Here is a 212,782-nt window from a genome sequence, read left to right as displayed (position 1 = left end):
AATTGTGTATCTCAAGGAAATTCATGATTATGTATATGCCATGCCATGAGAGCATGTCAAAAGGGGAGTTAGATTATCACAATTAAAAAAATTACGTCTATATCTTTAAAACTATAGGCATAAGAGTCATGTTGGAGTAACCTCAAGCTAGAAACTCATATCTCACTTCTTGATGTAAAAGTGGATGGGAACATAGATGTTTTTCATTGTATCAGGTTTCAAGTATGGGTCAATTCAGCGACAATCCTAGAAATACATCACAATGCCGTTGAAAATTTTAGGTTGGTTTAAAGAGGTGACAAGTACAAAGGGTATTTTCGGTACATCAAAATTTCTGGTAAGCCGACTAGCCGAGACGTTGTATTTAGAGAGCAAAAGTTTTCTAACTTGATGGTTAAGTTACCGTCCGAAAGTAAGGGGTATTTAGAAAGAAATCCCTAAATCAGGGCCCGTTAAGCAATTTCACCTAAATAAAACTTAACCAGCGAACCCTCCCTCCCGTCTTATCTTCAATTATTTTCATTTTCGTTTCATCTCGCTTAAGAACCAAAGACAGAAGGAAAGGCTTTTTAGCAGAAATCCCCAAAACCTGTCCGCCATTAAAGGAAAATCTGTAGGTTTTTTCAATCTCAACTGTGTTTGATTTATTCTGTATTATTTCGATTGTTCTTGATTAATGTTCTTACAATACCAGCTGCGACGACCAAAATCGATCGGTTTCTTACTAAGGTTTCAAGGAATTAGGATTTTTAGATTGCTGAAATAAAGGGAGCATCTCTGATTTAGGTTATTATTTCGAGGGTTTTTGGAATCTAAGCTGTTAGGGTTAAATTAAGGACGTGTTCTTGGATTGCAATCCGGAGAAGAAAGAGGATTAGGGTTTTGAGGAAATTTTGAGAGTCCATTGGGTTTATTTCATCTAGGGTTTCGTTCGTTTGGTGGGAATATTGGTGCGCATTAGAGGATAATGTGTATACTGTGTGTCGTTCAGAAGTGGTCTCGTCGGGTTGCTACGATGCTTCCCTGGTTAGTGATTCCACTTATAGGACTTTGGGCGTTCTCGCAGCTGTTTCCACCCGGGTTTCGGTTCGAGGTGACGTCCCCTCGTCTGGCTTGTGTTTTGGTTCTATTGGTTACCCTCTTTTGGTATGAGATTTTGATGCCTCAGCTATCATCGTGGAGGGCTCGTAGGAGTGCCCGTCTTATAGAGAGAAAGCGGTTTGAAGCTATAGAGATGCAGAAGCTTAGGAAGATGGCAACCCGACGGTGTCGGAACTGTTTGACTCCCTACCGGGAACAGAACCCGGGTAGTGGAAGGTTTATGTGTTCGTACTGTGGTCACATATCTAAACGACCGGTTCTAGACATTCCCGGATCGGCTGGATTGGGAATTTCTAATTCTGGGATAATCGGGGATTTGGTTGGCAAGGGCGGGAAGATATGGAATGGGAAGGCATGGTCAGAGAATGGTTGGATTAGTGGTCATGATTGGTTAGAGAATGGGAGTTTTTCTACTGGGAATTTTACAGGGAAGTCAAATTTTTGGGGGAAGAATGGACGTGGGTTTTTTAGCGGTGATGATCGTTGTTTGGCAGAGAAATCGTATTCTGGTGTTGTTGTTTTCGTGTGGAGGCTTTTGACATCTCTTTTCTTGAGCATAAGGTGGCTTTGGAGAAAGATTTTTAGGGTAACCTCAAAGGATGGTGCGTCATCGGATGCAGAGAAAAAGGGGATGTTGTCTAAGAAGGGTGAAAATGGGGTTGATTTCCATGAGAGCAAAGTAGAGAAAGCTCGTAGGAAAGCCGAAGAGAGGAAACAAGCTAGGTTAGAGAGGGAGCTTTTAGAGGAAGAAGAGAGAAAACAGCGGGAAGAGGTGGCGAGGTTGGTGGAAGAGCGAAGGAGACTTAGGGATGAAAAGATGGAGGCAGAGAAAGATCGTGTCAAAGGCTCAGCTCTTGATAAAGATAAAGATAGAAAGAGAGACGGTGAAAGGAAGCGTCAGGAAAGAAAGAAGGAGAAAGACAAGGGTTCTAGTAAAAGTAATTCTGATTGTGAGGAGCTGGAAAGGAGGATTAGCAAGGACAAGAGGAGTGAGATTGAAAGACGGGACCTTCAGAAAACCGCAATGGCCCATAACTCTGACAATGGGCATGTTATAAAAGCTGCAACTGCAAACAATTTTAGCCGGGGAACTGGTACTCGATACCTGGACCGCATGAAGGGTTCTTTCCTATCTACCTCGAAAGCTTTAAATGGAGCTAGTTTCTTTGGAAGGGCTGCTCACACTTCTGCCAGTGCTGTTTCTAAAGCAAACAAACCTATTGGTTCTGTAGATCATATCCAAGTTTCTACCAATTGGAGAGATGTACATTCCACCGAACATGTACCTGGAAAACTAAATTCAAATGGAGATGATAAGACCAGTGAGACCAGTTTCCACCGACCTGTAAGTTATATTCCCCTATATTCTAATTTACATCTTTATTCAGCTGTATTATATTAGTTTAGTAAATTTGGTTGGATCATAAAATGTGGACTACAGGACAACTAAGATTTAACTAATTGAGCATATGTCGTTTATGATATGAAAAGGACATGAGGTTCATCATCCTTACTACCATCCTATTCAATAAGACCAGCTCATTGATCTGAATTGTTCAAGAAATGACCGTCTCCTGGAGACCTAAATTCAATGCGAGTCACTGAAAACTTCTAAAAGGAATTCATATGGATCCAATGAACTAAGTCGATAAGGACCATGCAGGTTCATATGTGTGTGTGTGTGTATATATTACACTTATCTGATAGTCCAGATTGATGAGCTAGGCTGCCACATTGAATCAGGCTGGTAGGATCATATAGGATGAGGGGCTCAGCTCTATCATATGCGTTCTCCATCCTCAGTAACATTAAGGCATGCTTTACTTTCTTATTGGCTAGTTTACCGTTGGCTGATATATCCCAGGTTGGATCTGAAATGCAAGCACGGGCAACCCCCAAAAAATCATGGCAGCAATTATTTACTCGTTCGCCAGTATCTCCTCCTCCATTCTCCAATGCAAATGGCATAAGTAGTTCAAATCAGAAGCCCCAAGAAAAAGCTCGAAGCTTGCATTCACCTAGTCAAGCATCACCAACACATCCTTTACAAGACCCGATCCATTTTAGGCAATCATTGCGGTCTCCTTATTCAAGTGGTTTAACAAGTAATAGTTTGGTTTCTTCTTCATCGGTTGGACCAATATGTCCTCCTGTTGGAAAACCACCACATGAATATATACCTGAAGAACTAGAAATTTTTGAAGATCCGTGTTACGTTCCTGATCCAGTGTCCTTACTTGGGCCAGTTTCTGAATCACTTGACAATTTTCCTTTGGACTTGGGGAATGGGTTTGTTAAAGATATGGAACTGGAAAGGCCTTATGTTCTGAAGAATGTATCTGCTTCTGCAGAAGTTAATAAGCCATTGCCAATTGAGTCCCCTATGTCACGATTACGGGTCGTTGAAGAAAGGAATGCTAATCCTAGCCCATTTCGTAATACGTCACCGTCAAATGAATCAAGTGATACACATGAATTGGGAACGTGGCAGATGTGGGGTACGACTCCACTCGGTCAGGATGGACTTGGTTTTGTAGGTGATCCTGCCAGCTGGCTGTTACCCCTAGGGCAGAACATATCAAACAACAAGGAAGATATTGCTCATTTTTCTTCCCGTAAGCCCATTACTTCTCAATTTGCAACAGAGAACGTCCTTCTTGGAGCTCCTTCCCCACAAAGAGTTCATCTTGGTAATAGTCAAAATGGTGGGACGTTTGGTCATCTTGGTCCTGGTGCAAAGGATAATGATCCATGGTTACAGAGGAATGCATTTCCGCTATTATCAGGTGATGGAGAAAACCATTTCCCTCTACTTATCCCGTTGGAGGAAAATTCTCAGAATGAGTTGACTTATGGTAATTCAAGCAGACCAGCAATCAGCCATCCCTTTGAACAGTCTCCAGCCAATTGTTGGTCCAAGTGAGTAAAGAGTACCCTGAAATCTTTCTGTTTTAAACATTCTGACAATGTATGGTGCTGTTTAATTATGGAACATAATAATGTGGCTTTCTAATCATGGTGGATCTTTTAGAGGCATTGCATTCTATTAACATACTTTTAGTTGCATATATTCTGCTAGATCATATTTATGGTTTATTTGGTTAAATTTTTTTCTGTAGGAGGTTCCTTTGACAGGTTTTCTTCCAATGTTCTGTGGATTTAGGGTAGACCTTCCATACACTTTTCTTTTAGATATTTAGCAGGACATTCTCTTAAGAAGATTATAGTGTTATAATTTTACTAGAAAATTTGCAATCTCATTTATTTCAATAATGCAAATGTTAAGAGTAATTCTATCTGTTGTAAAACCATATTGCTGTATTATAAATATTAATACAGAAAAAAAGGAAAGACACTTCGCAGTACTATCTCAATGCTAATGTAAAACTACAACCTGAACTCTCGCAGACTGTTTTTTTCATTCGAAGGACCCGCCCTCTCCTCATGGCAAATTGTTTACACTGACTGGAGGGGGCAGTGAGACTGGTAGAAACATGGAGCTGTTACCTGATCCTGCTTTTAAGTTTTTCTATGAGATGGTATTCTGCTTACATGTGTTCCTTCTATTCATCGAAATTCCTTTGATGCTAATCTAGTGGTACCTAGATTGTGTGCATGTGTGAAGTAAAGAAAGTAGTTTGAATTTTGAGATACTACTTTAGAGATGTTGGAAACCCCATCTTTCTCCATGAGTGGGAGGCATTCACTGTTCTGAAACCTCTTCTCTTACCACTTATCCAGAAGTAGGTAATTCTCGACTGGCTGACTGATTGCACAGTTTTGGGAACACGGAAGATCTTTAAAGCTTTGAGTACAATTCATTTGACAAGAAGTTGTTGAATTGGCTCAATTATCGGATTTAATATTGGTTGTTGATTTGTAGTATCTAGTTATAAATGATTCAGATGTACGACCTTACTTGAACATGATCTGTTCTATAGGCTTGTACCTCTGTATCCTTGAGTTCTAAGGAGACAAGACTCCGATGTATTTGAGATCCTTTGAGACTCCAATGCAGTCAACATTATAATAAGTTGATGTTGTTGTTCAGATGATACAATAATGAGCTGATGTTGTTTGGGTCAGTGTTCGGTTTGGAAATTAATCTTTCTACAAGTAAGGTTTTTGGAGTTTGGAACCTTAATTTGTCGGAGATAGCATCGATTTCGGTTATGAAGTGTGATCTTTTCTGGCCACATTTTGGTTTACCTTTAGGAGTAGGGTATACAGTAAAATCGGCATAAGACCTTGTGATTAAGAGGATGTCGTTGAAGCTAGGAGGGTGGAAATCAAGATACTTGTCAAAGGGAGGTACATTAATTTTATGTCTCTTATCTCCTATTCCTAGGAGTCTCTCGATAACAGAAGACTTGGCTTGGACAGAGTGAAATGGAGGAAGATGAGTCGTTTAGCCAACCCAAAAAGGGTGGCGGGATGGGACTTTGTAACATCAGGAATATGTATTGTTTAGAAAAATGATTATGGAGGTTCAGAGTTGAGTAAGATAGCTTGTGAAGGTGTGTGATTGAGTTTAAATATTGAGTGGAATGTTTTGGATGGAAGAGTGACATGGTCACTTCAACTTTTGGCTTTAGTGTGTGGAGAGGTGTTTAGAATGTTATGCCTGAGTTTGGAAAGTGGGTTGCTTTTAGAGTTGGAAAAGGAGACAAGGTATGTTTTTAGGAAAAATGCTATTTTGGTGGACTTAATTTAGTGAACTATTTGCTTTCTATCAAGAACAATTTAACGATCTAGAACTTTGGGGAGTGGGTCAAAGGAGATCCGTATTTGGTTTTTTGTTTTAGGGGGAACGTGAATGATTAGGTCTATTTGATTGCTAGTCTTATTAGATCATATCTGAACCCCCAATCTTACCATTGATCTGTCAAATCTTTTTCTCTTACTTTGTCAAATTATACTTGTGTGTCTTTTCCTAGTGCAGCACATTGATTTGGAGGTCAAAAGGTTCCATTTAAGGTCTCTTTCTTCCTGTGGCCAATTCAATTAGACTAAATTTTTCATCTTATTTTTAGAGGTTTTTTTTTTTTGTGTCAATTGTTTTAGTTTTTTTTGGTATGGGTAAAACCTGTTCTGAATGAGATCAGTAACTTTTTCAATTGTTGCTCCTTATATAAAGTTACTGGTGAGTTTGTAGATCACTTTTTTATTCATTGTAGGCTGACTAGGGCTATTTGTTCCAATTATTTCCCATCTTATGAAGATTGAGTGGGTGGTTCCCAAATCAGTTCTTTTTCTTCTTCAAAGTTGGAGTCCCATATTTCCAAATTGTGAAAGAGAGATTTTTGTCGTGTCTTATTCTGTTTGCAATATGCTGGCGCATATGGAGAGGAATATGAGGGTGTTTGATGGCAAGGATCACGGGGAGGGAGATGCTAGTATATTTGTGTTGTTAGTCTATTGGGGTAAGCTATTTCAACAATTTAGGGGTTTATTTTGGAAGATTTCATCTTTAGGTGGGAGTTGGTGATCACCAATGAAACATAGCAGTGATTTGCTTTTCCTGCTTTCCCATGTTGGCGTCTTTTTAGTCTTTCTTGGATGGTCTTATTGGCCGATAGTGCAATTTATCCCTTCTTTTTAATGAAATTGTATACTCATAAAAAGTAAAGAATGTCTAGCTGTTGATGTTTGATGAACATAGTCATCATCAGTACCTCAGTTCACATTGTAGAGCCATATCTTCTTATCTTCAGATATTTTCTCACTACCTCAGTTCACATACTTTTAAGCCCTGTCATCTTCTTTGAGCCTTCACCCACACCACACCAAACCTCATCTTCTCAATGTTGCTGTCATTTGTCATACCCTCCCAAACCATCTTAATAGACTTCCCTTTATTTTATGCCCCTATTGGGCTTTTCCTAGATTCCCTTCGTTCTCTAATTTGATTTTTTGTCGCTGATCTTTCTGCATGAAATATGATCGATTGTTTGATGTGCAATGTCCAATTAAAGAGTGTTGTTTGTAAGGGTCACTGGCTTACCTCTTGGGATAGAATGTGCCTCTATGGTGGTTGTTACCCATACGTCCTACCTTGAAGTGAGGGTAGAGTTTCAGATTGAAGTCCAATGCCATTTTGAGGGTCTGGGCATTGTTTTATTCATGTAGGTAAGAATACTACGTATATACATACTAGAGTTTGCCCGTGCCTACGGCACAGTCACCTTTTTTGGGGTTAGGGGTAAAAGAGGAAAGACGATAAAGTTGTAGGGGGTATTATTGGAAAAGGGTAAAGACAATAAAGTTGGAGGGGTATTATATGAAAGGAGCATAGGAGAAAAGACAATAAAGTTGAAGTTGTAAAGGAAATAAAGTTGAAATTATTCCTTGAGATGCATGCGAGATTGAATTTGGGCCGCTTTATGGGGGATAAACATTAGGAGGAGACAACCGTTGGGTTTTATTATGTAGATATATAATAAAATAGAACAAGACGGTTATCCCTCCTTTGTGTCAATCTTCCCCCCTCCTTATAAGGAGGGGTTAGGAACTTAGGATTTGATCTCACCATGAATCTCGAGGACAACCGTCGACTTTTTTGTCTTTTCTCTTCTCCCTCTTTCCAAGAATACCTCTCTAACTTTATTGCCTTTCTTCTTCTACGTCCCTTTTCCAAGAATATCCTTTATCTTTATATATTGCCTTTCGTCTTCTCCCCCTTTCCAATAATACCCCTCAAAATTTATTGTTTTTCTCTTCTACCCCTTAACGGGCATCGTGCCAGTAGGCATGGGCAAACTCTACCGCGTGTGTGTGGGATTTGATTGTGGATGAATAATACCTCTTGTACAGGTCTAAATTAAGGAATTGAAATTCATCAACTTATCGATCAAAAAAAAAAAATTCATCAACTTTGATCCATGTGCAATCTGATGATGGATGATTCCTCTACTTGACAACATTATGATAACCACCACTACTAGTGGTAATAATTTGATAATCAAGGACATCTTCAATGTCTGTAATATTAGGACTTGGTGGTGGGTGAACAACTTGCTTTACGACTTGAGAATCATCACGATGACCACATTATATGGTCAAATTTTCTACATCAAAGATAGGACTAGTATCATGTTTTCAGGCAACTCTTGAGCATAACCATTAATGTTGGTTTCTTTAGGATCTTACTGGAAACTACACTTCTAGATTGCAATTTTTTAAAAGTGCCTTTGTGAAATCCTTCTTGCCTTATATGTACCATCACCATGCCCTATTCTTGAAATTTAATAAACCTGCAATGCAAATCAACCATTGCTTTTATTGATTCATTATGGATTGCAATCTTTCTTCATACCCCATCATGAAACTGATGGATGTTTTAGCAAAATCCTTCAGCTTGACAGGGGAAAACTTCAGAAAATTTGGTAAAAAGTCGGCAAAATATCAAAATAAATACATAATACTAATCGTGAAAAATATAAAAATGTATATTTCTTATATAAGGTATAATATTAAACAAAATTAAAAATTTCTTATTATAAAAAATAATAAAATGCATGTGCATTGCACGTGAAATATTATACGGTTATGTTTTAGAAAAATATTTTTAAAACTTCATCTATAATTTTAATATTTGATTGAAATATTTAAAAGAAAATTTAAAATAATTTAATTATTTGAGCATACATACTGTCTTTGTACTTTAGTGACATACATGTTAAAGAGGGAAATCGTGCATTTTTTATTATGAGAAAATGAAGTTGGAAAGCTGTGTGAAGTGTTGTACCCACGTCTTAGGTTCACTAACCACTAACCCTTTGCTTATCATTTTTTTTTTTTTTTTAATTTCCTTTACAAAGAAACACATATTTAGGAGACTTTCTTGAGGGAAAACAAGTAATTTTTATAACTTGAAGTCTTCAATTACAATGTCGTGTATATACTAAATAAATCATATTGAATGGTAATTTCATATACATACCAAGGCTACTAAAATAAGTAGAAACCCTAGCTTTTTATTGAAAAAGTTTAGGGCCTTTACAGGCTCTATCTTTGATAAATTCTTTTTTTTTGGGGGGGTTCTAGAATGACAACGTACTTTCAATTTGCTTTATCTTTTCAATTTCAAATTGTTCTAGTATATGGAAAAATATTAATTGTTAGAGACTATTAAATGATTGGTCAATAAATGTAATTAGAATTACATTGATGATTTCACTATTCCACTCACATCGTAGAGTATCAATTAATCCTTTTCTTGGATGGGGAAAGTCAAACCATTCCAAAAAAAATGCTTTCAATAAAAAAATAAAAAAAAAGAAACAAAGTCACTTATGTGAAAGACAATAACATTTCCTTTTCAATCACACGCCGATTTATTTTTCAGATATTTGATTGTAGAAAATTGAAAAAGGTGGAAGAAAAAGAATTATTGTTTAATTAATGGAATAGGAATCCCCTTGATGGTTTCACTATTCCACTGACATCGTAGGGTATCTAATTAACATTTTCTTGGATTGGGAAAGTCAAACCATTCCCCAAAAAATAATGCTTACAATAAAAAATTAGAAACAAAGTCACATATGTAAAAAATAATAACCTTTCCTTTTAATCAAACAATGAATTATATTTCAGATATAGTTTTTTTGAATGATATTATTTTTCAGATATCTGATTGTAAAAAATCGAAAGATGTGGAAGATTTTTTATTTATTTATTTTAAATTATAACAATTTATGTTAATCTGCACATAATAAGTTTTAATAATCCTTTTGCGAATTCCTTAGACATTGACAAAGCTCTAATTAGGGAAAAAAAGAGACATGACAAAGCATTTATTATTAATTACAATATTAGTTGGAAAAACAAAATTTAAGTGATGGGTGGAAATTGTCACATGAGAAACATATCTAAGATGCATGCGCTTGTATTTATCTTTGTCAATTAATTAATAAATATAATTTATGAAAATAAATATACTTGGCGTGGCATCAGTCGCTTGATTAATGATTTATGTTAATCTTTTTTTTTTGCTATTTAAGCTTGCGCTTGTGATTGGTATGACTTGATGACATGGCAAACGATGCCTTATAAAAATAATTAAATAATAAAAAATGATTTGTGTTTGTGATTGCATGACTTGGTGATATGGTCGAGACATGACAAATCAATTAAGAAATGTGACATAATTCCCTTGATTATGATCTTATTAATTTTGTTTTCAATTTTTGTTATTTTACCTTGTGTTTGTGATTGTATGACTAGATGAGATGACAATTCATGATTTGTATAAAAAAAGTAAATGTATTTGTTATTCAACCTAGGATTTATAAAAATAAATAAATTAGCCTTGCATTTATGATTGTATGATTTGATGACATGACATTCCACTATCTAAAAAGAATTCTATTGGTTATTTATTAGGCTTTTGTTTGTTATTGTACGACTTGATGACATGGCAGTCCATGATTTATCAATAATTTAAATAATTGTGCAAAATAGACCATGGAAGAGGCATTGCATAAAAAACAAATGCTTTCGGGAAATGTAAATGTGGTTCCAATGGTGATAAACTAAGATAAAGTCGGCTGAGATGGTTTGAGCATGTTCAACGAATGTCAATTGTGAGGAACTATTCAAGTTGAAGGTCCTAAAAAAGCCAAAGGAAGACCCAAAAGATGGTGGATGAAGATAGTGAAAGGAGATGTCAACCTCTTAACAAAAATCTTGGCTTTGGATGGAGTAAAATGGATGAAGAAGATTTGATTAACTGGCCCCAAATCTTTTTAATAAGGCTTTGTTCTTGTATTTCGCTAAACCATGAATATTAACCAAAATAATCAAATTTTAAGTATCAATAGGCATGATTTTGGTGAAAATGTTTCGGTAAATAATATAAAGTAGACCAAAATATACTTTCTTTTTACAACTTATTCTAAAAATGTGGATAACATTCATGACTATTGTAAGATTATAAATTGTTGTGCAAAGAATTTGTAAATTTCATATAATTTTCATTCATTATGTCGCATAGAATTATAAAAACAGATGATGTGATGTCATTTCTGCAAACAATAGAAGCAACATAATCAAATTGCAAGCATAGTATTAGAAGTTGGTCAAGATGGAAGACTTCAGTTGGAGACAAAAAAATTGAGAATGGATGGTTCAAAGAAGGGAATATGAGATATTTCTTCCAAGTGGCTAGTGCCATAAAAAGGGTAGTGGGATTTCTAGATTGGAGATTGGAGGATCACTTTTGCAAGGGGAAACGGAGACCGAAGGAGTAGTAAGATTAACGAGAATAAAAGAATCAATCTCCTATAGACCCATTTTGGATGGTCTAGAACTTGGAAATATTAGTTCATGCTGAGTGGTTGGTAGGGAAGTCCCTTTGATGAGACATAACTCCACTTGTTGGTGAAGGGTTAGACAATGATAGATAATTGAGTATTCAAATCCTGTTGGAAGATTATTAGAATGAACTTAATAAAAATTGGGGTTATTCTTGTTGAAAGAGTGTATAAAATCATTGCAAAAGCTCTAGTCTCAAGAATTCGTGTAGCCATTCGTGATCTCTCTCGAACGAGCATTTTGTGAGAAAGAAAAAAAAAAAGAACATGCAAATTTTGGATGGGGTTAGTGGCCAATGGATGCTCGAGTTTGAGGAACAATAGAAAAAAAAAATCTTAGGTTATTTATAAGGTTGATATGGATAGACTTATCATTTCCATTGGGGGTTTTTGGACAACCTCTTGGGTAGAATTGGCTTCGGTTGGAAATGAAATTATGGATCCAAATGTGTCTCTTTGGTGTTCTTTTAAGTATTGGTTAATGGTTCACCAACAATTTATTTTTTCTTTCCAATTTCCTTAGATAGAGTCCCCCTTTCCTCGTTCATGTTTATCTTAGTGGCTGAGGCTTTTGGTAGGAAGAACTCTAGAGACGTGGAAATAAGTGCTGTAGAGGTTTTTAAGGTAGGCAATGATGACAACTACATATCCTACTTACAATTTGAGGACATCCTCTTGTTTATTGCCGTGTTGCACAATAGCTAGGGTTCATAAAGGGCTTGTTGTGTTGTTTTGAAGCAGTGGCTAGCTTGAGCATCAAAATGGATAAATGTAAGATATTTAGCGCGGGTAGTTGCTTGAGCTTAGAAAGGTTTGTTGATTCCTTAGGTTGTGTTGTTGTGTCTTTCCCCTCATCTTACCTTGTTTTTCTTTTGTTAGTAAAATACTATTCCATGTAAATCTAATATTTGGTTGTGGCAGGGATAGAAAAAAGTGGGTTCTTTAGAAGGTTACCTCCCAACTGGGTGGCCTCCCTGTTGCACATTGGGAGACTTCCGTGGGATCGAGGCGTGCAACATTATCAAAAAATATGAAAAAGGTTACCTCCCAAAAATAGGTAAAATAATCTCATCACGAGTACTTCGTCCAGTCCACCTATCTAATTTTTGTCACTGGCGATTAGTGTGAGCAATACACTAAAGGATGAGGGTGTCTTGTGGTGTGGCAAAGATAGCACTTTCAAATATCACTTGATAAACTAGAAATCTAAATGAACTCCAAACAAGAGAGGTACAAGGCACTTTCTATAAAGTAGGAAATGGTAGTAAGGTCAAGTTTGGTAGGATGGATGGTGCAGTAACACTTCTCTGAAAGAGGGTATCCTAGTTTCTTTGCTCTCTCTTCTAGGAAAGGATGCTCAGTCACTTTACATGATTTGGAATGTTAAGGGTTTAACATGAAATTTCATTTTGAGTAACCTGAATTGACTGGGAGATAGACTTGATTTCAATGTCTTGGTAGAGATTGCAACATTACTTTCTTGTTTGAATGATTCTCTCATAACAGGAGGATAATAGATTATTGTTCTAGAATAAGGTTTATGCTCCCTTTTAGGGTTCGTCATGGTTGGTATAACATGGCCTCCTCGTCTATAGGGTGCTTCTTATGAAGATTGCTCCTTTTCATGATGTTCTAGGGTATTAAGGGGCTTGTGTTCTAGTGGGACTAGGATGCACATAGAATTTAAGGGGGGTATTTTTTGAAGATTTTTTTCGTTGGGTGTTTCTTTTTCATGATGCAGACTAGATTGTCCCTTTACTTTTGCATTCCTTGTGTTTTTATCTTCTTTTTTTTGTTTTTGTTTCATAAGTTATTAGGTAAGTGAAAATTGTTCATATTTTTCGTTTGACATCTTTAATTTTGATTCATGGTTTCCAATGCCTATCAAAAAAATCTTTTTGCGTGATTGCATTTTGATCATCCTGTATCGGTTTTGAGGTAGTCAATATGAATGTATCGACTCTTACATAGTGACTGTTGAATACTCGAATACTACTATCATATTTTGTCAGTCCATTGATCCTAGATTTCTGGGTCTGGATCTTTTCCTTAATAGAGGTCCAAGTGGATAAGTTGGACTCAGATGTGCTAAAGTCTAATGTTAATGTTCGATTCATGATTCACATTTTCTTGATGGCTGAGATGATTGAGTTTGGTTTTGGAGTTTACTAAATGTTTGCTCATTCCATGATTTTACAAACCCACTAAAGGTCCTTGTTTTCTGATGGAGCTGGTAGGCATGGGATCCACAATAAAGAGTTCAAGAGTTCTCCAATACATTATGAAGGCTTGGTGTGGGTAACAAAAACAATTTGTATCTGAATGGTCAAAAAGCATAAATGTTTAGTTTGTGCATCAAGAAATTATATGCAACATGCATTGTTGGATCGGGAACAGTCAAGCTGTTTCTTTATCAGAACCACACCTACCGGTCGACCAAGTGAATGGGCCATCAACTCCATAAGATGGCCTGAGGATGCACTCAACAAAGGCTTGCATATGGTTTGCTCTAGGGCATCGACAGCCCATTTTCTCACAAAGGGAACATGATAGCTTTGCTAAACAAAGCAAGTTGTTAGATTAGTCCTATCCTTTTTATAAGTTGCTGAGCTAAAAACAAAAAAAGAATTATTGGTACGACAGCTTTCACAAATGGTGCTTAATTTAACCCTACAAAATTGACACTCCATTTCAGCTCATCTTTGGTTCGTACATACTAAATTGACCAGTCCCAAGATCCCAACCCTCAGATTTTTCTAGGTTCTCAAACCTAGCAAACTCAATTTCAACAAATCTGATTCATGTCTAAAAATGTTGATATTCATAATTTTTATGTCTACGACTCCACTTCAAGCTATAAATGAGCACTAACCTTTTTGCTTGCCAAGGTCACCATATATGATGCAATAGGATGTTGCCATTGCGATGGTGAAAGGGGGTGGACTTTAATATATTGGGAAAAAGTGTTAGACTTATAGATTTAAAAACGATTTGTTTTGGTCATTTGTGCATTAGAGTTGCTTCTTGTTCAGCAGTGAAGGTTGGGGATTTTTAGTTTACATGTGAACTTAACTGATTAAGTTTGTGTTGTTTCCTGTAGTTGGGATTACATGATTTATAATGTTTCTAACTTGGACCATGTTGTGTTATCTTGCAGAAAGGATTGGGCTGTGCATGGTTCAGGGGATAGTGATGGAAACTCGGTCCCAGCAAGGCCGCCTATGTGGGGTCAATTTTCTACCCCAGATGTACAGTCGGTATGGTCATTTAATTGAAAAATGAAAAAAGAAAAAGAAAGAACAAAAAAAAAAAAAACTTCAAACCCCCCACGTATTCCCACCAAAGGTAAGCAACCTCTTTTGAGGGAGAGTACACTGGTTGCTTTGTATCTTCTTCTTTAAATGAAAATGATCATCAACCTAGATTTGCATTAGTACATAGATAGTTTGCACACCTCACAGTAGATCGAAGGTTGGGTGACACACCTCACTTTCTTTTTTAGGTAAGTTATCAAAATCTAAACTTGTCTGCTTGCTTGAATCAGTCATGCAGAGCATTAGCTGCACTAATCATCAAGTTGTTGTTGTGATGGAATCATCTGATCCTTTCAAACTATGTAGCTCACAAGGTTTTACAGTTCCTCTATGCTCTTAATTCTTCCACGCTTCTTCAGATTGCTTGATTTTTTTCTATTACATTTTAGAGTTTTTTAGCTTCCTTTGTAAATTGCCCACTTGGTTGCATGTTATGCGTCCTTGAGTCTGTCACGCTCTTCATTTACTTCGTTTAGTTCAGTCCCTGAGTTCTCTTTCTCTGAAGTGCAGGCTAGATGCCAACTTCCTTTGAAGCTTGACTATCAACTTCGCATGAAACTAGCTTTCTTGTAAACCAAATCTATTATCCTTTTAAAATGGGGCCATGTGTCAACTGGCCCTCGAGTTAGCCTTCCTCCAAATTAGATTTGCCTGAAAACCAGGCTTGATGGCAAATGCCCCCTAGACTTGGCGTCAATGGTGCCTTAATATCAACTGCATATCAAACGTCCTTATTTAAATCTAACAAGATTTGTATATTATGGAGTGCAATATCGACGCCTACTATATCTAAATCTTTGCTACCAATTTTCCCTAAAATTGATTTTCTTTTGAGCCAATTTCACATCATTTAATATGCCCTGATGTCAATTCCCCAGAGTTGGCCGTCCTCTAACTTAGGCTCAGGGCCGGCTCGATACAGGTTAAGGCCTAAGGCGAAACACCTCGGAATGAGGCCTTTTTCATATTTAATATATTACAGTAAATAATAACAATTATCTATTTAAATAATAAAAAAGGTTCAAATATGACTACTCATGTAAAAATATGTGATCAAATCGTGTAAATACAAAATCCAATAAATGAGATTTATCCTTGAAATTAGTATCATCAAGGATTGAAGATATGTGTGCTATTTGGATACATATAAATCCTGACCATTGGATTACATGTTTGCACAGTTGAGATCAAGAGTTTTCTCATGACTCATTCTTACCCAATTCAATAAAATGTTATTTTTATAGCTTTCCATTATACAATACTAATTATTTTTTTACTTTAAAAAATTTAACGTACAAGGGTTTCAAGAGTTTTTGAAGTCTGGATATAGGGCCGTTTTGAAATTTTTGGTAAGTTAGCATTTTCTTTGGGTAGTAAAAAATTCTCAAAATTTTCATGTTTTTGCACAATTCTTCCTTCGAATAAGGACTAGGCATGATCAGTAATCTATCACAAAATTCACATAAAAAAAAAATCCTTACTTTTGTAAAATTATCTGAATTAAGGACTAAATGACATTTTAATAGTTTATTGGTAAAGTTTGGAATATAATAAAAAAATTTGTCCTTCCCTCAAAAATTTAATTTCTTGATAAGAAACTTAAAACACATGATTAATATATTTTCTAATTTTTTATTTTTATTTTTATGAAACATTTCAGAATTTATACAATAAATTTTGAATAACAATTCTATTACTATTAAGTGATTGGATTTTAAGTTTTTATTTTTTCCCCTTTAATTAGAAGAGGTTACACGTGTAAGAGAGAAATATTTAAAGAATTTAATATTTTTTTTGAAAATTAGGAATTTATGGGAATCTAACAGAATTAGAAGATCTTATCCATTATTATTATTTTTTTTGGAAATACCCTAATTGATTAATTTCAACGTGTAAAGCAATAATGGGTTAAACAAATTTGCTCAATTAATTTTTTTAAATTTTTTTAAAGAATAATCACCTCAACGGCATCATCCATTGGCATTATATATCAGTAACGAATTTTAAAGCCCCACGAAACAACCGTTTATCTAACTTTTTCGGGAAGCAAAGCTGAAAAGGGACTCTTTTAAGGAAAATTATTGTCCTCGAAGTTGTTGAAAATTAAACCTAATTTTAAGGATATATATGAGCCCCGTTCACCACCTTACGCTTTACCCACGTGTTTTGTCCTATATCGATTAGAAGTTTTAGAATGGACTGATTTTTTATTTATAAAAAATGGATTGTCTACGATTTTTTAACTTGTAAACATAGGGCAAGAAATTTCGGAATGGGTTGATTTTTTGTGAAGATGATTTTCTAATCATAGAATTCATCATCACCAAAAATCAGCTCATTCTAAAACTTCTAACCCATGTAGGACAAAACACGTTTGGTAAAGCGCAGGGTAAAGTGTAGGGTGTTATATATATATATATATATATAGGGTCACGTTCAAAGGCCAATTTTTTGGCAAAACATTTTCAAAACATGAGTTAGAAGTTTTGGAATGGATTGATTTTTGGTGAGGATGATCTCTACGGTGAGGAGATTATCATCATCAAAAATCAGCCCATTCCAAAACTTCTAACCCCATCAAAAATAGTTTACAAAAAATAGACGGTCCATGATTTTTCAATTTGTAAACATGGGTTAGAAGTTTTGGAATGAGCTGATTTTTGGTGAGGATGCGCTCTTCACCGTAGAGATCATCCTCACAAAAAATCAGCCCATTCTAAAACTTCTAACTCATGTTTTGAAAAATGTTTTGCTAAAAATTTGGCCCTTGAACGTGACCCATATATATATAGGGTCTCGTTCCCTACCCTAAGCTTTACCCTACACTTTAACAAACGTGTTTTGTCTTACATGGGTTAGAAGTTTTGGAATGGCTGATTTTTGGTGAGGATGATTTCTATGATTAGAAGATCATCCTCACCAAAAATCAGTCCATTCCGAAATTTTTAGCCCCATGTCTACAAGTTGAAAAATCGTGGACCGTCCATTTTTTGTAAACCATTTTTGATGGGGTTAGAAGTTTTGGAATGAGCTGATTTTTGGTGAGAATGATCTCCTCACCATAGAGATCATCATCTCCAAAAATCAGCCCATTCTAAAACTTCTAACCCATGTGGGACAAAACACGTTTGTTAAAGTGTAGGGTAAAGCTTAGGGTGGGGGACGGGACCCATATATATATGGGAAGGGTAGCGTTCAATGGCAAACTTTTTGGCAAAACGTTTTTCAAAACATGAGTTAGAGGTTTTGGAATGGGCTGATTTTTGGTGAGGATGATCTCTACGGTGAGGAGATCATCCTCACAAAAAATCAGCCCATTCCAAAACTTCTAACCCATGTTTACAAGTTGAAAACTCGTGGACCGTCCATTTTTTGTAAACTGTTTTGTAAACTCGTGGTCTCGTGGACCCATGTTTATATGGGAAATGTTCAGCACCAAACATGTTGGCAAAACATTTTTCAAAACATGGGTTAGAGGTTTTGGAATGGGCTGATTTTTGGTGAGGATGATCTCTACGGTGAGGAGATCATCATCACCAAAAATCAGCCCATTCCAAAACTTCTAACCCCATCAAAAATGATTCACAAAAAATGGACGGTCCACGATTTTTCAACTTGTAAACTGGGGTTAGAAGTTTTGGAATGGGCTGATTTTTGGTGAGGATGATCTCCTCACCATAGAGATCATCTTCACTAAAAATCAGCCCATTCCAAAACCTCTAACCCATGTTTTGAAAAATGTTTTGCCAAAATGTTTGTTGCTGAACGGTACCCTATATATATATATATATATATATATATATATATATATGTTTTTTTTTCTAGAATTTTTAAAAATGAGTTCATCCAAGATTTCATCCCAAAGTCTTTTATGGTTTCTAGATTCTCTTGAAAGGATCATGCAATCCCCACATTTGTTCCTCCCGACCTGTATTGATCAATTTTTTTCTTTTCAACTTGTAAGGATCATTTGCGCACGTAGAAGTAAAAAAATATATAAAAAAGATTATGATTTTAATGTGTTCTTCAAGCTCCCCTACCACTTTTTTTTTTCTTCTTATCAATGTGCTTCTGAAGTGGAATCATTCAACGATAATTGTCCCTTGTTCGAGTTTTTTTTTTTTTTTAATTTATAATTAAATTTGTCTACTTTATGAAAATCAGGCTGAGTCGATTGGTTTGAATCATGTTCAAGGAATGACAAGTGATTTTTGTTTTTGCTTTTGTGTAGATCTTATTTCAATGTTTTATCGAAGTTACTCCACATATTGCTTGACAAGAATTAGATTGTGGATTTATTTGTCTTTTGTTAATTTTTTTTTTTTTTTTAAATTTTTTGTATAGGTTTAGAGTTTCGTTTTTATATGTATAGGTTGAGATGAAGTGGACTCAAGAAAAGTGATATCATATGTTCACACACAATCCTGACCGTGAATGTGTGATATGCAACGATTGGGATAAAAGTGTATCCCGAGAATATATTATGGATCTTTAAGATAAATCTCAACCATTGGATATAACATATATATTGTTGAGATTGTGTGTGAACATGAGTTCACTTTCATGAGTCCATGGATAGCATTCGACAACCAACAAACGCTTAGGGAGCCAACATTTTGTCTTATATGGGTTAAAAGTTTCGAATTGAGTTGGTTTTTTGTGAGGATGATCTCTATGGTGAGGAGATCACCCTCACAAAAAATCAGCACAATCTGAAACTTCTAAGCCCATCAAAAGTGGTTAACAAGTTGAAGAATTGTAGATCGCTGATTTTTATGGTTAATTTGTAAACCACTTTTGATGAAGTTACAGGCTTCAGATTATACCAATTTTTTGTGAGGATGATCTATTCACCATATAAATCATTCTCACAAAAAATCATTTCATTCTGAAACTTCTAACCCATATAAGACAAAGTGTTGGCTATCGAACGAGACCCATATATTAGCCAAAGTGTTTTGTCCTATATGGGCTAAAAGCTTCGAAATGGGTTGATTTTTTGCAAGGATAGTCTCTATGGTGAGGAGATCATCCTCACGAAAAATCATCCCATTTTGAAACTTTTAACTCCACTTTACAAGTTGAAGAATTGTGAATTGTCAACTTTTACCATTAATTTGTAAAAATCACTTTTGATAGAATTAAAAGTTTCAAAATGGATTGGTTTTTTGTGAGTACGATCTCTTACCATAGAGATCATTCTCACAAAAGTCAATTCCCAAACTTTTGGTTATATATCATAAAACTCTAGTCGCCGAATACTACTCAATATATATATATATATATATATATATATATATATATATATATATATATAATATATATATGGGTCCCGTTCAGCACCCTAAGCTTTACCACACATTTTAACAAACATGTTTTGTCTTACATGGGTTAGAAGTTTTGGAATGGGCTGATTTTTGGTGAGGATGATCTCTATGGTGAGGAGATCATCCTTACCAAAAATCAGCTCATTCCAAAACTTATAACCCCATCAAAAATGGTTTTAAAAATGGATGGTCCACGATTTTTCAACGTGTAAACATGGGGCTAAACATTTCAGAATGGGCTGATTTTTGGGGAGGATGATCTTCTAATCATAGAGATCATCCTCACCAAAAATCAGCCCATTCCAAAACTTCTAACCCATGTAAGACAAAAAAAACATGTTAAAGTGTGTGGTAAAACTTAGGGTGTTGTGAACATTTCCCTATATATATATATATATGGGAAATGTTCAGCAACAAAACTTTTGGCAAAACATTTTTCAAAACATGGGTTAGAGGTTTTGGAATGGGCTGATTTTTTGTGAGGATGATCTCTACGGTGAGGAGATCATCATCACCAAAAATCAGCCCATTCCAAAACTTCTAACCCCATCAAAAATGGTTTACAAAGAATGGACGGTCCACGATTTTTCAACTTGTAAACTGGGGCTAGAAGTTTTGAAATGGGCTGATTTTTGGTGAGGAAAATCAGCCCATTCCAAAACTTCTAACCCCATCAAAAATGGTTTACAAAGAATGGACGGTCCACGATTTTTCAACTTGTAAACTGGGGCTAGAAGTTTTGAAATGGGCTGATTTTTGGTGAGGATGATCTCCATCCTCACCAAAAATCAGCCCTTTCCAAAACCTCTAACCCATGTTTTGAAAAATGTTTGTTGCTGAACGGGACCTTATATATATATATATATATATATATATATATATATATAAGGAAGTGTTTGGAGGCTCTAAAGAGAGTCAAACATTTTTCAAAATAGGGGTGAGAAGTTTCGGAATAGGCTGATTTTTTATAAAGATACTCTTGTGTTGAAAAGATCATCCTCACTAAAAATCAGCTCATTCCAAAAATTTTAACCCTAATTTATAAGTTGAAAGAACCGTGGATCGTCCACTTTTTGTAAACCACTTTAGATGGGGTTAGAAGTTTCAGAATGGGTTGATTTTTTGTGAGGATGATTTTGAAATCATCCTCACAAAAAATCAACCCATTCTGAAACTTCTAACCCAAAAAATGTTTGACACAATGTTTGACTCTCTTTAAGGGCCTTCCAATGCTACCCATATATATATAGTAATGGGCTGAATTTTTGTAAGGATGGTCTATATGATGAGATTATTCTCACAAAAAATCAGCCCATTCCAAAACTTCTTACCCATCAAAAGTGGTTTGTAAAAATCGGATGATCCACAATTCTTTAACTTGTAAACTAGGGTTAAAAGTTTCAAAATGAGCCGATTTTTTATGAGGATGATTTTTTTCACTATAAATATTATCATCACAACAAATCAACCCATTTTGAAAATTTTAACATCATCAAAAGTGGTTTACAAAAATTGGACGGTCCACGATTATTCAACTTGTAAACTAGGGTTATATCATTCTCACCAAAAATTAACTCATTTTGAAACTTCTAACCCTTATATTGAAAATTTTTTGGCTCTCTTTAGGGCCTTCAAATGCTTTCCATATATATATGAGTAGCGTTCTTTTGAAAAAAATCCTAGACAACATTCTAGACAAAGCATTTTGTCTTATATGGGCTAAAAGTTTTGGAATGGGCTGGTTTTTTTGTGAAGACGATCTCAATGGTGAAAAAATCATTTTCTCAAAAAATCAGCAGATTCTAAAATTTCTAACCTTAGTTTATAAGTTGAAGAATCATGAATCGTCAATTATTTTACCGTTAGCTTGCAACCACTTTTCATGGGGTTAGAAATTTCAAAATTGACTGATTTTTTATGAGAATGATCTACTCACTATCCCATTCCAAAGCTTTTTAGCCATATAAGACCAAAAAAAATTTAGAAAGTAGTCTAGGATTTTATCAAAATAACCCAACCCTCTCTGTGTGTATATATATATGGGAAATGTTCAACACCAAACATTTTGGCAAAGAATTTTTCAAAACATGGGTTAGAAGTTTTGGAATGGGCTGATTTTTGGTAAGGATGATCTCTACGGTGAGGAGATCATCATTACCAAAAATCAACCCATTCCAAAAATTCTAACCCCATCAAAAATTGTTTACAAAAAATGGACGGTCCACGATTTTTCAACTTGTAAACATGGGACTAGAAGTTTTGGAATGGACTGATTTTTGGTGAGGATGATCTCCTCACCGTAGAGATCATCTTCACCAAAAATCAGCCTATTCCAAAACTTCTAACCCATGTAGGAAAAAAATGACTAGCTAAAATGTTGGCCAAAATGTTTGGTGCTGAACGGGATCCTATATATATATGAGAAGTGTTCGGAAGCCCTAAAGAAAGCCAAACATTTTTCAAAATTTGAGTTAGAAGTTTTAAAATATGCTGAATTTTTGTGAGGATGATCTCTATGGTGAGAAGATCATCTTAAAAAAAACATCCCATTCTAAAATTTCTAACCTTATTAAAAGTGGTTTCAAATCATCGACGATCTACTATTCTTCAACTTGTAAATTGGGTTTAGAAGTTTTAGAATGGATTGATTTTTTTAAAAGATGATCTCATTGTTTAGAACATCCTCACAAAAAAAAAAAAAACTCATTCTGAAACTTTTAACTCATATATTGAAAAATATTTGGCTCTCTTTAGGGCCTCTAAACCTTTCCTATGTATATTGTGCTTGAAGTGATTATCCTCATCAAAAATCAGTTTATTCTGAAATTTCTTACATTAGTTTACAAGTTGAAGAATTGTGGGCTGTCCGATTTTTGTAAACCACTTTCGATGGGTTTAGAAGTTTCGGAATGGGATGATTTTTTGTGCGGATGATCTCCTCATTGTAGAGATCATCTTCACTAAAAATCAACTCATTGTGAAACTTCTAACCCATATATTGAAAAAATGCTGGGCTCTCTTTAGAGCCTCATAACACCACCCTATATACATAATTTCTAAAATTTTGATATTTTTTTATTATTGTTAATATAAAATGGAATTTTGTCATTGTATCAAGTATTAATCAAATATTTTATGATATAAACTATTGTTTTTGATTTATGTCAAAATCAGTTTTGAAAAGATTTGATTTATAAGACTCAGACAGAATTGGTCAAGTCAATCAAGACTCAGTGGGTGATGATTCAATCTGGATTGTTGAAAATGCTTTACTTAATCTTTAAATCATCTCTTGAACTTGGCAGTGATGGTGGTTGGAGTGCTTTTGACATTTCCATATATTAAAAAAAGTATATCCTTGTGCATTTCATTTATGGTTGATGGATTTTAGTATTACTTTAATCTTTATATTTTATTTTATTTGATTGTTTTGTTAATTAATTTTTTATATTTTATTTTGTAATATATTTAATTTACTATTGCCACACAAACTTTTGTTAATGCCACCCCAACTATGTGCAATTCTTTGGTGATTCATATAAGAATTTGTGTGGCATTAGTAAAGATGAATATGGCAATAGTAGCTCTCATTTAATTATTACAAAAGCAATCCCTGCCCTTTTTTTAATAATCTCTTCGTGTGTCGGTCCAATAGAGTGCCTCCATAATTATTTCTGTTTTATATGTAATTGCTCTATCAAAATTCCCTTCAAGCTCATAATCTCCTCCAACTCAGTAGTTTTCAAAGTTTGATTAAACGAGTTTTAAAACACAAGTTGGGAGTAAATTAAGGATTCATTCATCATATATTGAAGAGTCATGTTGGAGTGATCTTATTAGGACACCCAGGGATAACTTGGCGTGGTGGTGAGCATATATCCGTAGATGTTTTTTTTTTGAGATTCGAAAAATACATCTACGGACATGCCCGGGCCACGACGTCAAGATGTCCCCGCGTATCCCCCCACTGAGGTCACTCCAGCATTAATCAACATTATTGAATAATGAAATAATATGAAACAAATTAGCTAAAAAATATATATACAATTTATTTTATATTCATAAAATACAACAAACCATGTACCAATGGATCTGTGATCCAAGAACGTTGAATATTTTCATTTGATGGGTAAACTTGGACTTGAACCCATGACCTCAAAGTCGATCTGCAATATGTCAAACCAATTGAGGTATGGGTCTAAGCCCTATTATTTCTATATATTGTTATCACAAATTGTATTCTTATATATTTTAATTAGGATCAGGATCTCGACTCCTAAGAATGACTCATGAAAATACAAAATCTAATGATCGAGATTTATCATCGGGATAAGTATCTTCGAGATTTGAATTATTGAGATATGCATAAATCCTAACTATTGGATTTTGTACGATTGGGATTGTGTGTTTTCTCATGAGTCATTCTTCGTGAGTCAACCAATCCCAACCCAATTAATTTAATATAACTTAGATTTTTTTTTAACAATATTATTGCTTTCATGATTAGTTTACAGGTTTGAATTATTTCTTCCCTGGCATCAATAATAAAATAAGAGATTTACCATGGAGACCTAATTGTTGCACTTTTATTACAAAAACTCCTTTGGAGTTCTAATAACTCCAAGGGAACCTTGTTTTATGAAGTCTATTACCGTATAAACCTCACTTTATCAAATGAATTTTGATAATATGACCCAATTTTTGGCTAACGCCCCCGACGTCATTTTCTCTCTTGCTCGTAGTGAATAAAAGAAAACCTTTTGATCTGATCACCTTGTGACATTAAAAAATATGAGCTCATGCAATGGAGTTGTAGAGGACAAAATTATACGAATTTTAAAAAAAGAAATTAAAAAAATAGTTATTTTTCATCGATGAATTATATTTTAAATTTGGGTATTTGCTGGCCGTTTATTTTCAATACCTTGGATCAAGCTTGAAAAATAACATTTTTTTAATATACATATATATATTTTTTTGTGTATGGATATTTTCATGAAATCTAAAATGTTGTGTTGTTGGTTTGTAAACGTGATAATCAATGTGGACCCAACGGCCCTTTGTAACATTTCAAATCTAAAAAAATAAATATGTGGGCAACGAGCAAGAGAGAAAATATCTTTATTGTTGATGTCATACGCACTAAATGTCAAACATTTGTTGGCCTGTGAGCAAATGCGTCAAGGGCATGTATTAAAAAGTCTTATCAAATTCGTTACCAAGCAAACCCTAGAGCAGGATCCACGTTATAAATTTCTAATTTTTTGAGGTTAATTTGTTACTTATCATACCTTGGATCGGATTCAAACCACATCAATTTGTGGCATCCAAAAACATGATTTGACGTACAAGATTATAAATGACAAATTCTAAAAAGTTTAAAAAAGAATTTGAAAAAAAAAATAAAAAATTTCACTGTTGAATTTTATTTTAAATTTGGGAGTTTGATATGCATCCATTTTCAGCATTTACTATCAAGCTCAAAGAATATATATATTAAATTTTTTTTGTTGAATTTGAGTTTTTCCATGAAATCTAGAAGGCTATGTTGTTGAATTGCTAATTTGATTATCCATGTGGGTCTATGATCCTTAGTAAGATTTGAAATCTTATTAAGTTAGTCGTGGTAACGTGATTCATAAAGTAAGGTTTATGAAGGTAACAAAGTTGATATGGTAAGGTAGATTTTGTAATAAAATTACAACAGATAGGTCTACCCAATAATCTCTCAAATAAAATTAGAGAGATTGTATTGCCACTCCAACTTTTACCAAGAGCACCCCATTTTTCATTGGTTGAATCCCCATTTCGTGCACTAAATATGATTAAATTTCGAGTTTGATACAATGTTCATTTTATTTCCCAAAACATACATTCGTCACTTTTATGACTTACGGACTCGTGAGTTCATCACTTTTAATATCTACGAATTCGTAGATATATCAATGAATTCATTGATTATAAAATTGATGAATTCAGTCAAAATACATATGTTTGGGAATTAAATGAACAGAATACTAAAACCAAAATTTAGACATAAGTTGCCCATGTTGGGGAAAAATCCCTTCTTCAGTGATGTTCTTCCTAAAGTTGGTGTAGCAATAGAAGCTCTCAAGATATATTATTTTTAATATTTTCAATGTGATATACCATTTTGTCTTTGGTTAAGTAAAATAAAATTATACCAAAAGGGGAAGGGGAACATTGTTCTTTGATCACCACTAGATGGGTGGCTGAGTGGTAGCACTTTAGGGTCAAAGGGGTGTGCTCTCCCTGTGGTCTTAAGTTCGATTCCCACCGACTATTAATATCAGTGGCCACAGATCGCAGGATTAAAATCTTGTTTCGCAAGTCTTGTTCGGGAAGGAGGGAATAGTTGGTTTGCGCAAGCTGCCCAGATACCCTTCTAATAAAGTAAAAAAAACATTGTTCTTTGATGCTCCTCTCTCTCGTCCCAAAATCTAACTCCATCCATTCAATGTTAGAAATTAAATTCTTTTTATTTTAAAATCAACTAGGAAAAATTATTGGTGTGCTATAAGAAAAGAGTCGATGTTCTATAAGAAAAAATTGGCGTGCTATAGAAATTCTGTTATTAAAAACCATCATCAATAATAAATGCAACTTGGGATCGTCAACTGGTCCGGCTGCACTTTGTGTACTGCCACATATGTACTCCTCAAAGAAACTGATTTCGTCCATCTCAGCTGGACCACAGCTGTCCTCAAAAGTCAAACCTAAGACCAATCATCTGCATCTCTAAATCTGAAACCAATCTAACAAAACCTCAACCACCACTTCTCCCACCATTTTTTGGCCTCTCTTTCTCTCTCTCTCTCTGTCTGCAAATTCCTTGAAAATGTGCCCCTGAGGCTGATCTTACTTTTCATTTCTGCTACTCTTGCTGGATTCTTCCTTTTAAAGAACCTTAAATCTCAACCCGAGACTCAAGACGATTCGATCAACTCTCTTGACGAATCAGAACCATCGGTCCCTCGATCCACAAAGGTACCGAAATCTATCTAGGGTTTCGTTTCTTTACGAGTTTTTTGAAAATTTTGTTCGATTTTAAAGCTTAGATCTCCTCTGCATTTTTCTTTTAAGGTTTGCTCTGCAATTGGTTCGGGATTCTGGACTTGCGTTGACATGGCGAGCGGAAGGTACTTGTGGAGGCATTTTACGTCTTCGAAGCAGTCATGATCTCTGCTTTAGGTTTGTTTCTGGTTTTGTTCGTGATGATTATATATGTTTGTTGTAATTGTTAATAAACAGAAATACTTATTTGGGTGACGAAGTTGTATGTTAGACATTAGGGTTGTGGAATCAACTCACATGGATTTGGATTCTGTAATGGTGTTTGTATGTAGTTCATCACGTTTTGTTCTTCAACATTTACTGGAAAATTTGTGAATTGTTGGATTTCCTTGTCTTTTTTCCTTACATTTTTCAACCGCAGGTTTGTGTTTTAGATAAAAAAAAAAGAAGTAAAATTTCCTCCTCAAAATGAATCTTTTTTTAGGGAGAAGTATCGGAATAAACTAAATTATAAGTTTTTTTGTGCTTATTTGAATCGTCCATTAACTCGTCCATAGAAGCATTCGAGACAAGAGTAGAAACACCATTGCCCTATATTTGAGCCATTTTTAATGCTTTATATATATATTTTATAATTTGAAATTCATGTAAATAAAATAGTTTCCAACATGAGAACCCACTAGGGCTTACAACGGGTCAGGTTCAGGCCGGATATGTGTCTACCCATATCCATATCCGATTTTTTAATTCGTGTCCAAATCTGGATCTGACTCTGATCCTACTAACTCTAACCATATCTGATTTTTTTTTTTATAACTTTAATTAAACCCATATCTGGATTCGATCCGACCGAATTAATTGATTCGGGTCTGTCGGGTCGGATAATTTCAAATCATTACAAAGTAATTTATTAAAAAATGTGGCTTAAATTTTTTTGAACTCAAGATCTCTCTCCTTTTGAAAAGAAGCTTTGACCACTACACCTAATACTTATTTGTTGATGAATCATAGATTAAAAAATATAAAAATATAACATACAAAATAATATATCATTCGGATATGGGCGGATATAAGGATGGGACTATACCGTATCTGACTCGAGTCAAGGGACATCAACCCATATCCGACCCATAATTTAATTTGGATATACTTGAAAAAGCCAAAATCGGATAAAATCCGATCCATTTTAAGCCCTAGAACCCACATTTGTCTTGGCTTAGGATTAGCAATGGAGTTAAAAAGCACTACTCAAGTGGATATAATGACTTCGGTAAGAACATGCATGGGTATCTGTGACTAGTATCATAATAATAGGTGATGAGATGAATGAGTTGGTTTAAACTAAGAATTGACCAGGAGTCTGTTAACCAATCAACTACTTCAAAAGACCAATCTATTGGAGAAGGGGACAACTATGAATATATGAGGGTCACAGGGCTTAACTGGGGTATGACTCACTCGAGACTGGTGGAAAATATACACTCAACGCTCCCCCTCACCCATAAGGCTGGAAAGATTCAAACTTGTGACCTATACGAACCAGTGCTCTAATACCATGTTAGCCAACCAACTACCCCAAAAGACCAATATGTTGGAGAAGGGGAGAACTATGAATATAAGAGGGTCACGGGGATTAACTGGGGTATGACTCACCCGAGAGTGGAGGAAAATGTACATTCAACACTCTCCCTCACTCATAAGGTTGGAAAGATTCAAACTCGTGACCTATACCAACAAGCGCTCTAATACCATGTTAGTCAACCAACTACTCCAAAAGACTGATCTGTTGGAGAAGGGGAGAACTATGAATATAAGAAGGTCACGGGGCTTAACTGGGGTATGGCTCACTCGAGACTGGAGGAAAATGTACACACAACCCTCCTCCTCACCCGTAAGGGTGGAAAGATTCAAACCTGTGACCAATATGAACTAGCGCTCTAATACCATGTTAGTTGACCAAATACTCCAAAAGATCGATCTGTTGGAGAAGGGAAGAACTATGAATATAAGAGGGTCATGGGGCTTAACTGGGCCCAAGAGTGGAGGAAAATGTACACTCAACCCTCCCCCTCACCCATAAGGGTGGAAAGATTCAAACCCGTGACTTATACGAACCTGCACTCTAATACCATATTAGCCAACCAACTACTCCAAAAGATCAATCTATTGGAAAAGGGGAGAACTATGAATATAAGAGGGTCGTAGGGCTTAACTAGGGTATGACTCACCCGAGACTGGAGGAAAATATACACTCAACGCTCCCCCTCACCCATAAAGGTGGAAAGATTCAAACCCGTGACTTATACAAACTAGCACTCTAATACCATGTTAGCCAACCAACTACTCCAAAAAACCGATCTGTTGGAGAAAGGGGGAACTATGAATATAAGAGTCACGGGGCTTAATTGCGGTATGACTCACCCGAGAGTGGAGGAAAATGTACACTCAATGCTCCCCCTCACCTATAAGGGTGGAAAGATTCAAACCCGTGACTTATATGAACCAGCACTCTAATACCATGTTAGCCAACCAACTACTCCAAAAGACCGATCTATTGGAGAAGGGGAGAATTATGAATATAAGAGGATCGTGGGGCTTAACTGGGGCATGACTCACCCGAGATTGGAGGAAAATGTACACTCAACGCTCCCCCTTACCCACAAGGGTGGAAAGATTCAAACTCGTGACTTATACGAACCAGCGCTCTAATACCATGTTAGCCAACCAACTACTCCAAAAGATCGATCTGTTGGAGAAGGGGAGAACTATGAATACAAGAGGGTCACGACGCTTAACTGGGGTATGACTCACCCGAGACTGGAGGAAAATGTACACTCAACGCTCCTCACCCATAAGGTTAGAATGATTCAAACCTGTGACTTGTATGGACTAGTGCTCTAATACCATGTTAGCCAACCAACTACTCCAAAAGACCGATCTGTTGGAGAAGGGGAGAACTATGAATATAAGAGGGTCACGGGTCTTCACTGGGGTATGACTCACCCGAGAGTGGAGGAAAATGTACACTTAATGCTCCCCCTCACCCATAAGGGTGGATAGATTCAAACCCGTGACCTATATGAACCAGCGCTCAAATACCATGTTAGCCAACCAACTACTCCGAAAGACTGATCTGTTGGAGAAGGGGAGAACTATGAATTTAAGATGGTCACGGGGCTTAACTGGGGTATGACTCACCTGAGACTGGAGGAAAATTTACACTCAACAGAGTCTATATCCCTTTGCTCTATTTGTAGATAAGTAACTACTTATTTCAAGAGAGGGTCCCTTTGTATATGTTATTTGCAGATGATGTGGTGTTAGTTGATGAGATTTGAGAGGGGGTAAATGAAAATTTCAAAATGTGGAGAGTTTCTTCAATTCCAAGGTCTTTAAACTAAATCAAATTAAGACACAGCCAATGAAGTTGGTTTTATTGTCCATAAAGATGTAGAAATTGAAGATGCTTAGGGGTGTCAATGGGTGTCAAGGTCGCAGCAAGTCAAGATCTACTTGGGACAAATCCAAAACAGAGTACCTTGGTCAAAACCCTTGAGGGGCTTAGAACTTCAAGCCCACGCCCTGTCCAAAAATATTGGGCAATCAAGTAATAAAATATTCTGAAGTTACATGTATCAGATATTAAGGTGTTGAGATACTTATGTACGGTTAAAAAACAAAGGGATCTTGAATTCATGATAGCATGTATAACAATACTTCAATTAACAAAAGTCATGGCTTTAGATAAAATTGATCATAGGTATATAATTCATTCAACTAATCCCTGATTACTGAGATAAGGTTTTGATTTGTTTTATTCTATTTGGTGCGATACGTAAATAAGATCTTCAAAGCTTTGGAGAAGGTGATGGTGTTTTGCTTCTCCACTCTAAAGCTTTCTTAGGGGGTGTAGTGTTCTTTCCTCCAACTCATCTCTTTGGTATTTTTTTGGTTTTTCCTAAGACTGTTGGATATTTTCAAAAGCTTGAGATTCACTACATTTTCTTTCTTTGGTTGGAACATTTTTTTTTTTTTGCTGTTATTTTGTATTTGTTGGGGCTTTTTGTAAGAAAGAATTTTGACGGGATGAAGGAAGTTGTTGAGAAGATTATCTTGAAGATCAAGATGTTTTTTTTTTGTTTTTTTTTTTTTTCATTTTCATCAATTTTAATTTTCTTTTTCTTTTTTCCTTTTTGAATATTTTGCTTTTTTGGGGTGGGATTAACTTATTTGTGGAATCCCCTAGAATATGTTATGCTAATTTACAAGTGTAACTTTGTCAAGGGAGCAAAACATAGCAGTCTTTAGGTAAGACACTAGGTTGGGAAAACTTGAAGAATTAGATAGGAATGTGATTAGTTTTTCTTGGTATCATGGGTTGCCACCTCTCTTTGATATTTGAATGAATTGGATTATCCTCACAGTTCCTATAAGAATCAAACAATTTTGGATTAAAATTGGTTGATTTTTTTTCCAACTCTGTATAGCAGGATGCTACCAAAGATGAAACAGAAGTTGGGAAAGGGATCCAGGGTTCTTCTTTAAGTGAACAGAGGGTGATTAAAAATCTGACTAAATTCGTCTAGTCCGACTAGAAATCCTTGGGGATTTGATGATGTTTGAAAAGGGAATAGTGTGAAAGGATACGAATCCAGTGAGGATGACCCAAGAGAGATAAGTTGGCGTGTGAGTGCCTGAGGAATTTGTGGGATATACTTATAGAGAATTTCAATACATCAAAACACGAAAAATAAACTCATTTAGTTAGCGTTTCATCCCCAAAATATAAGATCATGATTTAGAAACGATCATAAAAATGACTTCTATATATGTGATATCTTGATGGAACCATGGAATTGATCGTTGGGTGAAGGATCAAGGTGATATTGAGGAAGCAAGACGGGAATGGAAACAAGATTTTGAAGCATGAGCATCACCTTGATAGGAAATTTGAGGACTGATCTCCGCTTATTAACGATGACCAGTGACGAGGGGAAATTAATCTGAAGTTCCATAGATCTCCCTCTTCCGATTGCTTAAAGTAGTTGTATCAATTTCTATTTGTGTCACTGTGAATCTTAGAGAGTTGATTAATCTTTGAAGAACAACTAAATCACTCATCTAATACTATTCTCACTGGAGACCATGTGTGGTAAGGACTTTATTTCTATGCATTATTCAGTTGAGATGTATGTGACTTAGTGGATGTGTAATTTGTAAGGTTTCTTTGGATTGTCAATACTAGTTCTTCAAGGATTATCAATGAAGGAAAATTTATTGAGAGAGATACTAAACCCTAATACCTTCCATCTTATCTAGCTCCATTAAGAGGGAGGGCAGTGGGGATGCCCTAATTTGTGTTGCTTGAATGTGTTCTTATCCAACCTTACCCGTCTCCAGTAACAGAGTATGCCCGATAGATCTTTTATAGTTTTTGGCAGATGAAATTAAAGAAAAACATCCTTCTGTCGGTTCAAGTTTCACTTTTACTCTCCATTCCCAAGTTGTGATGAAAGAGTGGTTTGCATCCAACAGGTGGTGTAAAATTATGTCAAAACATACTCTGCACGCTCGAGCTCTGCTTGCATTCCCATTCCCAAGCCCAGATAAAGGAATGTGACGTACTAAGCTTGCAACCAAGTTAAAATCATTTCAAAATGGATTGGTCCTTATTCTGTGAATTGACAAGAAATTAATTTTTAAGATTTTTCATTAGCTTTTCAATGATAAATTATAGTAGCAATTCCAATAAATGATCACTAAATTATGTTTGTTTGGAAGCGATGTCTCAGACAAAAAGAGAAAGAAAAAAAGAAATTTCTTTCGCCTTTGTATTTGTCATAACATCCTCATACACCCAAGATTGTCGTAGAAACACATACATACTCATACATCATCGGAGATTACAAGATCTAGGGGATGACGTTTTTTTGGTTACGCCAGTGCAAAATAGGGTGTCTACAGTACTTTCTTGGGCAGAGTTTTTTAGATACAATACCAATACCAACAACAATATATATATATATATATGGGGACGGTTCAGCAGCCCTAAAGTTTGCCAAGTTTGGTGCCAAACATTTTTCAAAATATGGGTCAGAAGCTTTGGAATGAGCTGATTTTTTGTGAGGAAGATCTCTATGATGAGGAAATCATCCTCACCAAGAATCAGCCTATTCCAAAACTTCTAACCCCATCAAAAGTGATTTACAAAAATTGGACCACGATTCTTCAACTTGTAAACTAGGGTTAGAAGTTTCAAAATGAGCTGATTTTTTGTGAGGATGATCTCTTCAAGAGATCATTCTCACAAAAAATCAGCCTATTCCAAAACTTCTAGTCCCATCAAAAGTGATTTACAAAAAATGTTTGGCACCAAACTTGGCAAACTTTAGGGCTGCCGAACCGCTTATATATATATATATATATTTTTTTTTTTTCTAAATGCGATTTACAGTATCGTGTGCAATATCACGGGACAATTGTTTATTGGGAAACTGATTTTGCCTTCTTGGCAAAAAAAATGCTCCCAGTCAATGTTGAAAAAAGAAATTCTTGGCAGAAAGATCTCAATGTTAGTCTCTCATGAGTAACTCCACACCCCAAAACTAAGAACCGACATTCTTTTTGAAAAAGATTAGGTGCAATCAAACAATTTCACCGTGTTGGTGAAAAATTATTCTGACTCGATGTTTAAAAACATAAATTTTTTGGCAAAAAGATCGCAATGTTATCGCTTACGATCAACTCCACCCCATAAAATTAAAGCCAACTTTCTCTTGACTTTTGTTAGGTGCAATCAGGGTTGGAGCCTGGATTTTTGGGCGGTGGGGGGCTAAATCATCATTTTTTTAATAAAGATTTAATGGGCAGATCTCACAATTACATATTTTTTTTTACAAAGTTTGTTATCCAACAAATCTTTGAGTATGACCCACATCATTTTAAAATATTAATAATACCTCATTTCATTATTCAAATACCTATTATATTCCAAACCCCCCGGCCCCCCCTTCCTCTCTCTCTCTCCTCAACATCAATTCTGTTCTAAAACCACAATCAAACTTAAAAATATTTTTTTTATTTATTTAAATATTATCATGAAATTCATTTGGTTATGGCGTTGGATTGCCAATATATCTATATAGGCACAATAATTATTTTGAGAGAGAAAATTGATGTTGAGAGAATATATAATATAATTAGTATTTGATTTAAAAAATGAAGGTATTTAGTCTTTTAAAAAGAATGTGGGTCCATTCTAAAGTTTGTTAGGTAACAAACCTGATAAAATAATGTTCCCTTGGAGTTGTCATTACTTCAAGAGAGTTTTGTAATAAAAATGCAACAATAAAAGTTGACTATCGAAATTGAATCGATGACCATTGCATTACAAATATGATGCTCTAACGTTTGAGCTACGTGGGCTCACATAACAGAAATTGTGTTGTGCAAAGAAATTTAGTAATAAAATGCAACAATAAAAACTGGCTATCGAGATTGAATCGATGGCCATTGCATTACAAATGTGATGCTCTGACGTCTGAGTTAAGCGGGCTAACATAATAGAAATTGTGTTGTGCAGAGGAATTTAGTGAACTATCGGGATCTTAGCTATTCATAATGAATATATAACAATATAACAATTAAGATACCGATACACTATATGATATATAATATCATTTTCGATTTAAATAAATTGAATTTTTCTATTTCTATAATTTCTATATTGAATATTTATTTTCATTTTACATGATTCTAAATCATTAATATATTATTCAATACAATATTATTATATAATAATAATATAATTATTATATAATTATTATAAGGATTAGTTATAGCACTTATTTATATTATAGTCTATTTATATTAGAGTCGAACTTCTAAATTTCTAATTTATAGTAGAATAATTATATTCTAATTATAGCGGGTTAAAAAAAAGAAGAAGATTGGACTGTTCAAGTATTTCAAATCTCGCGTAAAAATAAGAAGAGGAATTGCACGAAAAAATAGAGGAAGAGAGGCATAAATATGTGGTATAGATCCATCCATATTGAATTGCAAATACCTTAATAATCCCTAATTCAATCAAATACAAGTACTCCAATAGAGAGTAGATAGACAAGAAATCAAATAGGAGGAGACAAAGACACTTTTTCGATATAGGAATTCATATCTACTATCTACTGAATTCAATGGTTCTAACATAAATGGAAGAAAGAAGGGGATGGCATCCCGATGGGATCCTAGTCTCAAAACCAAAAAGAAAGAGGATATGGCAAAATTGGTAGACGCTACAGACGTGATTAGATTGAGTCTTGGCATGGAAACCTCCTAAGTGATAACTTTCAAATTCAGAGAAACCCTGGAATGAATATGAGCAATCTTGAGCCAAATCCTATTTTCATACCACAGCCTTCGCCCTCTAGATTTCATGGAAAAACTGATGATAATAAAAAAAAATCAATTTTTTTTTTTTTGGGTTTGATCCATATTTTGAAAATGTATGGCTACAAAACTTTCATGAAATTCTCAATTTAAAATTAAAATTTAACAGTGAAAAATAATATTTTTTTTTCATTTTTTTCTTTTCAAAATTCATAGAATTTTATCCTCTACAATCCTGTGGCATTGGATGTTTTCTGGATGCCACTAGGTGAGCTTAATGTCCCTTCTTAGTAAGAGTTGAAATCTTACGTTAAAACTAGTTGGAGTTTGTTTTATTTTATTTATTATTTTTTTTTTTCAGTGTAGCCTGCATGTGTTTTAAAAAAGAAAAAACCTTTTCCTTACTAATATAGTTAGATTTTAAGCTTTACTAAGGGTTATTTTATTCGAAGGGATTAATCACATTAGCAATCCACTTAGATCCAAAAAATAAAAATAAAAATCTTTTAGACTTGATCCAAGGTTTTGAAAATGGACAACTAATGAACTTCTACCTAATTCCCACAAAATACATTCAACATTAAATTATTATTATTATTTTCAAAATTCATAGAATTTTGTCCTCTTGTAGCGTGAGATCATTTTGTAGATGGCACCACAAGGTAAACCCAATTTAGTAACGCTAGTGGGACTAAAGAAAAACAGTGGTAAATAGGTCTATTAACCATCAAGGTGTAGGGGGCTAAGAGTCTTAGGGGTCACATGTTTTTGTCCAAATTAACCTTAAAAAATGATCATTATAAAGATGAATGATCATAATTGATTAGGTTGTCAAGACAAACGGGTCTCTATCTAAGGACCCAAAGAGAAGAGAAGAGATAAAGAGCAGTTGGTCATGATTCTGAGTTACTATTATTGCCCCTAAAGTAACCCCACTTTTTTAAAATAATATAATTTCCCATGTTGACCTTTTTTCTCTTTCTTAAAAAAAAATTTATTTTGATATAAGAAATTCATTTGTTTAGTTTTTTGGAAAGTTTGGATAATATGAAACCCCCGCCCTCACCACGCAGATTATTTGCCTCAGGGTACATTATGCGTATCGCAAGGCAAATGATCTATTATTCTGTGATAAGGGTGTAGTGAGAGAAAGGGGGGTGTTTTTAGAAAATCATTACATTATAGGAAATATGTGAATTTGTGAAAATTTTCCTTATGACAAAAGTACCCCTGAAATTTGGGGGAAAAAATGATTTTTCAAGATAGTTATCAACACACCCCCCACCACCAGCACCATCATGAGGCCATTACCACCACCAATTACATTGTGGCCGTTATTATCACCATCACAATTATTGGCGCTAGGACCATATTCATCATCATTGCACGATCACATAATTGCTACCTAGTGATCACTATTATGCCAAATACAATGTGAGCTTTTATAGATTGTGATAGTTAGGCCCACAAAAATCTTCTAACACGATTTGTTTATGATTCAAACTCAAAGTGGTTTATGCTCTACTACCACTTAACTCATCCAACAAAAAACTAAAAAATAAAGTAGAAAAGAACCTTTTGTGAGAATTGGTGGTGAAAGAGAACTTAATAGTCCCTATTATGGGAGCTCTCCTTCTCCTTTTATGGAGGGCACTATGTCATGTGGCTGTGAGGATACTCTCTTTCTACTTCAAGGGGCAAAACATCATTCTAAAAAGTTGATGGTGAACTTTTAGAGGATTTATCAACAAAATTATGATATTCTAATAAAAATGTCTTCACTCTGTCAATACTGCACTGATGTGTTATGGATAAGGAATCATTGATTTATTTCCTTAGGATACACAAATGCAAATCCCCCTAAAAGATGTGTATTTGTGTATCTCGAGGAAATAGATCTATGATCCATGTCCATAACACATCAACCAAGTGAAGACCTCTTAGTTAGAATATCAGCACTCTTTATTAATAGTAAGAGAGATTTACCCAACAGACCTAGTTGTTGCATTTTTATTACAAAAATTCCCTTGCAGGTCTGACAACTCCAAGGAAACCTTACTTAATTAACTTTGTTACTTATCAAACCTTACTTTATTAAGTTTATTACCCAGCAAACCTTGCATGGGGATTCACCTTAGAAATTTTAAATTAATTTGTTAGTAAACATACCTTGGATTGGATCCTAGTCACATAAATTTTTGGCATAAAAAAACTTGATCTAATGGCATAGGATTGTAAAGAGAAAAATTATAAGAGTTTTGGTGAGGATGTCCTCTATGATGAAGATATTATCCTCACAAAAAATCAATCCATTCCAAAACTTCTAACCCCATCAAAATTGGTTTATAAAAAAATGAACGATTTACGATTCTTAAACCTGTTTTGATAGGATTAGAAGTTTCGTAATGGGCTGATTTTTGTGAGAATGATCTCATCATAGAGATCATCCTCACCAAAAATCAGTTCCTTCTGAATTTTTTAAGTCATATAAGACAAAAAAATTTAGCTATGGTGTGGATTGCCCTTATTAATTCATGGGGTGCTTCTATAATTATTTGTTAAAGTAAACTATTAAAATATTGATCAATCATTCCAAGGGCATTTTCATTTTTGGTAAAGTAATGAATTTTAACTCATTAAAATGTTGGAGAGTCCAATGAGTTACTAAAACGTTGGACATTCCAGCGACTTAATTTGTTTTTGGTAAATTTTGAAAAATATATATATTTTTTCAAATATTAAAATATTAACCCTATTTTAATAATTTTTTCAAATATATATATATATATATATATATATATATATATGGAAAATGTTCTGCACCAAACATTTTGGCAAAACATTTTTCAAAACATGGGTTAGAAGTTTTGGAATGGACTAATTTTTGGTGAGGATGATCTCTACGGTGAGGGGATCATCATCACCAAAAACCAGCCCATTCCAAAACTTCTAACCCATGTTGGACAAAAATGGTTGGCCAAAATGTTTAGTGCTGAACGGGACCTATATACCTATATATATATAGGGTCCCGTTCAGCACCCTAAGCTTTACCACACACATTTAACAAACGTGTTTTGTCTTACATGGGTTAGAAGTTTTGGAATGGGCTGATTTTTGGTGAGGATGATCTCTATGATGAGGAGATCATCCTCACCAAAAATCAGCTCATTCCAAAACTTCTAACCCATGTAGGAAAAAAAACGTTTGTTAAAGTGTGTGGTAAAACTTAGGGTGCTGAACATTTCCCATATATATATATAGGGTCCCTATCCGTGGCCAACAGTTTGGCAAAACATTTTGGCAAACACTTTTTCAAAACATGGGTTAGAGGTCTTGGAATGGGCTGATTTTTGGTGAGGATGATCTCTACGGTGAGGAGATCATCCTCACCAAAAATCAGCTCATTCCAAAACTTCTAGCCCCATTTTACAAGTTGAAAAATCGTGAACCGTCCATTTTTTGTAAACTATTTTTGATGAGGTTAGAAGTTTTGGAATGGGCTGATTTTTGGTGATGATGATCTCCTCACCATAGAGATCATCCTCACCAAAAATCAGCCCATTCCAAGACCTCTAACCCATGTTTTGAAAAATGTGTTTGCCAAAATGTTTGCCAAACTGTTGGCCATTGAACGCTACTCATAGATATATATATATATATATAATATATATATATATATTTATAGGAAATGTTCAGCAACAAACATTTTGGCAAAATATTTTTCAAAACATGGGTTAGAGGTTTTGGAATGGGCTGATTTTTGATGAGGATGATCTCTATGATGAGGAGATCATCATCACCAAAAATCAGCTTATTCCAAAACTTATAACCTCATCAAAAATGGTTTACAAAAAATGGACGGTCCACAATTTTTCAACTTGTAAACTAGGGCTAGAAGTTTTGGAATGGGCTGATTTTTGGTGAGGATGATCTCCTACGGTGAGGAGATCATCCTCACCAAAAATCAGCCCATTCCAAACCCTCTAACCCATGTTTTTTGAAAAATGTTTTGCCAAAATGTTTGTTGCTGAACGGACCTATATGTATATATAAAGTTGAATGGTCTGGAATGAAGTGATTCAATCAGGTCGGATCCGGATCAAATGGAACCCGACCCACTTTAGACTTATCTCGTCATTTGGCGTTGATAGCAGAAAAAAAAGAAAAAAAGAAAATTGAAACAAGAAGGATCTTCTACTCCGGTTAATAGAATAAGTAATTAACTACCGAGTTATCAATATCCTATTTGTGCCATCTGTCTAATTATTTTGGATTCCAATATCTCCTAAATAACTTGATTCATTTATTCATATTGATTTTTAACCTTTCGATGGACTTGGAATCCACACCTCATGCTTGATCATAAAGTCCATGATTAAAATGGTGGTGTCCAAGGAACCAAAAGTGTTGTTATGTGGTGTTCAAAGGAGAAGGGTATGGGATAGCTATCCAACTCCCGATAGTACAAAATCTATACTCAATTTAAAATGCAGACAGCTCTGTAAAGGATCTTCAACGGTCGAATTGTGCCCTCAATTAAAGAGGAAAAACTGTTTCAGGAGTCGCTCAAGTGAGAGAGATGAGAAAGAGAAAACAAAATTCAGAAACCCTAGTTTCGAATCATGGAGAAGGAGATGAAGAAATCAATAGAGAAGAAGAAGAAGAAGAAGCAGAAGGAAAGAAAGGATTCTTCGCCTGTTATCTCCTCTGCTCTTTGAACCCTAGGTTCAAAGGTCACAACTACATCGGGTACCCTCTTTAGTAATTTTACTACTTTTAGGGTTTTGATTTTAGGGCTTCTTACTGATTCAGATCTCTTAATTGAAAGAGAAAAAATAAAAATAAAAAGAAGCAAAAATAGAGAGACCCAATTCATTTTTGAGAATTCCTTGAACTAGTGTTTAGAATGGGTATGATTATCTGATCAATTTGATATCTGGGTTCCACCTCTATCGATGGATTATTTTATCTTCAACTTCATTTGATTACAACTTATAAGAGATTGATTATCTCTCTCATACTCATACATTGATGATGCATAGAGAAAAATGAATAATTTAAAAGATTTTAATTAATTAAAAAAAAATATTGGTTTTGGCAATTTCTTATTCTATAGGTTTACGATCAATCCTCGTCGTCGGATTAGACAACATAATGGTGAAATAATGTGTGGAGCATGGAAGACTAAGACGAAACGCCCTTGGGAAATGATAATATGCATATACGGCTTCCCGACAAATGTTTCTGCACTCCAGGTTATATATATCTTAATCCATTTATATTTTTTTTGTGGATGCAAAAAATCTTCAATTTGCCTCAAGATTGGCAATGATATATAGCTTCATTCTTGATTTCACCTCAATCAAAGATCTCCAAGTGCCATGGGGGGTATAATTACAAAAGCACTCCAATGCCGAAGTCACTCAATTGTGTAGTTATTTGGGATGATTGGAAAACTCGGATCGAGGGGAGATCGATACTGAAGCTAATTCAGATCTTGAGGCACTAATGCTTTGATTTTTACCTCTACCTTAGTTGTTTATTTATATTTGGAAAGTTTTGATGTTGCCAAGTTGGTATAAAAGAACTGGGTTCTCAGCCTGTCTTCAGTGATCACCATCTTTGGATCCTCACATTCAATGTGTGGATATTTAGTTAGTGGTGTCTCATGTTGGATGGGTCATATTTACAAACTTATTTTGATATAACAATCTAACATTCCAATGGATGGAATTTTTTTTGCTGATGGTTGTCTATATCTATTCTAAGTCCTGCTTGAGTGGCTGAGATTGTCGAATTAGTATTATACCTTGGATATGAACTTGCAGTAAGTTGTCAGCTTTGAAAAATGAACTTCTAGTGCAATGTCCCATGAAAAGAATGCCTCATGGTGATCTAAGCAGCCATCAACTTGTAAGCTCCTATTGCTTGTGAGGATTTGTGCCCCAAGAAAATTCTCGTAAAATGGGTCTGAATAAGTTTTTCTTCATGATCTAATACTCATATGCTGAAGTACTCAATTTAATCGGAATTTGCAGTTTGAATGGGCGTGGCAGCATCCAACAGAGTCCTTAGCTGTGAGAAAGGCAGCTGTAAATTTTAAGTCCCTCTCTGGGATTGCCAATAAGATCAAGCTTGCCTACACGATGCTCACACTTCCGCCCTGGCAGAGGTAAAATATCTCTGCTATAAGCTTTTCATACTGCTCTTCTCTCAATCTCGTTTATTTGCTTATGTAAAGGACTTGATTTATTTATAAATGGGTCCTTCTTTCATCAGCTTGAAGCTCACAGTGAATTTCTTCTCTACAAAATACACTACGCACTCTGCTGGCTGCCCAAGCTTGCCAAAACAAATGAAAGTTCAAGTTTTTCCCATGGATGAACTTCCCTGCTACACGGGTTTTGACCCGTATTGGGAAGATGAACACGATGAAAACAGAAATGGTGATAGGGATCTAAATGGGCCGACTGACATATCAGAGCATCACTGTAGCATTGTCGGGACTGCTCATGATCAATCGAGATGGATTGATGATGATGGTTTGAGACAACCAGTGGTGTATCCATTAGCTCCACAAGAAGATCATAGACTACCATTTCATCTTGTTGATTCCCCTCCAAGGACATCATCTTCTAGTATCACTGGCTTTGTTAATACAGTAAAAAGAGCCAAAGATAGAGATCCCTTTGGATTGATTGAGGAGAGTAATGGAGAATTCGACCAATCAACCAAGCGAAAACAAACAACTCCAACGAGACATCATAGACTGCCATTTCGTCTTGTTGATTCCCCTCCGAGGACATCATCTTCTAGTATCATTGGCTTGGTTAATACAGAAAAAACTGTCGAAGATAGAGATCCTGTTGGGTTGATTGAGGAGAGTAGAGGAGAATTCGACCAATCAACCAAGCAAAGACAAACAACTCCTAAGATACCTAATAATGATGAGCCGACAACTTCCTTTGAGTTGATTGAAGAGGATAAATTGCGCCAAGGAGCCAAGCAACCACCACCGGTTACTTCTATAGTTGCTAATAAGGATCCACCATTATTGTTCTCAAAAACTCTTCATTTCCCCCCTGATGTTGAGGTAATAAATGTGTTGACACCCTCTTCTGAGTCTGTAATTCGCTTCCGCAAGAAGAAAAGAGCTTCTTCCATCCATCCTAAGATCATTGACTTGACTGAGTCACCTATATTCATACAATTATAGAACTGGATGTTGTGTAGCTTGCACAACAATACCAGCACAGATGGTTTGAGAGAGAGAGAAGAAAAAAAAACACCGCCGACTGCCAAGGACTCGCACAAATTTCACTGCATCACAAATGGTGCAAAATGCAAATGCTGGGGAATGTCACAAATTTTCTTGATGCAGCAATAAACCCGGTTGTTCATTTTTCTCTGATAGGGAAGTAAGTCTTCTCTATCGGACTATTTGTGGTATATATTTAATTGTTGATCATGACTATTAGTTCTGAATATTATTTGCAATACAAATGTGACAAGATCTTCATCACACGTTTAGTGTCCTCCTTGAAGCTTAGTTTCTGAATCAAATTAGGTTATGTTTGATGTCAAATTCTTGTTTGTGGACCTCCAAAGGGCATGTTCAGACTCCAGAGGGCACATCGACTCCCCCAAACATGGGATGAACTAAAGGGAGTCCGCAGCGGGGGGCAGGTGCCACTCCACAAGGATTTTTAAAGCATTAGATTTATATGGTTATTGCAACAGATTACAGTAACGGATAACAAAATCAGCTACTAGTGCCCCCCCTCCCAAACAATTTTCTCTTCTTGAAGGGAAAATTTACACAAAGTAACTTTCTATTTTTTACATTTATGGGGATGTGCAATTGTGTATCCCAAGGGGAAAATTCCACAGTTCTTGCACATGCCACATCAGTGAATTTTTGAGTTATTTTGTCAAAATTGAGTAATACATTATCAAAAAATTATTCATAGCACGTATATATTTTCTAATCGTATATAATTAGTTAAAAATTTGACAAAAACTTTTATCAGATAAGTACAACACCCTTTAAAATATGCTTCACAAAAGCAAGATTCGAACCCAGCTTTAGAGTGCGTGTGAGATTAAAAAGTGTGGATACCACAGAGTTACCAACCAAGGTTTAAGAAATTCATACCAAAGCCTGGCTTGAGTCTAATAAGGTACAACTCAAACTCTGAAACCAAACAATCGTAAAGTTATCATCTTCTACCAGAACCGACCTTTGTCGGCGAGTCTAAATATATTTTATTAAAAAATTAAATATTTTATATTGAATAATATTCAGATGGACTGTACATCTATTATTGTAATTTATAATAAAAATAATAATTGTGATTTAAATAAAGAATATATTTTAAATCGATGCGTCGTCCGTGTCATGAGTGGGTGCCAAGACAGGACAAGAAATCGGGTTGGAAACGATGGATGGAATGCGTAAGCGTGTATCGATTGCGTGGACGCCACGTTAAAAAATTATTTCCATCCCCTTCCCCATAAAAGTAATTTAGACAAACCCCTCCAAGTTTTGGTGAATATCTGAGATACCCTCCAATTTGCTTCCCTTGAACTCTACCTAATGTACTAGAACAAACAAAAACGATTAAAATGCTCTCATCCAATCATCCACGTGTTGTGATTAAAATTCTTATTTTTCTTAGGGTAATTATAAAAACACCCCTACGAATTAATAAGGGCAACTCACACATTAGCCAATTTTTTTTGTCTTATATGAATTAAAAATTTCAGAATGAACTGATTTTTTTGTTAATCCCATCAAAATTGATTAACAAAGAAAATGAATGACTTACGATTCTTGAACTTGTTTTAATGAGGTTAGAAGTTTTAGAATGGGTGGGTTGATTTTTTGGAGAGGATAATCTCCTCTTCATAGAATTTATTTGCACAAAAAATCAATTAATTCGGAAACATTTAACTCATATAAAACAAAACAATTTTGCTATGGTGTGGGTTGTCCTTATTAAGTCATGGGGTGTTTTTATAATTATCCTTTTTCTTAACAAATCAAACATCTTTGACTCTTTGAGAAAAATATTTATTCTTTATCTTCAATCTTAAGATTCTCTCTATTTCAACCTCTAAACCTAAAAAGTAAAATAGAATTTTTGGAGTAAAAGATCATTGAATTTTAAGTATATATAAAATAATAATAATAAAAAATAAAAAAAGAGTAATGCTGGGGTGACATTAGGATTTGTTGTGATTCTCACATTTTTTATGTGGAGGTGCGCACATAATCATAGATGTTTTTTACTTGTATATTGAGGAAACACATCTATAACTATCACATAATGAAACGTATAGCCCTCCTATAATTTTCCTAAAAAAAACAAGGATTTTCAACTAGCTATTAAGGAGGTTCAAAAAAAAAAAAAAAATAGATCGAAGATGATTTTAAATATGTTAAAAATAACTTACAAAAATATTGAAATGGTTGAATATGACAGACTTTTGGGAATAAAAAATTAATGTTTTTTTTTTTATATATTATAATAAAGATTGAAGATGAGAGTATTTAATCATTTTTCTCACTAGTTTATAAGAGAAGACCAAGGTCAAGGTGTATATCATTGATTTGAATACATAAAGGGATATCTCAACCATTCTCCAAGACATGAGCATGTATCTCCCCCAATTCTGGTGAGTGGGCGCTTTGGACCACATGGTTAGTTGGCACGTTGCGTGCTGGGAAAATCATTAGTCCACCGATTTCCAACGCAATCATGTATTATTTTGATGATTGAGTTTCTTTTATTTTATGAATTTTTAGGTACACAAGTTAAAGTGCAATTAATACACTTTTCATAATTGGAATGTGAGGGTATTTTGATGTAAATAATAAAAAAAAAACCTTAAGGGCATGTTAGGTACAAAATTTGATTTCCAAAGTGTATAACGTACTTTAACTTGTGCCCTAAACAAGACCCTTATTTTATATAAGTAAAAAAGTAATCAACAAATAAGATGATGCCTAAGACAACTTCACAAATCCTAAAAGCTTTGACACAATGACTCAACTTTAGCCGTTATGATTCTTTAAGTGTAACTTTTTCTATAAAGAACACCAAAAAAAGAGATAAGGGTTTCTTTCTTAAGTATCACAATAATTTATTAGCATTTCTTTGTAGAAAATTCTTGAAAATATTTCCATATGTATCGACAATTTAAAATTCGTTCGAGACCAAGAAAATTCATTGGTCATGAGTGATACAAATCATCAAAATTCAGGTTTTTTTTTTTCCATCAACTTTTATGTTGAGATATTTATTTATATTTATATTTTGTTGTTCACGCATTTGAATTGAACTTATGTCAAGATGAAATTCATAAACACAAAATTGGACTCGCACAAAATCCAAAAATAGATATTTATCGAATGTGATCAACTTTTGTTAAAATTATGATTCTAATGAAAACAATATCAAAGATTTTAAAGTGACAATTTCACTAGTATCAAGTGATTGTCTTGCAAGTTTCGCTACTTTTAACGAATCTATCACTTGGAACATGTGATCTCATCACTTGAAAAACTTGCCTTTGTCACTTTAAATATGCAATCTCATCACTTGAAAAATCTATAATTTCACACATTCACATTTTTAGAATTAAAATAAATAATAAGTCGACACATAATTTCATCAAATTTGACTCATAAAATGGTAATTTATCCATCAAGAAAACAATTCATGATGGTGGTTATGTTTCAAATGGGGACATGTTAGACCATAAATCTATTTTGCATTGTGGTTCTTAATGGATAATCTTATCAAATTGATTGTAACCTATCACAAGCGTGGATAGTTTTGGCTAAAACCACGATAGATGTCTTGGCCTTATTGGACAAGCCAAGACAAGACATGAGATTGAAATTCCAAATCATCGATTTGACACTATATCGGAACATCATTGGAAACTTGAATTTGAAATTTACATGTAACATACATAAATGGTAGATTGACCATTTTACCCTTACAGGTTCTCTTGAATTCTAGCATAATTGTTCAAATCATTACAGTAGAAACATGATACATCACTTTTGATGAATAAAATATTTAATAAATTTCACCAAAATCCGGGCAAAAAATATAATAATTTACAGGAAAACCCGGTAATTGTGTCTGATTTTTTTTTTTTTCAGGATTTCGTCATATTTCCACATACACACAATAAACATAATATCACATAGGAGACTCCTCAGCTAAATTACCTTCAACCGGATGTTCCGGTTGATAAATCAAGCTATGTAGCACCGGACTTAGATTCTTTTTCCAAATCCCCTCGTAAGATCGTACCTCCACCAAGAACAAATTCTCGGTTAACCGGTAAATATCTATTTCTAATAGTAAATTACCGTTTTGCCCCACCAACACTACCCTCCAATCCTTTCTCTTCATTATTACATTCTCACGCTTGGCTAGATCCTCCATTTTCTCAATTATTTCCTCCGGTGACTCGGCCGAGATGAATCGTTCGTCCTCAACAGAGTTTTCAGGATCGTTAAACAGACCTGATAAATCGAAACCAGATGAGAACGAAATGATATTGAACGCGTTCAAGTACGAATCGTTTCGGTCTTCTTTGTCAGCTTTAAAGACGAAATCATCATCGTAGAATTTAATCTCTTTGTACCCCTTTTTGAACCAAGGATCACGGATGATCTCATCAACTGTAATTCTTGTCTTGGGATTCGTGTCGAGTAGACGAGATATAAACCGACGCATATCGGTAGACATCCATTTCGGGCATCGAAACTCTCCTTTATAAATTTTCCGATACATCACCATGAGATTCGGATCATTAAAGGGGAGAAAACCAGCATTTAAAACGTAAAGAATGACACCGCACGACCAAATATCCACCTTCGCACCATCGTAACCTTTCTTAGCTAGAATTTCGGGCGCTACATACGCAGGCGTACCGCAAAGCGTGTGTAACAGTCCATCGGTCCGTATCTGATCCGTTACAGCACTCAGTCCAAAATCCGAAACTTTCAGAGATCCGTTCTCATCAACAAGGAGATTCTCTGGTTTAAGATCTCTATGAAACACGCCATGAGAGTGACAATATCCGACGGCTGAGATCAACTGCTGGAAGTAGCTACGGCTCAGATCTTCGCTGAAACGACCTTTGGCCACCTTAGTGAAGAGTTCACCCCCCTTAATGAACTCCATAACGAAGTAAATCTTCGTTTTCGTTGCGAGAACTTCGAAGAGTTTAACGATGTGCGGATGGCGCAAGCGGCGCATGATAGAGATCTCTCGTTTGATGTGAGATGTCAAACCTCCTTTAAGGATTTTTTGCTTACTAATGGATTTAATGGCGACGCTCTGCCCCGATTGAAGGTTTCTCGCATGGTAGACCTTCGCGAAAGCACCGCAACCGAGTAATTTACCGATTTCGTATTTACCAAATAAGGTATTTTCTGGAGAATTCTCCCCAGATCTTGCCGTGACATTGATGGATTCTTCCTCTTCGATCTCTGGCATTTTTGAACCAGAGATCGAAATCCTTGTTTGGTTTCTCAGAGATTTCTAGGGCTTTTGATTGATGGTGTTTAAAATTTTCAGTTACGAGAAGAAAAAAGGAGATAAATTAGGTCGAAAAAACAGATTTCTTGCTGGATTCGATATCTTTCCCGTGTTTATCGGTTATAAAAAGGTCATTTTGAACCTAAAGAGGGGTTCGTTAGTTTCTCACCCTTTATATTTCAAATTACAACGCAACGCGTAAGGACGAACTGTGCTCACATGTTTTTATTTTATTTATAAAATAATGTTATAACGCGATTATTGAAAGCATCTTGGCCATACATCTGTAAACATTAATTTAAGTTGGATTAAATATCAATTTTATTAAATTCAACGCGACTTTCGAAATAATCTTAGCCACACAAGTGTCCAATATCGATAAGGTGATTTTGACATGGCCTTTACTTGTCAATATTAGAGAGATACCCCTATATTTTCACACTGATGAAATGCCTCCCTTGACCGAGGTCTTCTACGTGAAAAGTAAGAAAAATGACCTAACTGCCCTCATTTCTAGCAATCAATCATGAATTAGTCATCCTTTTAAGTTTAACCACCAAGGTTTTTAGGTTTTTTTTAACACTTACGGTATTATCTCCTTTAATGTTCAAGCCCCAATAACAAGATAAGATTTTTGAAGAAGAACAAAGATGAATTTTTTTTTTCTTCTTTAATTTATCATCTTCAACATCTTAAATAAAATCTTTTACCCTAAAACCTTAAAATTCTATTTATTTCAACTTACAAATCTCAATTACGAAATAGCATTCTTGATAAAGAAAAATCAAGGATTTTCTACATAAGATTTAAGGTAAGGTTGAATAATTAAAAATAATTTCATAAGATTGAAACTGATATGATTTTTAAAAGATGATACATTTTCTTTGGAAAAAAAAATGGTGTTTTTGACTAGTAATTGAAGATAAGGATATTTAGGTCATTTACATTAGTTTCAGTGAAGAAGAAATAGTTCAAGGGGCTACTTCTTTACTTTCAAATACATGGAGTAAACAGAGAGGCATCTTTAAATCACCCTTAATTTTTAATGAAACCGGCGGTGCCTCGTGCGCTTTCGTTCCTTCTGGACCTTTACGCGCTTTTAATAAAACTAGCGATATTTTCACTTCTCGCGATAAGTTGAATTCTACATGTGAACACAATCATGGTTGTAAAGCTGGAAGATGTCAATGTGGAGTGGGTCACCAAACGATTCGGTCAACTTTTTGAAACACTCAATCGAATCAAAGTTTTTGGAATCGGTTTGAATATTTTTATTTTCACCTTAAATATATAAATAAATTTTAATATTTTAACTCCTCGTGGATGTCTACTGGGTCGGGTCAAGTCAATGACTCATAAGTAATTAAGTGAATTAATATAATAAAGTAAAATTATTTAAATATAAAGATGGGTCGAATTTTATTTTTGAATTTTCCCTCACCATCCTTCAGTTGTCCCTATGAAAAAAACACTCAAAAATCAAATCAATGACAAATTAGATAGAGTTTTGGCCATGAAAGACTAAGATTGTGTACCTCTTTCTCAATGGTATCATCTATTTATAGATTGAAGATCTCATCGTTCGATTCTCTGACTATAAATATGACTTGACGTCATGTCTTGGAATTATCTTTTTTTCATATCTTGATGTATCAACAATTGATTAACCGCTGATTATGAAGGTGGATTTCTCTAGGCACTTGTATTCAATTTTGACTAAGTGACGATTCTATTGGTTTGCACATCATGTTGTTTCCACCCCTTGGAGCCTTGTCATGAATTTTGACATCATGATTTAAGATAGTTTATATTGTATTGCAACATTTGCCGAGTGATGCTAATTTATCAAAAAATGTGCCCCCCAAAACATATAACATCCTTTCCTTGGCTAACCATGCCGAGTGACATTACCATGTACTTGAGACGGTCCCTAAAATCTTCTACGTCTTCAATGTAAAATTGATTGATTTGGTCTTCTTTTTCAATCTTCATTGAGGGCTATTAGGTTTTGATTTGCGTCGGTGGTGTTCCAAACCATGAAATGTTTTTCCATCTATAGTTTACGTCTAACCTTTTGTGTGAAGGGTAATACATTTCACATTCTTTCCTAGTTGAAATGGGTATTTGAGCTATAAGTGTCTTCTTTCCCAAAGAAGGTGAAACATATTCCCCTTCATCTTTGTTATCCAAAAGAGTTACATGAATTATGAATGTTTATAAGGAAAATTTCAACATCACTTGAGTCATGTTTGCATCATTGATTCGATCGAATTGCAAAGTTAATTGGATGAGTTGATAACTAGGGAATTTGAGTACCAAGTCAACTCGAAATTTAGTTAAATCTAGTTAACTCGACCGAATTTCAAGTCAATTGAATGAATTTTAGAATTAAGGACGTGCTACATACATACATATCACAAATTGTCATTTGTACCCCAACGGAAGAGTCTTTGTGATCTTCTTCAACCTCTCCTCTTTCATCTTTCTCTACTTCTAATCTCTCCATATGCGTTATTTTCCTCTTCTTTTTGGGGTGAAAAAAAAAACACAAGTATTGAAACCAATTCCCTCCTTTGACGGCCGATTGAGAAATGATGATAAATAAAGTATAATTTTATGTGTTTATTTATTTGTTGAGTTGTGCTAGAGTGACTTTGGAATTGATATCAATTCACACATTGTTGATGTGGAGGTGCGCACATAACCATAGATGTTTTTCACTCGTATCTCAGCAAAAGCATCTATGGCTCTGTACACACATCCACATCAGCAATGTGTGAATTAATGTCAATTTCAATGTTATTTAAGCATTTTCCTTATTTATTTGGAATGCAACCATGTGTGTGGAATGGGGATACAAAAATATGCAGTGCTTCATGAGATTTGCACTTTCTTTGTATCCGAATTCTCTAGACCAAATGAAATTCCCTCGACTATGACAACTAGAAGAAGCTCCTGAGCCAACCATTGGTATGTTACACCCTAAAAGAGGACATTAGATGATGATTTTTTTTAAGGTCGTGCTAGAGTGACCTCAGCAAGGGACATATGAAGGACACTTTGACGTGGTGGCACACACATGTCCGTAGATGCGTTTTACTTATGTCTTGGAGAAAACGTATCTACGGCATGCATTCCCCCTTACGTCAAGATGTCCCCTGTGTGCCCCCCACTGAAAACACTCCAACATTAATCCTTTTTTTTTTAATCATAATTTATTTCTTTGTTGCAAGTGTCATTAAATGTCATTTTTGTAGTAATACATAAATTAATCCACATTTTTTAGGCTTAGTTCTTAATGTGGTATATATCATGCCCTTACCATATAAAAAAATTATCTCCAACGTTACGTATGCAATGAAAGGAATATATATCTTTTTAATTGATGAGGTGCAACTGGTATTAGGTGATGACCTACAACTAGTCATTCCTAAAATTATATTCCACTATTTATTAAGAAACTGTTATTGGCACACCAACTTTCACTTATTACACTTCAATTTCTTAAATCATTTACCACGCTCCAATTAAAGATTAAAACACACTCTTTAAACTTTTGGCTCAAATTATAATCTGTGCATTACAAAACATTACAATACTCGCTCAAACGATTTCAGTAGTTGTTTACTATTATGATTAGGCTCATATAAGATCCTTAACCGAAAAAAAATAAAAATTGAGAGGACTTCTATTGGCACCTCAACTTTTACTTATTCTCAGTCATTCACTTATTTTCTTTATTTTTTAATTGGAGTGTAATAAGTAAAAGATGGGGTGCCAATAGCAGCTCTCTTTATTAATCAAGATTATAATATAAAAAATATTTTAAAATATATAGATATTTTAAATTAATATTGAAATTCATTTGATCTAATTTGAAATACTTTAACTCATTCAGATTGATCCGACTTGGTGGGACCGATCCAATCCTACTTCTTGATCAAATCAAGACCACAGGACTAGATGATCGTCTATGATGATCCTTTGATTGGATAGCATGCATACATGTGGATCCTACAACTTATGAATATGATTATGAGTGAGCTGTCCGTCCCATGCTTTCTTTTGGTTCGACGTACCACAATTATAACACACATTGTTGCAGAGTTCTAAGTTCTAATTAAACATGGACCAAAACATTGAGTTTATTATTGATACTGTCCATTCTCTTCCACACTGGTTTTTTAATTGAACTGAGTTCACTCAGACAACGAATAACATCTAGATTTTCACTATGAAATGCTCACCACAATTATTCGTTCCAGGTTTTGTTTGGTAATGCAATCGAGTTGTGCTTATAGCGCACGCCCACCATTTTTTACACTGTAAAGTGCGTATGATCTGTTGAGTGATGGTTTTTAATGTGTTTGGTCGTCGACATAAAGTTCAGAAAGTTTCAAGTGTGATGGGAAATGGAAAGAAAATGAGATATTTTAGCTAAGAACCGTGTTAATCTGATTTATCCACGTGGCATACTCAATTGGCACCCCAGACATGACATGATCAGGAATTGGAGATCTGCGCTCTTCAGGATACAGAACTGCACTTCCCCCCACAACAATAAAAAAAATACAGTTCCGTATCCTAAGAAGTGCAAATCTACGATTCCGTTCATGTCGCGTCAAGGATGTCGATTAAGTATGCCATGTGGGGTAGGTCAGATTATTACAACTCTAAAACTAAAGTTACAAAATCTACTTGTAAATGAAGTGATATAGATATGTCATAGATTGGTTGATTAGTAAATGTTTGAACTTGTTGTTGCCAACAAGTTGTTACTTTTAGTTTTATTTGCATATATTTTGTTTATTTTATATTATGAGTCACTATCTTTCTTTAAAATTTTGAATGTATGTGATTTGCCAAAGTCGTATATTTTGATTTACAGTTTATGTTTCCTTGTCATTTCGTGTGCTCAAGTAATGAAATCAATATATAAGTCACATCTAAAGAAAATAATAGAAAGATGTCTTACAAGCACCATCATGACAAGTACTTTACTATACTTGTTTATAAAATAATTTTGAATTATCAATCTTTGAATATTAATGTATATTTATGCATTCTTTTCCTTACAATACATATTCATTTTCAAGTATAAGGCTATTTAATTTAATTATATATTGTACTTATTTTATAAGTATTATGTTTGATTTGGATGTTAAAATGAGTTATTTATTTATTTATTATTATTATTATTAATATTTATCCTAATTTCTGTATAAGATTATTTTATGTATAAAAGCATATTGGTCATTTTGTTAATCGAATAACTAAAAGCTATTTTTAACAAACAATAATCCCAATTTTTGACATAGCATAATACTCGTCTAATATAATTAACACGAGATAATTTATCAAAATGTGCTTCTCTACTTCTGTACCTAGCATTTTTCAATCCACTTTTAAAATTTTCGGTAGAGTCTACCCATGGAATCTCTTTCAATATATTTCGATTAACAATCATTTAAAAATTCTAAATATTCACAAATAAAATAAAATGATACATTGTGACTAGAACATCTACTAATTCAAATTTTAATTATAAAAAAGATAAATATTTTTAATATATATCAACAAATGTCCAAATCTATTTGGAAGGAAATGAAATGTTGATCCAACCTAAAAAATTGGTGGGCTTTTCCATCATCCTGAGACCACGAGCACCTCGCATTTGTTATCAATCATCTTCTTCTTCATCGAGCACTTGTGTAGTACTTGTCAAAAAGCCTTTAAAACATAAGTTAGACTCATAATAACAAGAATTAAAAACATCTTTGGATGATAATGTCAGAGACTTGGGTTCAAATCCCCCACAAAGTTACTAAACTTATTAAAAATAGATTTATCGATTAAACAACAAAAAAAAAAAAGAGATATTCTCACAAACTATTCTTGAAGAGTTGTGATAATATGACTCATCAAGTGACATGTTCAATCGACTCTCTGACGGGGGCGGAGCCAGGATTTTCTTCATGTGGGGGCAACCAAGAGTAGAAAAGAAAAATTGTAAGGACAATTAAGAGTGAAAAAAAATAGTTGTGAGGGCAATTAAGAGTGGAAAATTTTTTTGTGGGGGTAATAGTGATAAATTTCTTTATCCGCTATTCAATATGTCGTAATAGCACATTATTCCATAGAATTTGAAAACTCTTGTGGGGGCAAGTGCCCCCACTGCCCCCACTCTAAATCCGCCCCTGCTCTCTGACATGGACAAGTTCAGGAATCATAGATTTGTATGCCTTAGGATACACAATTGCACTTCCCCATGTTAAAAAATGTGTATCCTGAGAAAGTCGTGTATCTCAAGACATATACATCTATATTTCCTAAACTAATCCATGTCAGGGAATTGATTGAGTATGCCACCTGACGAGTCATATTATCTGGATTCAATCTAGAATGTCTAGATATCTCTCTCGTGAAGGATCATATCTTTGTCCACGATTAATACCACGGATGGGAAAATTCCCCACCCAATGTTACACTAATCTCGAAGTAAATCTAGTGGATCTTAATCTACTATATAATTTCATTTTACACATAAAAATGTCATAAATTTGTATTAGCAAAGTGAAGTTTCACGAAACAAAATCATATGTGAAGGCAATATTGTATTAAATTACTAGTGGGACCAAAGGGTCTCAATATCTAATGAAATAATCGCGATAAATTAGAAATATCGCGATAAAATCTGTTTGAAGAGTCTGAACTGAACATGTGAACGGCTCGACATTCAACTGCATTCTGGCGTGACGTGAGGGTGACAGAGACATTCAGGGGTCGGCTGCAGCCGACTAGTAATTTGGGGAAATTATTAGGGTTATTTCTGTCTTTACATCACCATCAAAATGGTAGATATCGTTATTTAGGACAATCATTAGGGTTATTTATGTCCTTACATTTTCTAATGATGAAGGAAATATTAAAATAGCATATTTCGGTTGGTCCAGCGCAACACCCTTAAGAGAGGCGTCAATGGGTTGAGCAGATTCCACGCATAATGAAAACAAAGACTGGAATCGTCGTTGGACAGAGAGTGTCCACGTAATATTCTTCTAGGAATTTGTAAGGAACGAATGTCTGTTAAACCACTGGAATTTGGAAATTGAATTTCATACCGAAAATGCCTTTAAAAAGTTTCCTTTTTACCGAAATACCCTCCAATTTCAACGGACTACGCTGCGTTGGCTGGATTTATTTCGTCCAGCTGCATCAGATAGAAGATTACCCTACATTTTTAACATAATGTCGCTATTGTGCAGGATTTTACTATTTGGAAAATAGTTTGGAGACTTTGTTTTTCACTGGATTGATGTGATAGTCATAGATTGTTTGCTCGAGATATAAGTAAAAAGCATATATAGTTATTTAGGCATCTCCACGTCAGAAATGTGAGAATCGTAGTAAATCTAATGTCACCGTAACATTACTCTTAGTATTTTATTCATTTCCTTGTTTTAATTTTTATTATGGGAGGAATCTCTTCAACGAGTTGGTAATTTAGAATTTTAGACATACACCTCAATGTTTTGATGAATATTTTAGATATCTACTATGTTTTTAAGCTGATGATATACCTTTTTACCTATCTTCTCAAATAGACTGATGGAAAATGATCTACATAACCTTAACTTCAATCTTTTAACTTAAAACTCTTTGTTTTATTTCCCAAATCAGATCATTTTCAATATCTTGGTTTTACTACTTCAACTTTTTTAGCTTTAGGAACAAGATAGGATTTTTGAAAAATTAGAAAATGATGGAATTCTGGATAGAAAAATCAAGAATTTTTTACTAGAAACTAAGGCAAAATTGAAAATGATGTGTTTGGGGGAATCTAGGTCCTAGGTGGGGGTTTTATGAAACTCAATTCTAGACTATCTAAGGCAATTGGGATCAATTGAGATTGATTAAGTTCAATTCTAATTTTCAGACACGAAGAACCAAGGCCACCAATCAGACATAGGGATTACGTCTAATTAGATGTGAATTGACCCCTATTTGATTAACTAACTTTGGCTTGTTGCCTTGGATTTTAAGTTCTAGGCTCTGCAGTTCTAGGAAGGCTAAATGGGGTTAGTTGTTCTTGCTAAACCTAAGGATTGGCTTCTAGGTGAATGATTTTACGATAATTTTGAGCTATAAGTGAGCAATTCTCAATCAAAGAGATCATTCAAGTGTATTTTGGTCATTTTACCAAAATCTATTATTGTTTTTTTGGAAAATTGCAATTTGGCTTGAGTTCAATAGATTTTGAAATGACATGAGTTTTTGTGCTGAGAAATGATTTCATGTACCTAACCAACGAGTGTTGGACGTAGTGGCCAAGGCATCCCTCAGAAAAAGGAGAGGTTTTGAATTCAAGCCCCCTTATTGGTCTCCTATAAGGATTTAACCCTATTTACCTGGTATGTGTGGTTTGTGAGGTATATTATATGCACTTAATAGATTTAATCGAGATTTGATGCTCCAAGAGACCAGTTACTTCACCCATGCTAGTCAGGCCTACAAGTTTAAACCACTTGTCATAAAATATAAAAGGCAATGTCATGCACGCTATAATTACCTTTGACAATATGTCAAAAGGTTGATAAACACTTATGTCATTGGAAACATATCACCTCAAGGAGACTAGTTGATGAATCAAGCAAGTAGGAAATTGACTATACCCCCCAAGGGTTTGGTTTAAATTGTAAAACTAGCAACAAGAATTTGATTCATTTGGTCATGCGATTAAAATTGAGTGGCCTCTTTACTTACTTTGTCATATATTATGAAACTTTTATGGGGTCATAATGTGCAACAGTAGGGACTAAACTAATCCTAAAAGGGTGTTGGAGAAATCCTGCATCATCCTCCCCCGCCCTTACCCCTTAAAAAGGTACAAAATTGATTGTCCACACATTCATTTACAAAAATTATAGATCGAAAAAAAAATTTCATGAACGATCTATGCTTTAGGATAGTTTCTTTTGAGGATTTAAGGTTTCTAAGGCCATAAGACATTGGTAACTGTGATAATTAAATCCTTGACACTAGTTAGTTTAGATTTGATTCATATTTTTGTACTCACTTGTTGGACCCACATAGATAATAATTTTAAGAGTCAGTCCTTGAAATGGACATTGTGGGAGGACATTTCTGGCATTCACGTCAGAAATGTCTCCCACGAAATTTATTTATTAAATGTGAAATGCAAATGAGTTTTTATTTTTTTTATTTTTTTGTGAAGATTTGAGTCATGAACTTACTCTTTTGTCTTTAGTCTATTTGTCTTTTCTTCTCTTTTGCTTTTTAGCTTTTTGCAGTCTTTCTTTGTTTTGTCCCATATCGGTTAAAAGTTAGGCTAAGATCCTATCTATAATCTCTATTGGGTTACTTAGACGCACTTTAAAGTATCCCAAAAATGTCACACGTGCGCCATGAGGGTATGTTCGGCACGTACGCCATGGTAAATCAGGTCAGGCATGGACCTGGCCCAACTGGATTCTTTGAGCCCAGGGCTGTGGGCCTCAAAAGTTTCCTTTTATACAAAAATTTCTTTGAACTCTTCCTTCCTTCCCTTTTTACCCTTGTTGACTCAAAGTTAGTGATCCGTTATTTTGACTACTTGAGCACAAGTAGTGGGACCTCCTCTATTAATGGTCTACTAGTCTAACCTTTGTATCGATTTCAGAAAATAACAACTGTTTGTCTAAACTTCTTATTATATACGCATCTGGAGTACTCTCAGACTTCTAGATCTCTACTATTGTACTGATAGCGGAGATTACCTGTTGAATCTCGAGTGGAAGATCACAATCAACTTGAATAGCACAAGGGTCAGGACGATATTTTCCTTTAGTACAACGTGCACAGCACATGCCTCGGATTTGCTTCAATCTGTGTTGTTATATTACTTGTCACTTTATCATCAACAAAATCACTGCAGTCAGATTTCTATTCACTCGTAATTTTATCTACTGGATTAGTTCTTTCCATAAAGCTTTATTTCGATTTGTGTATTTGCCAAATATTGTTTAATTCAAATTAATTAATACCAGTCACCTTAATTATTTTCTAGCACATTTTAATGTTACTTGAGCATGATCTTAATTTTAAAGATCCAATATACTCATCGTGATGTAAATCAGTCAATTCTAACATTATTATGAGATCAAGAATGTCAGAATGGATTGAAATTTCATCGTGATTGAAAGCTTTTAATCTATACGATCCCTATAAGCAAGAATCTGAATAGGTATCAAGTATAGCCTAACCAGCTAAATTTGACAAAATCAGTTACTCCACAAAAACAACTAATTATCGGATAGTTAATACGAATTTATTAGAAATCTGCGTGACATCTGTTGGAGGAGCAATTAGAATTTTTGTAAGAACGCGTGCCAATTGATTTGTAAACATGGCATCGCTTGGAAGTTGAAAGTTTTCATATCCTACACACGAATAACACTGGTTCAATGTGCTAAGCCATACGTTTGCTCTCATACAACGTACACCATGCCAACCTCAAGGAGAGATACGGGTGGTACCCTGAGAGCTACATCTGGTCCCCGGCAATTCCTCCTCAGGAAATTGTACCCAAAATCAATAGCCACCCTCTTCAAGAATGATGATCCTTGCTTCGCCCTCACATACGAGTGCCCCAGTATGAACGCGGTTCCAGCTTGTTGAGCTGTCCACAACTCCTCTAGCTCTTCCCGCACATGTTCATCAATCTCGAAGCATTCAGACTCGTCGTCAATAGCAAATCTTACCTTTCTCTCAACACTAATGGGTTCCATCTCAATCACATCTGTCACGCTATCCACTGTTTGGAATTCAAGTGACACACTTGCCGGCTGGACATTCTCCTCGATCTCGTAAGCTGGTGGGCCAGAAAAAGCCACCGTCCCAATCACAGTCAATCTATACTCACCTGTTGATCCACCAGAGTGGGAGCCATTCACCTCGACACATGAGTTTGTGCCGTGGGTCCGAGACCCATCGAACCGAATGAAGTCAGCCAGCTTATCGACAAGCTCAGATTCGAATGAGTTGACATCCTGGTGAACATCTCTGTACCCATAACGGACAATGCACCTGTAGGACCGATGAGCTGGAGGACCCACACGTCCCACGAGGTACCTTTCAGCAGGGGGCACATAAGGAACAGGTACGGACTTGACACAGACGAAAACAAGCACACGGTGGAAGGCAGGAAGGTTAGTGACAAAGCGAGAGAAGTTGGCAGGGATTCCAGAGGTCAGGTCAGTGTACACTATGCCAATGCCAGGGACACGGGCGATACCGAGGCTGGGACCCAATGCTAGAAGCCACTCCAAGGACACCTTGTTATGGAGATCAAACTCATATTTTTTGATGGTTGCGTAGTGCCAAATGAACATAATAGTCATCAAGATAAGGGCTAGGAGAATGGGGAGCCATGCCCCATCAAGAAACTTGATGAGGGAAGCTGAGAAGTAGAGAGCTTCAATGGAGCCAAAGAACAATAGGAAGGCAAGAGCCAAAATAGGGGGCTTGTGCCAACACAGAATGATGACCAAAGAAGTGAGGCATGTTGTTACAAGCATTACAGTCATTACTGCTAAACCTGAAATAGGCAACAAAAAAAAATGTAGTGTTATTAAATTTGATGAACAAAAGCAGATGCTGAAATGAAATCTGTCAATAATCTCAACTCTTCTTCCTTCTACGAATGAGTGATTTGAGAAGGAGATGTGTGCATCAATCGTGCATTGAAAGTAAGAAAGAGTGAACCAAATTGGGATACTAGTGAGCATAAATAGAAGAAGTGTGTACCTGATGCATTCCCCATGTGTTTTGTGTCTCTGAATCCAACTGCCACAGAAACACAGAGGATCATGAGCATCCAGTTAATCTCAGGGATGTAGATCTGGCCATGTACCTTATCAGAAGTGTGGATGACCTTGACCCTTGGGAAGCAACCAAGTGATTGGCTCTGATTGATAATAGAGAATGTCCCACTGATAATTGCTTGACTTCCCACTACAGAAGCAAGGATGGCTACTACCAGCACTGGCCACCTCACAATTTCTGCAACCAAAAACTTCATTGTGTCACACTTATTTCCAAATATGAGTTTTCACTGGAAACACTATTGCCTACTTGACCAAGTCCCTACCACTTGGTCTCAGCCAAGTTGACCTGGCTATGCTCAGGGTCGAATGAGTGTATTCTATCACCCTGTAGGGACTCTGCCAAGTATGTATGACCATAGTATGCAATTTCTCACGTATTTCTTTGGTGGGTACATGAAAAAGATAAAAAATAAAAAAATTGGTCTTGAAAAACATTTCAATGATCTAGTATCTTTTAATATAAACATGTATGATATGAACATATTGATGCAATCAAAAATTTAAATCTTGTACAAAGATGAAAGATTAATAGTCTTATGAAGCTTCGGCGAACAAATGCAGGAAAAAGAGGTCCATGTTCTCAAATCCCAAAGGTCTAGGGGTTGTTAATTTATAATGAACATAACATTTTACTCAGACAAAAGAATGGGAAGCCATCAGATTTATGGCAAAGCTTGTTCAAAGATCTACATCTAGTACTAAAACTTGGGCATATTCTGAAGTTTTGGATGTCAAACGTATACTGAAAGTTTAAGTACATCGTTAAGGGTATTTTAGGTGTTATAAGGAAAATATTTATGTTATTTTAGATGAATAGTTAGGCTTTGTTTCTTAACTTAGGTTTTAGGACCTTTTTTATATATATAGTTGGTTATGAGAACATGTAAGAAAACAATATTTTGATAGCTTTTGAAACTTTGCTAAAATTGGTTAGCCCTTGGTGTTCCCTAAAGTTCACTTGCAAAGAAGACTAATCTGAATCTTCTTGCAGGTTTTTCTGGTTTTGTATCAAAACCAGACTATTTCTCTTAGTGGGCATCGCTTCCCCTTCATCAATTGTTTCGATACTGTGGTTTTGCTTCCCTAAACAAAATATTACCTAATTCCATATGACCAAACTAACTACCACTAACACTAGAAAATAAAAGCTATATAGCAATACCATTTGAAGATGATAAATCTTTGTGTCAAATTTATGAAGCAGTGTTGTCTTACGCCAGGAAGTATCCATCGCAATTTTTATGGTGTTTCCATTTTTATTCATCGATTTTGCTTGTTTCTTGTGGTGATTGGCCAGATGCCAAATTGCTATTTATAAATGCCACTATCCCATTCAATATGTCATGCACCATTTTGTTTTTCTTTTGATAGTTATATGTCATGCAAAATTGCCATCATGTATATTTCTTTTGTTTTCCTTGTTCTTAAACAAAAAGTACTACATTCTGAACAACGACCTAGGATGTAAGAATGCAAAATAATATACCTGGAACTGAGACATAAAACCCAACCTTGTAGCTAGGCTTTAGTTGGTGATGCCTTGACAAGTAAGCAGCTTGACCCATGTATGCCAAAATCAGTGCTGGATAAACCAGAAAGGTAAAGGCGATCTGCGGTTGGACAAAGAATAAGACATTGCTGACAATTGAAATTAGAAAAAGAAAATTAAGAAGAAAAAAAATATGGTATATAGTACCTGGATTGCAGTGTATGAAAAGTGGCCAAGATCTGCAAACATTGCCTCTGAACCTGTAAATACAGTCGAACATCATATTAAGGCTTATTGGTTGTTGATTCGTGTCATAAGTGAAGGAAAGCAGAATTTTCCATTATATTAAATTATCAACTTAGTTTTTCAGAAGCAAAAAATTCCCAGACAAGGGTATCGTGCACCCTACCAATGAAATTTTGGCACCAAAGACGGACCTGATTGGTTCATTCCAGCCATTCCATTGGGTGAGGAAAAGAAGGGTTCAAAATATTATCTAATGTGTAAAAGATCTTTTGATCTTGCTGACCATTTTTTAGATCTCCTAGGAGGGATCAATCCATGGCTTCGTTTAGGGGCGGTAGTTGCAGCCAATGCTACTCATTGTACATATTATCTGTTTCCCAAATGACTGGAACTCTTCCTTATTTAATAGGACTGTCAAATAGCTTCAACAACACGAAAAAACTATGTCCAGTTAAGTATGTGTTTTCCAATGTTACCTGTTATGCACAGTAAAATTCCACCCAGAGACATCCAGCCACCTTTCCTTGTTTTCTTCAAGAACTTGTACATGTAATATGGGGAAAGAGCTTGATAAACATGTGGATTCCATCGGAATATGTTGTATAAGCCAAGGGCACTGATGCACAGTAGCCAAGTCAAGACAACTGGTGCAAAAAAGAACCCGACCCGATGTGTACCGTAGTGTTGCAACGCAAATAGACATACTAATATGAAGCAAGTGATCGGAACCACAGCATCTGCAAATAGGGATATAACCTAAAAGATCACTATCAAAAGACTAATTACAGTTGATGGTCTGGCTATCATTCTCAATTGTTCATCCAAATACTCGTAGTTTCTCACAGAGTTAGGTACAAATAACAAAACAATTCTCTCCACAAATCTATGACACTGAAAAAATCTAGCAAAATTACGGAATAGCAACCTGTGAAATTAGTGCTGAAGTACTCTTGGGACACATGATCTTCTAAATAATTGTCATGCAAGCACGGTACCTAGGATAACAAATTGAAAATATATTCACTAACATGCTCATTAGACAATCTAAATTATGAGTGCATTTCTTGTAATTTATCATGAGTTGTTGCTTGAGCGAGGAAATCAATGTCCATATTTGAGGGACGATAGTGTTCTCCTATAACACACACAAAACTAGGATGATAAGATTAAATAACCTAATAAGTTCCATTGACAAAGCATTTAAAATATCTTCAAAAATTATAAATGATTACAGACATTATCTTCAAGTAAAATATTACTTGTTTCCAGGAAAAAAAAAAGTTCAAATTATGAATTTTATCTGATTGGTGATATTGTATTATATGTGAATACAACACTAAATTTTGTTTTATGTTTCTTTTTAATAAACTTCATTTGAATAAAATAACATCCTTTATTACTTCTTTCTTGGTTACTCACTGCAAATCAGCTCCAACTAGATGCACTTCCCAGTTGTCCATAAAGTGGGTTTCGTTGCCAACATCCCATGTAATAAACTTTCCACCAATTTCCTATCATAAAAGGGATGGGACCAATACAAGATTAGGACAAGATGAGACCATTTCAGACCACAATTTGAACAACTTGGAGTCTATTGTCAGTCACTATATGGTCCAGATAGACTAAGAGGGCCTTCTTATCCTTTTTTTTTCTTTCATTTTCTATGTAGATATCGTCATCCCCTCATCTATAAATTAGCACAAAAAATGTGGTCAAAAACATAAATCCTATTTCGCCATTCTACTCTATCTAGAGCTAGATACATAGACATAAATAAAGCATCAAAAAACAATGTTTCTTAGAGCCTTTTCTTTTGATGATGGTAACAAACAGATATAATATAGCCAACAAACTCATGCCCGGCTAGAATTAAATGAACTGAAGGGCATGACTCCTAACCTTAAATATATAGCTTGAACATTGACGAAATTTCAGCAAATAACACAAAACAAGCTGCAAAAGAAGCATTACAGGCTGTAAAGTTTCACCAACTACATAAACCATAATTTCAGGTCCAATTGAACAGTGGGATGCAAGAATGTAGGTTAGCTATCACTAAAATCTACATTTCATTATATTGCTCTTCTTGCCCCATCAAGATTACTAATTATGTATTAGATTCAGACTCAAAAGGGACCTTCATCTTCAAATGGCAATCAACTAGAGCCCTAAAAGCTACCAATTGATCCACAATAGTATATCAAGATCAAAAATCAAGAAAATCCCCAGAAGTAAAAGCTGAGAAGCATACACTGATGGTGTTCCTTGGACATGGATAACTCCAGACCTGATACTGCAGAGAAAACTGGACAAAAAAGTTGAAATTTGTCTTAATTAGCAAAGTGAAGAGAAACCAGTGCAAATAAGACCTTGTAAAGCATGGAAAAAATACCAGAAATCGCTGGAGTGAGCACTCCATCTCCAATTACCATACAGGTACCAAGCAGAACCAAGATTAGCAAAGCAGTGTGCAAGCTCTTGTGCTTCTCAAGAAAACTTTTCACATTTGAACTGTTTTTCATCTCTGAATGGCAATCCCGTTTATATGTAGAGACGGATTCATCGGAAACCTGCCTGTTGGGCAGAAGGCTTACTTTGGCATGCCTACATAGCAAGGAATACAGAGCGAAGGTTCCACCTGTAAAACCACACATGAAGGGCTTACATTGGAATAGTGGATGATTAAAATATCTTTCAATTGCTCTAAAACTTACCTTCTCCATTGTCATCAGCTCGAAGAACCAAAAAGACGTATTTGAACAAAGGGACTAGAGTTAGAGTCCAGAAGACAAAAGAAAGCACACCGAAAATCTCCTCATTCGTCTCAGAATGATGAATGTCTTCTGCAAACGTGCTTGTGTAAACGTACAGAGGGGAAATGCTCAGGTCCCCATACACCACACCAAGGCTCTGATAAGCTAACAGAAAAATTGTCTTCCAAGAATCCTTCTGAAATTCAATTCAGTGTATAAATTTCCAAGCATTTAAATCAGAAAAACTAAGCCTACAACACCAAAAAGTTACCGAATTCAATCTAATAAAAAAAAAAATTTGCTGATTTCTAGAGGACTAAAACCCGTTTCCACTAAGATGGAAGCACAACTCTCTACACAATTTTCAATTTGAAACATCTACAATCAACATAGAAATCATCCAAAATATGAATCAGATCTAAGAAATTTGAGAGAAAAAAGTGAAGGGCAAACCTTTGAAGAACTCCAACACTTCCCAAATTCTGGATCCATGATTTAACCAAAATTCTCTCTTTTACTGAAATTCTGTTCTTGGGCAGAGATATTTGCAGATCTGCACTGAAATGGTTGAAGCTTTGATGTCGAATTCTCAAAGAATATGAGATTTTAAAACAGAAAAAAGAACTCAATGCAAAAAAATTCTTGGACTTGCACCCATCTCTCTACAACCCACCTTCCTTCCCAATAAAGCCCCACACGTCATCCCTACCTTTCCCATGTTCGTCAATGTTTTACAAAACACCATGCATGTTGAGTAAAAATGCAGAAAAATGATAACTTGGTAAGAATTCATCGACACCCATCTGTAAAGTGAGGGTAGAACTGTAGAATTAACCTGATTGAGCCAAAATTATTTGGCCAAAGTTCGTTCAATGTATGCAGTTTTTCATGGTAGATGAGCTGAGATGGAAACCACAAGACCAAATTCTTTTCTATCAATTAAGCTACAGTCTACAGTCTCAGTCCATGTGTTGAAGGGATTCATCATTCACCCTATCCAATTGAATGTGCAGAAATAAACATTTGGATAGAATTTAAGAGATTTCTTTCTTCTTCTTTCTCTCTCTTTTTTTCTTGTTTTTAACTTTATAGATCAAACATTGAACCTAAAACAAATACCACAGTAAAACCATTGAGAAAAAAAAAACAAGTGTTTGAAGTGACGGTAAAGCAGTAGAAGAAAAAAAAATGATAAAATTTGGAAAAAAAATCACAATCACGTGATACAGAAACAACAAAATTCCCCAAAACAAAATCAATACAACAAGAAGAGCCCACAGAATTAATAGCCATCAAAGAGTCAAGGCTGTCTCATTTTTTTCTTGCTTTATTAGCTAAAATTCCATTTTCACTCTTGATAAAGACATAAAGAGACTTTTTTTTCACCATTCTTTTTTTCTTTTCTTTACTTACTAAAAAGCTTCAATTTCAAAACTGCAACATCAAAAAATTTAAAATAAATAAAAGGAAGAAGAACCAAAAGAAGAAGAGAATGAGCTAATTATACCGACAAGGACTTACCAGAGCAAGAGCTAACGATTTACAGAGAAACTGTGAGAAATGGAGGAGAAATTTTTTTGAGGTACGAAAGCAAAGAAAAGAGAGGAGAGATTCTTATAGGCAGAAGCACGTGAAGGGTGGCTTCTCTGTCCATTAGAGCTCAGCAGTCAACACACACTTTACTCTTGAGCGTACTACGCACCCACCTCTCTCCTGACACCAAAAACTCTAACTTTTTTCCCTTTTCTTACTGTTAGTGATTCACCTTTTCGCCCTACTTTTCCCGATTACTGTAAATTTGCATCAAATATTCAGATTTGATCTTAATCCCTCTGCAACTTCGAAACGTTTCTGATGTAATTATTGTAATAAAAAAATAAAATAAATAAAAAAGGAGAATTTGATCGAATCCATCTGGAAAACTTAAAAGATTGCTGAGATGAATCTCCATCTTAATTCATCTTCGGTACCTCGTTCTTCTAAAAGATAAAAACAACAGTAAGAGCTGTTAATGGCCAATGTGAATGTCTTTTCAGCCATCAAAGCTGGATAGAGTCGAAGAGATGAAATTTACAGAGAATGTCAGATATTACAACTGTAGCATAAAAAATCCTCGCTTTTCATCTTGTAAACTATAGAAAAGTCAAAATTGCCATTAGTGGACAGTGAAAAACACAGATCTTCCATTTTTTTTCCGATCCTCAGAACTACTATGGTTAAAATCCAACCGTAAAATTCTGTTTAACTGATTCTCCATTTCAGATCTCTAAAGCAAGTTTTCAACTTCTTTTGGAAGCTCTCGAGAGTGATTTTGAGAATTTCAACAGGTACTATGGAGCTTTCGATGAAAAATCCCACAATTCTCATTGCAGAACAACTGTTCTACGTTTTTTTGAGTTTCAGACAGTTAATAATGGCGATTACTTCTGAAATTTGAAGATTGACAAGTTAATCTTCATCGACTGTAGTGCGTATCTTTGTCATTATGCGTATCCCGAGACAAATGATCTACGATTATGTGATGCGGTTAACAGAGGGGGGCGTCCGAAAATCATTAATTCTAATATAAAAAAATGGAGATTTTGCTGAGAAACAGAAATTGACTCATTTATCTCGTCGGGTCATAATGTGTCTGTTTGGTCTCCCTTAATCATTTCGAGTCGTGCTGGAGTGATCTCAGTGGGACACACGGTACACCTTGGTGTGTTGGCGCGCATGTCCGTAGATACGTTTTTCTCGTATCTCAAAGAAATACATCTATGAGTATGCACGCAATACCACATCAAGATGTCTCCTTGAGGTCACTCCAACATTAATTGCTCCTCCAAAATGTTTTGACTATAAATTTGGAACGAAACAGTGATAATATGACACTCCCCTCTCTATGAAAATCGCCCTTACCCTTGCTAGTAATTTGAAATATAGCAAATATTAAAATTTTAAATTTTATTTTATTTTAAGGACATTGAGATTATTATTCCATTGATTTTAAAAAAAAAATCAAAGTCAAGAGAAAAATCAGTAGTTTAAAAATTTTAGGTGTAATCAAATAAATATAGGTCATGTCATTATTATTTTTTTTTTAAATAAAATAGACATTTATCACGTAAAAAAGTAGATTTCTCCAAAAATTTGAAGCATGGTTGCTTCAAAATTGACTTGTATTACACGTCACAACTTACAATAAGTTATAGTAGTATTTATTTTTATTTTTTTTAATTTTATAAAAAATCGTAAAAGAAAAATACGTTTTATTCATTGCAAACTTAAAATCCATGAATTATTCAGAATAATTCAATAATCCAGAGAATAATATGTTCATCGAAAAAAAATTGAAAATATTTGTGAATTTTTCAATAATTAAACGAGAGATTACTAAGGCCCCTACACCCCCATTACAGAACCATATATCAAATGCCTTGGGATAGATAAGAAAAATATTTATGTTTTTGCGTATCCCGAGACAAATGACCTATAATTTTGTGATGGGGACATAAGAGGCATCATATTATCACAAATTTTTATAATAATGTTGAAGTGACTTCAAGATTGTACCTTGTAGACATCCCAATTTGAATGGATCCCATTCAAAAAGGATTAAAAAAAAGATGTAGTTTATCAAAAAAAATTAACGGGTGTAGGAAAACGAGTAAGTTACATAACCGTCTATAACTACTCTAACTAACCTAACAATTTGATATAATCCTATACTGATTTGGTGCTTCTACATGCAACTTAATATAATACATCCTCTTGATAATCTAACAACAACCATACATGCTTTTCACTCTTATCTTGAGGAAAAGCATCAATGGTAAATGTAGTGTTCAACATAGTGTCGTAGGAAGTCATTTTAGCATTTTTTTTTTTCTAAAATCAAATCAATCTATATTGTCTAGTCTGGATAGAATGGGATCCAACATTGTACAATTCATCCTCATTGGATCATAATCTATTTTCCTTCAATTTTTTCATCCTTTACAAGTTACCCCTCGTCTCTTCCCACATCCAACCAAACCTCTCAATGAACAGTCGAGTATCCAAATTCAATAAGAATGCATATTTGAACATTATTCAAAATTTTAAGATATTGAACAATTTGGATAAAATATTATATGCGAATCATCAACAGATATGGTTTCAGATATCAAAATAACCAATTAAATATAATAATTACATAATTTATATTGTATACAAAATGGATATTGTCGAACATCTGATAAGATAAATCAAATTCAAAAAAGATTTTGATATTTATATATTCGATTTGATTAATATCCATCGAAGATCCTACTTCGTCCTTCAATTTTCCAATACTAATCTCCATCTCCCTCCATTATCTTCTTCTATCATCATTCGCTCAATTTTTTACAGTCTAGATCGAGTTTAATCACCTTTGAAATATGCAATAAATGAAGATAGAACCATTTATGTGAATCATTTGGTATGTTGTCCCGCAAAATTCCCATTCTCATCCCCAAAGAAAAATGGACAGAAAGATGTTGGGATTCTCAGCATCTACAAGGGATGCTAATTAGAAAGGATTTCGTCAACATGGGCCCACACGTTAAGATGCATTAAATACACCTCGAAATAAGTATTCAAGGCTATTTTGGATGGGTCCCGTTCGCCACCCTTAGTTTTACCACACACTTTAACAAACGCGTTTTGTCTTACATGGGTTAGAAGTTTCGGAATGAGCTGATTTTTGGTGAGGATGATCTCTATGGTGAGGAGATCATCCTCACCAAAAATCAGCTCATTCCAAAACTTCTAACCCCATCAAAATTGATTTACAAAAAATGGACGGTGCACGATTTTTCAACGTGTAAACATGGGGCTAAACATTTCGGAATGGGCTGATTTTTGGGGAGGATGATCTTCTAATCATAGAGATCATCCTCACCAAAAATCAGCTCATTCCAAAACTTCTAACCCATGTAGGACAAAAAACGTTTGTTAAAGTGTGTGGTAAAACTTAGGGTGCTGAACATTTCCCATTTTGGATATAATAAAAAATAAAGTAAGGGCATTTTTGGTAGGAAAATAAATTTTGAGGGTGTATTTAATGCATCTTAACATGTGTACTATTGCATTTTAGAGGCATGATAGCCTCACGCTCCTATTAGAAGTGTAGGAGTTACTTTCCTCTAAAAAGTGACTGTGGCATAAGAGATAAGTAAAAAAAATTGGGGGAAATTATTAAAAAAACAAAAACGAAAACAAAATAATTTGCAAAAAGAATCGAATTTATAAAAAATTATAGATGGAAATCTTTTTCAACCGTTTAACAGCCGAAAATAATTTTCTCTCTCCTCTCGTGCATTTTTAGTAATAAAAAATTGAAGAGAGAAAATTTCGACCCTTAAAAGGCCGAAGATTTTTCTATCCAATTTCTCTCTTCAATTTTCTCTCTACAATCAAGATCAATATCTCACGATCATGATCTTAATCTTGATCACGATCACAATCTTGATTGGAGAGAGAAAATTATTTTCGATCGTTAAATAGTAGAAAAAGGTTTTCATCGATAATTTTTAAAAAATTCGATTTTTTTTTACGATTTTTTTTTTTATTTTAATAATTTTCCCTAATTTCAATGTGAGAAACTAATGAAAGGTACTTTTGACATAAAAATTAAAACGATATTTTGGAATTTTTTTTTTCTATTTGAGTCATACCAAATAAGTTAAGGGTATTGTGAAAATTTCACACCCAATTTCCTTAAAATTCTACCTAAGCCCTTTTCTATCCATCCAATTTTTTTTAAAATACGATATTCTACCAAGTTGACTCATCTGATTCATCCCATCTCAAACAGACCCATTAATTTTTTTAATTGGTATGTTACATCTCTCCACACTACTACTGAGTTGATTTGTTTGAGTCATCTTATCTCAAACAAGATGGTGAAATAGAATATGATCATCATAAAATTTTAATTTTTTTCTAGAAGAAAACAATTAATTAGAATATTCTAAGTTACATGATCATATTTCTATTTAAAAATTAATATTTAAATAATTAAAAATTATTTATCACTAAATTACAAAAACTTGTTAACCTCGAACGATTTTTAAAATACTATTTCTATTTATTTGCTTTTGAAACTCAATAGTTCATATCTTCTCGTCCCCTTCTTATGTCAAGTAAACTCAACTATGTCATCTCTTCTTGGATAAGATAAATTGTTTAACTCGATTTAAAAATATTTATATTTACAAATAATTTAAATAAATTATTTAAATAGTATATATTTAAATTAATAAAAATTAATTATTTTATTGAAAATATAAAAATTCGTTGACTCAATTAAGTTTAATGACAGTTCGATATCTACAAAATAGTAGACAAGTGAATTGGCTGAAAGCACAAAGGTTGTTGGTGATATTTACAAAAAAAAAATTATGTCATTCACTTGTTTTTCACATTGAAACAAAATTTTCTGTTAATTTTATGCGAAGATTACCCTTCATTAGTTTCTCATGTTAAAACTAGCCTAAATTTTCATTTATCTCTCATGCCACATTTGTCTTTTTGGAGGGAAATAACTCTTACAATCTTAGTAGGAGTGTGGAGCTATCAAGCATCTATATTTTATTACAAAATCTCCGTAATGTTGTGTTTGTATGAGAGAAATGGAGAGAAGAGATGAGAAAATAAATGAGTTTCTCTCCATATCTCATGTTTGGATTGTTAAGTTGGGAGGGGAGAAAAAAATGTGAGTTTTCTTTCTCTATAAAAGTGGAGAAAAATAGAAAAAAACTCTTTAAAAATATTTTATAATTCCAACTCTACTCTTATATCTCTTTTAATATATTTAAAATTTTCAAAGTTGTCCTCAATTTCTCTCCTGTCAATCCAAACATGGTGGAGAGAAATTGAGCTTATCTTCTCTTCTCTTCTCTTCGCTTAATGAGTGTCTCTTCTCTCCACCTCTCTCAATCCAAACATAACCTAAGAGTTATGAGAGAACCATACTTTATCAAGTTTGATACCCACCAAACCTTGGAGTGGGGATCCACGTCATAAAACTCAACTTGATGCAGTTTATTTATTGCTCAACAAACCATGGAGTGGATCTTAACCACGTCAATTTGTAGCATAAATAAATGATCTAATGCTACAAGGTCATAAAGGACAAGATTCTAAATTTTTGAAAAAATAAAAATTAATTTTCATCGTTAAAATTTTATTTTAAATTTGGAATCAGTAGAAAAGAGGATATGATTTTGAATTTTGTTTTTCTTCTTTTTAATTTTATTTTTCCATGAAATTTAGAAAGCTGCCTTGTTGGATTACTAATTTGATAATCCATGTTGGTCAAACGACCTTTAATAATATTTGAAATCTTATTCAGTTATTCATGATAGCCTCATTTATAAAGTTCGGTTCTTGATAAAGTAATAGAGTTTTTGTAATAAAATTTGAAACAAATAGGTCTGCCCAGTAAATCCATCTGATTTTTTTCCCTTTTTCCTCTTATTTTTAGTTTCTATAATTGTTTTAAAGCTTGTCAAGTCAATTCAAAATCAATCAAGTTGACATAACCCAGATTAGATTTGAGGTGACTCGACCCGAAACTCATGGAACCAACTCTAGTCAATTCGAAAAATCATCAATTGGAGTCATCGACTTGACTGGGTTTTTCATCAATATCTAATAATTTTTTGTGAATAATAAAAATAAATATTAATATTTATTTTAAAATGCCAAAAATATCACCTTGTCAAACAATATTTTGATTTTAGCCTCACCTTTGAATAATTCGATTATCTATGCTCTATATATAAAAAGGAGTCGCTAACGGACAAATTTCGTCTGATTGACCTACTTGTTTTTACTTCGATCGACCTGCTTCCTTCTAAGTTTAAATCCATCCGATTGACATGCTTGTGATTAAGCAAACATCTTTACAAAAGTGGAAACACTCTATGTGTATGAGATTACACCTCAACAGAAATGTAATGTTCAATAATTCTCTTTCATCATAAATTGTTCAGTATTTTTAAAAATCGTGATAATCTAACTACCTCACGTGGCACACTCAATTGACTCTCTCAACATGAGAAGTTCGGGAACTGTAGATATGTACATCTCGGGATATACAATTTTATGGGAAAATGAGATTGTGTATCTCGAGGCATATAGATCTACGATTCCCAAACTTGTTATGTCAAGAGAGTAGATTGAGTATGCCACATGGGATAGTCAAACTATCACGATTCTATTTTTAATTATAAATTTTATCCTTTGACATCAATAAAATTGGGAAAAAAAATAATAATAATAATGTTACCTTCCTTTTATAAATTTTGTATTTAGTGCTCACAATGAGCTTGAGAAATTTACATCGAAGTGTTTACCTTCAATCGTTATATAATTAGAAGTTCGTTTTAAGTCCGATCTGAAGTGACCACAATGTAAAGAAGTGGTGATGGAGGAAACCAAAGGAAGAGAAAGAATGGATGATAAGGGAATAGATGAGAAGGGATTTGAAAAGAGTGGAGAATAATGAAGGAGAATGGAATCCAATTGAAGGAAAAAAAAAAAAAAAAGAGAGAATAGGAATTGTTTAGATGATGACCACACATTATTTCATTAGGGGGCTGTAGATTGATTTTATTTTAGGGATTTTTATTTATTTTTAAATATATAAGAATGTTATTGATAAAATAAATTTAAATAGTAACACCTTTTCATTGCTGGTCAAGGATAGAAGAATTTTTGATAGTCATGCTAGAGTAACCTCAAGATTGTATCTCATATCGCACATCCTGACGTGAAAGTGTGTAGGAATCATAGATGCCTTTTGACTTGTATCTCGATAAAAAGTAACTATGGTTCTTATACACTTTCATGCCAAGTTGTGAGATAGCAGCATTTTCGAAGTAACACTAGTATACGGCATTTTTGGTTGGGTGTGACAACTGAGACCCAAAAATACAAGACAAAGTAGATGGTGTGGGAGGACTAAGATTGGTTCAATGCCAAATTAAAGATCAAGGAAGTTGATAAGCTGATGACACGGGGAGCCGACAACTAAAATCTTGATGAACAACAATCGTAACTATAAATCCTACATGCAATTGTTTGTTGAGTAAGTTCTAATCCTCGTAAATTTCTAAAAGAGTGTTGATTTTTAAATTAATTATCAAAAAAATATTAATTGTTATGAAATTACTGAAAAAGATTTAGCACGTTGAACAGTCAAGTTTCGCAAATCGTTGAATGTGTTAGGCTTGTTTTATATTTAAGTACTAAAAAGAGTAAGGTTAGCTTTACTAATTTAGTAAGATTTGAAATGTTACTAAGGGTCGTTGAGCAACTTGTGGCATCCAAAATCTTGATCCAATGTTGCAAAGATGTACATGACAAAATTCTATGAACTTTAAAAAAAAATTAAAACTTAAAAATGTTAATTTTTACAGTTGAATTTTAATTTTAAATTAAGGAGTTCATTAACTGCATATTTTCAAAACCTTGGATCAAGGTCCCAAAAAATTATATTTTTCAATTTTTTTTTTTTTTTTGGTATTTGAGTTCAATGTCTTTTAGTATGATTTGAAATCTTACTAAGCTGATAATGAAAGAATTGTTCTTAAATGTCATGTCCACTGAGGAAAGCGTAAAACGCTTTTCTAACGATTTCATAGTCCAGCATTTTAATAAGCATTTTTTTAATTTTTAAAATTTTATTACTTTTTTATTATAATTAATTAAAAAATAATCCTTTTTTATAATTTTCCTTAGTAATGATCTAGATGTTGTGAGGGTCTTTAATGATTTTCTAACTTGATTGGATCAGTTCGAAAATCAATAACACCAGAATCTTCTAGTTCTTGGGGGTATGGATCAGATTTTAAAAATAAATAAATAAATAAAACATCTATAAAAAGATTTTTTTCGATTTATAGTCAAAAGTTTTGAAAATGAATGATCACTAAACTCTTCAATTTTTGTTGGTGATATCTTAATCGTTCAAAATTACTATAAGGAATTACAAGAAAAACCTATTACAAAGGATCCTCCTAGTTTTGATATCCCAAGAAATCACATATTCTTATTAGTCTAAGTACATTGAATTCATCTCCAATTTACAAGATTACTCATTTTGGGATCTCTTTAATGCACATGGACCAATAGAAATATAGGATTTCTAGGGATCTCCAAAGTAGCATTCCCCATCAATACCAATATCTAGATGACTTGTTTGAGGCTTTTGAACCATCTCATTTCCAACAAACCAATCATTCCAAATCAATTTAAATAATAATTATTTTAATGTTATAAACTTTTCAATATATAAAAAATATTATAATTGAAGTGACCTGAGTGGGGACACACCGAACATCTTGACGTGGTGACTCTACAAGCTCATAGATCCATTTTTTCGAGATACGAGTAAAATGTATTAACGAAGCCTATACACATCAAAGTGTCCCATGTGTCTCTGCTGAGTCACTGTAACATGTCTCTTGTAAAAATACTCATTTTGGGATGCTTTCAAGACACATGGACCTATAGGTTGGGTTGGTTTGAGGCTTTTAAGTCATTTCATTTCCAACCAGATAATTATTCCAAATCAATTTAAATAAATTATAAATAATTATTTTAATGTTATAAAATCTTTTATTTTTATAATATTCCTCAATTAAAAAAAAAATTATTATAGGTTGATTATAAAGATTTAGAATCTTTAAAATAAAATAAAAATATTAAAAATTCTTCCATTGTCTTTCGGAAAAAGAAAGGCCAACAGCCACACTAGTCTCTTTAAAGCCCCGACTCCTAACCATAGCACGAGAGAAGAGAATATCTCTGTAACCTCTCTGGACAGTCGATCGTCTTCGTTCTCGTTTCTGCAAATCTAGGTCATCTCTCTCTCTCTCTCTCTCTCTCTTGATTGTTGTTTTTATTTTTATTTTTCTGTTTGTTTGTCACTTATTCTTCTTCTTTTCATAATTTAGTAACTCGATTTCTTCGGATGGTTCTGAAGATTTGTTTCGAACTGTAAATAAGAAAATTATGATTTTTTTTTTTTGGGGTGGAAAGATCGGATTGTTTCGGGAAATTCCTGGTTGTTTGAAGCTCTGATTTTTCTTAATTGTTAGAGAACTGGAATCTATGTTTCGAGAATCTCCGTAGATCTTTTGTCCAAGATTTGTTTCTGGACATCTGATTGAGGGAAAAAGGTTAAGAGATTCTGTTTCTATACAGGTTTCGGAAATTCGAATTTTTTTTCATTTAAATATAATTATAAATAAAAAAAAAGTCAATGTTTTTGTGTTGTTTTCCAGCTCTGATAACCTTAGATGGTTTGGATTTTGAGAAATTTGATTTATTTTTTGTAAAAATCCCGTCTTGTGGATGTTGTCCTTGATCTTGTTCAAGTTTGATTTGTTATTGAAGGTTGGTTGTCTATTTGATGAAAATTTCAACCTCTTTTTAATGTTTTAGGTAACCATAATTTATCTCCTATTTGATCATATTTGATGATTGGATTGGTCAGCGATCATCGTCAGATTGTGAAGTTAATTAGATTATTCGTTTTTTTAAAGATTAATGTTTCTTTAATTTTGAGAATTTTGATTCCTTCCTTTTCTGCTTATTGATTTGTTCTAAGGGTTTGTCTGTAAATTTAGGTCCTGAAGATGAGGAAAAGCTCAAGGATAAGCACTTTGAGTCTAATGTTCTTTATCAAGAATTGGGCCATCTGATAATCAAACTGTTTAATCGTACATAATTCTGAGGTTTTGTTCAACAGGACCTAAGCAGAAGAGAGGTAAATTCAGAACAGAGAGAGGGTTAGCTTTTGAAGTTCTGAATATTTAATTTTTCTATTCTGGGTGTTGTGTTAGTTGGGTTTTGTTCTTGGTTTCGGTGAACATGGCACAAGAAAGCTGGAAAAAAGAAACAGAGGAGACCGAATGTCAAGCACCAGAAGGTCCAATCATGTGTGCAAATAAATGTGGCTTCTTTGGAAGTTCTGTCACTAATAACCTATGTTCCAAGTGTTATAGGGATCTCTTCATGAAACAAAAGCAGCAACAACTGAAGGCATTTTCTGCCATTCCCGTTGCCAAGAAGATGCCTTCAACATCCTCTTCTCAGCAATTTGAACTGTTTGTGGAAGGGACACATAAGGTGGAAGAAACCCATTGTCTGAGTTCTGAGGGGGGACCATTATCAGAGGAGGAGATTGTGAAGCAGCCGCCGAACCGTTGTACGGCTTGTCGGAAACGGGTTGGATTGACAGGGTTCAAGTGTCGTTGTGGGGGTACATTTTGCTCTGGTCACCGGTACGCGGAGAAGCACGAGTGCTCATTCGACTACAGAAGTGCTGGCCAGGATTCCATAGCAAAGGCAAATCCTGTTGTGAAGGCCAAGAAGGTAGAGAAGATTTGATGGTGATTTAGACTACAAACAATGATTTGAAGGGTAATTTCAAATTTCAGAGAGAACAAGTAATGAAGATAAATGAGGAAGTAACAGAGGCTCTATGTTTTCTCTTGTTGTTGGGTTGCCAACCACTCTCAACAAGGTGTTTTGGAATTTCAGATTTCTTGATGTTGTGTGGTATGTCTATCACTCTATGATGTGAAATAATTATCCTCAATTTCATTGAGATGTTATGTTATAAAGGATCATTGTTTGGCATCAACGCTTATTGCATTTGTATGTATTTGAAGGGTTGTGACACCAAGTGTGACAGTTTGAGTTATGACGTAAATGGAGTTGTGATTGCATTTATCTAATCTTACAGTTCAAGATTTGACCCCCTAGTGTTTATTTTTTAGATAATTAGAACTTCATTGGCTTTAATCTCCATTAGTAGTCAAGTTGGTGATACTTGGCTGTCTGCTTGTCTTATTTAGCAGATTTGCTTCTTCTCAATACAATAATGTTCTTCTAATGGGCTCCACTTCATCCTAGCTAAACTTTCAGTTCAGTGTCCACGGTGGCTCGCCTCTAGCAATCTCTTTGGTCCTATGCTACATTGATACTTCACAATGGGTGCAATATCTGATACCCAGATACGTTCATTGAATTGATATGATGTGGATATGGTATTTGCACCTAAATAGATCTATCTGATACGGTAAAGCGCCCATCTTGAATTATCCAGATAAATTCTATTAGCATGGATTTCATTTGCATAATAGAAGTAATCATAGTATTGGTGCTTCTTTCTGATTATATAACCACCTTTGATCTTAACCATTTGTAATAGAAACCTAAGTTTAGATTTTAGAATTTTCGACTTACCCGAATTGAGAAAAACAGGGAAAAAAAAGTGGACCAAGTGAAGACTATCATCCTTACTCTAAATTAGAGATTCCCACAAACAATCTTTTCTTTGTATGATTTAGAGGTTTGGATTGTGTAGATACTGTCCACCCCTCCACACATCTTTAGGAGCCAGAATGATTGGTTTCAGCATGGCTGAAGGACCTGTACAGATATAAGCATACTTTCCGTACGATTCATGGTTTGAACCAGGGCTGAATATGTACAATTCATCGAATCCATCTCTCCCCACCACAACTGAGTTCCTTCTCCCCTGTTTCATCACAAAACAAGAATGAAACTCTTCATAAATCTGCATTTTCAAAAATAATGGCATGTAAAGACCATCCAAATTCATTTGCAGTGTTTCTAACAGAGAATGGACCCCGGATTAGGAATCAAGAACCGATGGGTTTCAACCCAATTTCATTTACCACATGCATGGCTAATGCAATTCTTGCTCTAAATAAATTTCAGCCGAAAATGATTAAAAACCTATTTGAATGGAATACTTACCCTGTCAATGAGTGTGAAATTTCGAGGTGCACTGGTGTAAATCCTGCACATTTTCTCAGTCAATTGTGAGTAATTATCTTTCTCTTCACCTTCCATTTCTTCGGTTTCACTAACACTCCCTTTTGATTCAAAAGAATCCTTCTGATCTGTTCTACCCCAACTGGGCAACAGCCCACCCCAAGATTGACCATTCTCTGTTGCTTTACTTCCTCGAGGAATGATGCTGAAATCAGACATGAACGGTTGTTTGGTGGAGTAATTCGAGCCTTCTAGCCCAACAGCATAAGCGGCATCAGGGGTGCTCACAGCTAGATGGCTTATAATAGATCCCATTAATTGGAGTGATGAAGATTTTGAGTTAGAAATAACAATTTCTGATCTTAGGAAGTCTGGTTGAAGTGTCACAATGTATTTGATCTCTACCTTGTCTTCTGAATTACTGCTCATCAGCTCCACCTGCATTCAAAAGTTCAATATTTTCTTATATTGCTGCACCAACTTTTCTTTTAACACACCTATTAATGGATCAAATGAGGATATAGACACACCACATGAGGGTTTTCAACCAAAAAAAAAAAAAAAAAAAGAAAAAAAGAGCTGCTATTGGAACCTAACTTTTACTTATTACACCCCAATTTCTTAAATTATTTATTACACCCCAATTAAAGATTAAAACATCATTACTAAGGTTTGGCTCACATTATAATCTTAACATTACAAAACATCTCGTTCAAAATTTCAGTATTTGTTTACAATTATGATTAGGCCTATATAAATCCTAAACCCACAAAATAGAAATCTAGCAAAAACTAATGAGATTCTATTGGCGCCCCAACTTTTATTCATTCTCAACCATTAACTTATTTTCTTCATTTTAATTGGAGTGAAATAAGTAAAAGTTGGGGTGCCAATATCAGATCTCTCAAAATCAGCAGGAAAAGGGGGCAATTGCATTGGCAATAACATCAGATGTTTTCTCTCTCTCTCTCTCATAACCAATATATTTAGAGGTAGAAACCCAAATTGAAGAACTTTGGAGAAATGAAAAGGGTGTGTGATAATTAATAAAGTAGAATTACTATCTGCACCCAGGCTTTTATATTGTTGCATTTTGTTTGTGATAAAAAGAGTTGATGTGGCAATACAAGCTCCTCTTGATTTTTTTATATTATTGGAAAGTTCTCAATCAAAATATATAGCAAATGAGAGTGAAGAGAGAATGAAAAGTAAACAGGCCTGAATGAAATTCTGAGGACTTCCTCTCACATCATGAAGAATCCAATTGCTTGGAGACCATGAAATCCCATCTTCACTTTCACAAGTGAAACCCACGGACAATCCTCCTTGAACAACTGCACCACTTTCCTCCTCCCCCTCTGTGACTGTTGTGTGTAGAACCTCAAGTGTGCTCCCATGCCACATGTGAGCCTTGTATGATGTGATTAAGCCACTTGGCAACATCAGGTTGGCCATGCTTCCATTATCTAATCCCATCCTCATCACATAGCTTTCACCAATTCCAGTGAAACTGACTCCGTGGTCACTGAATTCTCTCTCTAAGTAGTTTACATTTAAGGGGGAGAAAGAGCTTGAAGCCAAAGCTAGTAATGAGAAGTCCTTGTGTCTATTTTGGTGAAGAGAACCGAAGATAATAAAAGGGTGTAAGGAGTTGAGATGCTTTGATGGATTTGTAAAGTTGAGAATAGTGAAGTTGGAAGTGTTAGCCATGGCCATAGCCATGCCTTTTTTTTTTTTTCTATATATTTTGGGATCTTTGGAGAGAGAGATAGAGAGAGATTTAAATGGTAATTTTTTTTTTTTTTGAAGTTTTTCGTTTTATCGGTAAATGAATGCCTTGTGGGCTGTGGCTAGCAAAGCCGAGCAACCTTATCTTTTATTCAGTTTTCATTTAAGAAAATTTAAATTATTAGAAAAAAAATAAAAAATGAAACAAACGGCTCCTGCCCCTCTTTTGGCCTTTACTTGCTTTTTGAGGATATATTTGAGAGTGTGTTCAGCTAATCTTTTTATGTCAATATTTTATTTTCTGATGGGTACGTTGGTCTCAAATTTTCACATTTGTCATCTTTTGCTTGTAGATCAATCTCTAATAATTCTTATGCTAAACTTAGCTTTATTATTTACTTACTCTCCTTATAAGCTCTTGGCCTCTCCACTTATTGTCAATTGATTTTGAGTTGACTCCTCAAATTTAACATGACATCAAAATAAGTCTCTCTCTCCTCCTCTTCACCCAATTCATATCTCCAAGTGCTTTGACCCATTCCGGCCCACAAGTGCTGGTCATGTTAAGTTTAATCCTACAACAGACACTCATCGTCTCCTTTTTTAAGCTTTGAACCTCTCCACTCATTGCCAATTGATTTTCAGTTAGACAACCAAATAATATTTTATTTTATTTATAAATAAATAAATAAAAATTTATCTTCATTGAAGCTATGTGGTGTGATTCATGCATCAGAGAAGACCTTTTGTTGGAAAAATCTGCCTTTGAAAGGAAATAAACTAAATATTGTGTGTTTATATGCAGACATGATTTATTTTTTTTAATCTTTGTAAGGGAGGCAAAGGGGGGAGGGTTACCATTTTCAGATGAAATCAATTATATCCCAGGAAAGCATTTTCTCTGCAATTACACACGTCATCTGCTTCCCTTGAAAGATGAAATCAATTCTCCCAAGAAAACATTTTCTCCGCACTCAATACAAAAAATAAATAAATAACACCATGTGCTTCCCTTGATGGGGGCAGGGTCACAGGGGGAACCTTTAGTGTATAAGCAATAATAGCTTTCCCAAACATATTGGTACATGGCTATCAAAGTGTCATCCGGCATTTTACAGAGTGAAATGTGTCCGAAATAATCTGTCACCCTCTCTTGTTTATGAGATAATAACAAACGAATTCATAGATAAAACTTGGGCGCAGAATAAAGCAGAAATGTATTTAGGAACTACTTTATGAATAAAAACTCAAGATTCACTTGGAATTCAGATGTCAAAAACACTAAGGGTATGTTTGATTGCATGGAAAGTCACTTTCCATGGAATTTGAAATCCATGGAAAATTAGTTGTGGAAAATAGGTAGGATTGGAAAATCAAATTCCATTGTTTGATTTCACTTGGATAAAATCATGAAAAAATATGAGAAAAGAAGAGGAGAAGGAGGAAGAAGATGAAGGAGGGGGAGAGGAAGAAGAAGATGACGAGGAAGAGGGAGGGGGAAGGTTGTGGCGACGGCGGCGACGACGACGACGGTAACGGCAACAACGGTAACGGTGGCGGTGGTGACGACGGCGACGGTGACGGCAGCAACTACGGTGGCGGTGACAGAAGTGAGGAAGATGGGGAGAGAACGTGGTGGTGGTGGTGGCGGAGGAGGTGAGGGATGGAGAAGAAGTAGAAGGAGAAAAAGAAGAAGAGAGAGAGAAGGTGGTCGGAGACGGAACCGACGGCGATGACGACGACGACGAGGTTAGTGTAATGGTGGTGGTGGTGGTAGTAGGGAAGAATTGAGGATGGAAAATATGGGGTGGATTTCATTTTCCCACCCATATGGGTGGGAAAGTGAAATCGATGATTTAGTGGACTTTTTGAATGGGGTGGAAAATGAATTTCCATTTCCATGTGCAATCAAACACTTGAAAAATGTCATTTTCCATGGAAATTGATTTTTCACCCTATTTTCCATGTGCAATCAAACATACCCTAAAGTTCTAATAATGGGGTACAAGTCCACCACAATCCATGTTCAAGTTAAAGAGTAGTTTTGGTTTATGTTTTTCCAGAATAAAGCAGAAATGTATTTAGGAACTACTTTATGAATAAAAACTCAAGGTTCACTTGGAATTCAGATGTCAAAAACACTAAAGTTCTAATAATGGGGTACAAGTCCACCACAATCCATGTTCAAGTTAAAGAGTAGTTTTGGTTTATGTTTTTCCAGGTCGCCTTGCTAATGAAAAATCCAATTTGCCGGTCAATTTTCAGCAAGTATCCTGAAAGCAAATTCATAGACATGATAGTACAAGTAGAAATTATAACAGTCGTTAATAATGTTAAAATGAGGGGGCCAAAGTGGGGAAAACATATATATCAAGCATACCTACTCATGCATGGTAAGGGAGGTTAGTTTGATTTGATTCACAGATAAATACAGGAAAGTTTTGGACAATTCAGGTATTGTAGAAATTATTATTTTATATTGTTTAAATTTCTTCCCCAACTTCAACCTCTCTAAAAACCGTATCTTGTTCTTGAGATTTGATGGTTGAAGAAGATTGAATCTTGAGTGCCAGCATACATTTTATCATTTTAACCTATTTTTAAAGGATTTTTCTTTTATCATTTGAGTACATTATATCATATTATAAATAAATCCAATTGAAAAAATGAACTGATCAATAAATGGAAAAATAAATGATAACATAATTGATTTTAATCTTGGAGGGGAGAGGGTGTTGCATTCTATTTACAGATTATATTATGAGTTACAAAGTTGAATAGTATAGGAACTTTTTAGTGAAACTTCTATTTAATGTTGTATAGAACTGTAGGTCCCCAGATTGTTTATTCCAGAGTTAGAATGAAAACTAAGAAGAATTTGAGGGATCCAACATCTTCTAGAAAAGGTTCCCATTATTACTGGGAATATAACAAGGTTTGGTGCTATCTACTGTCCTCAACTGATAAACGTTACATAGGATGCAATATTACTACTATTGTTTCAAACTAAAACAAGTTCCTGAAAGAAAGCCGAGCATAGATTGAGTTAACTAACCAAGTTCAAGGCTTTAGGTCTACTGCACATATCCTATACGACGAGTTCATCTTCAAGGAAGCTGTACTCAAAAGTGAACTCAGTCTTGATCCTCTGGCACCTGTGTATCAGCAGTGTAACATATTCATAGACAAATTCAAAACAAAACAAAAAAATTCTAAGACAAATTTAATACCAAGAATAAAATTAGGTGAAATATGGATCCTTCAAGCCATGGTCTTTCAGGATGAATGAAAATGCGGAAAAAACATGTCAACAGATCACACTTAATAATAAACAAACTGGCCCACTGGTTTCATTTTATGACCAAGGTATCAACATAACGTACAATTAGTACAACCCAACAATCCAATAAAAATATGCAATGGAGACGTATAAGTTGATGACCAATGATATGGCTCTAAGATGGAGTTGAACAGCTAAAAATAATTTATCTTGCCAAACCCAATATTAGGATAAGGCATAGATGATGATGAAAGACGAGTAAGGGTTTAGGATCAAACGGGATTGCTCCTGAAACCACACCATACCTAACACCTTTATACAGTTATATGGTTAGTATAAAGGTATTCGCCTATAGAAGCACAAGCCACAGAAAAATGGACAATGGTCAATAATTACTTTTGTTCAATTATGAATTTAGGGGGGGGGGGGGGGGGGGGGGGAAGAGAGAAGAGTATATAAAACATAAAAAATAAAAAATAAAAATGAGTATATGAAATCAAAATTTGTGGGCAACTATGACTGCAACCATCAGCTCACAGGTTTGATCACACCATACCCAGTTTCCAACCAAATGAAAAATATGAGAAAAAAAGAGAATGGAAATCCATTTTCACAGAAAATAATTGGAGAGTCTACCTTTTGGCCCCAACTTTAAGAACCTTCTATCAAGCAGTGATGGTGTTTACCAATTTTTTGTGCTCACACACAAAGGACCCGACACAAACAAAAGGTATTCCATGGCAAGAATTTAAGGACTGGAGGTCAAAAATTCAGAATAATCAACTATCGTAGAGAACTAGAGGGAGTCAACTTCCAAATGTGTTGGAAAGCTGGTGCAGTGAATGTGTTTCAAGGATCTCAAGACACCGATAGCAAGGTTCTAATCTCACATAATTCATGATTAGATAGCAGTGGATGCATACTGACAGTACGAACTGTGTACAAAAAATCATCAGTGTAATCATATGTTGGAGAACAATGTCATACACACGATCTTTTCTTCTTGAAATTTCCCGTGAATCGAGAACCTTGCACCAAGGTCAACTTAGACATGTTCACATTTGTACACAAGTCCAGTTCTAATCAGTGTTTTAAAAGTCGTACGCCTCAGCAAATATCAGTGAGGTTTATGCCTCAGAGGTGTAAGGCGTACGCCTCATGCCTCAATAATAACTGAGGCTTACGCCTCAATATGTTCGACAGCCACCAAAGTCTTGGGTCAAAAAAGGGAATTTTGTTTTTGTTGTCTTGCTTCTTTATTTTACCCCCCCCCCCCCCCCCCCGTCTTTTGTTTACTAAAGTCTACTAAATAAGAGTGTTTCTTCTAAAAGTAGGTTATCAAGAGATCTCTTAAAATCACTTTTTGAAACCCTAAAATCTCTCTACACCAAGATTTCTTCCTAGAGGCTCCAATACTCATTTGATTTCGAATTCATCGATTCCTACAACTTTCTTACGAAGAATGTAGTTAAATAGAACCAACAAATCAAGGATTTTCTAAGGTTTTGAGGTATGTGATTTTTCTATGTACATTCTTGAACTTTTTACATTTTTTTCTTTTTTCAAAATCTCATATTTCTCTCTTGTTTTTGTGTTTGATTCTTATGTTTTTTTGTTCTATTCTACCTATTTATGATGGTGGTTGATAGAATTGCCTAGAGGAAGTAGATTTTCAGTTCTTTTAATTCTTCTCTAGTTTATAATAGGGTCTAAAACTTCATTCCTAGGCCTAGTGTAGTAGTTTATTGATGGTTGATACTCTATGACTCTAAGAGTGATGATACATTGCTCTTTTGTTACTATATTACATTGCTTCTTCCCTACATTTTTATTGTTTAATGTTCATTTGATGCTTGAAGATTGTTTACTTTAATATATATATATATATATATATATATATATATATAATATATATATATATATATATATAATATATATATATATATATTTATTATAATTTTTATATATATTTTTAGGAATTTTTTTTTAAATTACTTGAGGCTTACGCCTCACCTCAAGTACACCTTAGGTCCTTTAAAACACTGCTTCTAAATGGCATCAATTTGTTGGTTTTTGGGTCCTAAATGGTTAAATCAAGAGTTTCCTACACAATCTTCAAGGTGGAAATCCACCAAAATTCACCTAGGGAAAATTTGTTTCAATAACAACTTATATATGTAAATCACACAAGTTGCCCTCAACCAAAACTGGGACAACACATTGACTTCTTTCGAGATCAACAAAGGGGTACTCATCAAAGAAGGAAAAACACCAAAGCCATTGATGACCATAACAGTCAACAATGCTCAAACCAGTAGAACTTAGTTGATTACAACAAAGGTGCAAAAAGAACTTGTTCCAATGATTCTTATGGTATAATGCATACTTAGTCTCGAGATCTCAAGATATGATTCATACATGAAGTTTGTAATTAGGTGGCTGCAAATGGATACCGAGCATCTATCTATGCAACAAAAGAAATCACCAATGCAACAATGGGTCAGAATTGACGCCCACAAGCATGACTTCTTTGATATCCAAAAACTATGATCAATGAATAATAAAAAATAAAAAAAGAAGGACAAAGCGAATAGTTATTTCCTGCTCCCTCCACCTTTCCAGAGAATGAATCCAACTCCTTTCCCATTCACCATTGCTCAAGGAAATACTGAAGATTAACATACTACAGTAGAAACAAATATAAAGGATAATGATAATCTTACTGAAGAATGGAAGATAATTATACGAGAAGTTTAACATTACACAGAATCGCCGTCCAGATGGCATTGTCCCAAAGATTTGGGGGTATAAACAATATAAACGGGGCTTAGTGTGCAAGCTTAATGGTGTATATTACTAAAAAATAAATTCATTCCTAAAAACAGAGTGAAGTTAACATACCATCCCTGCTGTAAGTCATCATTGGAAATATGGAAATCAAAATACACATATGTCCCTAGTTCATATTCATCGGTGGTGACTTCTGGCTCCTCGTGCCGTTGAAACCAAGTGTTATATTTCCTGTGGTATCTCCACGACTGCTTTTTCAACTCTCTTGCAGCCAAGTATTGCTGGTAAGTATTCTGTGTAAAGTATTTAACATAAGACCAAGCCCAAAATGATGAGATCTCAAAAAGTGCACTAGAAAGTAAGCAAAGATGAAAAGATTTTCTTTAATAATACCTGCTGATAGTAAAATGCAAAGAACAGGGTATCAGAGACCAAATTATCTACACCCAATCGTTCCCAGAAGGCAGGATTATCAATAATGGGTGCTTGCACCTGAGGATAGCTTGAAGGAGTAACTACAGGATGTCTCTGTAAATTTGAAAAAAAAAAAATGTTTGTCAGATCAAAGATGGTTGATAAATCCCAAAAGTTTCTTGGCAAGTAAGGTTTAAACCAGGAAAGTCCCATACTGGAATATAGTTCTTTGCACGTTCAGAGTCTTTGGGTTGAGGAAGCTTGTAATAAGCGGCCTCAAGCATCTGCAAATTGTACAATTGATCATGCATTCCTCCAGAATTTGTAGCTGAAACACTAAGATTATCACCAATGGCACCAAGGTCCGAAACACTTCTTCTACCGATGACACCCAAACTGGCTGAAGGCTGATTCGATTGCAAAGGTTGTCCAGGAGAGAGATCAGTGTCCCTTGGCACTTGGGTAGCTTCTGTCAAAGAGCCAGATCCTCCTACCTGCATTAACCAGCATAAGTACTTACAACTTATTGAAATAACTCTTCATTTACTCCTATAGAGATAATCTCCTTTACAAAATATAAACAATTTCTTGCAAATAATAAACATCAAGAAAGTTCACTTAAGAATTCTCATTTGTAGACTTTAAACTAGGCTTCAATAGCAGTAAATAGGACCCACGAAATTCATACTCCAAAGCTGATATTTGAACTTAATTATATTTATCTCAAGGAGGAAACATAGATGCTTATGGATTGACTAAGATAGAGTTGATATCATGAACAAAAAGGCAGGAGTGAATAGGGATTTTTGTTTTATGCAGTAGTGAAAAGGGCAGATGAACAACAATGTCCCAATGAGTTGAGATTGCACGTCTCTAAGACAAAAACAAACAGTAGGTCATAATGTCATATATGGAATTATCATGGTCTAATTAAGCTTATCAAGGAGTTATAATAAAGAATTGAAACACGAAATTAGAAGAGAATGGGAACACAACTCCCACTTCTTGTCACCTTCCATGACCGTGGAAGGACCAAGCCAAAACACTAGGTTGGCAATGTGTCAGCGTGAATAACAATTTTTTTTTTTTTGAAAAGTTCAGTGTGAACGACAATTACGAGACATGATATCATAGACAATATTTTTTTTGATAGGCAAAGATGGGTTAGCGGTTAGCATAAGAAGTATGGGTTCAAGGGGGTTAAATTGAACCTAGGACGTGGGATTCACACGTCTTATCACAGTGGCACTTCTTATCATAGACAATATGAAAACCAGGCATAAATGTTCATGTAAAAAAGCACACCAAACATTAACTAGAAGGCTTGGTTCAAGAATTTAAGAAATGGGTCTTAGAAATTTAGCACATATCAAACTGGAATTAGAACTAACAAGTTCCCATCTTACAGGTGTATCTACAGCATATTGAGTTTTAGAATCATCCTCATTCATGAGGTTCTTGTTGAGCCCAGAACTCATCGCAGGTTCCATACTTGAATCATCAGATGGATTCTGCTGTTGCTGCTGGTCCTCAACCTTCACGTGACCAACATCTGCATCATGCATAAGTAAAAAATTCAAGTGTAACCAAACTTGTATTCAATCACATATATAAGTGTGGATGATTACTGAATCAATATAGAATAACCTGAATCTTTCGGTCCACTAGACATTAAGGAATGCTGAGTAGACTGTTGATGGATAGAGTTCGACTGCTGTAGGGAGGCAGATGTAACACTGTTGATACCTGATGCTTGACCTCCAAGTCCCAGTCCAACTTGAGGTGGTATGGGTGAGCTTTGAGAGTTGAACTGCATAAGCTAATGTTTGCCAGGTCAGTAACAATACAGAAAATCAAGCATGATAATAATTTAAAGACATTGTCAGAAACTGAAGAGTATGGCTCTGTTGAAAGGAAATGGGGTCTAGGGTAAGAAAAAATTATGAAAATACAGAACAGTAATAAAGAAAAATAGAAGACAAATAGAACGATGGAAATGAGGACAGGAAGAAACAAGTTCATGGAAGATAATCCTCAAGGTAGCTTTCAAAACAATGGTTAGCGGGTTAATTCAACTCATCATCATGAGTCATATTCTTTGGCTCCACGATGTTCTCATCTGGAATTGGGAAACCATGACAAATGGCACATTTAATTATGATTAGTCTATGATTCGTTCACTATAAAATTTCACATTCAGAAGAGAAATCATCATTCTACACAGCTACAAAATTACCAAGTATAAATAAAATTTATTCTTAGAATTTGAATTGCAAACTGCATTTATATTTGTATGGATGATTTATTGTATACTTGGTATGTATGTTCAAAAGTCACAGTTACATTAGTAAAAAAATTATTTTCTTTTTAATTGGCTAATTTTGTTGCATTCTTAAATACTTGTTAAACATGAAAATACAATAAATTATAATGGAATTTGTAAAGAATTATTAAAATATTATTTATAGACTCATATTACATTTAATTATCAATTTTTTCCATTTTTTCTTTTCTATTTAGGAAAAAAAAATCCTGATAAGTGACTGCATATGCGCACAGGCATGTGTTGATCACAACCATAGCATATGTGATTTGACAACAAACAAGACTCATATTACATTTAATTATCAATTTTTCCATTTTTATATAGAAAAAAAAATCCTGATAGATTGCATATGCACACAGGCATGTGTTGATCATAAGTATGTGATTTGACAACTATGTTTGTAGTTGACATCACATTGTATTCAAAAATCTTATTGGTAAGCCGTTACATGTTTTACCTCATACTGAGATCGACAACTACTATTTCACGATTATTTTTGGGACATTCTAATGTTTGGGTATCAAAAATATGGTTAAAGTTTTGGTATTTTAGAAATGACAAAAAATATAGGTATTTTAGTTATCAAGGTTCTCGTTTCGAAGCTATGTCTCAGAAGGAGAGAAACAAAGACGATCTTGACTGCACCATTCCAAGACATTCCCAAAACATTCAATGTTCCAGAGTCAATGTTTCACTGTAATCTCAACCGAAACCGGAAGTTGATTTAAGTATGACTTCAAATTTAAAAAGCTTATTTTGTGATTGGAATAATATCCATGCTTCTACACACCTCTAGGAAAAGTATAAATTTCATTGTTGGATCAAAGAAAAAAAAAGAAAGAAAGAAACGAGGTAAAAAAAAGAATCTGTTCTCTGCTGCTATAGGCCTCTCACATGACAAACAAAAATATAGATCCAATTATCAGGCCTTGCATAACAAAATGACATGATGTACAAGTACTCCAGTAAGAAAAGGGACCTGTTGTAAGAGTGGATTTTGCTGTTGTGTAGAGAACTGCTTTCCACCAGCAAGATGAGGCACTCCAAGGAGGTTACTATGACCTTGTTGCTGAACCTGTTGCAGTCGCTGCAAAAATTTCTCCCTCTGATCAGGTGCAATCTCAGTTCTTCCACGAAATTGCCCCTGAATAAACATAACAGATAAATCCTATCAAAAATGAAACGGTGATAATAATTTAAGCCTTGCAATAAATATTATGGTCTTAAATCCTACTACTGAATAATGAGAGCGGCTTTACATAAACATGAAAGCACCAAAAGAATTTTAAAAAGAACATATAAAGCATGGTTAGGCATCGAGTTCTCTCTGTACAAGGAAAATCTACATACATCATAGAGTAACTAACTGGTCACTTTCAATGACCAAAGTATATAAATTCAAGCAATTTAATGAAACTCAAAACAGTAAATAATAATAAGAGCTTTCAAATATTCAAAAGTGACAGAGCCGAATATCAAAAAGTAACAATTAAACTATCAAATACCAACAAATAAAAACAAGTACAGTGATGCCAGAGCAGATACACAAATTTGATAATATTCCATATGAATGTCAAGTGGAGCTAAAAAAAATTACAGATCATTTTGACTGATTACATGGGACCATGCATTGTGAGCTGAAGCATGACAACAGAATGACAAAATAGCATACCACTTCATTCGGATTCTGAAAAGAACTTCCACTGTGAGGTCTCCACTGTACACCAGGACCTACAGAAGGTGAAAAAACTCTTCCACCAAGAACTGCAGCCTCACCAACATTATTAGAATCAACTGGACCTGTTCCATCACTAGACTTGGAAACCTGTGGCAAGAGCATTCTATTACTTAATGGGGAAACCAGTGGTTGCACAATACCACCACTTCCAATTCTTTCGTCAACCCCCAAAATGTTTCTTTTTGCCAACTCAGATGCTGCAGGAACTGCCCCAAGGGCTCCGGGGCTAGGGATTGTACTACCAGAATTTTGAGGAACACTGTTCGACGATTGGCTCGATGCACCTCCAACTCCAGACCCTCTACCAATACCCCTTCCTAGCCCAATATCAGTAAGAGCTGGAGAAGATCGACGGCCAGGGAAGCTTGTATTCTCTTCCTCCTTCGCCGAAGTAGAAATATTTACAGGAGATGGAGACACAGGAGCAGTGGCTGAGTTATCGACACCTCGAACAGATAGTGGACCTGAAAGGATTGTCGAAGCCGTAGACCCACCAACCATAGTGCGTGCTGAAATATTACCAGTAGCAGCAGCAGCTTGAGTCCCCGTGGGAGTGGATGAAGCCGACGAACCTAATACACCATTTTTGGAAGATGGGGTTCTTGGAGCAATATCTGAATTACTGTCCAGGGAAGCTGTTTCTTCAACTTGGTCCTGAATGGGATTACCCTGTTGAACAGCAGATGGTAATGTGACCTGGAAATGAAAAAATTAACCACTACCACACATCACAATAGACCAAAAACCAGAGGCAGTTAAACGACCATTATGTAGGCTATTCAAGAGTAACAAAAATAATTTACAGGATGAAGGTGTCAACTTGCAAAGTTGGTTAAGGTCTGTGAGAGTTGATACCGCTACCTAGGTTCAAAACCCACTTCACCTACTAATTTCTAACCACTAATATGCTTGCTTATCAGAAAAAAATAGTTACAGGATACAAAATGGAGAGCTAAAATGGTTATGAACTACATAACGTTACTCCATTTTCTGCTAACTTACTGTGCCAGAACATGCATTGAACTCACCAAAATTTTCAGGAAATTTATAGTATATTCAAATATTTTGCTTCAGATATTACTTATATAGTGCTTATTGATTTTAGTGTCATCATATCTTCTAAATAGATGGATACTATAACATACACTTAACACGAACTAAAGTGTTATAAATAATATTATCTTAACATATTGAATAAATTGTATGGATTTTTTTCCTTTGGGGTCAATGCACTTGACATGAACCCATGTCTACCACTGACATCAATGCTCACGTGATATGTAGGTTAAAAATGCTTTGGGTAAAAAGTAAACAAGATTAAAGAGAGACGAGCGTATCAAATTAAAATGATTTAAAATTTAAATCTACATTTTTTATTGCAATAATTTGGGGGTTGGGGGGGGGGGGAAGAAAAACATAAAAAGTACGAAAAAGAAGTTACATTTTCTAATTTTTAGACCGCAACCATGCATAGGTACACACATTGTACATAGCATTATAAGGGTTTTGTAAGTACCTTTTATTTTCCTTCTTTTTTTCTTTTTTCCGCCTATTATATGCCAAACAAATAATAGCTATTAACAAGCACACATAAAATTCTTTAATCCTAATGTATCCAAATGCATCATAAAATTCCTTGGCAGATCATTTCATAAAAAGCTGCTTTTTCTGTTAACCACTGCTTTCTCCATCCGCCTTTTGAATAATATCTATGGGATGGGAAGGGCAATTGTATGTGATTGCATTGGGACCAACCTACGAGACTACTATACTAATGAGTCAAAACAGGTGTAACAGTACATCTGCATTACATCCTTATCAATACCGTCGTGAGGCATACCGATGTTTGAGCTGGTGAAGTTGCTATAGACGTCTTCAAGCTTAAAACCGCACTTGCGGGCCCAACACCCTGTTGAAAAATAAAATTTGGTGACATTGTCAAATCACTTGATGTACAAAAGATACTTCTAAGGTCTTATCAAAGGAATCACACAGAAAAACATCAAAAGCACTCTTGATAATAGTGTGTAACCAAGGTCTCAAATTCTTTCTCGTCCATGAGGCATAATTCATGCAATGTCCCATATCAGCAATTACGCAGAGACCCTAATCATAGCTTCACCAAAGCCAATCGTAGGAAAAGCAAAGACAAGAGCAGAGGCAAAGGCAGATCCAAGTCCAGGACGAGCACCCTATCTCTTCCCTCCAATCTCTAATCAGATACATCTCTCTCCCTATCCCCCACAATCTTTATACCTAATCCAATTCCTTTTTTTCTTTTTCTTTCTTTCGTTCCGATAAGTACTAATTACATCTAGCTAAATTCTTTGATTCTCAAATCAATCAAACAATGCCATCATTCACTCAAAAACGACAATTTCTGTAACGATTATAAGCCAATGCTTAAAGAGGAGACTTATGATTAATATAGATTTTCTTATGTAGTAGACTTGAACTGCCAAAAGAGTTTGAAATTAGGGGGATTGAGAAAGAGCCGTTGATAGTGCCTCCCAATCTCCATAATTTTCTTGCACAACAAAGAAAAAGATGATAAAATAGAATGCACGAAGGGTAGTAGGAACAGAAAGATCAATGTAATAGGTACTGAGATTCGTGTTTCAAAGGTTTGGATATCCGGGTTATTTGCTGCAATTGAGTAGAAGTTGTTTTGCCTTATGGGTTAATTAATTTTTCATTTTCAAATTTTACTTGATCTCTATTTCTTTTCTTTCATTTGTTGGTTTGCTTTGCCAGCTTTAATGAGACTACTCACTCTATTTATTTTGCAATCTCGAGTCTCTTAAAATGGAGAAAGAAGTATAAGGATCTAGATTTTGCCCATTCCTCTAGGCTAATTTGATCGAAGTGAAGGCCATCCAGGAGCAGGTTGCATCTTTCTTGCTCTGAATACAATTTAGCATAAAATATGCATCTTCCTTATGTGTGCTTCCCCTTCAACTAGATTTTCATTTCTCTTAAGCCTGGAGATCAAGTTGGCATTTTATGTACATGAGCTGCACAATAGAAGAATTTGGTGTTGTTTATCTCCTTCCTTCAGCCATCTCTCCTTGGCTTCATGTTTCCAACAAATTTCCCCTGGCTTAGACAGCCCAAGAAGTTCCTCTTCTCATTATTTTCCCAAATTCTTCTATGCCCAAAATTTATCTTCTCCTTTTGAGCTTTTAGCTTTCTGGGGACACACATCCCCCAACTTTACCCTCAAAAGTAGACTACCATTCACCCACTTTTTCCAAAAAATCAGGTGTTTAAACCATATGTTCTCAAATCAAAATGGCATGGAAGAAAGATGGCTAGGCTCGACAACCTCAAGAATAATGCGTACATCGGGTAGCAAAAAATGCTCCTAACATATGTCCTAAGATAATAAGTATTTGCAATCATTGATGTTCTAGCTGTTTTTAGTTTTGTTGCTCTTTAAGAGGCTTACTCGGCCTCCTTGTATTTGTTCTCCCCTTTTTTTTGGCAATATATTATACTTATCAAAAAAAAAAAAAAAAGTATTTGCAATCACCGATTACAGGGCAATGTTTCAATCTTTAATCACTCCCCACTAATAAGGACCTGGGGAAAGCCTTAGCTGCTAGTCTTCTCACTCATATCAATGTTCGTGGCAATCTCCCCATGAACAACAATAAGAGAGCATAGATGTGGAATAGGGATGGTAATTTTAAAGCTTTCATTTGCATCCCCTTCCCCCAATTTATTGGCTTTCCAACTTATATGTGAGTTCTAAAGGCCCTTCTAAAATTATTTTTTCCCTTAGAATCACTTGATTTCTCGTAAAAGGATCATTGGCAAAAATTTGCCCCATATGCAAAGGGAGCAGTGAGTTAGTATATCATCTACTCCTTCACTGTTTGTTAGCTAGGTCTCTTTGATATGTATTGGGTTTTACCAAGGTTGATCATGGACGTCTCTTGTAGTTGGGCCACCGAATGCTTTTTCCCAAGGAGGTTACATTATATGTAGCCTCTTACCCTTCACTATTCACTGGGCCTTTTAAAAAAATGGTTTGGGAGGTGGGATGGGTTGTTTCAATATTAAAGGGGTTTTCCTATAGCTGCTAGTTCCCTAGGTCTCACTCTTGGTCCCTCTTCCACTCAGGAATATTACTTTGCCTCCTAGAAATGGTTCAATTAAAACTAGTTTGAAACAGTAAAACTAGCTCGAAACAGTAAAACTGGTTCGAAACAGTCGCTTCCCCCACAAATGCACCCAAGTCCACTCGAGTACCTACTCTTTCTTTGTGCAACTAAAGGGCCTTCATTTGTTTTGCAGCCTATATAGGTATCCTAGACCACTGGGCATTTTTATATCAAAACAAGAGTACAAGACACTGGGTATAGTCCTTTACAACCATTTAGAAACTCAAGAAGCTTTTTCTGAAGAAAATAATCAGCCAAATCATAACATATGATAAATGGAGAGGTCACCTTAACAAGACTAGGAGGAGCAATTGTAACCAGATCCTCAAGTGATTCCACCTTGTCTAATGGTAAAGAGATGTAAAACTCATCAACATCTTCGAACTCATCAAAATCATCCTACAAAAATGATTAAAGAGGGGGAGTTATTAATACTGGTAACTTCAAAATCCCGAACTTCCATAGGATTCTGCACAATAAATGGCAAAAGAAAGTAAGGCAACCCAAAAATAAAAGCAACGCTTTATGTAACATCCTAAGTAGACCAATTGCAAGTGATTAAAATAGTAAGATAGGAATATTGGCTAATGCAAACCTGATTGCGTTCAACATAGTCTTCTAAAAATTCTTTGACATCATTGACCTGCTCAGGGCTCAATTCATCATTATCTAGCAATCTTAAAATCAGCTCTAGCTTCATTATATGAGCTTTATGCCGAACAATAGATGTCTCTAAATGTGTCTGCAAAACAAAAAGTTATCCATCAATATGTAAATGTTACAAAAAACCCACAAATATTAAAAAATGCATTGGATAGTAGAATATCTGAATGTAGTGGCTTTCCGTGTTACTTACTAGTCTCGGTGGCCTTGTTTTTCCTTTCTTCACAGAGAGCCCCTCAACCTCAGCTTCAAAGTAATCAACCTGGGACTCCAGCTCTGCTACCTATTAAAAACACAAGAGACATGTTAAGCTATTTTTAGGTTTGCTTTATATCAGAAAGCCTATAAGCAAGAGACAAATAGGAAACAAATCACAAAAGACCAAAATACGATGAAGAAATACAATACAATTCATCTGTCGCGAATTAAAATGAGATGGGTAAATAGAAACAAAAAACACATAAATAATATAGATGAAATATGATTACAAATCAACAAAAAACTTGAATTGTAAAGTCCCACGGTCAAAAAGGAAACATTTTCAATTCATTTAGACCACGTTCAGTCACTAATTAACCAGCTGGTACATTTTCACTTTTCCAAACACTGGGAAGAGGAAAGAGAGGGAAACTAAAACTGAAAAGGAAAAAAAAAGTAAACAAGCGAACTCAGGATTCAATCTGCACTTCAACACCCACGTTCACAACCAAAACCCCATGTGCATAACTGAACAGAAACATGCAGGCATGGTGCATAAAAAGTAAAAAGCATGTGATGAAAAGGTCTTCCTACAATCAATCTTGGTAAACTTTGAACATAACCATGAAACATTAAAATTTAATATTACAATGAACATATATTTCATTTTTGGATTGTAGGTCAATCGACCTCCTTTTCTTTGTTGTAATAAAATCGTCTACTTATCAAAAGAAAAAGGAAAAAAGACCAAATACTTATTCAAGCATAAAAGGTAGAGAATCAGATATCATAAATAAAGTGCATACCACGTTGTTCAACCAATCCCTAGTCTCTGATTTAGCCTTCTCTTTCGGATCCTATTACAAAGCAAGCAAAAAAACAATAGATGTGAGTATCGATTTAATAAGATAAATAATGGATGAACCACCAACTCTGATGAGACAAGGAAACTAGGATAAAAGCGTTAAATTAGGGATATACAACTAAAAGGGAACAATACTATTTGAATCATGAATAAAAACCACCATAAACAGTAGTCTAAGGCCACTAAGAACATACCCCATACTTTGGACTTTGAAAAAATAAAATAACTCACTCAGATTCTATCAGTAACAGCCTCAGTACAATAGTTGGAGGATTTGCAACCATGATAGAAAACAAGGCAAATTGACACTTACAGTTTTGGGTTGTTGGCCCAGCCCTTCTTTGGAGAAGGCTTTTGTTTTGGTCTCCTTCTCACAGATCTTAAATCTTTCCATTTCACGCTCAATAAGCTTGCGAGCATCCAACAGAGCCTGCTCATAAGAGGCACTAACCTATGTCAACATATATCAAAAAATCGTTCGTCAACTTCACAATCATGAATTCCACAACCGTAGAAGATTTACCCACGCACTCTGCATCACTTGGTCACAAATGAACATACCCAACGCACCAACAAAAAAAGCCAAAAATACTGATTAGGAGAACCCAAAGTAACCAACATAACATTGATTACTGCAATAAACATGACAATACCCACGATAAGATAGAGAAGAATATTCAGAATATATAATACATACATATGGTTAATAGTTAAATCTTCACAAAGGAAAATAATAATAATAATAATAATAGTACACATAGTTAGTCATGAACATTGAAAATAATGGTTCAACAACCATAGTATTGTTGAATAAGTGATTTTGGGAAGGAAAAGATCAAGTGCAACACCTGTGGATGTGGACCCAAGCCTGACACCCTAAGATACTGAGAAGATGCTCCTATCGATATTTTTCAAGTATCAATTCATGATTGTTCACTGCTAAATATATGAATTGTTGAAAACAGATCAACAAATCTCAACAAAACAACAACGAGATACGAAATAGAGACCAAAAAAATGTTCAAAAGAGAAACAAGGCCATCACACACATTTTCCTCAAATAACTGAACTGAGTAGCAAGAGAAGGTAAAAAAATGTTCGAATAGTTTAAGCATTTACAATATTCAGAGCTTCAAAATTATACCGGAAAAGGCATTTTTTTTTCTACTTTTATTTGTATATTTAATTATTTATCTATTTGAAAATGCATACATTTGAAGCTTGTGCCTAACGGCTTTAGCAAGTGAAACTCCTCGTCTCACAACTAAGCATTTTAAAAACATAGTTTCCCATATTATCCATGATTTCAGTTGTAATTCCATGAATTCTAAAAATTTAACAATATTTCACCTATCAAAAAAAAAAAAAAATTTATTTCCATTTTTATTTCATCATCACATCTTTTTCATAAGTTTTTCCCTCAATTATTCTTCGGCTATGGGTACCCAACCAAAATCAAATTTTCATTCATTCATCAACTAAGCCTAAATGATCTAGGAGAGTTGTTTATGAAAAATTAGAGGGGTGAAGCAAATACAATGTCATGGGGCATTGGAGAACACTTCGATGTCAAGGATTTTCATTTGGGAATTAAAATTATTTATCTATGGTGGAAGTCTAGGAATTCAATCATTCAACAACACAACAAATAAAAAAGAATAAAAAAAGTAAATATAATAATAATAATAATAATAAAAGAGAAAAACAGATACTAACTTTCTTATCTTTGATCTCGCTCGACTGTATCCATGTCTTGATCTGGTCTCTGTATCTCTGAAGTTTCTTAATCTCTTTCTTCAAATCCGCCTCGAACTTCTCTTTCTGATTGGCATTATCTGTGTCGTAAACCTAAAATCGCCACACAAAAAAAAAAAAAATTAACTAAACGAAGAATCAACAAATACATACAAATGAAAATCGACGATAATAAGAAATCAAAAGAAAAAAAATTAAAAAACAAAAAGGGTTTTCTCAGTAGGTAAACAACCTTGTTCCAGATGCTGTCAAAGACATCGACGCCTTCCTGAACTTTTTTCAGAACTCGATCAATTTCGCCCTGGAGTTTCCGACTAGCTCCCATGGTGAAGTCTAATCGATCAAAATCAAAAACTAGGGTTCTGGTTTGTTTGATTTTTTATTTTTATTTTTCCAATCTGTTTTAAATGATCTCGATGTCGCACAGACAATGAGATATTTGTTTGCGAAAATTACCATAAATACTTTCCAAAAATATTTAAATACCCCTCCACAGTCCTCAGTCCTCACCCGGCCCCATGGCCTCATCCGCTTCGAAATAATTTTGAATACCCAAAATACCCTCATGATTATCATAAAATGACGAAAGTTTTTTATTTTCACGTTTTCCACAAATCTTGAGAAATAATAAAAAATAAATAAATAACCAAACATGAATTTTAGTGTCTCTAATTAATTAAGGAAGAAAGTCCCATTGAAAGTGATTTTTATCTTAATGGAGAGAGTCGTAAAGGGAAGTGATATTTTTTATGCTTATTTTCTTAGATTTAAAGAAGATTATTATTTTTTAATCAACAAGCTATTAGATTATGCAAGGTGTGTTTTGAGAGTTGGACTTTCATAAGTTCAACACTCAAAGTTGCAAGGGAAAGTTATTTCTAACTTCAATGTTTGGTTATCTTCGATGATTCAAATTATAGTTGTGAAGAAATTCAACTTCATCATTGATGGATCAAATAAAGTTCAACATAACCAAGGGCGAAGTTGTCTTGGGACTTTTTGTATGAAAAAAATGTTGATTTAACCCTCATGTTTGATCAATATTAGATTTACCCCCATCAGTGTTTTGTCATCTTCGATTATTCAAACTATAATTGTGAAAAAATTCAACTTCATCATCGATAGATCAAATAAAGTTCAACGTAACCAGGGGCGGAGCTGTCTTGGGACTTTTTGTAGGAAAAAAATGCTGATTTAACCCTCATGTTTGATCAATATTAAATTTACCCCCATTAGATTGATGACATGTTTTATACTCCCCCCCGGGCGGAGCTGGCTTGGGACTTTTTGTAGGAAAAAAAAAAATGCTGATTTATCCCTCATGTTTGATCGATATTAAAATATAAAAAAACAGGCTTTACCTTCTATGTTTTAATTGATATTAGATATACCTCCCCCTTTTCAAATTGGCAACATACGTCCTTATTAGGTCCAATTGAATTTTATTTAAGAAAATAAAAACTGCTATTAGCACGCCAAATATTACTTATTATATCACAATTAAAAATAAGGGGAATAAGTTAATGGTTGAATGGTTGAAAATAAAATTGGGGTGCCAATCGAAGCCCTCTCATTTTTTTTTAGCTTAATCATGACCTTAAACAACTACTAAAATTGTTTGGACCGGTTTTATAATGTTTTGTGATGTTGAGATAATATTTTGAGTAAAACCCTTGTAATGTTTGAATGGTGTGTTCTAGTCTTTTAAATAGGGTGTAATAATTAATTTAAGAAATCGAGGTGTAATTAGTAAAAGTTTGGGTGCCAAAAGAAGCTATAAAAAAGAAAAAAAAAAACCAAGATGGTTGAGCTCCCCACATTTTGCATCGATATTAGAGAGACCTTTATATTTTTCAAACTCCCGACGTGCATCCTAGGCCTCAATATTCTCATACTTGTACCATCCTCACAAATTTTGAATATGTAAAATTCTCCAAATTATTATTTAACCCATTAAATAGGTGAATCAATGAATTAATAGATGATTTTTCAATTAATCATTGAATATGATAAAAAAATTATCCTTCAACCTCAAAATTTTATTTTATTCAACATATAAATCTTATATGTATATAGGTCGAGATCCAAAGACGCACAAATCTACCATAAAACAATAAATCTACTTAGTCGTTGAATTAAAAGATGATCCAACAGCTCATGTTATAAAGTAGATCAACATATGCACGTGCTTCTAATAAATGACTAAAAAATTTAATTATTTGTAAATACCTCCCCGCACCCATTTCATCTTCTCCACTACTGTGCTTCAATGTGAGAACATCATTGATGCCCTAAAAGTCGTAAAGAGAAAGAGATAGATCTAAAATCTAAGTTTATTGTTTTCTGATATTATATCTAAAGTTAAACGTTGTGGAGAGAAAGAGATAGATCTGAAATGTAAACTTATTGTTTTCTGATATTTGTTTGTTGATATTATATCTAAAGTTAGAAGTTGTACCGAGAAATAGATAAATCTGAAATCTAACTTATAGTTTTCTGAGATTTTTGGTTTCAATTTCAAATCTTATGTGGGTGAAAAGAGATTTATGAATTTAATTCTCTCTATTCTTTCATTTCATAGAGATTCTAATTCTAACTAACTAAAAAATGATAGGTGATTAGGCCAATCTTCCCAATGATTTGTTGGTGGAAGTGGCTTACTATCAATCATGATTACGTTCGATTTCATGTTGTATGTCGTCCCTAGTAATCTACTTACCAGAGAAACCACATGGGCTACCTTGTCAATTACCATGGTTGATGCTGTCCACAAAGAATGTGTGCGGGGAGGTATTTACAAATAATGAATTTTTTAAATGGTTTATTAAAAGCACGTGCATGTGTTTCTTTACTTTATAACATGAGCTGTTGGATCATCTTTTAATCTGACGGCTGAGTAGATTTGTGCATCTTTAGATCCCGACCCTATATATATAGGGAGCAGTTCAGCAACCCTAAAGTTTGCCAAACATTTTTCAAACACATGGGTTAGAAGCTTTGGAATGAGCTGATTTTTTGTGAGGATGATTTCTACGGTGAAGAGATCATCCTCTCAAAAAATCAGGTCATGTTGAAATTTATAACCTTAGTTTACAAATTAAAGAATCGTGGACCGTCCAATTTTTGTAAATCACTTTTGATGGGGTTAGAAGTTTTGGAATAGGCTGATTTTTGGTGATAATGATCTCCTCATCATAGAGATCATCCTCACAAAAAATCAGTCAATTCCAAAACTTCTAACCCATGTTTTGAAAAATGTACGGCAAACTTTAGGGTCGATGAACAAACATTTTGGCAAAACATTTTTCAAAACATGGATTAGAGATTTTGGAATGGACTGATTTTTGGTGAGAATGATCTCTACGATGAGGAGATCATCATCACCAAAAATCAGCCCATTCCAAAACTTCTAACCCCATCAAAAATGGTTTACAAAAAATGAACGTTCCACGATTTTTCAACTTGTAAACATGGGACTAGAAGTTTTAGAATGGGCTGATTTTTGGTGAGGATGATCTCCTCACCAAAAATCAACCCATTCTAAAACTTCTAACCCATGTTTTGAAAAATGTTTTGCCAAAATGTTTGTTGTTGAACGGGACCCTATATATATATAGGGATTTGAGGGAAGTTGAACATGACGTGTCTTTAGAAATTCCCCTATTTTTAAACGAAATTTTTCTGAACTTATCCGAATTAACTATATCGAATTATTACCAAATTTGATTTTTTTTTTATATTTTATACTAGGACTCATGAAAAATGACTTAATGACCATCACTTTCAACATCCATCTAACTTTTTAGGAGGGAAATGGGCAATTTAAATCTCATGTTCTATCAATATTAGAGATAAACATGTGTTTTCATCTCTCATAGGAATCAACTTCAAAGAAAAAAGTTGGTGATTTAGCCTCCCATGTTTAATGGATATTGGAGATATCTCTTGTGTGTTTTCAAATTGACGACATGCTTCCATTAGCATCGATCTCTCCAAATTAATGAAAAACGATTTAAGGGGCCTCACCTTTTAACACTATTCACTTTCAAGAAATAGGATAACAAAGTTCAAATTTTGTAGTTATTATAAGCTGAATCAATTTGGATAAATTCGAAATTCTTTTGTGAAAAAATCAGAAAAACTTTGGAGAATATAAAAATGATGTTTTTGAATTTCTTATCAAAATCTATCATCTTCAACTCCCTCAAAATCTACTGTCGACACTTTAATGCTGAAAGATATAAAATTCCGAAATATTAAAGTTTAAGCCAAGCGTTTTTAACAAGTCATAACATAGATGATTTTGAATCTTCTATCACTCTGTGAAGTCCATTATCGGACAATCATCGTTTTCTTTAAAGCCCAACATTTATACAGAAGCAAACCAAGATTATATGTTGATCATCGTTAGCACCTGCCCCCATTGACCAAATTTTTTAATCTCCATCCCTACACATAACCCATAATCATCTCTTCACATTGTTCAATTTGCTAAATTCTTTCAAACCCTACTTCTCTTTCGCTAGAATCCATGTATTTTCCTTTGAAATCCATAAATTTATGGGAGTCATACCTATTGCTACCCAAATTATACTGAATTCGCTAGAATCCTTATGTTCAAACGTGATTCTTGGAACTCCTCTGTTTCTTCCATGGAAAAACCCTAATTTCACGACCATTTTAAAGTTTTGGAGAACTTTCCAGTCTTAGAGCTTCTTTGTTTCTTCCATGGCAGCACTCTGTATGTGAGAGACAGGGGGACTGAAGGTTGTGGGAAGAGCATGGGTTGTGGAGAGAGACAGAGAAAGAAAATGAGAGAGAGAGACTGGAGTTTAATGAGGTTCGAGCTTTGTACTACTGATGGAGCTCTCCATTTTCTCTCTTCTAGTTAACAACTTTGTTGAGATTCAAGCCCAGAACAAAAGAAGAAAGAGAAAGAGAAAGAAAGAAGTATAGATTGGGGCTAGGGAAGAATAGGATGGAGGATAGAGGGAGAGAGAAAGAGCCTCCGCGAGCTTGCCTGTACGAGAGTTGTCAACTTTCACTAAAATTGAAATACATAGGAAACGAAAGTAGAAGATTCGGATATTTGTGAACTCGAGTGGGTTGAGTTTGTCAAACAGTCGTGATAATCTGACTACCCCACGTGGCATATTCAATCGACTACTACTTACATGAAATCGTACATCCGCGCTCTTTGGGACTTTTTATGAGAAGTGTAGCATGTATCTCGAGGAGTGTAGATCTATGTTTCTCGAGATATACAGTTCCCTTAAGATACACTTTTTTATGAGAAAGTGCAGCCGTGTATCCTGAGGAGCACAAATCTACAATTCTCAAACTTATCACATCAGGATAGTCAATTGAGTTTTCCATGTGCGATATTCACATTATCACGATCAATAAGCAACTCTCACTATCAAACTCACTAATAGGGGTGTTTTGTTTGTTTCGAAAGAATGAGATCATCACTTATTACTACGTTCAAGCAACAAAATTGCCACTTTGAAAAGAGAAAAAAAAAACCGCTATGTTAGAATTTGTGTTGCAGTGACAAGTTTGTGGCTTTTAAATCAAGCAACGCATTCTTCATAATATTTTGCAATTTTTGTTTGGTCTAGCAACAAGTTTGTCTCCTGAACCATGAAGCAACACACTTGTTGATTGTTTCGTCTCTTAATCAATGAGCCTCCACATTTAACAGCGGTCGGATTGCATTTTTTTTTTCTTACAGAGGTTGGGTGGGTAAAATAATGAAAATTATAATAAATCCTTGAAGATTTGGTGGGGTGAGAAAATGTAATAACTATCAACCAAAAATGAGAATATCATTTGAAAAAAAAAACTAATTATAAGTTTTTAATAAAATTCAATTAAAGTATCTAATAAAATTTATCATGAATTTTACAAAAACATTGGTAAGGAAGAAAATATATTAAATTAATAAAATTAGTTGTAATTAATTTTCTAGTAAAACTCATTGAAAATCATAAAATTTATTGTACATTTTAGAAAAAGTTGGTGAGTGATCAAGAGAATTGTAAAAAATTTCATGCATGAAAATCTAAATACATAACTATTAAGGGCCCACTATACATGTAATATAATTTTTATTTTTTTTATTTTTTATGATGAGGATTTTGAACCATAGGCCTGATTGGGAGGGACAAGGCAACTAACCTCTTAGAACATCGTATCTCAGTCAAATTCCTTGGGTACACGCAATATCCCACAAACCACACATACCAAGTAAACAAGGATAAATCCATGTGGGTGGCCAACGGGGGACTCAAAATCAAGACCTCTCATTTTTTTAGAGGGATACGTTGGCCACTGTCCCCTACACTTACTAGTTTTTTCCTTCTTTTAAATATATTCAATGTCTAAAAGGGTGTGTTTAGTGAGTGTTTCTATTAAGAAACCCATGACAAGTTTATGTTCTTGAAAATTTCACATGTATTTTATTTTTGGCACAATATTTACGAGAAGCACGCAAGATTTCATTTTTCATCTAATTTATATGACAGTTTCATTTAAAAATTCATCTATTTTCATTTTTCCAGACATTCTATGATTCATTTCTTTACTTAAAATTCATATTCAATGAATATAATAAGAACAGATGTTTCAGTAACTAATGAGATGTTAGAGGAAACTAAAATACTCTAAAACATTGAAAATTTTAGGGAAATAAGATCTACGCAGAAGTTGAACCAATCAATCCAAAAGTTCTAATTTTCACGCTTCAAGGCAAACTGGGTGTAATCGGATTTTCAAAGAATATCTTATAGTAATTTAATTTAATTTATTTTCTTTAGTCTAGAATTCAGTCATATTAAAGAATTACTTAAGTAATTGAAATTGAGCTGTAGTCTCGACCCCTTTCATTGTCCATTTGGGCTCGAGACAATCGTTTGATTTTCCATTTCGTCTAATTTGAGACAAATTGGACAACCATTCATTCAATAGAACTGTAATTACTTCTTTTTTATAGAAAATATACCATCAAATCATCTTTCTAGTGCAAATCGTTGTATATATTTATATAAAATATGTAATACATGCCTAATCCGGTCGGGATGGACCTACCTTCCTACCAAAACCCCAAACCTAAACTTGATTCAAGGAGGTCTAGCCCAATAACTAAATGGACGTACTTACATTATCACACCCATCCTACATATAGGGTTAGGTTCTGATGACTCACGAAAAATGACTTATGAGAAAACACATGATCTCCATCGTATAAATGGATTTACATTTCCTATAACTACACAACAATATACATTTGAGTATTTGTCCTTTCTTATGACTACAAACATCTTTTGATTGGTAAGACCTATCCCTCTCTCACTCACACAACAATAACTAATCTTGAAGAAGTGTTCGTGCATCACTCTCTCAATTAAGACACTTATTGATCATTTGAAATCAGTTTCACTAACCATGTTGCTTTTGTCTTGCTCTTTTTTCTCAAGATGCATAACAATCATATACGTCACTTTAATCGACAAGATCACTATTGCTTGCACTAAGCACTTATTAATATCTCAGGTTTACTCAATTGCCACACTCTATTGATGAGCTTATTAAGCATAAACATCTCTTTCGACCACCGGCATTTTTTTTTTTGCCTCTCACTATCTTAAAGCATCAATCAATCTCGAACGCTGGTTTTAGTTAAAAATTGTTCCCACTTCTTGAACTCACTGTTGCTCTTCTTTCGAGATGCGCTTTTGAGCACAAAAATTATTTTGGTGCAATGAGCATGGTAAATCAGGATAATTTAAATTTACCAAGTGCGTTGAATCTAAAATATTGACCCAAACCCTTTCTTTAAAAGTATGGGTTTTGCGAGATTTTACATTCTCTCCAAAATGACCAAATGCCCTTAAATGCAAAAGACCCTGTAGCTGAGAGGAAAAATCACCCAATCATTCGAGGTGAAATACAATAAGAAAATTGAGGTTCCACGTCAAATAAGCCAATTTCCAATAAATTTGGGATCATATAATTATAAAATACGTCTTATACAAACTGTTAGTCCTAGCTCTGTGAACCTATCAATTCTTAGATCAGTTTCAAACAAAAATCCTTATTTTCGATTCAAATTTTGAGGAGCCATGAAAAACTCGAACTACTAGAATATACTGTAATCTCATGAGAAAACTATAAGACGTAAATGTGACAATAAAAATACTAAGCCAGAAAACTATTGTTTCAGAGCAGTTTCATGTTGGGCTTCAAATTGGTAAGACATCGAAGGAACATGAGTGAAGTTGGTCAGGCTTGTGGCAATTCGAATAAAAAGGGGATACAATTTGAAATTTAAAAAATAAGTCATTGTAATCGTTTTTGAAAAATTTAGGATTTGAATTTGATGCAATGAAATCAAGGTATTACTTCAAGAAGAAACTCCATTACTATTATTCTAAATTAATTCATATACTTGTTATTTGAATGCAAGACATACTGACTCAACTCTTTAGCTAGAGAAACTTCATGATCCACTAGGCTTAGAGTAAATCCTGAAATTGATGTTGAGCAGATCTGTTTCTTAAATATCTTATCTGAATTCTATTCTAACTTCACAAAATGCATCTTTTGTAATATAACTTACTACATGGCTCTAAGCTTCCTTCACTCATTGACAACATAAATATTCATCATTACAAATTTGGCTTAGAAGATTATTTACGTAGGAGACATCAAATCAAATCGTGGGTTGCAAATTCCTTCCGAGTGAATCATGTATGAGCGGCATAATTTAGGTAGAGGGAGGTTGTGCATGCAATTAATCATTGTCTTAGATAAGCTTTGATTATTTGTTATTTTGATTTTATTTTATGGCCTATATTAACCTTGAATTTGCTTATTTTGTGTGTTTATGTTTCACGATGGACGAATTGACCATAGTGAATTTGTTACTGTGATGACAAAGGGAGATATAGGAATTGGAATCAGGTTACTTGTTACTATTACGTTTGACGACCGCATGTTGTATAAAGGTATTATTCAAAATCTTGTATTTTCTTCTCTCTTATTTTGTTCCTTTTCTATATTTGTGTGTGATAAGTGTGACAATTGATATTTTTCAATATTGCCATAAAAATAAAAAAAAAAATGACAGAATTGCCTTTCTAGTTTTGCAATAATAAATTACATTACTTTATTGTGGTAACCACTTTCAATCCTATCAAATCACCATTAGGCACAAAAATTACTTAAAAATAATACATAAAATGAGCACCTCAAAATCCTTAGAATCAACAAGCATCTCTGAAGTGCAACTTCTTTTCTCATAAGAAAGATAGCTGCCACACTATCACTTGACTTGGATTTACTGAAATTAGTGGCAGATCAAAAAGTAAATCCAATAAATATTCTGCATTTTTTTTTTTGTAAGCATTGGTTTCTGTTGTTGAATAGTGAGATTTGCACCACATGCGCACCATTAATAGTCTGTCCTCTGTTCTCCGAAACAGTTAATTTATATTTCCTTCCATAAGAGACACATAATTGTTTCATAAAAAGTTCAACTTTACTCGTCTTTTTTTCCCATAGGTGGGGTCCATTAAATGGTTTATTTATTTGACTTTAATGACGATGATGATGGGACAAACAAAATAATTCTGATGAAGCTTATATAAGCATAAGTAAATGTTCGCTCTTCTTTCAACTATAAAGATGCAATTGTAAAGTTTTTTTTTTTTTTGCTTGAACAAATGTATTCATTCTCTTAGTCATTTGTTGCTAACTTTATGTAAGATCAGCTTGTACAGGTCAAGATCAAACTGTACTTCAAATTCTGCAATAGGACTTGTACTTACATCACTCAATGTAACTTTGCACATGGAATCAAAGAGCTCTGTGTCCCAATTGGTAAGAGATTGTGGCAACCCAAGATGGAACAAAAAAAAATGCTTCAATCTCTTGCCAACTTCCCAACACAATTCAATAATTCATTTGAATTCTCATTCATGAGTAACACTTAACAAGGGTTTGCCATGTTGATGCATGATCCATGTCAAGGTCACTTGAATGTAGTTAAGATCTTAAATTCAGTCTAAGATATTGGTTGCTATGGTTTATTTATCTAGAAGGTGTCAATTTTGAATCGGTTAGCTTTTGCACTGCAAATTTGACTCTTGCCTTCACATAGGGTCAGCATTGGTTTCATGGTGTACCTATAGACAACCATTCTTCATTCTCATCCACTGAAGAGACATATCCAACATTAAAATTTACAATTGTGGAATTTTTATAGTGGATAGGATTTCTTTTAGATCTAAGAATTAAAAATTATGACGTAATAAGACTGTATCGAGATAGTCTTAGTGCTCCTAGTCTCTCAAATGTTCTGTGCATGAGCCATGCGTTAGAAGGGATATGTTGTAATTGATGAAATCATCATTTTAAAGTGTTTGTTTGGATCAAATTTCACGAAAATATCTTCATGTTGCTATGCTGAAACATTCCAACTATATGATATAAGTTGTTCTAGAGCATGTGTTGAAGCCTGGTTGAAATTGTGAAATATTTGGTCTTCCAACTAAGGTTAGTCTATAAGAATATGATCTGTCATGATAAGAATGTGCAACATGTGATTTGATGCTATGTTGAAACATTAAGCATAATTTATATGATCTGGATCGATTTGAGCCATGTGAAGATTTTGAAAGCGCAATAATGCTCGTACTTTGGGCTTTAAATATCATGAAATGCAATTCCTCATGTGTTGTCTTTATGTTCACTCGGTCAAATTGCATCCTCCCTTCATCTTATTGTACTTAGTTTCTGCATGTTACCAGTTGTAATTCAAACAAGAGTTGTGATCCAGAATGATGTCTCGTTCGTATAGGAGTATAAGGTGTCTACGTTGCACCTTGTTTTTTGAGACTAAACACACTGGGCTGCGTTTTATGGTGCAAACGGCTTTTTTAGGAGCCCTATGTGTTTTAAACACTAACCTAAACGTGACACATAGACACCATTCCTATAGAATAGGAATGAGACACTGTTCAGGATCCTGATTCTTCGAACAAATGTCAAACTTATTGAAGTCATTGATGGTAATACTGTATTCCTTTTCTCAATGTCTTTCATTTTTTTATATTTTTGTGTGGAAATCAGTGTATCCTGATGTTATATACTTTAGGAGTTCTTGGTAATTATTTTTGAAAAAAAAAAAAAGCAGCAAAAAAAGTAAAATATGCCCAATGATGATGCCTTAATTATTCTAAGAATGCACTTCAAAGCATCAAAACTTTTGCATTTTTCTTTGTAATTCAAGATTTTTAAACTTGCCAAGGAATTAAAAGTAATATCTTTGGCCTCCATTTGATGGAAGCTGGGATGGATTTACAGTGGGGGCACTACAAGAATTTTCGAAGTCTATGGATTAGTGAGCTATTGCCTCCATTTGATGGAAGCTGGGATGGATTTACAGTGGGGGCACTACAAGAATTTTCGAAGTCTATGGATTAGTGAGCTATTGCGACAAATTTTAGCGGTGAATAAAAAAATCTGCCATTATTGTCCTTACAAAAAAATTTCCCACTCTTAGTTGCCCCCACAACTATTTTTTTTTTTTTTTCACTCTTAGACGTCCCCAAATTTTTTTTCCTACTCTTGGTTGCCCCCACGTCACGTGGGAAAAATCCTGGCTCTGCCTCTCATGGAAGAGACTGTAAATATACAAGATTTGCTTTCAATAACAATGTCTGAGGGGGGATTTTAGTGGATCTAAATTGAATGAGAATGAATTATAATTTCTTTTCCCAGCTAAAAGTTTGCAAAGATAAGAGTTGTGGACACGTGAATTGAGAAATCTTGATTTAAATTACAAAATCATCTTGATTTAAATTACAAAATATCATATAAAATAGATTTATCCATTTTAAGTTTTGAAATAATTATAAAAAGCTATGATACATTTTAAAGTATATGATCATTTTAAAATGTGAGAAAATACACACTTTTCAATTATGAAACATTTTCTTAGACACAATTTGTTCTTTGTTACATTTAAATGCACCCTAAAATATAAGATAAATAGTGATCTTCACCCAATTTGCTAATGTTAAAATTTTACTAATCTTCTCCACTAAACATAATCCAGTTTATACTTCACATTAGCTTCTCATTTTTATACTTAGTAACTACTTTTTTTTCCCATCTTTTCAGAGCCTTGGTGGATAAGTGGTCTTACAACAATATCATCTCTATCTGTCTCTTGGACCCTATCGGGATCTCGAGGACAAAAATTTGCACTGTGATGATTCACTGAGTAGGAAACATCATACACAGTTGGGTTAGTTATGATTAGGATAACTTGTGTTAGACTCAGGTGTAATGATCGATTGATGATAATGTTAACAAAACTAAATTAAAAAAATTAATCAAAATTTTGTGAATAAAACTTAATCAAAACCGAGCATGCGCTGCCTTAACTAGTAATACTTTGAATGATCCTTGTGACGTACAATATTCTGAAAGTACTGATAAAAAAATAAAAAAAATTCTTAATGGAAGATTTTAAAACATTTATATTTTTAACTTGTCAAGAGATGTTTTGGCTTATGTTTCAAAAATATATTGTTTTTAATTATTTTCCTTAATTTATATAAAATTACATAAATATCTCACATGAACATTTGTACATTATTAATGAATAATTGATAGTGTTATGCTGGAGTGACATTAAAATTGATATTGTTGACGTGAGGGAGCAAATAACCGTAAATACTTTTCACTCATATCTTGATGAAAGTATCTATGATTTCGTACACATATTCATGTCAGCAATGTGTGACACAATTTCAATTTTAATGTCACTCCAACATTTTCCGTTAAAAAATGATTGTGAGATGATGTCAATTTTGATGTCTAAATTAGAATCATTGCTGGAGTGATTTCAAGATTGGCCTCATTTCACATTTACAAGATGTGAAGGTAAGCATGGAAAAATACTCGTATCTTAGTGAAAAACATTCATGTTCATACATACCTCCATGTCACAAAAGTGTGAAATGAAGTTAATCATAGAATTCACTTCAACAATAATTATATAAAGGGAGGCGTTCGGCATCCTAACGTATAACAGAGAGTTATTTGGTTCAATCGGATTTAAAGAGAAGAGGGAGGAAGCATTAATTACTATGAAAGTGAGGGACAGTGCTGTAATTAAGTTATAATTTTATAACTTAAACCAATTGACTGTTAAATTGAATCTGATCCGTCCGATTATCCTATATCCAATGGTCCCTAAATATTTGCCAAAATATTTGTTATACATTAGGGCGCCGAACGCCTCCCTTATATAAATTATGATTGATGCTGAAGTGACCTCTCATATGCACTTTGTGACGTGAAAGTGTATAAGAATCATGAAAAATGTTGGAATGACAAAAGGTATTTATTACGATTCTCACAAGTTTGATGTGGGATGTGCACATAACCATAGATGTGTTTCCTCGCGATGCGAGTAAAAATCATCTATGATTATGTATGTATCTCCACGTCAGAATTGTGAGAATCACAGTAAACCCTGTGTCACACCAGCACTTCTCGAGAATCATAAGGTGCTTTTCATCTAGATAGATACGGATGAAAAAGCTATCCACATGAACTTTCATGTCAAGAAGTGTGATGCGAGGTTCCACCTTGACGTCACTACAGCTTGACTCATAAATAAATTATGGACATTTGATGGAAAACAAACGAGTCGTGTTGGGGTAACACAAAGGGAGACATAGGGTGACACAATGACGTGGTGTTGTGCTCATGTTACCTTATGTTTTTTCACGAGATACGAGTAAAAAGTATCTATGGTTATATGCGCGTCACCACATCATTTGTGTCACCTTTATGTCATTCTAGCATTTTTCAAAACAAAAATTACAAAAGAAACCATAAAATTGATCCGGTATATGCGACATTTCAACAATTTACCAACAACACATCTTCTATTAATTCTACATCATCTGATCAAACAGAGAAGGAAGCCTTCTAAAGAAGCTCAAAGCAGGAGAAGGTATCCTATCTCTAAACAAAGGGTGGCGAAGATAATAGAATCCAAAAGCCATCGCCACCACCTTCGATGGTATCAAATACAGCAAAACAGCCACAACAAAACACAATCCCACAAATATCCCTGTCGCACGTGGGTCCCGCCACGTCACCAAAGCCTGCACTCTCTCCCCTTGTGTTGCAATATCCCCCAACGCTGTTTGCACTCTCGCCCCAAGCGTGCGAAGTTTATCGTACCTAACACGAATCGTCTCTGCTGATCTGCTGCTTGGCACTGTATCGAATTCCTCGTCCAGTTCATCTCGATCAACCACATCTGCTTGCGAGATCTTCGGATCAAGATGTGGAAGTGGGCCCCTTGATCGAAACCTGTAGTTCCAAGCTCCAATCACAAAGAGATAGAATGCGAGTGTCGGGACGATCAGATCTGGGAACCAAACCAACATCACAAGCAAAGCGTGTACCAGCAAGGTAGCTGTTGGGTTCTTCCATGAACGCGTGTCATCAATCCAACGCACCACGTCGACAACCCCTGAAATCACGTTTATAATCCTGAACCAGTTCGCACGTACCTTCCGCATGCTGAAAGCGTGCGAGTCCGCATCAAGCATGTACAATACGACCTCAGGCGTAAGAGGTGGTTCTGATTGGGATAAATAAGTGGCCACGGTCTTCGAAGCTGTACTCCTTAACAACTCCTGTTGGAGGATGCCAAGCGGCTTAATATGATGCATCAGAGGTAGTATTGGTTGTGTATACACGTGGAGCATATCTAGTGTGGGAGCCGCACGTACGAACCGTACAGCGACATCTATCTCGCCCATCTTCTTTACTCCACTTGGAGACAACAAAAGCAACGGATACGTATTCTTATACACTTTACCAATCTCTAAAGTTGATATACGTATTCGTACTTTACCAATACGGAAATCAGGACGCTTGGCGCCTTTAGAACCATTTTGATCGTATACACCCCAACTGTCGAATACCCCAATGGTGAGCACCGTACATGGATCGTAAACCTTCCACGTGTACTGTTCGTTCCACTTAGGTTCCAAACTGTTTGAAACGGTCCGCGTACGTATCCACTTTTGTCCGTATTTTGCGACAGAATAAGCGTCCGTTATTCCTTTGCCGTTAATCATTTTCATTGGAAGAAGATTCTTGCATCCAACGATCCCCAGTTCGATAGAACCAATAGGAGGTTTCCAAAGCTGCCTCGCTGTCGGACGAAAGTCGCTACACGCGTGAGCTGGTTCGTCCATCACGTGATATCCACCATCGAAGCAAAGGCGGAGGTGGACCCGACCCTTGTAGGCTTTCTTCTCGTTGTCAGATTCTTCAAGGCTAAACCACCGGGAAACCACTTTTCGATCGTCAACCCGCCGCTCGATTGTCGTAAGTGGTATTCTGGCTATACCAGAAACCGCCATTCCCTTTGATTGGCGGTTTTCAATGGAGAAAACCAGATGATCACCAAACGGCTCAGCAGCTACAAAGATCAAATCTTCGTTCCATAACGGCGATCCGTTACGACTAACGGAAGTTTTGGTCTTCAGGACTTGAAAACCTAATTGAGCTTTAACTTGAAAGCTGGATTCCCTTAACGCCGTTAACGGTAAGATGTCTTGGGCTTCAATCACCGTTGCTCTCAAGTACCATAGTTTAGGAGAGATGTACACTTTCGAACGTGAACTAACGTTGCCAACTGTGTCAGGTTTCCACGCATCAGCAAATGCCTCGTCAGCTTGAGTACCAATCCACGTGGCAAGCATCAGATCACCTTTGTGGGCCCCACCACCTTCTAATCTGTACCATTGAGGGGCTAATGGACTATCAGGTGGGTCCCGCAGTAGAATCTCGCTGACATCAAAGCAAATTCCACCAAAGAAATGTGAGCCCGCCACGTCAGATGCACACTCAGATGGTGGGTCCCACACGGAGACTTCCATGGTTGATGCAGACTCCTGCGTTTCTTGGCCAAAGGCGAATATCTGGTCCCACTCAAAGAATGTGGTTTTTCGGGCCGGTTTGGTTCTGACGTGGCAACCCGAAACCGAAATCTTGACTATTGGGTTTCCTTTAGTGGGGAGAGATCTCGATTTTACGATTCTGACGAACAAATAGTGCATTTTCTCTACGAGATCGAAATCGAAAGATGACCGTTCGATTGGGGTTCTCTCCGTTGAATCCCTCGTGAAACTATCTGACGTCGTTTGCCGAGAAATAGGCCGTCCGGAATTGAATCCGGTGAATTTGACGTCCGGCATAGATCCTGACATCATCGACGCCATTACTTCCGGTGGTGGGGACCACTTCTGTGCTGTCTCATTTTCAGTGACCGGTTGGACTGGTTCTGGAGTTGGTGGATCCACCGAAACAGGAGCTTCCACGGGAGGTGGTGGGTCAGATTCCGGAGGTTTTTCTTCTGGTGGTGCTTGCGGTGCAGGTTCTGCCGCAGGAGATACTTCTTCCGGCACTGGAGCCGCTGGTGGTTCCGCAGGATCTGATGGATTAGCTTCGACTGAAGGTGCGGCCGGAGTGTCAGATTTCCCGGCATCTTCTGATCCACTATTAGTTTCCTTTGTGTCAGATTCTGGTGGTGTTTCTGCTGGTTTTACAGCACTTTCTGCCTCTCCAGTCTTTTGTGGATCAGATCCAGGCTGTTGTTTCACAGGTGTGTCAGATTTTTCATCTACAACAGGTGGTGGTGGTGGTGGTGGCGGTGGTGGTGATGGAGGACTAACAGGTTCATCAACATAGTAAACTTTCAAACCGATCTCACCTTGAATCCAGCTCCAGAAGCTCTTCTTCTCCAAGGGAAAGTAGATGAGTGCTTCTTCTCCTTTGCGGACGAACTTGTAGGAACTCAATCGGATCCGTCCAAGAAAATTGTTCCTACGAGTCGGGCCAATGGTTCGATCATGGTAGACATCAAGCTCTAGCATATCTCCAAACACATCAGATGGCGCTCCAACGTTGAAATCAAGAACTTCGTTCCATGTCGGGTTCAGGTCACGGATCACGGTTTGTGTCCGTTTTCGTTGCCCATAAAAATCAACTAAAACGTACGGACTTGATGTGCCTTGTCCATCCTTAGGGAGGAGACTTCGAGCGTCAATGACTTCTACGATCAGTTTTCTTACAGTAGCCATTGAAAATCTGCTTGATTGAGTTTGGAGAGAGAAAGAAAGAAAGAAAGAAAGAGAGATGCAAATCTAGGCATGCGTGTTGTTTTAAGGAAAAAACATGCCTCAAACGGACGTTTGAAACAAACAATCAAACTAACGTCTAAGATGGGATCAGACCATAAAAACTCGTTTAATTAACTAGCTCTGTAATTTGGACGAGTCAACTCGGAAATATTTTTGCTTAGCACAGTTGAATTATGCGAATGTATTTAATATTTTTTTTATAAGCACGAAATAAAGTAATAAACATAATTGTGTGAAGCCTACACATGTCGTCTCGAGATTTTTAATAAAAACAAATAAAATATTAATCTCCGATAATTACATCTTCTATTCCAAAGATAATAATTAAGTGCATCCATGTACATAATAATATCTTAGTATTCTAATATTTTTCCTCAATTGAATGTTCCTTTCAATAAGAAATGTTCGATTGATTACCTAATATCAATACGTTTGATCGTACTTATTGAAGTACGAGAAAGATAAATGATATGTTCATATATATATATATATGGGGGCGGTTCAAGGGACATGTAAAAACAATGATTTTTGAAAATATCGGTTAGAGATTTTGGATTGAACTGATTTTTTGCAAGGATGGTCACTATGATGAGAAGATCATCCTCACAAAAAATTAGTTCAATCTGAAACTTCTAAATCCATCAAAAGTGATTTACAAATTATTGATAAAAATTAACAAAAAATCGACGGTCCACATTCTAAATCACTTTTAATGGGGTTAGAAGTTTTAGATTTGACTGATTTTTTTTTCCGGATGATCTTCTCATCATAGAAATCATTCTCACAAAAAATCAGCTCAATCCGAAACCTCTAACTCATATTTTGAAAATTTATTAATGTTACATTGTTTTTACATATGTTTTTTTTCCTAATTGGTTTTTTTTTTTTTTTTTTCTAAAAAATTTAAGCGAACGTTCCTCTTTGATAAACACCACATACTGCAATATGAAGAAAATGGTGGCTTAAATCAAAGTTTAACACATCCTACCACTAATGATCTCAAGGTGTTTGAGATTAAAGAAAAAAAATAAGAGTCGTGATAATCTAACTACCCCACATGACAAACTCAATTGACTACCTAACGTGATAAGTTTGGAAACCATTGATCTACGTTCTTCAGGAAACACAGTTCTCTCAAGATACACTTTTTTTGGGGAAGTGTAGTTGTGTATCCCAAGGAATGTAGATCTACAGTTTCGAACTTATCATGTCAAGATAGTTGATTGAGTTTGCCACGTAAGATTAGCACGATTCAAAATATAATTATTAACATTACAAAAATATTTTAAAATTAAATATATTAATTATTTGACCCTTCCTCGTGAGTTAAATGAAAAAGAAGAGAAAAGGAAAAGATGAGGTTCTTAACTTCAAGTGCAAGCAGCCTAACCCAATCTTTTTCTTCTTTTAGTTCATAATAATAATAATAGTAATAATATACTCTTACTTTCCTTGAAGATTCTCGTTCACCTTTATCTCTTCTATATCTCAACCTTGCATCTCTCTCTAACACACATATAAACAATATCCAAAGATGAGTAATTTCTGTCCAATGGATTCCATGAATTTTTTTCCACGATGGTTTTTAGAAAGAGGTGGTAAAGATATAGTGTGGATGCAAGGATTTTAAGATCATGATGAAGCGAAGAAAAAAAAAATGATGATTTCCACATTTTGCAAAATATTTGAGATATCCCGTGTTTTCAAATTGATCATGAGGTATCCCTTGACCTTATTGTACTCTGAAAGATTAATAAAAAATGACTTAAATGATCTCAATTCATCAACATCTTGTCAAAAGCCCCTAATATGTCTACCTAAAGTCAGTCATGTTTAACTTTTTTCAAGCTAAAGATTCGATATGGTTCAACTTCCAAACGATGAGAAAATGCCAGTTAGATCCAAGTTACATGTTCAATTCCTATCATTAGCAAATTACTTATTCATAAAAAATGGGTTTACCCATTTAAAAAAATACTTTCATTAAGAAAAAATAGGATTTTTGGGAAGTATAACATGATAAATTTGTCACTAGAAAAATCAAAGGTTTTGATGACTAAGTTGAATAGTTTTTTTTTTTTTTAATGGTTGGAATCTAATTTATGGATACTTGGTTACATTTTGAAATTTTTTTGCATGAACCTCTTAAACCCCTGACAAATGATTTGTATGGTACCAAACAGGACTATAGTGTTGTGGTTTGTGGAGCTTAATAGTATTGGTCAAAGAGGAGGTATTATAAATCAAGTCACGCGTTCACGTCGATTGAGGACAAAGTTTCCGAAAGAAAATTTTCAAGGATATTTTCATAATTTCACTAATATTATATAAAACCCTCGTTAGATTTTCTGGGGTATTTATATACTTATCATTTTTTAGGAAAGTGTGGAATCTGTAACTACGAGTTTTCTCTTCATAGTGAAATAAATGTGCTCCGTGATTGTATCTCAATCTTGAGGGAACCACGTAAAAATATGTGTTTTTGTAAGTGATTTGTGTTTTGTTTCAACTCAAGTCTTGGTTCGATTGTTCTTGTTTTCTCAACACGTAGAGTATCTTCACACCTATTTTGGGACAGGACTAGAATAGTCCCTAATTGCACACCTCCATTTCATGAAAGTTTCTCAATGTGTAATAAGGATAAGTTAGGAGACCACCCAATTTCGAACATGCAATCAAGAGAACAAACCAATGAGGGGTTAATGAGATAGCCGATACCATGTCTCAGGAAGTCGATTCCATAGTAAACCTTTGGGATTTGTCCCAATACACCTGGTACATGTGGAAGAGGTGATACCCAATTACCCAATGTATGTATATATATATATATATATGGGTCAGGTTCAAACGACAACCATTTCAACACACATATAGACAACGTGTTTTGTCTTATATGGGCAAAAATGTTTGGAATGGGCTAATTTTTTGTGAGGATGATCTCTGTGGTGAGGAGATCATCCTTGCCAAAAATCAGCTCATTATGAAACTTCTAGACCGTCCAATTTTTGTTGAAAAAGTATAGACCGTCCAATTTTTGTAAATCAATTTTGATGGGGTAGAAGTTTTGGAATGGGATGATTTTTTGCCAGGATGATCCCCTCATCACAGAGATCATCCTCACAAAAAATCAGCCAATTCCAATATTTTTGCCCATATAAGACAAACACGTTGTCGCAATGTGTGTCGCAGGAACCCGACCCTATATATATATATATATAAAGAAAAAAAAATCAAGAGAGCAAATCCATGTTGTTAGTTTTCCTAAAGCCAACCAAGTATAGATTAAAAATAATTTACCCTAGATTCAAAATGAGGGTATTAGGTATCATTTTCATTAGTCTTGTAGTACAGACTGAGGTCAAGGGGCATATATTATCAATTTAAATACACAGGGGTATCTCAAATATTCAGCAAACAATGGACGTCAGTGTATGTCTATATCACCTAAAAACTAACAAAAAAAAAAAATACTATTTAAAGGTCACCAATAGGGAATTGGGAGTAAAGTGGATGGATCAGTTATCACTAATTGGTAGGCCAGAAGAATCTATGCCACGTGGACACAAATTAGACAAAATCTGCAATTATACGTGGTTGATAAAAAGTGAAAAAGAAGAGGTATGGCTTTGCATTATGTCCATCTTTTGCTGTCACCGACTATACTTTTTGACGTTCTACATCTCTTTATTAAAATTTGATGACAAAGCTACCATTAGGCCATTACCTACGTTTCTCTCATGTGCATCTCACGTGCTTAGCACTTTTACTGTCCATCTCCAACCATAATTGATTTATTTGTGGATGAATATTTTTATATATTATATATATCCTGAAATTTGATCCATAAATTATGTAGATTTTGTTTGTTTTTATTGACAATTTTTCTATTTTATTGGGGGTGAGGGAGTTTTCTTGTTGATTTAAAGCATTATTCTTAGGTCAGACAAATCACAAAAAGGTTTAATTCAAGACTAATGAGAAATCGTGGCACGTGGTCTAAATGCGGCTGACGTGGCAAGGGCATAAAACTGTTGATCTTTTTTCTTGTATATCCCGAAGAAAAAGATCTATGGTTTTGTGTCCTTGCCATGTTAGTCACGTACAGATCGCATATGTTTTGAAATCAATGACTCTTAATTCAAGTCAAGAACTAGTTGAAGTTACTTATCCGTTTCTCATTTTCTTCTTTCTTCTATTTGTAGTTTTTTTTTAAGAATCACTTGCTTTTCGTCTTATTTCTTGAGTAAATTATTGAAAGAGGGTTAAATATTTTAATATGTATATAAAAAAAAAGAACCTATTTTTTCAAAAATTATTAAAAACGAATTAAGTCGTTGGACAATCCATTGTTTTAATTATTTGAAGGACATTTTTGGTAAAACAATGTATTTTAACACATTAAAACCCTGGATTGTCCAGGGACTTACTTCGTTTTTGGTATTTTTATGATTTTGATAATCCATCCTTATTTCAATAGAGTCTTTTAGTGGTATGATTCGATCCTTTTCCTCATTACTTACAAAATAGGAGTCACTTGTTTAGGTATAAAATACTATCATTAACGCTTGAAAATGCATTGTAATAGCAAAGCTCCACCAACTAAGCTATATCTCCGACCAAGTCATGTATGTATGGAGTCACGATGCTTCTTCTACTCTCTTTTTAGACACAATTTGACCATCTTGAACTTGAATTAGTAATCTTTTCAGTGAAGTAAATCATTTGAACCTACAATCCAAAAAACGATCGTCAACTACTTTTTCAAAACAATTCATTTTTCCTAAATGTATTATATATTCAATTCTCCACTATACTTCTCTCACTAATCTTACTTGTCCTCTTTCCTTCCTTATTACATAATTTCTTTGTAAAATAACTTAGATGGGGAAAAAATAAATAGAGAAGGCATTAAAAAACCTTGTCCCAATTCTTGAAATTCAAGGATTCTTTTTTCAAACCTACTCACATTTCTAGTTGAGATAAATAAATAGACGAATCCCATTACACTGATCTTGGGATGATTGAGGAACTTGAAGATCAAGAAATGAGTTTTTTTATTATATAGTATCTTCTTATGGTTAGATCAAATCTCTAAGATCCCGTGGAAAAAAAAATCTTTCTTCTTTTTGAGATCTATAGCAAAATTCTAATGATTGTAACATTTTTTATGTCTCAGGAAAAATATGAAAAATGGTATAAAAAAAAAGACTCATTAGATGAAATTCCAAACTTTTTGATCAAGTTGGTCCTACACTTACCTTAAGGTGACACGTGTATGATAGGAACTGAAAGACTAATTTCTACTCCCCCCCAACACACACACAATATTCAAATCCCATTATACTAAGCTTTGGAAGCCAATAAAAATGTGGGTTGGTCGGATTTAGGTCTTCCATATTAATTGTTGAAGAAATTACTAAAACAGCTATGCATTACTTAATCAATTTTTTTTTAAATGCTTATGAAAATGGTCTTATACTCGTTTTTTTATCATTTCTTTTAGGAAAAAGATTATTATCTGATACAGTTCATTGCGCGGAATATGATGGATTACATTTACGCCCTCGGTTGAATGTAACTTCACAGGAAGAGTAAATAGTTAATGCGACCATACAATATATAACCGTTATGACAAAAGTGAATAATTTTGAAATCAGACGAATAATCATTTCCAATAAAAAAAAATGGCTGATCCAATAATTTTAGCAAAATATTTGACAGTTTTCATAAAACACCCTTAATATTTTCTATTTGGTATCCAAATTGGTGCTAGATAAGCTTTTCAGTTAGCAACCCAAGTCAAAAGAATATACAAGATACCACACATTGGAACTTTCATGTTAGGGTTGTGTAGGGGTAGGGTGGCTTGTTTTTGTGGACTAAATAACTATAATTGAAATGTAAATTAATATATGCTCTAAAGTAAAAAAAATATCATAAAAAGTTCCTAAAATAAAAGAGAATGCTACTTTGAGGTTGGGTGTTAAAAGTCCAACTTCTCCACCAAAAAGAAAGGTAAAAAGACAGAGATGCCCCTGGTGTTTTCTTAGAGTAACATGCAATGTTTTCGAAGTCCAACTTATCTCGAGATGCACATCAAGGCTCCATTCATGCCAAATCTTACAGACCGATGTGTCGGTGACCAAAAAGAGTATCTGATTAGAAAACACGAACACTTTCTTGACTAACATGGGAGGAAAAAAAAAACCTTACTAAGTCTCATCCACCATGAAAAAGACCTTAACTTGCATAAAACAAGATCTCAAAATTTGTTACTCATCTTAAGTTTTTTTTTTTTTTTAATTTATGGTGGATGGGGCTTAGTAAAGTCCTTTTCCCTCACTAGGTTGATAAGGCTAGTCAGAATCATTAGAAAATGGAGAAAAAGGCCAAGAGAAATTTCAGAATAGACAGTTCTCAAAGAAATATATGAAAAATCCCTGTAGACCTAAAAATCTATTTAAAGAAATTAGAAAATGAGAAGTTTATAAATAAGAATAGAACTGAAAACTGCATTATCTATTGTCTAAATAGAATATTGAAGGCTCCTTGATAATTACGCAGACGGTATGGAACTCAAGGTGGCTGTGGAGGCTTAGATTAGCGGGGGAGAAAAATCACAACTTCGTGTGCAAAGTCACTGAGTTGGAGTACGGATTTTAAACGGCAAGAGAACTTCAGAAAAAATGGAATAGAGGGGGAAGAAATGCAAATAAAAGTGATAAATATAAAATAAAAAAATAAAAAAAAGACATAGATTAAACTTATGAAATTTTTTTAATATAAAAATATAATGTATATAATACATTAGACATTTATTTTAAGTTTTCCATATATTTTTGAGTAAAAATAATACTATTGAATGTTTATGCATGAGAACATTTTTACTCGCTTAATTATACATTTTATAATGTGAAAATTTTTACCATCAACATATCTTTTGAGCAGTATAAGTTACTTGAAAAAAAATTAAAAACCATAAAATCAAGATTTTTATCATCCAATCTCACTTTAAACAATATTTTTAAATCAAATTACAAATAACCATAAGATTATAAAAATTAATCATATGCTTATAAATGTATTTTTACTCTTTTTCTTGAAAAAGACAAGTTTTTTTTATTTTATATATATATTGTTTTAATCGTTAAAGTTATAGAACGCATTTAAAACAAGAATTTTTCAACCAAAAAAGAAATTACAAAAACAGTTTTTTTTTTTTTTGGTCAACTAGAAGAGCATTGAGACTGATTACAATACCAAAATAGAAAGAACATCACACATGGGAGAGAGGGGCATACCAAACCACATAGAATGCCTGGAAAAGATGACAAAATACCCAGGAGAGTAAATATAGACACATCAGTGGACCATCAACACATGAAATCCAATCTTCCTGACCATACACAATCACTAAATTTTCAGGAATTCTTTTCCCCCAAAAAACTGAGAAAAAAATAAAATGAATAATCAGCAAATTGTTGCCGAGTATAAACTAGGGGCCTGTTTGGATACCAGGAGCAGAACTACTCTTTCAAAGAACAGGAGTTGAAGTACTCTATGGAGGAGCTGGAAAAGTAATTCTGTGTAGAAAGGGCGTTTGGCAATCAACTCTGTGAAGTACTGGCAGAAGTACTTTTGTGCTGGAAGTCTGTTTGGGAACCATACTGACTTCTCATGACTTCTAGAAAAAAGACCAGAATACCTTTATATTATACCAGTTACTGTTTTTTATCTTTTAGTGTCATAATATGCCTTCAAACTATACTGTTTTTGACATTTTAACTATAAATATTAATATAATATAATAAATATTAATATAATATAATATAATATAATATAATATTTTAAATATTAAATATTAATATAATATGTTTAAATCCATTATACTCAAAATTTTAAAAAAAATTGACAGACTGTTTTTGACATAGTATGACATAATATTAAAAAAAAAATTGACAGACTGTCTTTTAGTGTCATAATATGCCTTCAAACTATACTGTTTTTGACATTTTAACTATAAATATTAATATAATATAATATAATATTTTAAATATTAAATATTAATATAATGTGTTTAAATCCATTATACTCAAAATTTTAAAAAAAAAAAAAATTGACAGATTGTCTTTTAATGTCATAATATGCCTTCAAACTATATTATTTTTGACATTTTAACTATAAATATTAATATAATATAATATAATATTTTAAATATTAAATATTAATATAATGTGTTTAACTATAAATATTAATATAATATAATATAATAAATACTAATATAATATAATATTTTAAATATTAAATATTAATATAATGTGTTTAAATCCATTATACTCAAAATTTTAAAAAAAAAAAAATTGACAGACTGTCTTTTAGTGTCATAATATGCCTTCAAACTATATTGTTTTGACATTTTAACTATAAATATTAATATAATATAATATAATATTTTAAATATTAAATATTAATATAATGTGTTTAAATCCATTATACTCAAAATTTAATTTTTTTTTTTAATATTAATAAATGTTTCTTTCATTTGATTTAAGGGCAAATGAATTAGGAATATTTTCATAGAAAATTAATAAAGTTAAGGGTATTTTGGTAAAACGAACCGTTAGATTTTGACTCCCCGCAAGATGAGTTTTGAGAAATAGGTTTTCTCGACTTCTTCACAAAGAGTAATTTCTTGCTCTTGCGCGGAGTAACTCTTCGAAGGAGTTGTTCATCAAAACGCATCCAAACGACTTCTAACTTCCCGCAAGAGTCAGAAGTAGCCAAGGAGTCCTATCCAAACGCCTACTAGGTTACCATGCCTGAGAAGATCACCCCCATAGAGTCCACTCAAGTTCTGAGAGGAATGACTAGAGAAATTTTTTGGTTCATTATTAATGTAATCCATGGTCCTCTCTAAGATCCTGAGAATGGTTTCTGGCGGTGGAATAAGATCTGCAATGCTAAACATCTCAGCAGTTGACATCAAGTTGAGGAAGCATACTAGGCATCAACTGACACTCAAAACAATGCTAAACATTATAGATAGGTATCCATCCCCCCAAGGAGTTAAATCACCACACACTTGAACCAAAACCATGATCTCACCCACAAAAATCTGGCAGATATAGGTCAAAGAAGTAATAGCGTTTCTTTGATTTCATCTTGAACATCTCATTCAAGTGTACACAGGGCATCACAGCCTCTCAACAGCTAAAAGATGATAAGAGGTGACAAAAAGCTCAAAATTCGAAAAAGAAAAATAAAAAATAATGCTTGAGAAATCAAATATAGAGTGTGTATCGTACGGTACCAATCAACCCAAAATATGCCAAGAGATTATTTGAGAAACAAAAGAATCAACGCAAGAAGACATCCATCTTCACTTGGCATTGGCCAGTTGGGTGCGCAGGAGCTTGGCAGCAGAAACCATGTTGGTTAGGGCAGGTTTAACCTCGGGATACTTGCGAGTCTTGAGCCCACAGTCAGGGTTGACCCAAAGGATGTTGGTCTCAAGCACTGCAAGCATCTTGTTGATTCGGTCGGCAATCTCCTCGGTCGAAGGAATCCTAGGGGAGTGGATGTCGTAGACACCAGGGCCAATGCCAGCACCGTACTTCACTCCCTCACGGAAGACTGAGAGGAGCTTTTCATCAGATCGAGAGTTCTCAATGGTGATCACATCAGCATCCATGTCAATGATAGAGTGGATAATGTCATTGAAGTTGGAGTAGCACATGTGGGTGTGGATCTGTCAGACATTGAAAGATCAGCTTAAACTGCATAGAATTACTGGGATTACAGAGTGGGAATGAAGGGAAAGAACCTGAGTAGTGTCTTGGACACTGCAGTTAGTGATCCTGAAGGAATGCACGGCCCAATCCAAGTAGAAAGCTTGCTCAGACTTCCTAAGAGGCAAACCCTCCCTCAGAGCAGCCTCGTCGATCTGGATGACATTAATACTAGCTTTCTCAAGATCCTCAACTTCGTCCTTGATGGCCAAAGCAATCTGATAGCAAGTCTCGAATCTAGGAATGAGAACATACCATGTTAAAGTGTATGATAAAATCTTGAGAACCAAACCAAGAGAGTAGTTGGATTTTTTTTTTCTTACCGAGGCTGATCGTTTCTAACGAATGACCAGTTGAGAATGGTGACAGGGCCAGTGAGCATTCCCTTCATTGGACGAGCAGTCATGCTCTGAGCCATTGAGGACCAGAACACAGTCATGGCCTTGGGACGACTCACATCACCGTAGATGATGGGTGGTTTGACACATCTGGACCCATAAGATTGCACCCACCCATTGACAGTGAAGGCAAATCCAGACAATTGTTCTCCGAAGTACTCAACCATGTCGTTCCTCTACATATAGTATAGATATCCAAAAGACATTAATGAGATTGACATTTTCTTTTTCTTCCAGAATGAAGAAACAGAGTAAGTTTAAATTGTGCTATATTATTTCTTAAGAACCTAAATAGAATCACAATTTATCTCATCTCATGGCTTGTTAACTACAAAGAAAGTTCACCTCAGGCTCTCCATGAACCAGGACATCAATATCTAGCTCTTCCTGGAGCTTGACGACTTTGCTGATTTCTACCTTGATGGCTTCGATGTAATTATCCTCCGAAATCCTTCAAAAATTAGAGCAATAAAGTAGCGGAGTTCAGAAGTAGATTCTCAAACCCAGTTCAGATATGGAGGAAAGCAAGAGCAACAGTTAAATATCACTCACTTCTTAGCCTTGTATTCACGGCGGACTCTTCTAAGATCCATGGTCTGAGGGAAAGATCCAATGGTGGTGGTTGGGAGGATCGGAAGGTTGAGCTTCTTCTGCTGTGCATCCAATCTGGCACTCACATTTGTAGCTCTGCGATGATCAGAGCCCTTCAAAGCAGCAGCCTACGAAAGCAAAGGCAGTAATTGACATTTAAGTACAAGAAGTTTATTCCAGACCAATATAATAGTAATACCAGAAATACTTGAAGCACTTACAGCCTTTTGGACAGCCTCATTGGTCACTCTTGGGGAGGATTTCCTTGAAGCCTGAGCAGCAGCATTAGCAGAAAAGAATGCCTGATATAATACAGCAAAAAGTGGTGAGATGGCCAAAGCTATTTGTAGTCATACGTAGACTATATAAAATAAAGAAGGCTTATAGAACATATAGACCAACTAATCAGCCAGGTCGAGATGAACAAAATAAATTATTATTCAAACCAGCAAAAAATTTATTGTCACGGAAAAGTCGAGATAGGAAATCAATAGAACCAACTTCTTAGTTGATTCAGAGTATTTCAATTGTTCTGTTTACTAAACAATCATCAATACTAGGCACATAAGTAGATAACTTCAAGATCACGAGAAGCACCAATAATAACTACAATGTAGAATATTTCTCCAGACCAATGTACATAAATGAACTGATAAAGAGGGTACCTCATCCTTCTGTCCAACCAATGCCTTTGCCAAGGCGTTCACTTCAACCACCTTTTGCGCAGCGAATGCCAGCCATGATTTGATTTCCGTATCTAGCTTAGTTTCGTTGATTAAATCAACAGCAGTATGGAGTAGTGAGCAGGAGGTTGAAACCACAAGCTTGTCTGCATGAGAAAATGGCAAATAAGACGAATTAATTTTGTTAGGGGGGAAATTGATTTCTAAGTAGCAAAAATGCATGCAAGGATGGATACCCTTGCCCACAATGCCTTCAAGAGCCTGCAAGGTACTGAGAGAAGAAGCAAGATCATTAGCCCAGATGTTCCTTCCATCAACCACGCCAGCAAAGAGGTATTTTCCTGAAGGGAATCCTCCTTTGATCAAATCAAGGGTCTTTGGTCCACGAACTAAATCAAACCCAAACCCACTGACACCCTTCAAAGAAGTGACAGTCTTGTATGCCTCAGCAGGAACATCAGCGAAGTAGGTCTCAATGAGAACATTAAGACCAGATAGACTCGACTCTAGATTGGAGTAGGCATGAGTAAATGCTTGTAGTTGGTGTGAATCAAGATCCATCACAAGGGTGGGTTCGTCAAACTGAATCCATGAAGCACCAGCTGCCTTTAATTCAGCCACGACTTCCCTGCATAGGGTTTATTCATTACTACAGCCACGCAGAATCAAACATTGATATGTAAAGGAAAAAACAAAAAATCTAAGTTCTTACTTGTACACTGGAAGAATTTTTGCAAGAAGGGAGAGAAGAGAGAAAGATTTCTCAACTCCCTTAGCAGGTTTTGATAGCAACAAGTATGAGACAGGACCTACAAGGACTGGAACCGTATCAACTCCAAGCTGCATTAGAGAAAGAAAGGAAACAGAGTCAAACAAATCGGCAAAATATAAATTAAAGGTATTGTAAACACTAGCATCACAAAATGAACCCTAATACATGGAGAGGTGCCCATCTTTCCATGGGCCCCATTTAGGACTATAGTCTGCAAGCTGTTAATTTTTTTTATCATTCCCTACTATACACCCATATGGCATAAAGTACAGGCGTGCCAGGCAGATCTTCTTTAGGATCTACCAAACTTAAACCTAAAATGTACATTCATAACAAATCTGATAAAACATAAACTACCAAACAGACCATTGATTTTCTTTACCGCCTTACAAGCTACATCCAAAAAGACAAGAAAATTAAGATAAATAGCAAAAAACTTCCAGAGCACATACCGCCTTGGCTTCCATGTATTCATTTACTGCCTTGTGAGAAGCATAAGAAAACGTGGTGTCTGGTCCCAATTCAGGAACAATGAAATGGCTGCATGACATGTTTTATACAAAGTTCAAAACATCATCGATACATGATAGAAATTACAGTTGAGAGTCACATCACTTACTAGTTGGTGTCAAACCACTTTGTCATTTCCATGGCAGGTACGGAGGCATTGCCTCTTGCCATGGAGAAGAATGTGTCAAACCCAATCTCGCCACCTGTCCAGTTATATCTAGAAGGAACAGCCCCAAGCATTGCTGTGGTATCAAGCACCTGATCATAGTAAGAAAAGGTGTTGCTGGGAATGTACTTGATCCCTGCGCTTGCCATCTGTTTCCAGATGGAGGACCTAAGATCAGCAGCCACCTTTTGCAAATCCTCAGCGCTGCTCTTCCCATCCCAGAAGGACTCCAACGCAAACTTGAGCTCTCTCTTTGGCCCCATTCGAGGATAGCCAACAACGTGAGATGCCATTGTGCTGGTTCATCAGATGCAGACAAAAATAAAATCAAAATCTCTAATATGATCCAAACAACAAATTGCAATATAGAACAGCTAGTTTCGAAGCAGGACAGCTCATGCTTCTCAAAGATCCAACATCAGTTACCATTGATAAGTTGCTTGAATTTAAAGATCTTCTCTAAAACTTCAAATTTAAGCGGTTGTTCAAAAAATGAAAGAAAATAGATCTTTTCACACACACACACACACAAAAAGAGGAGCAGAAGCCATGGTAAATCAGATATTTTGTTCCCTCTATAATGGAAAAGTAGTTGAGATTACAGATCTCAGTTGAAAACTAAGGTAAAACATCAGGATAAAAAACAATCATAAGCAAGCAAATTCAAAATGAGAAAGGGAGGAAGAAGAGTACGGTCAGAATTAGTTTCAGAAGAATGTTGTAGACTTGCAGGGATGATGAACTTAGACATCATAACTAACAGAATATATCAAGATATACACAATGAACAAAGGCAGAGATCATAAAGTCAAGTGATATCAAGATCTGTAAATCCAATTGATTTGTCAATGAATAAAGTCAAAAACTCAAAACACCAGTATAATGCAGATCTAACTGTGAAGTAGGGACGGTTCAGGATCTGAAAAAAGCGAAGGACATAATTACATACAATGTTATAAGAGATCAAGAATGAACAGATATGACAGAAACCGACACTTCAAAGCATATTTAGATCAGAACTACAAATGATTACAGATCCAGAACCAGATATACAAATTCCAATTACCTTAAACACTAGATCTTGAATCCAGAACAACAACGGACGTTCACAAACGAGTAGAAAAGTTAAGATGACTACAAAGCAGACCACAAATACGAAAAATGTCAAATCACAAACAACAATCAGAAATTCAGAACTAAGCATCTTGAGAAGTAAATCTTCAAAGAAGAACAGAGAAATGGATACGAAAAAACGCTAAAACAACTAAATTCCTAATAGTTTCACCAACAAGTCACGAATTTCGTTTAAGATCAAAGAAACGAGATTAAAAACACGAAACAGAAAATTTCTAGCCAGATCTATACAACAAGATCAGGAATCTCAAATACATTCACCAATACAGCTACTAATCCAGATCTAGGTAAAATAACGATTGAACAGAGATCGAAATACAAATAACTACGTTCTTACGATAAAACAACACAATTCTCAATGCAGCTCAACAAAAAACACAAATCTCCATTAAGATCAAAGAAATGTGAACAAAAACACGAAAAAAGACTCTAGGTCAGATCTGTACAACAGGATAAAAAAAATAACTACGTTCTTGCGCTAAAACAACACAATTCTCAATGCAGCTCAACAAAAAACACAAATTTCCATTAAGATCAATGAAATGTGAACAAAAACACGAAAAAAAAAGGCTCTGGGGCAGTTCTGTAAAACAGGATAAAAAATCTCGATTACACTGACCAAGTATAGCTTCCAGAAATCCAAATCTCTGTAAAAGAACAACTGAACAGAGATCCAAACACGTATAACTACATTCTTCGAACGCAAATCACATAAAGTTACGAACTCGTACCTTAGTTGAAGTAGATCCGGATTGAACACGAACAACGAAGACAGGTTCTGAAGAAAGAAGATAGAATGGAACGGCGCAACAGGAACGTGAGAAGTTGAGATTATTTATAGAGACGAATTAGCTTTGACAACATAGATGTAAATACAATAGTTTCCTAAAAGTCAAATCTCGAAGATCATCTAGCGGTCCACAAGTGGGATTATTTTGTTGATTAAGGTTTCGGAGAGAGAGAGAGAGAGAGGGGGAATCTTGTGTCTGTCACAGGAAAGCGTCCACCTTAGGGTAGAATCCTCCAGATACACATCACGCACATCCCGCGAGAATCAATGGTTTAGAAGCCTTGTACGGTACCGATCTAATCAAGGCTGTCTGAGAGGGAGACAACTTATCTCTCTCGGTTAGTGAGTCGCGTTGCAGTGGAATTTACAAAAACACCCTCCGAAGTGATTCGGTCGAGTACATACATGGCTTCAAAACCACGTATCTCACCTCATGTCCAAGTGCGATTTTCCATGCCGACATATGGAGACCCATACCACATTTCCAATGGTATTATTGTAATTTTGGGATGCTACACGTATATCAATGAAAATGTGAGATCTTGATGCACCTCCAAAATTACACTCCTGATCTCAACCCCTCATGCGGTACCCCACAAATACGCCGACATAATGTGTTGGACGAGTCTTTTAAATTGATTTAATACTATATATATTCCAATTTGCATAATTATAATTTTTATTAGAAAAAATTATTTAAAAAATAATATATTAATTAATAATTGTTAAAATACTAGTGATTTTTATGAATTTAGAAAGAAAAAAAAAGTAATAAATCGACAATCCCACCGTGGATTTTCAATGTTAAATATTTAAATTGATTGAAACACCCTTTTGACCACGAAATCTAACGATTTTCATATCAATATAATCCCTAACTCTCAATCACTTATTTTTAATAAAATCATCGATTTTCATTCTACACATAGTGGCCCCATAGTCCCCCACTCATTCACTCTCAATTACTCTCATTTCGGCTAAAGATCCCCACTCATTCACTCTCATTTTGATAAAATTGGGTAAGTTTTAATTATTATTTTTTTAAATTTGTTATGACTATAAATTCGTTTAAGATTATTAATTACTTAATAATTATAAAATACTATATTATTTTTTAATATTTTCCCTTTTATTTTTAAGGAAAATTGTGAAAAAAATAATAATATAATAATTATAATTAATAAAAATAATAATTTTAATTATTTGTAAGTATCAATTATAAATTTTTTAATATAATAATAATAATTATCAAAAATAACAAATAATAGTTATCAATATTATTTGTAAGTATAATACTTACAAATAATAATTATTAATATAACAAATAATATTGATAATATATGTAATTATCAATATTATTTGTAAGTATTAATTAATATAATAATTATAACTATAAAAAATAATAATTTTTTAGATTACAAATCAATGTAATTTTTAGGATTACGAATAAATATTTATTTTTAGGATTACATATTTATAAGTATTAATTATAATTTATAAATATTTAATTTTAATTTTTTTTATTATTAAAGTAAATCAACTTGGAAACTTATTTGGTGTTTGTTTAAGTTATTTTTCAGCGCTTATTGTGAAAAAAAAAAAAAATTCAACACTTTTTGACAAAATAACGCGGTTATTTACTCCATATTTTCAGCGTTTATTGTTGAAAATAAATGAAAAAAATTCAGCACTATTTTGATGTTGAAAAAAAAGTGTTGAATCAACAAGTGCTTTACTTTTTTCGACACGGACAAGTATACCCTTCATTTTTTGGGCATGGACAAGTATACCTTTATACTTAAAAGGATATTACCTCTTATATCCCATGGATAAGTATATAAACACCCCACAAATTAATAAACCCACATCATGGCCAAATTGTTTTATCTTAAATGGGTAAAAAGTTTTGAAATGAGTTGATTTTTGGTGAGAATGATCTTTATAATGAGGAGATCATCCTCACCAAAAATTAGCCCATCACGAAACTTCTAATCCCATTAGAACAAGTTCAAGAACTATAAATTGTTTATTTTTCTTTTTGAAATTAGTTTTGACATGGTTAGAAGTTTCAGAATGGACTAATTGTTGGTGAGTATGATCCCTAGACCATATAGATCATCCTCACTAAAAATTGGTTCATTTAAAAAACTTTAACCTATATAAGACAAAAAAAATTGGTTATGGTTTGGGTTACTCTTATTAATTTGTGGGGTGCTTTTATAATTACACATCCTTTATTTCCATCGAAAAGTATTCATCCCAAATTAAGTTCTTTCAATGTTGATTTCAAATTTTGGTGACTTGTATGACATTATTGTTTTAAATTTGAAATTTATTATTTATAAATTGAAATTTTGAGTATTACTTATTATTTAAAAATGAATTGTATTTTAATTTTATAAGAAATAATATATTTTATTATATTTAATAAGAAATAGGCATTTGAAACATGTAAATAATGTATAATATAATTGTAAGGGTAAAAAAGACAATCTACCCATTTTAGTAATGTGTAATAAACATGATTCTACATCTAAACAAACAACTTTTTTCAACACTTAAATTCTAAGCTTATAAGTATCAACCCTTAATGCTATTTAACACTTATTTTTTTCCAGTTTAACAAACTACACCTTAGATGAGTCACACTGAGGAATCGCATTGACCATCTCACCCAATTGCCTCTAAGGTCAAGATGACTCATTCAAGTCCTAAGTCATCTTAGTCTCCAACCAACTTCAAAACCATGGTTAAATTGGGTGGTACCTACTTAAATGTATTTGTACACAATTTACAATTTCCCTTGAAGTATGCTTAAAAGAGGAAACTACTTAGCTTAGCATTGCCATTTGTAAGTTTAATACATAGGACAGTGACGTAGTGAAAATGTATTAATAGATTCAAGCAAAAATTAAGAGATTGTGTTCAGTAGAACACACAAAACCAGTTTGAATCAATAGATTCAAACTTGAAAAAGAAAGAAAAATCAGAAAATTAAATTGACACAAAAGAAATAGTGAAATTTGAAATTTATTGAATGAATTGTTCATCTCCAATTTCGTATGTGAAGTTCCTTATATACATAACTTCGTCATAACAACATAAAAACTTTTTAAAATACCAAAAATTAACATTCCTAACATATCTATAACATAATAACTACTTTTTAAATATATTATAACTCTATTTAGATACTCTTCTAAGCATTTTTAATTGTAACCTAAATAATAAAAACGAATTTAGAACAAAATAGAAAATAACAAGGAATTGTAATCTTAAAATAACTTTGAAATAAAAAATCTACTAGAACTAAAAAATATAAATCCTACTAAAATTAGAAAATTGACCAAATCCTATTAGAATTAGGAAACTACGTAATATTCTAAGTAGAATTATAAATGTCCTACAACATATAGTTAGATGCCAACATCAGCCAAATCCTATTAGAATTAGGGAATTACTTAATATTCTAACAAGAATTATAGATGTCCTACATCAAATAGTTAGATACCAACATCAGCCAATTGGATCAAGGCACAATGAATTATAAAGATAATATGAATCAAATCATGGTGTGATACATTATGTGCACCTTCTTTCAATGTCATGGATCAAATTTTTTTATGATGCATCAGACATTGGCAGTTGCCAAGTCTCATTAGCACTGTTAAGGCACACTTCTATAAAGGACCTTGAGATCACGGTCGAAAGAGAATAACTAAGAGAACCCAAACTCCTAAAGTAACGTTTCTATATGGCTAATCTTGACCTTTTACTTTTGAATCCTCTCCTCTTTCTCTTACACCACTCCACTCCTGTTTTTAGCCCTAAAGTCATCTTGCTTGATTTGAGGACTTTTTAATCTGACACATAATCTCCCTCTCATGTACAATCAGCACGGGAACCTGTACTTTCCTGTGCATAAGCCTTCCATAGCCCCATACATTTGAAGACTCCAAAGGGGAGATGACCTATGTCATGAAAGATGAGGACAAGATGCACCACAGAAATCACTAGCACTAGCAAAGACAACAATGATACCAACACAACAATCCCGTTAACCAATGATGGTGCAGGATCAAAAGACGAGCTATAATCATACAAAGTGAAACAATAAGATCAAATGCTACAGACAGTCGTCTCAGTCACCATTTCCGTACAAAAAGCCTTCCCTACACAAATTTTGAAAATGGGTTTCTGAAGCCTTTGAGAAAAGAAAAGGTTCTCTTCACGAAAGTTAAAACTGTACAAACAGAGCGATGAAATTACACAAGGGACGGTGATGCATATGGCACCATCTCTATGTTACATATATGCCAACATTGGTATATATATATATATATTGGGTCAGGATCCCTTGACTCCTAAGAATGACTCATGACCAAAAACACATGATCCCAACCCTTTAAATGCAAAATCCAGAGGTTGAGATTTATACTTGGGATAAGTATTTCCGAGATTTGTGTTATCAAGATACTAATAAATCTCAACCATTGGATTTTGTGTTTAAAGGGTTGGGATCGTGTGTTTTTTTCATGAGTCGTTCTTAGGAGTCAACGGATCCCAACCCATATATATTACCATCATATATCGAGAACCCCAAAACAGCTAAACAATGAAAAAAAAAAAAAAAAATTACCCTCTACTAGTATTCCAACTGGGGAAACAAAGATTAATGGGTACCTGCCTAGTGGCTAATTTACTAGAGACCTTTAGAGGGATGCTGCAATTTTAGTACTTTTGACTGGAATGGAAATCCACACCACCACCTGTGAAACCTGGTTCTGAAGTTAGCCTCATCACTTCCCAGACTCCCTCCTAGTCCTCATGTGACAGAAACTAAGGGTTATGGAATCTTTCAAAATCCTTGGGGGCAAGATCACATGTTCAAGAGTACTGTTTCTTCTGTGGAGGACAATAACCGCCAGTAGAACCAGCCTCGGAATGTAAAGCCCTTGAAAGAAGATCAGACATCTCCAAGGAGAGATCTTAAATCCAGGCAAGAGAACCCCGATCATTTGTAACTTGTGGACGGCCTCTGGTTGGTGTTGGTGGTCTATTAGCATTAAGCTCCTGTATTCACACAACCAACAGACAAATCAAGCATAGAACAATCAGTAAGTTTATAAAAAGCATGATTTTCGGAACCAAAGATTTATGGTAGTTGCAACTTGGACGGGTTGGGGATCAACCCGTGCCCAAACCAAACTTTGACAAACACCAAACCCATGCCCACACCCCACCCGACCTTGGGGCATGAAATGCTCAACCCAAGCCCAACCTAAGTCGGGTTGGTTCATTCCACAGTAATACTAGATAATTTATTAATGATAATGGCTTATATAAAGATGAGTGGAATGTTAAAATATATATATATATATATATATATATATAATTTACAATTATTTGTCTCAAAATATATTATAAAGTTCACATACACAAAATTATAAAGAAAAAGATGATGATGATTGACTACAGTTTGAAATGTGAATTGCGAATGAAAAATAAACAAAGATATGTAAAAACATTTGTAAATTATATGTAACGATATTAAGTTCGGGTTCAAGCAACCCGATGTCTATATGCCCGAACCCAACCCGATTTGATTTGGTCAAATTTTTTTTGCCCAAACCCGATCCTGAATCCTAGCTAACTGTGCCCAGACCAGACCCAAGGTCAGGTTGAACCCATTGGGTTCGGGGCTTGCCCGCCCAAGTTGCAGCCCTAATTTATGGGGAGCACTGCAGCACCTGCATCCATGTATCTTCAATATGGCATTCTGGTGATGTTTCTGGTGACGTCATTGCCGGTGGTAAAGGATGAATGAGTTTTGGAACTACAACAAGGTCCCTTCCTAATACCAGTATAGCTCCAGCATTATTTGCAGTACCTACGGAGAGAAAAAAAGAACCAATATTAAAAGGCTGAATCAGCTAAAAAGTTCATAGAGAAGTCAACACTCAGTAGCCAACGTACCACAGTAATTAGTGGCTGAGAAAAGAGTAATCAAATGTCCCTGGGCGAAACGCTCAAAACCATCCATCACACACTCGTGTGCACGTACAATCAATTGGAGGTCATTGTTGTTGCAGAACTCCATGACACGATCAGGCTGTAACATCATATGCTTATAATACAATACCTCCAAAATGACACAAATTTCGGACGGGAAAAAGAACTCGCATGAATAAGAGCAAAAAAGGCAATTCTAGAACAAGGTAAAAGGCTCATCAGATCACAAATAAATCAGCACACAAGTGGAGAAAATAAGCAGAAAGGAGTCCAGGTTGTGGTATCATCATTTTACTGACTTTACCAACTTGGTAAGCTGGTACCTTCAAGAATCTCTCCGTTAAATGGAACGTATCAAACTCAACAACCAGAATCTCTCTCATTGTAGGGAGCACAACACCCATTTAAAGAAACTAAATAGCACAACATCATCATCATAAATGCATTATCCCAAAGATGAGACTGGTAACCGTACTCTGTTTATTTTTCAGAAAACAGTCCAAAGCTCCATATTAGAGGGATTTTTCTATTGAAGTTAAGCATCATATTCAGTTAGCTGACAGACAAAGCTTCCTCTTAAATAACCCAAGAGGAAAGCAAAGTTGACTGAATACTTCATCCCTTGCCACTAGTCTCATATTCTCCTCCTCCAAAGTGGTATTGAGCACTTACTGATTAACAAAAATGGAACCACCCCATTGCTAAATAAAGTGCTCTCTTCTCTTCCACAAGAGAGCAAGTCCTTCGATAGCAGCAAATAGCATGGTCTCATCCAGACCATCTTTTGTTCTCAAAATCTTCTCATAGAAAACAGATGGTTCTACTACCCCATCCCTAACCACTTCTTCAACAACAGAAGAAGAGTAAACACCCACTTCCTCCACCCATTAGAGGGACCTATGTGTGTGGGTAATCTTATCCAGAAACAGAAAGTCTCCTAATTGACTAGAGAGTAGATATTTCTAGATAAGGATAAATTTAGTAGATAATTATGAATTGTTTGTCTTTCCTTTTAGGGTTTGGCTTTTGTATCTATATAAGGAGAGCTTAGGTAGAATTTAGGGGTCTCTTCAAAGGAGGAAAAATGTAGAGGAGGCTAGATTTTGTAGATCTTTTATTGGCTTCAAAAATAGTGGAATGACTCTTCGAAGCCCGGGAACGTAGTCCGATTTTGGGACGAACCCTGTGAATAAATCCTGCGTTTTGTCTTATCTTTCTTCACTTTGCTTTGTTTCTTTACAATTTTGATCGTTTGTGTGCATCAACAACAATGAAAATTGATTGTTAGGGGTAAATCTCGAGGAATCATCAGCATCCGAGATTTTACCTCTACACTATGAATGCGAGTATTCAATGCCTCATCCTCCTTTGACTGTTTGGACTCCTTCATCTTCAAGCTTTGTTGATGGTTCATCTGATTGCAAAACACTCCCCTCCATCAGTAATTTACATTCAGGTCAGGAATTAGAAAGTTCTTCCACTAGTGAAGATATGGGGCTATACAAGATTATTTCCCTTTCCCACACATGAAGTATAGGTATGGATTTGCGCAGCTGCCATTCCAGTGAGTTGGACTGATTGCTATTCCAATGAGTTGTGAAGCCCTTCTCATGCATACTCGTCTGCAATGCTGATAAGAAGCAGGTGGATCCTTCTGTAGTGATGTCTGCTCCATCTCCTAAATATTCCCCTTCAAATACGCATAGTTGTCATCGAATTGTTCTAAGGATGGTGCTACCTCAAACTCCAAGAGAAGGGTTCATGTGGCCGCCACATGGGGGGTGATGTGGAGGAATTGGTTTGGAGGGCAGGAAGGGCACTACTGCTCGCAAGCACATCTCTTGCTTGGCATGCTCACTTTGGGCTCATGAAGTCTGACATGTTGCAAGGTGTCAATAGAGAGGGTTAGTGGGTAGGTCACCTAGGTAAGGCATGTTGCCTACAACATGGGAGGGATGTCTAATGGCTGGTCAGAAGTCTGGCACTGACACATCCAACAGACAGGTTAGGACTCACCTTCATAGTAGTTGAGTAACAAGAATAGCTCGTATAAATACAATAAGTAGGGGCTGACCGATTTGTACAAGGATACCATGAGTTTCTCTCAATCTCTAGTAGGAAAGTAGGATTTTTTTATTTTTTATTTTTAAAAGGAGAAAGAAAGGAGAAAAGAGCTAAAATATTACCCCAACACAAAAGAAAAATAAAATAAAATAAAGTGTAACATAAATTAAAAAGATTAGTCTACCTTTACAACACTCCCCCTCAAGTTGGTGCATATATATCAACAATACACAACTTGCCCAAGTAGTTCAATACCATTTACACGTTTTGTAAAAATGTCTGCGAGCTATTCTTGTCTTCACAAGTAGAGTATACAAAGGGAGAAAGTGCATTGTCTTGTTTATAATAAGGTATGGTAGGGATGACAGTTTGACCTCTCTTTCTCTCTCTCAGACACACACACACACATATCTGGCCTTAGCTTCTGGCGCCATGATGACCGAACGACTAGGCAACTGGTTTAGGTGAGAGTCAGAACCACCCTGGAGGAAGTTGTCATACTCACCAAAGTAAGTCCTTATACAACCTAAACATTCTGCTTACAAGTCCGAACAGGACGTGGACACAACACCACCTCAGCTATTTTGCTTCTCTCCTCACCTTCTCCCACGTATCCCTCTTCATTATTCTATGTGAATTTTAAATGACCTCTTGACACTAGTATATGACATTCTTGAGGATGTAGTTCTTGCTCGCACGAGTCACCTTCTTGTACAAGCAGCTACGATTCTTTCTAATTTTAAGATTGTATTCAGACACAATTTTTGCCTCCATATCACCCTTTCCCCCATCCATGTACTTCAAATGTGACATGACACCATACAGTTGGCACGTCATGTCACCTTTCTTCTTCCAACAATAACCTAGAACATGCTCTCTGCATCTGCCAAGACTGACATGTTGATCTGATGTCGGATTTAGCACATCCACAGGTTTTTGCAGCAAGAATTCATCTTAACAGGCATAACTACCCCATCTCCGGCCACATGGTCATTCAATAAATAACATCAACAATCAATTCAACAGCATCAAGGATCTATAACAAATGGTTGACTCATTTTCACCAACATCAATAATTTTGTTCACAAACAAACCTCTTTCAATTCCTTATTAAGATATAAGATCTACGTCAAAAGGTACCAAGGAAATAGGCAGTCTATCAAAAAGTTGTGTTAAAAAAGATCTAACTAACTAGCAAAGAAGTGAATGACAACAATGGAACTCACCCCGAATGTAACCAAACCGGGACCTCTGGCATTTGGCCGCAACCCTTCAACACTATCATTTTCTGTAGGGTCAGACCTGCAAATGGAAATTCACAATAAGAATATGATTAACAAATCAAAATGTGTAGCCTAAAGGATATTGCATGCACCACAGAGGGAAAGTACGAAAATGCACTGACCATAGCAAATCCATAAGAACAACCGAGCCTGCTTCCATTGTTATAGGGCGTTGAAGGCTCTCAATCTGTTCTAGATGATTTATCGACCGACCAATGCCACCATGCATACAGATGATTTTCTTTTCAATTAGGGCAGCAAGAGGAAGCCAATTAAACAATCGGTTTATGCGATGCCAAGCCCAGATCCCATCTCGCTCACCCTGTCAACACAACGATAAATTTGAGGGCTGCAACAGTCCGATATAGGAGAAGAGAGAGAGAGAAATTATATAAATGTATACAAGAAATACCATGCGCTCAATGCATTCAATGCGGAAGCCAAATAGGGCATTGATATCTGCTGCCTCATGATTCCCGCGAATTAAATGCACATTGTGCGGGTGCTCAACCTGGATGTCCAAATGATAATGGAGAAAAGCTTAGACAATCCCAATACAATATATGATAGAACCAAGTATCAGAAAGTAATGATATCAGTAGGTTGCCGTACCCAAGTGTTACCTTCAAAGAAAGAAGAAGCGTAATAGTTTCCAGGCTGTGCTGACCCCGATCAACATAATCTCCCAAGAAGAGATAGTCGATATAACTGGATATCATATATAAAATATCAACAAGAATTAAATAAGTCTGGTGCAAGGGTATACCTAACCACTATATAACACAGAATAAAACACACACAAATGCAAACAATTGTCTGACAACTTATTGTTAGGATAAAATGAAATGCCAACTTCACCAATGCCAAGAAAAAATGGAAAAAAGTTGCTTTGAGTTATAATTATAGCTGCTGCAAATTCATGCCAACGTGTTAACAGAAAGAGAGTTAGCAATGCACCGTTCAGCTTTCCTGGCAAGTATTCTGGCGATGCCTCTCATAGTTTTCTTCACACAATTAATTTAGCTATACCTTGATCTAGGTCCTCTTCCCCAGGTTTCCTAGCTTCTTCAAATGGCTAGGGCTAAAGAAGGTTCCTTAGATTGGGTGTGTTGTTGACTTGGCCAATTAGGAGGAATGAAGAATTTTGAGAAAGGAGAAAATGGGATAGTAACATGGTACCACTCGGAAAGGAAACCTTATGGTTAACTAAGGTTTTGGTGGATGATTGTAGAACTCCATTAGATAAGCCCTTTATGAAGTCATTCAGTGGTCTCTAGCAGATCAAACTATCTAAGTGTAGTCAAAACAAAAAGGAGCGATACTTGAGACTCTCTAATACTTAGGGAATGGAATAGACCAATGGTGATTCTGAAGGGCACAGATATAAAATTTTGGCTAATCTTTTGAAACAGTAGTTGTCGAATCTAGGCCTTGTGAAGAAAAGTGCTGACTTAAACTTGCCATTGCAGAAGACATTGTCATGCTATCATTCTTCCAGGCATAGTCACAAAAAATGACATTTTTTAAGCCACGTTTAAAACATGAAAAAAAAAGTGTTTTCCCATTTCTATAGTACGTTATTTCACTCAAAAGATATATTAATGGCTAGATTTTTATTAGCTTCATAGCATGTATAGTTATGAGTGAAACTTGTTATCATGTATAAATATACAATATGTTGAGTTTAGTCCCACATCGGGCATGTATTTCAAGATCGTGTCAGCCTTGTCGTCCTGATAATCTCTCAATCCAACAAGAATTATCTCTCCAGCTGCAATCCCGACTTTTTTGTGTATCTTTCCTCGAATATGGCAAAGTCTCTTAGTTCCATCGATGCACATGGCTTTGCATCGGCCATTATCGAGTATTCGAAGGACCTGCGCATACTCTTGTTTGTCTTCTTTGAAGACGAGCTCTCATTTCTCGTCATCTGCTTCGTTCTTCCCTCTCTTACGATTCTTCTTTGATCTTTCTTTGTTCCTCTTTCAATTGTTTTTAGTGAGCGTGGAGTATGAATATAAGACCGATCTGTTGGAGAAGGGAGAACTATGAACATAAGAGGGTCACGGGGCTTAACTAGGGTATGACTCACCAGAGAGTGGAGGAAAATATATAAATATATACTCAACACTCCCCCTCACCCATAAGTAGGGGCGGAGCAAGGATTTTGCTCATGTGGGGGAAACGAAGAGTAGAAAAAAAAAATCGTGGGAACAATTAAGAGTGAAAAAAATAGTTGTGGGGGCAACTAAGCGTGGAAAAAAAAAATTGTGGGGACAATAGTGGTAAATTTCTTTATCCACCGTTAAAATATGTCGCAATAGCACATTAATCCATAGAATTTGAAAACTCTTGTGGGGGTTGTTGCCCCCACTTTAAATCTGCCCCTGGCCATAGGGGTGGAAAGATTCAAACCCATGACCTATACGAATCAGCGCTCTAATACCATGTTAACCAACCAATTACTCCACAAAACCGATTTGATGGAGAAGGTGCAACTATGAATATAAGAGGGTCACAGGTCAAACTGGGGCACGATACGTGAGTACGTGATACTCAGGAGTGGAGGTAAATAACACAACACTCAACACTCACCCTCACCCATGAGGGTGGAAAATTCCCTCGAAGAGACTTGAACCCATGACCTATACGAACCTAGTGCTCTGATACCATGATAAATTTTGGGGTCCAACTCAAAACTAATTGGCAATGAGTAGAAAGGCCCATAAGCTTATAAGAAAAGAGACAAGGCAATTTGTGTCCGATGTGGGACTAAATTCGACACACCCCCGCACATGTGGGCCAGACTCGCCCAAAGCACGTGGAGATATGAATTGGGTGACGTGGAGGAGAGAAAGGACTGCTCTGATACCATGATAAATTTGGGGGTCCAACTCAAAACCAAATGGCAATTAGTGAAGAGGCCCAGGAACTTATAAGAAGAGAAACAAGGCAATTTGTGTCCAATGTGGGACTAAACTCAACACGCCCCCGCACGTGTGGGATGGACTAGGCCAAAATACGTGGAGATTTGAACTGGGTGACGTGGAGGAAAGAAAGGCCCACTTTGATACCATGATAAATTTGAGGATCCAACTCAAAACCAAATGGCAATGAGTGGAGAGGCCCAAGATCTTATAAGGAGAGAGACGAGGCAATTTGTGTCCAATATGGGACTAAACTCAACACAATAGTGCATTTTTTTTTGCTATGTATTATCTTTTTCATAATTTTGAATATATTTCTCATTTTTTTCTTAATTTTCCCCTCAGTTTTTCTTCGTTCTTTTGAACCCATACTCCAACTTGATGACTATGCTTCCAAGGGAGTGAAATGGAAGGCAGGCCTATAAAACCTATATCCGCTCCTTAGGTGAGGTTTGGGGAATTGGGATTAGTGGTTCTATGTGAAGGGTCCACGGAAGAGGTGAACATAGTAGATGCTCAAGAAACAACTACCTAGGGGCTTTGGTTGGAAAGAAACAGGAGGATATTCAAAGGGATTGCTTCTTCTACTCGAGATACTATGTTGAAAGTTTTGGGGTTGCTATTTTTTGTGTGTAAATTATGCCCTAAATTTAAAGGGGTTTTCTTTGAGGAGTTCGTTTTTAGATGGGACTCTATGTACGATAGTTAAGTTCTTTGTTTTGGTTGGTCATCTCGACGGATCGTTGTACTAGCTTTTTTCTGTTTCATGAAATTTATACTCAAGAAGCAATCTCGTTTGCAAGCAGCAAGAATAATGGTTTGAAAGTGTGTAATTCACATACCAAGATGGTTGAAAGTAGTTAATGGAAAACTGAAAATGTGGTGGTTTATCAGGTGGCTGGCCTGGTTCAGAGGCCACACAGTTTGGAATAGATCCTCATCAGAAGATTATTAAGAAACAAGGAACTGAGCTGAGGGTAGTTTTATCTTTGAGTGGAGAAGATTATGGAGCTTGAGGAAGATAAGAATCATGTTATCAAGAAGGATTTGATGTGAAGCAGATGCAATAAGAGGTCTAAATATCCAGCAGAGCCACTGGAAGGGGAATCAAGCTTCGTCGGATGTGACGATATGTGTTTGGGGGTAAACATCAAGGCCTGGAGGAATCGGATCAGAAAACCAATGGATAGCTGACCATTTGGAGTATGGACTCACACACCCTTGGGCTGCATGCATGGCGTGAGTCATCGTGGGAATTCGTACAGTTGTTGTTGAAACTAAATTTCATGTTAAGGCTACCTTGCCCAACCTTTCTTTATTGGTGTGCAACATTTACGCGGAGATGAAAATGTAACTCTAGAAAAATTACCGTTGGGAAAAAAAAATTTATATTTTTCTTTTTCTGAAGAAGAAAGTATAAAGGTAATATATGTAACAGATGCAAACAGCTCTGCTGATTTCAGCTTTAAGATACTACCATCATGATCAGGATGTGAAAGCATCTGAAGAACAACAATAATAAAACATGAAACAGAGCACCACACAAAATACCATTATACACCAGAAGAGATGTATACTGAAAATGTTTACATGCATAATATTTGAACTAGGATGATGGGTATGAGCATGCATGTGATATGCAATAAAAAGAAGACTTACGCTATGTCTCCAGCAGTTGAAGGAGATCCATACTCATCAAAAAGACGCATGAGATCCCCAAATTGCCCGTGCAAATCACCAAATATCTTGACAGGGGCCTTGATTTGCAGAATGCTTGGCTCAGTTGAAAAAATCCGTTCTGCACTATCACAAAGATCTGCTATTTCATTGCAATCTAGGAAAAATTGTCTGCGAACAGGAGGCTTCCAACCACGAGGCTTCAGAAGATGAGCTATCACCTGATAAATGAAAAAGGAGACAGCAAGAAAAAACAGGGAAATAAGAAATGGATACAGGAGAAAACTCTTTGATCAGCCTCACAACTACTATAAAAGAAGCCATAAATGAGCAAGCGCATAAGAAGGGATGAGAACCACAAGCATATGCTGAACATGGTTTTTAAATAACGCTTGTCATATAACTGAACAAGGAATGAATCAACTTGCAGAACATACCAAGGAAAAACTCGATTTTCTTAACAAATGTTATTGATAACAATTAACATAGTATAATAGGAAAGATAAAAAATTGACAAAATTTCCATATTTTCCATTTTAGAGACTGGCACTCTCTGGGGCTTGGGACCAAGATTCATGTTAGGTGGAAAAGTGTAACCCTCCTCCTTTATCTAGGGTTGGGAGTGGCAATGCAGTGTAAAAGAAACACTACAGAAACCGGTACTATCTGGGGCTTGGAACGGGCAAGCAAATAAGGCAAGCAGATGATAATGCTTGTCTTATGTGAAGCAGAATCTTCTATACCTTCTTAGGCACACTATTGATAGACATTTGCCTATCAAATAGCTTCCTAGCTGCAGTTGCACTCTCTGGAGTACCATAGCTAACCCGCCGGCCTTCATTTTCAAATTGATCAATTGAAAGCTGTCTGACCATACCACCCAAAGCTCCCCCAGTTTCTGCAGCTACAACAACCTGATAATATGTATATGGAAAATGAGGTTGGACTTTTAAGTAATTTACAGAAAACAAGACCATGTTTGTGCTAGTCATTTTATCAAACAGAATGTCAAATTAAAACAGAAGCTTTCACACAGTGATTGGATTCTAATACTGACAGCTCTGTGATGCAGCCGAACTCCAGGTGCAAGGATGTTATTTGACAAAGCAGAATCAGGCTTGCCACTTGCGGTAGCTTCAGCCCCACAATCCCTGTCCGGCAATTCTTCAACCCCTCCATTAACCTGCCGGGCTTTCGCAGCAGCTAATGCAGCACTAATAGCTTCAGCTTCTGCAGCTGAGGCTTCAACCAAGTATTCAACACCTTTGCTCAGTCTCCTGCAGCATTATATATTCTAAGAGCCTCCTTACAAAAACTAGGAAGCCAAGGAAATAACATTCATTTACTTGAATCAGTATTCAGTACCTAGTTCCCTGAAGTAAGGCATTTTCAGTGCTTATATCAGAATACATATCACCATTCATAGGAGGTGCAACCGGACTTCCTAACACAACAGCACCATCAGGAATTTCATGCTTCGTTCCATCATCAGCAAATGTATATCTTCCAGATAATCTCCCCGCTTGTACATTGGCTTCAGCAGCAGCAGCCACATCTTCAGCAACAAGCAGGTCATCAAGCAACACCCCTACAGCACAAACACCACAAATGAGAAGAAAATATGAATTCCAACCCAAGAAAATCTGTGAAACAACACTTGAGTGCTGTGAGTGGCTTTAGAGGACGTCCACAAAAGAGATGTGAGTATCATATGATTGTGCGTTGCAACATAAGATGATTCAAAAACAACACGACACTGTTAAGAAAAACAGTATTTTCTTATCCTTTTCTAATATGTCAATATTCTTCCTCTTAAGCCCCTTTAACATCTTGGAATACTTTTGAGAGAAACGTATTTGTTTTAATGTTGAGGATTGTATCACTTAATGGCTGAGGACTCCTCCAACCTTCTTCCTCTCAAGTCCTCTGATTTTTTTGGACGATCAGAGTTGAAGGTTGCCTATTGGGGGATTAATTTGAGTCCATATTGGTGAGTTTCTTTGGCACCATCGATGATGCTAAATATCAGAGCCAAGTGTTTTGAGGTAAAAAGAAAATGGTTGAAAAACCAGGTTGTTAGTACTGAAACCTGTAGGAACTGGATGAAATAAGTCTCTTGGCTTGGGGATGTTCTCCATGACCGGGTGCGGAGAAAAGGAAGGAAAATGCTTTGGAGGAAGTCTATATAACTTGGTTGATCAAGGTAGCTGAGAACCTGAGAGTGGGTCTAATATTTTGGCCGATTTATTATAATTTCGGGGAGTGGGGAAAAGGGTTGGCCTCAATCATTATTGATTCCTGAAAAGAGAGTGGTGACTCGGCTAACCATTTGTTAATCCATTGATCTGCTTCTGTCATCTGGTCTCACTGTTTATCCTTATTTCATGTCTATTCTTTCTTTTCTTTGGACACCTCCTTTGTCCTTCAATGTTGATGAATCAAGACCTTCACTCTAGAGAATGGATTTTATGGAGATTGATTCCTTTTGCAATATGTTAAACCATTTGCGAGGAACAAAATAGCGGCTATTTGAAGGAAAGGAGCACTCTCTTCATGAAATTCTTCTTAGTATCTTGGCTCTGTTGAGTTTAAGTATCTTCTGAGGTTTATTATTAGGTGGGATTTGATTTGTTCAGAGGCAAGTGCTTTTTTTTTATGGGTGAGCTGGACTTGAACCTACAACCTCAAAGTTGCTTTGCAATGTGTCAAACCAACTGAGCTATGGTTCTAAGCCTTTTTTATGGGTAAACTGGACTTGAACCCACAACCTCAGAGTTGCTTTGCAATGTGTCAAACCAGACTCCAACAAAGACCTACATTGATAGCAACCTAGGTCCTAGTAAATTTACAATTAGTTGGCAGCTTCATGTCTCAAAAAACACACATTCCGCAAAAGAATGAACCGAGATTAAGGTTACAAGATCAGTTTCAAATCTTACCACCACGTAGCCCACCATAAATAAAGATCAAGTCACCAATGGCTGCAGCTGCATGCCTGCAACGCCTCATCAACTCAACTGCAGCATCTCCACCAGCTGCATCAGCACTATATCTGCCTGTTCTTGGACTTGTCACAACAGATTTTGTATCACACCAAACTCCAGCAGCAGTATCCAACACTAACATGGAGAAGACAAGGTACTTGTAAGATACATGTATGATAAATCATAAACTGGAATAAAAGATTAATCCTTTACATTATCCAGAAGTGCTTCTTTTAATAACAACAAAAGAATAAAGAAAAACAGAGGGATTAAATCCAAGACTCAATTACAAACTACTTTTGGTTTTTTATTATTTAAGAGAGTAAAACAGAACCACTTGGGTTTTTAGTTATTTTAGAGAGTAAAACAGCCCCCACAGAAGTATCACATATGACTTCTCCAACAAAGAGACGTACACTTCACTTATATAATAAAATAGAAAAATCAAATAAAATGTCATCCAAGTTAATGATTAGGGAATTATTGTTATTTAAAGTGTCCTTCAATTTTTGTATTATAAGGAAGAAGTTCCATATACAATAGAAGCTATACCATTTTTTTTTCTAAAGTCTGCTTCATTTTATGGTAAAACACTGACTCACTCCCCACCACTGTTTATAAACTTGAAAAAAATTAAAGGCAGGCAACCTTTTTTTTTTTTTAAAGTATAATATAATTCAAGGAGAAAGAAAAAACAGCATACAAGGAGGCCGAGAAAGCCTCATAGAAAGCAACAAAGAAGAAGAGCAAACAACATCAATGATTACATAAAGAGTTCCATCTAAAAACAAAATCATCAAACGAAGTTCCCATGAACTCTATATTTTGTTTGGACCAAAGGTATAAGAAGCCCAAAATCTCTAAAAAACTTGTATGAGAGCTTCTAATCTTTCCATTAAACACCCTGTTATTCCTTTCATTCCAAATCCCCCAAGCAATAGCCGAAGGTAGCATAGCCCACAGGTAACGTTTTCTGGTGTGAAAGACATTACTGGTCCACTCTTTCAACAACGATGAAAACTTATGAGGGAAAATCCAAGTCATACGGAATAAACCAAGGAAACTTGACCATAAATTATAGGAAAAAGGGCAATGAATTAAAATGTGATCAACAGATTCCCCTTCCATCAAGCAAAGGGGACAACAATTAGGAGTGATCCAACCCCGAGCAATCAAGTTATCCATCGTAAGAATCCTACCAAGGGAAGCCAACCAGACAAAGAAAGAGATTTTAGAAGGCACTGACCTAAACCAAATGATGGAAGCCAAGATGGTACGCTCAGCACTAGGAGTGAGCCATTTATGGAAGGATCTAACAGAGAATCTCGAATCCTTCGCTCTAATCCATTCCCACCTATCCTGTTCACTTACGTTGCGATGAAGCATATGCAAGAGATCGAGGAAAGATGTAACCTCGGTTAGCTCCCAATCATTAAAATTTCTCCTGAACCCCAAATCCCAAGTAGGATCGGACTCGTTGTGAATCAAACATTGCTGGATTGAATGATTCTTCTTAACAGAACAGACGTATAATGATGGAAATTGAGACGCTAGCGACGAAGGTCCGCACCAACAATCTTCCCAAAATCTAATTCTGTCCCCCACACCTGCTTTGAATCTAATCCCTTGCTCAAAATCCTTGCTAACTTTCAAAATTCCTTTCCATAGGCTACACCCATACGAGGTTTTAGACTCATTACTATACCAACCTAGACTCCTCTCCCCATATTTAGCCATAATAACCTTCCTCCACAAACTACCCCTCTCCTCGCCAAACCTCCAAAGCCACTTTCCTAGAAGCGCTCTATTAGCTAATCTAAGACCCCTAATGCCTAGTCCTCCATTCGTCTTGGGCATGCAAATCACCTTCCATCTAACCAAATGATACTTCTTCCTACCACTCTTGTCATTCCACAAAAAGTTCTTCATAAGCCTTTCCAATCTAATTTCAACGGACCTCGGAAGCGTGAAAAGAGAGAGAAAGAAGACCGGAATGCTCGTTAAGGTACTTTTGATCAAAGTCACTTTCCCTCCTTTCGAAAGATAATTAGCCTTCCACGTACTCAACCTTTTTTCCAATCTTTCAATCACACCATTCCAAATTTTGATACTATTGTAGGGTGCTCCCAGCGGTAAGCCCAAATAGGAAGTGGGCAAAGTATCATACCCACAACCCAAAGTTGAAGCCATCAAATGAATATCATTAACTTCTCCTACCCCAAAAAGTTTGCTTTTCTGCAGGTTAGAATGTAAACCTGACATAGCCTCGAAGCAACACAATAACACTCGGAGCACCCTCACTTGATCCCTTGAATCCTCCAAAAAAGTTAAGGTGTCATCCGCAAATTGAAGGTGAGAAATTAAAGGGCCGTCATTAATCCTAAAACCCGAAAGCTTACCTAAGTTAACCGCTCTTCTAAACAATCTCCCCAAGGCTTCAGCTACAATCAAAAACAAAAATGGAGATAAAGGGTCCCCTTGCCTCAAACCTCTCGACCCTCTAAAAAAACCGGCTGGACTCCCATTGACAAGAATCGAGTAAGATACCGTCGTAACACATTTCATTATCCAACTTATCCATCGCGAACCAAAACCCAACCTCCTCATCATATACTCCAAAAACTCCCAGCTCACATGGTCATAAGCCTTTTGTAAATCAATTTTTCCTATTAACCCCTTATCCTTGTTTTTGATCCTAGAATCAAGACACTCATTAGCCATCAAAACGCCATCCAAGATCTGTCTACCCTTGATAAAAGCCCCTTGCTCGTCCCCAATAAGATTAGGGAGAACACTTTTCAATTGCGACGCTAGCACTTTGGATATGATCTTATACACCGAACCCACCAGACTAATTGGTCTAAAATCTCCTAGCTTATCCGCCCCAGCTCTTTTAGGGATCAGAGCCACGAAAGTACTATTAAGGCTGTAATCCAAGCACTTCTTATCTTGAAGTTCCCTGATAACCTCCATAAAATCTCTCGAAACGATATCCCAACAATGTTTGAAGAACTCCATATTAAATCCATCCGGACCCGGGGCCTTATCCCCACTCATCGAAAAAATGACTGATCTAACCTCTTCCTCCCCTATTTGTCTTTCCAACCACTCCCTATCCGCCTGATTCAAAGAGTTAAAGTCTAGATTATCCGGCCTCGGTCTCAAAGGTTCTTTTTCCTTGTACAGATCTTTATAGAATCTCACCACCCCTTCCCTAATTTCCTCTTCTCCTGTCACCATGGTATCATTGATGAGGAGTTTATCAATCTGATTACTTCTTCTATGGAAGTTGGCAACTTTGTGAAAAAATTTAGTGTTATTATCCCCTTCTTTCAACCATTTGACCCTCGACTTTTGTTTCCAACTTATTTCCTCCATAAGCGCCACTCTTTGGAATTCCAACTTCAACTCCGTTCTTTTACTTCTTTCATCCACATTCAAATTGCTTTCCTCTTCCTTTTTGTCCCAAATTTCAATGTCTGACAAAATCTTCTTTTTTTTCACTTCAATTCTCCCCAAGACCTCTTTGTTCCACACCTTCAACTTGTCCTTCAAGAATTTGAGCTTCTTCTTGAACACACATCCCGGGTTTCCTGTGGCCGGACACTCATTCCACCAACTTCTAACAAGATCTAAAAAATTAGGTTGAACCAGCCACATATTTTCGAATCTAAAAGGAAGAGGGTGTTGTCTAGGGTGCCCTGCTTCCAACAAGATGGGAGTGTGGTCAGAGACTGGGCTAGGACTTGCCGAATGAATCACATTTTGAAAATTTTCCTCCCAAGCATTATCAACCAGAAACCTATCTATTCTGGACATCCTAGAATTGCCTTGGTTGTTGGACCAGGTGAATCGTCTGCCCAGGAGAGGAAAATCCATTAAACAGTGTCTACCTATAAAATCATTAAAGTTTTTCATCCCCTTAGATATGTTCGAACCCCTATTCTTCTCATGAGTAAATCTGGTGACGTTGAAATCCCCACCCAGGACTCAAACAGGTTTTTTTTCTTTTGATAGATTAAAAAAACTCCCTCGCTCTCTCTCAAAAAACACACATTCAGGTTTAGCTCGTATGCAAGATCATCCAAAAGGGTTGGTCAAGCTATTCTAAAAATAATATGGATGTACACAAGATTTACTCAATTATTAGTAGAAGGGTGCAAGGATACACGGGATAGAACAGTACTTAAGAAAGGGTTCAGCAACTATCACCTCTAAATGCTACAGCATAAGACTAACATTTTTTTCACAGTTCATATATATAACATGTTGTTATGTAAGAATCTCTATGAAAAACAATTAACAATTACAAAAGAATTCATCTCTTCATGGTACAGAATATTTTATAACTGCACCTTATTCTTTTATTTTTTATTTTTTTGATGGGTTTAAGGACGAAGGCAGGGTTTTGATCCCAGATTTGTTATATGAGCACTCACAGATTAATTGCATGTGATGTTCAAATGTGGCATAACCGTATAAGGTTAGAACCCACAACAAGGGAATGTTCCCAAGATGACAGATGCATCTGTTGGCCACACCAAACTGAACATTTCTTCTACCTATGATTCTCGTAAGTCATAACGGCACTTAGCATAAAGGTTCTAAAGCTCCCATGCACAGTTTACTCAAAGGACCACAGTTTTACGCAAACAACCCATTATCTCAAATCTATCTAGACAAGAATAAAGTACCTGCAACACTTGATGAGTCTTCTACCATTCGACCACCACCGAGGGCCCCTCCAGACACATGGAGGCGTGCATTAACAAAAACCTGGAAAAAGCAAGATGTGTGCGTGATTGATAATTCCAAAAATATATAGAAAGAAAGATAACATACAATAATATCCAGAAATCAAGAATACAAACGAAAAGAATAAGGAAGAGAGAATCCTACTGCTGCATGTTGATATCTAGAAGATGGAGAGACACCAGGAGCAATTGCCCATTCCCAACGTCCATCCCTATGTTTTGCAAGACCATATGCACTTGCCAATGGCTACAAGAAGAACAAGTGTAGAATTTAAAAAGGTTATGTGATTTTTGGTCGCCATAACAGAGCTCTAATAAAACCAGTATATGAGGTAAAACTTTAGTGCAACTTTGATTATCACTTGTTGAATAGATATCATGTATCGTAAATAAATGATAGGGGGCTGCTTTTTGAACATTTTATGTTTAGATGGGAAAATGTAATTAGGGAGTGATTCTAATCTGTATCTTTCTTTGAGGACTCCTTGGCCTCTTTCAATAAAATTTTACTTATCAAAAAAATAATAATAATAATAGATAACTGCAGCAATCCCTCAATAATGTTCATTAGCCACAAATATTGGTTCAAGCTTTGGATCCTAAGAAAGTTATCATGGTTAAAGCAAATAAAGTTGTGTAAACTTTGTTTCCTAAGAAAATTACAAATATTAAAGTAAATAAGGGTGTGATTGAATGTCGCAAAAATATGTGAGAAAAATCATTTTCCAGCATTTTGACGGTACATGGAAAATCAAATTCAGTAACAGATGATGAGAAAGCCTCAAATTCTCATCGCACAGAGGTTACTGCGATTGCAGGAAAATCACATTTTTGTCAGCAAATGATGAATCAAACACTGGCAATTTTTTAAATATTTATACTAGTAATCAAATATATTGCAAGTGTTAACACTTAATACCAGGAAAGAAGATGCTTGTGAGTGGGGATCTTTATTTGTGCCACCTCCTTCCCATTAAAAGTACAATTTATTAGTGGTAATACCACCAATCTGGGATAAAATCAGCATTTCACCCTGATACCTGTGTTGGGGTTTATGGAAGGAAAGGAATGGGAGAATTTTTTCATGGGATTTGGTTTGTAAAGGGAGGAACTAATCCTTGTACGCTGTTTTTGTGAGGCCATCTCGTACTCAAATAAATCAAGTAGTCTTCTTCGGAAGGCCCAATGTAACCCCAAAAAGGTCGAAGAACAATGCCCATAATTCTTCGGAAAGGATCTCCTCCTTGGGGATAAATGACATGATCCACGACTAGAATTTTATCCAAGATGGCAGTCCACACAGACAGACAAAAAATTCACCTGAAGAAGAATAGTTGAGTTCCAAACCATTCTACGTGAGAAAAGCTCCCCCTTTCAAACAAGTGAGGTGATTGTAAAAAAATTTTACGAAAAATACCCCATTAGAACTGCACTTTCCCACAATAACACATCACTTTTTTGTGAAGGATCAACTAACCCGCTACCAATCCTATCCAAAGGAGTGGCCAGCAAATAAAATTCTCAATCATTAAGGGCATGTTTGGAAATGGGAGTTGGAGTTACAACTCCCACCTATGTGGGTGGGATTTACAACACCAAGAAAAAATATTTAATCCCAAAAATCGAGTTGACTCACCTGAGTCATCTAGTATATAAATTAGGGCTATCAATGGACCAGGTTGGGTCGGGCTTTAAATGGGCTGGGCCTTTTAGGCTAAAAAAACAGGCCCTAACGCAACCCATCTAAATATCGACCCGGGCCAAATAAAACCACCTTCGGCCAAGCCTGGTCCACTAGGGTTGCCAATGGATCAAGTCCGGATTGGATCAAGGTTGATTTGGTATCGATCCAATTAGGATTGGATTGGGCCAAATTCGATTTTTTATACAAAATCTAAATCAACTTCACACATCACAATAAATATATAATATAATTTATATACTTTCTAACATGTTATCAGATGGGGTCCCTTATCAGATCAAGACATGGTTGATCCAGATCCTATCCAATAAGCTATCGGATCAAAACCTTATTAGGTCAGATCCTTATCAGAATCCAAAACATCGATCCAGACCCGAAGTTATCGGATTGGAAGGATCGGGTTTCGGGTCTGATCCAATCCATTGATGTCCACTTCCACCAACATTCGGGCCATTTGCAAGTCGGGCCAAACCCATTCAAAGACATTACGAAGGTAAGGGGATCATTATTAATTTATATATTGTATTTAATATGGTATAGTGGGTCGAGCCACCCATCGGCCTACATTCAAAACCCAAATCCAAACCTATTATTAAAAGGCTTAAACTGGTTTGACCCGATAGCTAAATGGACTTAATAACTGAACCCAAACCAATAGCAAGCTGGGATGGATAGGGCCAAAACCCGACCCATTGACTGCTCTAATATAAATCATTCAACCCACTTTACATTATTCATAATCTAGATTCCTATTTAAATAATTATTATTTAAAAAAAAAATAATAAGGTGATTAGAATAGGTTATAAAAGGGGTCGAATTTTTTCTGAAATTCGAGTGATCTAAATTTAGAGAGTTTGCACTCTTGGAGGTAGATCCGAAGAAAAATATAGATTGGATATGGGTTGATGTCACTTAATCTGAGTCAGATGCGGGTCAGATACGGATCCATCCCTATATCCGAATGATATATTGCTTTGAAAAAGGACGGCTACTAAACTCTTAAATTTAAAATTAAAAGTAATGGTGGAAAATATCTTTTTATAAGTTTTTTTTCTTCAAAATTTATAGAATTTTGTCCTCTACATCCGTGTGGCATCAGATCATGTTTTTCGATGCTATAAAGTGATCTCAACAATCTTTAGTAAGATTGGAAATCTTGTTAAGTTAGTAAGGCTAGACTTAATCTAAATCTAAACATATTATTTCATCCAAAAAACTGAATTGACTCGCTCAGTCATACTGTATATTAATCGTTTAACTCACTTTCATTGCTTATTAAATGTATTCTATATTTAAATAGTTATAATTTATAATGAAATAAAGTGATAAGAAAATATTTAATCACAAAATCACATTTATTTAATATAATAAATATTTATATTAATAATCGCATTCAATTATTTATAATAAAAATATATATAAAACCAAATTGACTCGGTTGAGTCATAGTCGATCTTAGCAAAATACAAGGGTTGAAGTTTTTTTTTTTTTACTACTCCTAGGCTGAATTCCTAGATAAACCAAGCATTAGAGTTTATTTGAGGAGTTATAACTAACTCCGTCGATTCCAACTCCAACTCCGATTAACTCCCGCTTCCAAACACACCCTGAGGTATTTTCTAATACCAAGATTCCAAGAAATATCATTGTTATCTAATATCTTTTTAGAAGAAAAAAGGAAAGAAAGAATATCTAAGTATGTGGCTAAATAATGGAAGGAGCCAATTCGTCCTCTAAACCCTAACAAGTCCCACCCACCCACCTGATCACCCACTTTGCATATCACCATCTAAATGAGAGCTTGAACACTGAAATGAGCAAGTAAATATACAAACCTCATTCCATTTTCACCATCTTGAACCAAAACTCATTTTTCTCAACTGAGAACCAAGGAAGAACCCGCTCATGTGGCCAAAAGCCTTGTCCATATTGATCATGCATAAGACACCAGAAATACAAGTCTAAATTTTTGAGTCCATACACTCATTAGCAGTAAGCACTCCAATTTTTCCTATCCTTGTGAATTATATAAAAATTCAAAAGTGAAGAGTCTTGTATGAATTAGCTAAGCAACAGTTAAGATCTTGTCCAAAAGTGAAGGTAAAGCTCCAACTCTGGGGAGACCAGATTCTTCCAACACCTCATAAAATAAACAAAACAAAAGTATTTCCTTGAGATCCCAATACAATAGACAACAATCATTCCCAACTTTAGGCAGAAACATCTCTTCTAATCCCTAAAGAGATCAATACACTCCTCTACCTTAAGATCAATGCACTTGTTAAGCTAGGGTTAAAAAGAATTTATCAAAAAAAAAAACAATTTATTTTTCCCAGGTATTCACTAATAGTACACATTGATCAAGTAAACATTTCAACTTACCACACTGTTTGCATCCCTCCCTCCACAAAGCAAAAGAAGTCCGTCAGACCTTGCACTTGCAGTCGCATACCTACTCAAGAATATCAAGGATAAGTACACAAAAAAGAAAACTTTCAACCTTGACGATATTTGCATAACAAACTACAAGGTCAATAGAAATCAAGAATAACTCCGTAATCAACTTAACTCATTCAAACACCATTTTATTCACAACATTCTCAAGAGTAAAGAAAAACTATAGAGGATAAATTAATACATGGCTAGCAAGCAGCACCTTATATTTTTGTTTGATGTAAATAAATTACCAACATTTCGATACTAAATGGCATAAATCTTAATAAACATGCTACGGATTACAATACCTCCACGCAACTAATGAAGATGTCAAAAGACCAAAACTTTGACTTTTAACTTGCTTTCTCCAAGATCCACAATAAAAAAGGCATCTCCATTATGCATGAGGCATTCAAGGAACACTTGATCACCTATATTAATGAAGACAACACCAAACTCTTCTTTACAGTAGTCAAAGGCCATTATTGTATGTTCTCAGTCGGTTTCTTTTCCCATCGCATAGCATATGAACTTATTCAATTTTCAAAGAATATATACAACCAACATTTTTCTGTTCTTTTCTTTCCCAAAGGTTGATTCCAAGACGATCTTGATAACTTCCACCAAAGAAGACTATTAATTCTTCCTTGGACAAAGGCCACAACTGAATTTCCAAAGTTGCTTTACTTTCACCTACTATCAAAATTGTCTTCATCAATATTTAAGAGCAACTCAAAGACCTAAGTGTATGAAATAAGTTATAGCTCAACAAATGCACCATTTTGTTTGATTTTAACAACAAAGTCTAACAATTGGGTGGATGCCACAGTCCAAATAGTTTTTTTTATAGAATACGTCAAAATTGCTGTCATCATCAAAGTTTTGGGTTGGCCACTCCAACCCTATTCCACCATTCAAACTATCTAGAGCCACATCTTTTATTAAAGTATGTCCACAAATCTTTTCTCTCTACCTCAATCTACATCCTGTTCAGTTATCCTGCCATCCCTTTATAGCCTTCAATCTCTATCTTTCCGCCGTAGAACTCCTTCATATTAGTGCTGCAATGTGTCTTCCCTTTACTTGAATAAACCATCTCAAACAACTTTCCTACACTTTATGCCCTATTGATACTACTCTTAGATTCCTTGATGTGCTCATTTAATATTTTTTGTTTCCTAGTCTTCTCATACATCCATCTAAAAACATTAGATGAAAATATAACTAAATAAACCTTATGCAAGGATATTACAAGCATTTCTTAACTAGATGGATTAACTACTCAAACATTATCCAAATTTTCCATTTAGAACGCTAATCCATCTTCCAAATGTTTTCTCATCCTTAAACTTCCTCAAACATAAACTCCAATGCTCCATTGGATCAGATTCCAAAGGAATTGGAGAATAAGTAAAAGTACAATATGCATATTTGTAATATTATGTAAATGTAACTAACAGACATAGGCACATCATTTCCAAATAATTGTAAAAACAAAGAGCACAGGAACTCAACAATTACATCACAATACCAAAGAATTGTTGGTTTGATTAAGATTACAGAACAACCTAAAGGGCGTGCTTGGTTGTTGTAGAGGAAGTAGTTGCTCATCAACATAAGACAAAAGACACACAGTCCATGCTTGTTTCACAAAGATGGAATAGGGATAAGGATACAAAATCCACAATGCAGTGCTTTTTATGCCAATTTGTGCAATATGCGTCCCTGAAACAACTTCTTTTTCTATTAACAGGATGTAGAGGAAATTCAAAAAATCCTTATCATGTTATATTCAAATCATGCCAAAAGAGTACATATAACTAAATGGTAAAAAAAACAATAACTTCGCCAAAATCTGCAGGGATGATATAACATGAGGACATCCACAAAAGTACAAAACAGCTCCAAAATACCAAAATGATTTTTCTTTGATTCACAGTGCCCAATAAATCAAGGAAAACAGATGATTCAACATCAAATTGAACAACAGGAACACCAAATCTACATATTTCTAGCAAGATTTGATCACCATTAAACTCAGCATATCTACGAACATGGGGGTGCACATACATATGATGTATGACAAACCATTAGCATAATGGATTATATCGCATACTTATGGAATGTGAGAGGATGAGGTAGGACACCTACATGCATGGCGGTGGGCTTTCACCTTCTGGCTCCAATTTCCGCCATTCATATGGCTTGGCAGCTGTGTCTAGAGCCCAAACATCAGCTAAAGGTCGCTTCCCTGGAAAACACATACACCAAATTTCATCAAATCTCATTTCTAAAGGACCTCAAAATACAACAACCATTTTAAATACACAAGGGAATATAGGTCCCAACTCTTGAGATCATACCATCATTTCCACCTATTGATAAAAGAAATCTCTGCCCAACAAGAGCCATAACATGTCCGTAACGGGGGCCCGGGCCAGGGCCTTGGACAACCACTCTGCAAAAAAATGAGGATCTCTTTTAAACATATAACAACACTGGTACTTCAAGAAACATGCAAGCTTCACCGTTGACTAGAAGTCTAACCTATGCCATCGTGGTCGTTGTGTGAGATCAAGAACATGAAGATCCTCTGCAGACAAACCGGTTGGACCAATTCCACCCTGAGTTGAATAAAAAGAGTGAAGCCAAATTTATTACGTCAAATGACGAGTTGTACAGTAATAGGTAACCAATTTGGGTATATTAGCTGTTCAGTTACATAATTACCTGAATAACCACCATGGTACCCACGGCAGTTGCAACGTGTGCTGCCCTTGGTGAGGGTTGCTCTCCCAATGGAATAAGCCTGCGAAAAGTTTCATCAAAAGGCATATGACGATATTACAATCATTTTAAGAGGGGAATCTATGAAGGCATAGACTTGATTTCCCTTGTGACCCAATAAGATTAATGGTTCTTGTTCTGAAGATTACCTAGACCATTTATTTGACAGCACATCATAGCAGTGGACATCGGCAGTGGCACCGGCTAGTCCTGCAATTCAATAATTGTAAGTGTTACACATCCTAAATTAAAAGGAACACTTTCACGATAATTTTTTTGCCTCTTGTTGTTCTTCCTTTCTTTCACTATTCCTTTCATGAAATCGCTTGTCGTCTTGCAAGTGAAAAGAAAATCAAAGGAAAAGGAGGAGGATGGTTTGATTTTGAACATCAAAGCATATTTGTTTCGTTGATCCAAAATGTGAGAGGACTTCAAACAGATTTTAGGGGGGTACCCTTGATGGTTTAAGAGTGAGGGAGTAGGAAGTAGGTAATTATATCTCCCCATTTTGGGGGCAGTTTTTGGTATGTTTGTGGTTGCTTTTGGGTGCTTCTCTCTGGTAGGTCTCCTCAACCTCCATTTGAGCATTCCACCTAAAGGAGGTCATTGATAAGTAAAGATTTGACTATTGTCTGAATGGTTCACATCCTGAATTGATTCTAACAATCCACCTTTGTGCGGTACTTTCTTCCATATAATCTTTATTTGCTTCTATGAAATTTTGATATTCATGAAAACAAACAAATTTAAAAAACAACAACAACAAAGGAAGTGCCTCTGAGTAGGCCAAGACATGTTTAGTATCAGTGAAAAATGAATTATTTCAGACTCAAACGAAATTTGGGTTCTTTAAATCAATGTCACAAAATAAGGCGAATTTTCTAAAAATTCTGAATAAATCTCCAAAAAGGACCAACCAACTAAATCGGAAAATCAACGGAGTAATTGGTGATTTTTCAATTAATCTTTCCCCTCCCATCCACACCCTTCGATCTCAAGATTTTATTTTCTTCAATCTTAAAATCTCAATAACAAAATAGGTCTTTTTATGAGGTTGAATTCGTAAAATCCCCAAAAAAAATTCCACAACTTTTCCAGATTCACCAAATATTGCTGAATCCAAACTAGGTTACTATGCTTTATTATATTAAGAAACAAAAACAGGAGAAAACCCCAAAATGTGAAACCTATGATCACGATTAAAAGGATCGAAAAACTTACGAATGCCGGCGCTTCCAGCAGGAGAAGGAGGACCCGAAGCAACTGCAGAATTTCCCTCAAGAGCAGTTGCACCACCAAACAAAATAAGCCTAGGCCCTATGTACCCTGGCGTACCCTCCTCCCCAACTGCAGCAACTGCGGTCAAAGTATGGCCGCACCTACACCCTGGTCCGTCCTCCTTCTTCTCTATAACTGTGCTAACAACCGTGTAAGTCGGAGCTGGTTTTGGTCCAGCGACAGTACCTTGTTGCGCTTGGGATTGCTGTGGTTGAGATGGTGTTGTAGGGACCGATTGGTTGGTTACATCAAGATGTTCTTCTTGCGAATCTCGAGGCGAGATCGAAGGTTCCGCTGAAGAGTCGTAATTCTGTACCAGATCGTGATTGTTCTCCAACACCATGGACGAATCGACATCCATCGATCTGTGCCTTTGATACTCTCCTTGTAAGGATCAAGATCGAAGCTTCGGTTCTTCGGTATTAGCATTCTTTCGATGCCACCTCGTTAACATATCGAATCCACGCAGAATTCAACTCCAACATCAACATTACTGTCTCTGATTCATCCAAACGAAGAATGGATTCTCGAAAATGGAGGAAGAAAAACCCTTAAAAATTGAACCAGTAATCGAAGATCGAGAGAATGTAAGATTTAATCTGTCTGTCTCTCTCTCTCGAAGTAGATGTTTCGACGAAGACAAACAACGGGGGAAAAATCTCTCTAAACCTGATAGCCAAATCTTTTTTATGGGGAAAAAAATAGTGTCCAACGACGTTTGAGATGGAAAAACTCTCCTAGAGATTCTCAAAGAATTGATCGATAAAATCTGAAATAACCCGTAAAAAATCCGTGTTTTTCTTCTCATGTAAACCGTTTGTTGGACTCAATAGTGTCCAACGTGGTTGGAGACTAGAAAAAAGATCTTTTTTCACGATTTCTTTCGCACGGTCTGGTATATATATCGAGTCGTGCTGGACTAATATTGAAATTGATATCTTTTGGGGCATTGGTGTGCCAAGAACCATAGATGCTTCTCAATCGTATCCCGAGGAAAATTATCTATAATTCTATAGACACGTCAACGTCAGCAATGTCCCAAACGACGTCCATATTAACTGTATTTTTCATATATATATATATTACCTTAAACATCCGGTTGTGATGTGTACGGTCCATTACTGCGACGAATCCATGAAAAGGCGTAGAAAGAAGATGGCGCGGTGGCGCCTGCCAAAAAAGAGGAAAGGGTTACCGGCTAAATCGGGAGGGGGCGGTTACTAACGGTAGTTACCGGTTTCCTTATATGAAGGGTTGTCGTTGTCTTACACTTACACCTCTGGCTTCCAAACGATGAAGATATTTGGGAATTACAAGTTCGATGCAACCAATTAGTGTAGAGAAAGTATGTCAGGTGCGCGAGAAACTGACACGTATTCTAGCCTCAGATGTACAATTTTGTTGCTTTCTCTTGCACTTTATTTGGACTGAGAGGACAGAAATTGAGAGCAGAGTCTGAAATTAAAAATCACCAATCAAGTTGAATGTTGTGTATAGGTTCACCAAAAGATTTGTCTATTGATTTAATGGGTTAAAAAAATATTTTACGTGACATCGTAAATACCAAAAACAAAACTTTGGTATTAAGAAAATCAATATAAAATTTCTCCTATGATGTATCATTATTTGCTCCTTACCCATTTCATGAGAAGGGCTCACATCAAGTCAAACTAATAGGTGATAAGCGTGTTTTGTTGCTTCGTTTCATGACCCATATTTTGGGATTTACTAGGTAAGTGTTAATTTGATGGAATTAGTGAGTCTGGTTTAAATGGTTGGATATTGTCCCTCCTAGATCGACTTAAACAAAGAATCGTGTTGGAGTGACCTCAAGATTATACCTCGTATCACACTCTCCTGATGTGAAAGTGTGTATAGTAGGAACCATATATGCCTTTTACACTATCTTGATGAAAAGCATCTATAAATCCTATACACTTCCAAGTCAGGAAAATGCAATATGCGGTAAAATCTTGAGATCATTTCATTATTATTCTTAAACAAATTCAAACATCAATAAGAACCACAATCTATACAATAAAACATGATAATAGTCCCTCCTCCTCTTTTTTCCAATATTTATCCCCTCATTAGTAGTGATTGGGATTTAGCTTCACCACGGGTAGACAACTTTCAACTTTACATAATAATAGACATCTGTAAAACTAAAAACAATAAGCATTGCTTGATGTTCATCACAATTTGTCCAATTTATTGGAACGGGCAACAACTTATTTTATTTTGTGTGGTGTCCTAGATTGAATACATACTATGCGGTCAGAATTCGATGGATGACTTTAATGGACTCTGCCTCACTGATCCGAAGTCGCTCTGATCACTTCCCTCCTCGCAGCAGCGTGGTACCTACCAAAATCACTCCGACGCTCAAGTTAGAGAAGCAGAAGAATAGTATAAGAAAATTGTTTAGACCTCTAATCCTTCCAAAAGATCCCCTCAGCAGTGTTTACTATGTTATTTATATTTTCTGGTTGCGAATCTATTTCCCCCTTTTCGAGTGGCAATCTTGGGATATCTCCTGACTCTACGGATTCGCTTACCTAACGAAGATCTTCTGGATTGATCGTACTATTCTACAAAGATCTCCTCTGAGATCTCTAGGATTGACATACGCATATCAGGCTTACAGCAATTCTACGACCAAATTTGCCCTACTTGGAAGATCGGGTTCCACTTAATGTTATGCTGTCCTTCTAGCTACGCTAGGGAGATCTCTGTTTTGACATGCCTTGCTAGAAGGGCAGCGTCCGTATGCTAACCTATTCTTAGTACCACTTAATAAGTTCAGACACGTGTGCAATTTAGATAACTACGCAATCATTTCCCTCTACAATTATCGCCTCTCAAGGAGACGTGAAATCTCTTCATCTCCTCGAGACGCGTATATGTTTTCTCATTGGTTGCTTTAATTCTCCATAATTGCATCTGCTATTCTCAAATTGACGCATTTAATGCAACGTCGATTCAAATCACTTTTAACGGTTGAGATGGATCACTCTTCATCTGTGCCCACCCACGTGCCCCATTATCTTTTGCACTACCCCCAAACTGCAACGTTTAAGCTGGACTCAAGCTATCCTCTTGGGTATACGTGCTCTATTATCTATTCTTATAAATAAAAGACTTAGCATTAACTTCATTTCTTACTGTGCTAAAACTCTGAGATTTCGTCTCTTTGCTTTTTGTGAAAAGTTTTCTATCTCTCTCATTTTTTATTTCCTGCTTTGCTGCTATTATTACCTCTATCTGATCGAGACAATCTTCTTTAATTGCCTTATATTTTCTATACATTTGTTTTTTCAATGGCTACTAATGCAACTCAATTCTTGTGGAGTCTCTACATTTCTGCCTCTATGTCTATTCGGGTCAGCGAGGACCCTGACACCCTTGATAAATGTCGTCAGGGAGAAACTTGGTCTACGCTGGCCAGATTAAGGTTGACTTCAATTTTTCCCTATCTCATTCCTTAGAGAGGTGTTGAGTAAGATAAACCGAACCCCAAGCCAAATATCTGGAAATTTCTACCATATGGTGGAGATTATGGAGAAGATGAGTATAACCCCCCAAAACTTCCTCTCTAGATATAATTTGAAGGCCATCCCCCAATGCCCGGGGTACTACTTGATATCCTTCAAGAACCACTGACCCAACCAAGAAGAAGAAGAAAAATAGGAGTCTAACCTCTTGAGGTTCTACCTCACTAGAGAGGCTGGGTAGCTAGTTATAATACTCGGAGGGCAGACTACCCTTACTTTTATATTTACTTATGCTTCTGTCGCGGTTGCTATTGATGGGTGGAAGACTGACGGGAAACAAACCAACAACAATCCAATAGGAAGATGTCACGTGCCAACAATTTATTAAGTTTTTTCGGAGCCTCAGATCGAAATCTAAAACTCGGAGAGGGGGTATTGTGGAGGATATTTTTCAGAATCAACACGTGACAATCATGAGACGACCTAACCGAGTATACAAACTAGCAAAGGAGTAAGAAAGGTCAATCAATACGTTTAAACCGAGTTTTGAGGATATAAGATGAAAACTCGAAAATATCAAATCCCACACAAAATCTGGAGTTTAACCATATTCGCGGAAATCAAAGAAAGTTCCTAAAAAGAGGTAATCGTTCAAACGGAAATCAAAGAGAAAATCTGGGAAGATTTAAAGGAAGGAAACCTCTATAAATATGTAGGTGTAAAGCACTGAAAGATATGCAATTTTCTCTGCAAAAAACCTACATTATTTCTTATACTAAAAATCTTGACTTGAGCGTTGTAGTGGTGTTGTTGCAGGCACACTTAGAAGCACAAAAATGCTAAAATTCTTTTATTAACGAGAAAATGAGATCGTGAGGCATCGTCATAGATCTTAAGTTAATGCAAGTTTTTGTACCTATAATAATCAAGTGGGAGTATATTTTTTTGATATCGAAAATATTTAGACCCAAAAAATGATGAGGGATGGGTCATGCTATGGAGTTGAAATTCTCCGACTCCATTACCCATAGTGACACTTGGGAGCCGATGGGTAGAGGGAAGGGTAACGCGTTGGACTTGAGTTGCTCTAACTTTATGACCCAGACTTAATAGAGAATTACGAGAAATAAAGAAATAAATAGACACTCGAGCCTGTATTCGTCGCCTATGTTGCTTTCCCTAGAAGGCGTAGATTTTGTGGTTCGCAAGCTCTTCTACGTGAGTACTCGAGCCTCGATCTTATTTGTAGTTTAGGGTTTCTACTTCTATAAAAGATTGAATAAGATCAATTTTTTTCTTCTTTGTTGATCAAATTTAGGGGTTTGAGCTGTGAAATTTGTGCAATATGTTGTTATTATTATAATTATTATTTTGATTTAAACTCTAAAATAGGGGTTTTGATCTGCATTTTTTAGGTGTTTGATTGAGTGAATTAGAGTGGTTTTCAAGGTTGAGATCTGAGCGAAGATGTTTGGCCGAGCACCTAAGAAAAGCGACAACACCAAGTACTATGAGATCCTTGGAGTCTCAAAGACAGCTTCGCAGGAAGATTTGAAGAAGGCTTACAAAAAGGCTGCCATTAAGAATCATCCAGACAAGGGAGGAGATCCAGAGAAGGTACATTTAGATAATTTTCCAATTTACTGTCATGTTTCTTGAAATCTTGTGAGCTTTTATTTTTCTCTCTTTCTTTTATTGTTTTATTCCTCGAAAGTGGTTGATTTCAAGATATCTATGTCGAAACAGATGAAGACATCTGTTATTCAGCAAAACAAAAGATACTCAAAAGAAAACCCCTTTATAAATTCTTTTTAAGATTTGTACCAAAATAAGATTGGTGAGGTAAGCGATCCATGGTTTTAAATCTCGTCTGATACGTCTCGGTATCGTCTGCCAATGAGACAGATAATCGGACAAGACTTAAAACCATGGTTCATCTTTCTCATTGTTAAACAAGACAACTCAAACGCATCGGAAAACTTGTCCGAGATGATTTGGTTTCATTCATGGACAAGACGAGACGTCAAAACGAGTTTTAAAACCATGATGTGATCTCCTAAATCTCGCAATCGATGAAATTTCTTTGAAAGCCAAAAATCCTAAGACACATATCCCTTCTTGCACGAGATAAAATGTTAGAATTCAACATACATGTTTTTTGAGAGGTGGATTACATCATTAGGATGATGGTAATTGCTCACTAAAATTTGATCTTTCTTATATACCAAAGATACTCCCAAAAACATACCTTGTTATTTTTTCCCACTTTAAAAATGATCATTATCCAGAATTTTGGAAAGATTTTAACAATACCCTTCCACACACCACAATTAAAAGAAGATCTAACCCTATTGCTCTCCTACCTAAAACAACTCTCCTCGAACTTAGCCTTAACTGCTTTATTCCTCAGACTATAGATTTCAAAACGAAAGAAAGTTGGTACCTTCTTGGGAATACAAATCCGCTTAACCTAGTGGAACTTTTGGTTACCTTCCTTGTCATTCCAAAGAAAGTCTCGAATGAGCTTGCATAGATTTGATTCCATTTTCTTGGGCATAGAAAACAAATATAAGAAGTACACTACAATTGAGTCCAAAATAGGTTTAGTAAGAATCAACTTCCCTCCCCCTTTGGAAGATATCTCGAGTTCCACGACCCCAACGTTCTTGCAACCCTCTCAATAATAGGATCTTAATGAGGAACTTCTATGAGATGCACCTAGGGGACGACCCAAATATGATGCTGGCAAAGAAGACTCTTGGAAACCCAAACACTCTTCAAGATAACAGATACTATGAATGAAATCCAGCCCAAAGAACTTTATTTCGATAGATTAATTGAAAGATTTGGAATTGCCTCAAAGTAAGATGGGTCACTGGAAAAATATCCAATCTACTCAATAGATGCCTCCAGGAAGACTAGGTTATCGAATGGAAATTGCAGATGCAATAACAACATGCCTACCTCTTTTACCACAAACCCTTCCAATGCCCCAATATCAGCTACCCTACCCATCAATCTCCCAAAGGTCTCAACAATAATGTTGACAAGGAACGAGGACAAAGGATTGTCCTGCCTAACTTCGAAGTAACCAACAAGGCTCCTATTTATTATAATAGGAAAGGAAGTTGAGGAAATAAATTTTGTGATCCAACTGATCCACCTTATATTGAACTCCATTCTCACCATCAAGAGCCTCAATAACTCCCAATGCACATGGTCACAAGTCTTTTCAAGGTAGATCTTGCAAACAATCCTAGGGGCATTATAAGCCTTATTCTTGAACCAATACATTCATTAGCAATCAAATCAATCCTTAATAAACACACTTTGTTCAGGACCAATCTATTCACGCTAACAATATTGCAATGATTTTATACATGGAGCCTACCAGATTGATAGGTCTCAGATCTGAAAAATCTTCATCCACCACCTTATAGGAATTTAGGCAACGAATGTACTATTAGAACAATGATCCAGATAAACTTTCTCTTAGCAATCACTGGCTACCTGCATAAGACCTGGAACTTTGTCCCTGCTTATCGCCATGATCACCTGCTGAATCTCTTCTTCATCAAAGGCCTTTCAAGCCAAGCTCGGTGATCTAGAAAGATACATCCAAAGGCAAGGCTATAGGGAAAATGGTGAGATGGAAGGCCCTTAGAATACATCTTACCGGTGTTTTTACCCCCCCCCCCTCGATTGAATCTTCATTATCTAATATAACATCATTCACACGGAGCTTTGAAATGTGATTGGTCCTTAGAATACATCTTATTCCTGTACTTAACCACCACCACCAAAATAATAAAATAAAAAATCTTGTAGAACTCCACGATCCCCCCCCCCCCCCCCTTGATTGAATTTTCATTGTCTAATATAACATCATATCATTCACATTGAGCTTTGAAATGGGACATGTGACTAACACCATTGCAGAATTTATTGCCTGGTTTGAACTTTGCATATCTATTTATATCCTATCTATTTCCATAGAAATTCCTTCTACGGGAGTTGGCCATGCGATGGAAGAACTTAATCATGGTGTTGTATTATTTTAGCCATCTCACCCTAGATTTTTGCCTCCAACTTACCTCCTCAAATGGCAACGGCTTCTGGAATTCAAACTTGATGTTGAACCTTAAAATATTTTCCTCAGTTGACCGATTGGCTTCTTCCTCCTTTTTGTCCAATGACTCCAATTTTGCAACAAGGATTTCTTCCATTCCTGCCAAAATGTTACACAATCCTAATTTTAACTTTTAGGGTATGTTTGATTGCACATGGAAAATAGGGTGGAAAATCAATTTCCATGGAAAATGATATTTTTCAAGTGTTTGATTGCACATGGAAATGGAAATTCATTTTCCACCTCAATCAAAAAGTCCACCAAAATATGGATTTCACCTTCCCACCCATATGGATGGGAAAATGATTATGGGTGGGAAAGTGAAATCCACCCATATTTTCCATCGCCAATTTTTTCACACTCATATCTTATTCTTCACCACCACCACTGATAAGTGTAATATATTAATAAAAGGAAGACAAAATACAAGGAGGCCGAGATGGCCTCTAAAAAAAACAGAACAAAGAAAGGAACAATTCAATGATCACAAAAAGAACTCCATCTAAAAACGAAATCTTCAAAAGTGATTCTTGCAAATTCTGAATTTTGTTTAGACCAAAGGTACAACAAGCCCAATATCTCCAAGAAACCTTCGTGAGACCTTCTGCTCTTACTATTGAAGACTTTGTTATTTCTCTCCATCCAAACCCCCCAAGCAATAGCCGATGGAAGCATCACCCAAAGGAATCTTTTTCTTTCTCCTCCTCCTCTCCTTCTCTTTCTTTTTTCTTATTTAATTTTCCCATGATTTTATCCGAGTAAAATCAAACAATAGAATTTGATTTTCCAACCATACCTATTTTCCATCACAATTTTTCCATGGATTTCAAATTCCATGGAAAGTCACTTTCCATGCAATCAAACATACCCTTAAGTTCTTCATGAGTGTTTTTACCTTATACGTGAAAGACAACTTCATTGGGCTGCTACATGACATCCCATTCCACCAATCCCCCACTTTCTCATTAAAATTATGGTGCCGAAGCCACATGTTTTTGAACCTGAAGGGAATAGGATGATTTACTTTTGAGCTCGCAACAAAGAAAATTGGGCAATGATCAAACGTTGAGTTAGGAATTGAAGACTGCATTATAAAACTTATGCCTACTGAAATAAAATCATAATTTTTAAAATGATTAGTTACAAATTTGACTAAAATAGCAAAAAAGAATCGTCTGTAATTATTAATCATGAAATTTACTATAATAGAAAGCTTCTATTACTGAAAAAAGTAAATCATTTACTGAAGAATTCCTTTGGCAATTCTCTTCTTACTTTTCTGTTTCCTCATCTCTTCTGATGAGTGGATTTGTTGCAGTATGGCACATGTGTATCAATATGTAGATGCTCCTGCATCAGTTCTAGACTAGAGTTTCCAACATCTCATTTGCAAGGTGTCTGGCCTGTCTCCCCTTTTGCCTACCTGTGGTTCATGACGAACTCACAGTAACACTAAATTCTGTAATTCTATTGGAGCAATTGATGGATATCTCAGTTTTTTTAACCAAATTGTAACTCAAAATTGTGGATTTCTGTGTGGTTGCAGTTCAAAGAGTTAGCTCAGGCTTATGAGGTTCTGAGTGACCCAGAGAAACGAGAAATCTATGATCAGTATGGTGAGGATGCACTCAAGGAAGGAATGGGTGGAGGAGGAGATGGTCATGATCCGTTTGACATCTTCCAGTCCTTCTTTGGTGGCAGCCCATTTGGAGGTAAGAAGTTTCTGTTTATATCTATGTGAATTGTTCATGGTTTCAAAACTTGTTTTGACGTCTTGTCCACGGATGAGACCGAGTTGTCTCATATGAGATAGACCATTTAACTTGATTTAAAATGATTTATTTATATATATATATTTGAATGAAATAATTATAATTTTTTTTAAGAAAATAAGGTAGGTAAGAAGATGTTTAGTCATAAAATCATGATTTATTTTTATAATAAATATTTAAATTCTAAAAAAATTAATTATTTTAGTCAAAATCTACAAAATCAGGTTGACTCAATCGAGTTTTACTGCTCAGCCGAGATTTTCAAATTATCATCCGAGGCATCTTGTTTATTTTGTGAGATGGTGTGAAGGCTGAGACACCGTGTATATCTGTCTCGTTGCTGAACGATACCGAGATGACTCGGGTGAGATTTAAAACCATGGAATTGTTAGCTTCTAAGTGCCATCTTGGTGAGGTGCTAAAGCCTGTGTGTGTGATAAACGTACCTGGAACCAAACCTCACCTTCACACTTGATCTTATAAAAAAATCATAGGTTAAAAGTGTTTTTGACTTGTAATGTACATCAATATCATTCAACTTATGCGAGGACGGAAACTGGAATTGGTTTTTATCAGGTGGTAGTAGCAGCAGAGGTCGAAGACAGAGAAGGGGACAGGATGTGATCCATCCCCTGAAGGTGTCTCTAGAGGACTTGTACAGTGGAACAACAAAGAAACTTTCACTCTCCAGAAATGTCCTCTGCTCCAAGTGTAAGGGGTGAGTCCGCGTGTGGATTTATTGTTCTTCTAGTTTTGTCTGGATCTAGATCTTATTTTCACTTATGTTGGCCTTATTTATTATCTGCAGCAAAGGATCAAAATCTGGTGCTTCGATGACATGTAGTGGTTGTCGAGGATCCGGTATGAAGGTCTCAATTAGACACCTTGGTCCCTCTATGATTCAGCAGATGCAACATCCCTGCAACGAGTGCAAGGGCACTGGACAGACCATCAATGACAAGGATCGCTGCCCACAGTGCAAAGGTGAGAAGATTGCGCAAGAGAAAAAGGTGCTAGAAGTCGTGGTTGAGAAGGGAATGCAGAATGGACAAAGGATAACCTTTCCTGGTGTAGCTGATGAAGCGGTACTTAAAAGCTTTATTCTTTATATCATTGTTACTTTTTGATTTGTTTGGTCATTGGGGAATTGTTAACCGAAGAGTCGTGATAACCTGACGCCCCCTCTGACATATGTCCCCTACGCCCCCATCACAGAGCCGTAGATCATTTGCCTCGGAATACACAAGGAAAAGATTTATGGTTCTGCGTACCCCGAGGCATATGATCTACGGTTCTGTGATGGGGGCGTAGGTCAGAGGGGGGCTTCAGAAAATCATTATTCTTAACCTAATGATTCTGACTCTTAAAACTTTTGCAGCCGGACACCATCACAGGGGACATTGTGTTTGTCTTACAACAAAAGGAGCACCCCAAGTTTAAGAGAAAGGGTGATGACCTCTTTGTCGAGCATACGTTGTTTCTTACTGAGGCTCTTTGCGGCTTCCAGTTCATATTGACTCACTTAGACAACCGACAGCTCCTCATCAAGTCGAATCCTGGAGAAGTCGTCAAACCAGGTAATCTATAAAAACAATCATGCTGAACTTGAAAATTTTCCTTAATGTGTCGTACATGAACAGATTTTTTTAAACAGACCAATTTAAGGCAATCAACGATGAAGGAATGCCAATGTATCAGAGGCCATTCATGAAAGGGAAACTCTACATTCACTTCACTGTGGAATTCCCCGACTCCTTAACAATGGAACAGTGCAAGGCATTGGAGTCGGCACTACCACCAAGGACATCGTTGCAGCTGACAGACATGGAGTTAGATGAGTGTGAGGAGACGACACTCCATGATGTAAACATTGAGGATGAGATGCGGAGGAAGCAGGCCCAAGCCCGTGCCCAGGAAGCCTATGAAGAGGAGGAGGATGCCCATGGTGGTGGGGCTCAGAGGGTGCAGTGTGCTCAGCAATAGTGATCTATGACTCTGTCAAGAAGAGAGGATCTGTAAGTATGAATAATTTCAAATGCTTATATCATTACAGTATCTTGTCAACAGGATTGTGAGGATCAGTAACTCTTCTAGTTTTTGTTATTCTTATAATTACTCTGACACGTTCTTATAATCTGGTATCTTGTCTAGCTGTTCATGGATAACAAGTTGACTTGTCCAAGCCTTCTTGTGGATGAGCCAAACTGTTTGAATTGTTCTCCAATTACTTATTTTATATTTTTATATATTTTTGTTTTTAATATAAGGTAGATTATTAGATTCTCAATGACAAAATCCTTCATTTTTCACAGTTTTAACACATTTAAATCACTAGAAGAATACTTTCAAAATATTGGATGAGTTAATGATGGATGTATATCACACATAGATTCTCTTGCTTGATAGTCTCTGAAAGTTAGGACCAGAGTCATCTTGGACGAGTTTTAAAATAATTTTAGTACAAATTAAATATGAATGTTACAAATAGAATATTATCAAGTCTCTGAAAGTTAGGACCAGAGTCATCTCGGACGAGTTTTAAAATAATTTTAGTACAAATTAAATATGAATGTTACAAATAGAATATTTCAAATATTTCAGTAAATCCTACACAAGAGCCAAAAATGGGCATCATAGAGTAGATCAGCTCAAGAAAGTGAACTTTTATAGAGCAAGGTGGGACTAAAATACAATCCATAGGACCCAAAAAGATGGTAAAATGGATTGAAGCATCCCCATGCATGGAAAGCATGAAAAGTTGAATTACAAGCAAAAAATCAATAAATTCCTTTTGTAACTTTGGGATTGGTTTTGATCAATCATCTCCCAATCTGATGGGGGCAAGATTGAATCATGTGTTGTTTCATTATGTGTCTCAACTACTCTCATTTAAAGGGGTAAAAAAAACTTTCTTAAGGTTTTCTTAGCTAAATTATATTTAGCTGTTAAAAATCCTACATTTCAGCTCTTCTAAGGCCGGGCGTCGTTAACTTTGTCCAACCAGTTACAACTTACAGAGTTAGTTTATTTCCTTTTAGAAAAAAATAAAATAAATCAATGTTAACTTATGAGAGTATAGAAGGTTAGTTAGATACGTGGCACACATTTATTGGTCACCAGTGTACATTGCCGTTCGTAACTATCCAAATTCCAAATCACAGCGGGGTCACCAGCAGTAGATGAGAGACCAAGTAAGAATTTTCTAAGTTGGGGAAGGTTACACAAGTGGATTTTAGATAATCTAGACTCAACTTTCATGGTCAATAATTTCTAACCATCTTAATCCATAGATCAAGTCAACGTTTCATGTAAGATGTCCCCATGATACCACCTATGTTTCAAACTCAAAATTCAAACTCCACTTGGATGTCCATCAAGTCAGATCAACTTCAAACTCGTAAAGCCGACTTAGATACGTTGAAGAGAGATTTGATAATAATAATTAAAAGACGGATAGATTCTTCAAGAATTTCATTTCTTCAAATAGAACCACCATTGAAAGAAAGAGATCAGTTCACATATGATTAATCATCTTTACTTTTTTCATTTGTATATTTTCTTTAGAAAAGAAAAGTTACGACACAACTCGGTTGTGTTTTAATCCGACTCGGGATAATTCCAAATTTACTCAACAGGTTTTCCAACTCAACAAATTGGTTCACATGAGTTTTTATAAAAAGAAAATTAAAAAAAAAACATATATTATTAAAAGAGTGAGTTTTAAAGCAGATGGGAGGAGAGGACATATTAATTAATGAATATGGGACCCATTTGCCTATCTCATTTGGCCATGTGAATGCATCTAAGGCTGTATTGAATATAGGCTTCAAACCTTCAGTAGCTACGTAATATTATAAAATAGAAAAAAAAGGCCACTAAGGCCCAACTACGTCTCCTACATGGGTCGTGCTCTGCACGTCAAGAGAGAGAATGGGTGAGAGAGTTGTTATAAGCAATATTTTAAGAGTCGTGATAATAGGACGCCCCCCTCCTCACACACGCTCCTCTCACATAATCATAGATCATTTATCTCGGAAAAAAGAAAAAATAAAGATTTATGATTATATGTATCTCAAGGCAAATGATCTACGATTTTGTGACATGATGTCAGAAAATCATTATACATATTTTAAAGAGAAACCCTCTCCTTACTAAGATAATGAGGAAAAAGGCCTTACTAAGCCTCATTCACAGTTAAAAAGACTTTGAAATGCATCGAACAAAGCATCAATATTTTTTTACGAATCTCGAGACATTTTTCTCACTATGTTAGTAAGAGTAGACGGATTCTATTTAAAACCAGACCAATCTAAATTAATATATTAAAAAAGTTTGCATAAGCACATATATTTTTTACATTTTAATAAAAATAATTCAGTCTAATCAAATTGAACTAGGGTCTCACCACCACCTAACCAATTTGATAAATGCTTGGTTTTCTCAACCCTTCGGATTTGGTTTTTAAGACATTAGTTAGAAGAGAGACGTTTATATCATAGTTTAGAAATACGTTTGGTCCACTCAATCTGACTGATATTTGAGTTAACTCAGGCCTGAAACTCGCTTAAACCACCTCAGGAGTCAATTTGGTCAAAATTGCACCAAGATAGATAATAAACTCAAGAATAATGATTTTCCGACGCCCCCCTCTGACATACGCTCCTTGACGTGGCATGTGTTAGAATTATATATTTTCTCGGGATACACAACTGCACATATTTATGGGGATGTGCAGTTGTGGATCCCAAGGAAAAAGATCTATGATTTTAACCTATGCCATGTCAAGGAGCGTATGGGTGTCAGAAAATCACTAGTCTAAACTCAACCAAGGTATGCCATTACATTTATTTATGTGAAAAAAGAACCGTGATTTTCTGATGCCCCCTCTGTCATACATTCCCTGATGTGGTATGGGTTAGAATCATAGATCTTTTTTCTCGGGATACACAACTTCACATCCCCATGTCAGAGGACATATGTCAGATGGGGTGTCAAAAAATCATTATTCTTTGAAAAAATATGCACTTACGTATAATACCACAAACACTTTTTAAATATTTAATAAACTTAATATATATTACCTAACTCACCTTGTGAACTCGCCGAGTCCTTAAGTTGACATTTGAAGTCGTTTTAATACCACGGTACGAAGAGATCTTACTCAAATAAATCAAACAAAATAGATCCAAGTGAGAACCGTTGACATAAGAAATGAACCGACTCACCCAGTTAACCCAGAAACTCAATCAAGTCGACTAAAAAATAAACCATGTCAATTATGCAGTTATATTTATTTATCTTTTTTAAAAGTACGGTTCTAAATACTAAAAATTAAAAATACTACATTTAAAAAAAATACATAAATAATAAATTTAATGTATATTTATTTGACTCAATAAGACAACTCAAGAGCATCGAGTTGACTCAAGTTGAGCCAAGATTTCAAGCTTTAAAACTATGGGTACATACAAGAGAGAGCTTACTCAGATGAAACAAGACAAATGCAAGTGAGAGCCGTTGACCTTGGAAACAACTTGAGTATTTGCATACTAACACCTTTTATATTATAATAATTATTACTTAAGTCGACCTTCCTCTTCCTTTAAGCCTCTAATATTACTCCCTTACTTAAAACTTCACCAATCATCTCTCTCACGTTCTCTCTATCATGTTACCGTTGACATTCCAAACCGTTGACCCCTCAAAACCATCACCACCACCACCACCACCTCTTCTTTAATCTCATTCCATCTCTCCACCCTTTAGGAGATGAATAGCACTGTAAACTCAGGTGGACTACTCTCTGATAAGATCGGTGGGTTCGGCTATGGCATTGGCGTTTCTGTTGGTATTCTCCTCCTCATCACAACCATCACCCTTGCTTCCTACTACTGCTCCAGTACCCAAACACCATCTTCTCCACTTCGACAAATCTCTATTGAAAACCAAGACAATCATGATATCATCATCGAAGTAGGCTTAGACGATGCAACCCTACTTAACTACCCCAAACTACTATATTCTGAGGCTAAGCTCCGTGACAAGGACACCACCACGACCACTGCATCGTGTTGCTCTATCTGCTTGACCGATTACAAGGGAAACGATATGCTCCGGCTTCTACCTGATTGTGGACACCTGTTTCATCTCAAGTGTGTCGACCCATGGTTGAAGCGGCATCCCACTTGCCCCATTTGTCGAACCTCTCCTATGCCAACTCCTCTGTCGACTCCTCTAGCTGAGGTAGCTCCCTTAGCAAGTCGTCCCATCTGAAGACGGTAAAGAGATGTTTTCTAATGTGTACAAAATAATTTTTATTAATTTGAGAGTTTCAATCCTTTTAGTTAAGTTATTTATAATGAAATTTTATCTAGTTTTACATTCATGCATGGAAATTTAGCATCTTTTTAAAGAAAATATCAAATAGCTCTTTTAGAATAAAAATATGAAATCATGCATGTAGGAGCATCAGATCAATATAATTATCAGTACTTGAAATTTCACTCTGAGAGAGGAATCAAGATAAAATAAATTTAAGGGAAATGGGAAATAGATGCATTATTGTGTTTAGAAAGACAATTCGATAGCTTGTAGTGGTTGCTTCGCCATTGACTGAAGGTGATAAAACAGCATACAGTACTAGAAAATGCTCCATCAAGGAAAAGGTATGAAAAACTTGTTAGAATCTCCTAGAGACCATTTCTCTTCTCTTGTAAATTATATGTTAAGAATCCACGGTAGTTGCAAAGCAAACTTGAGCTGAAATTGCAATTTAGGAACAATAGAACAAGTTTGGCCCGACTATGAAACATTTAAAGCTAGATAATTAAGGACCCCTCATGTATAAAGATTGATCAAGAATAACACTTCAAAGTACTGCAATAGTTACTTTTTGTGTTCCTGAACCATAAAAAAAAATGAGAGGAGAGGATAAAAATAAAGTTAAAAGAATGGGTTGTTACAAGCATCCCAGTAGAATACTCCTCTGGAACAAGAGGTGTTACAACTTGGCAATGTTGTTTCCATTAGAACTAAGAAGGCCAACATTCAAAGACTTTTTACAAGAACAAACCTCAACTGTCATTTTAAATAATTCCTACTCATCAATCACAATTATATATGCTTTAGAGACCCATAAATCAGCTTGAACCTTCACAGATATGGACACATATGTTACTGCAAGGGTGAATAATAGACCTTCTAAATCATGAATCACAATGTGCATAAATACATAATGTTTATATTCTTACTCCAATGATCGATGGTGCCACACGGAGGTCATGTTGGACAATCCAGCCACCTAACATGTCGTCTATAAATTCGTGATCATCATCATCCGGGCTTAAGACCAGAAATGCAGTGTATTGAAACGCTATAGAGGCTAAGTTGACATTGAGTCGACATCATCCTTGAGGAAGCCTTATCCCAAAGATTTGGGGTTGAATAAGTGAATCTCATTCCTCCATTCAATTCTGTCTAGAGCCACACCTTCTTTCATTGAACCGTGCCTACTTCTCATTGCAATCGAGCTTCGTGTGCCTCCAAGGAACGCCCAATCACGATTGAAATGTAATGTCCGATTAGGATTCATGTTAGGAGGTAATGCATTTTTTACACAGGCGGCCTTGCCATTGGAACAATAGTCCGCCTTACTTTCTGTTCTTAAATCGGTTAGTGGCTGACACGGTCGTTCGAAGAACTTTGACACATGCCCACACCTCTAAAATGCTAACGGTTTCATCCATGGGTTCAACCTTTTCTCTCTTAAATAATCTACACTTCACCATCACCGATTAAATTCTCAATCGTGCGACGTTGCATCCAATTTTGAACTAGAATTTCTTGTTCGTAACAAGGGGCAGAGACACAAAACAGCTTAAACATGTGTGTCAAACCATCTCTCTCTCTCTCTCTCACACATGTCAACCTCCTATGGCATTTCATCAAACACCTCATCTGCAGAGAGGTTGGCACGCAGAAAAACCTGTCACCATTAAGCCTCTGATATCTCTTCTTGAAAAAAGAGATTAGAAGATTGGTAATTCGTGAATTTGAAATTTTGCAACTTTATACATATTTGTGAGAGAGGAAAAAAAAAACCATGAAAATTAGTGGTGTTTTAGATACGTATTGGAGAGTATTTGAGACATCCCCATATTTTCAAACTGATTACCTGCCCCTTGAACTCAGTCTTCTGTGATAGATTAATGAAAATAACCTGAATGCCCTCAAGTTGTAGCTTAAAACTCTTTAGTCTCTCCATGAAACTAGTCCTAATCATTTATTTTTAATCTTCAACGCTAGTAATCTTCAACCTTAGGATTGAGTCTATAGAGAAAACTTTAGATTTTCGAATAACTTCATAATCCTTCGATCTCTATATGTTGAACATCCTAGATCACCTTAAGTTCTCTTATGAGATTTACGGACCCATGTGTATCAATCATTCAAATATTAAATATTTAAAATAATTATTTAAATCAAGAATTATGTTTGTTTTTTTAAAAAATAAATAAATTCTTGAGAAGGTTGAAATTCTTTTGTGACTCAACGCAATTAAAAATTGACTTGGTAGTATATTGATCATGGTTTCAGAACTTGTCTGAGACCAAGACGTATCGTCCGAGTCGTCTCAATATCAGGCATGGACAAGCCAATTTTTCAGATGTGATTTAAAACCTCAAGTTCCTTTATTAAATTTTTGAACAAGACGTCTCCAACATATCGAAAAACTCATCTGAGATGACTCGGTATCTGACATGGACGAGACGAGATGCGAAACCAGATTTTAAAACCATGATAATGATCCCATTTGAAGAAAAGTTCAGGCTCTCAAACATAACAATTGTATGACAAAATAATTAAAGGAGAGGTGCATTGGAGTCCATTTGACAATCGACAGCTGAGTCCGACTTTGAAGCTGGTAGCCCGCTTCAAATTTTGAAAGAACCATCCTTGTTATAAGACACGTGGCGTTCTACACGAAATGTATACCAAAATTTAGAGGAAAATAAATTTTCAAAATCATACATGAAAATATGCTCTTTTGAACCAATCTGAGCCGTTCATTCGTCAAGATCCAAAGGCTTAAAATGCTTTCCATCTATTAAATAAGTACCAATGGCAAGCCGAACTGCCCATACATCTTTAGGCTTTCTGGCTACGATTCTGCACAAAACAAAGTAAGGTTTCTGAATTCTCAAAGAATTATTCAGAAAGAAAATATCCATAATATTTAAATCAAAATCAAAATACTCTCCAAATGTTTCTATGATTTTAAGTTAATAATCAAAATGTCCACATGCTAAGGTGTATATGATCACAAAGAAATTATTTTCTCAGGAAATTTTTTTTTGGGGAAATTAGTCCTCAGTCCATGTTTGATTGCACCAAGGAAAATGTCAGGAAGAGAATCGGTTTTAAGCTTTGGGAAAAAAAATCATTTGAAATGTACAATCACATTTTTGGAGAAAATCATTTTCGTACCATTTTTTCTTGCAATAATATGAACCCTTAATGACCAAAATGTCCACATAAGTTCGTTTCACAAAACGCCCAATAGCTTTTGGAAGCGTTTCTTAACCCCCAAAAGCAGTCCATCCAACCTACAAAATTGCAATAGTATTATTCTTTCTAATAATACAGAGTTCTTAGAGATCAATTTCATTAGGGATTTTATAGGAATGTCTTCCCATCTCAGCGCTAGACCATGGGGTCCGTACAAATGCCCTTGGAAAATAGGTGGAAAAAGGATTTTCCTTTGAAAATACAATTTTAAGGTGTGTGATTACACATTTTCCCAAAAAAATCATTTTACTGCCCAAGGCAATTGGGTAAAACCATTTACCCACCCCTATGCCCAAGGACGAATGTATAGTGGGGGCAATAGGGGCATTGTCCCCTACAAGAATTTTCAAAATGCATAGAGATTTATGAGTTATTGCGATAGATAACAATGACGGATAAAAGAATTTGCCGTTGTTGCCCCTACAAAAAATTTCCCACTCTTAGTACACTTGGGCAAAATCCTAGCTCCGCCCCTGCCTACGCTTGGACAATAAATTTTCTATCTCTTAATGTTATTCTCTCATGATTATCCCTATCCTTGAAAAAGCATTTTCCTAGATTCAATAAAGCAATGAAATTCATTTTTAGGAAGAATTCATTTTCTTAAGTACTTTATTTTAACATAGAACCGATTTTATTGTTCCAATTTTCCACTCATGAGAGAAAAATTCATTTTCTCTCACGATTGTCCTTACCCTTACAAAAATATTTTCCTACATGCAATAAAGCAACGGAATTCATTTTTCCCAAGTAATTTATTTTCACGTGTAACCGTTTCCATTGTTCCAATTTTCCACTGCGTGGGAGAAAATATTTTCCCACCTCTGCCTATGGGAAATTGATTTTTCATCTCCAGATGTTATTCTCTCACGATTATCCTTATCCTCGTAACAAAATCCAGTTTCTTAGATGCAATCAAGTACCAGAATTAATATTTTCAAAGAATTCATTTTCTCTAAAAAAAGGTTTTCTCAGCAACCAACAGATCCTAAAAAGCAGAGAGGAGGATAATTATTACCTTCCCACATCACCTGGTTTAACTAAGCCTGTATTGACCCTTAGACATGGCATGGATGCAGCTGTCTTTATCGTTTTAGGAGCTTCAACAATTATAATTGGAGAACCTATCTTGAGTTTTGAATCATCATCTGTAGATGCCCCACCACTCTCTGTCGATCTCGATTCGCATTTAGTAGTAATGGTGCGCAAGCTTTTAATTTCTTTGACTGAATTGTTCTTTATCGTAGAGAATGGGATTATAGTTGTAGACGAGAGAAATACAGCCATGACACCACTAAACCAGGAAAGAAAGGGAGAGAGAGAGAGAGAGAAGATAGTGTATGCTGTGTGGTGGGGAATGAATGAATGGTGCATAGCTATAAGAGAAGGGAGCGTCTATTTGCACACATCATACTCATAAAATGTAAAAAATAAAATTTACAATTTTACCTTTTTCGAAAATTCTCAATGCACACACCATAACATATCAAACACCTTATTCTTCTTCTTCTTCTTCCCCACCATTCACTCTCACACACTCTCTCTCTCTCTTTCTCTCTACACATTCATCTCCTTTTAAATTTTGTGAGAGATTGAATAAATGTATATATATATATATATTTATATATATATATATATATATGGAAATGTTCAGCACCCTAAGTTTTACCACACACTTTAACAAACGTTTTTTGTCCTACATGGGTTAGAAGTTTTGGAATAAGCTGATTTTTGGTGAGGATGATCTCTATGATTAGAAGATCATCCTCCCCAAAAATCAGCCCATTCCGAAATGTTTAGCCCCATGTTTATACGTTGAAAAATCGTGGACCGTCCATTTTTTGCAAATCAATTTTGATGGGGTTAGAAGTTTTGGAATAAGCTGATTTTTGGTGAGGATGATCTCCTCACCATAGAGATCATCCTCACCAAAAATCAGCTCATTTTGAAACTTCTAACCCATGTAAGACAAAACGCGTTTGTTAAAGTGTGTGGTAAAACTTAGGGTGCCGAACGAGACCCATATATATATATATATATATTTTGATAACGAAGGGTATCCGGGCCAGTTTGCACGCACCAGACTAACCCCTACGCCCCACACTCAGGCTATACCCTACTACGTGGAGCGGTGCGTGACCACCAAGATTTTTTTTTATGGGTAGTGAGATTTGAACTTGAGACTATAGAAAGAGCATATTCCTTGACCCCAAATTATTATCATTCAACTGTATCTTAGGTTTTAAGATTTTCTTTCTCAAACTATCTTATTTATTTTTATTTTTTATCTTTTTGTATTTAATCATAAAGGAAAGTGAAAAAATCACTATAAAATCTTCAAAACATGCTGGTGTCAATTGACTTAATTGAAAAAGTTTTTGGGTGTGATACCAGAGACTTGAGTTCAAATCTTGCCAACATCAAGTTATTGTACTCATTAAAAATATACTTATCGATAAATAAATAAAAATTCCAAAATCACAATTTTGAATGAAAGATTTTTTAACAAATTTGTTCGATAGATTTAGATCAAATTTGTTTGAGCAAATTTGTGAGGTACTTACTAAATATTATCAAATAGAGCTAATGGGATATCTATCAAATGAAACTTTCTCATATTTATAATTTGGACACGATTGGAGGTATTAAGGTACGAAAAACAAGTAAGATTAAAACTTAAGACCATTATTAAAATCTTTTTAGATGTAAGGAAGAAAAAGAAATGAGAGAGAGAAAGAAGCAGAGATTGGTTCTGTGGGTGAGTGTTTAGAGAATAAAAAATTATTTATGTAGTTCATGGGGTGTGTGTATTGAGAATACTCGTTGAGAATTTTTACTTTTTAAGTGTGTGTAAGTGGATATGTAGGGTACTTTTGGTGTGCGTAATGAAGAAAGAAGGGTATTACAATATTTTCTTCAAATCAACAAATTGGGTTTTGCCACGTGGAAAGATCTAAAATTAGTTTTTTAAGGAGTTAATTCTAATATATTGAATTTTATGGGGGGTAGAACTAAATAAGACTAAAAATTAAATAATAATAAAAAAATCAAGAGGGGAAGAAAGCGATCTTTCTCCTCAGCGTCTCCTCTGTAACGAGAGGTCGTTCTGCTGGTGGCTGGTGCTCACTCGATCTCTCTCTCCTTCCTTTTATCTTCATTGAATCTCTTATCCAAATTTCCATTTTTTGAATTTTTTTCTCATTTCTGATGATATTCATGCATTATAATCAAAGTATGCCATTTTTTGATTTTTGAATCGAGTAATTTGATGCAGATTCGTTTAGGAATCTATAATTTGTCTTTCTTTTTCTTTTTTATTTTGTTTAAAAATTCTAATTTGATTATTTTGCAATAAAGTTTTGATTTTTCTGCGAGATTGTTGCATTTTATTGTAATTTTGCTCATTTATCTCTAAATTGGATTGAATTCTCTGGAATTTTGATCTTTTCTATTAGGATCTTCTTGAAAACCAGTGATTTATGAGATCCTATTTTTACCCATTTGTTTAAAATTCCTAAAATTCGTCCATCAACTACAAACTAGGGTTTCAAAAGGCATTAAGTCTCAGTAAATTTATACTTACTTCTCTAAGGTATATACTATGAGGGAATTCAGCTTTCTCGATCGTGTTGATAATGGGATCGATTCCGCTAGTTTCAATGTTGGAAAATCGAGAGGATTCAGAAGTTATTGAGTTTGAGATTTGATGGGGAACGTATGCATAGGACCGAATTTAGGGAAAAATGGATTCTTGCAAACTGTTTCAGCTACATTTTGGCGTTCCCACCGTGGGACCGAGGTTACGCTTCCTCCTCCCAATGGGGAAGGAAGCGGAAGCAATGCAGCTGGCGCGATCAATACAGATGCATCTTTGTCTGACCCCAAAGTATCTGAAGCACCATTGCCTGTCCAAATGGAATCAACGAAGCCCGTTAAGCCGAATACAGTACAGGAAAGTAAACCAGAAGAATCCACTAAGGAAAAGAGGTCCAAACATTTCAAGAGAGTATCAAGTGCAGGGCTTCAGATGGATTCTGTATTAAAAAGAAAAACTTTGAATCTTAAGGAAATTTACAGTTTGGGACGGAAGCTTGGACAAGGGCAATTTGGAACGACTTTTCTATGTGTGGAGAAAGCAACCGAGAAAGAGTACGCTTGCAAATCGATTGCGAAGAGGAAGCTAACGACAGAAGAGGATGTGGAGGATGTTAGACGAGAAATTCAAATAATGCACCACTTGGAGGGTCATCCGAATGTTATCTCAATCACGGGTGCTTACGAGGATGCCGTGGCAGTTCATGTTGTTATGGAGTTGTGTGCGGGTGGGGAGCTCTTTGATAGGATTATTCAGAGAGGTCATTATTCGGAAAAGAAGGCGTCTGAGCTTGCGAGGGTTATAGTTGGTGTAGTTGAAGCTTGTCATTCTTTACGTGTTATACATCGAGACTTGAAGCCCGAGAATTTTCTGTTTGTCAATCAGGAAGAGGACTCTCCACTCAAAACAATTGACTTTGGACTTTCGGTATTTTTTAGGCCAGGTATGTTTTTGAAATGTCTTCTTTTGCTAGTTCTACAATCTTGAAGTTCACGTTTGGATTGATTTCTTAGGAAATGCTTGTGATTTTCTTATTGAAAAACATGATGGCAAGTGCATTTGAAACTTTGTGCAGCTAAATCATTGTTTTTTTTTCTTTTCTTTTGACAAGTGTAAATTTTATTAAAAAGAGACGAAGAACAACACAAAAGGAGGTCAAGGAGACCTACCTAAAAGAGAGGAACATGAAAAGAAGAAAAAGAAAAAGAAAAAAGAATTGCAACCACCATCTCAATATATCGTCATAAGATGCATGCACCCTCATAAAAACAAAATACTCAAAGAATAGGTCTGGATTCTTAAATAAACTTGCACCAAAAAGTTTCAAGTCCCAAAAAGCTTTGATGACTTTTTGCTCTAAGAGTCCCTTTTTAATAAAGATACACCTGTTTCTTTCCTTCCAAATCCACAACAAACTGCAAATGGGATCAAGGTCCAAAGCATTCACTTGCAAGCAAGATTATGGATTGCTTACTTTGGAAGATAGAGAAAACGAAGTTGGGAAAGATCCAAATAATGTTAAAGAGTCTCAGAAACTAGGAACAAATGTTATGTGTTAAATTGCAATAAATGAGAATGTGATTAATGGATTCTCCACAAGCTTATAAGAAGTAGAATCAGAAATAATGATTATTCCAAGAAATGAAATGGACAATGTTTAGAATATTATCCAAGGCTGCTGCCCAAACGAGGAAAACTACCTTGGAGGGAATTATTGATCCCTAGATAATGGATGTTGGGAGAGTGGAACTGTTCGAGTGGGCTTAAGCGTGGTAAAACAATTTGACTAAGAATGTTAATGGGGACATCAAATCTTAAAGAGTAGATTTTAGTTTTTATTTAGATTTCTGTTCTAGGACTTTACTTTTATATTTTTTGGTTTTATTTTCATGTTATCATTGGTCCATGATCTTAGTATAATATTTAGGGGCAGTTTAGTAATTTTAGTTTGTCTTATATTTAAGTTTATTAGGGTTTAAAAATTAGGAGAGAAAAAATTACGAAAATAAGGTTATTTATTTGTCATTTTAGTTTGACTTGGATTCTTGATTTATTTTCTTTATATAGATTGTATTAGGACTTTTTTAATTAACAAAGATGAACAATAAAGAAGAATGATGAATAAAAAGAAAGCTTGAGCTTGATTTTTCCAACAATGGTTGTGATGTGAGGCCATTTTGGAGTGAGTCTAATATAACATTATTTTCTTCTAATCTTTATTTTTCTTTTTCTAAGCTTTTGTTTTTTTCTTAATTTTCTTTTAATTCCTTATTCTTAATTTTCTTGATTCTTGAAACCCCTTTCTTGATTCTACAAATCTCTACCCTTAATCTTTTCCTCATTTTCTTTAACCTTTGTTTCATTAATCTCTTTTCCAAATCTTTAACCCTTAATCATTTCCTTACCCTACAAACCTCTAACCCTTTTTCTCTATTTTATAATAATTGAAATAAAATTTTCATTTTACCTTTTAGATTTACCTTATCCTAACCCAAATCGTAAACCCAATCTCAAATCATCAATCCTTACCCAAAATCCTAAACCAAATTCCCTAAAAATCCCATATTTTCTTATCTCCCCTCATCATCCTGCATCAAATTTGCTATTACAATTCCTTATCCATATTCAACTATCCTCCTTCAAAGGAGAGATGGGAAAGCAGAAATACAACTAATGAGAAAAGCTAGTAATTCAAATTATCAATAATTGATATTTCTCCTAAAACAAAAATTCCAAGATAACTCACCCCAAACAAAGAATACTTGAATTGAAACATTTTTCTTATTTGACATAGAATACAAGTTGGAAAATGGGTTTTGAGGGGAAATTGCCATTAGTAACAACATCCCAAAAGCGGTTCTTGTTTCCTTTACCTACTCAAAGCTTTTAATTTTTTGAACTCAGGCAAAATATTTTAGATGCCCCTCATGTCCACAACCATAGGATGATCTCTCTTCATTGGCCTTTCGCTCCAAATGATCAACTCCAACCTTGATTAGTTCCCTCCAAAGACTATCGTGATCAATTTTATAAGTCATTTCTCAAGAAGAATGGTGTTCATATCTTTCAGATTTCACCACCTTTGCCTCATATTCCCTTTTAGGGGACTAAATCATGTTCTATTTTACAAGGTGAAACTGTGGGATCTGTTACTTCTATTCCACAGAAAGTCACGGCATATTGTGTCAATCTGTTTCTCGATGTTTTTGGGGATGGAGAAGAGGGACATGAAATATACAAGATAACTAGAATTGTTGAAATTGTGCTTTTAATAAGAGTTAGCTTCCCGTTTGTGGAAAGGAATTTAGACTCCCACAAAGCCTATTAATTATTCTTTTCAGAACTGGGTCCTAAATGGATTTATTCTTGTAACTGGCACTGAGATGGAAACATTTCCACTTCACAACCTAGAATACTCTTTAAGAAAAATTTAGTAACTTCCCAACCCCATTAACCTTAATCTTTATAAGGGTAAGGGCCAGTCCAAAAACTACCTCAAAATATTAGAGGAGACCTCTAATATGAGTAGTAGAAGCATTAACGTACCAAAGTATAATGCATGACGATAAGGGAGATAAGAAAATATGGAGGTTTTTTAGGGAATTGATTTAGGATTTTGGGTAATGATTAAGGATTTGAGATTGGGTTTACGATTTGGGTTAGGATAAACCCATAAGGTAAAATGAAAATATTATTGCAATTATTGTAGGATAGAGATAAGGATTAAAGGTAGTGGAAAAGGATTAAGGGTAAAATAAAATGGGGAAATGATTAAGGGTTGAGGTTTGTAGGTTTCAAGAATCGAGAAAGGGGATTGTAGGTTTCAAGAATCAAGAATCAAGAAAGGGATTTCAAGAATCAAGAATTCAAGAAAATCAAGAACAAGGAACTAACAAAGAATCAAGAAAAACAAAAGAATAGAAAAGAAAAATAAAGATAGAATAAAAAAAGAGAAAGTGATAAAAAGATAGAACCTTGGAATCACACCAAGAATGGTGGAGAACTCACTTCACTCCATGAAATAACTACATTTTTTATTCATCAAAATCTTCATTGTTCATTAATAAATAAAAAAAACCCTAATACAATCTATATAAAGAAATAAATCAAGAATCCTAGTCAAATTAAAATATCAAATAAATAAACCTAATTTTCGTAATTTTCTCTCTCCTATTGTACGGCTAGGGTTTACTATAAATTTATATGATGTAACCCTAATTTGACATATAGTGAAAATTCAGCTCCTCGCTCTTGTGGATATAAGCACACTGCTGAACCACGTTAAATCTGTGTGTTTTTATTTCTTTCTTGTTTTTCTTTTTTTCGTACTATTCATCATAATTGCCGCATGTAGCACAACACTAGTATTGGTGAGTGCTGGTGTATAAGGTTGATCTTGGGTTCAATCCTGCTTTACCCATCCAAAACAATGAACTTCCTTGTCTAATTTGTGACAACACTTACATTTTCTAAGACCTTACATGCCTAAAAGTGTAAACCTCTAAGGAAGCTAGGATGAGTAGTGGAGGCATCAACATACACCAAAGTATCATGTACAAACTAAAGGTGGGAAACCATTGGGCCCTCATACTGGTTGTTTTCTTAGTAAAACTAATATTTTCAACCTTGGCTTAGACCCGTAGCTCAGTTGGTTTGACAAATTGCAAAGCATGTTTGAGGCTGTGGGTTCAAGTCTAGCTTACCCATTAAAATATAAAAAAATTAACCTTGTTAGGTCGAGTTTTGTGCATGTTGGTGTTGATGGTTGGCTCATCATGCTAGAATTGGTGAGTCCTGGTGGGTTCAATCCTGCTTTACCCATCCAAAACAGTAAACTTCCTTGTCTAATGTGTGACAACACTTACATTTTCTAAGACCTTCTTACATGCCTAAAAGTGTAAAATCTAAAAAAAAGGGTATAAGTTCTGGAAAATCTGAAGTTTTTGTTATATCATGCTTAATTAGCTGCTTCAAGTTTGATTAATATCTAATTATTGGAGAAAATTGATAAGTTGTAATTTCTACATAAGAATTTATGTAATTTTTAAAATTGAAATTTACTAAATTTCAGGCTATGATATATAGAAGTCAGATATTTATAACCTTTGGCTATGCAACTTTTTCAATCATTGTCCAAAGCCTTGTCCCAGCAATTTTGGGTCTGCAAGCAGAGAGTGCAACTTGATTATCTGCAAATTCATATCAAAGACCTAATACCCATGTTCGCTCCACAAAAGGATCTCTCTTACTTAACAATTGTAATATCTTTTCACCATGAAGAATTAAGAGGTCATTTTTTCTTTGCTGAAGTGGTAGATTTTCTTAGACAATGTGCACTCTGATAGGCTCCCCCCTGCATTGCTCCAATGCATTTGACACTAGCAATAGTTAGTATTGCATTTCATTTCTTTTTATTGTTTTATATTTGAGCTTCTTCCTGCTTCTGATCAAGATTCACTAATTTAATTCTTCAGGGGAAATATTCACTGATGTGGTTGGGAGTCCTTATTATGTTGCCCCAGAAGTTTTGCGGAAACATTATGGCCCAGAATGTGATGTTTGGAGTGCAGGGGTTATCATATATATTTTACTAAGTGGGGTTCCTCCATTTTGGGATGGTGATATTTCATGGCTCATTGCTCTTCTGTATTTTAATTTGAGAAGCCCAAATCTTCCTAACAAAGATATCTAACTGTCTTGCTATGATATTCATGTCCGCTGATCCAGAAACCGAGCAGGGGATATTTGAACAGGTTTTAAATGGAGAGCTTGACTTTATATCAGATCCTTGGCCTAGCATCTCTGACAGTGCAAAAGATCTGGTGACGAAAATGCTTGAAAGAGACCCGAAGAAACGACTAACTGCCCATGAAGTGCTCTGTAAGTAGATCCTCTTCTATAATGTGATTTAGTTCATATTTAGATAATGTTGTGCAAACTGATTTTGGTCTGGTTTAGTGGACCATAATTAAATTTATCATCAGTAATTATTCTGTCTTTTCTGTATATTTCTATATTTCTTAATTCAGTCACACATTATCTATGACAGAGAGAGAACTTCTAAAGTCAAAAATCAATCCCATTGGTTGGTCTTTTCTGACAGTTCAAAAGTATGCAGGATGGGGACGGTTATATCTGTTGGATTTTTTGCTAATTTTTAAAAAAAAAGATTGGACTAATTTGTGACATAGAAGATTGGCTTGATGGGTCCAATTGAGTGATGGGCTCAGGCCATACACTCGTATCAGATGCAACAAATTAAATTATGGCTTATAAGAATTCAATATTAGATTTTCCTGGATGGTAATTGTGAAACCTTGATAACTCCTGGGCTGTGATGATTTAAACTAAAATACATGTCAGTTCAGTAACACTGGAATTTTGTTCTAGGGAATTTTCAATTCCACTTCTCTCCGACGAACTCATGAATCCTTTTATGTTCTTTGAGAAATACAGGTTATAGGTCATTTGAACAAGTGGGGTTGATCTTTTCTGGAAAATGGATGTTCCACAGTTTTTTTTTTTGCTAGAAGATGTGGATATTTTTATGTTAGTAACTAGTTGTTATGTTGGCAGGCCACCCTTGGGTTCAGGTTGATGGTGTAGCTCCTGATAAGCCTCTTGATTCTGCAGTTCTTACTCGCTTGAAGCAATTTTCTGCCATGAATAAGCTCAAGAAAATAGCCATCAGAGTAAGAACTTTGTTGCCTCTGAGTTTATAGCTTAGACTAATAATGTCACATCCCAAAAATTCAACACGAATCCCCATGATTCCTAGTTAAATCCTGAGGCATGATATCTAACCCATATCATGGTAATCAATATATAGATACAAATTGAACAATTTTTAATATGATATAACAGTGAAACTTTCATTAAACAAAACAAATATTGAAATATCTGCGTATCAGAGTTTGTACATCATCCACATATCCTAGGGTCACTTGAAAATCTCTCAAATTGAAACTATATACATATTCAAAAGGATTGACACATACTGTGCCAAAGCATATATAAAAATAAACCTCTCAAAAAGATGCTTCACCTAATCATCACTAGTCACCTAATGTAATAGTAGCTAAACTTCTCCCCTATAAGTTTTGCTTCATCATCAATCTACTCCTCCTAAAGTGGAAGCTCGTAGAATTCCTCAGTTGTGGGTATATCTGAAATTGTTGTTTGGTAGGTGAGTAACTTGAGTTACTCATTAAGTTTATTATAGTTCTAAACAATAGCCCTAAGTATGTAGATTAATCACACCAAAAATATGCTGGTTTTTTTTCTAATAAATCAGTTATGAGAGAAATACATTAACATACTAAAATAATCTGCTTTTAAATAATTTAACTGAAATGATGAATACATAAAATTCGTAAATCCACATAATATACAATCAATGATAGAGTGTTAGAATAGAGGTTGAGGATTACAACTGATGTGAATATCTCAGTCAAGATACGTATATGTTTCAATACTTCATCGGTGTGGAACCCCACTGTTAGTTCCTCATTTTGTGGTCAGCAAGTCAAACCACGAGAGGGTAGCTGTTTATTTGACTCAGGTTGGCCGTTTGGCCAGGGCAATAGTAAAACATGCCTCCATAACGTGGGTCAAATCTGTTTGACTACTCTAAATTGCTAATGATCATTGACTAGCCAGCTTCGTCTATACCCATCAAGCGTGTATGTGAACCTCAAATAACTCTAGTCTTGTACATACACTGCCTTTACACCTTGTTCTCGATCAAAGATAGAAGGGAATTTCCTGGATATCGAGAGTGGTGTTGATCTCCAAAACATCCCATACCATTAGGGAGATTAGACATCTCAATCTATATCCTAGAGTAGCATGTCGTTCTAGAAAGTTACGACCAACTATTCTTTATAGTTTTTCTCTAACCCTTTAATATATCACTAAAATATACGTAAGGATAATTATTCTTTTTATTTTACAGTGTAAATTAAATTGAAAATTAACACCTAGTATGAGTGATGAATACGCAGCCTTTCTGTGAAATACCATCTCGTCACAACTTCTAACCATGCGATCACGTGAGCTAAATCTAATGTACCTGGGTACTCATCCACCATACACTCAACCAATTAAGAATTCAATTCTCAATGTCATTTTAAAAAGTTTAATATATCTCATATGAAATTATGAGTTAAAAACAATAGATTATCTTCTTTAAAATTACCCCAAGATAATACTCATTAGTTACGTCAAATAAGTCTTCTTTTATAGTTTACTAAGGAAAACTCATTAATTTGATATACATTCAAACACATTAATGTAATTGAATTTCAAATAACTTTCATCTTACTAAATACACAAAAAATATCCGAAATAGAATCATAAAAATTGAAAATTGGAGTTCAAGAATAAAGATTATGCTATTTAAAACATTTACAATTTTCTTTAAAAAAAAAAACTTAACTGCAAAGTCCAAATAGAGTAAAATTTGGGTCGACTTTAACAAATTTTAGAGATCTACAACTTCGTAAAAGAATCTAAAACCAATTTCTTCATGATTTATACCTAATATTTCATTTTTAGTCTTATGAACTACTGCTGTCCAGAAATTTCAGCACACAATTTCTTATGAAACTTAAGAAAAAATCCTTGTAAAAACTTTCCTACTTTTTATCACCTTCAATATACTATTCAACTACATTTAAACATAACTAAACATGTTTCAAACAATATCTAAAAGCATGATTTTCATAATATAATAGAAGTGGAAAATAACTTGAATAATTTTAAGAAAAATACTTTTAACATAACTTATGACTGTGATTAAGAAGTTATAAGAAGCCCACTTGATTACGAAGTCTCTAGAATGTAACTTGTTTATTTTCTTCAAAATAACTGGATCTATGAGTTGGAGAAAATGGATTTCTTTTTCTTTCTAAAGTTCTCCCAAGATGTTCCACTTCGAAGCTTGCAAGACGCCGATTGCTTTTCTCTATTGGCTCTTCTTCTAATTCTTCGTCCAAGGCTGCCAAAAATGGTGTTAGAGGAAGAGGGTTTTCACTTTTAATAGAAACCAAGAGCTTGGTTCTGTTTTTATAGGGACGAATGGATTCTTAGAACTATCTATGTACATATATACATGTATTTTATTGAGGAATAAAGGTGGGACAGGTGGTTACCCTATCATTACATAAATTTCTTTTATAAAAAACAGCCCCCTCTCACAAATCACTCCTTCGTAACTAATTAAATATTAGCCCAATTTTCTTAAACTTAATTTATTTTAATACTTTCATTTAATTAAATAATTCATATATATTATATTGACCAAAATACCCCCAGAATCGTAACTTCTATTATTATTTTTTTCCATTCGATTTCAGATTTTGACGTACTTATAGCCTAAACTATGTATTTATGCTATTCCGAGCAAAAGTCAAATTGACTAACAAATCTCATCGTATCAAAGTTGAGATATTTAGATGCACAAAAATGAGATTTATTCCTCAAGATTTGCAATGACTTTTCGAGTTATACAAATAAGGGTGTACAAAATAAAACATAGAAAATATTTTCATATTCTACCCCTTTTAAGTGACGTACATGTCTTGGTCTAATTTTTGACATAGTGAAAGTCATTTTTCTTAGGTCAAAGGATTATCTTCTTTCTCACTTAAAATGGAAGCACACACAATGAAACTTTGTTTTATTGTATGAGTAGTTGATGTTAATCAAGCAGAGGTTATTGTTCTTTTTTCATTTTGTAGTTTTTCGAGCATGGTGGATATTTGTTAATGAAAGAACCAAATAAATATCAGGTATAACAGATCAAGATTCATGGGAGCTGTTTAAAAAGTCCGATATGGTAGTGATGTCATCTTGAACTTAGAAAAAAACTAATCAAAACACAGATTTATGCTTTACAACCTCCTAATCAGTCGCATTCTGAAGTTTCTACTTTGATGGATAAAGGGGAGATCATCAACAAGGACAAGCTAGCTTGGTTGGCATCCTATGTTATTTTAAAACCAAATAATTCAACCTGGTTCAACTGATCAAACCATCTTTTATCGGTCTCAAATAACACAAGTTAGCATCAAATCAATTCTCTTTTGTGGGGCTTTTCATCGAGTTTCTCTACGACATTTTTCATAGGCAAACTTGAGGTGTTGGTTCTTTATTTTCTGAAAATCACTTCATTTTTTTGGTCTTAGAATAGACTTTTTTCAACCTGTTTTTGACAATCACTAACACTATTAAAAATTAATTGTAGAATTCCATACATTTATCCTTCCAACTACAAGTTAGGAAGAAGGGAGGGTAGGGGACCAACACACTTGGAGAGTGCAGTACAACCAAGAGTTGGAAGCCTTCGGTGTCCCCTCTAGTCAATCATTAGTGAAGATCCTTTTCTCTCATGCCTTCGTTTGTTTAATGGTACGATATTCTAGTGTCCCTGGTGTATGGGAACCACAACGGTCCATCTCAAATTTGGTGTTTAAACTCTACTGTGGTGATGATATTGCAGGGGAGGTTCTACAGAAAAATATAAATACTTGTCCCTATGTTGGCTACTCCAGTTATTGCCACATGGAGCACTCTTAGGGTCCTTTGATCCCATTAACATTTAGCCGGTCCTTTGGTGAGCTTACACATTAAGAATCAACTTGATTGGTGACTTCTAGATGTTAGTTTTTAGCATTTTGCATATCGATCACAATTTTTTTTTTTTTTGTGACATATTCTCCACAAACCCTATTCACCTGCAACTCCAGTTATCTCCAACACATCCAATATTTTCCTGTTTCTTCCTATTTCTACTTTGCTTCCTCTTCTAATCTTAGAGAGGTGTTATGCTTTTTAATTATAGTAGTAGTTACACTAGTGTTGCTTTTTGTTTGATGGATAAAAACTTTGAAAGTATGAATATGGTTAATTTTTAATTTTATTTAATGAATTTGGATCAGATTCAGATATTGAAATTTGGACGGTGAAATTGTGAATTGCCATAAATTTAATTTTTTTTATATTATTTGCTTGTGAGGCTTATGCCTTATGCCTTACACTCGACACCTTAAGGCTTAAGTGAAATGCCTTGATTCATGCCTTAACGTTTAAAAGGTGTTGGTTGGAAGTTTGAAAAAGAGCTTCTTTTTTGTGATGATATCGATGGGTGAGAAGATCATATTCATAAAAAACCAGCCCTCGACTTATCTCCATGTGTTGTCCATGGGCTTCTGTCATCTTAGTATGTATTTTGCTAAAAGTAGAGTAATTTCTTGACGCACTCATAGAACCCACATGGAAATGAGTCAAGGACTGATTTTTGGTAGAATAATCTCCACTGTAATTATTAGCTCTCCATACTAGATTTCATCCTCACCAAACCAAACCCTTTGTTCTGTTCATGTCTAACTTAGAGTTCAATGTAATGTTGACATTGATAGTCCACGCAACCAATACAAGGTTAAAACTGTTGGAATAAGCTGCCCAATGAGATGTCTTCATTAGATAGTTCCATGTCTGTGATGCGGTTTGAGTCTTTCAAGTATAGTTATGCTTTGAGAGGTATGTTTAGGCAATGTTTTTGGCCGATAATTTTTAAATTATTTTTGAATTTTAACTTGCAGTAACTCCTACATTTCATTCCTTGCACTACTTTACCAATATACCTAAACATAATCATTAGATTTTCTGCTAAATTCTTTTTCATCTCTTTGATTTGGATTGACAACTTTGCAGCTGGTTGCATTTATGCTACACTACACGAAAAAATATAAGCGTCAGATTGTAATGGCCAACTTTTGTTATTCTTTACAGGTCATTGCTGAAAGCATGTCTGAAGAGGAAATTGCTGGCCTAAAAGAAATGTTCAAGATGATGGACACGGATAATAGCGGGCAAATCACTTTTGAAGAACTCAAGGCTGGTTTGGAAAGAGTGGGTTCTAATCTGAAGGAGTCTGAAATTTATGCGTTAATGCATGCGGTAAGTGTCTGTTTGAACCGATAAAAAAAAAGCACCAGTTAAAAAATCACCCCTGAAAGCTTTAGTTAATATGTACAAGTCATATATTTTCTAATTTCCCAAGCATTCACTACATAGATGGAAAGACTGGTTCCACCATCATGTTATATTCTGAAACTGCAGGCAGATGTTGACAATAGTGGTACAATAGACTACGGCGAGTTCTTAGCTGCGACTCTCCATCTAAACAAAATCAACTGTGAAGATCATTTGTATGCAGCTTTCTCATACTTTGACAAAGATGGGAGTGGGTACATCACCCAAGATGAGCTCCAGCTGGCATGTGAAGAATTTGGTATGGAAGACGTCCGTTTAGAAGAAATGATCCAAGAAGTCGATCAGGACAACGTAAGTGAAGGAAGCATTTTTTCATTGCATGTTCTTTTAAAATCACTTACAATGTTAATATTGTCTTGTGTTATGGGCTTTTTCAGGATGGACGCATAGATTATAATGAGTTTGTGGCAATGATGCAAGATGGAGGTTTTGGCAAGAAAGATCTGCAAAACAAATTCAGCATGGGTTTCAGGGAGGCCTTGAAGCTTGGTTGATACCTGGTAGTGGTAATGTAGTTTCTGACTTTTGTCTCAACTGAACATAATCAGAATGGGAAGTGCATACTAGTTGTAATTGATTTTCTCCAGAGTTCACAGGGGCAAATATCCAATCCGTCGTAATTCAATTTTTGGCAGGAAATTCAAATCAAAATAGATTATTTTTTTTGTCCACTACTTTACATAGCTCACATCATTTTGTTTAGTTCAATTTCAATTATCAACCCTCATTTTAGTAGTTTGGGCCAATATTTTTAGGCACGTTAGGTTTATGCCTCGGGGTGAGGCTCATTAAAATCACACTGAGGTACAAGGAAAAATCTTAAAAATGGTCGTGTCACATCCCCAATGTGAGGTGTGAAGGTTTATGTATACCTTTTGGAGATGTTGACTTTTATGTTTTTTCCTATTTCTTGAAGTTATATATAGTGACTGTATTTTCTATTTTTCTTCTTATTATTTCATTTCTTTGTTGTTGCATAATTGGAACAATATAGAAATAAATCCAAATATAAGATAATAATGTATGCAAAGAAAGTTGTTGAATTGATTTGTATATAAAATTATGTAGTATTAAGTATTATGCAGAGAAAGCTATTGAAAAAATTATATAATATTTAGTAAATGAATATGAAATAATTATTTTCTCTACAATTTTTCAATATTTTCTGATTTATGTTTCTTCCTTGTAAAATATAAGATAATAATACCTTATATTATTATTAATTTAAGGGATTCAAATTTGGATTTGAAACATGAAAGTTTGTTATATGTGGTGGTTACTTTCTTTGAAATTATTATTTATATAAGTTATGCTTATTAAAAAAATTGTAGTAGTTGCATTATAGATTTCATGCATATTGTCCACAGTGTCCTAGGAATCTTCAGATCAAAGTTGAAATTTCAAAATGGTACTCTACATATACCCATTCTGATTTTTTGTTCCTGTTAGATTGAACCAAAGGAATGCAAAAGATACAGACATTGTCGCTGTTGGTCATGTCTGTAATAAGAGTGGCAAAAGATTTCCTTTTATCCCTGGGTAACTTGCGTTCTTCTAATGGTCTTGAACTTGTTTAATCTCAAAATGATATCGATTGTGCTGTTAGGGTTCTTGTTGAACTCTCTCTAATGTTTGTTTTATGCCTTCTACGACCTATATGTTTGTGTAGTTCTCATTAGGGGTGTCAATGGGTCAATTCGACATATACCCAGAACCAAACCCTATATAAAATCTCAGTTCTAATTCTTATTGATTTCGATTTCGAGCATGAGATCCTTGGAACTAAAACGAACCCGACAATTACCAAATACCAATCAGGTAGCCACTAAGATGGATTATATTTTTTTGAATGAGGAAAAAAAATATATATATATATCCAATAACATAGACAATTATTTATAAATATAACAATTTATCTTAAAGTTAAGATAAATAATAAATTCTTCAAGTAAATCAAACTTTCAAAAATAAAATTATAATATAAACCATTTATTTGTCATTGAAATTGTATGACAATATGAAAAATGAATTTGATTACATGTAGAGAAAAGGTAAAAGTTAAAGACTTGCTCATTTTCTTTATGTTTTAATTCTACTGTATTTACTTTTTATTTACTTCTAGACATCTCTTTGTAAATATTTAATTAAAATATTAATTTTATTATAATATTATAAATTTACTATTCGGGTACCCGAAGGAGAACCCGATTCTTATCAGGCCCTTGAGATAACAACCCAGAACAGGGCCCAAAAATGATTGTGTCCATATTGGTAGACCCAAAACCGACTAATCAACTTCATGTACATTGGGAAATTGGGTATCCGTTCGACACCCTTCATTCTCATTGTTGCTACTTATTACCTTTCCAATAGAGTTATTAAAAATGCAGGAGAGGAAGAAGATGACAGAGATATGATAACCTTGACTTGTCTCTCTTCTTTAAGATTTAAACCAGTGATCAAGAGCTTCATGATCAGTTATTCGAAGCTCTGTTCAACTATTACACTTAAAAGTTACACAAGTAACACCAACAATTTAACACTCAAGAACTCGAAAGAGATGAAATCCACTCTTCGATAAAGGTTCATCGTGTTCTCAAGAGATTTGAGCTGAAGATCAGCAATATTATTTTATTGTTATTAAAAGGAGAAACTAAGAATTTGAAACATAATTCAAGATAGTGAGAGAAAGAGAGACAGAGAGAGAGAGAGAGAGATCTAAAGGACATATGGTGTTGTGAGTCACTCAAGGGCTGTTGGCTTGGCCTCGAGGGTCTTCTCATATTCCTCAATGGATTTGAAAAGCTCTGAGAAATTCCCCTTCCCAAAACCTCCACACCCTCCCTTCTGAAATGTTTTCCCCTCATCATCCTTCGACATGCATCCTAATCTCTGAATTATCTCTATAAATATCGTTGGTCTGTCCAAAAAGTCCAATCACAACAAGTTAAACAAAAACAAAAAAATTATTTACTACAACAAATATTTCAATCTCTATAAATAATTTCTTTTATTTGAAAAATAAAATAAAATAAATATAAATGTCAAGTGTTTCAATCCCAAAAGAGATAAAAGGGCTTAAACGACCTGCATCACTATCGTCTAGGTGCTTTTGGTGTCTTGGCTAGATTATCATCAAATGTACTTGGAGCGAAATCAGCCATGAAAGTCTGTGGTATTACATTACGACACGCAGCACCAAAGTGGAAACATAGCCATGGAGGGGACCATTTGGACTTCTCTCACCCCATTAACACTTCTACATGTTTTTGGTGAATTTGCCATGGAGGGGACCATTTGGACTTCTCTCGCCCCATTAACACTTCTACATGTTTTTGGTGAATTTGTTATGTTCTTATTTAAAATAGTATTTGGAGCCAACATCACACATCTTACTACTAGTAGATTCAAGACTACGCAGGACCCAAGAAAGGTACCAGAGATAAAATCTACACAAAATAAGGGTACAACAATAAAAACCACCACCAAAGTGGACATCCATGAACTTTCCACACCTAGGTTGTCTTGGTGGATCTGTGAGATTCTGATCAAATGGTATCAAAGTTAGAACCATGTTTTGAATTTGAGCCTTGGAAAATGGTTTGTTATGAACCCAAAGACATCGGGCTTAACTTTTCGCACCATTAACACCTAATTGCTTTTAAAGATCAAATTTTTTTCAACGGAATGTGCATTCCTTCGAAAAATAGTGATGGGAAAACAAATTATGTAAGAAAATGAGTTCCAGGCATAAAATAGATCTACTAAAACTTTCATTCCAATTATTAAGAAGGATCATAAACTAAAGAGTCGTGATAATCTGACTACAAGCAGTTGTGTATCCTGAGGAGTACAGATCTACGGTTCTTGCATTAAACTAAAAATAGACCCTTGAAGCTATTAAAAAAAAGAGCATACTTAGCAATTGCAATCATTGGGTACACTAATCTTTCTAGTAAATCATTTTCCATGGCGCTAAGTGTGGAAAGTTGGTTTTTGGAGAAAAAATGAATTCCAGAGAAAATGCCCAATTATGATTTATACACAAGAAAATTGCATTTTCTAAGATAAATTATTTTACCTCCGGAATTCTCAAATCAATCATAGACCAAAAACTATGGAATTTTCCAAGAAAAACCATTTTTTAGGAAATTGCATTTCAAGAAAATTCATTTTCAACCTTAGATAGAAAATTAAAAATAAACAATACCTATCTCCAACAGGTTTGGTGAAAATCTGAAGAAGAACACCTTGATCATCTCTATCAACCAAAATCCCTAACTCCTCACACTCCTTAATCTTCTCATCTGTCAACACATCTCCTACTCTGTTCTTCAAATTCGCATAATACGTAGGCGGTGGCGAAGGCATGAACTCGAATCCCCCAACTCCACTTCTCCTCCTCATCTCTCTGAGAGTCCCAAATATATCCTCACTCGCAAGCGCCAAATGCTGCACTCCTTCTCCTTCATTGTGCTCCAAATACGTCTGTATCTGACTCTTCCTTTTAGTCCCAAAAACTGGCTCGTTCATCGGTAGCAAAACCATCTCTTCGTTATTCGACAAAACCAGCGAGTTCAACCCGCTCTCACTCGTCCCAACATCCTCCGCTGTGAACTCGGCGAACTCGTGAAACCCAGTAAATCCTTTCACGTACGAAACCGATTCCACTAAATTGGTCACGTTCCCCACCGCATGATCCAACCGTCTGATTCCAAAATCTAATCCTCGACTCGATGAGGAATCATCTACGGTTTCGAATCCAGGTAAGAATGGGAAATTAGGGTTAGGGTCTTTGAAGCTTACGTAGCGTAAGACGACGTCTCCGTAGAGTTGAACCTCTGAGATGATGACGCCGTTATCGATTTCAATTGGGGAAGATGATGGCTTTGCGCCGTTAATGACGCTGACGTTGAATGCGAGTTCGGCGTCTTCGACTTCGATTGCTATGGATCTCACAGCGAGTCCGTGTGAGATGGAGAAGGATCGGGCGATGGAGTGGTTGAAGGTGGGGATGGAGGCTGTGTGGGTAAGATTTCCGGCGATTGACGGTGAATAAGGGGCGGTGAAGAGGAAATTTAGGTCGCCGGAGCGGAGGAGGTAAGAGGCGTGGACCATATTTCCGGTGGAAAGGTCAGATTTTGCGACGATCGGCATACCGAGTCCCCAAGAGAATCGGCGAGCTGAGTTTGTTGCATCGTTACACCAAAATTCAACGTGGTGGAATCGCTTGACTCGGAATCGATCAGATTTGGGGTTCGTACGCGCAAAGTTGGTGTATCCCACTAACCTGAACCCTGGCGTAGGGTTGCTAACTTGCTCCGTCTTCCCTACCATTTCTCCTTTTGTGAAACTAAAGCAGAGAGAAATGACGAATGAGGCAAGAGGGTATGGAGCGAAATAAATCAAGTTGAGGACGCAACGGTTATAATGACACGTGGATAATCTTACAGGTTCGATCCACGTTATGATGCTTATCTTTTTTTTTTTTTTCTAGTCACTTATCTGATTACCCACGTGGCAAATCAATCCACCTAACGTGACATGTGAGAGAGAACGGTGCATCTGTCGTGTATCCCTAGAAATACAGATCTATGGTTTTAATACATTTCAATCAGGTAGCCGATTGAGTATGCCACGTGGGTGGTCAGATTATCAATAGAAAATGACCACGTGTTCAGTGGTGATAGCAAAATATCTCTTGAATTTTGTTGACAATCCCCCATAACTTTGAAATTGACGTCTTCCAGACTTCCACGCTCAATGTAAGGTTCTAATTAAAAGGATAACTTAAAAATACAAATTTTTGTGGCATATAAGCTAACCCTCAAACTTCCGTCTTATAAAAGTAATTGAAAAGTGTGGAGTTTGTAGATGTTGACTCTCCAACGATGAATTTTCTTTGTAACCTAAGAATAATAGGGTCGGATAATTCAAAATATTGGTATCTCTGACATGAAATTTAGGAGTAAAAAGGTTAGGCCCCGTTTGATTCAGCTGCCTGAATCTGCTGTCAGCTTCTGCTGTCAGAATCTGCTGTCAGAAACTGAAATACTGAAAAGCTTGTTTGTTACAACTTCGTAAAAGTGCTGTGCTGTTGACCAGAATCTGATAATTATTGTTTGATACAGTTTCTAGAATCTGCTGTTTAGGGTAAAATGACCAGAATACCCTTAAGGTTGATAGAACACTCAAAATGCATAAAAAATTACCAGAATACCCTTATAAATATATAATTACACTAAATATATATAAATATAATAAAATTATATAAAAAATTTTAAAAATAATTGTATTATTTTAAAATATTTATAATTCAAAAAAAAATTAAAAAATTATAGAATTTATAATTCTACAGAAATTTGGCAGCATCTCCTCTTAAAAATGGACATATGAAATTTTCCTGATAAACAAAATACCTGCATAAAACGCAATTCAACATTCACATTACATCATATATACATAACATATCCACATCACATCATATATACATAACACATCCACATAACTTCTAATTTACATTCCGACATCATTTAAACATAATAATCATAGTTAATATAATAAGTAAAATTGAAATAAATAAACATGAAAAATATACATCCAACAAATGCATATAAAATATATTTTTCATTCTTCTTATTTGACTCCGTTACTTTATCTTGATGAACATTATCATTGATAATGTCAACTTCATCTGCCCACACAAAAGACCCTGCATGTCTCTATAAAGTAAAATAACACATGAATTAATATCAGTCTCACCAAATATAAATATGCGCCCAACATTAATATCAATATCATATTACCTGCCAAGATGGACACCTATAAAACATCCTCCCATAATTTTCTTTTGTTTTAGCTGTGATTAATGTCATCACTCGACCACATGAACAACATGGTGGATACGTATAATTTGCCATCAATGCTATTCATCATACACAAAGAACATAAATAAATAAGCATAGAATCTTCGAAATATAATTAAAAACAGTATAATCTTTATTTCAACATCGAAGAACAGTATTTATAATTACAATACAAAGTAAAAAAAACTAATATGAAAATGCATCAATGATTGCCAGTAAAAATGGCATCAGCTATTGAATCCCTATGCATTTTCATTGTTTGTTGACTCTGACGACCTACTGATGGGGGAACTGGATACTCTTGATCAATGATCCCGTCTTCTTCCTCTTCCATTGCTCTTTCTTCCTCTCTGAATCGAATAAATTCTTCATCGGCAATCGCATGTTTTCTGATAAAATTGTGCAATGCCATGCAGGCCACAACAATGTTTCGTTGTTTGTCCAAATTATAAGAACGCATCATCTTCAAGATAGGCCATTTTGCCTTTAAAACCCCAAAGGTTCGTTCAATCACATTCCGAAGTGAAGAATGTAAATGATTGAACATTTCTTGTCGACCATTTGCCCGTGACCTCCGATAGTCTTGTAGATGGTATCGAACACCTCGGTAAGGTGCGAGATAACCTTCCATGAACGGGTACCCAGCATCTACCAGATAGTATTTACCTATTATCTAAAAAAAAATTATATTGCCTAATCTTGAATATAAATATATATAATTGACAAATTTTTAAATACAGACCTGGTGGAGGATATGGAAAATTTAAATTGGGAGTATTCAATGTCTCAAGGAAGACCCGTGAATCATTCGCCGATCCTTCCCAACCAACCACAACATGAGTGAACAACATGTCAAACGAACATGTTGCCATTATATTTTGCGTGAGTCCCTTATGTCCTCGATATTGCATTTGGTCTGCTATTGGTACAAATGCACTAACATGTGTTCCATCTATCGCTCCAATACAATCCTACATATTTTTTTAATTATATTAATCTATAAACATTAATAAAACAAATATATTTAAAGTGTATGTATATGAGAAATTACCTTAAAATATGGCAAAAACGAGGATTGTTACGGATGTGCGGAGAGACTTCATTGAGGTCGGGAGGTACAATCAAGGACATTGACAAGTTCACAATCGCCAAAAGAACTATGTTGAAGTACTTGCTAACCGTTTCAAGTGAATGAACAAAACGATCTGCAATTACTCTTTGTCCTTGATTATGTCCTATTATCAATAGGAACATCGCTACTTGTTCCTGAATAGTAACATATCGTTGCATCTTTAGCAGACCCCGTTCCTCCAAAATGGAACATAGATTCACAAATACATGACTTTCCATTCTAAACAATGAGTGGCACGTCGTATTATCATTCAGTGTTTTCCGCACAAAATCAATCCCCTTGAACGGACAATTACTATGTTCCTCCCTATCTAAGACATTCGCACAATAAAATAAAGAACCTAGGATGGCTCCTCTCGTGCCTATATTTAAAACACTTGACCCAACAGTATTATTGGTATCATCATTTGAATCCATAGTATCAGTAGTATCAACAGTATTTGTGCTATCAACATCTGAATCCATTTGACCTGTTTATGGATCCATATTAGTTGTATATACCCCAACTTACAATACACAATAAAATGATATCCACCACATACAACAAAACTCATTATCCACAATATTAATCACAATAAACATTCAATAGTGCAAATAACATCCATCTATAGGAAAATATAATATATGTCTAACAAAAATTAACATATCCATCTAACAGAGTATATTACATCATATAATGCAAAAAGTAACCAATGTATATTGCACCCTATAGGTGCATCATCAAACCAACATAAATATAAAAGTAACCAAGTATATTGCACCCTATAGGTGCATCCCAAAACCAACATAATATAAAAAAACATGAAAAAATGTCTAACAATCTCTCCCAGCTAGATAATCAGTCATCTCGCTCTCTAACCACCTAAGACGAATATCTGTTGATCGTAACCCACAAAAAATCTCTCTGAATTGCTTGTTTTTCATAAACATCTTCAATGCAAAATGATAGAGATCACTGTTGGGGGTTATATCTGTTAGCTGGTCTAAGAGGTCGATTGACTCTTGAATAGTGCCTTTCTTAACAGATGTCTGATTGATAGAAGCAGATGTCTGATTGTTAACTGCATCTACGAGCTTCACCAATGATTGGCCAATTAGCATAGCAGGAGTCATCTTCTGCCTACGACCCTGAGATTGTAGAGTATCGCCACTTCTGCGTCGAACAGGATCTGTGGGTGGGGGTACAGTAGCGGTAGCATCATCCCCTAACTCATCAGCATCATCAGGAGTAAAGTCTAGAGGTGTCTGAGACTCCGGGGGCAAGGTCTCCATGACATCTTCTAGATCATCCCCAAGATTATCTGGTTGGTTTACTGATGTAGATGGCATTGTACCAGATGCAGGCGACCACATCCGGCTACCAGTAGCATATGTGCCTCCGAAGATTACATCTAATTGCTTCGCAAACATCAAAGGCTTCGATCGAAATATTACATCTTTTGGATGATGCTTTAAAAAAAAAATTCTAAATTATATATAAAAGAAATAAATAAAATTTAAATAAATAAAATAAAGAAGTAACAAAAAAATATACCTCTAACCACCCATCCCACCACTCCTCACTTGCATCTAATATACCAGTCTCAACATCATAAGAGACGCCAGTATTTGTGCAAATCTTATTCCAACGTCCCCATAGTCCCTTTTGTCTATCCCACTTATTTTTCATTTGCCCTCTATCATAGTAAACGCCAGTTATCCTTTTAAACTCCTTCACCAATGTTTCATATCCGATCTTATCAAGTACTTTATGTGGTCTCCTCCCCTTTTTAACTAATTCATAGCATATTTCGACCCAAACTTCATGTTGTTTGGGTGTCCAATCTGCTTTCGCATTCTTTGAATTGTTATCTTCCATCTGTTAATGGTAATAACAACAGAAGTACATGGAACAGAACATGTCATATTCTACTTCAACTTTATCATCAACCTTTGACTGTACATAGTACAGTAATTGATGTGTGTGTGTGTGTGTGTAAGTTAAAGAAAAACATTCATAATTCAGTTCAAACTTCAAACAATAGTTTGGAAAATATACATTGAAAATCTCCTTTCATATGGGTTTGTTTCCCTTTGTTCACTCCTCTTCCATCCCATAACCTTGAAGAGGATCATAAACATCTTGAGTTTCACCAAAATCAAAAGGCTTGAGAAAATACAAGGCGTTTTCCATTCTTGATATCAAAACCAATCAGTGAGCTCATTTGTCGATTAAAAGATTAGTTTTCTTGATTAAACTCTAACTATTATAACCATTGTCATGGATGAGGTGATTCACCAAGAACAACTTGGCAACTCATAGTTTAATCTATGATTAAGTAAATAAATCCATCTAATATATATTTCCAATCGTTTAGTACTTATATCGGTCTCGGAGACCACGTACATTTTGAGTCCAAATACATTTTGAAGGTTACAACCAAACAATAGTTTGGAAAATATACATTGAAAATCTCCTAAAAACTTCAGCCAAATAATAATAGACATACAAAAAAGTGAAGAAACTAAAGAGAAACAAATGATCTAAACAAGATAAGATATAATAGAAATTAATACAGGAGAAGGTGTCATGGCATGAAGAAAAATAAGAAGGAATGGTGTATTAAAGTACATAAAAAGAAGCAACAAGAAAGCCTAATGAAAATCTGTTCTTTATTTGAGTTTTTCTTTTTTTTTTTCATTTTCATTTTCAGATTGTGCAGATCTACAGAAAAAACCAAGCTTAAGATTGAGATAAAAAAATTCAGAGAAAATCAGTGATATTTTCAACTATGAATCATGCACAACATCAAGGAATTACAACTACAGAACAATCTATACTGAATCAAAATTTAGAAAATAAAATTTGAGATCAAATTAAATGCTTCACTAAAGATCATAAAGTATCCATAAGAAATCACATAGAAAAAAAAATTAGAGAGCTATTCAATCGATCACGAGCTTTAACATCAAATGACATTGAAAGAAATAAGAAGAAGCCCTAAATTTCGAAGCAAAAACAGCGGAGAGGGGATCAACTTTGCTTACCTACTAAGCAGAAATGTCGAGAGGAGAAGACGGATCTGAGCGAAGCTCTGTTGAGAGAGATGTGCGAGAGAGAGAGATAGAGTGAGAGCTTTGCAAGAGAGGGATCGATGCGAGATCAAATCGAACGGCTGTGTGTGATGTTTGTCGACCGAGAAGAGAAGAAAATAAGCTGAGATCGAGACCTAGAGATAGAGAGAGAGGAGTGCGACAGAGAGAGGAGTGCGAGAGAGCGTCTGTGAGATGAGGTTTGAAGTTTTCTGTCGAACGAGTGGGTTCTGATCAGCTTCGGTCGAACGAGAGAATAGAGACGATGGATAAGGGCAAGATCGTCAATTCGCATGAGCCGTTTATTCGGTGAATAATTCCCCCGCAAACGCGAATAAAAAAGCGGTTCGAAAGAGCTTCTCTAATTTGCGTTTCAAAACGCAATTTCTTAACGCATATTTTACCAAACGGTAATTACAGTTGGAAACGCAGATTTTAGATGCAAACGCACTAAAATCCGCGGTTTGAAGCGGAAACAAACAGCACCTTAATGTTTGACGTACTCAGATTTAGAGACTTCAACCTAATAAGTTAATAAGTTGGGGGCGAGACAAAGACCACGTGAGGGGTAAGGGTGAATTTTTTTATTTATAAAGAACAATTAAGAATGAAAAAATATATATATTTATGAGGGCAATAACGACAAAATTTTGTCTGCGGTTGTTAAATATCACAATCATCAGAGTCAATCTCAAGATTTTGTAGATTGTGATTAAAATAATTAAAATATTTATTATATAAATAAAATATGATTTTATCACTGATTATTTTTTTAATGTATCTTACTTTATTAAAAAATTATAATTACTTTAATTTAAATATTATAAATCAGATCAATCTAAATCGAGTTAAAGGGGTTGTCTCATCCAAGACAAGGTGATTCATCCTAGATGTCAAAATCAAATTTTGAAACAATGGTCCCAATATCCCATAAATTCTTGTAGACTTATGAAAATTAGTATATTGAAAGGTTCACAGAAAGAAAGAAGAAAAATTGAATAATTGAGTTTTTTTTTTTTTTTTGGGGGGGGGGGGGGGGGGTTGTGGATCATGTGCTCTATTGGAGTTCTTTTCTCGATCCATCCATATGATATATGTGCATGTTATACATAGTGATAATTAGGTTGAGATTCTAAACTCATAATGGGTACTATAACAATATTTATGTGCAGGGTCTACAGTTGCTTGAGCACTTTTGATAGACTTATCAACGTGTAGAAGTGGGACATATTTCCTATGAGAATTAGGGCAGATTTCCCAACAACCATTTTACCAATACAATTGGAGAAAATGTCTTATCTACAATCACTCGTACTACCCAAAATAAAAATGAAAAACATCCATTGAAATCTTTCAAACATATGAGATAGGGAAACTAATAATAGCATTTCTTTAGTTCATCTTGAACATCACCTTCAAGTAACGGTACCATCAAAATTCGAAAAAGAAAACCCACAAGGGCAACCAAAAATAAAAAACTTGCTGAGGAAAGCATATCTAGTATACAATGAATTCAAATCAACCCAAAGCCGAAATGTTATTAGAGCAACAAAAGATTATTCTTTCTTCTTTTACCCCTTGAAATAAGAAGAATCAGTTAAGCATCATCACTTGGCGTTGGCGAGCTGGGCACGGAGGAGCTTGGCGGCGGCAACCATATTGGTTAGGGCAGGTTTAACCTCGGGGTACTTGCGAGTCTTGAGTCCACAGTCAGGGTTGACCCATAGGATGTTAGTCTCAAGCACAGCAAGCATCTTGTTGATGCGGTCGGCAATTTCCTCGGTCGAAGGAATCCTAGGGGAGTGGATGTCGTAGACACCAGGGCCAATGCCAGCACCGTACTTCACTCCCTCACGGAAGACCGAGAGGAGCTTCTCATCAGATCGAGAGTTCTCAATGGTGATCACATCAGCATCCATGTCGATGATGGAATGGATAATGTCATTGAAGTTGGAGTAGCACATGTGAGTGTGGATCTGTAACAAGACATTGAAAGATTAGCTTAACCATGAGAGAATCTATATAGACTAAAGATAGATAGAACCACTGGGGGGTGGGTTTAAAGAGTGAGAATGAAAGAGAAAGAACCTGAGTAGTGTCTTTGACACCGCAGTTAGTGATCCTGAAGGAATGAACGGCCCATTCCAAGTAGAAAGCTTCCTCAGACTTCCTAAGAGGCAAACCCTCTCTCAAAGCAGCCTCGTCAATTTGGATGACATTAATACCAGCTTTCTCAAGATCCTCAACTTCATCCTTGATTGCCAAAGCAATCTGATAGCAAGTCTTGAATCTGGAAATACGAATGTTCCATGTTAAACGACATAACAAAATCTTGTAAACCAAGATAGTAGTTAGTTGGGGTTTACTTTTCTTACCTAGGCTGATCGTTTCTAATGAAAGACCAGTTGAGAATGGTGACAGGGCCAGTAAGCATTCCCTTCATTGGACGAGCAGTCATGCTCTGAGCCATTGAGGACCAGAACACAGTCATGGCCTTAGGGCGGCTCACATCACCGTAGATGATGGGTGGCTTGACACAACGTGAACCATAAGACTGCACCCAGCCATTGACAGTGAAGGCAAATCCAGACAATTGCTCTCCAAAGTACTCAACCATGTCGTTCCTCTGCATAAAGTAATCCACAGAAACTAATGAGCCAGGAATGCCTTTTTTCAGGATGTTGAAATAGATCAAATTTAGTAATTGTACTATAGTATTTTTTTTAAGAACCCAAATTAAATCACAGTTTATCTTGTCCAATAGACTGTGAAAAGAAAAGAGAGCTCACCTCAGGCTCTCCATGGACCAGGACATCGATGTCGAGGTCTTCCTGGAGCTTGACAACTTTGCTGATTTCCTCCTTGATGGCTTCAATATAATTTTCCTCAGAGATCCTGGAAAAAAATTAGAGTTTAGAAGAAGTTTCTCAAGCCCGATTCAGACATAGAGGAAAACAAGAGAAACTCGTTAGATATCACTCACTTCTTAGCCTTGTATTCGCGACGGACTCTTCTGAGATCCATGGTCTGGGGGAAAGATCCAATGGTGGTGGTTGGGAGGATCGGAAGGTTCAGCTTCTTCTGTTGAGCATCCAATCTGGCACTCACATTTGTAGCTCTGCGATGGTCCGAGCCCTTCAAAGCAGCAGCCTATGCAAGAATAGCCAGTAACAAACAATAAGTACGAGAAGTTTATTCCAGACAAACAAAATACTAGAGATCCATGAAACACGTACAGCCTTCTGAACAGCCTCATTGTTCACTCTTGGGGAGGATTTTCTTGAAGCCTGAGCAGCAGCATTAGCAGAAAAGAATGCCTGACAATGGAACAAAAACACCGTGAGACGACCAAAACTAGTGCCCATCGTTATCCACATAATAATCTTACACTAGCTGATCAACTGAAAAAACACCAAGTTCATTCAGTTTGTCCCAGTTGCAAAGTATATAGATTATGAGGTCCGAAAAAGCACCTACATCTATAATCAACAAGAATAATTCCTAAGCAGACCACTGACATTTGACCATTTTTATTGCCATGGAATAGTCAAGAAAGGAACCCATTAGAGTCAACTTTTGAGTTGATTAAGAGTTCTTCACTTGCTCTGTCTACAAAACATCACTATCATCAATTCTAGGCATATAATTAGATGACCTCAAGCTGACAACAGGACGATTAGTAACTACAACATAGAATATTTCTGAGCAATGGATCTACATGAACAGATAAAGATGGTACCTCATCCTTCTTGCCAGCCAATGCCTTCGCCAAGGCGTTCACTTCAACGACCTTTTGTGCAGCGAATGCCAACCATGACTTGATTTCCTCATCAAGCTTAGTTTCATTTATCAGATCAACAGCAGTATGGAGGAGTGAGCAGGAGGTGGAAACCACAAGCTTGTCTGCATAGGAAAACGGAAAACAGCACAAAGTAATTTAGACATGGAAAATTTTGGCTTTTATGCATCAAATAATAATAACAAAAAAAATCGGAAGGATGAATACCTTTGCCCACAATGCCTTCAAGAGCGTGCAGGATACTGAGAGAAGCAGAAAGATCGTTAGCCCAGATGTTCCTTCCATCGACCACACCAGCAAAGAGGTATTTTCCTGAAGGAAATCCTTCTTTGATCAAATCGAGGGTCTTTGCTCCACGAACCAAATCAAACCCGAATCCAGTAACACCCTTCAACGCAGTGAGAGTCTTGTATGCCGCAGCAGGAACATCAGCGAAGTAGGTCTCAATGAGAACATTAAGACCAGATAGAGCCGATTCTAGCTCAGAGTAAGCATGAGTAAATGATTGTAGTTGGTGTGAATCAAGATCCCTCACAAGGGTGGGTTCATCAAACTGAATACATGAAGCACCAGCTGCCTTTAGTTCAGCCACAACTTCCCTGCACAAGGTTTAACCATTGGTATAGCCAATCAGAAGGAACAAACAAGGATATGCAGAATCAGAATCAAACTATAATATCTAAAGAAAGAGAGAAAAAAATCCAAGTACTCACTTGTACACTGGAAGAATTTTTGCAAGAAGGGATATAGGAGAAAAAGATTTCTCAACACCCTTTGCAGGTTTCGACAGCAACAAGTAGGAGACAGGGCCAACAAGGACTGGAATGGTATCAACTCCAAGCTGCATTAGAGAAAGAAAGGAAACATAGTAAGGAAAATCTGTATAACATAAATTAATAAAGGCATTGTAACACTGAAGTACAGATATGAGCCCAAATACGTGAAGTGGCTATGGGTCCCATCTCGAACATAAAGAGCACAATACATTTATACAAGAAAAACAAGAGAAATTGAAGAAAAAAATCCTAGGTGCACGTACCGCCTTGGCTTCCTTGTATTCCTTCACGGCCTTGTGAGAAGCATAAGAAAACTTGGTGTCTGGTCCCAATTCAGGTACAATGAAATGGCTGCATCATACAGGACACATTATTATTATTCTTTTTTATGGGTAAGCTGGACTTGAAACCACGATCGCAAATGCAATATGTCAAACAAACTGAGCTATGGGTCTAAGCCCAAGACACATATTATCCATAATTAAGATTTCAGAATATCATTGTTGAGGTGTCATCACTCACTAGTTCGTGTCGAACCACTTTGTCATTTCCATAGCAGGTACGGTAGCATTCCCTCTTGCCATGGAGAAGAATGTGTCAAACCCGATCTCACCACCCGTCCAATTATATCTAGAAGGAACAGCCCCAAGCATTGCTGTGGTGTCGAGAACCTGGTCATAGTAAGAAAAGGTGTTGCTGGGGATATACTTGATCCCAGCGCTTGCCATCTGTTTCCAGATGGACGACCTAAGATCGGCGGACACCTTCTGCAAATCTTCAGCACTGCTCTTCCCATCCCAGAAAGACTCCAAAGCAAACTTGAGCTCTCTCTTGGGCCCCATGCGTGGATATCCAACAATGTGAGATGCCATTATGCTGGTTCATCATGTGCAGCAATGGAAAAAAAAATCAAAATCTCTTGCATGATCCAAAAACTAATTGTGATATAAAAACTAGATCTCAAACAGGACAGCTCATATTTTTTCTAACACAAAGATCTATGATCAATTAGACCTGTAAATAAGACACTGTGTTTTTTATAAACAACTCAATTATAGTAAATCAGCAACATGTTATTCTCAATATGAAGCGGTCAGGGAAACAGATCTCAGTCGAGTTAACACTCGTATAGATGACAAATCACAGAAAAAATATTTTATTATAAGAGAGAGAAGAGAAGATAAGTGATCAAAGTTAGAAGCTTTTCCAGAACTAGCGACAGAAAAATATTGTAGACTTGCAGGGTTAATGAAATTAGACATCTAAATTGGAGTTCATAAAACCAAGTGAAATTAGGACATCTGCAAATCCAATTGAGTTAATATCTACTGATTCAATCAAAATACAGATCATAATGCAGATCTATGTACCTAACTGTGACGTAAGGAAAGTTAAGGATCTGAAAAAACAAGGAAGAAAAGTAAATCTCGTAACCAAGAACGAACAGATGAGACTGAAACTGACGCTTCAATGCTGATTTAGATCAGAACTAGATAGGATTACAGATCCACAACCAGATCTGCGAATTCCATTTCTCTTATGAACTAGATCTTAAATCCAGAACAATAAAGGAGATCGACAACCGTGTAGAAATGTTAACTAAGATCACAAACACACGAAAACATAAATAAAAATACCGAATCACAACCAAAATAAAAGATACAGAGATATAGACACCTTGAGAAGTAAATCTTCGAGATCAACGAAAAACAAGAACAGAAACACGAAAAAAATAGGAAAAAAAACGCTAAAACAGGACACTCACCAGGAGATTTTTACTGAATCGAATTCTTTTGAGATCGAAGAAATGAGAAAAAATTCACGAAAACAAGATCTAGGTCAGATCAGATCTATACAACCAGATCAGAAATCTGGATTACGCTAACCAATACAGCTTCAGGAAATCAAAATCTGCCTAAAAGAACGACTAAATATAGATCGAAACAAGCATACAGGCACAATTTGAACACTTAAAAAGGAAGAAAAACTTGCGATAAATCGAATTAAAAGGAAGAAAAACAAGGAAAAGTACCTTCTTCGGAGGTAGAATCGGGAAAAGAATACGAGCAAGTAAGACTGGTTCTTAGAGAGAAGAGAAGAGCGCGATTGTAGGGTGAGACACTTGGCTCTATTTATAGGTGGGAATCCATTTGTTCCTTACTTTATATTTTAATATTTTAGATAATTCGGATGCAACCCTCTGGTTAAGGTGATTATTTATGAAACCCGTTGATCATTGTCTTTGCTTAAAGAATAACAGAAATTGACCTAGATGCCCTCATCTTCAACCTATTGTAAAACACTTTGATTTTTCTCCTAAAAAATCCGTTTACTTCAACTGGGGAGAGAATTACTTTCAGTCTTCAACTTCAAGAC

The 212,782-nt window shown here is 35.4% G+C and overlaps 17 protein-coding genes and 1 long non-coding RNA gene across 44 annotated transcripts; 7 read left to right on the top strand and 11 right to left on the bottom strand.

Moving 5' to 3' along the window:
• The first annotated feature begins 466 nt into the window (after nt 1-466).
• LOC147397122 (uncharacterized) lies at nt 467-15,074 on the top strand. Of its 3 annotated transcripts, none has more exons than XM_086452604.1 (4): nt 467-613; nt 695-2,446; nt 2,966-4,020; nt 14,572-15,074. In XM_086452604.1, the coding sequence occupies exons 2-4, from the start codon at nt 968-970 to the stop codon at nt 14,687-14,689; spliced, it is 2,652 nt and encodes an 883-aa protein (XP_086308730.1). In that variant the 5' UTR covers nt 467-613; nt 695-967; the 3' UTR covers nt 14,690-15,074. The 3 variants fall into 3 exon arrangements, 2 of the variants coding, with proteins under 2 accessions (XP_086308730.1, XP_086308729.1); XR_015181163.1 differs by adding an exon at nt 12,336-12,471 and having other exon boundaries at nt 522-2,446; XM_086452603.1 differs by having other exon boundaries at nt 523-2,446.
• Nucleotides 15,075-26,346: 11,272 nt separating this feature from the next.
• Nucleotides 26,347-27,474, top strand: LOC147397121 (uncharacterized). Its single transcript, XR_015181203.1, has 2 exons — nt 26,347-27,063; nt 27,160-27,474. It is a non-coding gene; the product is annotated as an uncharacterized LOC147397121 (long non-coding RNA).
• A 12,514-nt stretch (nt 27,475-39,988) lies between these two features.
• LOC147397120 (Excinuclease ABC, C subunit, N-terminal) lies at nt 39,989-42,803 on the top strand. Of its 2 annotated transcripts, XM_086452598.1 has the most exons (4): nt 39,989-40,228; nt 40,596-40,734; nt 41,518-41,651; nt 41,759-42,803. In XM_086452598.1, exons 1-4 carry the CDS (start codon nt 40,059-40,061, stop codon nt 42,693-42,695), a joined length of 1,380 nt encoding a protein of 459 aa, XP_086308724.1. In that variant the 5' UTR covers nt 39,989-40,058; the 3' UTR covers nt 42,696-42,803. The 2 variants fall into 2 exon arrangements, with proteins under 2 accessions (XP_086308724.1, XP_086308725.1); XM_086452599.1 differs by lacking the exons at nt 39,989-40,228; nt 40,596-40,734 and adding an exon at nt 40,762-41,392.
• A 3,597-nt stretch (nt 42,804-46,400) lies between these two features.
• Nucleotides 46,401-48,218, bottom strand: LOC147397119 (CBL-interacting serine/threonine-protein kinase 14-like). Its single transcript, XM_086452597.1, has one exon. The coding sequence runs from the start codon at nt 48,001-48,003 to the stop codon at nt 46,696-46,698; it is 1,308 nt and encodes a 435-aa protein (XP_086308723.1). The 5' UTR covers nt 48,004-48,218; the 3' UTR covers nt 46,401-46,695.
• A 10,132-nt stretch (nt 48,219-58,350) lies between these two features.
• Nucleotides 58,351-66,310, bottom strand: KT2 (potassium transporter 2). Of its 6 annotated transcripts, none has more exons than XM_086452592.1 (10): nt 65,940-66,310; nt 64,872-64,971; nt 64,380-64,614; nt 64,058-64,303; nt 63,917-63,970; nt 62,142-62,402; nt 61,627-61,679; nt 61,417-61,540; nt 59,851-60,105; nt 58,351-59,641 (listed from the first exon to the last, which is right to left on the bottom strand). In XM_086452592.1, the coding sequence occupies exons 2-10, from the start codon at nt 64,908-64,910 to the stop codon at nt 58,533-58,535; spliced, it is 2,376 nt and encodes a 791-aa protein (XP_086308718.1). In that variant the 5' UTR covers nt 64,911-64,971; nt 65,940-66,310; the 3' UTR covers nt 58,351-58,532. The 6 variants fall into 6 exon arrangements, with proteins under 6 accessions (XP_086308718.1, XP_086308719.1, XP_086308717.1 ...); XM_086452593.1 differs by having other exon boundaries at nt 64,872-64,976; nt 65,940-65,954; XM_086452591.1 differs by lacking the exon at nt 65,940-66,310 and adding an exon at nt 65,254-65,616 and having other exon boundaries at nt 64,872-64,976.
• An 8,826-nt stretch (nt 66,311-75,136) lies between these two features.
• On the top strand, nt 75,137-77,176 carry LOC147397117 (zinc finger A20 and AN1 domain-containing stress-associated protein 6-like). Of its 2 annotated transcripts, XM_086452588.1 has the most exons (3): nt 75,137-75,292; nt 76,064-76,203; nt 76,280-77,176. In XM_086452588.1, exon 3 carries the CDS (start codon nt 76,308-76,310, stop codon nt 76,824-76,826), a length of 519 nt encoding a protein of 172 aa, XP_086308714.1. In that variant the 5' UTR covers nt 75,137-75,292; nt 76,064-76,203; nt 76,280-76,307; the 3' UTR covers nt 76,827-77,176. The 2 variants fall into 2 exon arrangements, with proteins under 2 accessions (XP_086308714.1, XP_086308713.1); XM_086452587.1 differs by having other exon boundaries at nt 76,064-77,176.
• On the bottom strand, nt 76,227-81,472 carry NDF5 (NDH-dependent cyclic electron flow 5). Its single transcript, XM_086452586.1, has 3 exons — nt 79,461-81,472; nt 78,225-78,680; nt 76,227-77,982 (listed from the first exon to the last, which is right to left on the bottom strand). The coding sequence occupies exons 1-3, from the start codon at nt 79,962-79,964 to the stop codon at nt 77,788-77,790; spliced, it is 1,155 nt and encodes a 384-aa protein (XP_086308712.1). The 5' UTR covers nt 79,965-81,472; the 3' UTR covers nt 76,227-77,787.
• Nucleotides 81,473-82,035: 563 nt separating this feature from the next.
• Nucleotides 82,036-98,618, bottom strand: LOC147397115 (transcription regulator NOT2/NOT3/NOT5 family protein). 13 transcript variants are annotated; one of them, XM_086452573.1, is made up of 17 exons: nt 98,398-98,618; nt 98,127-98,258; nt 96,724-96,861; nt 96,352-96,402; nt 95,541-95,630; nt 95,280-95,426; nt 94,973-95,083; nt 92,344-92,427; nt 90,453-91,214; nt 89,760-89,924; nt 88,102-88,273; nt 87,846-88,006; nt 86,670-86,948; nt 86,434-86,568; nt 86,152-86,333; nt 83,026-83,125; nt 82,036-82,243 (listed from the first exon to the last, which is right to left on the bottom strand). In XM_086452573.1, the coding sequence occupies exons 1-16, from the start codon at nt 98,488-98,490 to the stop codon at nt 83,059-83,061; spliced, it is 2,769 nt and encodes a 922-aa protein (XP_086308699.1). In that variant the 5' UTR covers nt 98,491-98,618; the 3' UTR covers nt 82,036-82,243; nt 83,026-83,058. The 13 variants fall into 13 exon arrangements, with proteins under 13 accessions (XP_086308699.1, XP_086308702.1, XP_086308706.1 ...); XM_086452576.1 differs by having other exon boundaries at nt 92,359-92,427; XM_086452580.1 differs by having other exon boundaries at nt 90,453-91,187; nt 92,359-92,427.
• Nucleotides 98,619-112,064: 13,446 nt separating this feature from the next.
• LOC147397114 (C2 calcium/lipid-binding plant phosphoribosyltransferase family protein) lies at nt 112,065-115,437 on the bottom strand. The gene has a single exon (XM_086452570.1). The coding sequence runs from the start codon at nt 115,349-115,351 to the stop codon at nt 112,142-112,144; it is 3,210 nt and encodes a 1,069-aa protein (XP_086308696.1). The 5' UTR covers nt 115,352-115,437; the 3' UTR covers nt 112,065-112,141.
• A 9,099-nt stretch (nt 115,438-124,536) lies between these two features.
• Nucleotides 124,537-130,345, bottom strand: LOC147397113 (5-methyltetrahydropteroyltriglutamate--homocysteine methyltransferase). Of its 2 annotated transcripts, XM_086452569.1 has the most exons (13): nt 130,185-130,317; nt 129,386-129,453; nt 128,263-128,616; nt 128,096-128,183; nt 127,584-127,711; nt 127,108-127,499; nt 126,854-127,017; nt 126,410-126,490; nt 126,150-126,316; nt 125,943-126,048; nt 125,523-125,773; nt 125,235-125,436; nt 124,537-125,159 (listed from the first exon to the last, which is right to left on the bottom strand). In XM_086452569.1, exons 3-13 carry the CDS (start codon nt 128,610-128,612, stop codon nt 124,791-124,793), a joined length of 2,298 nt encoding a protein of 765 aa, XP_086308695.1. In that variant the 5' UTR covers nt 128,613-128,616; nt 129,386-129,453; nt 130,185-130,317; the 3' UTR covers nt 124,537-124,790. The 2 variants fall into 2 exon arrangements, with proteins under 2 accessions (XP_086308695.1, XP_086308694.1); XM_086452568.1 differs by lacking the exon at nt 129,386-129,453 and having other exon boundaries at nt 130,185-130,345.
• A 3,422-nt stretch (nt 130,346-133,767) lies between these two features.
• LOC147397112 (serine/threonine-protein phosphatase BSL3-like) lies at nt 133,768-160,926 on the bottom strand. 2 transcript variants are annotated; one of them, XM_086452566.1, is made up of 21 exons: nt 160,092-160,900; nt 159,020-159,080; nt 158,814-158,892; nt 158,631-158,707; nt 158,447-158,541; nt 158,235-158,334; nt 156,030-156,099; nt 152,090-152,191; nt 151,885-151,966; nt 147,146-147,325; nt 145,572-145,794; nt 145,264-145,483; nt 144,950-145,120; nt 144,189-144,427; nt 140,226-140,310; nt 140,015-140,113; nt 139,725-139,924; nt 139,546-139,621; nt 136,220-136,355; nt 135,994-136,133; nt 133,768-135,316 (listed from the first exon to the last, which is right to left on the bottom strand). In XM_086452566.1, the coding sequence occupies exons 1-21, from the start codon at nt 160,507-160,509 to the stop codon at nt 135,233-135,235; spliced, it is 2,937 nt and encodes a 978-aa protein (XP_086308692.1). In that variant the 5' UTR covers nt 160,510-160,900; the 3' UTR covers nt 133,768-135,232. The 2 variants fall into 2 exon arrangements, with proteins under 2 accessions (XP_086308692.1, XP_086308693.1); XM_086452567.1 differs by lacking the exon at nt 144,950-145,120 and having other exon boundaries at nt 160,092-160,926.
• A 3,778-nt stretch (nt 160,927-164,704) lies between these two features.
• Nucleotides 164,705-171,809, top strand: LOC147397111 (dnaJ protein homolog). Of its 2 annotated transcripts, XM_086452564.1 has the most exons (7): nt 164,705-164,860; nt 165,058-165,259; nt 169,318-169,483; nt 170,120-170,261; nt 170,352-170,628; nt 170,922-171,120; nt 171,198-171,809. In XM_086452564.1, exons 2-7 carry the CDS (start codon nt 165,110-165,112, stop codon nt 171,524-171,526), a joined length of 1,263 nt encoding a protein of 420 aa, XP_086308690.1. In that variant the 5' UTR covers nt 164,705-164,860; nt 165,058-165,109; the 3' UTR covers nt 171,527-171,809. The 2 variants fall into 2 exon arrangements, with proteins under 2 accessions (XP_086308690.1, XP_086308691.1); XM_086452565.1 differs by lacking the exon at nt 164,705-164,860 and having other exon boundaries at nt 165,009-165,259.
• A 3,323-nt stretch (nt 171,810-175,132) lies between these two features.
• Nucleotides 175,133-175,835, top strand: LOC147397110 (RING-H2 finger protein ATL70-like). The gene has a single exon (XM_086452561.1). It carries the CDS (start codon nt 175,313-175,315, stop codon nt 175,814-175,816), a length of 504 nt encoding a protein of 167 aa, XP_086308687.1. The 5' UTR covers nt 175,133-175,312; the 3' UTR covers nt 175,817-175,835.
• A 2,611-nt stretch (nt 175,836-178,446) lies between these two features.
• CRR42 (DUF3148 family protein) lies at nt 178,447-180,467 on the bottom strand. Its single transcript, XM_086452562.1, has 2 exons — nt 180,129-180,467; nt 178,447-178,711 (listed from the first exon to the last, which is right to left on the bottom strand). Exons 1-2 carry the CDS (start codon nt 180,395-180,397, stop codon nt 178,609-178,611), a joined length of 372 nt encoding a protein of 123 aa, XP_086308688.1. The 5' UTR covers nt 180,398-180,467; the 3' UTR covers nt 178,447-178,608.
• A 1,718-nt stretch (nt 180,468-182,185) lies between these two features.
• On the top strand, nt 182,186-195,433 carry LOC147397108 (calcium-dependent protein kinase 20-like). Its single transcript, XM_086452559.1, has 7 exons — nt 182,186-183,648; nt 188,180-188,323; nt 188,433-188,585; nt 189,282-189,397; nt 194,499-194,666; nt 194,829-195,053; nt 195,140-195,433. The coding sequence occupies exons 1-7, from the start codon at nt 182,817-182,819 to the stop codon at nt 195,254-195,256; spliced, it is 1,755 nt and encodes a 584-aa protein (XP_086308685.1). The 5' UTR covers nt 182,186-182,816; the 3' UTR covers nt 195,257-195,433.
• A 1,741-nt stretch (nt 195,434-197,174) lies between these two features.
• On the bottom strand, nt 197,175-200,154 carry PDS1 (4-hydroxyphenylpyruvate dioxygenase). Its single transcript, XM_086452560.1, has 2 exons — nt 198,973-200,154; nt 197,175-197,682 (listed from the first exon to the last, which is right to left on the bottom strand). Exons 1-2 carry the CDS (start codon nt 200,097-200,099, stop codon nt 197,505-197,507), a joined length of 1,305 nt encoding a protein of 434 aa, XP_086308686.1. The 5' UTR covers nt 200,100-200,154; the 3' UTR covers nt 197,175-197,504.
• Nucleotides 200,155-203,279: 3,125 nt separating this feature from the next.
• On the bottom strand, nt 203,280-206,221 carry LOC147397106 (L10-interacting MYB domain-containing protein-like). Of its 2 annotated transcripts, XM_086452571.1 has the most exons (3): nt 205,787-206,221; nt 204,294-204,617; nt 203,280-204,208 (listed from the first exon to the last, which is right to left on the bottom strand). In XM_086452571.1, exons 2-3 carry the CDS (start codon nt 204,615-204,617, stop codon nt 203,573-203,575), a joined length of 960 nt encoding a protein of 319 aa, XP_086308697.1. In that variant the 5' UTR covers nt 205,787-206,221; the 3' UTR covers nt 203,280-203,572. The 2 variants fall into 2 exon arrangements, with proteins under 2 accessions (XP_086308697.1, XP_086308698.1); XM_086452572.1 differs by lacking the exon at nt 205,787-206,221 and having other exon boundaries at nt 204,294-204,730.
• Nucleotides 206,222-207,198: 977 nt separating this feature from the next.
• On the bottom strand, nt 207,199-212,557 carry LOC147397105 (5-methyltetrahydropteroyltriglutamate--homocysteine methyltransferase 1-like). Of its 2 annotated transcripts, none has more exons than XM_086452557.1 (12): nt 212,439-212,557; nt 210,929-211,282; nt 210,670-210,757; nt 210,344-210,471; nt 209,838-210,229; nt 209,571-209,734; nt 209,068-209,148; nt 208,815-208,981; nt 208,621-208,726; nt 208,207-208,457; nt 207,920-208,121; nt 207,199-207,807 (listed from the first exon to the last, which is right to left on the bottom strand). In XM_086452557.1, exons 2-12 carry the CDS (start codon nt 211,276-211,278, stop codon nt 207,439-207,441), a joined length of 2,298 nt encoding a protein of 765 aa, XP_086308683.1. In that variant the 5' UTR covers nt 211,279-211,282; nt 212,439-212,557; the 3' UTR covers nt 207,199-207,438. The 2 variants fall into 2 exon arrangements, with proteins under 2 accessions (XP_086308683.1, XP_086308684.1); XM_086452558.1 differs by lacking the exon at nt 212,439-212,557 and adding an exon at nt 212,172-212,188.
• Between the last annotated feature and the right edge of the window lie 225 nt (nt 212,558-212,782).

The sequence above is a fragment of the Akebia trifoliata genome, chromosome 8, assembly GCF_017979445.1.
Source record: "Akebia trifoliata isolate Shusen 1 chromosome 8, ASM1797944v1, whole genome shotgun sequence".
Classification (NCBI taxonomy): Eukaryota; Viridiplantae; Streptophyta; class Magnoliopsida; order Ranunculales; family Lardizabalaceae; genus Akebia; species Akebia trifoliata.
The sequence above is the reverse complement of the archived record's forward strand: the minus strand, read 5'-3'. Positions and strand labels throughout refer to the sequence as shown.

Bases quoted from the DNA above. Each gene is read 5' to 3' on its own strand.
- LOC147397122 (XM_086452604.1), top strand. From the start codon at position 968: ATGTGTATACTGTGTGTCGTTCAGAAGTGGTCTCGTCGGGTTGCTACG. The intron at 2,447-2,965 runs GTAAGTTATATT...GATATATCCCAG, and splicing joins AGACCAGTTTCCACCGACCT to GTTGGATCTGAAATGCAAGC. The intron at 4,021-14,571 runs GTGAGTAAAGAG...GTTATCTTGCAG, and splicing joins CCAGCCAATTGTTGGTCCAA to AAAGGATTGGGCTGTGCATG.
- LOC147397120 (XM_086452598.1), top strand. From the start codon at position 40,059: ATGAGAAAGAGAAAACAAAATTCAGAAACCCTAGTTTCGAATCATGGA. The intron at 40,229-40,595 runs GTACCCTCTTTA...CTTATTCTATAG, and splicing joins AAAGGTCACAACTACATCGG to GTTTACGATCAATCCTCGTC. The intron at 41,652-41,758 runs GTAAAATATCTC...TTCTTTCATCAG, and splicing joins ACACTTCCGCCCTGGCAGAG to CTTGAAGCTCACAGTGAATT.
- LOC147397119 (XM_086452597.1), bottom strand. From the start codon at position 48,003: ATGCCAGAGATCGAAGAGGAAGAATCCATCAATGTCACGGCAAGATCT.
- KT2 (XM_086452592.1), bottom strand. From the start codon at position 64,910: ATGGATCCAGAATTTGGGAAGTGTTGGAGTTCTTCAAAG. The intron at 63,971-64,057 runs GTATTTTTTCCA...TTTTTTGTCCAG, and splicing joins GCTCACTCCAGCGATTTCTG to TTTTCTCTGCAGTATCAGGT. The intron at 60,106-61,416 runs GTATATTATTTT...TTTTGGTTGCAG, and splicing joins GTTTTATGTCTCAGTTCCAG to AAATTGTGAGGTGGCCAGTG.
- LOC147397117 (XM_086452588.1), top strand. From the start codon at position 76,308: ATGGCACAAGAAAGCTGGAAAAAAGAAACAGAGGAGACCGAATGTCAA.
- NDF5 (XM_086452586.1), bottom strand. From the start codon at position 79,964: ATGGCTATGGCCATGGCTAACACTTCCAACTTCACTATTCTCAACTTT. The intron at 78,681-79,460 runs GCCTGTTTACTT...TTTTGAATGCAG, and splicing joins GTCCTCAGAATTTCATTCAG to GTGGAGCTGATGAGCAGTAA. The intron at 77,983-78,224 runs GTAAGTATTCCA...GTGATGAAACAG, and splicing joins ATTTCACACTCATTGACAGG to GGGAGAAGGAACTCAGTTGT.
- LOC147397115 (XM_086452573.1), bottom strand. From the start codon at position 98,490: ATGGGAGCTAGTCGGAAACTCCAGGGCGAAATTGATCGAGTTCTGAAA. The intron at 96,403-96,723 runs GTAAGTGTCAAT...GCTTTGTAATAG, and splicing joins TGGGCCAACAACCCAAAACT to GATCCGAAAGAGAAGGCTAA. The intron at 89,925-90,452 runs GTATGCTATTTT...ATGTTTATTCAG, and splicing joins TTCAGAATCCGAATGAAGTG to GGGCAATTTCGTGGAAGAAC.
- LOC147397114 (XM_086452570.1), bottom strand. From the start codon at position 115,351: ATGGCTACTGTAAGAAAACTGATCGTAGAAGTCATTGACGCTCGAAGT.
- LOC147397113 (XM_086452568.1), bottom strand. From the start codon at position 128,612: ATGGCATCTCACGTTGTTGGCTATCCTCGAATGGGGCCAAAGAGAGAG. The intron at 127,018-127,107 runs GTATCCATCCTT...TTTCTCATGCAG, and splicing joins TGAAGGCATTGTGGGCAAGG to ACAAGCTTGTGGTTTCAACC. The intron at 125,437-125,522 runs GTAAGAAAAAAA...TCTCATTCCTAG, and splicing joins GTTAGAAACGATCAGCCTCG to ATTCGAGACTTGCTATCAGA.
- LOC147397112 (XM_086452566.1), bottom strand. From the start codon at position 160,509: ATGGATGTCGATTCGTCCATGGTGTTGGAGAACAATCACGATCTGGTA. The intron at 158,708-158,813 runs GTAATTATGTAA...TATTCAACTCAG, and splicing joins GTACCATGGTGGTTATTCAG to GGTGGAATTGGTCCAACCGG. The intron at 145,121-145,263 runs GTCAGTATTAGA...ACATATTATCAG, and splicing joins TTCGGCTGCATCACAGAGCT to GTTGTTGTAGCTGCAGAAAC.
- LOC147397111 (XM_086452564.1), top strand. From the start codon at position 165,110: ATGTTTGGCCGAGCACCTAAGAAAAGCGACAACACCAAGTACTATGAG. The intron at 170,262-170,351 runs GTGAGTCCGCGT...TATTATCTGCAG, and splicing joins CTCTGCTCCAAGTGTAAGGG to CAAAGGATCAAAATCTGGTG. The intron at 171,121-171,197 runs GTAATCTATAAA...TTTTTTAAACAG, and splicing joins TGGAGAAGTCGTCAAACCAG to ACCAATTTAAGGCAATCAAC.
- LOC147397110 (XM_086452561.1), top strand. From the start codon at position 175,313: ATGAATAGCACTGTAAACTCAGGTGGACTACTCTCTGATAAGATCGGT.
- CRR42 (XM_086452562.1), bottom strand. From the start codon at position 180,397: ATGGCTGTATTTCTCTCGTCTACAACTATAATCCCATTCTCTACGATA. The intron at 178,712-180,128 runs GTAATAATTATC...TGTTTTGTGCAG, and splicing joins AAACCAGGTGATGTGGGAAG to AATCGTAGCCAGAAAGCCTA.
- LOC147397108 (XM_086452559.1), top strand. From the start codon at position 182,817: ATGGGGAACGTATGCATAGGACCGAATTTAGGGAAAAATGGATTCTTG. The intron at 188,324-188,432 runs GTGATATTTCAT...CCGCTGATCCAG, and splicing joins GGTTCCTCCATTTTGGGATG to AAACCGAGCAGGGGATATTT. The intron at 188,586-189,281 runs GTAAGTAGATCC...TTATGTTGGCAG, and splicing joins AACTGCCCATGAAGTGCTCT to GCCACCCTTGGGTTCAGGTT.
- PDS1 (XM_086452560.1), bottom strand. From the start codon at position 200,099: ATGGTAGGGAAGACGGAGCAAGTTAGCAACCCTACGCCAGGGTTCAGG. The intron at 197,683-198,972 runs GTATTGTTTATT...CTTTTTGGACAG, and splicing joins ACCAAACCTGTTGGAGATAG to ACCAACGATATTTATAGAGA.
- LOC147397106 (XM_086452571.1), bottom strand. From the start codon at position 204,617: ATGGAAGATAACAATTCAAAGAATGCGAAAGCAGATTGGACACCCAAA. The intron at 204,209-204,293 runs GTATATTTTTTT...TTTTTTTTAAAG, and splicing joins GGTGGGATGGGTGGTTAGAG to CATCATCCAAAAGATGTAAT.
- LOC147397105 (XM_086452557.1), bottom strand. From the start codon at position 211,278: ATGGCATCTCACATTGTTGGATATCCACGCATGGGGCCCAAGAGAGAG. The intron at 209,735-209,837 runs GTATTCATCCTT...TTTCCTATGCAG, and splicing joins TGAAGGCATTGTGGGCAAAG to ACAAGCTTGTGGTTTCCACC. The intron at 208,122-208,206 runs GTAAGAAAAGTA...TCGTATTTCCAG, and splicing joins ATTAGAAACGATCAGCCTAG to ATTCAAGACTTGCTATCAGA.